Source organism: Capra hircus, chromosome 15 (genome assembly GCF_001704415.2).
Source record: "Capra hircus breed San Clemente chromosome 15, ASM170441v1, whole genome shotgun sequence".
Classification (NCBI taxonomy): Eukaryota; Metazoa; Chordata; class Mammalia; order Artiodactyla; family Bovidae; genus Capra; species Capra hircus.
In genome coordinates, this window is record NC_030822.1 from 24,723,437 (window position 1) to 25,011,794 (window position 288,358).

Sequence of the window (288,358 nt, forward strand, 5' to 3'; positions counted from 1 at the left end):
AGCATGTTAAGTGAGTACATTGAAAATGCAAACACACACACACACACACACACACACAACTCAAACTGCTGAAGATAAAACAGACAAATATCTGAGATGAAAAATGAACTAGATGGGATTAAGAGAATATTTTATGTTGAAAAAAGGAAACAGAAACCCTGAAAAGCTGAAATGAACAGAGTATTAGTGAGCTGTAAACAATGTCAGGCATGGGAATATACATGTAAATAGAGTTATCAAAGGAGAGGAGTTGGAGGATGGAAGAAAAGAAAATCTTTGAATGTCTGCACTTGTCTTTCTCCACATAGCATTCTTAGTGCCTAGCAAGGTGTCTGATAGACATTAAGCATTTAATAAACATTTGTTGAACATCTGTGACAAATAATAACAACAATAAATAAAAAATAAATACATGAATGCTTTTGCAGGTTATAAGGGCCATTAGGGACCAATAAGGAGAAGAGGATGGAAAAGGGAAGCTTAGTAGAAGTGATATGTCTTCACAGCCCTGGAGGATGGGTTCAGTCCGAGGATGTGTATAGCCTAGAGAGCCAGAGGAGATGGGGAAGGGTGATCCATTTAAGAAAACACAAATGAAGACTTGGAATCAAGAAGAAACATGGTTTTGAATATTCCTCCTCTACTGGAGTGTCTATTCCATTTGAGGGATAAAGAGAAATTAGGTTAGACAGATGAGTTAGGCTCATAGTACACAAAGCCTTGGGCTTCCCAACCAGTGCAGTAGTAAAGACTCTGCATGCCAATGCAAGAGACACAAGAGACATGGGTTTGATTACTGGGTCCCAAGGATCCCCTGGAGTAGGAAATGGCAACTTGTCCCAGTATTCTTGCCTGGAAAATTCCGTGGACAGAGAAGCCTGGCAGGCTACAGTCCATGGGCCCGAAAAGAGTTGGGCATGAATGAGCACACACACAACTTTAGAAACAGGAAACAAAGGTAGAAGCAACTGAAAATTTTCAAGGGGAAAACAAAAAGTATGATGGTGGCATTCATGATGGACTAGAAGAAAATATGTTGAATGGAAACAGTGGATGGGGGCAACTAGGAAGCTGTTAAAACAATCCTGTCATGAACTGTTGAAAAGCTGTTTGTGAAAGCACCCAACTGGTTATCAGCATAGACTAGCACTTGAATAAATGTTACTGGACTCTAAATACTGGGCAAATTAATATTTCACTTAAGGACTAAAGCTTTCTTGGTTTAAGAAAATTTCAAAAGTGGCCCTAAGAATCTGTAATGTATTAAAAATATTACTTGATTCCTAATACATCATTTTAGAGGCTTCCCTGGTGACTCAGTGATAAAGAATCCAACTGCCAATGCAGGAAGCTGCAGGTTCCATCCCTGGGTCGAGGAGATCCCCTGGAGAAAGAAATGGCAACCCACTTCAGTATTCTTGACTGGAATCCCATAGACAGAGGAGCCTGGTGGTCTACCGTCCATGGAATTGCAAACAGTTGAACAGGACTGAGCAACTAACCACCACCCAGTTTCATTGCTTAAGAATGTTAAGAACTCAGACACAACTTCTACGTAGGACAGATGGATAAACTGAGGCCAAAAAAAACGATGTGAGCACTCCAAGTTCACAGAGCCCCAAACAGTCAAGCTGGAACTAGAGTCTAAACTCTACCTTATGAAACCAAGGGCTCCAAGGGAAGAGAATATGGCTCGAATCCCCAGGAATGGGGCAAGAGTCGGGAAACAGACTCTTTTCAACTATACTTGGCCGAGGGATTTCAAAATCTTAAGACTGCTGAAGTGCAGCACAAGACTAGCCTCGGAAACCCACTACCCACACACTCTCTACCTCGGGAAGACTCGACGAGGCCCAGAGCCACCTCTCCCGCTCTCGCGATACCTGCTCCCGGCTCCGCTAGGCCCCGCCCCTCCACCGCAGCCCCTCTGTCGTCACTTCCTGTGGGTCTGCAGGCAGAGGGAGAAGATGGCGGCCCTGGGGGAACCCGTGCGACTGGAGAGGGGTGAGTGGGGCCGAGCCTGGGACGGACGTGGGCGGAGGAGGTAGGGGAGTGCCTTGTCGTCCAAGGGGGCGAGTGGGCCAAGCTCCGAGACCCCGAACCAGGCTTTCCCTCTCGCTGGCGCCTGTGGTCACCGATGTCGATGCGCCGGGCCCGGGGAGGGGGCTTGACGCTCTTGACTGCTCCTGAGACCCCTTCTGTCTTCACATGGACTATTCCGGGGCACAGCATAGTTCACCACCACTTGTCTGCATTCGCAGACACACGCTGTACACGCTCTCCCTGGATGGGCACGGCCTACTTTGCGTTCAGAGACGTGTCAAGCTGAGCAGTTCGGACAGACCCACGCCCAGTTCGGACAGACTACACGCCTTGCTCGTATTGACGCGTTCATACACAGTGTTTGCGCCTTCACTCACCCAGCCGGGACACGCAGCGCGTTCCCACCAAACCCCCTCTCATTTATGCACAAATGGCCATCATTACTTCCACCACAACCTCGCTTGTATACGTATTGGGGATATTTCCTGCCTGTGGTGTCTCTCCCAGGTACGGAGAAGGTGCTTTATAAAAATCCTGCTGTGGTTCTGGAAAGAAGGTTGCATGACTGGAAGGAATAGTGATTGTAAATTACGTTAAAGTGCAGCAGCGTTCTTCATTACAGATCCTACGATTGCTAACTGGTTGATTGCTTGCTTTTTAGAGCACGCTGTCAAGGAAAATAAAACCTGTTCTGCTAAGTAATTAAAAACCGAAAAGCCAGTGAAGTAAAAGACTATGAGCCTAAAAACGTACTGTTGCAGTTTTTTAGCATTCCACTATTCCCCAAATTCTTTATTTCATATAATTTCAAGTATACTTTTGACACACCTGTATTAGAAGTCATCAGTAAGAGTCAGAAAGTAAAACTAGACATTTCGAGTACTAGTAGTAAACAAAGAATAAGATGGAGATTGACAGTCTCTTTAAATATTAACATTTGCATTTACAGTCTGACTATTTAAGTAGCTTCTGCTCTAAAAAGGGATACATTTTTTAGAGTTGAATTTTGGAGTCTTTCCTCATATCTTTACACAGACCCATTTAACATTATTTATTCCTTATGGTATTCACTATTTGTAAGTCTCTTCACAAGTAATGTTTTCCTCCAGCCCACCAGACCATTAATTAAAGTATCATTTTGACAGAGTAGCAGCTTACTCTGGGAAGATTTGCTAAGTTAGGTCTAAGCCTGTGACATGTTCTTCCAAGCACAATGACACTGTGCTTTGTAGATGGGAACAGATTTGTTTGGTGTTAACTGGAGTAGGTGTTTTTCTTTGAAAACTAGTTGTAGAATTCTAACATGTTGGCAGTCTTTTGTATTGTTAAGTGCAGTACAAAATGTGAAGCTTCACCTCTGGCATTTACTTTTGGTAGTCCTGGCTTTTTGTTTTTTCCTGTTTCAGAGTTCATTTCAGTTCTGCAGTAAGAGTGCTCAGAACCTGAGGATAAGCTATTAGTGGATGCCATTTAGCAGGATAAGAAAGATTACATCCACTCTGATTCTTACTTAGCATTCTGTTTAACAGATTCTATTAAGAAACTCTCCCAGCAATCCTATAGTATAAAATTAGTTCATGTGATCAAGATCTTGAATGCCTTCAAAGACATTGAAACAAGATTTAGTGGAACACATTTGAGAACATACTGGGTACAGTTTAGGTTCAGTAAAGAATATTTATACTTTTTCAATTTCTTGTTAGTTGGAAATTTTCATATAGCTTGTTTATTATAATTTTGTAGGTCAGAGTATTTGATGAACCAGCACTCCCGATTCACCAGCCATTCTGATGGTGGGAGATGAGAATAGGGAGTTTTTTCCCCCTGCATTGGATTAACATCAGTTTAAGCTTCTATTACCTGAAATTGAAAAATGTACTTCTTTCTTCACTACATTTATTTTCAATTTTCCAGTTGCAAACAGAGACAGCCATACTGATTCTATAAAGAGAAAAGTTCCAATCCTTTAGTGTAATAGAAAATTTGGAATTTCTTCCACTTAAGACAAAAGGAGGGAAGGAACTTTAGAATAATAAGTACTCTAGCCCCCTGTGGTACAAAAACTGTTAAAAAAAAAAAAAATCAGGGGAGAAATAGTATGAAACATGACTGAATCTTGTAAAAGTTTCTTAATTTGTAAAACACTTTTTCCTGACACTTCACAATGAGAACTGCTTAACAGGCTTAATATATTTCTATAAAAGTATAGAACATCTTAATGTTTCTTATTAATTGGTGCTAATGTAACATAACATTTATGCTTGCCACATGCCAGGCCCTTAGCATGTTTTTTTGTTTCATTGATCATGTAATTCTTATAAAGGAGATATACTGTTATTTCTATTTTATAGTGGAAAACAGACACAGGGAGTTTAAGTTACTTGCCCAAGATCACCCAGCTGTTACTGATACCATACTCACAAACTAATTGCTTTGTGTTTTGTAAACATGTATTTGACTGAGCTGGTCCTAATTAAAACACTGTGTGATGATCCTAAGTTGAAAGCAGACCAGTTAATTTTACTCATTTGTATCGTTGTTTTAAATTGTATTCCTGCCAGTAACTAACTGCACATGTTATTGAAAAGTTCTTGTGTGTACATATATATTAAGTTTTCTTTTGGGAAATAGTGACTTTATTAGCACACAGCATTTTATACTGCTCAGCACTTTGGTTACTACTGATGGTAGGTGAATTTTTATTGACTAAGTAGCTTCTGATAATGCTGTCATCTTTTCTGAAGTACTTCAATGTTCATGTGTCTGTGATATTTGAGCTCCAGTTCTTTCTTGTGACGTTTAGGACTTTATATTTGTTTTCCTGTGTCTCTTAAAGATATGGTTTTTCAGATTTTATGCATGTTCAACATCAGTTTTTCTTCCTAATCTGCTGTAAAATTTAACATTCTTCTCAGTCTTTACATTCCCACCCTCCATACATGAACCCCCCCACACACAAGTTCATACTCTTAGGCTTTTTTTCCTCTGTGTTTTTATATTTCTTGTTAGCCATTGAGGAATAAATCCTAAATGCTGCACTGTTACAGAGGCATTTAGAGAAAATTATCTATCAGTGTGTGTGTGTTTAACTCTAGATATTTGTAGAGCAATTGAATTGTTGGAAAAACTGCAAAGAAGTGGAGAGGTACCACCACAGAAACTTCAGGCTCTACAAAGAGTCCTTCAGAGTGAATTCTGCAATGCTGTAAGAGAGGTAAGTAAATATGATTAAAATTGACTAAACTTGCGTTATTTAGGGTAAGATAACATTCTGAAATTTGGGTTTGTAGTTTCTTAAAGTTAACTTTAGAACCCACTCCTCTCATTTTTGGAATTTCTAACAGAAAAACATGGTACAAAGATGCATAACTTTTTCTGAAATTTTGACACATTTATTAACTTTAAAAAGAACTCAAGCGTGTTATATTTTGAGATTTAAAATCACAGTGATAACTTTGGGTTTTTCAGGTATATGAACATGTTTATGAGACTGTGGACATCAGTAGCAGTCCTGAAGTGAGAGCTAATGCAACTGCAAAGGTACATTTTTTTCACTTACTGAAAGTGAGAGGATTCATCACAAATTAGAGGTTTAAAATGTGACGTTATTAGTTTCATAAAAGACTTATTTTAAAAACTAACAAATAGTACCTTTCAGGTTACACTAAACTCGATTACTGAAAAGTAGGATTTTTTAATTGGCTTTACAAACATATTTTATGCAGTCTGCTGCTACTGCTAAGTCGCTTCATTCGTGTCCGACTCTGTGCGACCTCATAGACGGCAGCCCACCAGGCTCCCCTGTCCCTGGGATTCTCCAGGCAAGAACCCTGGAGTGGGTTGCCATTTCCTTCTCCAATGCATGAAAGTGAAAAGTGAAAGTGAAGTCGCTCAGTCGTGTCTGACTTTTAGCGACTCCATGGACTGCAGCCCGCCAGGCTCCTCTGTCCATGGGATTTTCTAGGCAAGAGCACTGGAGTGGGGTGTCATTGCCTTCTCTGTTATGCAGTCTAGATGATACATTAAAATATATTTGCACACAAATTATATATATATATAATATGTGGTTGCTGTAGGTAATATATATATCATTATGTAAATATTCATCAAAATTCTGAGGTATGGATTATTAGTCTCATTTTATTGGTGAGGAAGCATCAAATTAGATTACTTGCTTCAGATCACACAAATAGTAAATGGTAGATCTGAGGTACTCCCCTATGTTGCCATTCACTTTCTCCTTAACCTTAACTCTTCAAATAGGAGGTTAACTCCTCAGAGCTACAGGTGGCAGCTTTTATGTGTTTTTCTGTACCAGTGTTTTCCTCAAATAATTCAAGCATTGATCTCTGTCCATCATATGTAGTGGTGGTGGTTCAGTCATTAAGTTGTGTCTGACTCTTTACAACCCCATGGACTATAGCATACCAGGCTTCTCTGTCCTCCTTTATCTCCTGGAGTTTACTCAGATTCATGTCCTTTGACTGGAGTTTACTCAGATTCATGTCCTTTGAAGCGATGATGCTTTCTAGCCATCTCATCATATGTGGGTTGGAATAAGTTTCTGTCAGTAGTAGGTGACTTATACTGAAACTAGTCATTAGCAGGTAACTATTCATTGATGGTTAACTGGTTCACAAAAGGCAATATTGGATTCTCTGTTGAGTCTTGTGGGTATTGTTTGACAGAGTGGGAAAAAACAATTAAAACTTGGGTTTAATTCCTGACTTTCACAGCCTCCTGAACTTCTGAGCCTTAGTTCCATTATCTCTAAAATGAAGCCTGTTTAAGAACTTAGAGTATTCAGCAAATCTTGATTTTCTCTCTTTCTTCCCATGTTTCTCATATACCCTGATCTAATGCACAAAGAAATAGTACCAGATTACTTAATTACATTTAAAAGCAAAATGAAACCCGAGTCCTCAACTTTGTGTTAGAATTCCTCTGAATTAGTCTAAACTTGAAAGATGTGGCTCTGTATGGGTTAATATACAGAGCAAATAGCACAGCAGCCAGAACGACTGCATAAAAGGACACCTGCCGACGTTCAGGTTACGCACATGGGTTGTGCTGCCCCAAATGCCCCACAGTTGGTGGCATGTGAGGAGAGGGGCTTCTCCTTGTTAGTGTGCACAGCGTTCATCTTCCTGGCAAGGCCTGCTTGCCAAGCGCTGCACAGAGGTTCTGGGCACAGGAAGGACCAGGAGTGACCTGAACTACCTCAGCACCTTCTGCATAATCCCAGAGTGAGCTTTCCAGTCGTCCTCTTAAAAACACCATCTACTTAGCTTACCTTCACTGTCAGTGAATTTATGGACATTCAGACATCAAAAATACTTCAAAAGTGGTTTTTAATTTGATACTGATTTCTAATTATCAGTAATAAGAGAACACACTCTTATGATTTCAATACCTTTAGACCATGAAATTTTTCTATTTTGTTTTATGTCCCTGGATATGTTTCAGTTGTCTACTGGTTTATAGTCTATGGGAACTTGAATAGAATTTGTATTATGCAATTGTGTGAAAATTGTATAAATCTTATGTTGAATCCGTTCATAGTGCTTTTCAGGTCTACTATCTCCTTCTTTTCTATCATTGTATTAATTTTTGAGAGTTTGATATTGAAACTCCAACTAAAAATCTACTTAAAAATGCACTGGGACTGTATGTAACTTGGTTCTGTATTTTTCAAATCTGCTGTAAATTATGAGGTTACCATACCCTCATAATTTAAAAAAAGAAGAAAAAGTGGTTTTTAAAAAGGGACAAAAGAGTGAAGTATTTTTTTAAATACGTGTAAAATTTTCTTTCAGGCTACCGTTGCTGCATTTGCTGCCAGCGAAGGGCATTCTCATCCTCGAGTTGTTGAGCTACCAAAAACAGAAGAAGGCCTTGGATTCAATATTATGGGAGGCAAAGAACAGAACTCTCCAATCTACATCTCTCGAATAATTCCAGGTGGAATTGCTGATAGACATGGGGGCCTCAAGCGAGGAGATCAGCTCCTTTCTGTTAATGGAGTGGTAGGGATGCATTTTATTTCTGCTTGACCACTTGGGGGTGTATTTGAGTTATAGAAACAGTTGTGCCTGACTCTGACTCCATGGCCTGTAGCCTGCCACGCTCCTCTGTCCATGGGGATTCTCCAGGCAAGAATACTGGAGTGGGTGGCCATGCCCTCCTCCAGGGGATCTTCCCAACCCAGAGATTGAACTCAGGTCTCCTGCATTGCAGGCAGAGTCTTTACCATATGAGCCACCAGGAAAGTCAGAAACAGAAGATGCAGGGAAAGACCAAGAAGCTTTGTAGTTTAGAAATCCCGTGGAAGACTCTTAGGCATTGCTTTTTAGTGGAGTGATACTTTTTGAAGCACTTTGTGTGTGTTTTGCTTCTTTCCAATGTAAATTAGCAGTGCTTAGTGTGATTTTTATGAAGTTATTAAGCTTTTTAGTAGTTAAGGCAGTACATTGAATCGAAAGCCTCTCCTCGGTTTAACTTTATCAAATAGCAATTGCTTGATTTACTTCTGACCTAGTGAAATAATAGGACATGTAGATTGATAATGCTAGGTATTTGGAACTTAAAAACCAATTCCTGGACTGCAGACAGAATATGATTTAGCAGACAATTTTACACTGATTAAAGGGACTAAGCAGGATTATTTCATAGGTTTATAGTTTGAAATGCTATAACATTAGCATTTTTTACTTGTATGGGTTTTAAACATTTTTCATTTTGAGTTATTTACAAAACCTAGATATTAATTTTGTTTCTGTCTGTGGTTTGTTTTTTCGTAGAGTGTTGAAGGAGAGCATCACGAAAAAGCTGTAGAACTGCTGAAAGCAGCGCAAGGAAAGGTTAAATTAGTAGTGCGGTACACACCCAAGGTCCTGGAAGAAATGGAGTCACGCTTTGAGAAAATGCGATCAGCAAAACGCAGGCAACAGACCTAATGCAGTTAAAACCTTTATATTCCATTTTGCTTTTAGCTAGAAAGTTTTACTTGTGACCTAATGATGGCCACATTGCCAGTGATTGTAAAAACAACAACAAACTTCCCGTGAAATCCTCCTTGCCATTTTATAAATACCTATTTTAACATCATTTATGGTTCCAGAGATGCATACACTTTTTTCTGACAAGAAAAAGTAAAAAGGTAATGAGGGCAGTTCTGTCCTGCTGTTTTTACAGGCCTTTTTCAACAAATGCAGATTTTGTCATAAAGTTGTTATAGATTTTTAAAAATGCTTTTTTAATATTAAAATGTACTTTTACATTCTTAAATCTTTTTTTAGGGAAAAAGGTTTTCTTTATTTGCTTATTTAAAAAGAACAGTTCTCCATTCTTTTTTTTTCTTTAACCTGCAACATTTCTTTATGCTTTTCCAAGAAATTACACATAATAGTCTCAGCAGTTCATTACACTATGAATTCATGGTTAATATCACTGCTGCGTTTTGTATTTGAAACACACACATAATATAATCAATGGTAAATTATAACTCAGCACAGTGGAAGTTTTTTACTTTTATTTAAACATAATATATAATGAATACTTGTTTGTACTGATTTATAAAAGTTTTTAAACACTGATACAATCATTGCTAAAATATGTATTCTTTCATAATATTTGAGCAGCGAGGCAAGAGAATGTAATTTGATTGTTTGCATTACTGATTACATCTTTCTGTTTATATTCAACTATATCATATATTACAAATGCAAAAAAGTTTTAGGTTTCTTTTGCAAATTTTTTTAATGCTATTCATTGTTATTTAAATATATCTTATTTTTCATCCTTCCATTCCTAGAGATGAGCCAGTTAGTTTGTGATGGGATATAGCAAAGGAGAAAAAATAATACTTGTAACCTCACCAGCCTCAAGAGTTATAGCTCAATTTAAAGAATTGATACTAAGTAAGAAAAAGATATGTTTAAGATATATAGAAATTATAATGTGATGCATTTCATAAGAATCTGCATACACTTTGTCAAAATGAGTAAGAACTCATTCACATTAAAGTTCTTGGATTTAGAGTCGTGATTCTTATGATTCAAATATAATGATGAGAATTCTGAGATACTTTGATTTGTCCACTGGATGTCACTGTTTTACTGAAAGGCAGCTATTAGTGGATGACTGTGACTGAGGTCTTTTTAACGGCAGAAATTGAGTTAAGGTTCATATTTAGACATAACTTACAGGAACACTTGTCTGGCTTTTGCAAATTTTAAGTGACAAGTGCTAGAAAGAAAATAATGAATTGAAATATATAAGGACTTTAGAATAATTATCAACGCTGTGTAAAGAGTGGGCATTTTGTGACATTCCTTTAGGAAGAATAGAAATGTGTATCTTTTTCTGCATGTTTGTGAGCACTGTGAGTCTTAAAAAGATTATTACAGTTTTCAGTGATTTCAGAATAAAAGTCAGTCAGCATTGTTATTTATCTTTTAGGTATTGAACACTGGATTGCATGGTTGAATGTGTTTTTAGTCCACTACAAAACGTGCTTGTTATTGATAGGATCATGTTGTTGAATTGTATATTTCCAAAATTAATTGATGTTTTTAAAATGTTGAGACCAAAGTAGGGTAGAAGAATTATGGACTTAATTTAAATGTAAAATTATTAGAGGTATTTGTTGTAGAGCTTTATATATTAAAGAGAGGTATTGGTGCATATAAAAACAGTAATATTATTGTTGTGCTTGTATTCTTGCATTACAGGGTAAATAAACCCTGAAGAAATCTTATTTTAGTATTGCTGCAGCTGCAGTAGCTTTTAAGGGTGTGTCAACATTTCATTATAAATTACAGCTTCCTGGTTCAGTATCTCAGCTGTTTCAGAACTTTCAGCCAAGTTAAATCTTTTTTGGTGTTGAAACTTAGTAAGTTGAGTAAGCTATTTTTTGTTTCTTCTACAGTAATCCACAATCTGTTCTTTGTGTGGGCTGGCACTTATTTATAATTTTTAAAATATGGATAGCTTAAAAGAGCCAAATACAGTAGTTTTGCTTGCTCCTGTTGAGCATGAGTAGCAGTAGTTTATTTTCTTTAATGCAGTTTTCATAGTGTATCCAAGAATTTCAAATCATGACCATAGAAAAATGCAGTCATTCAGTGGCAAAGATGTATGATAGTGATTTAGTATAGTGAGGAAATGAGGGGAGTTTTCATCTTATAAATGTATGGTTTATGAACATAATTAAGACATAGTAAATAATAGGTATTTGATTTGTAAATTATAAATATAAGTTATCTTCCCTCTCCAGTTTCCACTTGTTTTGGTATTTCAAAATGAGTTGACTCATTGATTCTCAACCTTAGCTGCATATTAGAACACCCTGCAGGCCTTCAAAAAAAATACTGACACTTGAGTCCTACCCCATACCAACTAAATTGCCGTCTCTGAGGTGGGGCCAGATGCTTATTTTTTTGAAGCTTTCCAACTGGTTCTAAAGGACACCTAGGGTTGAGGACCACTTGTTTCCCCCTTTATGACATGCTCTAATTACACTGGACTCTGTTTGGAAACATCAGAATAATTAAGTTTACAGCTACTATTAAATAGCTACAAACGTAAGGGTCAGTTATATTTCTTAGTAATCTCTTTGGGAATAAAGGTACTTGGCATTGGGGAAGTAACTACCACTTAACTTTTTTTTTTAAATAAAATCTACCAGTAGCTTAAATGTAAGTTTTTAATGTCTGTCACCTTTCTGCCCTCTTTGCCTTTAAAACTTTCAAAAATGTCTATTATTTGAGAAAGCATGTTTAAAAATTGCAGATGATATTTTATAATATTTTCATTGATAATTACGAATTGTCTTAATATAGCCATTTTATCCATTAATATAATACTAGGTTGTAGTGGCCTCATTCTTTGGGGTTTGATAATTCAGATGGTTGGTTTTTTTTTAATCATTGTCTTCCTGTTCTAAATTTTTGAAAGTTACTTTGCTCAAGTACTTAAATAGTTTGGCTCAAGTACTTTGTTTACAATATAAGTGGATATTATAGCATTTAATAGAAGAAATGGCTATGGCTTATCTGAAAAGAATGTCAGCATGACTTGGTGTAGACTTACAAGACTATGTGTTGTGAATATTTTATTATGTGGAATGAGCATTGAAATATCAAGGACTCTAGTAATTGTATTTCCTGAATAAATGTATGTTTATGAATTTTCTAACTTACATTTTGTTGTTCCTTTGCTAACAGTCTGGTTTTATACTTTTTATTGTCCAAAATGTCACTAATAGTGTTTCTTCAAAGGTTGTTATAGTTCTATAATGATGAAGTAGTGGAAAAGTGCTTGTTCATTAATTTTCAAGAAGTTCCAGACTAATTTGTATATGGGTATAGTTTTTAAAAGCATCAATAAACAATACGCTTTAAGTTTGAAGTAAAGGAATATAGTAGCCAAAATAGATTTAACACTTTTTCAGTGGGTGACTTCATTTATCATTCTGATTCTAAGGCTTATTAAAATAAATTTGTATCAGTTATATTTTTGTTCTTCGGATTAAAAAAAATTGAGGTAACTACACAATCATTGTGTTTCTGAAACATATATATACAATAACTTAAATGAGGTAAAAGCATACTCAGGTGGTAACTGGAATGAAACTTCAGATTCCTACATTTTGCTTTGCCTTTCCTAAAATATAACTGGAGAGAATAAAGATTCTGTTGTATTATTTTAAGAGAGGCTGTCTGGCATGTGATTGAGAGCACAGAATCTAGAGCCTGACAACCCTGATTTACATTGTAGATTCACCACGACTGTGACCTTCTGCAAGTTACCTGTCTGTGCCTTAGTTCCTTCATCTGTCGTGTGTAGTGAGGATGCCTGTAAGTGCCATATCGTGATCTGTAAAGCCCTTAGAAAACGGCCTGCATAGTAAATGCTGTTTATGTTTGCTGTTACTTTTGTGTATGCTAGCTTTAGGGCCTTATTAGCTAAAGGGAGACATTGTGGCCAAATAATTAAAATTAGCAAGTTTATTTTTAATTTTCGGTTGCTGTAGGTGTTCATCGCCTGCGTGCAGGCTTTGTCTAGTTTCCAAGAGCAGGGACTGCTCCTGCTTGCAGTGGGCAGGCTTCCCATTTCAGTGGCTTCTCTTGTGGAATGTGGGCTCTAGAGCACTGGCTCAGTAGTTGTGGCGCACGGGCTTAGTTCCTCCTCGGCATGTAGGACCAGGGATCAAAGGATCAGGACCAGGACCTGATCAGACCAGGAATCAGGACCCTAGACCGGGGATCAAACCTGTATGCCCTGCATGAGCGTGTGGACCACCAGGGGAGTCCAGTGATGCCTGGAAGACAGATAACTAACCTTTAAATTATGCTTGAAAGTAAACAAGATTTATAGGAATTTCAGATTTCACTCTGATCAAAGAAACCGATGGAATTCTAAAATAAAGCAGAGTTTGGGAGATGTAGGGTTAAAGTCATATTCAAAATGAAACTTGTAAGAATATAAGTCCCAGTAAGAGATTTGTTCAATCAGAAAAGCAATTTGTAGGGAGGATATGACCTGAAGATAATGGATTGCTGGATGGGCCTCAGACAACACAAGGCATAATTCACTGTAGTGAACTTTCTAAAGGCAGAGAAATACACAGGCAACCAAGGGTACAGTGAAACACTTTGTTAGCCCTTAATTTCTTCAAAATTTCAGTAGACCAGAATACCGTTTTCTAGAAATCTTTAAATTCTGGTTTTGTTATGTTCATTGATTATTCTTTAAATATGATGAAGTGGTGGCCCAGTTTTTTTTTACATTTATTTCTTTGTTGGCAAAAAACCTGATAAAATTTTTCGGACTTACTTTATATACAGAGAAAAAATAAATTCATACAGATTCCATTTGTCAACTTTATTTTGATTTAAATATATTTTAAAAAGCACAAGCACTTCACACCAACAAGTTGTGTATAAGCTCTGATTCTCATCAACTATAGAAAAGTGTGTTTTGGACACAGTCAAGATCTGATTTGGTCCTTTTAAAAGAAGGAAAGCTTGGAAGGATTCTAAGTCTCTCCAGAATTGTTCCAAACAATTGGATTATAAAATTTTGGCCTTTGGTGAAACATGAGATCCCTTTATTTGACAGTTACTGCATTTCATCAGGGAGTATGAAAACTCAAAAACTCAAACCTTTGTTTTTATTTGGCAAGGAAGTGCAATCTGAAAGCATGAAATAGCCCTGGGAAAATTTTTATATCTGGTATCTCTTACTTGATGTACATTGAACCCAGAGTTTAGATGCTAACTTTTGACTTTGTGTTCTATTACGGATTGAATCGTCTGTTTTCCCTACCCTCAAAAGATATGTTGGCACCTTAACCCCTCAGAATGATTTTATTTGGAGATAGGGTCTTTAGAAATTAAAATGTGATGATTGGGGTGGGCCCAATTCCAGAATGGCTGGTGTCCTTATCAGGAAAGGAGAATTTGGACACACACAGGGAGGACACATGGGAAGATGAAGGCAGAGATTGGGGTGATAGCTCTATTGATAGAACTAACCACAGAAACAAGGAGAGGCGTGAGTAGATTCTCCCTGAGCCCTCAGAAGGAACCAAGTCTGTGGATACCTTGATCTGGGACGCCAGCCTCCAAAACTGAAACAGTAAATTTCTTTAAGCCACCCAGTATGTGGTACTTGATTATGGCAGCCCTAGAAAACAGATACATAAGAACCCAGGTTCTGGTGGCATTGCTATTGAAAATGGGTGCTGAAGCAAGATGTGGCTCCTGTGTACAGTCCGAGGGTCTCAGTGGAAATGGTTTTGGTGAAGAAAGGGTAAGACTTCTGACCTCTGGGAGCAAGGGGAGGGGTTCTCTGCTGTGGTTGAAATGCTTTTTTAAAACAAGTATGCATCTGTAATTGACCTGTGCCTCAAGTGGCCTCCTGGGCTTATAAGCCCCTCAGAACTTGGGCTTTTCCCCATTTTAGGCTGCCAGTTATTGCATTGGCTGTATCTTTCTCATTTCAAGGAATTTCCATGAGTTTGCAGTGGCAAAATATTCAGCACTGAGGAGAGGCATTTCTGCATGGCCCTTGTTCTGATGGGAATGTGATGAGCATTTGTCTCTGGCCAGCGGTGTTTCACCCTGTAAAGGTTTATGTTGGCTGCTTATGCACGCCTGATGCAAAGCCTTATTTCAGTCATAATGGATTATGTTTTTTCCTTAAAACGTTCTGTTGTGCTTAGGATAGAATCCAGATCCCTTGCCATGATTTAAAAGGTCCTGCATAATCCATACCCTCCTTCCTCTCAAATCTCATCTCATCCCAGCATTCCAGTTGGCTCTACTCCATACCAGTTCCCTCATTGGAAGGCTCACTCTCTGGTTCTTCCACTGGCTGGCTGCTCCTCATTCAGGTATAAGTTGGAGTCACCATCTGTTCCATCGAAAGGTAGGTTCCTCCTCCTCTGCTAATAGGGCAATACTTTGTGTCCTTGTTTATTATTATTATTGTTGTTAAGTTGCTAAGTCATGACCAACTCTTTGCAACCCCACAAACTGTAGCCTGCCAGGCTCCTTTGTCCATGGAGTTCTCCAGGCAAGAATACTGGAGTGGGTTGCCATTTCCTCTTCCAGGGGATCTTCATGACCCAGGGATTGAACCCGCCTCTCCTGCATTGGCAGGCGGATTTTTTAACCACTCAGCCCACCTGAGAAGCCCTTCTTTGTTTATATTATGTGCTTAATTGTGCTTTCGCATTACAGTTTAACTTCCAGTGACAGCAAGAAGGATCACCACTGTATTCACATTTATTCCCCCATCGCCTAGCACAGTATGGTGACTCGTATACCCTGCTGAATTGGCTTACTTTTCATAATTCTGCAAGTAGATAAAGAACTTAACCCTGGAACCATATAAAAATGATAACAGTGATGGCAAACATCAAGATAGGTGCACATAACTTTCACAGAATCAGCTAAATCAAATAGTTTTTCCAGAATCATACAGTTAGTGATCAACACAGACAAGATTCAATCTCAAATTTGTTTTCAAAGCCCATACTTTTACCCCAGTGCCACAAGTGCACTTTCTGGTTTTTTCCTCTCCCCTAGAGTGAAAAAGTTGGCTTAAAGCTCAACATTCAGAAAACGAAGATCATGGCATCTGGTCCCATCACTTCATGGCAAATAGATGGGGAAACAGTGGAAACAGTGTCAGACCTTATTTTTTTGAGCTCCAAAATCACCACAGATGGTGACTGCAGCCATGAAATTAAAAGATGCTTACTCCTTGGAAGAAAAGTTATGACCAACCTAGATAGCATATTCAAAAGCAGACATTACTTTGCCAACTAAGGTCTGTCTAGTCAAGGCTATGGTTTTTCCTGTGGTCATGTATGGATGTGAGGGTTGGACTGTGAAGAAGGCTGAGCGCCAAAGAACTGATGCTTTTGAACTGTGGTGTTGGAGAAGACTCCTGAGAGTCCCTTGGACTGCAAGGAGATCCAACCAGTCCATTCTGAAGGAGATCAACCCTGGGATTTCTTTGGAGGGAATGATGCTGAAGCTGAAACTCTAGTACTTTGGCCACCTCATGCGAAGAGTTGACTCATTGGAAAAGACTCTGATGCTGGGAGGGATTGGGGGCAGGAGGAGAAGGGGACGACCGAGGATGGGATGGCTGGATGGCATCACTGACTCGATGGACATGAGTCTGAGTGAACTCCGGGAGATGGTGATGGACAGGGAGGCCTGGCGTGCTGCGATTCATGGGGTCGCAAAGAGTCAGACACGACTGAGCGACTGAACTGAACTGAACTGATTCTATTTTGGCACACCACATGGCATGCGGTATCTTGGTTCCCCAACCAGGGATTGAACTCTTTCCCCCAGCAGTAGAAACACAGAGTCTTAACCACAAGATCACCAGGGAAGTTCCCTCCTTACATTCATTTTTAGAAAAAATTATTGAAGTGTGGTTGACTTACAGTTCTGCTGTACACCAAGTGATTCAGTCATACATATATGTAAAAAGTCTTCCTATTCCTTTCCATCATATTTTATCACATATTGAATATAGTTCCTGTGCTATATGGTAGGATCTTGTTTACCCACTCTATATACATTTTTTTTTTTTTTTTGACTGAGCCATGCAGCTAGCAGGATCTTAGTTTCCTAACCAACCAGGGATTGAATCTGGGGCCATGGCAGTGAAAGTGCAGAGTCCTAACCACTGGGACTGCCAGAGAATTCCCAATAGCTTTTCTTTTCTTAATTGAAGTATAGTAATATGGGCTTCCCTTGTGGCTCAGCTGGTAAGGAATCTGCCTGCAATGTGGGAGACCTGGGTTTGATCCCTGGGTTGGGAAGATCCACTGGAGAAGGGAGAGGCTACCCACTCCAGTATTATGGCCTGGAGAATTCCATGGACTATATATAGTCCACAGGGTTGCAAAGAATTGGATACAACTGAGTGACTTTAAAAAGTTAATGTACAATGTTGTGTTAGTTTCAGGTGTGTAGCAAAGTGATTCAGTTATACATACATATATATCTTTTTTTTTCCTTTTATTTCTTAGGTTTCTTGGTGTTTTTGGTATAGATGTTTTTTTTTGAGCTAGAGTCCTGTGTCATACACACACACATAGACACAGGAACAAGAAAGCAACATACCTTTAGGTGGTAATGAGTGTTAAGAAGTCCAGGAGGGCAAGAAGGATGAAAGCCAAAGAGAAAAGACTCAGCAGCATTAAATCACTCGTCAAGGTTCAAAACCATTGATGCTACCATCCCTTCTCTCTGGGCTGTCCGAGGTGGGCTCAGAGACATGGACCCACCATATCTAAGCAGCTAGTTTTTTAAAATTTTCCTTGGAACCTCTGTGCAGCACCAACCTCCATACAGTATTTCACATAATGCTTGCAATGACTGAGTACTAGTAATTTTTAAGCACCTACTCTGTGCTGATGATTCTTTTCTATAAATCACCCTTAACATACCCACTGACTCCCCACCATAGTTAGAATATAAATCTAAGCACCTCACCATAACATCCCCAGTCCATACTGTGTGCCTCCCTCTGAAGCCCTCCAACTCTTCCCCTCTCCACTTCGACTCTTCCCCTTTTTCCAACATGACAGGCCTTTACACTTGATGTTCCCTTTGTCTGAAATCTGATAATGTATTTGTCTATTTTGTCAGCCCACTATTTCCACAAAATCATAAACTTGAGAGCAAGGCAGGCCTCTGTTTTGTTTCTTGCTTGAGAACCCCATGAACAGTATGAAAAGGGAAAATGATAGGATACTGAAACAGGAACTCCCCAGGTCAGTAGGTGCCCAATATGCTACTAGAGATCAATGGGGAAATAACTCCAGAAAGAATGAAGGGATGGAGCCAAAGCAAAAACAATACCCAGCTGTGGATGTGACTAGTGATAGAAGCAAGATCCAATGCTGTAAAGAGCAATATTGCATAGGAACCTGGAATGTCAGGTCCATGAATCAAGGCAAATTGGAGGTGGTCAAATGAGACGGTGAGAGTGAACGTCAACATTCTAGGAATCAGCGAACTAAAATGGACTGGAATGGGTGAATTTAACTCAGATGACCATTATATCTACTACTGTGGGCAGGAAATGGAGTAGCCATTATGGTCAACAAAAGAGTCCGAAATGCAGTAGGTGGATGCAATCTCAACAACAACAGAATGATCTCTGTTCATTTCCAAAGCAAACCATTCAGTATCACAGTAATCCAAGTCTGGCCCAAACAGTAACACTGAAGAAGCTGAAGTTGAACAGTTCTATGAAGACCTACAAGACCTTTTAGAACTAACATCCAAAAAACATGTCCTTTTCATTATAGGGGACTAGAATGCAAAAGTAGGAAGTCAAGAAACACCTGGAGTAACAGGCAAATTTGGCCTTGGAATACAGAATGAAGCAGGACAAAGGCTAATTAAGAGTTTTGCCAAGAGAACGCACTGGTCATAGCAAACACCCTCTTCCAACAACACAAGAGAAGACTCTACACATGGACATCAACACCGAAATCAGATTATTTTTGCAGCCAAAGATGGAAAAGCTTCTATACAGTCAGCAAAAATAAGACTGGGAGCTGACTATGGCTCAGATCACGAACTCCTTATTGCCAAATTCAGACTTAAATTGAAGAAAGTAGGGAAAACCACTAGACCATTCAGGTATGACCTAAATCAAATCCCTTATTATACAGTGGAAGTGAGAAATAGATTTAAGAGACTAGATCTGATAGAGTGCCTGATGAACTATGGATGGAGGTTTGTGACATTGTACAGGAGACAGGGATCAAGACCATCCCCATGGAAAACAAATGCAAAAAAGCAAAATGGCTGTCTGAGGAGGGCTTACAAATAGCTGTGAAAAGAAGAGAAGTGAAAAGGAAAGATAAAATCATCTGAATGCAGAGTTCCAAAGAATAGCAAGGAGAGATAAGAAAGCCTTCCTTAGTGATCAATGCAAAGAAATAGAGGAAAATGACAGCATGGGAAAGACTAGAGATCTCTTTAAGAAAATTAGAGCCACCAAGGGAACATTTCATGCAAAGATGGGCTTGACAAGGGACAGAAATGGTCTGGACCTAACAGAAGCAGAAAATATTAAGAAGAGGTGGCAAGAATACACAGAAGAACTGTGCAAAAAAGATCTTCACGACCCAGATAATCATGATGGTGTGATCACTCACCTACAGCCAGACATCCTGGAATGTGAAGTCAAGTGGGCCTTAGAAATCAACACATGAAAAGATGCTCAACATCACTCATTATTAGAGAAATGCAAATCAAAACCACAATGAGGTACCACTTCACACCAGTCAGAATGGCTGCGATCCAAAAATCTGCAAGCAATAAATGCTGGAGAGGGTGTGGAGAAAAGGGAACCCTCCTACACTGTTGGTGGGAATGCAAACTAGTACAGCCACTATGGAGAACAGTGTGGAGATTCCTTAAAAAATTGCAAATAGAACTACCTTATGACATACACACTGAGGCATACACACCGAGGAAACCAGAATTGAAAGAGACACATGTACCCCAATGTTCATCGCAGCACTGTTTATAATAGCCAGGACATGGAAACAACCTAGATGTCCATCAGCAGATGAATGGATAAGAAAGCTGTGGTACATATACACAATGGAGTATTACTCAGCCGTTAAAAAGAATTCATTTGAATCAGTTCTGATGAGATGGATGAAACTGGAGCCGATTATACAGAGTGAAGTAAGCCAGAAAGAAAAACACCAATACAGTATACTAACACATATATATGGAATTTAGGAAGATGGCAATGACGACCCTGTATGCAAGACAGGAAAAAAGACACAGATGTGTATAACGGACTTTTGGACTCAGAGGGAGAGGGAGAGTGAGAGGGTGGGATGATTTGGGAGAATGGCATTCTAGCATGTATACTATCATGTAAGAATTGAATCGCCAGTCTATGTCTGATGCAGGATATAGCATGCTTGGGGCTGGTGCATGGGGATGACCCGGAGACATGTTGTGGGGAGGGAAGTGGGAGGGGGGTTCATGTTTGGGAACACATGTAAGAATTAAAGATTTTAAAATTTAAAAAATAAAAAACTGAAAAAAAAAAAAAAAAGAAATCATCACTACGAAAAAGCTAGTGGAGGTGGTGGAATTCCAGTTGAGCTATTTCAAATCCTGAAAGACAATGCTGTGAAAGTGCTGCACTCAATACGCCAGCAACTTTGGAAAGCTCAGCAGTGGCCACAGGACTGGAAAAGGTCAGTTTTCATTCCAATCACAAAGAAAGGCAATGCCAAAGAATGCTCAAACTACCACACAATTGTACTCATCTCACACGCTAGTAAAGTAACGCTCAAAATTCTCCAAGCCAGGCTTCAGCGGTAGGTGAACCGTGAAATTCCAGATGTTCAAGCTGGTTTTAGAAAAGGCAGAGGAACCACAGATCAAATTGCCAACATCTGCTGGATCATGGAAAAAGGGAGAGAGTTCCAGAAAAACATCTATTTCTGCTTTTATTGACTATGCCAAAGCCTTTGAGTGTGTGGATCACAATAAACTGTGGAAAATTCTTCAAGAGATGGGAATCCCAGACCACCTGACCTGCCTCTTGAGAAACCTATATGCAGGTCAGGAAGCAACAGTTGGAACTGGACATGGAACAACAGACTGGTTCCAAATAAGAAAAGGAGTACGTCAAGGCTGTATTTTGTCACCCTGCTTATTTAACTTATATGCAGAGTACATCATGAGAAATGCTGGGCTGGAGGAAGCACAAGCTGGCATCAAGATTGCTGGGAGAAATATCAATTACCTCAGATATGCAGATGACACCACCCTTATGGCAGAAAGTGAAGACGACCTAAAGAGCCTCTTGATGAAAGTGAAAGAGGAGAGTGAAAAAGTTGGCTTAAAGCTCAACATTCAGAAAACGAAGATCATGGCATCTGGTCCCATCACTTCATGGAAAATAGATAGGGAAACAGTGAAAACAGTGTCAGACTTTATTTTGGGGGGCTCCAAAATCACTGCAGATGGTGATTGCAGCCATGAAATTAAAAGACACTTTCTCCTTGGAAGGAAAGTTATGACCAACCTAGATAGCATATTCAAAAGCAGAGACATTACTTTGCCAACAAAGGTCCGTCTAGTCAAGGCTATGGTTTTTCCAGTGGTCATGTATGGATGTGAGAGTTGGACTGTGAAGAAGGCTGAGCGCCGAAGAATTGATGCTTTTGAACTGTGGTGTTGGAGAAGACTCTTGAGAGTCTCTTGGACTGTAAGGAGATCCAACCAGTCCATCCTAAAGGAGATCAGTCCTGGGTGTTCTTTGGAAGGAATGATGCTAAAGCTGAAACTCCAGTACTTTGGCCACCTCATGTGAAGAGTTGACTCATTGAAGAAGACTCTGATGCTGGGAGGGATTGGGAGCAGGAGGAGAAGGGGACAAGAGGATGAGATGGCTGGATGGCATCACCAACTCAGATGGACATGAGTTTGAGTGAACTCCGGGAGTTGGTGATGGACAAGGAGGCCTGGCGTGCTGCAATTCATGGGGTCGCAAAGAGTCGGACACCACTGCGTGACTGAGCTTATATACTCAGAGCTGAGAACAGTGCCTAGCACGTGGCAGACAATCAATCCATACTTGCTGAGAGAATGAAATGGAAGAACACGGTGTTGCTATTTTACAGAAAGAGGACAGGAAACGCCTCTCTGAAGAGATGATGTTTGAAAAGAAACCTGAATGGTGTGAACTGAAGAAGTTACCCATGTGAATATCTGGGAAACTAGTTTTTGATAGGGCCCAGTAAAGAGTTTCTCTTCCCCTCTATGGTTCTGAATGCGGCAGGAAATCAATGAATTTGCTGATGTGGGCCAAGATAGCACTTATATTATTTATTTGTTCTTACTCCACATATTTATTGAATATCTTCTCTGTGCTAGTCATGTTCTAGAGGGTAGGGGTACAATAGAGAAAAAAGACAAAGCCCTTGCCTCCAGGAGCCTACTTTCTGTTAAAGACGGGGCAGGCATACATACCTTAAGCTTAAGAAAATGTGCTCCTCAAATTCGCCACATCGACCCTCCTCATCTGGACCATGACTGATTTCTCATCATGCCCATTCTTCAGGGGCAGAGCTTGTTCACACTCTAGATACCATCCCCAGAAGGGCAGATATGAGATAGAAATGCTTCTTCCTTCTTCCCAGATTTACCAAACTCCCGTGGTGTGAGTGCCTCCAAGAAAAGCAGTTGAAAGTAACCACTGAGATAGAGGTAAAACCTCTAAAGTGTGGTGTCCTTCTAGCCAGATAAAAATGTAAACACGTAAGTAATGTTGGAAACAGAATTAAAACACAAAGTTTTAAACCACGTTAAACAATTAATTCTTAAAAATTGAAAACATTGGCAAAATTGGAATTTTTTAAATCCAATGTGACATTTTATAATATGAATACTTAAGGAAGGAGTCAGTAACACACACATTCCCCTTTTTTCCCCACCTCCTTCTGTAACTAGAACCCCACAGATTTATTAAACTCTATATAACTCTATATAACCTTTTTGGAGAAGGCAATGGCACCCCACTCCAGCACTCTTGCCTGGAAAATCCCATGGACAGAGGAGCCTGGTGGGCCACAGTCCATGGGGTCGCTAAGAGTCGGACACAACTGAGCGACTTCACTTTCACTTTTCACTTTCATGCATTGGAGAAGGAAATGGCACCCCACTCCAGTGTTCTTGCCTGGAGAATCCCAGGGACAGGGAAGCCTGGTAGGCTGCCATCTATGGGGTCGCAACGACTGAAGCGACTTAGCAGCATATAACCTTTTCCTCCTACCTTTTTATATTCTACCACAAGGTGGCACCAAAGTGCTGTTGATACTATGTAAGAATTTTCTAGTATTAATAGTTCTTGCTAACTAAAGATTAGTGAAGTGACGTGCTCAGTCGTATCGGGCGACTCTTTGCTACCCCATGGACTGTAGCCTGGCCGGGTGCTCTGTCCATGGAATTTTCCAGGCAAGAGAACTGGGACAAGTTGCCATTTCCTACTCCAGGGGATCTTCCCAATCCAAGGATCAAACTCAGGTCTCCCACATTGCTGGTGAATTCTTGACCATTTAAGCCACTAGGGATCAGGCCTAAGTTTTAAAATGTATTCAACCTTTTCTTTAAAGCCCTAGATTAGTATTTTTATGTATTTTATGAAATTCAAAGCTTTGTAAATGTGGGAAGAAAACTTTCTAAACACATTCTAAAAGAAAAACAAACCTAAATAAGTTCAGTTCCGTTCAGTTGCTCAGTCATCGCCGACTCTGCGACCTCATGAATCGCAGCACGCCAGGCCTCCCTGTCCATCACCAACTCCCGGAGTTCACTCAAACTCACGTCCATCGAGTCAGTGATGCCATCCAGCCATCTCATCCTCTTTCGCCCCTTCTCCTCCTGCCCCCAATCCCTCCTAGCATCAGTCTTTTCCAGTGAGTCAACTCTTTGCATGAGGTGGCCAAAGTTACATAAATACTATTCCGTATATAGGTTTTCTGGGGTGGCAGAGGAGTACAAGTGATTCAGCATTGTTTTGATCCTTCTACTAAATATGAACAACTTTAGTTGGCTGGAAATTATTTTCAGCTTTACATCTTTCTTTTGATTATCTTCACCCAAATTCAAACAGGATGTTTAATCAAAAGAAAAGTTGTTTCAGGGACTTCCTGATGGTTCAGTGGTTAAGATTTCACACTTCAAATGCAGAGGGTAAAAAAAAAAAACAAACAAATGCAGAGAGTATGGGTTCAGTCCTGGGTTGGGGAACTAAGATGTCATATCCCATGAATTGTGGCCAAAAGATTTTTTTTTTTAATTCATTTCAGAGGGACCTGGTAAGTTCCTTTAAATAAATTAAAAACTGAGGTATTGCGATTAACCTGCTTTGTATGACACTAAAGTTTTTTAATGTTCTCCTTTCCTTGCCAATTAAAAATACAGTGCCAAGCCAAATACAGAGTGAAATGAGCAGTTGACCTAGATATTAGCTTCAGTTCTGCCGGTGACTAGGTATGCTGCCTTTAGTAATTCAGTTATCCTCTGTGGGTCTGATTTCTCTCTGGTAAATGAGATTCAACCGGTGATCTCCAAAGTTCCTTCTGTTTCAGAGGATTTCACAAGTATCAAGAAGAAAGTTTGGCACAACATAAGACAGAACTTTCTAACAGCTAGAACCATCCAAAGATGGAGTCAACCCCTAATGAGGATGTGAATATGCTGACCACGTGTGAGTTGTGTCTAACTTTTTGTGACCCCAAGGACTGTAGCCCGCCAGGCTCCTCTGTCCATGGAGTTCTCCAGGCAAGGATACTGGAGTGGGCTGCCATGTCTCTGTCTAGGGGAATCTTCTGGACCCAGGGTCTTCTGGATTGTAGGTGGATCCTTTACTGTCTGAGCCAAACAGGGAAGCCCTAATGCTCACTATAGACATATCCAGAAGAAGCAGAGATGCTGTTGAACATTTTTGAGCCTTAGGTGCTTAAACAGATCTTAAGGTCCTTTTTAAGCCTAAATTGCTTAATTCTATAAGTTAAATTGAATTGTAAGCTGCTTGACAGTGGGACTCCAAATCATACCTTCTACTTTGAGGCTGCCAAGAAAATGCACCTTTCCAATCTCTGACTATAGGGAGACTAACTGACTAGCAGTCCTGCTGGGAAGTTCTTCACCATAGTTCCCGAGGCTGGTCCCGGTCAGTGACTGAGTGCAGCAGCAATACGAAGGCAGGAGGCACGGGACTCCTCTGATGGGGGAGTTTGTCTTAGGGTCTCTCCATTGGACGCACCAAGCTTCGATGAAACTGCACTGCCATCAGAGACTCATCCAACCACTTTTCCTTGCTTTCCTCTCTGACCTGGAGTCAAACTTGCATCATAAGATCTCAGGGCTCTAAGAGTCTCCCATACTTCCCTCCCCACGTTTCTTCACTAACTTTTCCCCTCATGAGTCTTTTGCATAAGCGATCCTATATGGGTGTCTGCTTCTCAAAGGATTCAAACAATCTTGTAGCAGAGACTCATAAATTTGGGTGGCAAGTTATATCAGAATCGGATCTTTTAAAATATTGAGACTCTCAGGCCCTATCCCAGACCTACATCAGAATCAATGGAGGTGGGATTTGTGTCTCAAGTCTTCTCCAACTGACCTGTGAATTGATCGAAGCTGCTCAGTCCCCAGGAGAATAGAGTCTGAGGTGTTAGATGTATGGTAACTATTCCTTGGGGGAAAAAAAAAAAAAACTCCCACAAAAGTTGAAAAACTTGACAAGTTTGTGTTATTCTGGACTAAAATGAACAAACTGGAAAAGTGAATATGATGTGTTTCCCTAACACCTCAAGGTCCTCCCATTTTTTCTTTCATATTGAAAATTTTTAACTTTTCCTCATATGTGTTCTATGAACTGAATTCATATATTTTAACACTAACCTAAGACAAAAAAAAAAAAGAGTGTAATCAATAGTACCAGATTTTGTCAACCAGACCCCAAGAAAGCATTTTTGTCATCACCCTAACTTCCAGTCCCCTTGATCCAGTCTCCAGACCCTCCCTTGCTTTGCCTCTTTCCAAGGTAATCCTGAGAATTATAGATGGTTGGTAGTTTGTCTGAATTTTTAGAGCAATTTCCTCAGAATTTTTATTTTTGAAATTATATTAAAGACATTTCAGAAACCTTGGTATTGTTAAAATTTTCATTCTGGTTGCCACTCCTTTTAATTTGAAGAGAGTGATGGTAGCTGTTGTTAGACAGAAAGAGAGGAAATTACCTAAGATGTGTTTACCCAAGAAGTCTTTTTTGAGACAGCATTAGGAGCCAGAACAGGAAAAGAAAGACAATCTACAGAAGGTGAAGTATTCTTTCCACCTCTTCCCACAACTTCTCCTTGAGTCTACAATCCCTTACTGCCTTCTTTCCTAGATTTCTTTGCATGTATGTTCTTGTAGACAAGGAAGAGCTTTTGAGGATACAGTTCAGCAGTAGAACTGTCTTCAAATCCACACCCCCGCCCAAGTGCTGGTTTTCTGCTCATGTCCTTTATGGGGTTCAGAGACTTTGCATGTAGTTCTTTGAAATAATTGTCTCATGTTACGGTCTTTCCAAAATGTTTAAAGTTCTATTTGGAATTTTGAGGGAGTGAAAAGGAGCCACATTCTGTGTCTGAACTTTGTGTGTTAAAACTTTGGCCTGAGCAAATGTTCAGCATGACTAGGTGGTAATCTTCACAGTTTTCTACTCTGCTTTTTTTCCCTTTACTTTTCTGTGATAATGCCTGGCTGCTTTAATGCTCATTTAATTAATTTTTTTTTTTGCCTCATTCTTTTTATCATTAGCAGATTATGTAGATTAGTAGATTATTATTACATGGACCTTGGGATCTACGAGCAGTTGTGTAGTTCAGAAATTGTTGCAGACTCTCATTCTCTTCTGGGGTTAGATTTGAAATGGAAATATCAGGAAAAGACAATCAGAATTAGAAAGGGTTAGGAATATATATTAGGTATATTATGTATAGGAAAATGTTTCTGATACTTGTCCTAATATTTTGAAGTCTAGGGTCAATATGGGTCTTTAGAAGTACTTAATAGGACATCTGACTACAAGATATTTGACCAGGTCAAGAAACTAAGAAATTTTGGGGTGATGTTTTGAAAAGGGCTGGTTTCAAGAATGGTCTTCAGTCCCACCAGAAGCCTTACTGCCAGTCATCATGTGCCAAGGTCCATCAGTTCTACACAGGTGGCAGAGGAAAGAGGTCCCAGAAGCCCAAGTTTGACCACTTGTACAGCTTAAAAAGATATTTTTAATTTTTCAACAATTTGATATTTTTATTTTGTGTGTGTGATTCAAGATAATCACTGTAGTTTAAAATTATCCCTAAAAAATAGATGCTATTTTCTGTGCTAAACAGGATCACTCTAGAGACATTGAGACTCCAAAGAAAAGGACAACTAAGTGAGACACTGAGACTGCAAGCCTCTGGGGCCCCGTGTGGGAGTTCCACCGGCCCAGAGCCCTGGGTGCAGATGTGGAGGCAGCAGAGAAGAGAAACAAGCATTTACCTGGAGGACTCAGTTGTTAAGAGTAGGGACGTATCAGTTGTCTGAGGGGTAGGGATTAGACTTGATAGTCTCTCCTTATTTCCTGAATCTATTATGTTTTGAAGTGTTTATGTATGTATATGTACATATAAAAACCCATAAATATGTATGTATGTGTAGATACATACATAATTTTAAAAACATAAACAGCTTCTAGGGCTTCCCTGGTGGCTCAGTGATAAAGAATCTGCCTGCACTGCAAGAGTTGTGGGTTGGACCCCTGGATGAGAAGATCCCCTGGAGAAGGAAATGGCAACCCACTCCAGTATTCTTGCCTGGAGAACCCCACGGACAGAGGAGCCTGGTGGGCTCAGTCCCTGGGGTTGCAGAGTGGGACATGACTTAGCAACTAAACAACAACAGCAATAAAACAGCTTCTAACATCGGGTGGTGGGTCTGGCACAGATGCTTTCATAAAGCCAACAGCTGTTATTCCCCCATCATGTGACTGCATCAGGACAATATTTGGGGTGTCTTTTGGATGGGAGGTATGATAAACCCTAAGCATCCAGGACAACTTGTACACCATTCACTCTAGAAAGAGAGGCATGTTTAAGCTTGCAATGGACTCTTCAGGGCTAATTCTGCAATATAATCTTCACCATGAGCTCACCACGGAGATCAGAAATTTAAAAGTGCTTAATGTCAACAGGTAAGGAAAGACGGTTACATTTGAGGCGTGTCTTTCTGAATTTTACATAATCCTACAAATGATTTTAAAAAATAATTAGATTTCAATAAAGGATTAGCATCTATAAAACAGGGTTGGGAAACTGTATGGCCCACGGGCCAGAACTAGTCCAACGTGTTTTTGCCAAAAAAAAAAAAAAAAAAAAAGTTTTATTGGAACACAGCCACATCTATTTGCTTATGTATCATTTATGATGCTTTTGTGCTACAATGGCAGAGTTGAATAGTTATGGCAGAGACCATGTGGTCCACAAGGCTCCAAATATTTACTATCTGGCCCTAAACTAGATAAACAAATATAAGCAACTCAACAGAAAACAAACAGGCAGAGGAAACGAATAGGCAGTGTATGGCAGAGCACACCAAATGCCCAATAAATACATGAGAAGATGCCGTTGTAATCAGGGGAATTCAATTTAAACTACACTTCGATTTTACTCGGTGTGCATCAGATTCACAAATATTTAAGTCTTAAAACATTAGTATTGGTAGGAAGTAGAGTAATGAGGTTTCTTATTCTCTGCTGAAGGAAGGACAAGTAAGTCCCGTCACTTTGGAAAACCATTTGACATCCAATATGGTGAGTGTGTGAGTGTACCTAAGCTATGACCCAGCAATTCCACTCCTGGACACACACACACATATAAAGGAAAATACATTTTAGAGAATCTCTTGCATATATGAAAAAGGAGACTTGAACAAGAATATTCATGGTAGTATTTTTAGAAAAAAAAATAAGTTTAAATAGAATGGACAAATACTGAGTATATTTTTAAATGGAATACTATGTAATAATGAAAATGAATTAACAATAGCACATAGTTCATGAACATGGACAAAGCTCACAGGTTGAAGAAAACAAGTTGCTGAAGAATACAGAATGATATTCTTTTTAGGGATGCACACATACGAAAAATATGAAAATATGCCTGGGCATTAATGATGAAGTTTAGGCAAGGGCTTACTTCCAGGGAAAGAAAGAAGGAAATGAATATGATTGGGGAGGAGTACAAAGGGAACTTCAACTACATTTGTAACACTGTATTTCTTAAGCTGACTGCTGTGAACTTAGATATTTTTCTTTTGTCATTTGGAAGTATTTTATAAAAAGTGAAATTCTGTACATTTGAGGACTTTTAATTCAGTCATTATAGCACTCCCGGAGAACCCTCACAATCTCTGTTTTTGTTTCCTTAATAGAGCAGCCTGCAGAAGCATACATTTGTATAGGTATGTATTTGTAAGAATGGGTGAAGTCCACCTTGTCCACGAGTCAACAGACCTTGTACCCCCTGCCCCAAAGCCCCAAGATGAGCATTACCAGGAAGGGATGCCTCCTTCGTTGCTCCACTTCCTCTTATTGAGCCCGTGGATGCTACCTATTTACTCATCCATGGCATGAAAAACTAGAAAGAAGAACCAGTCTGTAGGCAGAGTCTCTATTAAGTTTATATCTTGTCTGTCATCAAATTTTGGTTCATCTAGATATCTTTCCAGGTCCTTAAGGGTTATGGAAATGCTGATCATTTTTCTCTAGTTATCTGGGATAGGATCTTACAAATCAGGGTGTGTTTTTTTCTCTCTTCGGGCATCTTATCCAAGAAATGAAGACTAATTGGCCAGTTTAAAGCAAAGCACACATAATGTAGCAACTATATGAAACACGAAGACTGTAACATATCTTACCTCTTTTCTTCCTCTACATGTCCTTTGTTCCTGATATTTTCTCTTCTTGGACAAGCTGCAAATTTGAATCCTCCTTTCTTACCTTTTTCATCTCCTAGATAATAGAAATGTATTCTTCAATAAAATCTATATCTCTCCCTTTTCCAAAATCCAAATCTCTCCTTTCACTTAAGTTCCCAGCCCTAAGATCTTATTCCTTGAAAGCAAAGAATAAAGTTCCTGACTTGACATGCATCAAAATGTTTACAGTTTTAATCAAGTTTTGCATGTGATTCTTATGCTTACTAAAGTTTAAAGAAAGGAAACGAGTTATTTGGCCAAAACAAGATCAATCAGTATAACATATTATTGTTATATAAAAAGAAGATAATGATATCTGGGCAAGAATATTCTGTTGTAATGAAAGAGAAGTGTTAAAGGAATCAAAGAAACAAAATTAACAGTTTTCACTTGCTCCTGAGAGTTGCCAGCAAATAATGGAAGTGATTTAGACAATGGAATCCAGTTTAGAGAAGGCTCCAAGGGTACCATACAAGGAACCAGGAGCCCAGGAGCTGTTCTGTGATGATATTGGACAGAGCACAGTATCTGCAAGCTTCCGATTTCTTATCCATAAAACCAGAGGGTTGTCCAGCTACCTTTAAATTCTCATTCAAACCTACAACTATAGGAAACAGGTCATTCCTAAAACTTAAATTCAAGGCATATCTGTATTTATTTGACTGTCAAGCATGTCAAACAAGAATTTCTTGTTACTCATATGCCCAACTGGCATTATTTTAAAAGATAAACTCCTGAATGTAAGGATGATGGAAATTTTTCATTTAAATTTCTTGAGTCTGTGTCAACTTATTTCCAGTTTCTTTAATTTTACTTATATGACATGAGTAATCACCTTGATGACAGTGAAATTTTTAACTCTGCCTACCTTAAAATATTTGTGGGAAATGTCTTCAAAATCGAGAAAAATAACTCAGAATCATAGTGGACAGCAAGAAAGCAGGTGCCTACAAAGCAGTAGCTGGTACAAACAACAATAATAATAACGTGAGGTCTATGATGCCACAAAAGTCCAGAAGAGGAAGGAATGCTGACAATCACTTAACAGCAAAGTTGCTGCTGCCTTCTCAAGGGTAGTTACTAGCACGCAAATGTTTCTGTTGTCTGGAAAAATTGTCCAGTGTTCAGAAACATCACTTCTGTTGACCCTAACAAGATTCCTGTGTTCCAGGATTTTGAAGTAGGTGAGAAAGTAGTCTGCGTTGGGGGTCACCAAAACTCTATATCGTGGATGGCTAATTGCTATGATTTAGCTACCCTGTGCATATCGCTGCTGCTGCTGCTGCTGCTGCTAAGTCGCTTCAGTCGTGTCCGACTCTGCGACCCCAGAGACGGCAGCCTACCAGGCTCCCCCGTCCCTGGGATTCTCCAGGCAAGAACACTGGTGTGGGTTGCCATTTAGATAGGTATAAAGATGTTAGGTGAAGGGAGAGGTTCTTGGGGGATACACTGTTTTAACTTTAGTATATAGGTGAAACTTAAATATTTATGCCAGATTAAGAGAAGCCTTTTCCCCCCTCTTTAAAATTCTTTGCCCATTTGCACAGCTCCCAGAGTCCTCACCATTTGGAGCAGCACAGAGTCATTTGAAACTTAACTGAATGCTGGAGGCAAGTTCTACTTTTCAGGTCGTCCAATTTAGGAGATTCAATTTCTGCAGAGGGAAGAAAACGAATATGTGTGTGGGGGGTAGAAAACCAGATTCTACGTCTTCAGATCCTTCTACCTTTGATCCACAACCTGCCACGCAAATCAAACCAAGTCAGGGATTTCTGCCTAGAACTACCACCACCACCACCACCACCTTGTCACTCACGCCCGATACACACGCCCTTCTGGTCCACTCTCGGCCAATGGCGGCTCCCCTCCTCGCATAGTAATAAGCTAGAGACCTCCCCCGGCCAATGGTGCTCCGAGAGAGGGGTTAGTTTTGCATGTACCTAGGTGATTTGCATAACCCAGCGGCTGGGGGCTTGGGAACCCGAGCGTGCAACCCTAGAAGGGAAAAAGGACGGGAGGAGATCGAGCCGCGGCTGCGAGAAGAGCGAGAAAGAGCCCGGGTGTTTGTGCGAGAGCCGGGCGGGGGCTGGGGCGAGGGGCCGGCATGGCTGAAGTCTGCGCTCCGCAACCGTGAAGAACGGCTGCGGCGGGAGGCCGGGGACCGAGAGGCGGGTGCGATGGCAGAGCGCGGCCCCCGCAGCTGCGCCCGGCCGGGCCGGCTGGCCTGAGCCGCGGGAGGACCTGGGGCTGCCTCTGCGCTTCCATGGAGCAGCGGGAAGGGCGAAACTCCGGAGCGCCGCGTTCCTTCGCTGCTGCCGCGGACTGTTGAAGGAGCCGAGCCCGCGTGACTGCCGAGAGAGGAGAGCCCCCGGCCCAACCCGCAGGCCTGCCGCCCGGGGCGGCGGGGGGCGTCGGAGGGCGGCGGAGGCGCGCCGAGCGAGCGGCGCCGCGGGAGAGGCCGGCGCGGGTGGCGGCCGCAGCAATGCCGGGCCCGCTGGGGTTGCTCTGCTTCTTCGCCCTGGGGCTGCGCGGCTCGGCCGAGCCCAGCGGCGCGGCGCCGCCTCTCTGCGCGGCGCCCTGTAGCTGCGACGGAGACCGTCGGGTGGACTGCTCCGGGAAGGGGCTGACGGCCGTGCCCGAGGGGCTCAGCGCCTTCACCCAATTGCTGTGAGTGCGGGCTGCGGGGGCGCCGGGGGTGGGGGCGCCGGGGGGCGGAGCCAGTGGCAGATCTCATCCCACGCCCCCCCCCCCCGCAATGTGCCGAGGAAGGGGGTGGGGTGGGCCGTCGGCACCTCCTTGGCACTCACTCCAGTGCCACGGGCTTCCCAAGCTTTGCCAACCCGGGTCCGAGACCCGTGTAGCTCTTTTTCCCAGGCTTTAAGGGCACGATCACCAGCTCCCCCACACCTCCTAACTCTCAAGTGCATATGGGGCCAAGGAGGAAAGAGGAATCTGGAAACGCTTGCCCTTGGCAACCTTTTCACGCGACTTTGTCTTCTCACCCGGGCCCCCTGCTCAGCTGGCAAGAGCTTTGCAGGCGTTAGGGGTGAGGGCGCCTCGAACTTGGCCCGAGTCTGAGACCGAGGCGGTTTTCGTGGGGAAGCATGTGGGGAGAAGAACACCTGTGCGGTAGTCAGGGCCAGTGGCCTTCCTGTTTGGCCCTGTCCGGGGAGAGCAACCTGGCACCTGGGTCCGCTTGCACTCCGGACTCATCAGCCAGCGCCTGGGGTTCTGGAGCGCGCAGGGAAGCCAGGCCAAAACAAGGGAGAAGGAGGGGCAATTGCAGGTTTCTCTGGATGTATTAGTCTTCTTACCCAGCAAGGCCTTTTAAAGAAGGAATGCTGACCTGAAGTGCAGGATATTGGAGGAAAATGAAAGTGCCAGAACATAAGCTCTCGAAAGGTAGCCGTTTTCTGTTGTTGCTTAACCAGGAGAACTTTTCTTTTGAGCTCCCGGAGGTTGGGGAAGTCGCTCAAATGGCTCTGACTTCCACAGACCCTCTCCGCAAATGGGGACAGTCTCAGCTTTTAGACATTCGCTTCAGAAAAGAAGAATCTGAAATAGGTGCTGGAGGTGGCATTGGCAGATGGCCCCCGTAGAGAAAGAATAGGATAATTGAGTGCCGGGCTTGGGGTTAGGCTCCTGTTCTTCCTTGTTGTGCTGTGTGGCCAGATTAAACCAAGGGCAGTGAAAGAACTGTTTGAGAGAGAAAGGGGTTCTGAAAGGCCTTGCGTAAAGGGAATTTCCTTTTACCTTATACCTCCCGAGGGGGATCTCTTAGACCTAGACAGTTGGAAAGAAAGAGCAGACCCCCATGGAGAATCCTCTCTATTCAGGCCAGAGTATGCTGCCTCCAGGTGGGTGGTGGGAACTGTTCTGCTTGCTGTCTGCCAATGGGTGGTTTGTTTTTTTTTTTTGAGTATCCTGGCCAGTTGCCTTGGAACCAGTGTCATTCTTTGGCCACCACCCACCCCCCCCTTCTCTTTTTTTATCCCCCTCCTTTCAGGTTGAAGTTACATATTTGAAGTCATCTTCCTTCAATAAGGTGAAATTTAACTTCTCAGTGAAAAATATTAACTTTGCTGTGAGGAGCATTTTGCCTACAAAAGATACATTATGTGGAAAAGTTGGGGCGGGAGTGGGGAACCAGAAGGGAAGAAGACTAGGTAGAAGGGATGGGACTACTTTTTCCCCCCAAGACCTCTTTAAACTTTTAGGGAATTCATTGCAGAAGAGATACCTTTCCCTGACACTTCTTTCAAGCCCCAGAGAGAAAAGCAGTTGAAAAGACCTTATTGAGCAGATTCCTTGAGTTTTAATGACTAGTCTTGCCTGCTCTGTAAGGAAAAGGGCTGTTTTACATTATTACCTAAAAAGCACAAAGAAATATCGCATTTTTATGAGAGTGCACTCCTTGCTATAGAGCATCAGACATCTTTCTTTAGAATTCAACAATGTTCTGTTTTTGACTTTGAGCCTTACACAAGTGACTGTGGATGGCTTGGGAAACATGAAGATAATTGGCACCAGTCCAGATCAGATTGCCTAAACTAGCATCATTGTAGCACTTTCTGAGCTGTGGTTAGAGGGCCCCTGTGTTACATTTTCTTCTTCATGACCTGTAGAGTATTATACACCTGACAACTCCTTATTTCACCTGAATACTCTCCATTTCACCTTAAAAGTATGTTATATGACCAGGGCATGTAAAGGGCGTCGCAAGGGCAATATATTTGCATTTTGGAAAATCAGTGACTTCAAAAGCCGCAGTGGGGAGGGGTGGGTGCCCACACACGGTTGATCTTACAAGACATCTTGTAATCACCCAAGTACTTTTTGCAAGTACTTCTGATTTGCTATCCCATCACAGCTTTGGTGAGCCTAAGCTACGCACCAAGGGACTAGATCAAGAGTCCCCAAACTTTGATTGACCGATTTTCTAATTTCTGGAGCATGGGCACCGAGGCCTATTTAGTTATCTGTAAAATGGTAATCGCAAAAATAGAAATCAAAATGATGAGACTATAATTTTAAATCAATTCTTGTATTTTTTTTTTGTCATTCCTCAGTGGTATCTTGCCTTCACCTCACTCAGGGGTGTACACATCCCACATTGGAAACTCTTGGTCAACAGAGCAGGGATTTTATTTTATTCAACATGGAGGGCACAGAGCCCGGTACCCAGGAAGCACTTTAAAAATGTTGCAGTGAATAAATAAGGACTTCAGGGCACACCAAGGGGCAGAATTGGGGATTGGAATTCAGCCCTCATTCCCACATGGGATTGCCAAACTCTGCATTCTCAGCATTTAGCCTTTTGTCCAGATCTGAGAAGGCCCCAGAGTGAGGAGGCTACCTGCTTCTTCTCCTTTAGGCTCGTTTAAACTTGTTCAGTCTAACAGTGTCTATTTCCTGCCGAAAGCTGCTTTATCCAAGTCTAGGGGCAAAATCAGATCTAATCCTCAGTATTGTTGATGAGATTCTTGTGTTCACAGCATCGGCTGCACCTGTAGTGATTATTTATATTTCGCAGCAGCAGTTCCCCATCCTGTGTGTCACAGTGCAATGGCTCGTCACACTTCACCCTGAGATGTTTGAAAGGAAGTGCTCTGACTAGTATTAAAATTCCAATGTGTATTTTTAATCAAAAAGATTCAAGGTTATTCCTCTATTAGATCTAATAAGGTCCGTCTTAATCACCTGTGTTCCAAGATTCTTGATGGGGAGATAAAGAGATGAAGTCACCGTGGAGGTGGGGAAGGGATTGTGAATGTATGTTCTCTGGTTTGTGTGGCCAAACCACAAAATTTGAGACCTGTAGGGACACAAATTTCCACATCCTAGGTTATATCTGGGGCATAGTTTTAGGATTATAAAGGCTGTTTCTGTGGCTTTGTGGAGAGGGTACTAGGTTTGAGCCCTTGACCGTAGTAGTTCTTACCATACTACTCAGTAATTGGGTGGCCTTGGGCAAGTCCTTTTTTTTTCGGGAGGCCAGTGACAGTTTTTCATTTGCAAAATGAAGTCATTGGATTCACTATGTCCTGTTTAGGCTGCTTGTAGCTTCCAGATAGATGTTCTATGATTTTATAATCCTTTCACGGTTTGGGGATGGCAAGGTGACTATAGCATTCTGCTGCTTTCGTGAAAAGATCCCAGAAGGATCTGAATATCCTTCTAGTTGAAGTTGCACAAGCCTATTTATTGCCACTCACTCTGAGGAAGAGTTCTTTGTGTTTAGAAGTGTGTGTTAGGAAATTTGCCATGGAGACTTGTTACAGAATGCCTGACTAGCTAAGGCGCTTTGCTGGGGTAGAATAGCCCTGCTTGTTTCCTGTCGGTATGGCTTCACACTTGGAAAATAAAATCACTCTGTTTCAGTAATTTGGATACTGTACAAAAAGTTACTCAATGTCCTCACTTCCATGTAATTAGTCATAATCTCTCCAGCCTTCACAGTGTGCTTACCCTGTACAGAGGCAGGTTAGCAAGCTTTCTATATAAAATTGATGGTTACTGAGGGGCTTTGAAGGGTTTTAAAAAATAATCTGTTGTTTCTTCTTCTTTGGGAAGCATCATCTCAAATTCTTCCCTAAGGTGTACTTTTTTCATGATCCCAAGCACCTTTCTTTTAATAGTATTATTTGAAAATATTTTCTTATGTTTCCTCTAATGTTAGTTGTATTCCCAGGCAGGTCAGTAATCAGTGGCTAAATGTTTATGCCTTTTTTGATGGTCAAGTCTTGATATCTTGGTGTCTGAATTACTTTCTGTAAATTTCATTGTTAGCTTATTTTCTGTGGTCTGTCTCTCTAGCGAAGTATTTGTGTTATATGCCAGGGAACTTTGTTCTAAACAAGGGCAATATATGAACATCTTTAAGTACAGGTCTTTCATTTCACAAACTAGTGAACTGCTGGATTTTCTTTCAATTCAAGAGGAAAGAGCATTCTGCTGGGAATACGGAGAGCTGGTTTCCAGATCTGTCAGTAAATCACACAAGTGACCTTGAGTGGTGACATACTTAACCCTTCAGGGCCTTGGTTTCTTCACCTGAGAATAAGGAAGTAAACAACTCTTACTGCCAAGAGTTTTCTTTCTATTTGATTTGATTTTTTCCCAATACGTTTGTCTGATTCTCTCTCTTGTGCCAAGAGTAGTGTCGGTGTCTCAATCCTGAAATCTCTCCGCCACCCAGAACACTTCTCCAATTGTCCAACTCTACTGGAACGTATCCATTGACTGGGAAACGCACTGCCTCACAAGGCAACAATGTGCTGGGTGTGGTCTGAGTTGTACCCAGGATTTAAACCACCGACTCTCCTTCTGGGGCTCCTGAAGGCTTGTGGTAACCACTAATATTTTATGATTCTCAGTCCAGCTCAATGCTAATGACAGTTATGGTATCGCAAGCATTTAATGTCCAGGCACTTGGCTCTTACCATTAGAGTCGTAAGGTAACATTTGACAACTTAATCTCTTAGGGAAGATCAAAGTTCTGTGCTAGGAGGTGGATCCAGGCAAGTTTGGGCGTTTTCTTGGCCTCTGTCAGGTTACCTCTCAAATTCTTATTTTAGCCATCATTATAGTAAGGAGGCACTGACAGAGAGCCTGCGAGTTTGTGTTTTGGTCTTTGGTCTCCTTGATTGTGCTTATTTATCTTTTATTCCCATTTTTCTTATCAAGAAATAATGGATATTGGTGACTGATGGCTCTCACTGCTTTCAGTCTCTCTGAATCTGTGTAGAATGTCTAGCAAGTTGTAAGGCTCTTTTAGTGACTCTTTGACATTTTTCCAAGACTGTTTCTCAATTTTTCTCTTTAAAAAAAAAGATATATTTCCATAAAAGCTCAGTATTTATCAGTATACCTGGGTTAAAAGTTAAACCCTCCCCAATGTGCCCTTAACTCTGAAAAATGTAACTAATGTAATTTGATAAGACAGCTTTTCTTTTCATTTTTTTTTAAACTAGAGATCAAGGTTTTGACTTTAGAAATGTATTATCTAGCTTGCTCTTTAATTGCCTCCTGCAGCCTTCAAGTTTTCGGCAATGGCAAAAGCTTGTTTTCCTATATAGACAAGGGTATGGCTAATTTTTGCCCCTGTTCCCCCCAGTTTTGTTCAGTGAAGTGTAGTTTTTCGAAAGATTCATTGAGGATAATAAAATACTTTAGCTTTAAAGTCTGTCAGTGAAGAAAAAACAGTTAAGGCATTTAACAAGTCAGTACTCTTACACAATAACTAATTTGTTTGCCTTCCCAAATATTTCTTTTGTGTTTCAACACTTGATGGGCAGACAGCAGGCCAGGTATCCGTTCTATTGTCTGAAACTGAATGAATTCAAAACTGAGTTTAGAAATGATTTTCTAGTTCATATACATTTAGTAACATGTCAACTTTCTAAAGACTTGAGCCAGTTACTACTCAAATACCCTCTTTAAAAGGCAAGATGTGGTTATTTTGTAGTGTACTCTGAAATCACCCACCCATAGACAAATATTTGTTATTAAACTTTGTATATGGCTGGGACTGTTTTTAGCAAATGTATAGAAATATTGTGTGTCCTGTACAGGCAGTTAAAACTCTGGGTGGTTGTTTTTAGTCTCTAAAGTATGTTTTGATACCGTTACATATTTCACTAGTTAAAAGAGCATGCTAGCCTAGTCCCTCCATCCCTGCAATAAGGTTTGTCTTTCGGCATCTCTTATTTTAAATGCAAATGATTGGGGCTCAGGAATGCCCATCTAAGAGTATAAGTTTCAAAAACGAACATTAAAAATATATATTTTGATAGCACTCTTAGCTTTACTGTACTGAAAGATCTTGTGAGAAAAACATTGAACCACCCCTCTTGGCAGCATGTTGGCCCATTAAGAATATCAGAATATCCTTGTAAGGAAATGTAAACCATAGATATTTTGGGAGGCAGCTAGACCAAGATGGTATACGTTTAGATCCCAGTCTGGTCTGCTGTCTGTGCTAGTGAGAAAACATGTAGTGGGAAAGCATATTTAATCTATTATGGAATATTTAATGATACTTTATCCTTTATATTTCATTTGCATGTAAGTATTCTGAATCAAGATAAGTAAAAAGTTAAGTAATCTCCTTGAGTTAGCTAACCCCCCCCCCTTTATTTTTACCCTAGGAGAATATAGCTTTTTTTAAACAAAGTTTTAAATATAAAATTGACCCTTAAAACAATAGAAATGTACACTGACAGCAGAATATTTTCATTCTTTGAATCAGATTCAGAGCCTGGGATCCAGAAAAATCATAAGTTGGATTCTCCCTGTTCCTGTATATCTTTAAAGTTTTCTGTGGGGAAATTTTCCTTCCCAGGTAGGGCAACTTAACTTTGGCAAGGAGATGGCGCCTTTCCCTTGGTGCTGTGGGAAGCATGACTGAGGAATGGGCCCAGGATTGCTGGGGACCCCATTTGTCCTTTCCCTCCAGGGTCTGAGCACCCACATGGAGCTCTCAGTATAAGCCACAGAGTCACCCAGTACAAGTGGGAACATCTGACTGCCCTGAAGAGCTTGACTGGAGCTGTTTTCCTAGTGAGATAGACAGTTGGCCATTAGAGGTTTCACTCTTGTTCACACTTCTTGTTTGGAAGTGCAAGGTAGGAGGTGTGCTTCCAAGTTGGCAGTCTTCTCTCTGAAACAGTGGGGATGGGGCTCTGATGGTGATTAACTTCTGGCTTTACCTATTTACCTACCAGGTAAGCTTCATGCTAAAAGGCCCTCAGAGAAAGTATATAAATGATATGGATACTGTGAGAAGGGCTTGGCAGATTAGATTTTTCTCGGGAGAGAGGAGACCTCCTCTTTGGTCTCTCCTTATCTCATATCAATCATGTACAGAATTCTACAATTTGATCAGAGTTAAGAAAGGACTATTCAATGCATTTTAACATTTAGTATTATGTTTTAAAGCTTGATTTCCCTGGTGGCTCAGATGGTAAAGAATCTGCTTGCAAGGCAGGAGACCAAGGTTTGAACTGTGGGTTGGGAAGATCCCCCGGAGAAGGAAATGACAACCCACTCCAGTATTCTTGCCTGGAGAATCCCATGGACGGAGGAGCCTGGTGAGCTACAGCCCATGGAGTCTCCAAGAGTCGATCATGACTGAGTGACTAGCGCTTTCACTTATTATAAAAACATTACATGTGGATTTACTAACTGGTACTTAGCAGTTTATTATAATCCCACTTCTCATCTGTTCAGTGTCACTGCTAGTTCATCTCATTTGCTTAGTGGGGTGTGTTTTAAAATCTTAATGTTTTCTTATCTTTGTAACAAAGAAAAACTTTGCAGGTTGGTCTTCTGCCCTCCCTAAGATCATTTTGAATCCATGGTCTCATAATCCAGCTTTTTATGTCACTGTCTATGCTTCAGTGTTCTTTTTGTGCACCTGTTTTTATGAACAAGACTTCAGAAATGGTTTTATTTTTGAGAGTGTGGTTTCCAGGAAACAAGACCTCTGAGATCCTCAATCTGCTCACTTGGGGAGATCACTTTTTTTTTTTTTTAAGAATTAAAAAAAAATTAATTTATTTATTTTTGGCTGCACTGAATCTTAGTTGCTGTGTGGGCTGTCTCCATTTGCAGCAAGTGGGGGCAGCTCCTGGCTTCTCTTGTTGCAGGAGCACAGGCTCTAGGCATGCATGCTCAGTAGCTGTAGCATACAGGCTTAGCTGCTCTGCAGCATGTGGGATCTTCCTGGACTAGGGATCAATGTCCCCTGCATTGGCAGGCAGATTCTGTACTGCTGGAAGCTTCCCTGATATCCACCAGGGAAGTCCTGGGGATATTACTTAATCCCTGGGGGCATCGGCTTTTCCATCTGCAAAAGGAGTTCACTTGACTTCAAGGGTCATACGTAAGAAATTTCAGCATGACCTGTTTGAGTGACCACAAGAGAGTCCCTTGGACTGCAAGGAGATCAAACCAGTCCATCCTAAAGGAAATAAGTCCTGAATATTCATTGGAAGTAGTGATGCTGAAGCTGAAACTCCAATATTTTGGCCACCTGATGTGAAGAACTAACTCATTTGAAAAGACCCTGATGGTGGGAAAGATTGAAGGCAGGAGGAGAAGGGGATGACAGAGGATGAGATGGTTGGATGACATCACCAACTCGATGGACGTGATTTTGAGTGAACTCCGGGAATTGGTGATAGACAGGGAGGCCTGGTGTGCCGCAGTCCATGGGATTGCAAAGAGTCAGACACGACTGGGCAACTGAACTGAACTGAAGGACCCATTACATTATGTTGTCATTTCTTTGGGGAGTGACTAAGCAATTGTCTATGTGTGCTATCCCTTCAAGTCATTTAGATTTAGAATTCTAAACTCTGTTTCTCTGGTTCTTTGAATGTGTATCTGTTTCATAGCCTGTTGGAAACTTCACAGTGAGCCTCATACTAATGGGAAAATGTCTTCTTGGCTGGCAGACTTTTCATTCAGAAAACTGTAAAGATCCTGGTGGAGAAAGGATAGCGCATATGTTTTTATCAAGGTCCCTTCTTGTAGGTGGTGCTGCTCCCTTTCAACAAAAAAGCCTAATGGTTGGGGTTACAGTTTCTCTAGAGGAGAGAGCCCGGGGGAAATCATGCTTTCTTGCCTTAGTCTCTGGCTGGCCATTGCTTCCCTGAGATGGCTGATCAAGTCAAAGGATGCTCTCCTAATAGGGGGACACTTTGTTTCTCCTCCTAGCGAATGGGCAGGTAACTTGAGACAGTGTCAGTGTAATCTTTATTTTTTAAATTTAATTAGTTATTTTTTTGGCTGTGCAGAGTCTTCAGTTGCTGCAGGAGGGTTTTCTCTAGTGGGGGCTGCCCTTCGTTGCGGCGCGTGGGTTTCTCATTGCAGTGGCTTCTTGTGTTGCGGAGCACGGAGTCAGTAGTTGTGGCGCACTGTGGGCTTAGTTGCTCCACAGCGTGTGGAATCTTCCCAGACCAGAGATCCAACCCGTGTCCCCTGTACTGATAGGTAGATTCTTAATCATTTGACCACCAGGGGAGAAGATGTAATCTCTAGACACTCATTTTCTACTTCCAGACTTTTGAACACTAAGGATTTTCATGCAGTAATGCTTAACTTTTTAAGCAAACTCATGCCAGTGAGTGCCCAGCAGTTTCTCATCACTTTCCATATTGGGGATGGATAAGGTTTGTTCAGGTTTGACAGTTTAGCTGGATTCTTGTCTCTTCATATCACTTTGTAACAATATGCAGATTATAAGATTACTTTGATATTTTACTTGTTATTGGATACCCGTGTTTTGTTTTGTTTTGTTTTTTAATGTTTGAGACCAATGCTTGTGTTCCATGGATAAAGAAAAGCTTATTATCCTTGGAGTAATTTTAGAACTAAAATCCCTTTCACACATTGCTCAAAAGTTATATGACATTCTTGGTAAGCACACTTAAATCTTTCTCAGAAACCTTAAAAACTTTTCTGGGTTTCAGTTTAGCTCTGATTTGAAAGTGAATTTTAAAGCCAGAGCAGCAGCTAACACATGCAAAAGTGCTAACAACCTATTTAGATTGGCTGAGTGTTTCAAATACAGTTGTGCATTTTCTACCCCAGTCTCTTTCTCTAAAAAAAAAAAAAATGTTTGAGATGTTTTTCCCATTACCATCTTGACATCTGCCTGGTTACACATGAATAGCTTGACCCAGTCCCTCAGCAGGGAGACTACCATGGCCTTGCTTTCAATAGCCATGTCACTGACAAAGAAAACATATGGAATATTTCATCCCTGCCCTTTGCAAACAGTCTGGGGCTGTGAGGGCATGCAGCAGAAGGCTTCATCCTTCATGGTAAGTTGGCAAGTTTGTGTGCTAACCACAGGCTCTGCTGTTAGCAATCAGACTGTGTTTTCCAAAGCCCCATTACATTCTGTGGAAAGGCAACCTCGTGTTTTGGATAAATCAGTGTCTAATATTAGTTTGAATTAAGTTTATATGACCAGCTTCCATAGTGGGGTTTTCTACTAGATCAGTTATTTCACCAAAGGGAATTTGTGTGTGTATTCAGAATGTTTCAAGGCTGTTCTCCCAGGTTTGATATGTGGCGTCCATTTGATGGATAGAATGAGAGAACATGCCTTGAGGACTGTCTGCCTTGATGTTTATCTTCTTGTCAACCTGCAGAAAGAGGTCCATTGATCATTCTCCTGCTAGCCAAGGCCCACCACATTGACCTTTAAGGTTTCTGTTGCGTAGCACCAGCTTCTACTGGGGACTTGGTTTCAGTTCAGCGAGCATTAACGGCTTTGCTTTGTGGCATCTAAATCCACAGTGTGGAGGCTTGTCAGCAGGTGTAGCAGCAGAGGGCCAAGAATGTGGAAAAGAGGGGTAAATCAACTGCTGTCTTTTTCAGGTCTTCTTCTGCATTAAAAGAATTTGCCCTTGGCACTACCCTGGCTGATGTGGCATTGCAGAAGGGGGAGTGGAAAAAAGCAACACCCTGTGACACCAAAGATGAGAAGATTCATGACTTTGGCGGAGGAAATAACGACATACATTTCGTCAGGGTCCTTTCCAGCCCTTAAGTTACCCGAGCTTGAATTTCTAGTTCTATTGTTTCTTAGATGTGCTGGCTGGTTTTGTCAAGAGTGGATGACAGCTTGAAAAGGAAGTGAGTTTTATCCCTGTTTTATCCCTGATAGAGGCAAATATTTAAATGTATACATCTCATCTAGAAGGTATTTCCTTTTTAAAAACTTTTTTTATTTTATATTAAAGTATAGCCAATTAACAATGTTGTGATAGTTTCATGTGGACAGCAAAGGGACTCAGCTATGTAGAAGATATTTCTGATGGTTCTTGCTCTCATTACTGAACATTTGCTGTAAATCAACATGCTAATAGACATTGCTGCCTCTCACATTTTCTTATATTAATTCATTTTGTAGTTCTTAATTATAATACATTTCCTTTAAATTTGGAAAGTTACATTTCTGGTGCTATGCAACAGAAACCTTAAAGGTCAATGTGGTGGGCCTTGGCTAGCAGGAGAATGATCAATGGACCTCTTTCTGCAGGTTGACAAGAAGATAAACAGCAAGGCAGACAGTCCTCAAGGCATGTTCTATCATTCTATCCATCAAATGGATGCCACATATCAACAAAAGTTCTTGGGAGTTTATATTTTAAAAACTTTTGGTTTTCCAGTTATTCGTGAATGAGTCTATTTGAGGTTCCCCTCACTTTCTGTTAGTGACTCCGTATGTTTATTCTAAAATAACTGTTATAATCTCCAATGTTCTGTCTTCCTTCTTTGCCTGCTTAACTGATCTTCATAACTATGAATTCATAGGGAAAACTCCCCTAAACCTCTCACTCTTAAAAGTTCACCCTTTCTAGTGTACAGGAATATAGCCACCAACACTGTTCAGATCCAGAACGTCCCTATCACCCATCCTGTGCCCTTGGTAGTCAACCTTTCTCCCCACTTTTGGTCCCTGGCAACTGATGATCTCTCTTCTGCCTTCGGTCACATATTTTGAATTTACCAGAATGTCATATAAATGGAAAGTAACAGATTATATTCTTGGGCCTGGCTTCTTTGACTTATTGTAATGCGTTTAAGATTCTACCATGTTGTTACCATCTTGTTGCGTTTCTATATGTAATATTCCTTTTTATTGTCAAGGAGTATTCATTATATTTAGTAGAGTAGTGTGTTAGTCACTCTGTCATGTCTGACTGTTTGCAACTCCATGGGCTATAGCCCACCAGGCTCCTCTGTCCATGGAATTCTTCAAGCAAGAATACTGGAGTGAGTTGCCATTTTCTTCTCAAGGGGATGTTCCTGACCCAGGGACTGAACCTGTGTCTCTTGCACTGCAGGCAGATTCTTTATCATCTGAGCCACCACAGCTTCCCTGGTATTCCATCATATGGATGTAATGGAATTACAATTCTTTTATCAATTCCACAGTTGAGGGACATCTGCTGTTTGTCCAGTTCTTAGAGTAACGAGAATAAAGCCATTATGAATATTCATAGAGAGGTTTTGTATGAACATGTAGAGGTTTTCATTTCACTTGTATAAGTACCTAGAAGTGAGCTCCTGGGGCATATGGTAAGTATATGTTAATAAGAAAATGGTCTAGATTTTAATGCCTTAGAGGTTTGATATCCCTCATTACTTATAGCCTCAATATATTGTTAACATGGTATGTATGTGGCATTTGCAGAAGTCTCTAAAGATTGGTTATGTTTAAATGTCTGTGCTTTTACCAGAGTAGAATTCTTAGCCTTCTTTTTGATACCCGGCAGTTAACTATGATACCCCAAGGATTCGTGTGGAAATGAGACCAAAGTGGAGCATTTTGCTGACAGTGAAAAAACTTTGCATTATTACTGCATTTGTATTTGGAAAGTCTGATTCAAAAAAATGGAAATTTGGTAAGGAATTGCTAGGCCTTCTTGTGTATTTGGCATGTTACACGTGGCATGGTTCCCATTTTATGGCTGAGCAAACGAAGTTGGAAAGGGTTGGGTAACTTGTGCTGACATCCCAGTTAGTGGGTGGTAGTTGGTGTTTGGTATTTACTTGTCCATCCTGTAGTTAACTTGGAGAGTTCACAGTTTCAGAAAAGGGAAAGGATATAATTTAAAAGAAATGGTGAGAAGCTACAGATTATTATGGGGGGAAAAAAACAGAATTGATAATTAAGCATCCTCAAAAAGCGTACACAGGTACATGTGTACATGCAGTGGGGGACTATCTCTTGATTTAGGAGTAACTTATGTTCAGAAATCAATTCAGGACTGCCCTGGCAGTCCAGTGGTTAAGATTCCACACTTCCGCTGCAGTGGGCATGGGTTTGATCCCTGGTCAGGAAACTAAGATCCTACAAGTCATTGAGCTTGGCCCAAAAAAAAAAAAAAATCGATTTACCAGGTAAAATTATGTTTTATTCATAGCAGAATTTAAAAAAAACAAGTCTTCCTCACTTCGTCTCCTTGCTTTCTGTACATCTTTGTTTAAAAGCTTTCACATCGTTTTCTATGTTAATAGTGTTTTTCCATGTCAGGAAAATAAATATTAGTTGTGTGTCTTTTGGCTTGGTCTTTTTTTGTGTGGAATTCCCTCGAATGGTATATGACGATCAGATCCGTTAGCATACTCCCTTTTTGGTTTCTTAAGGAGAAACAAATTTCTGAATTTGCTTCTTTAAACCAAAACCCTGAAGTAAATTAGAAAGCAAAGTGTGCAGTATGATGGTTTCCATATAGCTGCCCCCTTTCACTCACTGGAATTTCCTGCCTCTCCTGTTGAAGATGTTTTTATAGGGAAGTCAGCATAAAAGTGAATCACCCATGAGCCTTTTTTTCCCCCCTCAAGGCATTTCATGTAGTCAACTTGGTATTAATTTAGCTGGTACTGTTCAGTTGACTTGAACACCGTGTTTTTGGATTGTGAGCTGATGTTTATTAAGCTGTTAATATTTTACAGACTGAATGGGTTCCTGTTTGAATCTGTGTGCTCTTTCCTTTAACAGCAGGGCTGTTCACGACCGAATCTGTGACCACAGTTTTGATTTTGAATGTACCAGCCCCTAGCTTGGAGGGTCATTTACCTGGTAACACTGCAGGTGGTCTTCTTCTGGAAGCATTTTGCAATTTTATTTTGCTGAAGTTGCATTCTTTGTCATGAAGAGCTGCTTCATGGTCTGTCTTGCCATACAAATAAACCATTATCATCATTTTGTTATGAACATAGATGCTAAAAATAACAAATGTCATTGAATACCAGGCATTGGGTGAAACGTCTTTGCATGTGTTATCCGTTTAATACTCCTATCAGCCCTCTAAAGCACATGCTTTTATTTTCCATTTGATAGATGGAGAAACCTCCAGGGGCGGCGGGGGGAGGTGAGGGTGCACAGGTAATAAATAAGGTTTTGTGGATGAGATGTTGGATATTGCTTTTTCAGACCAGGATTATTTGGTTGAGTGGGTTATATGGGACAGTGTCCTTTAGTCCTCTTCTTAGAGGTAGGCATTTATCTTTGTATGGTGGATATCATGAACTACTTATTTTATAGATGAGGAGTTAGTTCTGGAGAGATTAAATCTGTTTGTTCTCGGCTTGAAGTGTTCTCAGCTCCTTAGAATGTAGATTCAGACCCTTCTAAATCTTAAAAGTCTCTGGTGCGATGGTCCTAAAAATCTTGTGTGTGTTAGGAGCCACTCAGCAGAGAGGCTGTATTTACATGTATTTATATGGCTCAGATAGTAAAGAATCCACCTACAGTGCAGGAGATGCAGGTTTGAGCACTAGGTTGGAAAGATCCCCTGGAGAAGGAAAGGGGAACTTACTCCAGTATTCTTGCCTGGGAAATCTCATGGACAGGAAGCCTGGCAGGCTACAGTCTATGTGGTGGCAAAGAGTCAGACAGGACGAAGCCACTAACACTTTCACTTTCACACATGGATATGTATATTTACATACACATACATATATTTACATCTTCCCTGGTGGCTCAGAGGTTAAGGCATCTGCCTCCAATGTGGGAGACCCAGGTTCAATCCCTGGGTCAGGAAGATCCCCTGGAGAAGGAAATGGTAACCCACTCCAGTATTCTTGCCTGGAGCATCCCATGGACGGAGAAGCCTGGTAGGCTACAGTCCATGGGGTCCCGAAGAGTCGGACACGACTGAGCGACTTCACTTACTTACTCACATATATTTACATGTTTAAAGATCTTGTATCTATTTAGCATGTTTTCAGCATTTCAACTACATGAATCATAACCAAATTTTTGCTAATATTTTTCTGACCTTCCCTCCTTTCTTGAAAGTTCACTTCTTTTAAGAACTGGTAGAAGACTGTTGGTCTGATTCACGTTCTCCATTTAACCTGGAAGAAATCCAGTTGCATTTAGTTGTATGATTTGCCCAGAACCATTGGTAGCCTTCCAGGGTATGTTGACAAAACAAAGGAGAAGGAAGCATGTTATCAGAGTAGATGGTCTTTTCTTTGATTATAAAAATCTTTAATATTTAATGAGACTTTGACTTGTGTTCAGTTTAGTTCAGTCACTCAGTCGTGTCTGACTCTTTGCGATCCCATGAATCGAAGCACGCCAAGCCTCTCTGTCCGTCACCAACTCCCGGAGTTCACTCAGATTCACGTCCATCGAGTCAGTGATGCCATCCGGCCATCTCATCCTCTGTCGTCCCCTTCTCCTCCTGCCCCCAATCCCTCCCAGCATCAAAGTCTTTTCCAATGAGTCAACTCTTCGCATGAGGTGGCCAAAGTACTGGAGTTTCAGCTTTAGCATCATTCCTTCCAAAGAAATGCCAGGGCTGATCTCCTTCAGAATGGACTGGTTGGATCTCCTTGCAGTCCAAGGGACTCTCAAGAGTCTTCTCCAACACCACAGTTCGAAAGCATCAATTCTTCAGCGCTCAGCCTTCTTCACAGTCCAACTCTCACATCCATACATGACCACTGGAAAAACCATAGCCTTGACTAGACAGACCTTAGTCAGCAAAGTAATGTCTCTGTTTTTGAATATGCTATCTATGGCTTATGCTTGTCGGATGGTAAGATTTTCTGTGCTTTTCCCCTGTTTATTGTCCAGTCTTTCAGGGTCCAGTACTTGATTGACATTGTAGGTGAGGTGAGTAAAACAGCTTTTGTGTGAATAATTTTATCAGTTCAAACTATTTTCTGAGAGCTGTTAATATTGGTATAATGGTTCATGAAATAAGCTCTACAGTAATAATTACTTACTGGGTTAATAAGTCATTGCTTTAAAAATTAATTTCTTCAGCATGTATTTTGTAAGTATTAAGAATTGTTCTTGGAGATGGAGAAACAGATAGTGTCAGATATCTGACAATATCTGACAGTGTCCCTCTCTTCATGTAACTTAGCTGGCTTGGGCTGGGGTGGGGTAGTGGTAGACATTAAAAAAATAAACATAATAAACATATAAGATCAGCTAATATTAAGTACTATCAAGAAAAATAAAACAGGATGAAGGGGACTCACTATTTAAGAGTTGCCAGGGAAGCCTTGAATCCCAGAGTGATTAAGGTAATTACTGATTAAGAGAGTCAGTCAGTATCTGTTGGAATATGAACCCATCTTAAGCAATGGCAAAACTAGATTTTAAAAGTTCCTCCCCACCCCATAATTATAATTTAGTTAAAACATAAAAAGATTATATGCATTGGGGGCATTTTCACATGCTGTAATAAAATGGTATATCAATACAGTGGACTACTACACAGCAGTAAGATAGCCAACTGTTGATACATGCATAAGCATGGATAGGTCCCATGGGTATTATGCTGGGCAAAAAAACCAGTCTCAAAGTTACATCTGCTGCATGATCGCATTTAAAATAGCCTAGAAATGACAACAGTTTAGAGTGATGGAGCATTGGTCAGTGGTGGCTAGGGTTAGAGGTGGGAGAACAGTGAGACTAAAGAGGTACAGGAGGGAGTGAGGGGGCAGTGATGGCAAAGAGAGGTCTTTATTTTATTTCATTTAGTTTTTAGCATAGGTATAGTTGCATCTGCGCTTCCCCAATGGCTCAAATGGTAAAGAATCTGCCTGCAATGCAGGAGATACAGGTTTGATCCTTGGGTTAGGAAGATCCCCTGGAGGAGGAAATGGCAACCCCTCAAGTATTCTTGCCTGGAAAATCCCATGGACAGAGGAGTCTGGCGGGGTACAGTCCATGGGGTCACAAGAGTCAGACATGACTGAGCACGTAGTTGCGTTTAGTGCCCTAAAGTGAGCATTAGAGGTGAGAGCAGAGTTTTCCTTGAGAATATTTTTTATTGAACAGCCATAACATTATGGAAGGTTTTAATATTCATTTTCCAAGTTTGTGGAATTGAAAGTGTCTATTTTCTGCAAGGAATTGAAAATATTTTACCAGGAGGAATTGAAAGTATTCATTCCATCCAGGGCTTTGTTTCAAGTAGAGTAATATGCCCATATTTTTGTTTTTACATGGTGAGAGAGCAGTTCCTTATAGTGACTGTAGTGGTGATTATATGAATTCATACTTGTGGTTTAAAAAATGAGTGCATATAAAAAGCTGTGGAATCTAAGTAGGGTCTGTCTTTAAGATAATAGTGTTGTGAAAAGTGAAAGTCACTCAGTTGTGTCCAACTCTTTGCGACCCAGTAGACTGTAGCTTGCCAGGCTCCTCTGATGTCCATGGAATTCTCCAGGCCAGAACATGGAGTAGGTAGCCGTTCCCTTCTCCAGGGGATCTTCCCAACCCAGGGATTGAACCCAGGTCTCCCAAATTGCAGGCGGTTTCTTTGCCATCTGAACCATCAGGGATGCCCAAATGGGACTTCTTGAGTTCTGAGATGTAGGACTTTCTGTGCTATAAATCAAGATATTCTTCAGGCAAGAATACTGGGTTGCCATGCCCTTCTCTAGGGGATCTTCCCAACCGAGGGATGGAACCGAGGTCTCCTGCATTACAGGTGGATTCTTTTCCATCTGATCCAAGGGAAGCCCAAGAATACTGGAGTGAGTAGCCTATCCCTTACTCCAGGGTATCTTCCCAACTCAGGAATCGAACCAGGGTCTCCTGCATTGCAGGTGGACTCTTTACCAGCTGGGCTACCAGGGATGCCCACTATAGTGTTATACCCAAATAGATTTCCTGGTTTAGCTAATGTATTCTGGTCACATAAGATGTTGCCATTGGGAAATCTGGGTGAAGGATGCATAGGAACCTCTGTACTATTTTTGCAACTTCTGGTGAGTCTTAAGATTATTGCCAACAATCTTAACAATTATAACAACAACTGTACCAGATCAATTTAGAATCTTGCGAAACCTTAGTAGAAATCTTGGTCTCCTCCCTCCTGAAATAAGATAAGGAAACTGTCTCTGAGGTGACATAATAACCTGAGGTTGCAGAGCTGAAGTCTGAATCTGGACCTTTTAACTGTCAGGTCCACAGTATTTTGCCCCCTTTAGAGCTTGTTGCTGCTGCTAAGTCGCTTCAGTCGTTTCCAACTCTTCGTGACCCCATAGACAGCAGCCCACCAGGCTCCCCGATCCCTGGGATTCTCCTGGCAAGAACACTGGAGTGGGTTGCCCTTTCCTTCTCCAGTGCATGAAAGTGAAAGTGAACTCGCTCAATTGTGTCCGACTGTTCGCGACCCCATGGATTGCAGCCTACCAGGCTCCTCCGTCCATGGGATTTTCCAGGCAAGAGTATTGGAGTGGGGTGCCATTGCCTTCTCCGCCCTTTAGAGCTTAGCCAGTTTTAATTGCTGTCGAGCAGTTTTTGGATATGATGTGCCTGTCCTCCGTGTTTCCCCCTAAATTTGTCTCCCCACTTTCCACCTCGCTCTGTGCGTGTGTTTGTTGTGTGTGTGAATGCTCTTCTATGCCCTGCGGCATAGGAAGTGTAATATATAAAGTATGCATTAGACTTATCACTTAGATGGTTTTAGCCATCTATTTGAATAAATCCCATATGCGTCTCCTATTATGAAGGTCCTTCATTACTGAGCATTTGGTCCAGTCTAAGCATTGTGGGGAATCATGTTGGATTTCTGCCTGTGAATTAGTAGCTGAGTGGTGTTTTACTTCAGATGATTCAGTATATTTGCCTTAATTGCTGGATTAACCAATTTCTTGCCTCCCACAAAAAGCACACACATTTGTATAAAGAGAGGATAAATGAATGAAGTTTTCGGGACTAATTTTTGTGGTATTTAAGCAATAATAGTTTAGATTACCCACAACCTTAATTTCCTTTCATGAGTCCTATAGATGGGCTTTGTCACCATTTACACTTGATTACTTCATTGTTAACCCCAGTGATGTGATTTAGCATGCAAAGGCTTAATTATTCCTTTCTGGCCTAGTGGAGAAATTTCCTTTCAATAACTGCCTCCACTGCCCTTTAGCCTCTTAAGCACTGAGTTTGTTTGAAATGACATGGTTGCTCAGCAAGCAACTCTAAGCTCAGCAGTGCCTGGAGCTGTCTTTGGACCATAATTTATACCTCTGACATAGTGACTTAGGCCTCAGTTCTTGTGTGATGTGCCTGGTGGATGCTCTTCATTAGAGCAGTGGTGTGATGCATTTTTCTGAAGTTGCAGGCAGAGAAGTTGATGATTACATGGCACTAAATAATTCTCCTGCAACCTCTCTTTTTCAAGTTGACATTCTCTTATTTTAAGTGAGTGGTTATGCCAACTTTGAAAATAAGATTAGACTCTTAAAAACAAACTTGAGTACTTTTAAGAAGTGTTTTGTGAGGCAGTCATGTGTTGTTGTAGTCACAGTATAGAGATCATTATGTAACAGGTCACTGTCAAGGTGAGGCTCAGACCTTCAGGATGAAACTGAGAGGCTTGTGCAGGGTTGGCAAAGAGATGTCCTTGTTTAGTTTTTAATATAAGTTTAGCTACATCTAGGACCCTAAAGCATGGAATGGAGATGCATGAAAAATTTTCCATGGGAGTATTGTTATTATTTTTAATTTCATAGCAACAACAGATATGAAGTTCTGTTTCATTTCCCACGTGGAGGTTTGTGGAGTTGAAAGTGTCTATTGGTTGCAAGGAGTTGAAAATATTCTGCCAGGAGAAATAGTATTAATTCTACCTAGGACTTTGTTTCATGTAGAGTAATATGCCCATGTCTCTATAGACACTTAACAAGGCTTGGATGGTTTAATGTCACTTTGGTGTTGGGGGAGAGGGCAGTGTGACACTTCCCAGTGCAGTGGTAAAGAATCCTCCTGCAGGAGACATAGGAGGTGCAAATTTGATCCCTGGGTTGGGAAGATCCCCTCTTCAGTGTTCTTGCTTGGAGAATTCCATGAACAGAGGAGCCTGGCGGGCTATAATCCATGGGGACGCAAAGAATCGGACGTGACTGAGCGACGGAGCATGCACACAGGGGCAGCGTAGTTTTAGAACTGTCCTCTCCAGGTCCCTGTCACCCAGCTTCAAAATTCTATTCCTTCCCATTTATGTAAACAATGTTAACTGCTCAGTTTTTCCCAGAGAAGTTCTCAAATACAGTGGTATCATGGGCCTTTGGATATTTTACAGTAAATTTGCTTGTATGCCAGTCTGTTTTAGGTAGGGCTACTTACTCCTTGGAAGGAAAGTTATGACCAACCTAGATAGCATATTCAAAAGCAGAGACATTACTTTGCCAACAAAGGTCCATCTAGTCAAGGCTATGGTTTTTCCAGTGGTCATGTATGGATGTGAGAGTTGGACTGTGAAGAAGGCTGAGCACCGAAGAATTGATGCTTCTGGACTGTGGTGCTGGGGAAGACTCTTGAGAGTCCCTTGGACAGCAAGGAGATCCAACCAGTCCATTCTGAAGGAGATCAGCCCTGGCATTTCTTTGGAAGGAATGATGCTAAAGCTGAAACTCCAGTACTTTGGCCACCTCATGCGAAGAGTTGACTCATTGGAAAAGACTTTGATGCTGGGAGGGATTGGGGGCAGGAGGAGAAGGGGACGACAGAGGATGAGATGGCTGGATGGCATCACTGACTCGATGGACGTGAATCTGAGTGAACTCCGGGAGTTGGTGATGGACAGGGAGGCCTGGCGTGCTGGGATTCATGGGGTCGCAAAGAGTCGGACATGACTGAGTGACTGAACTGAACACTGTTAGAACAGAGAATATCACATGTATCTCACTAGTTAAAAATGTTTTTAAGGGAGGTTTATGTATCAGTAAACAATTTCACTTTCCATGCTTACAGGACATTTGTGCCTTAAATGATCAGTTGTTAGGAGAACCAACTCGTTTTGCTAACATAAGGAGTCAGTAGAAGGGATACTTGTTGTTCAGTCATGAAGTCATGTCTGACTCTTTGCACCCTGGTGGACTGCAAGTCTTTCCTGTCCTTCACTTTTTCCTGGAGTTTGCTGAAAATCATGTCCATTGAGTTGGTGATGCCATCCATCCATCTCGTTCTCTGTTGTCCCCTTCTCTTGCCCTCAAGGTTTCCTGCATCAGGGTCTTTTCCAATGAATCAGTTCTTCACATCAAGTGGCCAAAATATTGGAGCTTCAGCTTCAGCATCAGTCCTTCAAGTGAATATTTAGAGTTGATTTCCTTTAGGATCGACTGATTTGATGTCCTTGCTATCCAAGGGACTTTCAGGAGTCTTCTCCAGCACCACAATTCAAAAGCATCAATTCTTCAGAAGGAATACTTACTGAATAGCTAATAAAGCCATTCCAATTGTTTAAAAATCAGGAAGGATGGCAGAAAATTGAAGCCCCCCTGAAGTATATTTTCTAGAGTTTTTTGAGAGTTTAAAATAGTTTAGACATTTGCCATTTGATTTCTCTTAAGTAGCATCTCAAGTAACAAAATTTTGCTCGTAAATGACGTTTTCAAAATTTCACAGGATAATTCAGATAGATTTCTGCCAAACTTTAGTTATCTTGATACTATAATAAATTCAACAATATCATTTTAAACTCTCAGGAATTATTAAGAATTCATTATATTTAAGCAGGCACTGATTATTGTACAGACAGCCAGTGACTATCTGGACAGTGTTAAGATGCTGGACATGACTTTCTCTTGGATGATGAAACTAAGACTTGACACAGTTTGATTTCTAAGTAGAGATTCGTTAACCTGTGATCAGATATTGTCAACTAGGTTGAGTTTTTCCCCATAATTTGCAGACTTCCATGGAAAAATAAGAGAAGCACCAAAATTAATTATGGTGGGTTGCTTTGACTTTGCAGTATCCATGAGAGAGTGGAAAAAGATTAGCCTGGTGACCGAGGAAGAACTAGTGCCCTTGCATGCTTGCAGGGAGCTTGCTCCAGTGTTTGCTTGAAGGAGTTAATTTCTGTTTCTCAGTGATTACTCTCCTCTAGAGAGAATGCGATACAGGAAATCTGCCTGACATTGTCACATGCAGGTATTTATTGGTAACTTTCATGCATTTATTCAGACTCTTATGAAGTTAGTGTTTTACGACAAAAGAAACTGGCAAATGTGTAGCAAAATCGTTTCCATAAACTTCTTTTCTGCTAAATGACAACTAAAACACTGTTTTATTTTAACAGTGGTTTTTAATTAGCAATGATTTCACTAAAGTAGGTCTTCCTAGAATTGCAACATTTAAACAAGTGATTTTGTATTTAACAGTGAAGTCTTTGACAAGAGCCTGACGGAAACAAGAATTTTGCTGTGCATTTGTTCCTGACCCGAATTTTTAAACTTCATGCCTAAGTAGTTTTGACTCTTCCAGCGCTCCAGAGCGCAGCGTCTATTGTCTTAGGACGGGCTGCGGACCCGGAACCAGTGCACGTGCTGTTTTAGCATGAAGATTAGTAAGAATTACAGGCTTCATTGAAATATGTGAAATACAACATCCTTCCTTCCTCCTCCCTTCGCAAAATGAGACACGTTGTTATACATAAGTCTCTTAAATACTGGATGATGTAATACGTGCTGCACTGTTGAGAAAATTCAGATCAGGCAAATATATTGTGAAAGCATAACCTTGGCCATTAGTATCAAAGAGATGTATCTCCAGATGCCTCCCGCTCAGAGTTGCTTATAAGCTCCATGAAGGCAGGAATCAAGTCTCACTCATCATCTCTTGAGCTCTTCCCTTACCTATGTTAGTGCCTGGTGTTTAGCATGCTCTTCATTGTTGAATATGCTGAAAGACTGGGAAAGATTGCCTTTGGATATTTGACATTTTGTTAGTAAATTAGTAATATGCTTAGTAAAAGTTGATTCCATGAACATTGAGTGTGTGCGTATGCTTCCAACCATGCTACAGTCTTCAAGGGGGAGGGGAGAAAATAAGGATGATGTTTCCTGTTTTGACATTGACCAAGCTCCTGTGTGTGCCAGGCATTTAGCAAACTTCACATCTTGCAAGTTCACTTGATGATCGTCACAACAGCTGTATGGAATGGTATTCTTTATCCCCGTTTTAAGCTCAGAACACTGAAGCGCAAAATGGTTAAGTCACATGTTCAAGGTCATATGTTTTCTCATCTCTAACCAAGATTTGAACCCAGTAGTCTTACTGCAGAGCATGCACCCTCCTCCACTCAGCCACGCTGGCTTGAGGATCAACCACGGGTGATCCGGTTTGGTGGTGAAGACAGACATAAACACAAATAAAATACAGTGTGGGAGTGCCATGGGGGGGGGGCGGTGAACAAACGGGTGTGGGGGAGAAAAGGAGGGGAACTTGCTCTGCCTTGGGGAGCTGGAAGGCTTCGCAGGAGAGGTGACATTTGAGTTGGGTCATTTAGTCTTCTGTGGGGCAGCTGCGAGTTCTCCCCTGTTTGAAATAAGCACATTTACAAGAGAATAGTGGAGCACATTCGACTTGATGGATTGGATTGACAGTTTGGAAGTAACTCCCCAGAATGATGGCTTTGTTAGGTATTTGTTCTCTGAGAACCCTACCTGCCACTCCCCTTCAGTGAATTGTGGCAAGAAAGCTGTCACATTAAGCTGTCACTCAGGATATTTGTGAGAGGGGGAGGGAAGGGGAACAAATTATGGGCAGGACTAGGTACTTTGAGAACAGCCTCCAACCCGGAAAGATTATATTTCAGAGCATTTAAAAATGAACACAACGACCTTTTTTTAAGTTGTGCGAGAAGAAAATTGAATAATGAAAAGTTAATTAGGCTATGGGGATTTTTAAAAAGCTAGACATTCTGATGCTTATCCACCATGATATGTGAAGCTTTGTTAAAGCCAGGATAGGGGGGAAAAATGAGAGCGAGAGAAAGGCAGAGATCAATTATAGAACTGCACAAAGTTCTTACCAAGATTGCTTAACTGTAAAAAGGTTTTATCTTTTTCTCTGTGATGTTTAAGGAGTTTGTAAGAAGCAGTTTCAATTCCAAGTTTTTGTCTCTGTTGTCTGGCTGTTCGCTTTAAGAATACCTCTTGAGTTTTGCTATTTCTTTCAGTGTGTATATGTGAAGCTAATGAAAGGTTTAGGAGCCCAGTCTAGATCTTTCTAAATGAGATCTGCTAACTGTTTTATTTCTGGAGAAATTGTTGCACAGCACTTCTCCTGTTTCAGCCCCTGCTTTCCTCACAGCCACCCCCCATCCCCTCTAAACAGCCCCTCCTTCAGCCTCCATTCCCCAAGCCTGCAATGCAAAGAACTTGCTTTGTTACTGATGATAATATTTAAGCTCTAAAATTTTAACAGTATTTCAGTTGCAAATAAATGGAAATTGTGTATTCTGTTTAATGTGTCTCAGAAAATCCCTGCTATTTTTTTTCTTTAAATACAAGAAAACAGGCGTGTAATGCCTCATTGAAAAAGGACTGCAGGGGCGCTTTGTGCAGGTCTTAATTAAGGGCTTTGAAAGACCAAACAAAAGGAAAAAGGAAAATGCTACAGGGTTATTGTTATTCCACCCCATTGGCTCAGCTAGCTGACCATCCATTGGAGCATTTTGTCCATTTTAAAACTGAATGACACTTTTGTTCGTGATTAACAGAGGTGAAAGAAGCCAATTATTGGGCCGTCTTTTTCCATAGAGCAGCTGCTGTTGGATTTAACTGCAGGCAAATATGGCCTTTTACTACCGCAAGGATGTTGTGATGACAGTTTATTTTTATAGAACTATGTGGTGGAAAACAAAATCTGTCTGACTCCTGTTATGAATATGGCCTGGAATTTATCATGAAAGGGTGATTTTCATGTTCTAGCTGTTCCTTAGTTCTCTTTTAAAAAATAGTATCTATATGTATTTGTGTGTATGTGTAGTACATGTACATGTGTGTGCAGTTGCTCAGTCATGTCTGACTTTTTGTGACCTCATGGACTGTAGCCCACCAGGCTCATCTGTCCAATGGGATTTTCCAGGCAGGAATACTGGAATGTGTTGCCCAGCTATTTTTTAGATATGAGATTCCAACATTAAAGTTATGTAAGCTATTTGTTAACATGTACACATGTAAGCTGCTTCAACTCTTCCCTATTTTTATTTTAATAACTCCTCCCCCTCCCTTATTTGTTAAAGTTGCAGAGTAATTAGTGGAAGATGGAGTGGTATTGCCTGGGTCTCAAGCTGTTTTGATACATGAGCTACTTAAGTGGGGCAGATGAGTCTTAGAGATCACCTACTCATTGGTTTAAACTTCCAGGCTCTCTTACTTTCTGTAATAGGAGTGTAACCTGGGAGGAATCTCCCATGAGCCTTGGTATTAAATAGCATGTAGTAATGGGGTAGAGCTAGGAGAGGGGCACAGGTGTCAGCCCTCAGGATCCACTTTCCTCTGATATACTCTTAGATAATGGGGCAGATGTGGCTTGGGGCACCAGAGTCAGCACTGATTTCCTTCATTAAGACTCTAGGTCTTCATTTTTATCTTTTCAAGATCCTGGTGCACTGGACAAGTCACCATGTCCAGTCTCCCTAGGCAAGTTTCTTAAACTTTAACTGTGAACCTCAGTTTATTCTTCTAGTTGGAGTTAACAATATCTGTCTCTCAGGGTAGTTATGAGAATGAAATGAGTTGAGCCTGTTACATGTCTAGTACAGTGCCTGGTCCATAGGACAGGTAAAACTGAGTCCCCCTAAAACCCAGTCTCCCTGCCGAGTTTATAATTAACTTCTCTCTCCAAAACTTTATGCCCTTTCTTGTGCTGCCCTTCAATTGAGGAGTATGAAAGAAAAGGGGCTCCAAAGTCACTGCAGATGGTGACTGCAGCCATGAAATTAAAAGACGCTTACTCCTTGGAACAAAAGCTATGCCCAACCTAGACAGCATATTAAAAAGCAAAGACATTACTTTGCCAACAAAGGTCCATCTAGTCAAGGCTATGGTTTTTCCAGTGGTCATGTATGGATGTGAGAGTTGGACTATGAAGAAAGCTGAGTGCCGAAGAATTGACGCTTTTGAACTGTGGTGTTGGAGAAGACTCTTGAGAGCCCGTGGACTGCAAGGAGATCCAACCAGTCCATCCTAAAGGAAATCAGTCCTGAATATTCATTGGAAGGACTGATGCTAAAGCTGAAACTCCAATACTTTGGCCACCTGATTGGAAGAACTGACTCATTGGAAAAGACCCTGATGCTGGGAAAGTGAAGGCAGAAGGAGAAGGGGATGATAGAGGATGAGATGGTTGGATGGCATCACTGACTCAATAGACATGAGTTTGAGCAAGCTCCAGGAGTTGGTGATGGACAGGGAAACCTGGCGTGCTGCAGTCCTTGGGGTCACAAAGAGTCAGACACTACTGAGCAACTGAACTGAACTGAAAAAAAAGTGGGGACTGAAACTAAGCAGGACTCTGCCTGGCCTTCCTGGATACAAAAGCCCCTCCTTGTCCCCTGTTTCGTAAGAAAAGGGCTTTAGTCTCCTAGGCCTTGCCTGAATTCCAAAGAACAGACTCAAGTAGTCACTATCAGGGAAGTGAGGGAGTGCAAAAGCAAAGGAAAAGAGATTAAATTAGAAAAGTAATGATAGCTTGAACAATTGTTCAGCAATAAAATAGAGTCCTAGTTCCTCCTCAAGGGATATACATAACAATCTGACATCTATCTTTGAGTTGTTCTGTAGAAACTAGACTGTCACTCAGGTGGAGCATGTTGACTCTGTGCTGACCACAATCACTTAGCAGACTGGTTGGAACCAGAAGGTTGATGGTGAAGATTCCAGAAACATCACCACCCTGTTACCTTTTCACCACCAACCAGTCAGAAGAAAGCTCAGAAGTTGCAGCCTTGACTCCAAATATTGCTTTAAAAACCCTCCTGAAAGCCAGTGGGGAGTTTACTTCTTTTGAGCACTATCTGTCATTCTCCTTGGGTGGCGACCTGCGATAAACTCTGTACTTTCCTTCACCACAACGTGGAGTCAGTAGATTGGCTTTGCTGCAAGGCGGACCAGCAGACCCAGGTTTGGTTCAGTAATAAATGTTTGATCTGTGCTAATTCTCTTTCCCTTTTTAGTTATGAGGAGTCACCTCATACCTAAATCTGAAGCCAAGGGGCTGGAGTTCAGTAACTTTGCTTTTTACCCAATTTGTTTTTTTCTTAGCAGATTTTCTAGTAGCAGAGGGTTGAGTTTTCGAGGATAATTTGATGAGAATAAATGGCTTCCTTCTGCAACACTCTCTTAATCCTTGGTCTAGGACAGAATCAGTGTGACTCCTCCCTGCTTTGTAAACCATCCGGGAACATCCTGGAATATTGACTCATTCTTTGAGAACCATTGTCGTAATTCATTTAGAAGTCCTTTCAGGCCTGGCTCTGTCTTGCTCAGTAACCCTGGGAAAGTCACTTAACTTCTGTGCTTCTTTATTGGCAACATAGTGGTAATAACACTCAACTCACTTTCCACTTTGCAGGTTTGTTTGGAAGATGATTACCTCATAGGTGGTTCTGAAGAACTATGTAGAAATCACTATATTAAAATGGAAGGGTGAGGTCCCCTACATTGTACCACAGAATAAAATACAATTTCATGGCAATGCAGATAATCTAGTTGTGTAGCCACATGAGATTAAATTTCATTTGGACAAGCTTTTTAATATTGAAGTTTGGTTTGAGGTCCGCTGGGGTGTTGGCATAGATTTTCATCCCCATGGGAGAGTAATTTTGCTGTGATTAGAGACTTCTCCAAAGAGGTGGTGTTGGGGCTGAGTCGTGTGTCTCTTCTCCCTTGACTTGGTTCCCCATTCCTCTGTTCCATTCTGAACCTTTGCCTCATGTTCTTTCTAGCTCTCCTTCTCAGATTGATACACTTTCCTACATCCTCAGCCTCTTCACTGGTTCTCTCCTGAGGACCCTGCTTGCCTGCAGCCTTTTGGTTAGATGCTGCTCATCTTCCCACACCGTTAAGAGAGTAACATTGGCCTCTGGACTGGAGGTCATCAGGCTCCCCTTTTCATTTACAATTTCTGTTCCTACTGTGGTACATGACCTTCAGTTCTGAACCCTCCCTCCCTTAGGACTGTCATCAGCTGACTTCTCTCTTGGCTCCCTCTAAAGAATTAGGTGCTAAGCTCAGGGTCTTCTCATTTCTGCTACCCCTACACTCTCAGAAGTCATCATTTATTCCACGTAGGCCTTCCAACACCCTTGCCTCTGATTTCATTTCTCCCCATCAGCATGGTGAGCCCTGATCAGCTCCACTGTAGCCATTCCCTCCCGTGGCCACAGCCTGGACCTTGCTAACACCCCAAGCTGCTAAATACCTCTTGACCATACCTATTGTTATTACAATATTTAGCTGAGTGTCTCCATGACTGTCACCACTCAGATTTTTCAACCTCATTAAGTTCTCAAGTTCCTGGATCCTTTTACTTTTTTCTTCATCGTTTATTCATTTCTGGTTAAAGTCCCCCACCCATTCCTTCAGTCTCTCTCTCTATCCTTAACCTTATCTTGTTGTCTTATCAAAGGCGACTTTTTGTTTAATGATGAGAACAGTTTATTTAGTCGTCAGTGCTGGTTTTGTGTGTGTGTGTGTGTGTGTGTGTGAGAAATACCTAATAGGTCTCAAACTAAATACTTATCGCATGAACCTCAGGGCGATAAAAAACGACTCATCGTTTGAGGAGCTGGTTAATTATTAGAGCTCACTGCACGGATGGAATGGTTTGATGGAGAAGGAGCTCTCCATTGTGATACTGTGTGGTCTTACTCAGATGTCAGAACTGCTCTGAGTTCTTTTTGCCTCATCTGTATAATAAGGCTACTTGGCTATGTGATCCCCAACTTTTTTTCCAGCCCCTCACATGTATGATACTAAAAACATTACCTGTAATGTAATTCACATGACTTAATTAAAAAAAAAAAAACAACCCTAATGTATTCTAACCATTTCCTGAGCTGTATCACTTGAGGTAAATCAGGTGACTGCTCTGGGCCTCAGTTTCACCATTTTAAAATAGGGATACCATCCCAGCTTTGTCTGCCTCACAGGTTGTTGTGAAATTTAAATGATATAAAAGTTAATATCTAGGCATTGATTCTTAGTGGTGCTACTTAAATGTGCATTTGAATCACCAGGAGAGTTAGTAAAACTCAGATAGCTGGGCTGCACTCCCAAAATTTCCAATTCAGCAGACGTTGGGTGTAGCCCAATAATTTGCATTTCTAATTCATCCCTGGGTGATGCTGATCCTGAGAGCACACTGGGAGAACCGCTGCTTTCAGATACTCTAGATACATGAGAGAGTGCCTTCTTACTCTTCCAAACTGGGCTTCCCAGGTGGCACCTGGGTAAAGAACCCACCTGCCAATGTAGGAGGTGTAAGAGACGTGGTTTCGATCCCTGGGTTGGGAAGATCCCCTAGAGGAGGGCATGGCAACCCACTCCAGTATTCTTGCCTGGAGAATCCCATGAACAGAGGAGTCTGCAGGGTTGCAGTCCTTGGGGTCACAAAGAGTTGGGCACAACTGAAGTGACTTAGCAGGCACACACACACACCCTTCCAAACTGTTTGTGTAGGTATGTTTGACCATACACTTTAGTTAGAAATCAGGACAAGTCTGAGGGTCTTTGTGGGAACAAAGTTACAAAATAATTGGAATTCAGCCTCTTCCTAAGCATGTTGGACCAACTGCTGTTGTCTACTGTGCAAGTATGTAAAACTCCATTTATCCAGGAATTAACTCAGGGCAATGACTGTAAAAAGCATCCATTATGGAGATACATTGGTTTGAATGGGTGCTCTGAGGCACCACTTTGAAACTTTTTTCAACACTAGAAAATAGCAATGTGTCCTGGATCTATCTACCACACATGGCTAATTATGATTTCTTTTCAAAATAGCTATTTAAAAAAAATTGGCCAAGACCTTATGGTGTCTTGGCTATTTTTAAGGAAGAAATTACTAAGATGCAAAATCAGTTTTAAAGTAAAGAGGAGCATGTATATATTTGGGCTGACTTAAATGTTTACATTGGTTGTCCTGGTGCAGCCACATAAGTGGCAGTTTGCACTCTAGGCCAAGCGTTTCATTTTTTGCCATCCGCCAGATTTTAGATCCACCCTGACTTTTTAATGGCTTGTGTTGCTGTCTAAATATTGGGTAGAAATAGCAGAAGAACCAAAATAAAGCATGGGGGGATTATTTGAAATTAAAACTAGTTAGTAATCAGACCAAACAGATGTGTGCCAAGTTTTTGAGTGTCACCCGACTTTCACCCCGTCAGCCTCCTTTCAACACCCCGCCCCAGCCACCCCCTTCTTCTGCTTGCAATGCACAGCCAAGCAGGAAGTCCATCATACAGATACAGGATTTGCAGACACATGGTATGTAGGCCTGGAGTTACTTACAGGAATGTGATTTGCATGATAACATTATGAGCAAACTATATTCAGTTAACACCTGTGACAAAGGCAAGTGCTTCTCTAGTGATTTTCACTACAGTGTTGTAAACTGTAATTATGAAAATTGCAGGGCTCTTAGAAAACATCTTTACTGCTCTCATGATTTATTTTCTTGAGATTTTTCTGTTTGTTTGTTTGTTTCCCCCGCATATGCGATGAAAACCTATGGTGGGAAAACAATGCAGTAAATGTTTTCATTATAAAGTACCTTCACCTTCTACCAAACGAAGGACGTTCCCATTCTTACAGGATAAATTTCCTGGATAAGTAAATGATTTTAGAACATTTCTTAAAGTAATTTGTTAGGGCCTGATGGTTGTGTGTGTGTACTTTAATTTTTTAAATTTTTATTAAAGTATAGTTGATTTACAATATTGTGTTAGTTTCAGGGTATGTGTGTGTTTTAAGCCTTAGATGGTGTAGTGATTATGGAGACAGGGGTTTGGAGACAAGCTGTCTGGGTGTTCACATCCTGGCTGGATACCTGGACAGTTGCATTGACAGTTCTGGAAAGTGAGAATAGTCATGGTACCTGCTTCTTAGGATCACTGTGAGAATAAGGTGTCCAAATCATTTGTTACAGCTCCTGGCACTTAAATGCCAGCTCTTTTTATCATTGAAAGTAGTGTTGATTAGTAGAAGTGGTATTTGGTCAAAGCATATTATCTAAAAAGGGAGATACTGTTATTAGAATTTGACCCTTGAGAAATTGGTCGCTTAAAAGCTACTTAAAAGTTGTAAGTAGTCAGAAAGTTCGTCTGAGGTAATGGTGTTGGTCCCCACTGGCCTCTGTGACAAATTGCATGGTGAAATATGAATGCTAGGGGTAATGCTCTGATTTTTAAGTAAGTCTTTTAGTCTTCTTAAAGCAGTGGCCCCCAACTGAGGACCAGGGACTGGTTTCGTGAAAGGCATTTTTTCTACAGATGGGGTGAGGGGGCTGGTTTGAGCATGATTCAGAACTATTAAATATATTGTGCACTTTAAAATGGCAACCCACTCCAGTATTCTTGCCTGGAGAATTCCATGAACAGAGGAGCCTGGCCGGCTACAGTCTATGGGGTCGCAAAGAGTCGGACACGACTGAGTGACTTCGCTTCACTTCACTTATTTCTATTATTGTTACATCAACACCTCAGGTCATCAGGCATTAGATCTTGAAGGCTGGGAATCCCTGTCTTAAAGGACCATCTTTTATTCTATGATTACGTCCTTTTGGCTTATTTTGTTATTAAATGCTCCCCATATCCTTATAATAGATGTTTTATAGATAGTTGCATGGGTTTTAAGGGGTAGGGTTGGAAGTTCTGCTGATTTCAGGTACCAGAATTCTGAGAGTTGAATTCATGGTAGACATCCTCTCTTCTGTCTTGACAAATGGTCTTCTAGCCACTGCCCAAAATCTCCAGCAACAATGCAGTGGCTTCTCTTACTGAGCAGCTCTAAAGCATTAGCAGTGTCCTTTTATGGTGTATGTTGTGATATTCTCTGCCTCACAGATGTAGTATAATGGAAAGACTGAAGGCTTCTACTCCAAAGGTTATTTAACCTTGGGTATGTAAGGCCAGAGTTGTTATGAATATTACAAGGGGGCACAACACTAAGCGTATATAAGACAATTGGAAATTTTCTTTCCTCCTTCCTTTCCCGTCTTTTGCATCTGTTCATTGTACCTACTTCGCCCATCTACATCTTCTCTGATCTCCATGAGAGCTCTTCAGTTCCTCACTTCCTGCTCATCTTCTCCAGACCCAGATAGCCTGTATTTTCTGTGGCTCCCCTAGTCAGAGTTTTGAGGCCCCTCACCATCCCAGCCTTCAGTTTTGGAGGCAGGCTACAAGAAGTCTCTGTGTTTAGCTCATGCTTTCCACCTGGGCATCTTAGTATATGCAGAGTAATAGTAGTAATCCTCAAGTTCACTCAGCCTCTATAGTTTTCAAAATGCTTTTGTGCCTCATCAGCCTTGTGGAGGCAGACGCCTTCCCATTTGCTCATGAGGAACCTGGGAGCCTTTCTAAGAACAAATGGACATCATTTAATTTTAGAGTTGGGAAGGCTTTGCATACCATGTCAGCCTCACATCCCAGAAGAGAAACTGGAAAGGCAGAAGAGTTGAGGGACTTGTCTTGGGCCACATGGCCAGTGTTTGGTGATGGCCCTTGGGAACTGGGTTCCATTTTTAATCTGGTTTTGGTCCAGATGTTGAACTGTGATGCTGTGCTGCCTCTGTGCTCTGCAGTGGTGCAGAGAAGTGTTAAACAAATAAAACAGGGCTTTTTAGCGCAAGGAATTTACGAGTGATCAGTTTTGTCTTTCTGTTTAGTTTCTTACACAGTTTCCAGCAGCTGAGACAATGATGGGTACAAACTTTGGGAAGGAGGTCTACACTGAGTGGGATTGTTCAGGGAGGGTATTTTATAGGCGACCTTGCTGAAAATTAGAGGAGGCTGTAGAATAGAGTAGAAGTGTATCCCGTGATGCACATTACTACAGCATTTCTTAAAATATCTGTGGTGGTAGGCCAGTTTTGTTCTTTAAATTTCCACCAATCCAGTGTGGCTCAATACTTTTGTAAAATATAATAATGATTAACTTTTAGAAAAATAGTGAATCCCTCAGCAGTCCAGTGGTTAGGACTGCACTTTGACTACCAAGGATGTGCGTTCAGTCCCTGGTTGGGGACCTGAAATTCCACAAGCTGCGCGCACAAGCTGCACGGAGCAGAAAAAAGAAAAAAACCGTAAAATGGAAAAATACAAACCTAAAGTTGTTATTGGTTGATTGAAGGCATGAAATTATTTTGTCAGGCCGCTCCAAGGTGAACTTGAGTATCTGTGGTCTCACTGTGTCTCGCTGACAGGTTACATGCTGGCCCCATGTTTTGAGAAGCACTGTCTCCTGTGGACAGAAGTGGGAAGGTTTAGTCCCCAGTGGTGGGGAGGGGATGGGGCTCAGGGGTCTAAGCAAGGAGGACATAATCAGAACATGTATGTATAGGTGAAACGTTGGAAGAAAAAGAAGGTGAAGGTGGTGTTAGCTGATAGAGAGTCTCAACTTCCAGTGGGTAGAGGAGAGTTTAAACTTGGCACCATGAGGAACAGGGAGCTCCTACAAGTTCTTGAGCAAGGATGCTGGCTTGTCAGTGGTCCACTGAATGATGCTCTTGGATATTCTCAGTGACTAAGATACTTGCTGCTCTGTAAGTAAGCTGTGAGTGTCTGTAAAACTCCTTTGATGCCTGCCAGTTAATCTTTCATGTTTTCTGGTTTTCTTTGTCTTCCTCTGTTTATATCATCTGAAGAGCAAACATGGGCTGCTTTTGCAGGATCTTCCTTCTTGAATTTTGCCTTCCGACCTTCTCCAGGGGACACTTTTATCTAGAGCAGATCAACCACTTTTCTGCTCTCCAAATCTTGTTGCTTTACCACCTCTGTGCAGCTGCATTCAATTGTTATAAAATTCAAATTTTCTACCAGAAAAATTTTTAATTTTTTAGGCAAATACTGTTGGCCCTCCCAATCCATGGATCCCACATCCACGGATTCAACCAAACACTAATCTTGTACCATGTTTATGGTCGAAGTTGGTTGAATCTGCAGATGCAGAGGGGTCAGATTCAGGGATGTGAGCTTCTGTGGATTTTGATGTCCACCATGGGTCCAGGAATCAACCCCTTGGATACCAAGGTACCACTGTATTTATTTTGTTTCTGAGCAACTTGAACAGTCAGTCAGAAATGGGGGCCGGGGAGAGAGTGTGGAGGTGGAAAAGTCTATGTGGGAGAGATATTTAGGGAACAGTAGAGATAGCCCATCTTAAGTAGGATCTGAGCTCCTGATATATGGAATGTCTTTTTATCTTTTGTCTACGAGAGCGTGGCAGTGCTCTACTATATAGACCCCTAAACTTCCATGGCCAAGAGCTTGCTAAAGTCCAAGGCCTGGTAACTGGCAGAGTGTGATGTATATGAGTATGGAGTGCTTTTTGTACAACAGGCACGATCTCAGCACTTTATATGTATTACCTTATGTGCTTCTCCCAGCAGCCTTCTGAGGTAGGTGCCTTATTCATTGTTTCTTAGATGAGGAAGCTGAAGCACAGAAGTTCATGAAGTTTGTTGAAGTTCATACAGCTAATACATGGTGGAGCCTGGATTTGAACCCTAGCAGCCTTGTTGCAAAGCTGTTAATAGCTTTTTACCCATTATGTTTGACTGCCTGAGACTGGTATGCTCCTACAATATGGCAAGAATGCTCTGAGGATTGGTCACCTTGCCTGGTTTAGTCAGATCTGCAAAGAGATAATTGTTGTATCCTGAGTGCTAAGAAACATGGGGGAAAATACAGAAGGAAGCAGAAGGAAGAGGTATCAGAGCTCAGCCAGTGTCTTTGGAGGACTGAATAACAATAGGCTTCCTACCTTGAAGTCCCCACAATGCTTTAGGTCCTGGACTAGGAATTAAAAGATTGGTGGTAACCAAGACGGACTAGATCTTTGCCCTCATAAATGTACACTCCTGGTGAGGAAGACCGTGACTACCTAAGCAGGCCCCATAGTGTAATGTACTGCAGGGGCTCTCAGATTTGAATGTGCATCACGGTCACCAGAGAGCTTGTTAACATCTCTGGAGGATCTGATTCGTAGGTCTGGAGTGGAACCCAAGAATGTGCCTGTCATCAGATTCCTAAGTGATACTGGACCATACTTTGAGTACTCTGGGTTGAGTGCTGGGGCTGGCATATAGTAAGCGCTATGTGAGAGTTTTAAAAAATAATTGAAAGGATTTCTCCAGGTAGTCCAGTGGTTAAAACTGCCTTCCAAAACAGGGGGCGAAGATTCCATCCTTGGTTGGGGAATTAAGATCCCACATGCCACGCGTTGTAGTCAAAATAGAATAAATGAAAAGATTAAAAATGAGATTATTTAATGGTGGCTCAGAGGTTAAAGTGTCTGCCTCCAATGCGGGAGATCCGGGTTCGATCCCTGGGCCGGGAAGATCCCCTGGAGAAGGAAATGGTAACCCACTCCAGTATTCTTGCCTGGAAAATCCCATGGACGGAGAAGCCTGGTAGGCTACAGTCCATGGGGTTGCAAAGAGTCGGACACCACTGAGCAACTTCACTTTCAAAGAGAAAATAAACTGGGTGGTAAGAGAGTGAACTGGGAGCCACTGTCACAAGGCTAAAGGTTGACCTTTGAGATGAACCCAGAAGATGAGATTAAGCCTGCCCTGAGGGGAGCTGGGAAAGCGCCTTGGAGTGGTAAACAGAAAGGAGCTTGGGTGAGCTGGAGGCAGAAGATTGAATCTTTTGGGATCGAGCTTGGGGAGGATCCAGGGGATAAGTCATGTAGGGCTCTGTAAGGAGACAAGTGGCATAAACTGTTTCCTTGCTTAGGCTGCTAAGTTTCAGGTTGAATTGGAAAAAGAGAAGCGTGGAGGCAGGGAGACCAGATTGGAGGCTGCTGCAGTGGTCCATGAGGGATGGGAGTGGCTTCAGTGAGGGTGGGAAAGAAACAGCTAGGAGCTAGAGGAATGTGTTTTGTTTTTTTTGTCTGGTTGTTTATCACAGCAATGGATGCTCATTGCAGAGTCCCATGAAACAGTTAAATTATATCTTATTGTGCTGTTTGAGAAAGCAGAGAAGGACAAGTTATATTTTAAAAAGTCATTATCAAAAGTTATTTGAATGCTGGCATCCCCTCCCCCAGATGCCCTGTCCTCCCCCAAATGCCCTGTCCTCCCCAAGGGCAGACCCTCAGCTATCTGGAAAACTGGGCTATCTAGGACAACTCATCCTCTGAGGTCTCTGGTGCAGCTATATTCATGTGGAGTATAATCTGTGTGTGTGTGTCATTGCTTAATTGTTGGCATGTAGTGACTCAACTGGTAATTTAAATTAATAGACTGTGCATATAAGCAGACTATTGTTCTTCTTAGATCTCGATGGAGCTTTGATTGGCACTTAAGTGATGGTGCATTTGGATTAATTACTGTAGCTGAGAAAGAGCTGGGAAAACACATGAGGGAAGAGAAGTGTAGTTGTGAGGTGCTATAGGAGTGAAAAGAGTACACTCAGTTTGAGAGTGAGCCTGGAATCAACACTTCTGGACTTAGAGAATGAGGAAATAGATGCCAGGATGTCATGGACTCTGGGGCTCTGTCTACGCTGCTGTGCCCCAAAGAATGGTCAGCCGGGAGCCCCACCTGCTCTCTGCTGGGGGACCCCACCCTTCTCCCTCTCCTGCCCCTTCATCCCAGCAGGAGGAATAGTCACATTGTAGGACCCCTGTCCTCATCTCCCGGCATCCTAGCCCAGTCAGTTCCACCTCAGGCGGTCTCTTTCTCACATGTTTACGCACATCCTCTCTAAACCTTGTGTTTCTTTTCCTTTTCTCTTTTAAATCTTGCCCAGTTACCTTAGGAAATTCTTTCCCTCTCTTTGTTCTATTCCTGGAGCCAAAGTTAGGGGAGGAAAAAAAAAAAAAAACAACTTCTAGTCATGGTTAGTATTTATGAGATTTATGCTATGATAAGTCTATTGACAAATGATCTAATTACCAAATCCTGTGGCTAATCTATTTCCTGATAGCAGCATCGGACAGTGTATTTACTTGATCTCTTAGAAGCTTTTCCTTCAGATTCTTTTTCCTTCTCTTCTTGATCATTCCCTTCCTTCTTCTGTTCCTCTAGTTGAGTTCATTTTTTTTTTAAACTATTTATTTTATATTGGGGTATAGCTGATTAACAGTCATGATAGTTTCAGGTGAACAGCGAAGGGACTCAGCCATATGCCATATACATGTCTCCACTGAGTTGTTTCTAAACCCTTGTTTCTCAGCCATGTTTTATTTCTGTTCATCCTCTCTGGGCAGTGCCACCCACTCTGGGGTTTCCATTCTCCCTTGTCTTTGCCCCTCCCTGACATTGTGCCTCAGTTCTAGGCTGGCATTTGTTACCATCCAATACAGAACACCATACGACCTGATAGAGTCAACACACTACCCTCCTGTTAGGTCCCCAACTGATGGCAGGACCCTTCTTCCAGATCCATGAGTGAACAGAAAAAATGTCAGTGTCCTCTTCAAGGTTTGACTTTTCCTTTTCCCCAGCCTCTAATCACTGCGTTCTGTTGGTTCTGCCTCGGAGGGGGCTCTTTTCTTGCTTTTCCTCACTGGCCCTTGAGCTGTTGTGTCTCTGCCCTTCAACCTTCTCACTTCTATGATCACCCTTTCATAAAACCACCCAAATGGGCTTGTGCCTTTGTTGACTTCTGAGTGCCAGACACATAGAGAGTGCTCACAAAATACTAGTGTTAGCCTCCTTATTCCAAAAAGAATCCAAAATAACTTTTGCAAAAATGCTTAAGATAAAATATAAAGTAAGTGGCTAGAAGACGTGTCCCCCACCCCTTAGTTAGGAATGGAAAATACCAACTGAAGACAGGAATTCCTGAAGCTACCCATCTACTGTATATACATCTGTGAAAGGGAAGGTTACAGTTTTGGCTCAGAGAATCTTAATAGCTGATGGGAAGAGGAAGAGAGAATCCATTTCTGTGGTTGCACATTGTCTATATGATAGAAAGGACGCGCTGTGCAGGAGAAACGCAGCTGTTCTCGGAATGGAGGTCAGAGAGAACTTTTTCCCAAGGGCTCTGATGAGGAGAATACTGTGTGGCTTCATGAATCATAACCTCATCGAATTCCTAGAATATCCATAGCAATCCGTTTCATGGTGATGCTGCTCCTGACCCCATTAAGCACAGGCCAGCAACAGTGTGTCAGTGTGTGATTTCAATCAAGGTCCTCGTAAAGGTGTAGAGATAGTAAACACCGTGCCCATCCACTAGAATTTCTTTGCAAAGCGGCCTTCTTTATGTTCCTTAAACAGTTTTCCATAACTCTTTGTGTCTGTCCTCAAATTCTTTATTATATGGACATTCAGTGTGTTCTGTAATGTGAGCCTGTGTTATCCTTCCGGGTTTGCCCTGACCCGTGAACTCTTCATCCCAGCCCGGCCAGCGTACTTGCTGTTTCCTGAACAGCTCTGTCCTTCATGCAGGCTATTTCTTTAGCATCCAGGAAGTCCTGCCCTCCCTACCTTCTGACCCAATTTGCATCCATCTCCTTCCTCTCTCCCCAAGTTAAGAGGGCAGGTTTTAACCAGCAAGCCAATAAAGCTACGCTGAACAACAAACTGTTCTTTGTTTAAAGAACGGTTCTTTACATAAAACTGAACATATCAACCCATCCATAAAGGTGTCCAGAATTTCATTTTACTGTTTGGCTTCATTTTATTTATTTATTTACGTACTTCTTTGCTTGCCTGCTTACCATGCAGCAAGGCATGTAGGATCTTAGGACCCTGACCAGGAATCTAACTCATGCATTGGAAGCATGGACCCCTGACGACTGGGATCGCCAGGGAATTCCCAGCCTCAGTTTCAAACTTAAGACTTCTTCAAGGACTAGCATCCTTAATATATAAGAAGAGACTTTTCATGCATTGGTTTGTCTCTTTCAGTGTTTTGGTTGTCCCACTTGCTCATTAGTTGAGCTACAGTTGAGGGGTTCAACCAGCTCTTACCTATTAACTTTAGAGTCTAAGCGCCATTGAATATGTTTCTGGGGAAGTTATCTTCCCCAGTCCCAGAGCATACTGTTAAAATATTACAGCAATATTTTCCAGTTTAGAGTAGTAAAAGGCACCGTGAACTGGGATTTATCTTCTTAGTTCTGATCTTGGTTTCTTTGATTAATTAAATTTAACCCCTCTGGGCCTCAGTTGCCTCATTATTAAAATGAGATGGTTAGACCAGATGGTGATGAGGAATGATGATAATAGTAAAAATAATAATGGCTGACTTTCTTTGTTTGCTGTGGGCTAGGAAACTGTACCGGGCCCTGGCTAGAGGTTCCATCCTTTAATCTTCCCAGCGACATTCTAAAGTCAGAAGTGTTATCCCCATTGACGCTTGAAGAAACCAAGGCACAGAGAAATTAAGGGATTTTGCTGAGGGTTATAGAGCCGGTGAGCCACCAGAGCTGTGTTCAAACACAGGGCTCTTGGTCAGGCTTCTGGGAGAAACTTTTAACCACTCTGCTTTCTAGTTCAGTGGTTCTGTGAGATGCTATTTATAGCACAAAGCCTGTATTTTGAATTTTTGAGGAAGAAAAATTAGTTACTGAAATCCAATTTTAATCATTCCTCCCAAGCTATTTTTAAACCCAGGAACTTGTATTGAAATGAACGCCTTGCTCGCTTTCCCCCAAACATGTTTGCATGTAAGGTTATTACTTGGTTAGAGCAGTAGCCTTTGGGAGGAAGCCTGTCATTAGTGCTCTTTGCTGTCCATAAGCAATGTGCTCTTGGTGTCTGTCCCGGGAGCAGATCAAATGTCAGCTGTCAGGATGAAGATATTTTACGTGCCTCCTCCTTTCTTTTCTCCTGCAGCCAGGTCTTTGACTGTCTTTAGATAGGTGGGAAATTAAGCCTTCTTAAGCATTTCTCTTTTTTGGGAAATGCTAAGAAAGGACTTGTTACATGACTGATAAAGCATTTAGCATGGTGTCCCTCATTAAACTGTGACCACACTGAGCTGAAGATTTGGGATACCATTGTGAGCAAAACACAGGGCCTGCCCTCGTGGAGCATAAGGTCTAAGTGGAAGAGCAGAAAATTGATCAAAGTGATAATTTACAAATGCTACAGATGTTCAATGAGATGTTTTCCATGTTAGTATTTTTCTCATAATATTATACAAATGAGGAATTAGCCTTTTATTTAAGCCCTCCCCAAGGCAATCCAAACCAAGATTTCCACTTCTTCCCATCGCAACTCATTCAACACTGTTCACTCATACCTATGGCTGTTAATGGATGATGATTCAAGTTATCATCCAGATGACCTTACCTTTGAAAGTGAAAAGGAGCACTATTAATCCTTATGCTGAAACGATAGATGTAAACTAGGATTGTCCAAGGCAGACTGGAATGTGTTGTCAACCTCCTTATTGGTATCTGAATTGACCTCCTAATCTTAAACATTCCTCAATTATGGTTAAACTCTTTATGCAGAGAGAGTATGTGTTTGTGTGTGTGCATGTGTGTGTGCACGCCTGCGCTGCTGAACAAATGAATCAGAAGTGTGTGCCTGATTTCCCTGGAGGTCAAGGGCATTAAATATCCTCTTCATTATAGGAATTTATTTTCTAAGATATTATTCTTCTCAACTTTCAACAAAACTGCTTCAATAACGCATCAAGTCAACTGTAGAATTGAGAGATTTTATTAGATAGACATTCTAAAATAATATTTTTTTAACTATTCATCATGCCTTTGTTGTTTTGTTTTTAAATTTTTATTTGAGTATAGTTGATTTAGAATGTTGTGTTAGTTTCAGGTATACAACAAGGTGAATCAGTTATGCATATACATATATCCACTCTTCTTTAGATTCTTTTCCCATATAGGTCATTACAGAATATTGTGCTTTGGGCTTCCTAGTGTATATGTCTCTCTCTTTTTATTTAATAAGTAGCCCATTGTTTTCTGTCCAGGTTAAAAAAAACAGAGGACCATATTACCCATAATGATTGCAAAATTCAAAAGGACAGTGAAGTGTTTTGTGTCCCAGACTTTTTAGAATATGAAGTCTTGTAAAAAACGAAGCTGTCCAGAAGTATTACAAAGCCTCAGAGTTGAGAGTATTTGCTCTCAAAGATCCAGGATCATCTCAGGTTTGATTGCCTGGCTTCTTCTGTAGTGACTTTAATGAGCTGTAAGTCATTCCCAAGGGGATATCTTGAATGACTTTTTGTAAACCGTCATCATCAATGTCTGTTGTCTAGTAGTCAACAGAAATGATTGAGTCATCCCAGTTACAATTTTGAGTCATTCCTCTAAGGATAGAATACATTTTACAAGCCCTTTAAAAAAGTGGCCATCAGAGAGGAGAAGAAAGAGTATGTAGTGTGTGTTTGGGGGGGTTGTATTGCGTGCCTCCTGGCTTGAAGGGAAGTGATTGCCCCACAGAACCAGCATTGTAGGGATGGTGAAACCCCAGCATCTGCCCCTGGGTTCGGGCCTTGACCGTTGGCAGCTGGCCTTGGGGTGTAAGCTGCCTCATGGTTTGAAATTTTCCTCTTGCCTCAACATAATGAGGTCAGTGCCTCAGTGTCTTGGAAATAGAAGCTCCTATTGCCGAGGCTGATTATTGGATGTGCATATAGTGCTTGTTGGGAAGCGCCTCTTGGATTTGGGGCCTTGGAAGGGATTTACCGGAGTGTAGTTTTTTGTTACTGTTGTTTTAAACCTTTAAGTCACTACATTAGTAAAGCATGGTTTTGTCAGATTATTTATAAACATCTCATGCATAGTAAGTGAAAATTTATCATGCTGTTATCTACTTCTGGAAATCTGGATAGAGCCCAGGGTGTGGTTTGCTGGTGTTGTTTAGTTGTTAAGTCATATCTGACTCTTTGCAACCCCATAGACTGTAGCCCACCTGGCTCCTCTGTCCATGGAATTCTCCAGGCAAGAATACTAGAATGTGTAGCTATTCCCTTCTCCAGGGAGTCTTCCTGACCCAGGGATTGAACCCGCGGATTGAACCTGTCTTCTGCGCTGGCAGGCAGATTCTTTACTGCTGAGCCACCAGGGAAGCCCCAGAGCCCAGGGTGACCAAATAGAAATTTAGTGAACTCAGCTGATTTATTGACAGTTACGTTGAAACAGTTGAAAAGTAATAGTGTAATATAGTGTTTTAAATGTGTGCCTGTATGTCTCTCCTTTTTAATTTTTAAAATTAATTAATTTTTATTATCTCTGGTTTATTATAAAGGATTTAAAATGAAAAGCCAGATGAAGAGGTACAGAGGATGAAGTTCCAAAAGGTCTGGAGCACAGAAGCTTCTGTCCCCATGGAGTTGGGGGGAGTGACCCTCCCCGCACATGGATATGTTAAAAGCTGAGAAGCTTTCCAAACCTCCTCATTTAGGGGTTTTTTGGTAGCTCCATTACATAGGTGTGATTGATTAACCCACTGGCCACACATAGTTGAACTCAAATCAGCAGCCCTTCTCACCTCCCCAGGTATCAGAAAAGTGAAAGAAAATGAAAGTGAAGTTACTTAGTCGTGTGGACTCTTTGCGACCCCATGGGCTGTAGCCTATCAGGTTCCTCTGTCCATGGGATTTTCCAGGCAGTAATACTGGAGTGGGTTGCTATTTCCTTCTCCAGGAGATCTTCCTGACCCAGGGATTGAACCCAGGTCTCCTGCATTGTAGGCAGACGCTTTACCGTCTGAGCCACCAGATATCAGGGGGTGGGGCTAAAGGTACTTTTTTTTTTTCCTGATTTTGGTATTAGAATTATTATTTTTTTAAAATCTTTGCCACTTACCTATACTAACAGCTTCTCCTCGCCATCACCCCCCACCCCCACTTTTTTTTAAATGAAGAAGGTTCAGGGTAGCCTATTGTGACCTTCCCTCAAACTGCTACTGTTTTAGAAAACTGCTGTCACTAAAGCATGACGGTATTGGGGTGTACTTAAAGTACTACTTTAAAGGTTACTTATATCCATTCTACCTGGTGGTGCTGGGGAAGCAGCTGTAGTTTTGAATCCATTTGGCAGGAGGAATAAAAAGATTTGGCTTGAATAGCCCAGTTCTTGAACTGATGGTTCTCACTATATCACACGGACAGTATACGTGAACTTGAAACTAAACTATGTGTATGAATCTGGAAGACCGAAGCCCACATTTGCTGAAACAAAATTTCCTGAGACAGTACTTACCTTTATTACATTTGATGCATTCTGATGTTTTTCTGTTTTATTCGCTATTCTTTCATATTTCCGTTGAAAAAAAAAGTTGGCTATGACCCATTAAAGTGATTTCACCATCCATTAATTGGTTGTGAGCTGAAGTTTTAGAAAATATGCATCTAAACAGTTTTCGTGGGTGGGTGTGCATGTTTAAAGGCAAGGACCATGAAGTAATGTTTTCCTATCAGTGGTGTTAATAAGTGTAGCCATAATAAAACAGCAACCGTTTAGTTAATTAGAATATTTACCATAATAAGTGCTGTGGGATTGATTTCTTTATGAATAGTGCATTTTGTCTGCTAGGATGAAGTAATTGAGTGTTTCCAATCAGCCCAGACGACAGTCCTTACAATGCTTCTTGTTGATGTTAAATGGACTATTGAAATAGCATTTTGTTTGTGTGTCTTGGCTGGTAATGAGCACTGTTTTGTCATCGTTAGGGTTACCAGAACAGCTGTTGACACCCAGAGAATGTCTGAGAATGGCCGTTAAGTAGCAAGAAAACAAGGAATATTACAGTTTAACCCTTGTCTATTCCATGTGATGCCAGATGCTAGGGGTCCTCATTCAAACTATACAAAAGAAAATAATGTTCTTTTTGTCTTTGGTATTCAGCTGTTCTTTGCCATTTAGTAAACACTGCTCTAGATTTAGAACATTTTATATTTTCCTCTTTAGGACACATCTCACACTTGAAAACAGGCTATGTTTAAAATGACAAAAAGCAAAACAGCCTCAAAAACAATCAGAATTTCTTTCACTATTAGAAAAGATATTGAATGAGCCTAACTGGCTTTATTGTTTTAAGTTACTCTTTTGAGGACGTGTAATGTTAAGTGACACATGACTTTTGTTGCAGTGTGATATTTACACACTGCTGTTTTGCTCTCTCTGTCTTCCACCTTGTTGGGTTAGCATCTCCTTGAAGAACACACCCTTCAGTGTCTCCTAGACTGTATTGCTTCACCGAGACCATAAACAATTACGGCATAAAATATTACCTTTGGAAATGAAGTCATGCGTCTTTCTTAATTGCTGAACCCTTGTAATTCTGAAGGGGGTATGTTTAAGTCTGTCCTGATACATACACTTGCTAACATAAGCAAATGTAGCCTGCACATATAGGAAAAACGTGAATCACAGGGTTTCTCATTTTCTACTAATTATGCATGGAATGTGCAGGAGCAGGAATGTCGAAGTAGAAGTCATAATGATAGATTTTAAAAAGACCTTCGAAGTTAGCAAGTACAGGATATTTTACAGTAGAGGAAGCTGAGTTCCAGAGGAGCTGGAATTTCTTCTTCCTAACTTCCCTTCCTTCCGTCCCATGGCAGAAGATGGCTGCTAGAATGATCTTTCTACAGCAAACGTGACATGCTTAGTCTTCCTCTGGTAGCTTCCTATGCTTTTGGAATAAAGTTGTGATTTCTTGAAGTCATTCACAGAGGCCTTTGGGGATGTATTTTCTGCTTGTCTTGGTAGCTTCTTTTGCCAGTTATATTCATTCTGCTTTAGTACTTCAATTCCTGTATAGTTTTATCTTGTTGACCCCTCTAGTTTTATCTCATTTAACATATTCCCACTGTCTCTGAACAAAGCTAGTGGAGGTGATGGAATTCCAGTTGAGCTATTTCAAATCCTAAAAAATGATGCTGTGAAAGTGTTGCACTCAATATGCCAGCAAATTTGGAAAACTCAACAGTGGCCACAGGACTAGGAAAGGTCAGTTTTCATTCCAATCCCTCAGAAAGGCAATGCCAAAGAATGCTCAAACTACTGCACAATTGCACTCATCTCACATACTAGTAAAGTAATGCTCAAAATTCTCCAAGCCAGGCTTCAGCAGAATGTGAACTGTGAACTTCCAAATGTTCAAGCCGGTTTTAGAAAAGGCAGAGGAACAAGAGATCAAATTGCCAACATCCGCTGGGTAATGGAAAAAGCAAGAGAGTTCCAGAAAAACATCTATTTCTGCTTTATTGACTATGCCAAAGCCTTTGACTGTGTGGATCACAACAAACTGTGGAAAATTCTGAAGGAGATGGGAATACCAGACCACCTGACCTGCCTCTTGAGAAACCTATATGCAGGTCAGGAAGCAACAGTTAGAACTGGACATGGAACAATAGACTGGTTCTAAATAAGAAAAGGAGTACGTCAAGGCTGTATATTGTCACCCTGCTTATTTAACTTATATGTGGAGTACATCATGAGAAATGCTGGGCTGGAAGAAGCACAGGCTGGAATCAAGATTGCTGGGAGAAATATCAGTAACCTCAGATATGAAGATGACACCACCCTTATGGCAGGAAGTGAAGAAGAACTAAAGAACCTCTTGATGAAAGTGAAAGAGGAGAGTAAAAAAGTTGGCTTAAAGCTCAACATTCAGAAAACAAAGATCATGGCATCTGGTCCCATCACTTCATGGTAAATAGATGGAGAAACAATGGCAGACTTTTTTGGGGGGCTCCAAAATCACTGCAGATCATGACTGCTGCCATGAAATTAAAAGATACTTACACCTTGGAAGGAAAGTTATGACCAACCTAGACAGCATATTCAAAAGCAGAGACATTATTTTGCCAACAAAGATCCGTCTAGTTAAGGCTATGGTTTTTCCAGTAGTCATGTACAGATGTGAGAGTTGGACTGTGAAGAAGGCTGAGTGCCGAAGAATTGATGCTTTTGAACTGTGGTGTTGGAGAAGACTCTTGAGAGTCCTTTGGTGTGCAAGGAGATCCAACCAGATATCTAGGAAATCAGTCCTGAATATTCATTGGAAGGACTGCTGTTGATGCTGAAACTCCAATACTTTGGCCACCTGATGCGAAGAGCTGACTCCTTGGAAAAGACCTTGATGCTGGGAAAGATTGAAAACGGGAGGAGAAGGGGATAGCAGAGGATGAGATGGTTGGATGACATCACCGACTCAATGGGCATGAGTTTGAGTAAACTCTGGGAGCTGTTGATGGACAAGGAGGCCTGGCATGCTGCAGTCCATGGGGTTGCAAGAGTCAGACATGACTGAGCTACTGAACTGAACTGTGTAGAAGGCACCCTCTTCCCAAACAAACAAGTTATCGATTCAGAGGCTTTCAATTTTTTTTTCCTATGAATCCAGTGACAACTACGTTTTACACCATAGCCCAAAATATATATGAAATCTAAATAACTGTCATGAAATAGTATTTATTCTTTGTCTGTGTGACATGCTTAACTTTGAGATTAACTGTTCCATGAGAAATTGAAAGTCTTAGTTGCTCAGTCGTGTCTTGACTCTTTGAGACCCCATGAACCCCCACTTGGCTCCTCTGTCCATGCAATTCTGCAGTCAAGAATACTGTAGTGGGTTGCCATTCTCTTCTCCAGGGAATCTTCCTGACCTAGGGATGGAACCCAGGTCTCTTGCATTGCAGGCAGATTCTTTACTGTCTGAGCCACCAGGAAAGCCCAACTATTCCTTATATTTCTTTTTTTTTTAATGCCATTTGTCACTGACTGAATGGATTTCAGATCCCTCTCTGTGCTGCCAGGTTCCTACGGGGAAGTTTGGAAGCATCTGGGGAATGTTTTTAGTTGCACTAATTAGTGCATTGGAGGACCAGGGGTGCCAAGCACTGTATAGTGAGCAAGACTGTCTTGAATAATGAAGAATCCTCTTGCTCAAAAGCCAATTGCATCTCTGCTGAAAAACAGTGCTGACTTAATGTGTGAGACCACAGATTGAAATAGCAGCTCTCTATAAAGGAATATCTGCCCTTTCTACCTCAATACCACAGCCCTGCGTCTGGAAGCCTCTCTCTGGCTCCAGTTAGGCTGACCATCTTCCCTTGCTGTACCATGCAGATCATGGTATTTATTTATTGCTTTGTTATTGCAGAGTACCCTTAGGGTAATCTTACCTGTCTTTATCTGTCTGGGACCCAGCACACAGTCCGTCACAATCCTAACAGGTGCTCAATAAAGAAAGAATGAAGAGGCTTGGTCCAGTGCCCTCCAGGTAGATAGCAGAGGCTGTAAAAACAACCAAAACAACACCCAAAAAGGCAAATCAAAAACAAAAATCCTATAGGTTTCTTGATTCTCAAGCCAAACCAGTGCTGTGCATCATGTTTGGTTTGGGGGCAGGGTTGGAAAAGAGGACTTCTAGCCTCAGGATGAATTATTTTTCCTGTGGGAGAAATGTGAAGAGGTAATATCATATACATATACTTATTTGTGAAGGCCAACACAGGCCTTGAGGTTTAATTTACGTATAGTAAAATATGTGAGTGAGTGAGTGAAGTCGCTCAGTCGTGTCCGACTCTTGGCGACCCCAGACTGAAGGCTACCAGGCTCCTCCGTCCATGGGATTTTCCAGGCAGGAATACTGGAGTGGGTATGTACTTTTACTTTTTAGTATACAGTTCTGAGAGTTTTGATAAATGTATACAACCATGTAACCACACCATGCAAATCAAGATATAGACCATTTCCACTGGGCCAGAAAAGTTCTTTCATTTCCCGTTGTAGTCAGCCTTTCTCCTGTCCCATCCATTTATACCTTGTTCATGGTCATAAGTGTGTGTTTAATTTTATAAGAAACTGCCATACTGTTTCCAGAGTGGTTGTGCCACTAACAGTGTGTGAGAGTTCCAGTTTGTCTATATCCTTGTCAGCACTTATTACTGTCAATTTATTTTTTTTGCATTTTCAGTTCAGTTCAGTTCAGTTCAGTTGCTCAGTCATGTCCGACTCTTTGTGACCCCACAGACTGCAGCATGCCAGGCTTCCCTGTCCATCATTTTGCATTTTAGCCATTCATATAGCTGAGTGCTATCTCATTGTGATTTAATTTGCATTTCACTAATGACTAATGTTGAACATCTTTTTACGTGCTTTTTGCCATTTGTGTAATCTTTTGTCATTGTGTAATAAGTGAAGTGCCTATTCAAACCTTTTGCCCATTGAAAAATCAGATTTTTTATTGACTTTTGAGAGTTCTTTCCAGGTTATAAATACAATCCTTTATCCCAGATGTGTTTTGCAAATGTTGTCTTCCAGTTTGTTTTGTCTTTTTAAATTTTCTTAACAGTGGAAATAGAGCTTTGAAAGTCTTTAAGAATGCTAAAAGGGGTTTTCATCCATGAAAGTAGACGATTATAAGATGAATTCAGCATTCTCTACATCTTCTATAGCCAAAACATTTTTACTGTATTTTTATTATTATTTTTTAAGATTTGAAGACTGTATACTAGGATATTCAAGTACCTTATTAGACAATGACTTTGCAAGATGGTAACTCTTCTTGGCAATAATTAACATCTATTTTTGTGTCAGTTATGGTTGTTCTGGGCTGCCCTGGCAGCTCAGACGCTAAAGAATCTGCCTGTAATGGAGAAGACCTGGGTTCAATCCCTGGGTTGGGAAGATGCCCTGGAGAAGAGAATGGCAACCCACTCCAGTTTCTTGCCTGGAGAATTTCATGGACAGAGCAGCTGTGAGCTACAGTCCATTGGGGTCACAAAGAGTCGAACACATCTGAGCAACTAACGCTTTCACATGGTTATTGTAACAGTTCACCTCTTAAGGATTGCAAGGCTCAAGAAATCATGTTTTGGATTCTTTCTGCTGGGAAGCACTGAGGCTTTGTGTTTGAAACACCAGGGAAGATGCCAGATAGTATGGAGCCAATTTATCCTGCTGCCTAAAATTGGAGTGGAAACATTTTACACGGCATCAGAAGGGTGTCCATCATGCCATCTAGCAGTGAGAAAACATGTAAGGTCAAAAAATATCTCAGAGCAAACTCTGACTAAAATGGCTCCCATTCTATTTTGGCCCCATTTCTGCAGTGTAATTAGAGAGCAGTATCTTTACACCTATGTAGCTGTTCTTATTGCTTCCAAAATGCAAGAATGCATTTTAGAAAGGTTAAATTTAATTGCACGTTGCAACAATGTCTTCAGCAGTAATAGCCAGGTAAGAATAGAGCAGACTGATGAATTTTAATTAAAAGAAAGTAAGAGAACTGTGAACCTATCTTTTGATATAAAAACTTCACCACCCTAGCGCAGTGCCTTGCACTTATATGGGTGCTTTGTACATAGTTGTTAAACAGGTGACAGTGTATCTCCTTGTCTCCGGAAAAGAGACTTATCTCTTTTCTTTTTGGCACAGTGATTTCCAGGTGCAAAGGTGATCCCTCTCATGATGTATGGCCTGTCAAAAAATAGCATCGAGATATATATTAAATACGCTTTCCTTAAAAGATACTTTCAGAGAATTTTTTTTTTTCCATTTTGCAAGTGAAGAATACAAGTCAAGAGATACACATGTTTAGAATGATAGCATTTCATATTGGTGAAAATATATACCATCCATAGAAAAAGAACCTGTAATGTCTCCCATAAAATAGAACAGTGGTTATTCCTGAGTATTGATATTGTTGATGGTTTTCTCTGTATTTCAGTGCTTTAAAAACAGCGAATATAGATTGCTTTGTTGTTATAAAAGTGGTGAGTGAAAGAGATCACTTGCCCAAAGGTTCAGAATCCTGTCAGAAAAGAAATTAAACTTGGGACTGCTCTGGTAGCCCAGTGGCAGTCCAGTGGACTGAGCTCCCAATGTGTGGGACCTGGGTTCAATCCCTGCTCAGGGAACTAGATCCCACATGCTGCAACTAAGACCTGGCACAGCCGAACAGATAAACAAATATTGAGGGGGGAAAAAGGGAATTAAACTCTCCACGCGCCTTGTCTGGAACCTTGGTGGTGTGTGTGTCTACATCACTTCTCTGTGAGAGAGACCTTCCCTTCCAGTGTGTCCCACCAGGGATGTTTTTCAAGTGTAGTTTTAGTGTTTTGTTTTTGTTCAAACAGTAGACATCTGTGGGCCTGAAAATTTTTGGTGGATGATAAGACCCTCGAAAAGTCATTGGAATAGTATTAGTTCTTTATTATTGTCAGCGTGTGTCTGCTGAGTTTCAGGACATCACCACCATTTTCTGGGGAACGGTTTCGAGAATGATGTGTTTTGTAGAAGCTGTTTGTAATTTATTAAATATAATTTATCAACTTCTCATATGGCCGGGTAATATTTGCGTTACTACTACAGCAAAAGTGCAGTTTTATCTCACACAAATAGGAGGGTTTATTCAAAGTTAGATAATATTGGATCAATCACAGTATATTTAAAATTAAACAACCCCATGGCAAAAGGCCCAGACCAGCAAGCATGCGGTGGCGAAGTCCGTGGTGGTACACTCTGGGCCATCAGCAAACAGGTTGGGCTCGCTTCAGGAGCATTTTACAGGGATTTTAAAAGGTACCTTGTTGAAACATGATGTTTCTCTCTACTCAGGAGATACTTTAGCATTAGTGAATTTTATGAGTGGAAAAAAGATAGTTTAACCACTGGGGAGATTTAGCAGTTTCAATTAAACAATTGCACCCTTTCAGTGTTAATTTTGAAGTCGGTGACTGCTGGTATTGGAGGGTTCACCTTTATTTTCCTAGTGGGGTGATGTACTTTTGCACTTTTGATCTCTATTGTAAAAACTGGGGAATCTTACACTGGGTCTGATATGCGTGTGCCCTGTTCCAGTTGGTATACCTTGAGAGGCCTAAATTATAAAGAAATCTGTTATGGAACCAGTATGTATAGAAAGCATACATTCAGGCATTTCCCCACATTAAGTAAAAGTTCTGGGTTCTGACTCCTGGTTCATCACTTATGGTGCAAAGTCCTCCTGGCGCAAAGCCATTTGAAAATGGCTCTTATCTTTCCTGTATTTCTAACAATTTTCCTATGAGGATGTAATTTCCTACCTCCTTCTCTCCCTGTCTCCCTTCCTTCTCTGTCATCAACCAGGCCTCAACGTTTTACTTTTTTTTTAAACAAAATTCTTTCATCTCAAAGAGCTCTTCTATCTCAACATCTTTGACTCCTGGAATTCTGGAGTTTAGAATCCAGTTTTGTAGTTAGGAACAACTCCAGGTTCTAGACCTTCTGCACCATTTAGTATTTCCCTTGTGTAAAAGTGGTTTCTTTTCTGGGAAAGAAGGCCACCAAAGGCAGTGAGGTGCTTGGCCTGCTGGCTCTCAGTCCAGTGGATTCACACAGCTTCTAGGAGCAGTAAAACATGGACAATGATGACATAACACCTGTTACTTATTTAGCTTTTTATACGTGACTTGACATGGGGCTTCCCTGGTGGCTCAGTGGTAAAGAATTTGCCTGCCAATGCAGGAGATGCAGGTTCGATCCCTGGGTCAGGAAGATACCCTGGAGTAGGATATGGCTACCCACTGCAGTTTTCTTGCCTGGGAAATCCCATAGACAGAGGAGCCTTGTCGGCTACAGTCCATGGGGTTGGACATGACTACTGACTGAGCAACAGCAACGTGACTTGACATTTTCTGGTCTTCACAGGATGCTATGGGACTTAGTTACTACTGCCTTCTTTATCTAAATGAAGAAGCCAGGGCTCAGAAAAGATGACCGGTTTGCCCAAGATCACACAGCTAATGCTGGTGAATCCATATGAAAGCCTTAATCTTCGAGGCCTGCGTCCTTCCATTTATGCCAGGTTGGCTCCAAATAAGGCCATGCATTCTCTTGAAATCACTCTTTGGAGGCTTTTGAGTTGGTGGTCTCTGACCTCATAAGATTATTTTGTTTTCTACCTTATACTTATTTTCTTCATAGGAACCCAGGATTGCAAATCTCTGGGTTTAACTACAGATGTTCCTGGCTAGATTGTGTTGCTCATCATGAATGTCAAAGCACTGACCTAGGGGTGTTATCTTCTAGCTAAAAATTTTCTGTACCATTTTCTTTTACTTATGTACTTTAGTAATTTATAGGCCCATGAGCCCAATATATTTGTAATTATTGGCTTAGGGCTTCCATTTGTAAATTGTTACAGTTAAGTCATCACCCCCAGCATCTGAAGCCTGGAGCTCTCTTGCTGGTGTTGGTGATGTCAGGTCTGGAATCTACTTTTGGGGCTGTCTGTGGGTTGTTTATCACCATTAGCCCTCATTATTTTAAATGAGTACCCACCCACCTTATACTCTGTAACCACATGTTTCCAGCGCTTCTCTGGAGATTACATCTTGCAGGTCCCCCCTCCCTTTCTTTTCTTTTTCTTCTCCTTACTTGCAAATGCTTTGTAAATGAGGCCCAGAAAAATATGAAGGAAAACACCTAAAAAGATAGTATGTGAAATTCAGACCAGTTTGGAAACAAGTGTTGCTTCTGACTCTGAAGCTTTGGGAGAAAAAAAAAAAACCTCACCAAGTGTGTTTAACACATATTAGTTTGTAAATATGGAGTCCCACTAATTGCATTTATAGCTCACAGCAAAACTACCTGTTATGTCTTGTTACTCTGAGGGGGGAAAAATGAGAGAGTTATATAGGTGTATGCATTTTACAAAACTGGAATTCAGGGAAGAGTGTGGTGTAAATTCTTTTATAATTATGTGTCTTTTTCTGCTGAGGCAATTAATCAGTTTTTCTGTTGCTGTGATGCTCACCTGAATTCAGGTGTCCCAAACTTAGAGGAAGGGCTTCCCAGGTGGCTCTCAGTGGTAAGAGAATCTACCTGCCAATGCAGGAGATATGGGTTTGATCCCTTGTTCGGGAAGACCTCTGGAGGAGGAAATGGCAACCTGCTCCAGTATTCTTGCCTAGGAAGTCCCATGGACAGAGGAGCCTGGTGGACTGCAATCCATGTGTCACAAAGAGCCAGACATGACTGAGCACACGCACATGAGAATTTAGAGGAAACGGTATGGAGTGCCTCCTTTCATAAGGAAGTCAATTACGGTTGTCCTCCTTTCCCCTGTTATTGGAATGACTAAAGAACACCAAAATTGTGTGATATTTTGCAGAATCACTGCTTACTCATTATTTTACTTTTCCACGTGATTAAAAGTTTTGTTGTATTCTTAACAATGATTTTATTGGTTAAAGGTAAATGTGTTTTGGGTAAAGGTAAGTGTGACAGGATGAGATGGTTGGATGGCATCACCGACTCAATGCACATGAGTTTGAGTAAACTCCGAGAGGCCTGGCATGCTGCGGTCCATGGGGTAGCAGAGCTGGACACAACTGAGTGACTGAACTGACTGAACCGAAATGTGTTTCCAGTGGAAGTGGTTCAGTTGTTTTCTAATGACAAACCAGGAGTCTTTAAATGTTGTTTTCTAATGATAAACCAGGAGTCTTTAAATGTTGTTTTCTAATGATAAACCAGGAGTCTTTAAATGTTGCTTTATGGTCAGTTTTCAGAAAGCTGCCTTTTCCATCAGGTGAAAGTGAAGTCTTGTCTGACTCTCTGCCACCCCGTGTGCTGTAGCCCACCAGGCTCCTCCATCCATGGGATTCTCCAGGCAAGAGTACTGGAGTGGGGTGCCATTTCCTTCTCCAGCGGATCTTCCCGACCCTGGGATCGAACCCAGGTCTCCTGCATTGCAGGCAGATGCTTTACCCTCTGAGCCACCAGGGTCTGTGAACCTCATGTATTTTCATCAGGAAGGGTGAGCACCTCCATCAAAACTACCAAAAAAGTGAATCACGGAAGTATATGTCAGGCCAGGAAGCACCCCAGTACATCAGTGAAGCTCCCCACCCCCACCATTTTACAGATAAGCAAACCAAGGCCCAGGATTAAACAGCATTCCTTCTGACCCCTATTGGGGTGCTGTTTCTCTAGTATGTTGCTCCAGTGTTTGTGAGAAATGAAAGGCTCCCCCCTCCCCTTCCCCAGGGATAATAATAGTTAACTAAATTAGTATCAGGGCCTGTATTTAAAAATAATAATTCCTAGAAAAGTGTATTAATTTTATTTTCTTATAAATTATCTTTAGTAGAATTTGAGTTGTTTTTAATGATAGGCAACTTTGGAATGCATGTGAATCCCTTTGGTCAGAGGATTCATCTCCAGAGAATTTTCAGAATTTTGTTTCTTCAATAGCTAAAGCTATTTATAGTTTTATTATTATTATTAATATTATTATTATTTTCAAGCAGAAGTGCTCTTCCTGAGATCCTCTGATTATCTTGCCAAGGTCTTGGGGGCAGCCTCCCCGCCTCTTTTTAACCTTGGGTGGTCTCAGGATTTGCTTTATGTCCTGACTACCGCTGGAGCGAAGTTTTAAAAGACTCGAAGTTTGGAGTTAAGATCTTGGGCTCTGGAGCTCACATGTCCTGTTACACCACTTGCTAGTGGCCGCAGGGAGGTTGTTTTGCCCCAGGAAGCCTCAGTTTCCCCCTTCATAGAATGAGATCAACGTGCAGTCTTATCCCCTGATCGGTATTTGCGACATGTCAGCTGCTACTGCTGTTTTTGCTATTGCATTGTTGTTATTATTCCCAAGCCAAGAAGTTTCCCAAACATGCCTTGAAAAGGCTAGTAAGAAGGAAAGCAAATTCCACTTTTAACTGTTGGTGAGAGGGAAGGTGGGGAGAAGGGAGTGACCTACGTTGATACTCAGTGTCCTTTAAAGGAAAATGTTACCTGATCAGAGTAAGGAAAAGAAAGTGGTATTATTGTCAGCTGGTTTCTGTGTGTTTGATTTCTCTTCCACTTTCTTAGACCCATTTGTCTGATCCAGTCATGGGAAAGTCACATGTGTGAATTTTTACGGTGCTTTATAGAAAGGAGAGACCTGTGGGTTGAACCACAGAATTTAACAGCAGATAAAAAGGCAGGGGCGGGCTTCCTTGGTGGCCCAGTGGTGAAGAATCCACCTGCCAATGCAGGAGATGCAATATGGACCCCTGGGTCAGGAAGATCCCCTGGAGGAGGAAATGGCAACCCACTCCAGTATTTTTGCCTGGAGAATCCCATGGACAGAGGAGCCTGGCGGGCTGCCTGCAGTCTATGGGGTTGCAAAAGAGTCAGACACGACTTAGCGACAAAGCAGCAGCAGCAGCAACAAAAGAAGCAGGGGCACCTGGGTGAGGCGGGCAACCCAGGACCTGCAGGGACTGCCCCTGGTGAGGCTGCCTTCACCTGAGTATCACACTGTCCAGATCAAACAGAGTGTGGAAGGAGAAAGCCAGTCCAAAAGACAGCTGTCAGAGAAGAAGAAAATGGTTAATAAAGTTTTTTTTTTTCAGCTGCTTGAACTAGTTAATTGCTGAGTTATATTGTCGAGCGGGTACCCTCCTTGCTGCTGTCTCTTTAAGGGAAAACTGGAAGTGGACCACATACCTGTCATGTACGCACTTGTCTGCAGCCTGAATCTATTCATAGGCTAAAAATGAAATCTACTTACAACTATTACCTGGAGGACTTTTATAGGTTTTGCAGAAAATATGACTGGGGTACAGTTAGGACCTGTTTTATTATCCCTGACAGTGGCTTAAGAAGCCACCGTACCTGTAGATCTCTTTTATCAAGTTCTGGGTATTTGTTTGTTTATTTTTGTCAGGTACACAGTACTTTGAATACCAGAGCCCTGAAAGGCCACACCAGCTCACTCATTGTAGGTAGTTGGAGACATTTTTTTTCCAAGAATACTTAAAGGGCAAAACCCCAGAATCTGGATATAGCATAAATGATGGGATATAATTTTTAATAAAACATTGAGCTTTTCTGTTTTCTTAACATTGCATTCCGAAGCTAAATTATGACTATTCCTGTGTCTGTCTTCTATGCTCATTTTTCTTGCTTCTTTACAAAATTTTATCACCCAATTATTTTTCTGTTGAATTAAGTGCTTTAAATATAATATAACATAATTAACAATCTTCTTAACTTTATGTTTTCCAGGGATATCAGCATGAATAACATTACTCAGTTACCAGAAGATGCATTTAAGAACTTCCCTTTTCTAGAGGAGTTGTAAGTATTCTTTTGAGAACTGTTTTTTTGTTTGTTTGAGTATTTCTCCTTTTCTCTTTGGAAATTCTCACAACAGAGATTGTCTGCTGTTTCTCAGGGGACACTCAGAGAACTGGGTTCACTGGCCTCCGTATAGTGGAAACCATGTGTTTTGGGGGAAACAGAGCTGAGTTTTTAAGAAGTGTGATCACTGAAGTTATTTTTGAAAGTCAGGATGAAAAATGCTACTTCCATGGGACTTTTTTGCTGCAATTGTTATGACCACGAATGAGGCAGTGACACAGGTTAATTACAGCGCTGTCCCAAGATAACAAGGCTGCTGTGTAATTACTATGATTGCCACAGGAGTTGCTGTGTGGGCAACAGGCCCGTAAAGAATAATCCACAGCATTTCAGGGTCACGACGCAGCAGATGACCTCAATGTAACCCAGCAGAAAACTTTCCTCGGCTATGGGCAGGTGGTCTTTGGAAGTGGGGCGAAAACATGGAACATCCTTCGCGTCTCTGAGAACACCTTTAACGTTAAGCTTGTTTCTGAGCTTGGCAGTGTCATCTCTCATTTCCAATTTAACAGCTTACATGGGGGAGAAGTTCTTTCCACCTGTAACCTCCATTTTGTTTTTCTCTCCACACTATTTAAAGTTTACCATCGAAATAAGCACTTTTAGATTTTATAGGAATTGGCAACGATCAATAGCTTTTAAGAATTCAGATGAAAAATAAAATAAAGTCATAGTTGACTTGAGTTAAATGGAGGGCTTTAAAAACAGCTAAGCTAATGGATTATGTAATATGTAGAGGCAAGAAGGTGACAGTTTGATGGTAAGAACATCAAAGAGCTATAGCCCTGAAGGAATCTAAATTCATATTACAGATTGTGCCCTACAGCCAGCTGTTGAGTTTTAGATCCAAGTCAGTGACTGTCTCTCCTATCTTAGGTCGGCCCCTCCCTGCACATGGGGAATCGGAATCGAAAATAAGACAAGCAGGTTGTGCTCCCAGTTTCTGACACTGTTGAAACAGCAGTTAAGGATTTAGTAAAGTTAAGGAGAAGTTTTTCTTCCCACACTACTTAATTGAACGTAATGTTCCCACAGCAAAAGTTGGACAGAGATTGTTTGCCACTTCCAAGCTTGTGAACTGGGTCAAGTTATTTAACCTCCCTCGATTCAGTTTCTTTGTCTGTAAGGTGCAGATAAGACAGAATGAATTAAAATAGATGTTAAATACTTAGGACAGTGCATGAAGCAGGGTAAGTGTAATGTAAATGCTGGCTGTTATTTATTTCATCGTTTTAAAAGTGCTTAAGGTGGGGGTGGTGCGGGGAGCAGCAGCTTGTATACCAATTGTCATGGATTACAAGGTTTCAATGTATGTTTTACTTTATTTTTGCCTGTTTGTTTTTTTTCCCCCTTGAGTGAAATTAATTCTTTTGTAAGAAATAGCTCTTTGTTTTTAATTAGACATTTACATTGAATGAAAAAGCAGTGAGCTGTGTATTTGAAGCCCCCCAGTTCCCACCCTCCCAATCAAGCTCAAAGATGTCTCACCTATTTCTTTTCATTTCACATAAAGTTTCAGCCTTTAGGATTAGTCTCCCTTTACAGAAGTAATCACACAGTGAAAGGCCATTCGTGAGCATGGGTTCAGCTGTTGGGTCACCCCCAGAGATATGAGACGCACTGGGCAGGAAATGGAGACGCCCTCCTTGTTCTGGTGAACCATGTGTGCACACCACATTGTCAATGCCTTTGACTGTCAGCCAGCCCCCTTGGAGGGATTGGCGGTGAGCGCCTGGATATGGAGTCCTCACTGGCTAATCTCTGCTTTGTAAAGTTCGCATCTTGGGTTTCGTAAAACTCTCAAATGACCAAGCATACATCAAGCTCACAAATTCTGTCAACTGAGAGTTTTAATTGGAACCAAATTGGATTTGATTGCTAGTCGTTTGCAGCAAGATTTTGTTCGCTTCGCATTCTGCTTATGGCAGCAAGGAAGCCCGTCCTGTGAAGTCCGTACAGCTCCTGTAAATACTGTATGGGATTTCAGAAATGAATTTGGTCAGGAGCACTGATGGTTAATTTTAAAGAGTCCTTCAGAATAGTCTTTCATATGCTGGGTATACTTACAGGCATTTGAGGGAATTTCTTTTCCATGTTAATAGAATCAGGGTAAAAAAGCCCGTTTTTTTTATTTTTTTTTTTCTTTACAAAACACCGTAGCAGAGTTTGACATTCCAAAATGATGCTGCCAGGAGTATTGTAATATTTCAGAAACAGCATCACCCTTTGTCCAAAAGTCATCTGGAAGTCATTTAAGAGTGATTGTGAAGCTGAAGTGCCCGGAACAGAAATGAGTGATTTACTGAGGGCTTTTTTTTTTTTTTTTTTTTTTTTTCCACAATAGTTAATGAGGTGTGCTTTACATGATGTGACTGGTTTGGCTGAATTTTATATGATAATCCGGAATGCTGGGAGTATTGGGTGAAATCAGTTCCCAACTGAAGAAGTGTTTATAGATGTTTACGCATTCACTTGTTCTTTCGACAAACACTGAATCGTGCTCTGTGCTGGGTCCTATGATGGGCGTCAAAGACACCAAGACAAGTTAAGTGTGGTCTTTGTCCTTGGAGTTGACAGTCCGTCCAGTCCCGTAGCCACTAGCCACAGATGGTTGTTTAAATCTAGACTTACAATAATTAAACCTAAAATAAATACTCAGTTTTTAGTGGAGGTAGCCATCTTTCAAGTGTTCAGTAACCACCTGTGGCTAGTGACTCTTGTGATGGACAGTGCAGATGTAGACAGTTTCCATCATTGCAGAAAGTTCATTTGGACAACAAGGGTCCAGAGGAAGAGGTGGAGCTAACACTTGGTGTGGCGTGGTGAAGATTGTCCAAGTGTGTGCAGGGTCAGCGGAAGCCTGAAGTAACCTGTTTATTGAGACTGGAGGATTTGGGAAAGGCTTTCCAGAATAGCTGCAGCTGAGTCTTGAAGGACACATGAGAATTAGCTAGGTGAGGATGGGTGGGAAGGGTGCTCCAGGAAGAACCTTATAGCATGTGCAAAGGCATGGAGGTAGACATTTCAGAAGTGTTAGGACACAAGATGATGGTTATTGCAACTGAAATAGACAAATGTGAAATAGTGAAAGGCAGAGAAATGTGAGGAGATGAGGCCAGATCACCAAGGGACTTTTTAAGCTAAGGAGTTTAGACTTTATCCTGAAGGAGCTGAATTGGGTATGAGGGTAAGCAATAGGGAGGAGACTAGGATTTTTTTTCCCTGAATGACTAGATGCCATTCACTGATTTGTTTTCCCCCCTCTGTTTCTCTTGGGATCCAAAAACATAGGATCTAACCCTAAATTCAATACATAAAATGTGTAGTCTTGAGACAGTCTATTGATTTCCACATCTCAATTTCCTACTCTTTAAAATGGGACTCTTCACAGTAGTATTGTAGAGGGAAGAGGGAATTATTTATGTAAAAGTGCTTTGTGACCATGAAGTGCTACATTGCATGAGTAATGTAAATTTCACTAATCCTATTAAACATTGCTGTCTTTCTTGAAGTATTTGGGGGAGAGGTTGTTTAGCTTGGAGATGGGAGTTGGAATGGGCCCATATAGATTTCTGTTAGTGATATGAAAGGAAAGGCAGAATTTGGGGAAAATATTAAGTTAGCATCCACAAAATTGGTGTCTGATGTGATGCTGCGTGCTCAGTCATTCCATCATATCTGACTCTTTGTGACCCCATGAACTGTACCCACCAGGCTCCTCGGTCCATGTAATTTTTCAGGCAAGAATACTGAAGCCGGTTGCATTTCCTACTCCAGGGGATCTTCCCAACCCAGGGATCAAACCTGGGTCTCTTGGGTCTCCTGCATTAGCAGATGGATTCTTTACTTCTGAGCCACCAGGGAAGTCCCCATACTACACGTTGCTGCCATAGTATTTTGGCTGTCCTTGAGACCTGTCAGGGCATTGGTAGCCATTTAGGGAATGGCTGAAATGTGGAGTTGTGAAATTGATTTAATTAGAAACAGGAGAAGGAATATCCAACTGCTTTTCCATAGGCTCCCACTGAGAAATCCGTGAATGTTACTATGAGCTTAGATGTTGCAACAGCAGTGGAAACTATTGCCAGCTTTGGCACTTGTACAGTTATTGTTTAATACATACTATAAGACTAGGCTAGTTCTATCTGTTTCAAAATGTACTTTGACTTTGGAACTCTTTACAATGCTAAAGTGAAAATTAGGTCTCTGAGTACTTGTTTTTTTGGGCAGGTGGGTCTGTAGAACAATTAATTCCTAGTAGAGACATTACAGAAGAAAACTAGTAAGTAATTTGAACAGGAAAATAAAGAGTGGGTTAACATTAAAAGTTATAAATATTTTAATTTAGCCAATAGTTGAACACACACACACAAACGTACATGCAGACAATATAAAATGTGTGTACATTTTTTTCAGAACCATTTGAAAGTAAGTTGCAAACCAATACAGTATTGTAAAGTAAAATAAAGTAAAAATAAAAATTTTAAAAAAAAAGTTGAGAAAAAATAAAATAAATAAATGTCACAATAAAAGTTAAAAAAAAAAGAAAGTAAGTTGCAATCATTGAATTCTCCTCTACTTCTAAATAGTGCATTGTTTATTCCAAAAACACAAGGATATTTGTTTAAATAATTGCAGTGCAGTTGTCAACAGAAAACTAGATTCCTATGTATTATTTGGTCAGTAATATTATTTAGCAAAAAAAAAAAAAGGAAAGTAGAATTCTGGTTCAGGATACATTTAGAACCACAAGTTGCACCTGGTTGCTGTGTCTTGGTAATCCATTTTGATTTTCTAAAGCTAAGTTTTATGGTCTCTAATTGAGTTACTGTATATAATTAAAATTGGTCAAGCCTGGCAAAAGGAAGTTATTTTAGGGTTCAATAGCAATAATAATGGCAGCCAAAATTTATTGAGAGTTTATTACGTACTAAGAAACTTAGAGCATATAATCTGGTTTACTGCTCACGTGATTCTTATATATCATCATGCTAATTTATAGATGTGGACAAGGAGGCTTTAGAGAGGTGAAAAACTCACTAGGTCATTAGTCAGTATCAGAGCCAGGATCTGAATTCATGTCGATCTGATTCAAGTATTTCATCTTAATTTCTAAGCTGTGATACTGTCTCAAGAGGCATAGGATTGGAAAGAAGCTTAAGAGGACACCTATTTACTCTGATCTATAATGCTAAGTATGTCCCCAAGCTAACTGTCAAAGATGGTTGGCTGCCTAACATATCCCTTAGTAAGGTCATTGAACAGAAAACTTTTTAACAAAGAGATCTTCCTAGAATGAGGTTTTCTGGTCTAGCCATACCATTTTATAGATGAGATTATCAAGGCTCAACAGTAGATGAGTGACATGTTCCAAGTGCTACAGTTAGTATGCACCTGAGCCAGAATTAGACCTACCTAGTTCAACGCCATGTCCACTATGTCCTATCACCTTTTGTATCTGAGATGCAGAAGCAGTCTCAAATAGTCTTACTGGGTTGTCTAGAGCTCTAGAAAGTAGCACACTCTGTTCTCTTCCAGTATTTACAAGGAATTTCCTTTGCTTCCAAACTAACATTTGACTCACTTAACGTTTACTCCCTTGATGAAGGCTTCTCAGATAAGCTTTTTCAACTGCAATAATTTCCCCCTGTGATTTTTGATAAATTTGACTGTGATATTTGACAGTTCAAAAATATTTTCTTGGAATTCTCTTGTTCCACTTTATAGTGCCTTGGTAGGATGAGTTGGTAGTGAAGATCCCTACATTTGCTGTTAGAGACTACGTAGTCATCTCACAGAGGTGTATGGGTGCTCTCCGACTCATACCCTTCCCTGTGTGTAATGTGGGGACCTCTCAGATTCGGTTATAACGGTGAGAAGAGAAATGAGAGGGATCCTGTACTTATTGGACCGTCTGTGTACCAGACAGGTCCTCCTAGAGCAAGGATTGTTTTGTTTGAATTCATAAAACTCTGTGGGCTATATGTATTCCCATTTTGGTGATGAGGAAGCTGAATTTTTCTTGAGGTTGATTTCCCAAGGTCACATAGCCTGTTAGTAATGGGTCTGATTTCAATCCCACATCTGACAGTGTAGATGTGAAAAAAAGGACAAGGAAAGACTTCATTAGACAATTCATTGAGTCATCAGACTTGTGTTAGGTAAAGCGCTGTGTGCATTGTTGAAGTCAACTGAGGTTCTTGCCTTCAAGAGAGATGAATGGTGTAGTAAAGTTACCGGAGTTCAAAGGAGAAAGGAAGGGAAATAACTTCTAGCAAAAAAGATTAAGGAAGGCCTCATCAAAGACTTGGCATTTCTAGAGAGAGCCTCAAGGGATGGCAGAGTTATTCATGAGGAGATGTGGAAAAAGGAGGATGAGCAAAGATATGGAAATAAACTGGGACAGAAAGAAGGAGTGCTGGGTTTGGTTTGATTTCAGAAGAGATTTCTGTTGGTTTGATTTTAGAAAGGATTTCTGAAAGGATATTCTGGGAAGGAAACCTTGAAAGGAGTCGAAGGCCAAGCTGAGGACATTTCTTGGCAGACTCGTGGAGGAGGGTCAGGTGTTGCGTGGCTATGGAATTTTGAGCTGGGAAATGACTTGGTCAGACGTGACCTTCCATCATATCAATGTAATCTCATAGCACAGAGTAGGATGCTTGGGACTGAGTGAGTGCAGGGAAACAGATGAAGATGATAATGGCAGTAGTCCAGGTGAGAACTATGAGACTCTGAACTCAGGTAGATGAAAGATAGTAAGAGGGAAGAGGGAATTTGGCCTAAGGTGTTATGCAAATAGACTCAAGAGGATGTCTCAACTGGGATGGCAGGGGTTGTTGTCAATAACACTTCACTTTTATTTTATTTATTTATGTTTGTAGTTGCAGCATGCGGGATCTTTAGTTGCAGCAGTTGAACTCTTAGTTGAGGCTTGTGGGATCTAGTTCCCCGACTAGGGATCGAACCCGGCCCCCTGCACTGGGGAGCATGGAGTCGTAACCACTGGACCACCAGGGAAGTCCATTCCAGCACTTCACTTGCAGATTACCAGGAGTTTGGTGGTATTTTGACAAAACTAAAGACCATGCAGTAAGAGAAATTGGTCCAGAAGAGAAGATAGTACGTGCATTTCTGAATATACAGCTTGATTTTAGGTGAGAGAGGCATAGGGACACCTGGAAATATAGATGTGAAGTCAAGACTTGAGATGGATGGGTGGGGGATTCTAGAATGGAGTTTCATGGGTATAGATTTTAGAGTCTTTTATTTTGAGGGGATTACTGGAAACATTAGGTAGAAAGAGCTTGCCAAAGGAGAGAGGGCAGAAGGAAAGGGAAGAGGGCCAAAGACAACTCATTGGGAAACACTTGAATCAGGGTGTGGGAAGAAGACCAAGTGCCAGAGGAGCAGGATAACTAGGGCAGAACCATGCTCTGGGAGCTGTGGGAGGGGAGGCTTTTCACAAGAATGAAGGATCAACATTGACATGCTGGAGAAAGGTGCCTACAGCCAGATCATAACAAAAGGCCTTGCAGTTCATTTTTTTTTTTAAGAGCCCTCTCTACTGAGGGTTGTGAGAGTGCCTTTGGGGTAAAGAAGTTCATCTTAAAGCAGGCGTTTGGGGACTGCTAGTAGGTAGTTTCTGAATTGGAGAGAGAAGATGGTGTTTGAAATACGTCTATTACCTGACAGGAGTCCACAGGGTGTAAGAGACAGAACCCCAGCTGAGGTATCATAGAGGATTTATTGTTTCAGGTAGATCTAGGAAGTCTAGCGATGGAGTTGGCTTCAGATGGTCCTGGATCTTGGGGTTTCACAGTCATGAGAGTTTTCTCATGCTTTCCATATCTCAGCTTCAGTTGTGTCTATGTTAGTGTTTTTAGATTTTGTTCTTTCCTGTGGTATTTAGCCTGTCTCCATATAATGGGTAAAATAACCTTCAACAGCCCCACATAAGTCTTTGCATCTTGATATCCAAGACGAGCATGTAAAATCTTCCTTTTTGCTTTTAGTGGCAAAATCCCCAGAGGACTTTAGTTGGCCAGACCTGTCCCATGGGCGAGTCCTTGAACCAATCACTCTCCTCTTTGGGTTGGTAGGGTCCATCCTGGGTCCTCAACTTATCCCCACTAGGACCACCTGGAGTGAAGAAGAAGCCTCCCAAAGAACTTATAGTGGAACCAACAGGCTCTGAAACTTTGTCCTACAGTGCTTAGCAGCTTAGAAGTAGAGGCAATAGAACATGTGATATACTCAGAATTGGGGTTTAAATTAGTATTTCATAAGCAACTAGGGGAAATCAAGTAGGAGAATCAACAGTTCATTGTTACAGTGTTTGACATGGAATTCAGAAAGTGTAGAGAGGATAATGAAACCACAATTTGCTGGCGCATTTACCTATTTTAATCAAAGCTAATTATTTGTTCTTTGACTAAAAGTAGTACTGTCTACAAGTAAATGAAAATGTCTTTAATATTCTACAAGCATGATTGAATTTTCCAGTAAGGAAATAAGCGAAGTCATTTCTTTCATGTATTGTTCACTCTCTGTCAAGCCATGATTTATTCTGTAGTAGAATTTTAATTCAGAATTTGTTCATCATTTGCCCCTGTTGGCTTTTATGTATACATCAAAGATTATGTTGCTGCTAAGTCACTTCAGTCGTGTCCAACTCTGTGCGACCCCATAGACGGGAGCTCACCAGGCTCCCCCATCCCTGGGATTCTCCAGGCAAGAACACTAGAGTGGGTTGCCATTTCCTTCTCCAGTGCATGAAAGTGAAAAGTTAAAGTGAAGTTGCTCAATTGTGTCCGACCCTCAGCAACCCCATGGACTGCAGCCCTCCAGGCTCCTCCATCCATGGGATTTTAAAGGCAAGAGTACTGGAGTGGGGTGCCATTGCCTTCTCCGAAGATTATGTTAGACATGCTAAAAATACTTGTATCATTGATGTACTTGGCTTTGTAAGGAAATAATCCTAAAATTAATGGGTACTCAATTTTTAAAATCTGGATGCATAGGAAGATAAGGAGAAGGGAGGAAAAATAATGACCTGTATCTTACCATAGGAAATACATATGGTTAACAGTTTGTCGTTTATTCTTCTCAACTCTTCTCTTAGTATTTGTATGTAATTTCTTTTCTCAGCATGATTGGTTAAGACCAATCAGAATTTACTCATGGAGATGAGTCACATTTGAACAAACCTAAGCTCTGCCAGGAAGGCACGGCTGGGTATTTGGTAGGCAACCAACAGTATGTGCCGTGGTTCCTGTCTCTCCTATTCACGTCTTACTTGTTTTATCTAGTCTGTTTTGAGCCCCTTCTGCTGCTAAAAAGCCTTCCCTGGTCTTCCTTTTCCAGATTCCTCTTGCGCCTTCTCTGCTCCTCCCCACTTAGCACTGGATTGAATGCCTTGTTATTTCGCGTTCTAGGTGTGTCAGTCCACACCTATCTGTTCAGTTCCACAGACTCTCCTCCGAGGGCAGCGCCTTGTCACTGCTCTGCTGCGTGTGGCCTTTGGTGACAGTGACCGCATTTGAGAATTTGGAATTGAGGGAGGGGTTAAGACAAAGGACCTCTTCTTATTTTGAGTTTATTGAAGTAATAAACCTTATCAGCCTATGTAAAAACTGCATTCCATTGAAGGTTTATATTGAATGAATCATCCTTATTTCAAAGAAATGAGAAATGTCTTGGGAAAATTCAGTACTTACTTTGCCCTACCTGGTGCTTGGCTTATAGTAGAAGGTCAGTATTTGTTGGTTATGTTAGCGGTAAATTTTTTTCTTATGCTGTAACATGTTTCCTCATATGGATGGATATTTTGTGTGTTTAGTGCCAGAAGATAAATGACTGGGTTGTCAGGATAAACTTTGCTCAGGAAATTGTAACTGTTGCCAGGGTTTTTATTGATTTGCCTATAAAATAAAGCCTTCTATGGGTTACTGACTATACAAGGAAGTGGCATATATAAAAGGGTCTTGGGTGCCGGGATAACTTAAGTTTCTTTGAATTGAATAAAGCTCTTTTAGTATATGGTGGAGTTCTAACTGGGCTATAGCCTGAGTTTTAGCAAGGACAAGCTTATTTTTGATTAAGCATTGCTGCTTTTCTTTTTGTATATTTAAACACAAATACGTAATATTTTACATATATATATGTATGTATATGAAATAGTTTTCCCCTTCTCTGTGAAGGAAGACTGCATTAAAAACCTTGGGAATTTCCATAATGAGAGTTTTTAGTACAGGCATGTTTATAAAACATTTAATTTTTATATATACTTCTATGAAAGTTATATGAAAGTATTAAATTCTTCCCTGGTAAGAGAAGAAATAGAGTAAAACATTATTAGTGGGTTCAGGACTCTCTGCTCTACTGTATCAGATAAAGTTTATTTAACCTTGGTAGGAAGCATGTCCAAGGAGACCTATCAAGGATGCTAGTCGATTGCTGGCCTGCTGTATTCGCTAGGAAAAGAGCCATGTGCTTTGGTCCTTTGAAAGTCATTTGTAGAAAATGACACAAAACAACATGGTTCTCTTTCTAGAGTTTCCATTATTTTATTTTGATTACCTTATACAATTTCTCAGGTTTACATTCTTTAGCTATGCTGTAGGAATTTAGACAAAGCACAGAGGAAACAGAGGCTCACTTTTCTCATCTGTTAAAAAATAAGAGCAGACCCACTATGACATAGTAGGGTAATGACAATATAAACTGTTATACAAATGTTAGTTTTTGTTAAGATGTACTGATACCAAATATCCCTAACAGGGAACAGTCCGTTTCTTTTTTTTTTTTTTGTAGTATTTGGCCACCTTGCTCAGCATGAGATCTTAGTTCCCCAACCAGGAATTGAGCCCGAGCTCCCACCACTGGAGTCGTAATCACTAGATTGCCAGTGTTTTGTCTTTTTTTTTTAAAAAATAAAAGGAAGTCTCTCCCCTACCCACCCCCCACTTGAGTTCTTAATTTTTCACAGGAGCCAGCAGAGTTCTGAGCCCATAGTAGGGCCTTAAGATACAAATAAATAGATGATTAAGGACTTATTAGAGGTATGCATTATAAGTTTTTTTTTTTTCTTTCAAAACTGTTGCATACATTTTGGGTCTTGCTGATGTCCAATTATATTTAATAGGAGACGGTTGCTCACCTCCTGTTGGATGCTCTCCCGTGGCCTTCCTTGCCCAGTTCAGTGTTGAACTGGAAATGCCATCTCCGAGGGCAGAGTCATGGGCTGGTGGTTGCGTCTGTTGTACTTGGCATGGAGCGTGACGCCATGCAGATCCACCCACTTGAGAGAATTTAATGGCATCGCAGGAGGGGCAGCCTGGAGGTGTTTGGGTCCCATCTGCAAGAGGTCATGTGCGTTTGAATGCAGCTCTGTCGGGTGGGGACGTGTAGCTGTGGAAAGAAATGGTGAGGGAGACAAGGAGCCACGGCCGCGGGGGGTTAGATCAGTGGGGGCCCCCTGAAGGGAAGGGTGGTGCTCACAGTTGTTTTCTCTCAGGACTTGCCACAAGGTCAGACCATCTGGTGGCCACCTCTGCAGAGGAGCAGGAGGCACATGAGTGGCTCGGAGACTGTGGCTCTGTAACCTCCGGCCGGGACCTGTCCACCAGGTGACAGAGAAATTGCCACGAGCCAGGCTGGCTGTTGTCTGCGTGCAGAGTGTGCTCAGGCCTGGGCCTTCCTGCTGCAGTTGCCTCCCTCTTCTCATTCCTCCCCATGGCTCCTCACAACAGCTGCTGGAAGCTTCTGACCCCTTCTCCGCCCTCCCCCAGCTCGATCCATGTGTCTAGTGAGTGTGGATAGTGCAGTCCTTACCCTACTGTTTTCCTGGCTGGAATTCCAGCCAAATGGCCACAATGACATTTCTGTCCCAGACAAGAAGAAACCTAAATCCAGGCACTTCTCAGAGACATAACACCAATTGGCGTACCCTCTAGTTCACACCCGCCTCTCGTGTTTCTTTTAAACCACTTCCGAAGTGAAGAAATCCCAGTCTAATTCAGCACATCTCATGAAGGTATGAACCCCCTGGCATGGATAACCGTGGATCAGTGTCCATTAACCAGGGCCAGTCCTGCTTTCCTATTTCTGGGAGGGTTGGCAGATAGAAAATATCATGGAGCATGTGCATTAAGAATCAAGAATATAATTGGAAACTCTAGCCTCCCCTAGAAGGAGCGCCGGATGTGAATCCTTGGTCCTTATGAATAATAAATGTACCCAAAACAGACTCAGAAAGACATTATTCACTGAGCCACTTGTATCCTGTTTCCTGGAACAGTTCCAAGTCCGATGGGAGTGCGGAAGGCTAATGGATTGCTGTTTCCCTCTCCTCCACCCTCTCTCTGTCTCTCTCCTCTCCGTCTCTGCTTCTGGGACTGTTGTAACAAGCAGAATAAATAGGAGTTGCCTTGAGGTAGACCGTGTCCCCGTTGGAAGTCCTGCCTGACTCGTTTTAATTCTGTGTGATCGGGTGCACAACCCCAGCCTGTGTTGAGATAACACTGTTGATCAGGAGACTGGTGTTCTCATATTCAAGGTCCACCCCTCTTGCTTAAGAAAATACACTACCAGAACATGTTAAGAAAGAACATTGTTACTGTAGCTCTTTCAGATCAAGCCAAGTAGTTCTGTCCTGTTAGGAGAGTGGAGGGGAGTGGGGGAGTAGCAATGAAACAAGAGGAGAAAACGTACAGAAAAGTCAAGATCATGAGTCAGCTTTTCCCCACACCTAAAGTAGCAGTGTTACCTTTTTCTTGAATCTGGTCTTATATTGGGGCTTAGTTGAGGCATTAGAATAAACAACAAGGGTCTGTTTCATTGGAAGGTCCCACACAAGAGGATCCAAAATGAATATGATCTAGTCCTGTCCATACGGCCCCTAAATACAGTTGAAGGAGATGCACCAACTTAATAACCAGAGGCAAAGTAAAACGCACCCAATGAGAGAGCTTCGTCTAGGATAATCTGTGGAATCCAGGGAAGGGGATATCATAGAAGTTTCACATTGATGGTAACATCCAGCTGGTAGTGATGAATAAGGTTTTCACCTGGCAGAGAGTGGAGTGGGGTATTTCAGATGAAGGCAGTGCCATGAACAGAGGATCTGAGGTGTGAAAGCAGGGTGTTGCTAAAACATAGGATACAAGGAACATTCAGGAAGAAGGTGAGAAAGGAGAGGATCATACTGAAGGTCTAGCTGATTCAGTTGTAGTGGGGGGAAGCATTTGGGGAAATGCTCAGTTGTGCTTTTTAAGATTTAGATCTCCCAGTATTACAATGAAGTGGTTTGAGACAAGACTCTCGTGGAGGTTCATGGCAGTAATCCAGGAGGAAGAAAAGGAGGGTCTAGACTTGGGTGGCAAACCAGGGAAAGTAAGAATGGATGGATTGAGACCTTCCACGGGGTTCTCTATGGCTTTTGGAGACGAATGAGCTGCGGTGGGGGGAAGAGGGTGCAGACGGGGGGAGGAGGGGTGGTGATGTCTGGGACCGCCTACCGTTAGTGGCAGAAAATGGTACCACTTTTCACTTCACTCTTCTGTTCTCACTATAATGAGGGTTTTTTTTCCCCCCCTTTAGTGCTTCATAATCATCACAATAATAGTAAAAGATACAAATATCATCATTTATCTAGTTAAAAATTTTATGGAGCCAGCCAGTAGGTCCTCATGAAGTGAGTTACAGAGAAAACTGTTGGGTGTGCAGACCAAGAAAGAGCCTTTGCTAGTAGAGGGCCGTGGGTGACAAATACTTCCTCGAGATCAGCCATCTCTTGGTCCTCAGCTTCTGGTGTGCTTAGTCCCTCAGTTGTGTCTCTTTGCAACCCTTTGGACTGTAGCCTGCTGGGCTCCTCTGTCCATGAGATTTTCCAGGCAAGGTTACTGAAATGCGTTGCCATTTCCTCCTCCAGGGAATCTTCCCGACCCAGGGGTCTTCTGTTTCTCCTGCATTGCAGGCTGATTCTTTACTGCCTGAGGAAAAGCACAGTGGAGAGTGCTTTGTATCCTAAAGAGTCGGAGTGAGTTAGGGCTTGTTGCCTGCCACTCTTAGCCACCCAGGGATTCCATCTTACCCTACTATGCCGCTGCTCATCTCTGACTGTGGGGAAGATGCCCCGTTGGTCTGCTGGAAATTCCTCCATAATTGCAGTTCTGAGCTCCTGATGCCTCAGTCCCTGCTGTGAGCTCTGCTCTGCTGAGAGCTGTTGCTCCTCAACCAAGGCTATTAACTCGCCCAGGTCCACTGTGTTTCACCTTCTGGGAATTATTTCCCAACCTTTGGTGAAACACCAGAGGCATCGAATTGCTGAAAGACACAGATAAGCCTTGGAGCCAGCCCTGTAAGAACTGGAATGCTGGCCCCTCTGCTTACCCGCTGTGTGACTTCTGCCAAGTCACCTAACCGCTCAGGGACCCAGAGAAGTAGGGCCCCTGTCCGGAGAAGATTGAAAGACAAGAATGTAAACTACCTAACTCAGTGCCTGCAACTACTGTGGGGACATGACATAGTAGGCTTTTCCTTCCAGAGTTTGGGACTTTGTCCCTAACCCCATTCTTTATTCACTTTGGTCTCTCCTGGGTGTGAGTTTTTGGACATGAAGCATCCATAGTGTCTACTATAAGAAATACTAGGGGGAAAATAGAAGTACTGGCTCGTAAAATAAGCAAAATGTAAAGAGACTTGGGAGGGAACAGTTGCTGAAGCTGCAGAGGCTTTATTAAGCTGCTGTGTTTATTATTCATTAACCCAGCTGCTTGGTAAACATGGGTAGATGCATTCCCGAAGGCTCCACTTGATCTGTTTACTCTTGTAAGGAATCAAGTAATCAGAGTGGTGTGAGTAGCCTGCTCTTGGAGGTTAGGCTCCTTTAGTTTTCCCAGGGTTTATAAAGAGGCAGATCCTTGGGAAAGGGAAGCAAATATTTTGGCTAATGTGGTTCAGCACTCTTTTCTGTTGACAAGTAAAGGTAATCATACTTCGTAAAAACCCTCTTTTCAATACAATAGACTGAACTCCTCAAGGAAAGCCCATAGATAGGGGAACATTCAAAACCAATATTAGAGATAAAATTCTTTGACAGCCTTGGTCTGTTTACAGTGTTTGTTTTTTGGTGGACTCAGCTTTTTATAGCTGATCTTTCAGATAATAGTCACTTGCCCTCCTAGGGACAATGTAATCTGTTCTCCCTTCTAGTCCTTATGGTCCAGTTTCATCTTATAAACTGTGACCTTTTGAATACTGCCTTCCAGCCCTGAGGATTATCAGTTGAATGCAGTTCGTGAGTCTAGGGTATAGAAAGTCCCTCGAGAGGGCTTGTCCTAAGCCTGCACTAAGGTAGGCTCTGGGGTGCCATCTGTTTTCTGGGAGGAAATGCTGAGAATGCAGTTTCTGACTATTGGGTTGACACACTTGTGGGTGGCGACAGAATTGTGAAACGCAAGACCTGTTCTTGGAAGCTTTCGTATTTGGCCTATAAGACTAACGTGCTAGAAACAATGAGTAGAAGACAGCCTGTTTAATGACCACACAAGGCATGTTTATGGTAAGAACTGAAGTTTTTGAGGGAATTTACACAGGTGGTGAAAATATACAGCCTTGACGTACTCCTTTTCCTATTTGGAACCAGTCTGTTGTTCCATGTCCAGTTCTAATGGTTGCTTCCTGATCTGCATACAGGTTTCTCAAGAGGCAGGTCAGGTGGTCTGGTATTCCCATCTCCTTCAGAATTTTCCACAGTTTATTGTGATCCACAGAGTCAAAGGCTTTGGCATAGTCAATAAATCAGAAATAGATGTTTTTCTGGAACTCTGTTGCTTTTTCCATGATCCAGCAGATGTTGGCAATTTGATCTCTGGTTCCTCTGCCTTTTCTAAAACCAGCTTGAACATCTGGAAGTTCATGCTTCACATTCTGCTGAAGCCTGGCTTGGAGAATTTTGAGCATTAATTTACTACCGTGTTAGATGAGTGCAATTGTGCAGTAGTCTGAGCATTCTTTGGCACTGCCTTTCTTAGGGATTGGAATGAAAACTGACCTTTTCAAGTCCTGTGGCCACTGCTGAGTTTTCCAAAGTTGCTGGCATATTGAGTGAAGCACTTTCACAGCATCATCTTTCAGGATTTGAAATAGCTCAACTGGAATTCCATCACCTCCACTAGCGTTGTTCGTAGTGATGCTTTCTAAGGCCCACTTGACTTCACATTTCAGGATGTCTGGCTCTAGCTGAGTGATCACACCATCGTGATTATCTAGGTCGCGAAGCCCTTTTTTGTACGGTTCTTCTATGTATTCTTGCCACTTCTTTTTAATATCTTCTGCTTCTGTTAGGTCCAGACCATTTCTGTCCTTTATCGAGCCCATCTTTGCATGAAATGTTCCCTTGGTACCTCTAATTTTCTTGAAGAGAGGAAGAAGCACAAGCTGGAATCAAGATTGCCAGGAGAAATATCAATAACCTCAGATATGCAAATGATACCACCCTTATGGCAGAAAGTGAAGAGAAACTAAAAAGCCTCTTGATGAAAGTGAAACAGGAGAGTGAAAAAGTTGGCTTAAAGCTCAACATTCAGAAAACAAGATCATGGCATCTGGTCCCATCACTTCATGGCAAATAGATGGGGAAACAGTGTCAGACTTTATTTTTGGGGGCTCCAAAATCACTTCAGATGGTGATTGCAGCCATGAAATTAAAAGATGCTTACTCGTTGGAAGGAAAGTTAAGACCAACCTAGATAGCATATTCAAAAGCCGAGATATTACTTTGCCAACAAAGGTCCGTCTAGTCAAGGCTATGGTTTTTCCAGTGGTCATGTATGGATGTGAGAGTTGGACTATAAAGAAAGCTGAGCGCCGAAGAATTGATGCTTTTGAACTGTGGTGTTGGAGAAGACTCTTGAGAGTCCCTTGGACTGCAAGGAGGTCCAACTGATCCATTCTGAAGATCAGCCCTGGGATTTCTTTGGAAGGAATGATGCTAAAGCTGAAACTCCAGTACTTTGGCCACCTCATGTGAAGAGTTGACTCATTGGAAAAGACTGATGCTGGGAGGGACTGGAGGCAGGAGAAGAAGGGGACGACAGAGGATGAGATGGCTGGGTGGCATCACTGACTCGATGGACGTGAGTCTGAGTGAACTCCGGGAGTTGGTGCTGGACAGGGAGGCCTGGCATGCTGCAATTCATGGGGTCGCAAAGAGTCGGACGTGACTGAGTGACTGAGCTGAACTGACTGACACTGGTGGTGCTATTTGTAAAGAACCCACCTGCCAATGCAAGAGACACAAGACGCAGGAATTGATCTCTGGGTCAGGAAGATATCCTGAAGAAGGGAATGGCTATCACTCCAATATTCTCGCCTGGAGAATTCCGTGGACAGAAGAGCCTAAAGGGCTACAGTCCATGGGGTCGCAAAGAGACGGACTCAACTGAACAACTCAGCACCACTCACACTGGAGTCAGGAATTTAAGAAGTGAAGGTTAGGTCATGAGGTGAAGCATTTAAAGATATCAGTGGTGAAGCTGGCTAGTTCAGACCACATGCTGGGGAGGGATAGTTTTATTTTTTTAAACATTGATTTGGCTGCTTCAGGTCTTAGCTGTGGCATGTGGAATCTTAGTTTTCCAACCAGGGATCGAACCTATGTCCCCTGCATTGGAAGGCAGATTCTCAACCACTGGACCACGAGGGAAGTCTCCAGGAATAGTTTTAAATACAAGCATTGAAAAATCTTAACACCATCTTCGCCAGTCCCTTCTTTTCTTTTCCATATGGTGAAACCTGAGAGGTGAAAGGCCATGAGGCTGATGATCTGCAGTGAACTGTTGTGAGCCTGGATTGAGGAATACCCTTGACTGACATGCAGTTCAGAGCCTAGGTGCTAGGGTGCCTTGTGAGAAACTGTGCAGGATGAGACAGCTTCCTAGGGAGGATTTCGTTTAGGAGCATGAACCTTGTGTTAAAACTGTAGCACTGCCTGGGAACCTGGCATGATTGTCCTTGCAATTGAAGAAATAATTCCGCACACTCACTCTTTGGGTTTCTGAGTCCTCTTTCACTTTGCCACTGCCCCCAGCACCCACACATCTTCCATGCCAATTACTGTGTTAACACTAAGAAATGATCAAGTGTTATCCTTTCCAGGGCTATTTGTATTTTAACTGGGATGAAAACTTCCAAGAAAGAATATTGCATCTAAAAAAGAGTTTCACATCTCTGTGACTTCAAGTTTACAAAGGGTAAAGGAGCCATCTTTATGTCCTAGAATCAGGGTGTCTAAGAGCAGATTAAAAAGAGGGGAACCTGAAGTCTAAGAAGAGGATGTCTTCTCCCTGGGGCTGAGCAGGCACTCATTTGTTAATCAGTGAGTGAATTGCTGACCAAGGCTCGGCAGTTGGGGATGGGGGGGGGGGGGACACTGTGTTTACGGAAAGAAGAGAAAAGATAATAGAAATAGACCCATCAAGGAGAAAATAATATGACTTGATGACTGTGATCCCAAGATGTGAAGGGGAGAGAGCATTAAAAAAAAAAATCATACATGTAAAATCTCATTGCTTGGGAAAGTCCCCCTGAGGGAACCAGGAAATTGGAAAAGTCCTATGTTTAATCAACTGGGTACATAACTATCATTTTTAAGTCAATACAGCTGACCCTTGAACAGCATGAGTAAATCCACTGATAATTTGTAGTCACCCCCATCCTTTATCCAAGGTTCCTCGACATCCAAGGATTCTACCAACCATGGGCTGTGTGGTACAGTAGTATGTACTATTGGAAAAGAAATGCATGGATGGGGACCCATGCAGTTCAAACCTGCTGTTTTTCAAGGATCAACTGTACTTAAATCTGCCTCCAGTTCACCTGTTTATAAGTTACTTATATGAGTTGCTGTCCTGCTTTTTGCTTTTCCCTGAAGTTTTCTATCCAACTTTTCCTCCCATGTCTGAGTGTCTGGGAACATGGTGGAAAAAGTGGGGCTCAGTCTGAATTGTGGGGCTCATTCTGAATTGTGTGCACCTTTCTTACCAAAGGACCCAAGGAATTCTTAGCCTTTTGTTACTTCACTCTTAACTCACAGTTAAATTTGTCACTTTGAAATTTCCTTAGGAAAAAATTTATTTGTTTTTTTAGATATGCTTTTGTTTGGGAAGTTACGCTTAGAGTGACTTTCACTTTTTGCTTCTCTTTTGCATGGAATATACTGCCCTAGGTTATGGAGAAGCAACAGGATGCCTCCCGAAGGCATTCATTCCTCCTTGCTCTGATCGGTATAAAGCTCCTGTCTACTGTATACCAGGGCTCTGTGTTTGTGAGGCACTTGGAAAGCACTGCAAGCTGCAGAGAGTGACCATGAATAGCAAACTTAATTTGGTCTAATGTGTTTTGGCTTGCTTGACCTCACCAGAATAAAAATGTGCCTGTTTAAATTATTGTATTGGAGTTAAAAAAAAAAAATTCTAGAGTGGAAGAACCTTGGGATCGCTTTAGCAAAGGTTTAAGTCCATGTTTAATGTCAGTTAGGTTTGAAAGGTGTTTAATGTAGAGCTTCAGTAGCAGACTGGGTTATTGTGAGTTCTGAATTTTAAGAATCTGAGTTACTATTTTTCTCTTGCTACTTTTTTTTTTTCACTAGACGATTGGCTGGCAACGACCTTTCTTTTATCCACCCAAAGGCCTTGTCGGGGTTGAAAGAACTCAAAGTTCTGTAAGTAATGCAATTTTAGAGTTTCACAGCTGGCTGTGTATTTTCTTTCTCCGTAGTCAACATGCTTGGAGCTAGGTTAAGCACAGTTTCTTTAGGTTCAGGATTAAAAGATTTAAGGAGAAGCCAATGGGTAGTGTGGGAGGCTAGAGGGTGATTTAGGCAAACTTGGGTCTAGACAACAAAAGTTAACATCTAAATAATAGGTATTCTGACCTTCAGTGCATTACAGTTGAATGTTAGGCTTTATGTGTAGTGAAAGCACTGAATCAAAATCATATTTAGGCTTCACTGGCAAGCTTTGTTTCAGCTTCTCTCCACCCACCCCCATTGTTTCTATTCTTATTATGTTAATAGCTATAAGAATTTTGAATTTGCTGACCCTAAAGGCAAAAAGGCTTACAAGAGCTCCAAATGGTAAAAATCATTTTAAAGCTAAAGAGAATTGAGGTACCTATGATTTACATAGCCTCTGAGGGATCAGGAAGTAAATTCCTGGCAGGGAGCAGGAGCTTGGAGGTTGGCAGATTGGAGAGCAGGTGAACCGACCACCAGCCCTACTTTGCCGCTACCCCTCTGGGTAAGCATCTGTAAGTCATTCACTCTCTCTGGTTCAGTGAGTTAGGTGGGCCTTTTTCCATTCCATTCTGTGGTGGTGATTCTAATCGGGAAGTCATTTGATAAATGTGACCAGGAAGGGCATTAGGCAAAAATAGTAAAGACTTCATTTTCACTACTGATCTATACCTCCATTCTCCAGGTTGGCGATAATTAGATAATCAAAGCTTTATTTCTACCTCGGCCCTGTATTCACTGAGGACATGGCCACTGTTCATAAGAGTTCAGAATCTGCTGTCCTCTTGGCAGGATTGTCGTTACCTAGTGTTGGGGGTTTCTGGACTTTGCTTTATTCCAGATGCTTTTTTCTAGAATAATGCTTTAGTCCAGGCGTTAGGGATTCCAGTGGATTTGCTTGCCCTGTTGTTAAGTCACTCAGTCCTGTCCAGCTCTTTTGCAGCCCTGTGAACTGTAGCCCACCAGGCTCCTCCGTCCATGGGATTCTCCAGGCAAGAATACTAGAGTGGGTTGCCATTTCCTTCTCCAGGGGATCTCCCTGACCCAAACCCACTTCTCCTGCATTGCAGCTGGATTCTTTACCACTGAGCCTCCAGGAAAGTCCTTACCTCCCAGTTTTAATCTGTTATATGTCCCAGTTAACACTCATGGTACCTCAGTGATGAATATTAATTAGGGTGTCTTAATTTCTGAGAAAGAGTGACAAAGCAATCCCAGATGATCCAGCAGGTCTGTGTTAGGAGATGGCTTGGGAAATCAGCCTACTGTATTTCTGGCTTTAATGACAAATGCCTCTTACTCTTTGGCAATTTTCTTATCTTGGATGCATTCTACCTTGACTCCTCCCCCTTTCTTGCTATTGGAACGTTTTTTTTTTTTTAAGAAATGGTTTTAAATTCTTCTAACAAAAAATGGTCACAATTGTTTCTTATTCACTAACCCAAGTTTTCCTTCCAGAACCCTCCAGAACAACCAGTTGAAAACAGTACCCAGTGAAGCCATTCGAGGACTGAGCTCTTTGCAGTCTTTGTAAGTAAACTGTTTGGTTTTCTGCATCCTTGCATCATTAGGAGACCACTCAGGCTGCTAAATATGTACAGAACTGGAATCCTAGAGAAAGGAGAGATGAACCCTCTTATTTGGGATAAAAATGGAAATGACTGGTTGCTGTTACTGAAATGTCCTTTGAAATATCCTATCATCTCCAAGGCTGGGAGAAAGCTACAAGGTTGCATGTGGCAGGGGATTATACTCTCTTTGGAGTCAGAGTTGTGTGTGCACTGAAGTCCTAGAGTCTTGTGCCATGACACTCAAGAAACAGCCACAGAGGTTTCTCTTCTGGGTGCTAATGAGCATCAGAGCACAGTGATTATAGATCTTTATCTGTGGATATTGAACATGTGTAAGGGATGGCAGTTTAATTGCCTGTGCTGTCTTCTTGTTGTTTTTTTTTTTTTTTTCCGAGGCAAAGTTGGCTTGATGTGGAATATTCAAGATTTCAGCTCTTCACCAACAAGGTCCTGTTGTATAGCATAGGGAATTATATTCAATGTGCTATAATAAACTGTGCATACTGAAGTTGCTTCAGTAGTGTCCAGCTCTTTGCAACCCTATGGACCATAGTCCACCAGGCTCCTCTATCCATGGAATTTTCCAGGCAAGAAAATACTGGAGTGGGTTGCCATTTCCTCCTCCAGGGGATCTTCCTGACCCAGGGACTAGATTTTAGAAAAGATTGAGAAGCATTGAACTGAACTAACCCGCGTCTCTTACACTTCCTGCACTGGCTGATGGGTTCTTTACCACTAGCACCACCTGTGAAGCCCAGTGGAAAAATATATGAAATGTATATAAATACGGAATATACGTATGTATAACTGAATCACCTTTTTGTATACCAGAAAGTAGCACAACATTGTAAATCAGTCATACTTCAATTAAAAAAAAGATTTCAGCTCTTGGTTTTAACCATTTAAATCCCATGGACAGAGGAGCCTGGTGGGCTGCAGTCTAGGGGTCGCGAAAAGTCCGACACAACTGAGCGACTTCACTTTCACTTTTCATTTTCATGTACTGGAGAAGGAAATGGCAACCCACCCCAGTGTTCTTGCCTGGAGAATCCCAGGGACAGGGGAGCCTGGTGGGCTGCCATCTATGGGGTCGCACAGAGTCGGACACGACTGAAGCAACTTAGCAGCAGCAGCAGCAGCCGCCACTATTTTCAAAAGCTTTTTCATGTAGCACTTAACTCTGTTCTAGTTTGCATTCTTCCACATATAAATGTATGTGTGTGTGTGTGTGAACCTGGAGAACGGGTGTCATTGCCTCTGTGGTTTGGGTATGCACACCCCATTTCTCCCTAGAGTGGGGGATCAGGTAAGCAGCAGTAGTATCGCTGGAACTGTGCAAACCCACAGACGAGTCTGAAGAAACAACCATCTTTATGTTAAATAGACAAATATTTATTCATAACTAGAATGCATGTCGTGGACTAGCGTCCAGTCTCCCCATCCCTGACTTAAAAGATCTAGTTTCTCTGTCTTCAGGGACTAGATTTTAAGAAGAGATTAAGAAGCATTGAACTGAAGCATGTGGTTATTGTAATCTTTTCCCAAGATTAAGAGAAGCCTTTCACGTATTTATCTGTCAGAATATTTATGTTGCTCTCAAAAGGAATTCAGATAAGTTCAGATTAATTAGAATTCTGGAACAGGCCTGTCTGGTTTTGAATCCCCATTCTTGCCACTTGTTAGCTGTGTGATGTTGGGCAGGTTATTTAAAATTCTCTGTGAGTCGTTTGCTTATTACCTACCATGTACTTTCATTCGTGAAAAGCACTTCAACAATATATGACCTGTAGTAAGTTGCTCAATAAACATTTGTAGAATCTGTTAATAGTAATAATGGTGATGACTATTTCATCTGTTCTTTTGATTGCTAGATTACCCAACTTGCCTACCTAGGTGAAGGAATTGTCTGAAAGTAATGAAAAAGTATTCTTTATAACAGGCAATTTCATTGTTTCTTATGCTACTACAGTAATGAACACAAATTTACATGGCTTCTGTTCATGTCCTAAAACTAAATACAGCGGGACTAAGGCCTAGTTTCTTGAAGTGTGGCCCTTGGACCACCCACAGCAAAATCACTAGGGGGATATAGCTAGAATACAGATTCTTAGGCCCTATCCCAGGAGTCACGATATTGTGTCTCTAAAGGTAGAGTCCCAGAAGCTGTATTTTAAAAAATTTACTCCTATCATCCTTGTGTTTACAGAAGTTCTGAGAATCACTAAAGGAAAAACTGAAGTAGAGACCATACTTAGGTGTTCTGGGCTATATAATTAGGTTGTCACCACATCACGTATCTGTATACTAATCTATCCCATCGGTTTTTAAATTGCCCTTTGAAAGAACTGCAAATTTAAGCATTGTAGAAATGCAAGTGAGCTAGGGAAGACTTAGGTAAAAATGATTGACCGTCTCGTCCCCTCCACTGGCTAATATAAAATAATTTTTAACTGAACCAAAAGCATATCACTGGAAATTGTAAATTATAGATTACCTTTGACTTTAGTATTTTGATAGTTAATGGGCAGTGAATGTGAAAATGAAAAAATATACTAATAAAGCATAGAATATGCTATAAAGGCCAAACTTTAAAATATATCTAATATCATAAAAAGGTATCTGGGGTACTGACCATTTAAATTCTGGTTTCAATATAAATTTATTTAAGGTAGAAATTTGTTAAGTAGCTCATTTCACCCAAATGCCAAGTTATGGAATATAAGAATTTGTCGTAACTAATTGAATAGGATTCTGAATAGATTCTTTTGGTGAACAGATTGGAGTGAGTTCCTTTAAAGAACGTGGTTTCACTGTCTCCACACCATTTCTAACCTCAGACGGAAGTACACAGAGAGAGCCATCTCACCTCCCTTGGATCTGAATTCACTAGACATTTTAAATAATTCTCATTTTCTTTTGCTTCTTCAGAATTTGTTTTCCTTCAGAACCTTCATACAGAATTGTTCTTATTTCCCAAGACTTAATGATCAAAATATTCAATCCTTTTGTCTAGCTGGAAGGCTGAAAAAGGAAAGGCTAAAATCTTTGAATGTTAGAAAAATTACCAAGAAAATACACAAGTAGATTTTTTTTTTTTGATTTGTCGTCCTTCAGTGCATTAAAATACACATGGCATTTATGGCAATTTAGATGGTTTAAAGTATTTTTCACAGAGATTGTAGGTTTTTCCCTCTAAAGTAGTGTTTTAAATCAAGGATACTGTGCTCATCACCACTAAGTGTGTTGCATAAATTATGTCCAAAATTGGGATGGGAGGTTGGGGTACAGAGAGGAGTTAAACTATATTTTTTTAATAAAGGCACTGGGGCTTTTTTTTTTTAATGCATATCAGAAATACAAGGAGCTATATGTCAGGGCTGTTTTATTTAAGAAGGAAACGTTCATGAGTTTGTTAGCATAGTGGGTGTAGTGGTCAAGTTAGATACAATTGAAATTCTGTCCTGGTGTAAAACAGTCTTATCAGTACTTGAGTCAGTTTGAAAATCTGATCTTCAGACCTGAATTACATGAAAGATTTCCTTATGGTTTTGAAATAGTGCTTAGAAGGAGCAAAGTTCATTAGGGCTTGAAATTGACCAGAAGTGGTTTGATTCAAGTGGGTGATGATGGCCGTAAAAGCTGAAAGCAAACTGTAGATATTAATGAAAAGCTCACCTAACAACCCTCCATGAAGCCATGAAAATGGCTAAAGCATTGCCTGAGTCGGATATTAAAATGACAAGTCAGAATTTGTTCCACTAGAATTTTAAAAAATTTCTCATGTATATTGACTATTAGAGGATTTCAATGACTAAATTTCCTAGGTTTTCTACCATAACAAAATTTCTTAAATATTTTAAACTGGTAACAGAATATAATACTTTAATGTTTATATTATGGGTAGATGAGGAGTAGAAAGAAAAGGGGGGAGCTTTTGATTATACTGAACAAGTGTTTATGGTAGCATAGACATTCATCAGAAAATACACATAGAATTGTTACTGTCATTTCATTTAAGGCAAAAGAAAAAAAACTATGTGAGTCTCAGTAAAATATAAAACAGGCTTTTGAGAATAGGGAATAGAAGCACATTTTGAAGACAAAAATAGTAAGGGAATTCAGTCAATACATTTTTAACTGTTTAACAATTGAAGTGCACTTAAATAAAGTAATAGTTGTCTCTTGCCAAATGGAGTTGAAATGGTAAAATAACTTAAGCCACATAGTCTCTTCACTTTGTGAGATATCTAGTGCTCTTTACTGCCATTGTTGAAAGAATTAGTTTTTGTTTCTTTTTTTGGTCTATTAATTATGATGAATTTTAATAGCATAGATCATTTGTGCAAATGCACACTTTTCTAAGACCATTTCTCTGAGAAACGTTGATCTTGGTGTAAGTGCAAACTCATTATATTTATGGGTGTGCCACCAACACCCATATGAATTGAGGCATAAGGATTAACCATTTGAGTCACCCCAAATCCTTTTTCTCATTACCTTTTTATGTAAGATTTCCATTTTCCCAAAGTTCTTCCTTTTGACTTCTTATGGCTGACTTTATAATTTGCGGAAATTTTTAACAGAGGAAATCTTGTCTGTGCATTTATTGTTTATAGTTATTTTGCATAGAAGGTAGTTTCATTGCTGTTCTTAGGTCAAAACTCACCTAGTTCTCTTGCTCAGTGAAGACCACCCCTTTTCTTTGGTGAGGTGGGGCGCAGAATTCGGCAGGAGCCCAAGTGGTGTGTATAACACTGGACTTTTGTTTAAAAGGTCTGGACAACTTTTCTTATAGTATTTGGCCACATCTTTTTTCCTTTCAGTTTTATTGAGATATAATTGACATACGGCAGTTTTGTATTGCTGTATAATTTTAAGGTGTACAGCCTATTGATTTGACTTAATATACATCTTATGGAAAACTCTGAGTCAATTTTTTGGTCAACCCAATAATACCACAGTAAGTTTAGTGAAAATCCATCATCTCATATAGATACTTAATATAGAAAAAACGTTTTTTCTTTGTGATGAGAACTCTTATGAAATACAGGGTTAATTTTCTTAACACAGAGAGGACTTAATGCCAATGGAGTGTTGTAAGTGTGGGGAGCATTGCTCATTATTTTCGTGAATGTTAATGAATATTATCTCATTATTACAAAATAAACAGTTTACACTTTTAAACTATTATGATGCTGAGAAACTGGGGAGGGATCTCAATCTGTGCTTAAAATATAATCCAAACTCCTCACCTGGCCTCCAGGGGTCTGCGTCATCTGGTCCCCATTTGCATCCCATCTGGGTCTCCCTGGTCCCTCCACTCTCTTCCTGCTGTGTTCTCGTCACTAGAACCTTCTGCGAGTTGCTAGGACCACACCAGCTTGTTTCTGCTACCGAGTCTCTGCCCTCGCTGTTTGCATTGCCTCGAACACTCCTTGCCCACCTTCCTTGGCCCCTTGCTCTGGATCTGTTTATGGTACCTTCTTAGAGATGCTTTTCCTATTCAACACGCTTTCAGAAGCTAGCCTCCCCTGCAGCCCCTGCTAATCCTTATCTCAGTACCCTGTTTATTTACTTCATAACACTTTGTAAGCACTTTGCAATCATTTTTCAGTGTGTTAATTACAGTGTGGGTCCCTCTTCCTCATGCATGTGGTGTGCACCATTTTTAGTTTTTTGTGCCTAACAAGATGCTCAGTTTACATGTGTTGAATGAATTGCAGACAAATTAGCTACAAGGAGAATTTAATTGCATGATTTAGTGACATTATATGGTTAATTGTATGGTTGTATTTCAGTTCCACCTTATTTATAGAAAATGTACAGATGTCCGAATGTGAAATAAATGTCCTTAACTCCCCTCCACCCAAAATATATATCTCTCTCCCTAAATAGAAGTACCTTGAGTCTATGAAGTGTGTGTGTGTGTGTGTGTGTGTTACTGTGTGTGTTTGAACACACTGCTCTCTACTCAGTAAAGCGGATCTGCTAAGCAACTCTGTAGCCAGTACATTACCAGTCTGTTACATAAAGGATGCCTGTCTTTTCTCAAGGGTAGGTTCTAGAAACTCCAAGGAATAAACAAGCCTAAAACTCTTTGTTTCTAAGTGGATTCTTAAGGCAGCTGCTCAGTTTCTGGAGCTCTCCCCTTTTTAGTGCTCTTCCAGTTATCCTGACTACCAAAAAGGAGGCTTCCATCAGATCCTCACCAGGACCAAGGGTCTTTGACCTCGACTAGTCTGCCCCTTTGGGAAGGAGACTGCATTTGGATCTGGGGCGCTTAGTTGGGAGCAGGGGCTCAGCACTTGCATGGAGAGGAAGGGACAATTATGGCAGGATCCGAAGCTAGAGCAGCTTAGAGAAACTGGAGGCATGGAAACCACTCTAAAGTCAGAACTTCCTGAACTTGAAAGCTGCCAAAGCTGATTTCTTCAGAAACAGGCTGCCATTTTGACCTTGTACCCATTTTGTGTGTGTGTGTGTGTGTGTGTGTGTGTGTGTGTTCACTAATTTTCACCAAGAGGGCTAAGACATGGATTTAAGTAGTGAAGATATATCAACAAGGGATTTGTGAAGAAAATTGAGATTTGCCCAGGGCATGCAGTTCCTCAACATATTAATTACTAGCTTATCTTTGTGTTTAAAAGCAATTATTCCAACAATTATGCCTGATTGTGTCAACACTAACATTTAGGACTAGTTTTCTCGGATTTTCAGATGGGGATTTAACTTTTAAAAATGAGCAATCCTATTAGTAAAGTGTCCTTAGTTCCAAAACTTTGGGAAAAATCGAAGTAACTCAAAAGCCACAAACACGTTGATCAGAGGAACTGTTTAATTTTTTCTATGGATAGTAGGCCCTTTTCTTAATATCTGTTTTGACAAACTAATTTTTCAAATGTACTTATACCTAAGAGAAGAGGAGAGGGTTGCTTTGGTGATATGTGACACATATTTTTAACTTGCCTGGTGGTAATAAGGATTGTTGAGAATCTAATGAAATGGTTTGTTGATGTAGAAAAAAATTTTTTTAATTATGTTCTTACTTTTTCCCCTTTGGTACCAAGTCAGAATAGCAATTAAATTTAATATCAAATATTATATTTGTAAGTAAAGTAGTTTATTTGCTCAGCTTAGTTTCTTCTTGTTGTTTTTCTGTATTTTTGATAAGTGCATTCTGTGACATAAAATTCAAGCTTGAGATTTATGGTTCCTTTCTTTTTCTTTTTTGAGAATTACAATTTAAGTTTTATTTGGGGCAAAATGAGGACTGCAGCCCAGAAGACAGCACCTCACATATATATATATATAATGTATGTTTTATATATATATATATAAACATGTCATTCTTCCATACAATTATGCTTAGCCAAAAATTCAGATTTTTACACATCTCTTTGTTGGGAAGGAGGGAAAACAACTGACTTTCACATGCTGGTCTTAGAAACATTAGATTTGGGAAGAACTTCTAGTAAAATGAAAGAAATCAAAGACGTTGTGGCTATGGTCATTTTTATAACTTATTTTTTTGGAACTCTGAGTAGCTGTGTGACTTGGCTTGACTCATTCCACTAGAATTGTTGCTGAAGGCGATTGTTGTTTTTGTCAGGCGTTTAGATGCCAACCATATCACCTCAGTGCCTGAGGACAGCTTTGAGGGACTCACTCAGTTACGGCATCTGTGGCTGGATGACAACAGCTTGACGGAGGTGCCAGTGCATCCGCTCAGCAATCTGCCCACCCTGCAGGCGCTGACCTTGGCACTCAACAAGATCTCCAGCATCCCTGACTTTGCCTTTACCAACCTGTCCAGCCTGGTGGTTCTGTAAGTATCCATCCCTTTTAACACCATATATTTGTGTTAATTTGGGGGCAGAAGCAAAGTTCTGGTGGAAAATTGTTTTGAAAGAGCCTCACTGAACTGTGTTCTTGGAGAGCTGGTGTTTGGAGGAGCTGCCTATTTTTTACAAAATTACATGTGCTGACTTTTAAAAATACAGATCACGATAATTTAAAAATGAATGGCTGATGATAACAGTTGAATCTCTCGAAGTTAAATGGCCATTTGTAGTCAGGAGAAGAAAGTGGGTCATGCAGCAAACCCTTGTGTGGCTTTTTGTGTCCCAGCAGTGCATTCAGTGATAAAAGAAGCAGAATTCTTTTGGAGACGTGCATAGAAAACAAGTTTCAGTGATATTTCATGTTTCTTTACCAACTTGTCTATTCAAGGAATATGTGATTCTCTGTTGTTTTTAATCTTCGAAAGCTTGAACATAATTAAGTGGCATTTTTTGTAAAATCTGTTACCAGTTCTCCCTTATGAAGCTGACATTTCCCCCACGTCCTCATGGGAGAATTCATCAAAGTTTTGCTTCATATAATTAAAAGTGTATCAAAACTTTAGTTTGGATATGGGTAACTTCTCAAGAATCTTCCATGTGTGTAACCCTTCTCCACTAGAGTGATGTTTCTTTTCCATTGGCCTCCTGTGTTCAGTGAATCTGAGTTTGTACCCTGTTTATCAAGAGATACCTACTCAATGTTATTTGTTTTCTATTAGTCAAGTGTGGCAGTGTTTAGCTGCACCATTCCTTTAAGCGCTACCAATTTAGACATCTAAACATGATTAATAGTTGCTACTAGGTCACACGAAAGTCATTTTGATGCTTTTTTCCATAGGCATCTTCATAACAATAAAATTAAAAGCCTGGGTCAACACTGTTTTGATGGACTTGATAACCTGGAGACCTTGTAAGTTTACTTCTATTTTGGATAATCACAGTTGGGATGTTGATGGTGCAATTGGGCATTTCACTGCAGGAAAAAGTAATGGTCTTGAGTTCAGCTCATTATTAATTTGCTATAATAATTAATTTGTTTTAATGTATGACTAAAGTCTTGCCTTCAGCTAACACAGTCATGAAAGCTAATCTAGGTTTCTGGTTAAAAACTTACACAAGAATGAGCTTGATATTTCTTTCAAAAGGACATGGTAAAAATAGCTGAGCCTGCCAAGCTATATACCTTTTCAGAAATTTTGGTTCTATTATAATATATGATAGACAGTTTCAGAACTTGGAACCTTATAAAATTGATTCTGGAAAAGCTGGTTTGTTTCTTTGTTTTCTCCATGATCTCAGCTGTCTTGCTAATTGTTAACAGTGGGCTTGAATACTGTCTTGACTTTTATCTGGTAAATGCAGTGACGGTTTCCATTTTGCTTAGGATACTTTTGTTGTTGTTTCTGTTGTCAGAGCGTTTGGGAATTCTGGCTGTTTCAACTGCAAAAGACATGATGCAGCTGTGTGTAAACAAGACTAGGACCTTTATATTTGTTGTTTTGATTTTACTAGTGGCCTTTGTTAGGAGATTTTTAGTATTTCCCATTGTGGTATAGTGGATGATTCAGAGAATGTTCCAGTTAGATGGGTAAGTAAATAACACCTGATTGAAATGTTTAGGGTTTGTAATATCAGTATTTTGTTTAATTGACTTTTTGGTTAACTGTCCAGTCAATGAGAAGACTTAAAATCTTTTAGTACTTTATTTATTCACTTTCCTGTTTAAACCACTAAAGCATAAAAACATCAATGGATATTTGAAAGTGGAAGCTCTTGAAGAACTGACCAACCTAGTTCTTCTTTCCTAAGTATGTAAATGCCAGTGGAAAAGAAGACTGGGCCAGCCTTTTAATCCTAAACTGTGTATATTATTCCAAATTCTATTAAAATTAAATGTTTTCTTTCCAGTTGATTTTTTAACTTACCACTCTTTTCTGTGTAGTAAAGGAGAATAAAATAGGTCTCCAAGGAGCCGGGTGTTTGTTTACTCTCATTCTGAAATCAGTTGCTGATCATATGTGAACATTCTCTCTAGGTTAAACGAAACGAAAGTTTAAATACACTCAGAATTAAGATTTTTTAAAAGTACAGATCACTATGGCTTTTCTCTCTCCTAATTAATGCAACTTTTCAACAATTTTTAACTTACTTGAGGACTATAGTTGTATGAACCCATCTTAGTCCTTATCCTTATCCTGCTGATAGTAGGGCTGAGGTCAGCTACCCTGATACCAGAATTTCACTCTAAACCTCAAATAGAAACCTCAGTTTCAGGCTATTGTCATGTATAAATGGATAGTCAATACATTCTATTTTATGGAAAACTGCCATTCAGGTGATTTGTTTATTTAATGCACCAGTAATATGTGATTCTGAGAATTCTTTGAACTTTTAAAGTTGTTGACTTAAAGCATCATTATCCTTCAATTAAAAATAAGTTTAAAAAATAAAAAAGACACTAAAATCCTAATATTTTTATGGTAAATTAAGTGAAATAAAGTTGTAAAAAATGTTTAAAAATGGAGAATTGATTCTTTTTTGTATTCAATATTTTAAGAAAAAGTGTTAATTTAATTAAATGAAATGACAGTTGTTGGCAAAGAAAGATTATCATCCAAAGGATGTGATTACACATATATATTTTTATATTTATACCAAATTGCCTTATAAATTGTGACCCCTCTTGAGTGTTCTTACATGTTTTCCTAATTTTTTCTAGGGACTTGAACTATAATAATTTGGGGGAATTTCCTCAGGCTATTAAAGCTCTCCCGAGCCTAAAAGAACTGTAAGTATTGCTTTCCTCTCTCTATGCCTTAATATCCCTAGAACTCACAATTTAATGTTACACCAGTGAGATTTTAGAACATCGTTGTTCCATTGCATGTTCCATAATACACACACACACACACACACACACATGATGATACAGACTGGATTATGTCAGCTAACCTGGACAGTTTTGAGCATAGATTACTGTGTAAGTACGGATTCTAGTGAAACAAGCCATAATGTATAGTGTCTGCTTTGTAGGAGCTGTGGTCTTAGTCCCATTGGGGAGGCTGACTATGTAAAACAGACAAAGAGTAGTCTCTGGGTGGAAATCAGTGCTGACTGAATAGGATCAATAAATCACTCCAGAAAAAGACCTCACTGAGGCTTGGGGGCATTGGAAGAGACATCACCAAAGAGAAGGAATTTGACTGGACTGGAAAGAATGGAAATGTTTAGATAAATGAGAGATGAGGGGGCATTTTAGATGTTGGATTTGTCAAGGTCAGAGATAAGAATGCTCATGGTATAATTGAGATTGTGTGTCATGAGTTGATGGCTAATATTCTGAGATGTGTTGCTTAAAAACTCAGTGGAGGCAATGATGAGAGGGATTTTGAGGTTAGAGTACCTATGATTCTTGCAGTCTAAAGTCCTTTGAGGATGAAGCAAGCTAAAAGTATATAAAGGACCTGCCAACTAATAGGTTAAGCAGTGGGTTTAGAGAGAACTAGGTATGGTCCTGAAAAAGATAAGCTGGAATTAAAAATTTGGTTTCATCACATCGTTGAAATTTTTATGTAGTTGTTATCAGTTATATTTTATATACTACTGAATAGTAGTAGATATTTGGTTTTTACTTATTTTACAAGAGGATAAGCATTTCAAAATATTTTTCTTCTATCTTTGTAGGTTATTTCATAGTAATTCTATTTCTGTTATCCCTGATGGAGCGTTTGATGGTAATCCACTCTTAAAAACTATGTAAGTAGTTTGAAATTTTCTTTTAGTATGTAATCATGTAAAGCAGTGTCTGTACGAGGCCGAACATCTGGATGAAGAATGAAAATTCAGGCTGTTAGATATATTAACTTTGTGAACATAGATTTAGTGTTGGAGTGCTTGTGAACACATGGAAACTTTGTTTTTTTGGCTATTTTTACAGACATTTGTATGATAATCCTCTATCTTTTGTGGGGAACTCAGCATTTCACAATTTGTCTGAATTGCATTCCTTGTAAGTATTACAGAAATTTAAAAACAACCTGAATATTTACACCATTGCTTTAATGGAAAACTAGAATTTATTATTGTAACTCCAGAAAACAGTATCTTTTATTTTCTTTTCCTTCAGTGGAAGTCCAAAAGACAATTTTGAAAATTTACAATGGTTCTTATTTATTCATGAACACCTGGTCAAAATGATCACATTTTCAGAAACTAATCTGTTTAGGTATAGTGGTATTATAATTTTAAGCTGGTTCAAAAATAAGTTTAAAATATTATCTATGAAAATTCATTATTTTAAATTACTTTTTCTCTCACAATTTCTTAAAGAGTCATTCGTGGTGCAAGCATGGTGCAGCGGTTCCCCAATTTGACTGGAACTGTCCGTCTGGAGAGTTTGTAAGTGTGGCTCTTTGAAGTGAGGGTGTGTAAAGATAACACCACACTGGCCTGCTAGTAGGTTGCCAGTGCTTTTTGGTGATGCTGATGAGTTAATGTTGATTCCTACATCCTTGCTTTGTGAATATCATGCATAGAAATGGATGGTATTGGGTTTGGAATCAGTCAGCTCAGGTAGAGTGTAGCAAAGTCTCTGAAAATATAAGGCAGTAAGTAAGCACCAGATTAGAAGCGGTGCTTTAGGAGTTCAGAATTGAAGTAGTCCATGTAAGCTATCAGAAAAGGCTTTATGGAAGAGGTGAAGTGTTTCAAAATTAGATTTCACTGAGCTGGGTCTTTTATTTAGAAAAGCAAGCCTTAGTCAAATGGAGAATACTGAAAATTACTTGGCATCCATGCAGTCACTCGGTAAATATATGGGGAAACAATGGAAACAGTGAGAGATTTTATTTGGGGGGGCTCCAAAATCACTACAGATGAAATTAAAAGATGCTTTCTCCTTGGAAGAAAAGCTATGACCAACCTGGACAGCATATTAAAAAGCAGAGACATTACTTTGCCAACAAAGGTCCATCTAGTCAAAGCTATGGTTTTTCCAGTGGTCATGTATGGATGTGAGAGTTGGACTGTGAAGAAAGCTGAGTGCTGAAGAACTGATACTTTTGAACTGTGATGTTGGAGAAGACTCTTGAGAGTCCCTTGGACTGCAAGGAGATCAGTCAGTCCTAAAGAAGTCCTGAATATTCATTAGAAGGACTGATGCTAAAGCTGAAACTCCAGTACTTTGGCTACCTGATGCGAAGAACTGACTCATTGGGAAAGACCCTGATGCTGGGAAAGAATGAAGGTGGGAGGAGGAGGGGATGACAGGGGATGAGATGGTGGGATGGCATCACTGACTCGAGTTTGACAAGCTCTGGGAGTTAGTGATGGACAGGAAAGCCTGGCGTCCTGCAGTCCATAGGGTTGCAAACAGTTGGACATGCCTGAGCGGCTGAACTGAACTGATAGCCTGTGTGTGTGCTCAGTTGCTAAGTCATGTCCAGCTCTTTTATAACTCCATGGACTATAGTCCACCAGGCTCCTCTGTATGGGATTTCTTGGGCAAGCGTACTGGAGTGGGTTGCCATTTCCTTTTCCAGGGGATCTTCCCCACTCAGGGATTGAACCCGCATCTGCTTCATCTCCTGCATTGGCAGGCAGATTCTCTACTATTGAGCCATCTAGGAAGCCTAAGTATGACATTACAGATGATCAAATATAGCTAGACTTGTTTATAATAGTATGGGGAATGATACGGAGAAATTTGGAAAGTTGTTGGCCTTGTAATTTTAAAATGACAAACCTTGAACATTGAACATTTGGTTACGGCAGAGCCTCTCATTGGGTGGCCTGTGAATAGGTTGCAGGTGCATGTAAGATCTTGATGACCTCAGCCCTCCAGAAGCCACGTGGGGTCTGACGTGGCTAGGGTCTCTACCACAAGGACCACAAGTGTGCGGCATAGGTTACAATTATCATGTATGCCAAGATGTAAGAAAAGAAGTTAGGAAGCATTGAGCTAAGGAGTTTAAATTCAACTCTCATGGCAGTTTGGAGATGTTAAAAATGTTGGATGAGGTGGTGTGAAGAGGGTAAGAAGAGAATACTAGAGCTAGAATGATGAGGAGGCCATGGGAATACTCCACTTCGCTAAGTGAGCGCATTTAACTATGAGAGTTCTGTGTCTTCAATCCATCCCTGGAATTCCTCCGTGTGGGCTGAGATTCCTCCATCCCTGTGTGCATCATTTCACCCTTGATCAGCATAGTAGCAGTAAAAATGAAGAGGGTCAGATGCTGAGATCTACAGAAGAAAGAACAGAAATTGATGGTTGAGTGCAGATAGGGACATAGAAAGGGAGGATGGATTACTGGGCTGCACCCCACAGGTCTTTAGGGCCTGCACTTGCCCAGCTTCAAAACTGAAGAAAGAGCCCGGAGTCAGCAGTGGTTTAATGAATGGAGGAGCTTACATGTCTGAAGCAAGATCCTGGGGCAACACCCCACCAGCACCCAGCTGACAGGACAAGGTGCAGTTTTTGCTCCCCAGGGTGGTGGAGGGGAAGGGGAAATCACCAGTTATATTGATAGGAATAGGCATCAGTTTGGCTCAACAGTTACCGGGGAAACCAGCAGAGGGGGCACGCCCTTCAGTGTCCCAGGCCTGGGGCAAGTATGTTGGAAGGCCAGTTATGTGAGTAGCATGTAGCTGAAGCAGGTACTGGTTGGGCTGGGGTTGTACAGAGAGCCAAGAGAGCAGCCATTTTGAGGGACCTGATCATACAGGGATTAAAGGAAAATTTCAGAATATTGAGTCAGGTTGATTGAAATAGTAGACAGAATCAAGATTTGAGGGGCAGGAAAATAACTTGGTTTCAAATATTTTGGGTGTGAGGGCTGACAAACTTGCAGGTGACCATGGTCAGCTGTAACTATGGATTCATTTTTTTCTGTTGGTCCACATGAGAACTCAAGCTTATCCTCTGGACACTGTGAACATCTTATCACAAAACTTTTCTGCATTAGAGGGTTCGTTCCTCTTCCCACTTTAGGGAGTGGTTAGGCAGTGGGATACATAGACTCTAGTCCATATGCAAATACGCGAACGTGTACTTTTCTCTGTGAGAACAGCATTTTGTTTACCATGTCAACTCGAATCATTTCTTAGACAAACAATGTTTCTCCACAGGACCTTGACAGGTACGAAGATAAGCAGCATACCCAGTAATTTGTGCCAGGAACAGAAGAGGCTTAGGACTTTGTAAGCTGGATTCCTCTTCCCCTGTCCTGCTTTTCTTTGATGTATCTCACATAGGTTGAGTTTTATTTTTAATAAACTGTGTTCATTTGGTGACACTACGGTATAATTAGTCCTTATTCGTTCCCTTCATGGAAATGAGCAGGTGTTCTGGTTTCTCCCTGGGTAGGTAAAGTTTATTTGAGTTTTGTTTTACAGTCATGTGTATGTCTCCCATCTTGTGACTCTACTTTGAATAAAGTGAAACCATACTGGGCTCTTTCTTGATTTCTTTTCCTTTATCCTGACCCCTCCTCCTGATTCTAGTTGCCCCAGGGTAGTTACCTCTCTGTATGCTGCTCTTTCACCATAACCTAAGTTAAGAGCCCAAATCTTTCTTGGATCAGAAACCAACTAAGCATTGGAGCTTTCCAAAATCTCGAAGCTGCCCTGAAAATGAAAAGTAAATAAAACATGAAAAAAAAGGTCACAAAAACAGTTAAGTTACTAAGTTGTTAATAAGTGTTCAGTGGCGAGAGATACTAACAAAATAAGTGACTGATCAAGCAAGCAAGTAATTAAATGGTGTCATGGAGTATCAAACACAATGATATAATTGAGGGAAAACTGCAGTGGGATTAACAGAGCTAACTAGTCCCCATTTTTTATTTAATATAAGTATTTTTTTAAATATGAGTGCACACACCACTCCTAGCTTTTTAGTTAAATAACATGGGCAGTATTTATGGTATAGCAATATTATAAAATTATAGATTTAAAAATCCATATCTCTACCAAGTGAACATAATTAACTTTTGTGTATTTCCTGTACTATATTTTTCATATTTATTTTATATCCTTAATGTTTTAAAATATTTAATATTGCCTATACTCAATATTATGTTCTCCATGTTTGCCCGTTTTAAGTTTGTTCTATCTCTAAGGTACTCTGGAAAGCTTACAAGTGTAAGGAAAACAAAGTTTCTTTTCTTGTTCAGCCATATCTCTTTATAACAGATCTTAGCATTGTTTTTGATGCTTCTGAGTACAGCTGTTTTAATATCGTATTCTGATAACATAAAATTAATTGATCATTTTCCATTTGCATTTTAAGGGACTTGTCTTACAACAGTATAAAAGACCTTCCAAGCTTTAATGGTTGCCATGCTCTGGAAGAAATGTAAGTTGGTCTTTGACTTACTTTTTTTGCTGTGGTCTACTGTTAACTCATTGAGCCTTTCTTATTGTAAATAAATGACTTTCATATTAAGGTCTTAGAAATTCACTTAATCAGGTGTTCCTGTGAATAAATGTTTAGGGGCACCAGGTGTGTTCATGTGACTAACACTTACTGGGCACCTATCTGTCAGGCAATCTGTGAGACTGTATGGGAGGAGGGCAGTAGGAAAAACCAGCCAAACAAAAACTGGTCCAGGTGTGGATGTCTACCATGTAGCTATATAATACCGCTCTGGTGGGAGTTGACTGGGAGGTCAAGAAAGGGAGGAACTAATACTCCCATGTTTTATAATATCTCCTCCTTCCTCTGACCTTCTTTCTGTAGTACTTGACGTGGTTATATTGTCTTGGGTCCTTTTTTCTTTTTCTTTTTCTAATAGACTTTTTTTTTTTTTTGAGCAGCTTTAAATTCACAACAGTATTGAACAAAAGGTTCAGAGATTTCCTATATTCCCCACCTTCATATGTACGTAGCCTACCCCAAGTCAACATTCCCCACCAGAATAGGATTCTGTTATAATTCATGAACTTGCACTGACACATCCTTATCAGCCTGAATACATAGTTTAATTAGGGTTAATTGGTATTGAACATCCTATGGATTTGGACAAATGTATAATGACATGTGTTAATTATTATAGTATTATACAGAGTCATTTCACCACCCTAAGATTTGGAAACTACTGTTTTCTTCCTTGTCTCCATCATTTTGGCTTTTCCAAAAGGTCATTTAGCTGGAATCATAGTATGTAGCGTTTCTAGACTGTCTTCTTTCACTTAGCAACTAGTGCTATTCCATATCTTTTGAAAGCTTGATAGTGTCCTGGGTCCTTTCTCCCGTAGTCGGTACCATATGTGTTTGATACCATTACTAGTAAAGATAGGCCTAGTGCTGCTTCGCAGGCTGCGAAAACCAGTAAGATGATAGGTATCATACTGGCTAAGGTGAAGTGTGAATTTGTTTTCCTGCTGTCACTCCTGAGTAGGGTTGGTGAGGAATTTAGATAGTGTGCCTTAACTGTTAGGTTCATTTTGGGCATAATACCAATTAGTCTAGTCCTTTCATCCTTCAGATGAGGCAACAACAGTTCTCTTTACGTTCAACAAGATCAGTTACTGTTATTTGTGAATGAATATTTAAACTTCGAAAAAGTTAATTAAGAAATGTTATTTTTCAAAATAGAAAATATTTTCTCTTGTTTTTCTCTCTCTTTTTTTTTACCTTTCATCTTATTCTTCTTTTAGTTCTTTGCAGCGAAATCAGATCCACAAAATAAAGGAAGATACTTTTCAAGGCCTGACATCCCTAAAAATTCTGTAAGTTCCTCTATGATTATCAGAGGCAAATAAAATTGTTGTCAAGCTGTAAATTAATATATCGTTACAATTCCCATGTTAGTAAATATACTTAAATATGATTTATTATGCATAAATACTATTTTTCAAACTTTGCCATGTGGTACTTTAATTTCTTTTCAGTGTTTTTTTTTTTTTAACCTTAGCTAATTTATGAAATTTGTGAGTCAAAAGAATATAACGTGTATAGCTTGAGGAATGCACCTTGTGTATTTTCAGGTCATAGTAGTGAAGTTTGCCACCTCTTTAGGTGATGGGTGGGCACACTATAGGCTGTGTGTTACAGCCAACCTGCTTACTGTTTCTGTCAATAAAGTTTTATTAGAACACAGCCATGCCCTTTGGTTAAGTATTGTCTAAAGCTGTTTTCACCATGCTATGGCATAGTCAACTAGTTGCAGTAGAGACCATGTGACCCCCAGAGGTGAAGAATATTTACTATCTGGTGCTCTACAGAAGAGGTTTGCTGACCCCTGTACTGGTGTCTATCATGACAAACACAGCTAATGTGCAGCAGACACACTCATTTAAAAAGTGATTTGTATTGGAGGACATATTTGTGTCTCGTACTCTATTAAGCACTTGGGAATATAGAGATGACAAAGACAAACCATGTCACTGCCTTCATGCAATGCAGAAGACACAGTACACTTAAATAGGAAACTTTTTTAATATAGAAAAAAATTGGAAACATTGACAATGAATTGAAATTACAGATACTAATATATCATGTTTTCTGGTAGATCCCCATTAAGAAATCACACGTGTTCTACTAGAAAAATACGTTATTGGTAGTTGGGTTTCTGGATCTTGCCTTGTGGCAGGCTTCCTGTGGGTCTGGGCAGTAGTAGGGAAAGGGACCGACTCCCAGATGCAGTCACTTCCAGAGCACCGATAAGTGACAACAATGCAAAGCTACCCTGCTTTGTCATGATTTGGAACCAAGTCTGTCGAATTTTCCTATTATCCAGGAGATGTGTCATGGAATGAATTTATCCTATCTTTAAATTTCCATTAAGGCTCCCTGTAAGTGTGACTGCAGATTTTAATTCTGTAATATCAGAATTCCACAGGGTGTGTTCCTGAATGTAATATGTGGCTCTGGTGTTGATATGGATTTTTTTTTCTCCTGCTTGGGGGAAAAATGATATCTGAAGCCCTTCTGGAATGCTCTTGTTTGCGTATTGATTCTTTGTCTTCCCGAAGGGCCTTATCACTAACCTTTGAGAATGCAAACAACGCTAAGCCTGTTTTTATTTTCAGCTTTGTCAGGAGCTGTGCTTTTCCTCACCTAGGTAATCGTACCAGAAGCTATATCATATCATTTGTATTTTTGAACTGGTACCAGAGTGATAAGGAGGAGAAAATTCACAACTGTTTTGAAACAGATGCCAACTGAAATTACTCCTCCCTGGAACACATTCCAAGAAATAGATTGTTATGAAGGGGAGGCCTTCAACATAAATATTAAAAATGTTGTTGAACAGGATTAAAGATCTTTGTTATTTTATCAGGGTTATTATGACTGCAGCAGATCCTAAAGTGTAGTCAAAGTAATTGCATTTAGAGTTTATTTGAAAGGAGTTAACAATTTATTTTTATAATTGCAGAGATCTTAGTAGAAACCTGATCCATGAAATTGATGACAGAGCTTTTGCCAAGCTTGGGTCAATAACAAACTTGTAAGTTTCATGCAACGATTTCATGAAAGTAGTGAATAGTCTACAGAAACTGTGTTTTAGCATTACCTACCCAAATCATCTTTCTGTTGAGTGTTCCTTTTTATAAATGCTAATCTGCTATCATGTAGTGACAGCTTCTGAAATGGTTTTTCCTCACCTAAACTTCTTCTTAAAGCTCTAGTATTTATGATGTTAATACATGTACAGACTTGTGTTTTAGGAGTTAATTTGAAGTCTTATTCACATTTTAGAGATGTAAGTTTCAATGAATTAACTTCATTTCCAACGGAAGGCCTAAATGGGCTAAATCAACTGAAACTTGTGGGCAACTTCAAGCTGAAAGAAGCCTTAGCAGCAAAAGACTTTGTTAATCTCAGGTGTGTTTTTCTTTTTTGTGAAAGTTTTGGTAGGCCTTCAGATTATAGAGTATCCTGTGTTTTTTTTTTTTTTTTTTTTGCTGTGGTTCCCAGATTTTCAACCTCAATCCTCACAAATTTGGAAAAAAATAGAGCACTATTCCATTGTTGTTGAGAACATGAACTGTAGCCTGTGATGCTGTCGAAGAGATAATATAGCCCTTCATCAGAATGGTTTTATGTATAACAGGATTTATCATTTACAACAAGATAGCAGAAACCACTTGTGAGCCTATAGAAAACTGATACAATGTGAAATACTTCATAGAGACAGAGTTAGAGCAGGGACCTCATTAGACATAGTAGAGAGAGGGCTTGGGAATATTATCATGGGAGAAGAGAATAAATATTTTCATTATACTTATATGAGAATGTGAATTCATTTAATGGTGTAAAGTCACAAATGAACTGGAATGTTAATTTTAAATGAAACTACCAGTTTCATATGATACATGGGGTGTGGTTAATTCATTTATAAAAGGAGTCTGATAAGATTTTTCTTTAAATTGCAGTATTACTATTAAGCTTTAAAGATGGCTTGATTCAAATTCAGTTTTTCAAAGCATATCTTATCTAACTGGAGAAACTCATGGTGTCCCCTGATACTAGAGCCTTTTGTTTTCAACAAATGAGGAAACCAAGTCCAGAGAGGATAAGGACCAGTTTAAAGTATTTACCTTTCACAAAACAAAAGCATGTCTGTGAAGTTGGTATTTCAGTATTGCCATTTTTTTTTGCCATTTTTTTTCCAGGTCTTTATCTGTACCATATGCTTATCAGTGCTGTGCATTTTGGGGTTGTGACTCTTACGCACATTCAAACACAGAAGATAACAGCCTGCAAGACCACAGTGGGTCAAAGGATAAAGGCAAGTGCATGAACTTTTAAAAACAGAACACTCTTTACAGCATTAATCAAAGTCTGTGTTATTGTAATCAGTTTGTAAAGGATCAATATGAAATCTGTGGAGAAAAAATGGCTTTTCTGTACTGTGTTCCTGACATCTTTAATATGTTATTAAGTGTGGTGCACACTGAACTTATATCATGTACAAGAGAAAACACTGCTGGAAAAGTGTTGTAATCTTTTAATCTGCCTGCAGCTTGAATTGAACAGTTTGTATTATATGTTCAGGTCTCAGTGATGTGGCAGGTGTCACCAGCAGTGCTGAAAATGAGGAACACAGTCAAATCATTATCCACTGCACACCCTCGACAGGTAAGCACAGTACATTTGGCTGCAGTTTCTTGCTTTAAACTTCCAGGGATAAATGTGATTTCTGTAACAGAGGTAGGACTAGGTGATTTCATAAGACCTGATTCACCTGTGGTCTGTATACCAGGAGCTTAGGCCTCTCTTGCAGAATCTCAGGCCAGACCCATGACTCAGAATCTTCGTGTTAACAAGCTCCCCAGATGGGGGTTGCACACATTAAGGATGGAGAGGTACTTTCTTCATGCAACTCTAACCCTGGGATAGTTCTAGAAGTTACTAGTCTATAAGGACTTTTAGTGTTATCCTTTTATTTTTTAAATGCAACCTTGTCTACATCTCTATTTTACTTCACTGAACTTTAGACTTGGGAGAGTTACTAAACTGAAACCACAATTTAGTATTAGGTCGTGACTGTGATATCCTGCCTAATCTATCAGAGAAGATGGATTTATAATTTTACTGTTAAAAAAAATGTAAATGGCTAAGTTGTGTGCTATGAAGTAGATTCCTATTTAATCACACTGGATGTTCTGAACATTAATTTATAACTCAGAATCATAAGTATTATGGATTCTTTAATGATTACTACTGAATTGGTGAGCTTCTTCAGAGGCTGTGTATGTGTTCTTTTAATACTTAACACAGTTCCTGGTGTAGAGAATAAGTTTATAGCAATCAGATGAGTGAATGGGGGTGAATGGGGTTGACCAGAATCTTTTATAAAATCTATAAAAGGTATTGATTGTTAGAAGTCAAGGGCTGTAGTTCACTCACTTGTTTGCAGGGGTTTTTGTATTGGACTTAAGGAAGGGAAAGTCTTTATTAAAGGGGAGTCTAGACATGAATATGCAGAGATTCCATTTCTTTCTTTCTGATTTTAAACTTTGGGGGTCAGCCAGGAGTAAAGTTGGTCTGAGCTCATCTCCCCAGGTGGCAATAGGAGTGAATGGCAAACCTATTTCCCCAACTCCACTCCGATGTAGTAACACAGAGACAGCCATGTGGTGATGCAAGCAGGAAGTGAAGAGAGCAGGAACCTTCTTTTAAAACTGGAGGAGGCAGCAGGTTTCCAAGACAGAGGAGTGGCGCCGACTTCCCAGGCCCTTGAGGGAAAGTAATTCCACCCACTAGTCAAACACTTTCCGAAGGGTGTCCTATTCTCCCGGGTCATGTGAGCTACTCCTTGTTCCTTGTAGAAGGATGAGTTCAGATTCAGAGATAAAGACAAAAGCTTCCTCTTCATACTTCCCTGAGAGCAGAGGATAAAAAAATTAACTAGAAAAAAAATTTTTTTTACAAGTTTCTTCAGTCAAATTGATATAAATAGTGCAGCTCAGGCTTGTTAGGTCTGTGAATATCTCAGTGATAAAGACGCTTTACAGGAGGTATCAAACACATTTTCTTGTGCTCTGCAGACAACATTTTGTTTTTCTTTACTAACCTTAAATAAAACAGTTGTCATTTGGGACATAACTAGCATGCCAAAGTCAGTTGCTAGAACATGCAACTCAGCTACTAAATTAGTTCTTGCAGTTCTAGTTTAAGTGATGCAGGGTGTTATTGGACATAGTTTTACATGATTTGTTAACATCAATGTAATTTAGCTCTCACTGTACTATTTTGTTCAATGATCTCTGTCAGGTCTACCAAACACTTTGAAATGTCTGCATGAAAAATAGGGCTAATTGTATTTATCTTAGCCTGCTTCATCAGATTGCTTTTGAAGGCTGTAAGAAGTGTGTATAAAATATATGTTACATATATATATCACATATAATTATTATAAAGTATATTAGGAACTGGGAAGAAAGACGATAAGGACCTAACATTTTTTGAAGTCCAACTATGTACCCAGTAGCCTGTTGAAGTACCTTGTATGTGTAATTTTACTTAAGCTACACAATGCTATGAAATAGATATTATTATCCACAAGTGGGAAAATGAAATTTATAGAGGTTTAAGCTGCCTTCTTAAAAGTAGCAAGTTATAAACCTTAAATTCAAACCCTAGTTTATCCAATTCTAAGCCCCATATGAAGTTACTTTCACATACTAGTCACTGTCCTATGTATATTAACTTCAGTAAGAGAAAAAGTGAGAATTTTCCTTTAAATATCACTGTATGACTTTGCCAAGTAGTTAATAAGTAAATATATATTAAGATGACGTATTAAAATAAATTTTTAAATAGCCTAGTCCAAGGATTAGATGCCTAAGAAATGATAATCTTTTCAGTTTGGGTCAATTCACTTTGGTAGTAGATTAATTATTCTATTAATAGTTTCTCAAGCCATATCTTACGGAAGATAGTCTTTTATAAACTGTCTTTTCTCTCTTTCATTTTAGGTGCTTTTAAGCCCTGCGAATACTTGCTGGGAAGTTGGATGATCCGTCTTACTGTGTGGTTCATTTTCTTGGTGGCATTGTTTTTCAACCTGCTTGTCATTTTAACAACATTTGCATCTTGTGCATCAGTGCCCTCCTCCAAATTGTTTATAGGCCTGATTTCTGTGTCTAACTTATTCATGGGCGCTTATACTGGAATCTTAACTTTTCTGGATGCTGTGTCCTGGGGCCGATTTGCTGAATTTGGCATTTGGTGGGAGATAGGCAGTGGCTGCAAAATAGCTGGGTTTCTTGCTGTTTTCTCCTCAGAAAGCGCCATATTTCTATTAATGTTAGCAGCCATCGAAAGAAGCTTATCTGCAAAAGATATGATGAAAAATGGGAAAAGCAGTCACCTCAAGCAGTTCCGGATTGCTGCCCTTTTGGCTTTTCTGGGGGCCGCAGTGGCAGGCTGTTTCCCCCTTTTCCATAGAGGGGAGTATTCCGCATCCCCTCTGTGCTTGCCATTTCCCACCGGAGAAACCCCATCATTAGGGTTTACCGTAACTTTAGTGCTGTTAAACTCACTAGCATTTTTATTAATGGCCATTATCTACACTAAACTCTACTGCAACTTGGAAAAAGAAGACCTTTCCGAGAACTCACACTCTAGCATGATTAAGCATGTCGCTTGGCTCATCTTCACCAACTGCATCTTTTTCTGCCCCGTGGCGTTTTTCTCTTTTGCGCCATTGATCACCGCCATCTCGATCAGCCCCGAAATAATGAAGTCTGTTACTCTGATATTTTTCCCATTGCCTGCTTGCCTGAATCCAGTCCTCTATGTCTTCTTCAACCCAAAGTTTAAAGAAGACTGGAAGTTACTGAAGCGCCATGTTACCAAGAAAAGCGGATCAGCCTCAGTTTCCATCAGCAGCCAAGCTGGTTGTGTGGAGCAGGATTTCTACTACGACTGTGGCATGTACTCACATCTGCAGGGCAACCTGACTGTGTGTGACTGCTGCGAAGCCTTCCTGTTGACAAAGCCAGTGTCCTGCAAACACTTAATAAAATCACACAGCTGTCCTGCCTTGACAGTGGGTTCTTGCCAAAGGCCAGACGGCTATTGGTCCGACTGTGGCACGCAGTCCGCCCACTCTGATTATGCCGATGAAGAAGATTCCTTTGTCTCAGACAGTTCTGACCAGGTTCAGGCTTGCGGAAGAGCCTGCTTCTATCAGAGTCGAGGATTCCCTTTGGTGCGCTATGCTTACAATCTCCCAAGAGTTAAAGACTGAATCCATGTGTTTGTAACTGTTTCTCCCATCAACCAAAATCACAGTGTTTATAAGAATGAACCCTAGTTTGATCTCTTATCTGGGAAGCACTTAAGTGATCACTGCCTGGTGTCACTTAGAAGAAGGAGAAAGGTGGCAGTTATTTCTTCAACCAGACCTTTGCAAAGGACAAGTGCCTGAACTATGGATTGATGACAAAATGCAGTGTCCAAGCAATGTGTAGTCTATTTGAAACAAATAGTTAACTTGAAAAAGATTTTATGTATATCATAGCAATATAACGTTGGGTTTTTCTGATCCATAAGGAGCAAATTTATACCTGTTTCTGAATTAAGCACAAGATAGAAAACAGCTGTTAATATTTTTAAAGAATATTTTAAATGGTGATTTTATATAATTGAAGAAAAAGGCTTGCTAATTTTACCTAATGTTTCATCATTAATCTCAGGACAACTTACTGCAGGGCCAAAAAAAAAAAGGTGGAGGGGAATCATTTCCCAGGACTATGAGAGTGGATGTAGACACTAAATTCTTGCATTTTTCTAATCCATCTCTGACATAATAGAATCATCGATTTTGTGTAAGAGATTTAAATCTAAAACCTGATGTTTTTAAAACAATATTAACAACTGTTAGATTTTAAAAGAATAACTGAACACATTTGTCTTCAGTCATTATGCATTGCTTTGTGTTGGTCACAGTAATTTTTTCTTCAGTGCTTTGTGATCATACTATTAGGAAAAAGTAAAGGGCTCATTGCTGTGTGATTTTAGTAGATTTGGCTAAACTACTAACAGGGGATTTTAAAAGTATCTGAGGGACTTGATGGCTCCGTACAATGTTCTCCCTGGAGAAGGCAATGGCACCCCACTCCAGTACGCTTCCCTGGAAAAACCCATGGATGGAGGAGCCTGGTAGGCTGCAGTCCATGGGGCCGCTAAGAGTCAGACACGACTGAGCGACTTCACTTTCATGTTTCACTTTCATGCATTGGAGAAGGAAATGGCAACCCACTCCAGTGTTCTTGCCTGGAGAATCCCAGGGACGGGGGAGCCTGGTGGGCTGCCGTCCATTAGGTCGCACAGAGTCAGACACGACTGAAGTGACTTAGCAGCAGTAGCAGCAGCAGTATAATGTTCTCATGGATAAAACTCTTCCTAATATCATTGGCTCTATCAGTATTTTTCAATTCTGTTGGTATGTGATCTACCTGTAGCTTGGATTGTACAGAAAGTAAATTGTGACAAATGGTTTCAACTAAGGTGGAAGAAATCGGGAGTAATTATGACACAAAGCACTTACATGTATTTCTTAGTGAGCTAGATTCTCCTGAACATATGCTCTTACGTGGACGCTACCGTATATTTTCCCTTCCTTTGATTTACAAGAGCCTGTGCAACAGCTCTGAAACTGTTCTTGTGAGACAAGACAAATATGTCACTAAGGAAAAAAAAAGGCATAAAGCTGAGGCCTATGTCTTTAAAAATTAAAAATTCTACTTGATAGTCATCTATGGACTTTTGACATGTCATTATGTGGAGTCTTAAAGTTATAAGTGTTCAATATATTTTTTGAACAATATGCTAAATCAATAGCAAATCCACTGCCATATTAGTTGTTCATGAGATACTAAAAAACATTAAGCTAGATTGCAGTTTAATAATTAAACTGTATATAATGTGCATATAATGAATTTTTATCTTATGTAAATTATTTTTAGAACACAAGTTGGGAAATGTGGCTTCTGTTCATTTTGTTTAATTAAAGCTACCTCCTAAACTATAGTGGCTGCCAGTAGCAGAATGTTAAATTGTGGTTTATATACTTTTTGCATTGTAAATACTCTTGGTTGTACATTGTCAGTGTAATAAAAACAGAATCTTTGTATATCAAAATCACGTAGTTTGTATAAAATGCGGGAGGGATTTATTTACAGTGTGTTGTAATTTTGTAAGGCCAACTATCCACAAGTTTTTAAAATTGCCATCATGTTTGTATATTTACACATCTGATAAATATTAAATCATAACTTGGTAAAAAAATCTAGCTAAAAGTTTTTTTCTTCAAAAGTCATGTTACTGAATACTTTCATTGGATTCATTTAAACAATAGAATAGCAGATATTTAAAATATGTGGTAAACTGTGTTATACATATGATAGGAAATATTGTATGCAGTATATTGAATCATTAAACTTTCTGGAAAGCAATCTATTTTGCCTTTATTTATAACTAGGTATATGAATGAATTTGTTTTAGTGTTAAACTAAGCAAATTGAAGTAAAATATTTTAAGAATTCTAGAAGAAATGTTGGGAGAACACTTTGCTGAAATTTAGAAGTAAGGCTTTATTGTTTCTTAAGTCTGAACAATACTCATGGAAAACAAAGTATGAAATTTAAGAGGATACCCTCAATTAGATCTTATTTAAAAGCAAATGATTTTTTTTTAAAAAGAAATTAGATATTCCAGATATAGGCAATTGCCAAAATGCAGTAGTCCTCCCTTTCTTGTCTTATCTGAGGTTTCACTTTCCATAGTTTTAGTTGCCCAGTCAACCATGGTCCAAAAATGGAAAATTAAAATGGAAAATTCTAGAAATAAAGTCATAAGTTTTAAATTGTGTGCCCTTCTGAGTAGCGTGATGAAATCTTGCACTCCTATTCTGGAACGAATCATCCCTTATCCAGTATTTGCTGTCCGTTAGTCACTTAGTAGCCATCTCTGACTCAGCGCTTGTGTTCAAGTAATGGCCCCAAAGCATGAGAATAGTGATGCTGGTAATTTGGATATTCTCTTACTGTGCCTAATTCATAAATAAAACTGCTATATTTAAAATGGATAACCAATAAGGACCTACTCTATAGCACAGGGAACTCTGCTCGATCTTATGTGGCAGCCTGGATAGGAGGGGAGTTTGAGGAAGAATGGATACATGTATATGAATGGCTGAGTCCCTTCACTATACACCTGAAACTATCACAACATTGCTAACTGGCTATACCCCAACACAAAATAAAAAGTTAAAAAAAAAACAACTGTGTAGGGAAAAATATGGTATTTGTAGGGTTTGGTACTATCTGCAGTTTCAGGCATCCACTGGGAGTGTGAGACCCTCATGGATAAGGAGGGACTGTTGTGCTTAGAACTAACTCAGTATTCATAATCATCAAGTCCTCATTTTACGGATGGGAAAATAGAGGAAATTTTAAGTGAATATCTGACCCATACAGCAAATTAGAGCCCAAACCAGCACCCAGTTCCCCTTAATTTTTTTTTGTTTGTTTTGTTTTTGTTTTAAACTTCAGTATATGTTTGGAATTTCCATAACCAAAAGTAGAATACTGTAATTACCCCTCTTCCTACGCTCTCGGCCCTCACTGCCCATACCCATCATCCAACTTTGGCAGTTGTCAAGAGCACGTGGTAAATGTCATTTCTTCTTCATCCCGTTCACTCACCTCTGGAATCCCTCTGCCCCTTGGATTACACTGAAGCTAATCCTAGACAATTTGTTTCATCTGCAAATGTTTTAATATGTCCAGGGCTACATTTTTTTGAGGTATAATATATTGCCTTAGGACTCACTGGTAATAATGTTACTTTTGTAACAGATTTTCAAGCAAAGGTCTCTCTTTTCGCTTATACAAGATTACAATGCCAACAACAACAAAAAAAACAAACAAGTTATCCTCAATATTCCATGAAAGTGAAAATAAAGATATAAATACATGAGTAGTAAGGAGAGAAGCAACTAAGTCAACATCCTGAAACGAGGGAGAGGCCTTCTTTTGACCTTATTTATACATCTTATATATAATTCTACCAAACTTGATTATGGTTTCTCAGTCCCAGTAATGAAAAGGTGCTGTAAGAAACGAGATCATAGGATTTGATTATGTTCAAGCACCAACACTAGTGGCTCTTTGCCTCATAGTTCCAGAGTTGTTACAACATAATGCAATACGGTCATGTATTGGATGATTCTGAGGCATCCAGGAAAGGGCATAATTTGTTTAAAACGTTTTAGATTCCCATAGTAAGAGGTTACAGTGGGAGAGTTTTGGAGCTTATATGACACAAGTTACCATTTACCATTTTCTCTTATCTGATCCTGTGCTAGACGTTTTGAGAATAAGATGATATAACTGGGAAACCGATTACAGAATTTCCCTGTTTTACAGAGGAGTGAGTAAGGCCTTGGAAAGGCCAAACAGCTTATTTAGGTGATGTTGTGTGTGAGTTGCTCAGTCATGGCTGACTCTCTGTGACCCCACAGACTAGCCCACCAGGCTCCTCTGTCCTGGGATTTCCCAGGCAAGAATATGGGAGTGGGTGGCCATTTCTTTCCCCAGGGAAACTTACTGAGGGAAACCTAGCAAATAAGAGAAAAACCATGGATTCAAATCCAGGTCCTTTCATACTGAAACTTGCTTTCCTACTATGCTTCAGTAATATGGGGTGATGTTTGTTGGAAACAGCTTCTCAACTTTACTCCCTTATGAAGCTCTAAAGTGACCCAGGGTGATACTGTTTTGCATCAATTAATTCTAAAGATCCTCACCTAAAAGCTTTTAACCAGACATGACACTATTGAATAATTAGGTAAGAGAATGAAAACTCAAGCCATTTTTATTCCTCCATCAATTTCATCACATTTAAATTGCTCCAGTTTTCTTCCATTTTCATTATTTTTACTGAAAATTTTAACAAAGTTTACATTCCATTTAAAGAGTTTTAACCATGTCAGACTTTATTTTTCTGCGCTCCAAAATCACTGCAGATGGTGATTGCAGCCATGAAATTAAAAGACGCTTCCTCCTTGGAAGAAAAGTTATGACCAACCTAGGTAGCATATTCAAAAGCAGAGACATTACTTTGCCGACTAAGGTCCGTCTAGTCAAGGCTATGGTTTTTCCTATGGTCATGTATGGATGTGAGAGTTGGACTGTGAAGAAGGTTGAGCTCCGAAGAATTGATGCTTTTGAACTGTGGTGTTGGAGAAGACTCTTGAGAGTCTCCTGGACTGCAAGGAGATCCAACCAATCCATTCTGAAGATCAGCCCTGGGATTTCTTCGGAAGGAATGATGCTAAAGCTGAAACTCCAGTACTTGGGCCACCTCATGCGAAGAGTTGACTCATTGGAAAAGACTCTGATGCTGGGAGGGATTGGGGGCAGGAGGAGAAGGGGACGACAGAGGATAAGATGGCTGGATGGCATCACCGGCTCGATCGACGTGAGTCTGACTGAACTCTGGGAGTTGGTGATGGACAGGGAGGCCTGGCGTGCTGCGATTCATGGGGTCGCAAAGAGTCGGACACGACTGAGCGACTGGACTGAACTGAACCATGTCGTATTTTATTAACTATAAATCGCCCTTAGTTACTATTATTTCTACTGTATATAATTCTTTGGTGTCAAGTTTTGCAGATCTAAATGTCATCGAAGATTTTGTATCACTCCTTGGTCAATGGCAAAACTTGTGTGCTGCTTTAGCCACTGTCTGTTTTCATTGTGTGATATTTCTACTAACAATATGCATTATGAGCTGGACAAAGCCCGTTTATTAGCATGAATAAAGCCACTAGCTTTAGTGTCTATCACTTCTCCCTTACTACCTTCATCCCCACCCTCAATCCCTGAGAGGAGAGTGCTCCTTTCTAAGTCCCACAAATTTTTTTCATTCCTCATAGTATACATATCACATGATATTTTAATGGTATGACTCTTCACTAGGAAAGGGTGAGGACTACAGGGCTTTTATTTTTTATATCTCCAGTGATCAGTACAGACCCCAGTACACTAGATGCTTCAGAGAGGCCCTGTTTTTAAGTAAGGGCTTATACATATATATGTTTATATATGTTCACCTGAATAAGCAAGTTCCTGTAAGATGCCAGGAAGACGAGGTGACGCTAGGCAGACGAGGTACTACCAAAAACAATGAAAAATCGTACCAGAAGTGTATCTTTAGATACACTTGTAAACTTTGATACCAAGTTCGCCCCCCGCCCCCGACCTTTTCCTAAAATACAGCAGTGTGTGGCCATGTGCTGAGAGAAATCGTGACTGATCCTTGTAACCCTGACCTTGTAATGATATGGGGGTAGTTTTGGCTTCTGCCTCTTTCCGCTTTAAAGAATCTGCCTTATTCAGTAACAGCACATTTTCTGTACCAAACGAACCACAGCAAACAACGGACGGGCCCTCCTGGCTGTGAGCCGGGAGCGGGGACCTTGTCTGCGAGCGAGAGCTGAGCGCGAGGTTAATTCACAAGCACCAGCGCAGATCCAGGCTGGGAAAGAGGGAGGACATCCAAAAGACTGCCGGGAGCAGGAAGCCACGCTCCGCAGGTCGGGACAGAGCCCTGGAGGCCTCCACGCGTCCCCATGGCAACGCGAAGTCCGCGCCCGCCCGGATTGGCCGCGCCGGCGCGCGCAAGGCCTGCTGGGAAAGCACGTCCCCTCCGCGGTTCCGCCGGTTTGAACTTGGCGGGCCAGATGTGGGCCGCAGGGCGGTGGGGGACTGCTTCTCCCCTTCTCGAACCCCGTTTCATGGCCGACTGCAGGTCCGGGTCGCTGCCCTCCTCGGGCTTCTCTGTTCTCACGGCAGGCCCCCGGGGGCCGGGCCTGAAGGCGGTGGAGGTATGCTCTCTGTCGACACCGCTGAGCTGCAGCGATTCCACCCTGTCGCTGTTGTCTCCCCTCGGCCACCAGAGCTTCCCGTTTGACAACGACGATGGTGACGGGGAGGAGGAGGAGGAGGAGGATGTGGACGAAGATGCTTATGACTCAGAGGCCAAGGCGGAGAGCCTGAGAGGAGTGGAGTTACAGGGGTGCACCAGGTAAATCCGAAATACAGCCCCCTCAAGATTCCTTAGACCCCACCTTCGTCGGGCGACCAGATACCTTGCTGTCTTCCCTCTCAAAAGGTAGCGCGGGCACTTGCAGCCGCAGGTGCTGCTCCTTTTGGCCCAGAGTCTTGGGCCGGTTCTTACTCATGACTACCGATTTTTCCATCGTTCTTAACCCCTTTTCCTGAGTATGTGATGGTTGCTACAATCTTCCTCCCCAGAGAAATGCACCTAAACACACAAGAAGCGAGCACTAAACACACAAAATTGGTACAGTTTCGGGCATTTTATGAACACTCAAAAGTCAGAGTGGGGACACTAGAACTTTTGTTCAAATCTTTAACACCCAAATGTGGTTTACTGCATCTTAGTAATACCTGTAGCGATTATGAAAAAAATATGGTTGTCAGTGAAGTAGGTTGTAGTAAGTAGTATACCTTTTATGTCATAGATTAAAAGCTGGAGCTTTGAGGTTAGCAGTGACTTTAGCATTCAGAGACAATGTCAGGTCTGCTCTTAGCAGTTACTAAAAGTAGAAGCCATTGAATGCTAGAATCAAAGGGGTTATTAAAGTCATCTTAATTTATTTTTACAATTGTTCTTTCAGCAAACATTTAGTTTGTGCCATATGTGCTGAGTCGCTCAGTCGTCTCCCACTCTTTGTGACCCTATGGACTGTAGCCCACCAGGCTCCTCTACCCATGGGAATCTCAAGGCAAGAATCCTGGAGTGGGTTGCCATGCCTCATCCAGGAGATCTTCCCAACCCAGGAAGCGAACCCAGGTCTTCCTCATTGGGGGCAGATTCTTTACTGTGTGAGACACCAGATAAGGGCCTATAAATAAGACAGGCATGGTCTGTACTCTCTTGGAATTAAAGCCTACATCAAGCCATTCATTTTACAGATAACAAAACTGTGGCTCAGAAGACAGATAAAAAGTCTAATTCAAAGGCTTCCACCTAATCATTAGAGGAGCTGGGCCTAGTACCAAGGTATACTGATCATGTTTTCTCTTGCCTATGCTACATGCCTATTGTTGGGTATATAGAAATATGAGCAAAGGGCCTATCCCTGCAGGAATATCTTTTTCTTAGAGAGGCTTGATGATCCAGGTGCATTCGGAGTTAGACTCATTATGTCAACTTCAGAAAGCATTTACAAGGTTCTGATTGTCAGGCTGCACAAGGCAGTATCAGTTCAGTTCAGTCGCTCAGTCGTGTCTGACTCTTTGTGACCCCATGAATCGCAGCACGCCAGGCCTCCCTGTCCATCACCAACTCCCGGAGTTTACCAAAACTCAAGTCCGTCGAGTCAATGATGCCATCCAGCCATCTCATCCTCTGTCGTCCCCTTCTACTCCTGCCTCCAATCCCTCCCAGCATCAGGGTCTTTTCCAGTGAGTCAGTTCTTCCCATCAGGTGGCCAAAGTATTGGAGTTTCAGCTTCAGCATCAGTCCTACCAGTGAACATCCAGGACTGATCTCCTTTAGGATGGACTGGTTGGATCTCCTTGCAGACCAAAGGACTCTTAAGAGTCTTCTCCAACACCACAGTTCAAAAGCATCAATTCTTCGATACTCAGCCTTCTTCACAGTCCAACTCTCACATCCATACATGACCACTGGAAAAACCATAGCTTTGACTGGACGGACCTTTGTTGGCAAAGTAATGTCTCTGCTTTTCAATATGCTATCTAGGTTGGTCATAACTTTCCTCCCAAGGAGTAAGTGTCTTTTAATTTCATGGCTGTAGTCACCATCTGCAGTGATTTTGGACTCCCCCAAAATAAAGACTGACACTGTTTCCACCATTTCCCTATCTATTTCCCATGAAGCGATGCGACCAGATGCCATGATCTTAGTTTTGTGAATGTTGAGCTTTAAGCCAACTTTTTCCACTCTCCTCTTCCACTTTCATCAAGAGGCTTTTTAGTTCCTCTTCACTTTCTATACAGGAGATCTAAGAAATACAGACCAGAGAACCCATGCTTTATGTGTAGGCAACCATTTAGCCCCTGTAGCTATAGGGCATGCATACCTGGGGTGAGTAAATTGAATATGAAGCCATATGAAGTGACTCACATACACAGTTATAACCGTGAGTCTCTTAAGAAGGAGAAGTAATAGTAAGTACATTGGTAGGAATGGATATCAGTAACAGTAAGCAAGCAAGCCACTTGTCCACACAGTTTGTAGCAACAAGAAACTGTTTCAAAGGAGTCCATTTTCATGTGGGCCTTTGTACAGATTCTTCAGGACTGAGTTGGTCCCAGTGGTGTTTAGGAGGATATTTATTATTTATCTGGCTGCCCTGGGTCTTTGTTGTGGCCCAAAGGATCTTTGATTTTAGTTGCAGCATGTGGGATCTAGTTCCCTGATCGGGGATTGAACCTGGGTCCCCTACATTGGGAGTACAGTTTTAGCCCCTGGACCATCAGGGAAGTCCTGGTCCCAGTGATTTTTAAAATAAATTTTAAGGTTTTGGAAAATCCTGAGCTTAATCATCAGGACTGCACTATGTAGACAGTTGAGCAGCCCCGGGAATGATGGCTATCCAGAGGCCATCCACAGCTCTGCTGCTAAGACCTTGCTTTAGCTTCCAAGAGCCAAAGTCCTGACCAAATGGAGCTTACCATGGGAGGAGCTAGTTGTATTTATGTCAAACCTAAATGAGCTGGTAACACCTCGAGGCTCTAGCTGCCTTCCTTATCGCAGTTCATCCCCTCTGATTCAAAGCAATTGGGAGGACCTGGTCTGGAAAAAATGCAAGAGTTGTCAGGCCTGTGGGTGGCAGGTGTCAGATGCCTGTGATGTGTTTAATAAACGTCTGCCGAAAGTGTGCTTATTTCCCACTTCCTAGAGAACAGATAGATGCAGTGATTGTTCTCAAATGCTTCAGAAAATCAGTACCTCTTTTCAGGAAAGAAAAGTGTTTAGAAATTTTCCTTATTCCACCTCTCTACCTCTTACCTTTGGTTGGGGCCCTGATGATTTGGGCCTCCTGAGAAATCTGTATGCAGGTCAAGAAGCAACAGTTAGAACTGGACATGGAACAACATACTGGTTCCAAATAGGGAAAGGAATATGGCAAGGCTGTATATTGTCACGCTGCTTATTTAACTTATATGCAGAGTACATCATGAGAAACACTGGGCTGGAAGAAGCACAAGCTGGAATCAAGATTGCCTGGAGAAATATCAAGAAATATCAAGAACCTCAGATACTCAGATGACACCACCCTTATGGCAGAAAGTGAAGAAGAACTAAAGAGCCTCTTGAAAGTGAAAGAGGAGAGTGAAAAAGCTGGCTTAAAACTCAACATGCAGAAAACTAAGATCATGGCATCCCATCACTTCATGGGAAATAGATGGGGAAACAGTGTCAGGCTTTATTTTTTGGGGCTTGAAAATCACTGCAGATGGTGACTGCAGCCATGAAATCAAAAGACGTTTGCTCCTTGGAAGAAAAGCTATGACCAACCTAAACAGAATATTAAAAAGCGGAGATAGTGCCAACAAAGGTCTGTCTAGTCAATGCTATGGTTTTTCCAGTAGTCATGTATGGATGTGAGAGTTGGACTATAAAGAAAGCTGAGTGCCGAAGATTTGATGCTTTTGAACTGTGGTGTTGGAAAAGGCTCTTAAAGGAGTCCCTTGGACTGCAAGGAGAGCCAACCAGTCCATCCTAAAGGAAATCAGTCCTGAATATTCATTGGTAGGACTGATGCTGAAGCTCCAGTACTTTGGCCACCTGATGGAAAGAACTGACTCATTGGAAAAGACCCTGATGCTGGGAAAGATTGAAGGCAGGAGAAGGGGACGCCAGAGGATGAGATGGTTGGATGGCATCACTGACTCAATGGACATGAGTTTGAGCAAGCTCTGGGTGTTGGTGACGGACAGGGAAGCCTGGCGTACTGCAGTACATGGGGTCATAAAGAGTAGGACACAACTGAGCGACTGAACTGAACTGTGTAGGTGTGGGAGTGAGCGGCACCAAATGTGGTTGGGGAGCAGGAGTCAAAGATCTTTTGTTTCTGGCTTGGCTAACTGGGTGAGTGTGGGTACTCTCCTCTGAGGTAGGATTATGGGAGGAGGGTAGTGAGTGAGTGGTAGGTGACTAGATTTGTTTTGGATTGATTGAGTTTGATATTTAAGTGAAGCCATCTATCTGATGGTAGAAAATAAAAGTTTGGAGCTCAGGAGTAATATCTAGCCTGAAATGCCTGGAGTGGGCCTCATCCGCACCTTCATGACCAGTGAAGCTATGGGAGGATGAGGTAGTGTTTTGCAAGACTTAGAAGGAAAGATATATAGAAAGTAAACAACATACCAACAGTGTTCCTTTCCCACTAGAACACAAATTACATAATTGGATGAACGAATGCAAAAATAGGGGAAAAAACCACCACCACCACCAAGTAAATGGAAATTACAAGGCAGAAAAAACTGAGCATGGCCATAGGGGAGGCAGTTGGTTGCCTGAAGCAGGAATGTTAAAGAGACAAAGAGGGGCTGAATCTATAATAACCTAGTCTTTCTCTAGCTGCCTCCTGTCCTGAACAACCTTTCTTTCCATGGGCACTAATGGTTCACCTTTTACTATGGGGGTCTTGTACCTGGCCAAGGCCTGTGTTCTTTATGTATGTATGCACTCACGAGTACTTCCCTTTCCCTTTTCTGTTGAGCTTGATGTACCCAGAAGAGGCAGACTGACAACTCTGGGAAAATCATAGCCACTTTGTCTGAGAACTGGCAAAATGGAGTCCACCAAACCATTAAAGAACACAAGGCCATATACTTTGTGTGCCTTTTTATTTCAAAATAACTTCAAACTTACAGAAAAATCGAGGGTATAAAGAGCTCTGTCCACCCTTCACATCAAAACCATAATTGTTAAGACATTGGCATTACCATCCTCCCTGTGTAGATATGTATTCTTTCCTTTGTGAACCACTTAAAGGAAGAAAAGGGAAAAGTCTGCACCAGGATTTGGTTAGGATCATGTGTTGTAATTAGTTGTCCAAGCAAGAAAGAAAAAAGTTATTGTAATTGAGGTAAATGGACGGGGTGTGATTTTAGATTAGAGAATTCAGAGGCTGTCTAAAGGATAAACTAATTTAAACAATGGACTCTTGTTCTTAGTTTCTTAAGTGTATATTTACATAAAAAAATCACAGTATTGTCAGTGTATCATGGAATTCTACTTTTATTGTGCAGCTAAATCATTTTGACTGCTAAGTCAAAGAGTTTTGAGTGCAAGGTCTGTAGTATCCTCTCTTTTGTAATAGCACGGTTGGATCCGAAGATAACCAAGAAGAACAGAAGCAGGTGCGCTTACCAGAAAGCAGCCTGACACCGTGGGAAGTGTGGTTTGTTGGCAAAGAAAAAGTAGAACGTGACCGTCTGCAACAGAAGGCTCTAGAGGTAAAACTAGACAGTCTTTTTTCTACTTAATCCACAAGCTCACAAAGTTGAGCTGCTGTCAAAATCAGAATGTTATTATCAGGATGTTATTATCCCTTACAACAAAGTTTTAGCATATTTTGGTATCAGTTTGCTATATCCGTATTTATAGCTTACTAGAGAAATGATATGTGTTTCAGATTGTAAGAACATTTGGAAAATACAGCTAAGCATAATTAGGAAAATTAAAATCTCCAAACTGGCCCCCTGAAAACTATTGTTATAGTATGGCGTGTAGCCTTCCAGATTTTCTTCTCTGTAAATTTTTAAAAAACATATGTGCAAATATATATTCATACAGAGTGTCACCATATGTATGTTTAACTAAGGTACAGTCAACCTCATATATTTGGTAAAATTTTTAAGAGAGGAGAGAAATAAAAACTGAAGTAGAGGCAGAAAGTCTAGCCTATACGATTCAGAGCTTGTGCCCCAGAGTGAGTTTATGCTGGGAGAAGGGAGTCTGAGGGGCTTTCAGGTTTTCCTGGTTTCGCTTTACCTCCCTGCCTCACTTCTGGGCATTTTTGTATTTTTAATTCTCTCTGAATTCTCCCTCTCCAAACTCAAAAAAATACATTTTCACATGAATCCGTCATTCTTTCAACTCTTACTGTTTGCTGTTTAGAATCTAGCAGCCAGATAGATTTGGGTAGTTTTAAATCCTTCAGTATCTAGGTTATCTGAATTCTCTCCATCCAAACACGGAAACCAGGTAGATGTGTGTGGTGAGGGATATATCTTGTTTTTAATAAATATGATCACTCTTTTGTAACCTGTTTTTTTTTTTTTGCCTATTACATTATTAATATGTTTCTATATCATTAAATATTTTTATATCATTTTAAAATGGCTGATTATTAAAATATATTTAAAATGTATCATATATATAATAGAAGATAATTAACCAGTTCACTATTGTTGTGTGTTTAAGTTTATTCTCATCTCTTAGGGGCTCCCTGGTGGCTCATCCACCTGCCAATGCAGGAGACATGGGTTCGATTCCTAGGTTGGGAAGATCCCCTAGAGAAGGAAATGGCAATACCCACTCCAGTATTATTGCCTCGGAAATCCCATGGACAAAAGAACCTGGTGGGCTACAGCCCATGGGATCGCAAAATAAAAGCACAGTGATAAAAACAACAACTAATCTATTAGCATCCCTATTGCTGTAGAAATCCTAGGAATTAAAGCTTTGCCCTCCATGATCTTTTCAGAATAAATTTTCCATTTCAGTTTTGAAACTAGTTGTTTTTTCTGTGATGGCTTTCTAGCCAGGTTCTTGACATGATTCAGATAATTGTAGAAACCAATACATTCAGCTTTTTCCCTGTTGAAGTATACTTTGTATTCTAAAAACAAATTTATTCCTGGAAAAGTACACTGTAGTACTTGTTTCTACTTAGAAGGGCTAGGACTTGAGAAAAACCGTATGGTTTCACGTCAGATAGACTTATTTAAACTTTTACACTTCAATTTCCTCATCTCTACAGTAAGGATAAAATAATACTACCCGGTCACAGTGTTTTAGAGGAATAAATGAGACAGTGTGAGGATAGCTAGTGATTTTATTGGTATTGTTATTGATATCATTGCTAGTCACAGTCTTTTTTCCATGAAATATAGTTCATTTACAATGTTGTGTTAGTTTCAGACATATAACAAGCTGATTCAGTTCATACATATATGCCTGCGTGTGTGCTCGGTTGCTCAGTGGTATTTGACTCTTTGTGACCCCATGAGCTGTAACAGGCCAGGCTCCTCTGTCCACGGGATTTTTCAGGCAAGAATACTGGAGTGACACACACACACACACACACACACACACACACATTTTTAAGTTTTTTTCTGTTTTCACTTCGGTTCAATTGCTCAGGCGTGTCCGACTGTGTGTGTGACCCCATATACTGCAGCTCACCGGGCTTCCCTGTCCATCACCAACTCTCTCTCTCTCTCTCTCTCTCTCTCTCTCTCTCCTCTCTCTCTCTCTCTCTCTCCACACACACACACACACACACACACACACACACACATTTGTACATATACATTTTTAGATTCATCACCAACTCTCTCTCTCTCTCTCTCTCTCTCTCTCTCACACACACACACACACATTTGTACATATACATTTTTAGATTCTTTTCTGTTTTCACTTCGGTTCAGTTGCTCAGTCAGGTCCAACTCTGTGTGACCCCATGGACTGCAGCACACCAGGCTTCCCTGTCTTATCACCAGCTCCCGGAGATTACTCAAACTCATGTCCATTGAGTCAGTGATGCCATCCAACCATCTCATCCTCTGGCATCCCCTTCTCCCCGCACCTTCATTCTTTCCCAGCATCAGGGTCTTTTCCAATGAGTTAGTTCTTTGCATCAGATAGCCAGAGTATTGGAGTTTCAGCTTCAACATCAGCCCTTCCAATGAATCTTCAGGACTGATTTCCTTTAGGATGGACTGGTTGGATCTCCTATAGTCCGAGGGACTCTCAAGAGTCTTCTCCAACATCACAGTTCAAAAGCATCAATTCTTCAGCTCTCGGCTTTCTTTACAGTCCAACTCTCACATCCATACATGACTACTGGAAAAACCATAGCTTTGACTAGATGGACCTTTGTTGGCAAATAATGTCTCTGCTTTTTAATATGCTGTCTAGGTCGGTCATAGCTTTTCTTCCAGGGAGCAAGCATCTTTTAATTTCATGGCTGCAGTCACCATCTGCAGTGATTTTGGAGTCCAGTAAACTAAAGTTTGTCACTGTTACCATTGCTTCCCCATCTATTTGCCATGAAGTGATGGGACCAGATGCCATGATCTTAGTTTTCTGAATGTTGAGCTTTAAGCCAACTTTTTCACTCTCCTCTTTCACTTTCATCAAGAGGCTTTTTAGTTCCTCTTCACTTTCTGCCATAAGGGTGGTGTCATCTGCATATCTGAGGTTATTGATATTTCTCCCGGCAATCTTGATTCCAGCTTGTGCTTCCTCCAGCCCAGCGTTTCTCATCATGTACTCTGCATATAAGTTAAATAAGCAGGGTGACAATACACAGCCTTGACGTGCTCCTTTCCCGACTTGGAACCAGTCTGTTGGTGCACGTTCTACCTGTGCTTTTTGACCTGCATACAGATAAGAGGCAGGTCAGGTGGTCTGGTATTCCCATCTCCTTCAGAATTTTCCACAGTTTGTTGTATTCCACACAAAGACTGGTGTAGTCAGTAAAGCAGAAATAGATGTTTTTCTGCAACTCTCTTGCTTTTTCAATGATCCAACACATGCTGGCAATTTGATCTCTGGTTCCTCTGCCTTTTCTAAATCCAGTTTGAACATCTGGAAGTTCACTGTTCACAAACAGTTGAAGCCTGTCTTGGAGAATTTTGAGCATTACTTTACTAGCGTGTGAGATGAGTGCATTTGTGCGGTAGTTTGAACATTCTTTGGCACTGCCTTTCTTTGGGATTGGAATGGAAACTGACCTTTTCCAGTCCTGTGGCCACTGCTGAGTTTTCCAAAGTTGCTGGCATATTGAGTGCAGCACTTTCACAGCATCATCTGTTAGGATTTGAAATAGCTCAACTGGAATTCCATCACCTCCACTAGCTTTGTTCATAGTGATGCTTTCCTAAGGCCCACTTGACTTTGCATTCCAGGATGTCTGGCTCTAGATGAGTGATACCATTGTGGTTATGAAGGTCTTTTGTGTATAGTTCTCCTGTGTATTCTTGCCACTTCCTCTTAATATCTTCTGCTTCTGTTAGGTCCATACCATTTCTGTCCTTCATTGTGCCCATCTTTGCAGGAAATGTTCCCTTGGTGTCTCTAGTTTTCTTGAAGAGTTCTCCAGTCTTTCCCATTCTGTTGTTTTCCTCTATTTCTTTGCATTGATCACTGAGGAAGGCTTTCTTATTTATCTCTCCTTGCTTTTCTTTGGAACTCTGCATTCAAATGTGTGTATCTTTCCCTTCTCCTTTGCGTTTAGCTTCTCTTCTTTTCTCAGCTATTTGTAAGGCTTCCTCAGACAACCATTTTGCCTTTAGGTTATTATAAGATATTGCCTATAATTGCCTCTGTTATATAGTAAATCCTTGCTGTTTATGTATTTTATATATAGTAGTATGTACCTATTAATATTAAACTTCACATCTTTCTCTCCCCCTGCTTTTCCCTTTGGTACCTATAGATTTGTTTTCTGTGTATTTCTGTTTTGTAAATATTGTGCTGGCCAAAAAATTTCATTTGGATTTTTCCATAACATTTTATGGAAAACCTGAATAAACCTTTTAACCAAACCAGTACATTCATTTGTATCATTTTTCAAGATTCTGCATATAAGTGGTATCATATGATATTTGTCTTTCTCAGTCTGTCTGTATTCACTTAGTGTGATAATCTCTAGGTCCATTCATGTTGCTACAAATGACATTATTTTATTTATTTTTATGGCTGAGTGATATCCCTTTGGTGTGTGTATACACGCAGACACACCACATCTTCTTTTTCCACTCATCTGTTGATGAACAATTTAGGTTGCTTCCACATCTTGGCTGTTGTAAATAGTGCTGCTGTGAACACTGGGATGCATTATCTTTTCAAATTTGAGTTTTCATGTGTTCTGGATATGTACTCAGGAGCAGAATTGCTGGCAACTCGATTTTTAATTAAGGAACTCCATATTGTTCTCCATAGTGGGAACACCAATTCTATTCTCCCCAACAGTGTAGAAGGGTTCCTTTCTCTCCACATCTTCTCTAGCGTTTATTTGTAGACTTTTTAATGATGGCCATTCTGATCAGTGTGAGGTTATACCTTATTGTAGTTTTGATTTTCATTTTTCTATAATTAATGATGTTGAACATCTTTTCATATACCTGCTGGCCATCTTTATATCTTTGGAGAATGTCTGTTTAGATTTTCTGCCCATTTTTTGATTTGGCTGTTTCTTTGGGTTTATATTAAGCTGTATGAGCTTTTTATATTTTTTTGAAATGAATTCCTCATTGGTTGTATCAGGTGCAAATATTTTCTCTCATTCTGTGGGTTGTCCTTTCATTTTGTTTATGATTTCCTTTGATGTACAAAAGGTTTTAAGTTTAAACAATTGCTTTTGCTTATTACTACATTTTGGTTAGTATTTCCATTACTGTAAAAGATGGATCTAAAAATATATTGCTGCAATTTATATCAAAGAGTATTCTACCTACATTTTCCTTTAAGAGTTTTTATAGTATCTTTCTTTACATTTAGGTCTTTAATCCATTTTGAGTTAATTTTTGTATATAGTGTCAGAGAATGGTCTAGTTTTATTTATCTACAGATAGTATCCAGTTTTCCCAGTACCACTTCTTGAAGAAATGTCTTCATTGTATAGTCTTCCCTCTTCTGTCATCAATTAATTGACCCTAGGTATCTTGGTTTATTCCTCAGCTCTATTCTGTTCTGATCCCAGTGCAGTATTGTTTCTGATTACTGTGGCTTTGTAGGATAGTCAGAAATCAGGGAGCATATTCCTTGAGCTCTGTTCTTTTTTCTCAAGGTTGTTTTGGCTATTCAGGGCCTTTTGTGCTTTCATATAAATTTAATTTTGTTGTTGTTCTTTGAAAAATGCCATTGGTAATTTGATAGGGATTGCATTGAATCTCTAGATTCCCTAAGGTAATATGGTGATTTTAACAATATTGATTCTTGCAATCAAAGAACACAGTATATCTTTCAATATGTTTGTGTCATTTTAGTATCTTTCATCAGTGTCTTATGCTTTTCAGAATACAGGTCTTTTGCCTCCTTAGGTAGGCTTATTCCTAGGTATTTTATTCTTTCTGATGAGATGGAAAGTGAGATTGTTTCCTTAATTCCACTTTCTCTGTTAATTCCTTGTTTGTGGATAGACATGCGACAGATTTTTGTATAATAATTTTGTGTCTGCAAGTTTACTGAATTCATTGAGCTCTAGTAGTTTTCTGGTATAATAGCATCTTGAGGGTTTTCTATGTATGGTATCTTGTCATTTGCAGTGACAGTTTATGTCTTCCTTTCCAATTCAAATGTTTCCTTTCCCCTTTTTTCTCTTTCATTTTCTTGTCTGATTACTGTGTCGAGGACTTCCAAACTGTGTTGAATGAAAGTGGCGAGAATGGACATCCTTGTTTTCTTCCTGATCTTTACCATTTTGTATGATGTTAACTGTGGGTTTGTCATTGAGTTCAGTTCTGTCACTCAGTTGTGTCTGACTCTGTGTGACCCCATGGACTGCAGCACACCAGGCTTCCCTGTCCATCACCAACTCCCAGAGCTTGCTCAAACTCATGTCCATTGAGTCGGTGATGCCATCCAACCATCTCATCCTCTGGCATCCCCTTCTCTCGCCTTCATTCTTTCTCAGCATCAGGGTCTTTTCCAATGAGTTGGTTCTTTGCATCAGGTAGCCAAAGTATTGGAGTTTCAGCTTTAGCATCAGCCCTTCCAGTGAATATTCAGGACTGATTTTCCTTTAGGATGGACTGGTTGGATCTCCTTGCAGTCCAAGGACTCTCAAGAGTCTTCGCCAACACCACAATTCAAAAGCATCAATTCTTTGGCATTCAGCTTTCTTTATGGTCCAACTATCACATCTATACATGACTACTGGAAAAACCGTAGCTTTGACTAGATGGACCTTTGTTGGCAAAGTAATGTCTCTGCTTTTTAATATGCTATCTAGGTTGGTCATAGCTCTTCTTCCAGGGAGCAAGCGTCTTTTAATTTCATAGGTGCAGTCACCATCTGCAGTGATTTTGAAGCCCCCCCAAATAAAGTTTGTCACTGTTTCCATTGTTTGCCCATCTATTTGCCATGAAGTGATGGGCGCAGATGCTGCCATCTTCATTTTTTGAATGTTGAGTTTTAAGCCAACTTTTCCACACTCCCCTTTCACTTTCATCAAGAGGCTCTTGATGAAAGGGTTTATCATGCACGGCCTTTATTATGTTGAAGGTATGTTCCCTCCATGCCCAGTTTCTAGAGGTTTTTTTTTTTTTGTCTTATAAGAGGATGTTTTATTTAATTGGAAGCTTTTTCTTCTTCTACTGAGATGATCATAAAGCTTTTATCATTTAATTTGTTAGTGGGGTGTATCAAATTGATTTGTGGATATTAAAAAGTCCTTGGATAGCTGGGAAAAGTATTACTTGATTATGATGTATGATCCTTAATTTTTAATTTAATCTATTTTTTATGGGGTATCGTTGATTTACAATGTTGTGTTAATTTCGAGTGTACAGCAAAGTGGTTTAGTTATACTATATATCCATTCTCTTTCCGATTCTTTCCCATATAAATTATTACACAGTTTTGGGTAAATTTCCCTGTGCTATACAGTAGGTGCTTGTTGATAGCTATTTTGAATATTCTAGTGTATATATTAATTAGGAGACTGTTAACCCCAGTCTCCTAATTTATCCCTCCCCCTATTCTTTCCCTTTTGGTAACCATAAGTTTGTTTTCAAAAGACTGTGAATCTGTTTCTGTTTTGTAAATAAGTTCATTTGTATCATCTTTTTTATTAGATTCCACATATAAGTGATATCATATATTTGTCTTTCTCAGTCTAACTTGCTTCGCTTGGAATTATAATCTCTAGGTTCATCCATGTTGCTTCAAATGGCGTTATTTCATTCTTTTATGTAGCTGAGTAATATCCCATTGTGTATATGTACTACTTCTTTTTTTATCCATTCATTTGTCAGTGGCGGAGAAGGCAATGGCACCCTACTCCCGTACTCTTGCCTGGAAAATCCCATGGACGGAGGAGCCTGGTAGGCTGCAGTCCATGGGGTCGCTAAGAGTCGGACATGACTGAGCGACTTCACTTTCACGTTTCACTTTCATGCATTGGAGAAGGAAATGGCAACCCATTCCAGTGTTCTTGCCTGGAGAATCCCAGGGATGGGGGATCCTGGTGGGATGCTATCTATGGGGTCGCACAGAGTGAGACGCAACTGAAGTGACTTAGCACCAGCAGCAGCAGCATTTGTCAGTGGGCATTTAGGTTGCTTCCGTGTCTTGCCTATTGTAAATAGTGCTGCAGTGAACACTGGGGTGCAAGTATCTTTGTAAATTATGGTTTTCCCTGATTATATGCCTGACAATGGGATTGGTAGGTCACATGCTTATATTTTTATTTTTTAAGAAAACTCCATGCTGTTTGTGTTTTTTTAAGAAACCTCCATACAGTTTACATTTCCACCAACAGGGTAGGAGGGTTTCCTTTTCTCCACACCCTCTCCAGCATTTATTGATAATGCATCAGCCTGTTGCTGATGGCCATTCCGACTGGTATTAGGTGATACCTCATTGTAGCTCTGATTTTGCATTTCTCTAATAATTAGTAATGCTGAATATCTTTTCATGTGCTTTTTTGGCCTTCTGTATGTCTTTTTTGGAGAAATGTCTATTGAGATCTTCCACTCATTTTTTTGATTGGTTTATTTATTTAGTTTTTGTTATTGAGCTAGATGAGCTGTTTATATATTTTGGCAATTAATCCCTTGATGGTCAATTTGCTTGCAAATATTTTCTCTCATTCTGTGTGGTTTTTTGTTGTTCATGATTACCTTTGCTGTGCAAAAGCTTTTAAGTTTATGTGCTTTTTCTTTCTTTTTATTTTCATTATTCTAGGAGGTGGATTGAAAAAAATCTTGCTGCAGTTTATGTCAGTGAGTGTTCTGCCTTTCTTTTCCTCTAAGAGTTTTATAGTATCCAGTCTTATATTTAGGTCTTTAATCCATTTTGAGTTTATTTTTGTATATGGTGTTAGAGACTGTTGTAATTTCATTCTTTTACATGTAGCTGTCAAGTTTTCCTGCCACCACTTACTAAATAGACTTTTTCTCCATTATATATTAAAGACTTTCTTTGTCATAGATTAATTGACCATAGGTGAGTGGGATTTCTGTCCTGTTCCATTGATCTGTAGTTCTGTTTTTGTTCCAGTAATATACTGCTTTTATTACTGTGACTTTGTGGTATAGTCTGAAGTCAAGGAGCCTGATTGCTCTAGCTGCATTTTTTTTTTATCAAGATTTCATTGACTCTTTGGGGTCTTTTGTATTTCCATACAATTTTAAAAATTATTTGATGTGGTTCTGTAAATAGCATCATTGATAATTTGATAGGGATTGAATTGAATCTGTGGATTGCTTTGGATAGTATAACATTTGGTCAATTCTTCCAATCCAACATTTGGATTCTTGGATTCTTCCAATCCAACAACATACTTTTGCTGTATCTTCCCCTCTCTGTGTCATCTTCAATTTCTTTCACCAGGTTCTTACAGTTTTCAGAGCAAAGGTCTTTTGGCTCCTTAGGAAAATTTACTCCTAGGTATTTTATTTCTTTTTGATGGAACAGTAAATGGGACTGCTTCCTGAATTTTTCTTTCTGATAGTTCATCATTAGTGCATAGAAATTCAAGTGATTTCTGTGTATTAATTTTGTATCCTGCAAATTTGCTGAATTTCTTGCTGAGCTCTAAGTAGTTTTCAGGTAGCACCTTTAGAGTTTTCTCCGTGTAGTCTTGTGTTGTCTGCAGTGACAGCTTTACTGCTTCTTTTCCAGTTGGGATTCGTTTGTTTTTCTTCTCTGATTACTATGGCTAGGACTTCCAAAACTCTGTTGAATAAAAGTGATGAGAGTGGTCATTCTTATCTTGTTCCTAATCTTAGAGGAAATGCTTTCAGCTTTTCACCGTTGGGTATGATGTTAGTTGTGGATTTATCATATATGACCTTTAGTATGTTGAGGTAGGTTCCCTCTAAGCACATTTTCTAGAGGTTTTTTTTTTTTTTTAATCATAAATGAATGTTGAATTTTATCAAATTATTTTTCTGCATCTATTAAGAAGCACCTACTCCAGTACTCTTGCCTGGAAAATCCCACGGACAGAGGAGCCTGGTGTGCTGCCGTCTATGGGGTTGCACAGAGTCAGACAGGACTGAGTGACTTCACTTTCACTTTTTACTTTCATGCATTGGAGAAGGAAATGGCAACCCACTCCAGGGTTCTTGCCTGGAGAATCCCAGGGACGGGGGAGCCTGGTGGGCTGCCGTCTGTGGGGTCGCACAGAGTTGGACATGACTGAAGTGACTTAGCAGCAGCAGCAGCAGCATTAAGATGATAATATGGTTGTTAGTTTTCAATTTAATGTAGTGTATCACTCTATTTGCAGTTATTGAAAAATTCTTGCATCTCTGGGATAATCTCACTTGATCATGGTGCATGATCCTTTTAATGTATTGCTGGATTTGGTTTGCTTATATTTTGATGAGGATTTTGCACTTATGTTCATCAATGATATTGGCCTGTAATTTATTTTTTGGTGGTATCTTTGTCTAGGTTTGTTATTCGGTGGCCTCATAGAATGAGTTTGGGAGGGTTCCTTCCCCTTCAGTTTTTTTGGAATAGTTTGAGAAGGATCAGTTTAACTCTTTTTTTACATGTTTGCTCAGTGGTAAAGAATCCGCCTGCCAATGCAGGAGACTTGGATTTGACCCCTGTGTTGGGAAGACCCTCTGGAGAAGGAAATGGCAACCCACTCCAGTATTTTCTTGCCTGAGAAATCCCATGGATAGAGGAGCCTGGTGGACTACAGTCCATGTGGTCACAAAAGAGGTGGACATGACTTAGTGACTAAACAACCGCAAATGTTTAATACTAAAGAATTCACCTGTGAATTCATCTTGTCTAGGCTTTTGTTTGTTGGGAGTTTTTAAATCATGGTTTCAATTTCAGTACTTGTGATTGATCTGTTCATGTTTTTTATTTCTTCTGGTTTAGTCTTGCAAGATTGTACCTAAGAATTTGTCCGTTTCTTCTAGGTTGTCCATTTTATTGACATACAGTTGCTTATAGTAGTCTCTTGTGATCCTTTGTATTTCTGTATTGTCAGTTGTGACTTCTTTTTCTTTTCTAATTTTATTGACTTCAGCCCTCTTTTTTTCCTTTTTCCTTCTTAAAAAATATTTATCTATTTCAGCATCAGTTCAGTTCAGCATGCCAGGTCTTTATTTCAGTATACAGGATCTTTAGTTGTGCTATGCAGACTCTTTAGTTGTGGCATACAAACTCAGCGTGTGGAATCTAGTTCCCCCAGCAAGTCTGCCTGTTGGGCGAGTGCGGAGTCTTTGCTGCTGGACCACCAGGGAAATCCCTCTCATTTTTCTTGATGAGTCTGGCTAAATCAATTTTATCTTTTCAAAGAACCAACTTTTAGTTTCATTGATCTTTTTTTAAATTGATTTCTTCATGTTTATTTCATTTATTTCTATTCTGATCTGTTGACTTTCTTTCCTTTGTGTTTTGTTTGTTGTTCTTTCTCCAGTTGCTTTAGGTGTAAGGTTAGGTTGTCTGAGATTTTTCTTGTTTCCTAAGGTACAGTTGTATTGCTGTGAACTTTGCTCTTACAACTGCTTTTGTTACGGCACAAAGCGTCAGAGGTTTTGGATCATCATATGTTTGTTTTTGTTTGTCTCTAGGTTTTTTTTTTCCCCCCCAAATTTCCTCTTTTATTTATTCAGTGATTCATTAGTTGTTTAGTAACATGTTGTTAGGCTTCACATATTTGTGTTTTTTTAGTTTCTTTCTTATAGTTGATTTCTAATCTCTTAGTGTTGTGGTTAGAAAAAATGCTTGATATGATTTCAGTTCTCTTAAACTTACTGAGGTTTGCTGTTTGGACTAGCATGTGATCTACCCTGGAGAATATTCCATGTGCTCTTGAGAAGAATGTGTAGCCTGATGCTCTCATAGGAATGTTTTATAAATATCAATTAAGGCTGTCTGGTCTAATATATCTTTAATTGTCTGTGTATCCTTATTGATTTTCTGTCTGGATGATCTGTTCAGTGATAGAGGTGGAGTTTCAAAGTCCCCACTATTATTGTGTTACTGTTGACTTCTCCTTTTGTAGCTATTAACAGTTGCCTTATATGTTAAGGTGCACCTATTTTGGGTGCATATGTATTTTCCATTGTTATATCTTACTTCTGGGATTGATGTAGTATCCTTCTTTGTCTTTTGTAGTATCCTTCTTTGAGTCTTTAATTTTAAAGCCTGTTTTGTCTGATATGAGTATTGCTACTCTGGCTCTCTTTTGATGTCCATTTGCATGGAATATGTTTTTCCATTCCCTCACTTTCAGTCTGTGTGCGTCTCTGATTCTGAAATGAGTATTTTGTAGGCATCATACGTATGCTTCTTGTTTTTGTATCCATTGAGCCACTGTGTGTCTTTTGGTTGAAGCATTTTATCTACTTACATTTAAGGTAACTATTGATATATATGTTTTTATTGCCATTTTGTTAATTGTTTTTATTTTTGTAGGTCTTTTCCTCCCTTTTCTTGTGATTTGATGACTGTTTTTAGTGTTTTCTTTGAAATTCCATCTTATTTCTTGCGTGTATATCTATTATGCATTTTTGGTTTGCAGTTACCATGAAGTTTTTATATAGCAGTCTTTTTTAAGTTACTGGATTCTTAATTTCATATGCATTTAAAAAACCCTGCATTTATACTCTTCCCTCATGATTACGGCTGTTGATGTAATATTTTACATCTAATTGTTTTTTGTATCCCTTAACTGCTTATTGTGGATACAGATGACTTTATTACTCCTGTCTTGTAACCTCACTACTAACTTTGTGAATGGATTCTTATCTTTACTGTATGTTTGTCTCTACCGATGAGGCTTTTCATTTTGTAATTTTCTTGATTCTAGTAGTGGTCTTTTCTTTTTTGCCTGGAGGAGTTTCTTTAACATTTGTTGTAATGCTGGTTTGGTAGTGCTGAATTCTCTTAACTTTAGCTGGACTGAAAAGCTTTTGATTTTGCCATCTAATCTGAATGAGAGCTTTGCTGGGTATAGCATTCTTGATTGTAGGTTTTTCCCTTTCATTACTTTAAATATATCATGACACTCCCTTCTGGCCTGCAGAATTTCTGCTGAAAACACAGCTGATAGCCTTATAGGAGTTCCTTTGTATGTTATTTGCTACTTTTAATATTCTGTCTTTAATATTTGGTGTTTTGATTACAATGTGTTTTGGTGTGTTCCTCTAGGTTTATCCTGTGGGACAACTCCATTTTCTGGGCTTGCGTGACATCTTTCTTTCTGAGGTTAGGGAAGTTTTCAGCTATTACATCTTCAAATATTTTCTCTGGCCCTTTCTATCTTATCCTCCAGTGACCCCTATAATATGAGTAGTTGTATGCTTGCTGTTGTCCCAGATGTCTGTTTAGTGGCAGTGATTTTCGCTACTCAGTCTTCCAGCTCACGAATTCATTTTTCCATATCATTTAGAGTACTGTTGATTCCTTCTAGTGTATTTTTTTATTTCAATTATTATATTCTTCATCTCTGTTCAGCTGTTCTTTATATTTTCTCTTTGTTAAAAGAATTCTGACTTCTCTCTCCCTCTGTGCATCCATTTTCTTCCCAATTCTTTCCCTCATCTTTACTATCCTACTGTGAACTTTTTCTCAGGTAGATTGCTGGTCTCCTCTTCACTTAGTTCTTCTTTGGGGGTTTTATCTTTTTCCTTCATCTGGAACATATTCCTGTGGTGTCTCATTTTGTCTATGTTGGTATTTGTATTTTTGTGTATGTGGCAGCTTTGTTACCTTTCTGGACTTTGGAGTAGTGGCCTTTCATGTTCCAGCAGTGCCCTCTCCTCTTGTTACCTAAGCCATATACCTGCATAGGCCCTTCTGTTGTGGCAGGCTGACTGTGAGTGGTCTGATAGGCCTGGTTGGCTGCTAGTCTAGTTGGTTGCCAGGCACTACCTTGTGTGAATGCTGCTGGCTACTCGTTAGTGTCAGCTGGTCATGAGGCAGCTGTTGCAGAACCCTAGGGAGTGCTGGGGGTAGTGCTGGCTCACTGTTGGGTAGAGATAGTATCCTGCAGACTCTGGGGCTCTTGCCCACCTATTGGCAGGTGAGGCCAGATCCTGGGGTTAGTACAGGACCACTGGCAGGCAGAGCTGTGTCCTAGAGCTCGGTCCAGGGCCCAGGGATCCCAGAGCTCATTTTAGATGATTGTTGTTGGAGGCTGGTTCCTGACACAGTTGGATATGGGGCCTGGGTGTCCCAAAGGTTGTTGGCCTGCTCGTGGGCAGTTCCAGTGCCCAGCTGGTCCCAGGGTAGGGTCTGACCTGCTGTTGCTGGGACTCAGTGTGCAAGCTGTGGTATTATAGTTTTTTGCTTCTGGTGTCTGCCCTCCTGGTGGTCAAGAGGCTTGTGTGAGCTTCTCAGTGCAAAGGGCCCAGACCCAGCTCTTGGCACCCTGGTGAGGAAATCTGTGTTTAGGGCCTTGTCTGGTGGTGACTGTGAGCTCAGGAAGTCTTTAAGCAGCCTGTTTGTGTATGAGGCTGTGTCTCTGTTCAGTTAGTTGTTTGGCCTAAGGCATCCTACAAACTGTTGGGTGGGTCCAGGTCTTGGCGATAGTGAGCCAACGTGGCAGCCACCATCAGCTCATGCAGCTGAATGCCCCAGCTATGCCTGTCACCAGTGTCCATGTCCTTAGGGTGAGTCACAGCCACCTCATGCCTGCCTAGAGGACTCTCCAAGACCAGTAGGTAGGTCTGGCCCAAGCTAATTTCAGATTACTGCTTTTGCCCTGGGTTCCATTGTACATGATATTTTGTATGTGCCCTTTAAAAATGAAATCTCTTTTCCACCAGTTCTGTGGGGCTTCTGCAAGTAAGCCCACTGACCTTGAAAGCCAAATGCTCTCGGCACTTGTCTTCCTAGTGCTGGACTGCGAGGCTTACATGGGGCTCAGATCTCTCATTCCTGTGAGAGAGCCCCTGCAGTATACTTATTCTCTACTTTGTGGGTTGCCCATCCTCAGGGGCAATATGAGTCTGTCCCTCCTACCTGTCTGATTATGGTTCCTTCTTTGTGTCTTTAGGTTCCAGCCTTTTTCATCTGCAGTTGTTCTGTAGAGAGTTGTGGTTTTGGGTGTACTGGTGGTGCAGAGGTAAAAGCATTTGCCTGCAATGTGGGAGACCTGAGTTCGATCCCTGGGTCGGGAAGATCCCCTGGAGAAGGAAATGGCAAACCACTCCAGTATTCTTGCCTGGAGAATCCCATGGACGGAGGAGCCTGGTGGGCTACAGTCCATGGGTGGCAGAGAGTCGGACACGACTGAGCGACTTCACTTCACTTCAGTTCACTTCATGAGAAAAGGTGAGCCCAGGGCCTTTCTACTCCATCGTCTTGCCCACTCTCTTCAGTCATAGCATTCTTAAGGCTTTTTCATTTATTTTCAGAATTCATTTGTTAAGGCCCCAGACGCTTAATTTTCTTCCTTCAATCTTAAGTTTTAACGTTACTGATTCCATTGTTTAGTTTGTTGTTGTTCAGTTGCTAAGTCCTACTCTTTGTGTCCCCATGAACTGCAGCACGCTGGGCTTCTTCTGTCCTCACTCTCCCTGAGTTTGCTCAAACTCATGTCCATTGAGTCAGTGGTGCCATCCAACCATCTCATCCTCTGTTGCTGCCTTCTCTCTTGCCCTCAGTTTCTCCCAGCATCAGGGTCTTTTCCAATGAATTGGCCCTTCGCATCAGGTGGCCAAAGTATTGGAGTTTCAGCTTCAGCATCACTCCTTCCAGTGAATATTTAAGACTTGATTTCCTTTGGAATTGACTAGTTTGATCTCCTTGCTGTCCGAGGGACTCTCAAAGCCTTCTCCAGCACCACAGTTCAAAAGCATCAGTTCTTTGGCACTCAGCCTTCTTTACGGTCCAACTCTCACATCTATACATGACTACTGGAATTATTAATTTTGTACCTTTCTAAATAATTGTTCACACTGAGAAATCTGCTTTTCTTCATTTCACACAAATGCATACATATATACACACTTATGTATATACCTGAAATATCTTAACTTTGTGGAGAACTTGGAAATATTCTAATTTTTTTTAAAGCTAGTCATAACCCATGCATTAATTGTAGAATCAGTTTTGCAAAACACTGATCTAGTGAATCAGTGGTATTGTGGAGCCCAGTTTATGTCATTTAGCTTTATCTCCAGCCTCACTAGAAGTCACTTGTTATCCTAAGAAAAGGAGGGTCACTTCAAACCATTTTTAGAGTCAGCATACCATAAATGAATGTAATTAAATTACAGAAATTATAAGAAACTCTGAGCTTTGGAGTAACATGGAACTAGGCTGAAATTCTAGTCTTGCTGTTCTAAATCTGTGACCTTGGAAAAGTTACTTCTCTGAGCCCCAGTCTCTTCATCTATAAGCCAGGTGTTAGACAATATTAGAGTGGTTAAAAGCATAAATTCTTGAGTCGTACATCCTGGATTCAAAACTAAGATCTTGGATATTTAGCCTCTCTCTGCTGGATTATCAGTGAAAGGGGAGAGTGACATTTACCTCATAGTGTTTTAGGAACTAAGTGAACAGCAGGATGTGGCCTAATATATAGAAATCACTTTGTAAAAGTTAGTTGTAATTCTGAAGCAGTTAAAGTATGTTAGCATGAATCTTAACTGTATCAGTCATCCCAGAGACATCATAACATACAGATAAATTACTTACTTTGGTATAAACTTATTTTGATCTATTGTGGTAGTCACATTTTTTTTATGCCTTTCCTTTTGTTTTAATTTTCTAAGTCATGCTTCCCTTACTTTTCTGTTCTTATTTACTGTATTCTCTGATTTATTTATAAATCATATCATTAAAATCTCAGATTTTTAACCACAAGGAACAGTTCATCTCAGATCCCTAATAAAAGATGAAGGCCAGAGAGCAGCTTTGCCAATGCTTTAGTTAGTGACGAAGCTGGGACTGGATCCTGGTTCTTTTGACTTCCAACTTAATAAATATTTTTTCCACAGTACCGAGGTGCATTTTAGAAATAAATAGGTCAGACTCAGTATTTAATTTTAAGTGTACACTGGCTTTCATATATTCTTCCTTGAAATCTTAAAATTTAAAGGTAGTTAAATCATTAAAAAGTTCATCACCTTTCATAAATTTGATTTTAGCAGCATTTTTTTTTGTTTTTCATGTCCCTGTAAGATTAACGCATCAAAATTATGTTTATAGTATTTATATTTGTAACTGTTGAAGTGATAAAAATAGTAAATATTTCACATTAGTATTGTGAAAAACTAGTATATTTTTGTAGGGTATATAAATTTTATTTAAATTTTTATTATTAAAAAAAATATTTAGCAGACTGACCGAAATTCTTTATGGCCTTTGGATAATTTTTGTTTTTAACATTTGCTTTAACATTTTAGTACAGTCTATTCTAAACTATAAAAGTTATCTAATTTGTGAATAATCCAGGTTTGTTTGTTTTTTTCCCGTCATCCTGCTTTTGCCCTTTGTATTCATCAGTGCTTAATGAAGGAAAAGAGCAGGATATAGAGTTGGTGAGACTCAGAAACTCAGTCTTTCTGATTGTTACCTTAGTCGGCAAAAGTTATTAAAATAAAAAGTCCATGTTTAGGATCCTCTTTGGATTTTGGTTTCCTGTAATCAAGTGTTTACTCTGTGGGAAGATGTATAATTCTGTTGAAATTCAGTGGTGTACCAGAAGACGACATAGGGCCTTATGAGAGAAGGCTCCAGCAGTGTCTGGTAGAAACTTGCTTTGGTGGTAAACAGATGGAGGCCTTTAGGGTGGGAAATTCTGAGAGGGGCCAGCCTTGGAAGGAGGGTTGTTTCTCAGAATGTGATGTGTATTCTGAGGTGGCAAATTGCTTGCACAGATACTCTGAGATTAGAGCACTGTTTGGGTCAATGGCAGCATTTTCTAGATACTTTTGACCCTTCCTTCATCTTTAATTCTTACATCAACATTAGAATTTGTGAACCGTAAAATCAGAATACAAAGTCTGATTTTTTTCCCTTACTTTTGAGCTTAATTATATGAAGAATCTGAAAAGGTTCGTAAAAGTAATCAACCCTGTTTTTAGTTGTATACTTAAATCATTACTTTTCTTGATGATAAAATTTAAGACTTTTTTGGAAAATGTGGTTGTCAAATCTATATCTGGCTTATCATACACATAGAAGTATATCCCTCCCTTATTTCCTGACCCAAGTCCAGACTCGTATATATCTCCTTCTGACTCACATACTGTGGCAACCTCCTAGTCTGTCTCCCTCAGAATAGGTCTGATCCCTTCAAATGCAGTTTTCAGCCTTTATCATGGAGAGTTCCGAATCATTCCGTTTGCGAAGTATTCCTACTCCCCAGTGTTTTCTTTACTCTGCCTGTCTCAGAAGACCTTTTCCTGTCTAGTTAGGATTAATACCACACTCTGATTTTCTAGTCTTCACTCCTCCCCTTTATAGTCAAGCCATTTCCTCATTGTTCCTCTCATGGTGCTTTTTTTTTTTCTTTTACTACTTTGGACCATACTCTCTCCTCTCATCTTCCTTTTCCTTTTCTAAGCTCTTATTCTACACAGTACCTCACAACACAGCACTTAATTCTTTTGTGTATACAGAATCAGATTAGGTCAGAGACTTCTGGAATTTCATCCCTGCTATCTTTAGAGTAGGTGCTCCATTAAAAAAATAAATAAGTGAATAATCAAGGGATAGCAGCCACAGAGGTAATGAAGAATCCTTTAAAAACCAAGGTGGATATTTTACTTGGGGGGTAGGGGAGTACAGAGTTGAAAAGTTGGAAGACTGAATGAGTGAGGACAGTTGTTACCTATGCTGAAGGATTTGGGGATGAGATCATGGAAGACAGGTATCCTGAGACCAGTTGTTCTAAAATGCGTGAGATATATTCTTGGTGTCAGGTTTTATCTTCATTTCATTTAACACACTGGAATTGTCTGAGAGTTGAAAAATTGTCCTTCCCACTGCCACCCATTGCTGAGGTAGGTAGGTCCTTGGGAAAGGGGGGCATGGGGATGGGGAGCGAGGTCCAGTGAAAGACATGTAAAAGTATCCAATTGCCGGTATCTATGGAGAGAGAAGGAAAATAACTGGTAATTATGGTAGTAGAGTCCTAGGAGTCTAGTTTGAACAGCATTCTCAACTAATGCAGTAATTTAACTGCTGAGTGACGGAGTGGTGGCATTCAGCTTGTAGTTTTATTTGGCCATACTTCCCACATTCTTTCTCCTGAGGAAATGCCCAAACGTGTAGATTCGAGTGACAGCAAGGCAGTTAAATAATCTAGGATATGAATGTGGTTTTGTTTTACACTCCAACAGCTATAAAATCAATGAACGAAAATCTGGATCCTTTTTTTTCACTCCCTTTAAAAAATTGAATGGGTTCTTTACATTTCTTCTTTGGCATAACTCTGAATTAAAAGTTTAATTTAGGGATTATTTAATTCCTATCCTTTATCTTCATCAAGAATCTAGAAGCTTTTTATAACTGTAAAAAAGTTGCAATTCTCTTGAGCTTCTGCCAGTAGCATAAAGTGATGCCAAAATTTATGTGTGGGAAAGTTGATTTCAATGAGGGTAATTTAGCTGAAGTTTAGTCTAAGAAACTAGTGTTTTGCTGCCAAGCAATTATTTGCATTTCTAAAAAATGACTTATACTTTTTACCAGTGCTTTCCTTTCATCATAAACTAGTTACTTAAGTAAGTTATTGTCACTAATGGCATATTTCTATAAAGGAAACTATATTCTTGTTTAATTTGGTTAACCTCAGACTTTTATTTTTAATATGCAAGGTTGAATACTTCTATTAAATGTTGCCTTTTGTTTGAATAAAATCCATAGGAATTAAATCAACAGCTAGAAAAAAAGAAAGAAGTGGAAGACCGTGAAAAGAGAAAGATAATTGCTGAAGAAAAGCACAAGGAATGGGTTCAGAAGAAGAATGAACAGGTAAGGAGAAAAAAGGGCACACACGTACTGTATCTCGCTTATAGTCTTCATCCTATTACTCCTAGTCATTACCTATGTGTTTCTCACTTTCTCTTAGATTTTTTCTTTTCTGGCCTAGTTTCTGCCCCCTTTCCACCCCACCCCAGCCCTCTCCCCACCAAGGGACAGCTATCAGATCTTTTGTCCTTTGCTCTCTGCTCTCTCTCCCTTTTCCATCATGTGGCTTCCATTTGGATGCGGTTGCAGGTAGTCATGAAGTCTGTTATCTCCAGACCTGGCCTCCAAGAGCATTGGATTTTCGTTTCTTCAGTAGGTAGGCACCTCTGGGCCTGCAAATCTAAAACAACCCATTTTTATCCATTCTCCTCTGACAGAACCATCGTCCTGACTCCTTGATTTCTGATCTTAGTGTAATTTCTCATCACCAAGACGTAATTGGAATTCTCTTGTTTCTAATTGTCCATGCCTTTCCTTTACGATCATCTCTCTCCTGTTTGTGCTTTCTTCTTGTCTAGACTCATTTTATTTTCCAGTTTATTTATTGTTCATTTGCTTCCCTAGTGGCTCAGATGGTAATGAATCTGCCTGCAATGCAAGAAACTTGGGTTGGATCCCTGAGTCAGGAAGATCCCCTGGAGAAGGGAACGGCTACCCACTCCAGTATTCTTGCCTGAAGATTCCATGGACAGAGGAGCCTGTGGGCTACAGTCCATGGTGTCTCAGATTCGGATATGACTGAGACTTCACTTCATTGTTTATTTCCCATACTGGAATGTAAGCCTCATAAGGGCAGGGGTTTGTGCCTCTTTGTTCAATTATCCAGCAGATAAATCAGTACCTTGATGCTTAAAAGCCACCCAAGATTTGACTTCATCCTTTGTATCCTTTGCAGAGAAATCTTGCCAAAAAGCCAAATGTCATTCCTCAGTTCACAAATACATCTTTTGTCATTCCCTACTCTCCTCTGAATAATGTTTGAACTGCTGTGGCCCGGCTGGTTAAATACCTTCTGCTCTCTGAACCGTGTCTCCTTCACCTGTGCTATTCTTCCTTCCACGCTATCTGCCTCTGACTGGCATCTTTGGGGAGCACATTCAGGATAAGCATGGCCCATCTTCTTGGTGTATTAGTTTTGCTGGAAAATATTGAGAAGAAAAACCTTATTTTTATGCTAAAGCAAGCACAGATATTTGATAGTATAGAACATAAATTTTATGGTATTTTTAAAATACACAATAGAATTCAAAGAAATATTGGGCTTTGGATTGTGCTCCCAGGCCCTAGGAATATGTGTTCACAAGAACTTTTGAGAACATTTCTGTTCTATTTCTCACCTTTTTTAATAATTATCTCCTCAATGTGGGATCTCATCACATTTTCCCCCCTACCTTTGGTGGCTCAGATGATAAAGAATCTGCCTGCAGTGCAGGAGACCCGTATTCAGTCCCTGGGTTGGGAAGTTCCCCTGTAGAAGGAAGTGGCAACCCACTCCAGTATTCTTGCCTGGAGAATTCCGTGGACAGAGGCACCTGGTCCATGGGGTCACAAACAGTTGGAAATGACTGAGCGATTTTCACTCAACCTCCTTTTGTTATCCAACTCCAAGTATTTCCTACATGAAGTGTTCTCTGATCACATACTGGAAATTCTTTTCTTCTCTGAATCCTTGTTTAATTGACATCACTTTATCATATACTGCCATGTGTTATGTATATATTTTGTGGCTGCTTTTATTATGCATATGTCTTAACTTCTCATGTAATTTTAAGACTCTTCAGGATAGGAGTTATTTTTTAGCTGGTTCCCCCTCTTTTTAACTTTCTATTTTTTATTGGGGTGTAGCTGATTAACAATGTTGTGGTAGTTTCTGGTGAACAGCAAAGGGACTCAACCATACATATTTACGTATCCATTCTCCCCCAGACTCCCCTCACATCCAATCTGCCACATAACATTGAGCGGAGTTCCCTGTTCCCTATATAGTAGGTCCTTGTTGGCTGTCCATTTAAAATATAGCAGTGTATACATGTCCATCCCAAACTTCCTAACATCCCTTCCCCACATTCTTCCCCTCTGGGGACCATAAGTTCCTTCTCTGTCTGTGAGTCTCTGTTTTGTAACTAAGGAGTTATTTTTGTATTACTTTTTTTCTATTATAAGCTCTGACATAATGCTTTTTTTGCCATACATCAACATGAATCAGCCACAGGTATACGTATGTCACCTCCCTGGTGACCCTCCCTCCCGTTTCCTCCCCAACCCCACCCCTCTGGGTTGAGCTCCCGGTGTCACACAGCAAATTCCCACTGGCTGCCTAATACAGAGAGAACAGACTTGTGCACACAGGTGGGGAAGGGCAGGGTGGGTCGAACGGAGAGAGGCCCACGCAAACATATACATAGCATTTTGGAGGTGATAAGTTATTGAATGAATAAATGTATCATCTTCCTTTGAATTTTAATACATTCTTGATTTGGATCACAAGTTAGAAATTTAAAAAATATTTATCTTGTCACTTTGTTTCCTGTTGTGAGTTTTTGCATATTTGGAATGGTGCTGCTTTTATTATTAAGGTCCAGCTTCATGAATGCAGTGAGATATTGAAATTGTAAGCCAAAACTTTTAAATTATTTCTAATTTTTGGTTCCTAGCTATTGTTGAATGTAATGCCTACTGGTATTAATAAGAGTACCTAGTAAATACTTCCCCAGTAAATCGAAGATTGCATAGCTTTCTTCATCCAAATATTGTGAGAAGGAATTGGCTAGAGATGTGTGTGTTATAACCATAAATATATTTGTTCTTTACTTAAGTAAATTATTTTTTAAAGTTGGCTACATCCCATAATACAATAAGAAAGAGTTCTTTGTGAATAAATGCCAAAATCAAAATAAGCCTGTGTGACCACTACTAGGCCTTGAGTGATACTTTTTTAAAGTATATAATTATAAAACAGTTCTGTGTGTATTGTATAAGTATATTCTCTCCTCTAAAAGCTTCTCTTATCTTCTGACTCCATTAAGCTCATTTTACCACGCCAGTCAAACATAGTTGTTGTTTGTCTAAGAATGTAGAGATGATACATTCCCTGTTTTAATTAGTGGTGGTAGATCTAATCCAATTATTTGAGGAAAAAATTTCTTTTGGAGGGAAGTGGCTTGCCCTGACATAAATCACTAATTCCTAAAAGCAAGATCCCATAAGGTTGAGAAGAGTTTAAAAATGAACCTTGAGAAATAAAAATTAAATTTACTTATTCTGTAGAATACTTATGCATGCTAAGGAATAATTAGGATACTCTTGTTTTTTTTCTTTAAGAACTCTCAGATTTCTTATTTCAGTCTTGGTTACATTTACCTCTATTTGTAAAGACTGCTCTTCTGGTTCTTCTCTTCCTGTCTGGCATCTAGCTTTTTTCTCCTCTGTTTACATTTCATGGTGTGTGGTCCTCTGCTGCCTCCAGCCTCAGTCACATTTTAGCTATATCTGTGGCATTATTTTCTCTAAGTCATTTTCACTGTGTTCTATCAAAAAATCAGACAAAAAGAATTTATGTATCCATTAGCAAAGCTGGTTTCTTTTATTGTAAATCTTTTTTCAAATAAAGGGCTTATCTCATCTGGTACTCTGATATTTGTGTTGCCATACTAATTTATTTTTTAGATTTTTTTTTTATTGTGTGTTACCACATATTTTGTCAAAGGGTATTTGCCTTCACTGAGAATTAAAAGTAAATTTATTTTTAAAGTTTTTTTTTATGCAAGGAACTGCTTTTTAATGTAAAAAATTAATTCAAGCCAACAAGCATATGATTGATAACTGTCATCAGTTCTCATTCATGCCTTCAACACTTTTATTATGTGCCAGGTACTATTGAAGGAATGAAAATAGAAATTCAGGTTTGTTAGTTTCCTTTAGTTGGAAGAAACAAAGGTTCTCTCAAGGCACCATCTTAAAAAAAAAAAAAAAAAAAAAAAGAGATTTATTGTTGTACTCTGTGTGGTATAGAACTGGAGCGCCAGAAAATCTGAAGCCACTTAGTGGCTGGCTATTCCCTCTTGGTACTCTGTCTGAGTGCCTGTTCTGGTATCCTTTTGCTAACTAAAGACATTCCAGTCCCTCTTCTGTAGTTTAAATGCTGCAGAGAGCCTGTCTGATGTTGTAAAATCAATTTCATTGAGCTATATTTTACATACAATAAAATACACCTATTTTAAGTTTGCTGAGGTGTGACAAGATGATAGAGAGAACTCTTTCTTCACTCCAGAAAGCTCCCTTGTGCTCCTTTGCATTTAGCCCCTGCTTCCTACCCCCGACCTAACCCCAGCTCCAAGGAAGCCATCGGTCTGCTTTCTGTTCCTATAGATAAGATTTGCCTTTTCTAGAATTTCAGATAGAATCACTAAATGTATATTCCTTAGCATCAGGCTACTTTTTTTTAAAAAATATTTTTATTTTTGGCTGTGTTCTGTCTTTGTTGCTGTGCACGAGCTGGCTCTAGTTGTGGCAAGCAGGGGCTGCTGTCTGCTGCAGGGCGTGGGCTTCTCGTTACGGTGGCTTCTCTTAGTGCAGGGCATGGGCCCTAGAGCTCAGGCTCAGTAGTTGTGGCTCATGGGCATAGTTACTTCTCTGCAAGTGGAATCCTCCTGGACTAGGGATCAAACCTGTGTCCCCTGCATTGGCAGGCAGATTCTTATCCACTGTACCACCAGGGTAGTCCCAAGCTACTTTGTTTTTAAAAATTGCTAATATTTCTTGTATTAAGATTCTTTCTTTTTATTGTTCAGTATCACAAATTATGTATCCATTCACTAGTTGATGGATAATTAGGTTGTTTCCAGTTTGGAGATATGAGTAAAATTCTGTGACCACTTATATACAAGTCTTTTTGTTGATACTTGCTTTCATTTCTCCTGGGTAGATGCCTAGGAACTGAATTGCTGGGTTGTATGATAGGTTTTTAGGTTTAAAAAAAAAAAATTGGCAATTTCTTATAAAGTGCTTCTGCCATTTTATATTCCTGCCACTAATATCTGACAGTTCCAAGTGTACCATATCCTTGCCAGATTCTCAGTCTTTCTCATTTTAAATCATTCTGTTACATGTAGTATGTCATTGAGCTTCCCAGGAGGCACTAGTGGTAAAGAATCTGTCTACAAGTACAGGAAATGCAGGTTCAATCCCTGGTGGGGAAGATCCCCTGGAGTAAGAAATGGCACTTCACTCGTGTTCTTACCTGGAAAATTCCATGGGCAGAGGAGCCTGGCGGCCTTCATAGGATCACAGAGAGTCAGACATGACTGGCTAAGTAGCAGCAGTATGTCATTGTTTTAATTTCCATTTTCCTGAGATCTAACGATATTTAGCAACTTTTCGTAAGTTTATTCTATTAGTCTACTGGGGCTACCACAGATTGAGTGACTTAAAAGTCCTATCTCAAAATACAGCATCAGGCCAGGGGATCAAGATTGTGGAGGAGTAGTAGGGGAGTTCACCTATTCTCACAATAACATTAACATATCAGTAAGTGGAATGATTTACACAGAACATCTAGTGAATGCCAGCAGAAGACCTCAGACATCCAAAAGGACAAGAAAACCTCCACATGACCAGGCAGGACAAAGGAAAAAGGAAAGGAAAGGAATTAGGACAGGCTTGCACCCCAGGGAGGGAGCTATGAATAAGGAAAGAGTCCCATACCCTGGGGAGAGCCTTCACTGGTGGGGGATCAGCCTGGATGGAGAGGGACATTCAAAGCCTAGGAGGAGAGCACAGCAACTGGTTTGTAGAAGGCAAAATGGAGAATAGCCTGCACAGAAGGTCAGCATCACTGCCCTGTGTTCCACAGCCTAATATGCTCCTCTGTTGATACAGGAGAGGGCTGGGGGCTGAAGCTCAGGCTTCAGAGATCAGATCCAAGGAAAAGATCAGGGTTGGCTGTGCGGAGACAGCCTGAAGAGGGTGGTCTGTGGTAACTGAGGGTGTGCTCAGTAGCAGCCAGCACCTGCCAGAGAGGCAAGGTGCCATTACTAGGGGCACACAAGGAGCGGGGCGGGGGGGGGGTCAGGGGGGGACACCATGAGAGCTCTTTCCCCTGTAAGTGCTCCCAGGCAGCAGGACACCACCTTACAGAAGCTCTGGGAGTGGGCACAATTATCGCTGCCATGGTAGGCTCCAGAGGCAGGCTTGGGCAACCACTAAGATCCGCAGGCTGGTGCCAGGCTCTGCCCCTGCTGTCCTGGGAGTATGCAAAGACTGCTACACCTGCACCCCCCATATCAAGGGGATAACAGCCAGCTCACCTTGAGGAGGGAGACAGCAGATATCCAAACTAAAAGCAGCCCCTTGATTCCAGAAAAGATGGCCGAGCAGACGAACTTGAGCTCACCTACTCTCACGAAAACACCAAAAGCACAACAAACTACTGAACAACCATTGACAAAGGAGACTGGAAGCTACCAAAAAAGATATTTTGCATTCAAAGACATAGAAGAAGCCTAAAGCGACAATAAGAGAGATGCATTAGTGACATCACGAGTGGGAGTCCCACAAACTGCAAAATAATTATATTGCAGAGATTCTCTTGCCAGAGTGAAAGTTCTAAGCCCCATCTTAGGCTCCTGAGGCTGAGGATCTGGCATCAGGAGGTGGAACCCTCCAGAGGACTTGGCTTTGAAGACCAGCAGGCTTGAGTGCAAGAGCTCCACAGGACTGGGTGAAACAGAGACTCCACTCTTGGAGGGCTCACATACACTGGGATCCAACACAAAGCGGAAGAGGTTGACCTGTGAGTCTTGGAGAGTCTCCTGGGGAGGTGAGGGTTGGCCGTGGATCACTGAGCTGGGGGCAAGCCCACTGGATGCAGTGGCCCGAGAGAGTATTGATTGGCATGAGCTCTCACAGAGGTCACCATTTTGACATCAAGACTTGGCCCTGTCCAACAACCTACAGGCTCCAGTGCTGGAATGCGTCAGGCCAGACAACCAGCAGGATAGGAACACATTGCCACCCATCAGCAGACAGGTTGTCTAAAGCTGTACTGAGCTCACAGCTCCCTCTAACACACTGTTTGACATGGCTTTGCTCACCAGAGAGACACACCCAACTCTTCCCACCAGTGGGCAGGTACCAGAAGTAAGAGGAGCTAAAATCCTGCAGCCAGTAGAAGGGAGACCACAAACACAGAAAGTTGGACAAAAATGAGACAGCAGAGAAATATGTTCCAGATGAAGGACCAAGATAAAAAGCCATAAGACATCTAGATGGAGATAGGCAACCTACCTGAAAAATAACTTAGTGTAATGATAGTAAAGATGATCCCAGAATTCAGTAAAAGAATGGAGGCACAGATTAAGAAGATACAAAAAGATACTTAACAAAGAAAATTTAAAGAACAAAGATGAAAAATAGAATAACTAGAATGAAAAATACAAGAGAAGGAATCAATAGCACAATAATTGAGGCGGAAAAGTGAAGTTAGTGAGCTGGAAGATGGAGTGTTGGAAATCACTCCTGTGGAAGAGAGCAAAGGAAAAAAGAATGAAAGGAAGGACAGTCTCAGAGGCCACTGGGCCAACATTAAAAGCACGAATGTTTGCATCATAAGGGTCCTAGAAGGAGAAGAGAGAAAGGGCTTGAGAAAATACTTGAAGGGATAATAGCTGAAAACTTCCCTAACGTGGGAAGGAAACAGCCACTCAAATCCAGGAAGCACAGAGAGTCCCAGGTAGATTATACCAAGGAGGAACATGCCAAAACACTGATTAATCAAACTGACATAAATTAAAGCCAAAGTGAAAATGTTAGAAGCAGCAAGGGAAAAGCAACAAGGGAATCCTCATAAGGTTGTCAGCTGATTTTTCAGCAAAAACTGCAGGCCAGAGGGGAATGCCATGGTGTATTTAAATTGATGAAAGGGAAAAATCTACAACCAAGAATACTTTACCCAGCAAGGCTGTCATTCAGATTTGATGGAGAGATCAAAAGTTTTACAGACAAGCAAAATTTAAGAGAAGTCAGTACCACAAAACCAGCTTTACAACAAATGCTAAAGGAACTTCTCTAGGTGAAAAATAAAAGGCAACAACTAGAAACAAAATTATGAATGGGAAAGCTCACCAGTAAAGGCAAACTACAGTAACGATAGGAAATCATCCACACACAAATATGATATAACCAGCAATTGTGAGGACAGTACAAATGGAGGATATTGGAAATGCATTTTGAAATTAAAAGACCAACAACATAAAACAATCTTGTATATGTATAGACTGCTATATCAAAATCTCATGGGAATCAAAAACTGAAAATTTACAAGAGGTATACAAAAAAGAAAAAGGAATCCAAGCAAGTTAGTCATCAGATCACAAGAGAACAAAAGAGAAAGGAAAAAGACCTACAAAAACTAATCTAAAATAATTAACAGAATGGCAATAAGAACATATTAATACATATTGATAATTACCTTAAATGTAAATGGATTAAATGCTCCAACCAAAAGACAGGCTGAATCGATACAAAAATAAGACCCTTATATATGCTATCTATAAGAGATCTGCTTCAGATCTAGGGATGCATACAGAGTGAAGGAAAATATATAGATGGCCCCAAGTGATGGGACACAGACCTGAGAATCACCTGTGCCAGCCACATTTCTCCCAAGAAGATACACAGATTGTGAAAAAGCACTGGAAAAGAGGCTTAACATCACTAATTATCAGAAAAATGCAAATCCGAACTACAAATGAGATATCACCTCACACCAGTCACAGTGGCCATCATCAAAAGGTCTACAAACAATAAATACTGAAGAGGGTGTGGAGAAAAGAGAATCCTCCTACACTGTTGGTAGGGCTGTACATTGGTACAACCACTATGGAGAAAAGTATGGGAGGTTCTTTAAGAAAACTAGTAATAGAGCTACTATATGATACAACAATCCCGCTCCTGGGCATATATCTAAATAAAATCATGATTTGAAATGATACATGTACCCCAGTGTTCATTGCAGCACTATTTACAATAGCCAAGATGTGGAAGCAACCTAAATGTCGATTGACAGATGAATGGATAAAGAAGATATGGTATATGTTTACAATGGAATATTAGTCATAAAAAAGAATAAAATAATGCCGTTTGCAACAACATGCTTGGACGTAGAGACTAAACAGAAACAGACTTACAGGTTTTGAAAACAAAGTTATGGTTACCAAAGGCAAAACCTGAGGGAAGTGGTCAGTAAATCAGCAGCTTAGAATTAACATACACATGCTACTATATATAACAAGGGCCTACTGTATCACCCAGAGAACTATACTCAAATTCTGTGATAACCTGTATGAGAAAAGAATCTTAAAAACAATGTAGGTACATGTATAGCTGAATCACTCAGCTGTACACCTGAAACTGAACAACATTGTAAATCACTTATACTCCAATTAAAACAAAAACCAGTACACTGAGGATTAGAGTTTTAATACATGAATTTTGGCAGGGCAGATTTCAATCCATAACACTGCTGACCATTTCTATGTCTCTTGTGGAGTTTGTTTTGTGTTTAAACTTTTGCCCATTTTGTATGTGTTAATAGTAAGTTGTAAGAGTTCTTTTTATATTCCTTTAAGTCCTGTAACATGTATTGTAAATATATCCTCCATTTAATTTTTAATGGTATTTTTTTAAAGAGCAAAAATTTAAAATTTGGGGTAGGTTCTGTATTTCTGTTTTTTTCTTTTATAGTTTGTGGGTTTTGCTTTCTGTTGAAATGTTTGCCTACGCCAAGGTTGTAAAAATATTCTCCATTGTTTTCTTTTAGAGGTTTTATAACTTCAGCATTTGCCTGTGTTTGTATTTTGAGTTAATTTTAATGATAGCATGCATTAAGGGTCAAGGTTCATTTTTTTGGAGTATGGATATCCAGTTATTCTAACACTGTTGAAAGATAATCTTTTTCCCTATTCAGTTATCTCAGCACTTTCATTTAAAATTAATTGAGCAAATATGTTTGGGTCTATTTCTAGACTCTATTCTGTTCCTTTGATCTGTGCCAGTACTACACTGTCTGGTTACTGTAGCTTTATAGAGTAATTTTTAATTTAAAATTCTTCTAATCAAATACTGTAAGTCTTCCATCTTTTTTCTTTATTTCAGAATTGTTTTATTTGCTCTGTACCCTTTCCACGTACAATTTAGAATTAGCTTATCAATTTCCCTAATCATGCTTGCTTGAATAGTGCCTGATACTTATTGGGACTGCATTGAACACATAGATCATTCTGGAGAAAATTATTGTCTTAATAATATAAACTTATAAGTGTGATTTTTCTTTTCTGTTTATTTAGGTCATATTTATCTCAATCAGCTTTTTTTTAAGTTCAATGTACAGGTGTACTTAAATGTCTTTTGTTAAATGTATCCCTAAGTATTTCATGTTTTGATGAAAGGAGTTATTTTGCCTTATTCCTAATATTTGCTTATTTCATGTTTGGTTTTGATATTAGAGAAATATTGCGCTCCTAAAATGAGCTTGGTTGTGTTCTTTTTTCTGTTTTTTAAAATAGTTTGTGTGGTAATTGGTACTGTTTCTTCCTTAAATGTGTAATAAAATCTACCAGTGACGCTATTGGAAGCTGGAGTTCTCTTTATATGAAAGTTTTTAATTCTGAATTATTTTTAGTAAGTAGAATTACTATAACAGTTACTTCAGTTACTCTATTTCTTTTTGAATCAGTTTTGAAAAGTGATGTATTTTTAAGGAATTTTAATGTCTCATTTAAATTGGATTTATTGGCCCCCAAAAAATTGTTTTCAGTGTTATCTCACATGTATATGAGAGATCTATAGTGGTCTTTCATTTACCATTTGTGTGACCTTGGGCATATTACTTAACTTCTTTGTGCCTTAGTTTCCTCATTTATAAAATGAGATCTTAATAGTATCTTTCTTATATTGTGCTTTTAAGAATTAACTGACATAGTGTATGTGTATACAATGTACAGAACAGTAACAGGCAGAGTTAGCACTGAATAAATGTTAGCTGTCAGAAATTGAAAATAGTGTAAAGACTGGTTGACTCCCTTTTTTTTTTTTTCTGACAGATGACTCCTTGTTGATGAGCTTGTGGAGGAGTCTTATGAGTCAGATAGAGCTGCAAGACCTTTTTTTTTTTTAATGGTTTATAATTTTTTTTTTTTTACTTTATTTTAATTTACAATACTGTATTGGTTTTGCCATACATTGACATGAATCCACCACGGGTGTACATGTGTTCCCAAACATGAACCCCCCCCCCTTCCACCTCCCTCCCCATAACAGCAAGATCCTTTTTAATCTTGTGGATTTTCTGACTGTAGGAAGTAGTTAAAATTCCAGTGTTATTTTAATGGATATTGAGTTCTCAGCAAGAAAGGATTTCCTTTTACAGGTATTGGCTGCCCAACAATAAGGACATATAACAACTTGGGGAATGATGGGCTTTGATTTTCTTTTCTCTTTTTGGCCTTGCCACAAGGTTTGGGGGATCCTTAGTGCCCCAACCAAGGATTAAACCTGCACCCTCAGCAGTGAAAGCTCAAAGCCCTAACCACTGAACTGCCTGGGGATTGCTGGGCTTTGATTTTTAACCCCTGCCTTTCTTGCACAGGTGCTTCCCTGATAGCTCAGTTGGTAAAGAATTCACCTGCAATGCAGGAGACCCTGGCTTGATTCCTGGGTCAGGAAGATCCACTGGAGAAGGGATAGGCTACCCACTCCAGTATGCTTGGACTTCCCTTGTGGCTCAGCTGGTAAAGAATCTGCCTGCAATGTGGGAGACCTAGGTTCAATTCCTGGGTTGAGAAGATCCCCTGGAAAAGGGAAAGGCTACCCACTCCAGTATTCTGGCCTGGAGAATTCCCTGGACTGTATAGTTCATGGAGTCACAAAGAGTCAGACATGACTGAGTGACTTTCACTTTCACTTTTTCTTGCACAGCACTGTACATCTGTTGAATATAACTTGATGTTTGTTACTTGGATCTTATTTGAATTGCTTGTATTGAGGTATTCTACAAGATGCTTTCAAGAGAAGAATTTCTTGGTTCATATTTCTTTGCTCCATGAAGGGTGATATATATGACATTTATATTACATATACTTTATGCCTTGCAGATTATTTTCTAAACCTTTGATAAAGAGAACTAGCCATGTTGTTGGGTATTTAGAATTTCACTGTGTTGGTAGATTATCCTTTGGGTGAGAAAAGGAAAAAATATTCAGTTAGAATCTATGTCAGGTTTTTTTCTGCAAAGGGTCAAATAAAATTTTAGTTTTTGTGGATCATACAGTCTCTGTTGTAACTATTTAACTCTGCTGTTGTGGTGCAGTAGCAGCCATAGACAGTAAATATGTAAATAAATATGTGTGGCCACATTTCAATAAAACTTTATAAATACAGGTGGTAATGGACCATATTTGGCCTGCAGGACATAATTTGCCAATCCTTGATCTATGTAAGACTTACAAGAATTGCATAGCCAAAGATTAGTGTGTATGTGCCCTTATAACAGTATTTAATGGGCTAAAATTGGTCCTCTGTAACTCTTTTATAGTGAAGACTTATCCAAGTATTCATATTGGCAGATTGTCTGGGAAATATATACCTATGTGGCTTCTGTTTTAGAGTGAGGGTAAACATCCATTAAGAAACACTAAGATTCAGGCTTCTGGTTCAAGATGGCAGAGTAGAAGAGTGTGCACTCATCTCCTCCAAGAGCCCCAGAATTACAACTAGCTGTTGAACAACCATCAATAGGAGGATGCTGGAACCACCAAAAACAGATATCCCACGTCAAAAGACAAAGAAGAAGCCACAGCGGGTGATGCTGCTGCTAAGTCGCTTCAGTTGTGTCTGACTCTGTGCGACTCCAGAGACGGCAGCCCACCAGGCTTCGCCATCCCTGGGATTCTCCAGGCAAGAACACTGGAGTGGGTTGCCATTTCCTTCTCCAATGCATGAAAGTGAAAAGTAAAAGTGAAGTTGCTCAGTCATGTCTGACTCGTCGCGACCCCATGGACTGCAGCCTACCAGGCTCCTCTGTCCGTGGGATTTTCCAGGCAAGAGTACTGGAGTGGGGTGCCAAAGGGCACAATCAAAATAAAATCAAATCCCATACCTGCCGGGTAGGTGATCCACAAACTGGAGAATAATACCAGAGAAGTTCTCCTACTGTTGGGAAGGTTCTGAATCCCACGTCAGGCTTCCCAGCCTGAGGATCTGACAAAGGGACTGGAATCCCTAGGGAATATGGCCTTGAAGGTCAGCAGAATTTAATTATGGGATTTCCACAGGACTGGGAGAAACAGACTCCAGTCTTGGAAGGCATGAACAAATCCTTGCATGCACCAAGAGCCAGAGGAAAGGAGCAGTGACCCCACAGGAGACAAACCAAAACTACCTGCTCAGTGTTGGAGGGCCTCCTGTAGAGGCCTGGTTCAGGAAGGTCTCACCCCAGGGACAGGGGCACTGGCGGCAGCAGGCCAGGAAAGTCCCCCTTGGTGTAAACCCTCTTGGGCTTCTCCATTAACCCTACCATAGAGCCAATAGATCCCGGGGCTGAGTCGCCTCAGGCCAAACAACTAACAGGGAGGGAATACAACCCGACCCATCAGCAAATAATTGGATGAAAGCTTTACTGAGGGAGGTCCTGCTCAGCAGAGCAAGACTCAGTTTTTCCCACTGCCAGTCCTTCCCATCCAGGAAGCTTACACACGTCTCTTAGCCTCATTCATCAGAGGGCAGACAGAAGAAGCAAGAAGAAACACAGTCCCACAGTAGCTAAAACAAAAACCATATTACAGAAAGTTAATCACTATGAAAAAGCAGAAAGTTATGTCCCAGGTGAAAGGACAGGATAAAACCCCAGAAAAGCAACTAAATGAAGTGGAGACAGGCAACCTTCTAGAAAAAGAATTCAGAATAATGATAATGAAAATGATCCAGGATCTCGGGAAAACAATGAAGAAGATTCAAGAAATGTTTACCAAAGACCTATAACAACTAAAAAACAAATAGAGGTAAATAATACACTGGAAGGAATCAGCAGCAGAGTAACTGAGGCAGAAGAATAGATGAATGACCTGGAGGACAGAATGATGGAAATCACTGCCATAGAACAGAATATTAAAAAAAAAAAAGAATGAAAAGAAATGAAGACAACCTAAGAGATGGTCATATATGGATGTGAGAGTTGGACTGTGAAGAAGGCTGAGCGCCAAAGAATTGATGCTTTTGAACTGTGGTGTTGGAGAAGACTCTTGAGAGTCCCTTGGACTGCAAGGAGATCCAACCAGTCCATTCTGAAGATCAGCCCTGGGATTTCTTTGGAAGGAATGATGCTAAAGCTGAAACTCCAGTCCTTTGACCACCTCATGAGAAGAGTTGACTCATTGGAAAAGACTCTGATGCTGGGAGGGATTGGGGGCAGGAGGAGAAGGGGACGACAGAGGATGAGATGGCTGGATGGTATCACTGACCTGATGGACATGAGTCTGGATGAACTCCGGGAGTTCGTGATGGACAGGGAGGCCTGGCGTGCTACGATTCATGGGATTGCAAAGAGTTGGACACGACTGAGTGACTGAACTGAACTGAAGAGACCTCTGGGACAACCTTAAACACACCAACAATCACATTTTAAGGGTCCCAGAAGTAGAAGAAAGAAAAAGTTCCTGAGAAAATATTTGAAGAGATAATAGCTGAAAAGTTCTGTAATGTGGGAAAGGAAATAGTCAACCAAGTCCAGGAAGCACAGAGAGGCCCAGGCAGGATAAACCCAAGGAGGAACACACCAAGACACATAATAATCAAACTGACAAAAATAAAAGACAAAGATAAAATGTTAAAAGCAACAAGGGAAAAAGGACAAATAATATACACGGGAACTCTCATCAGGCTATCAGCTGATTTCTCAACAGAAATGCTATAAGCCAGAAAGGAATAGCATGATATATTTAAAGTGATGAAAGGGAAGAACCTACAACCAAGAATACTCTACCTACGAAGACTCTTATTCAGTTTTGATGGAGAACTCAAAAGCTTTCCAGACAAGCAAAATTAAGAGAATTTATCCCCAACAAACCAGCTTTACAACAGATGCTAAAGGAACTTCTCTAGGCAGGAAACAAGAGAAGGAAAAGACCTACAGCAAATAAACCCAAAACAATTAAGAAAATTGTAACAGGATCATACATATTGATAATTATCTTAAACGTAAATGGATTGAATGCACCAACTGAAAGACATAGACTGGCTGGGTGGATGAAAACATGTGCATGTATGCATTTCCACTTATCACATTGTTCTACTTGACTCCCCAAAGGAATGTAATTATTTTATATTGTTAAGCTAATCATGTTCCTCTTATGGCTTGCAGTTGTAATTACCTTTTATTTTTTTGTCTCGCTATTGATTGTGAAAACTGATAAATATCTTTTACTGTTGAGATTATGTAGCTTTTATTCACTTAATACCATTGTATCATGATTGGTCAACAGAAAAATAATAGAACTCTATATTACCAAAACTAGGATTTAATAGAAAAACCTGTAATCACTTTTTAAAATCAGAATTATCCATTTTTTGAAAAATACAAATGCTCAGGTATTGCTTTTTTTTCCTCCAGAGCTCCAGATATGTTTCTAATAAGCAGTCATGTTTAAAAGCAACTGGCTATGTGATGATCTTTTACTTTTATCTAGTTTGTTCACTTTTTCTATTTCATATTCAGTGCTCCCATTTCATTTAGTTTATGTTTTCCAATCTCTCCATCTCGTCTCTTTTTTTTTAATGTTCTTTCTCAAGCATAGTAGGAAGGCTTTTGTATACATACATATATATATATAATATGTACACTATATATATGTTAGAAAATTTACAAATTTTTGCTGAACTGAAAAATTTATGACATTTTGATTCTACTTGTTTGACTTAGTATGACTAGAATGCTAGATTTCTAATTTAAAAAAATAGGTATGTAACAAGCAACAAAGGGAACTATAGTCAATATCTTGTAATAACCTACAGTGGAAAATAATTTCAGAATAATATATATGTCTATGTATAGCTGAATTGCCTTGCTGTGCACTTGAAACATGTAAGTCAACTATATTTCAATAAAATACATATATTAAGGGAAAAAAAAACACTTAAGATTCAAGACAGTCTAACAGGTTGTCATTTCTGTTCACTCATTTATTCAGCAAATCTTTATAGAACACCTACTATTTACTTAACACTGTTCCAGGCTCTGAATATACTTTGTTGAACAAGATCTTTGTTAGGCCATCATGAAATACATACTCAAGCTGGTACACTAAAATTGATCAGGTAAGTTCATGCATGTTATATATTTTCATAAGCCACATTGTGTCAACCACTATGTTACCACCTGTTTTTAGAAAATTACTGTCTATAACACTTTCCTTGTATGAGAATGATTACAGATTCCAATGAAAATTCCTTCATTTTTATTTAAGAAAAGAAAAGAAAGGGAACAAAAAATTAATAAGGAAATGAAAGAAAAAGCAGCAAAGGAACTGGAGAAAGAACATTTACAAGAAAAAGCAAAGGAAAAATATCAAGAATGGTTAAAGAAAAAAAATGCTGAAGAATGCGAAAAGAAGAAGAAAGAAAAGGTATTTTCACTAAGGTGATCAGTTAGACTACATGGCTTGGTGTTTATATTGTGCCAACTATATTGTGTAAAGAATTTCTAATGGAAAATTGGCATTATCTTAACATAATATAAATACATGTAGCTATCCCTACTTGTTATATTATGATTAAGCTTCATAAATGAATATGCATTTGTGATTTTTTTAGACTGAAAAATTTTAATAAGCCTATTGATACTCCTGCAGTCAGGCGTAAGCTTTTTACTGTTGTTTAGGCTTTTAAATATTATTCAGTGTACTTTTATGGAAAGTTTTATTACATTATTGTAAATTACTGATCTATTTTAAAAGAACAAATTGCTTTTTTCTTCTTGGATTTAATATCATTGTTTAGAAGCAATATGATTCAGTGTTTCTGATCAGTAAGCCGTTGGGATGGGGAGCTACTGGGGAGCAAGTCAGTAGACTCTGAATAGAACTTTTAGTTACAGAATATCCCTGGAGATCCTTTGGTCTTGTCATTTTAAGGAAAAAGAAAAACAACGGCAGGCTGAATTACAGGAAAAAAAGGAAATAGCAGAAAAAAAGTTTAAGGAATGGTTGGAAAATGCAAAAAATAAACCTCGTCCAGCTGCGAAGAGCTATGGTTATGCCAATGGAAAACTCACAGGTTGGTTTTTATGTTATGTGGCTTACATAAATATGGCTTGCAGGAGTGAATATTATACATTATGTTTCCTTTTGACAGAAATAGAAGTGTGTAAAAATCATTTTTCTTTCAAATTACTATTTTCTGGAAGATTATAACATACTGTGTTCCTGTGGAGATACTACAAATTTGTTGTCATTCTCTAAAATCCGATACATTTTAAAGGCAACAGTGGCAAAACTGCAAAGTAATGATTTCTAACATTAAGAAATAAGTAAAATTTTTACATTCCTTGGACCTTAAAGCCTTAATCAGGATATATTTAAGGGGTCATTTTCTTTCCCTTTTCTAACCTCTCTGAGGCAGAGTTCCCAGTGTCTTTGGCTCATTATTTTTGCAGGGTGGAATACTAGATGCCACACGAACCAGACACAGACCTGGTTGGCTTTTTTGGCTTCGTCTGATTATAAATGGCAATGTGTGTTTTCCTTTGTACTTCCATGTTGGAAGCTCATACCTTGCTGACAGCTGCCTTCACTTGTTTAAGTGATTTATTATTAAAAATACTCCCATTCTGTTTTGTTCACACAATAGAACATATTCCAGACTTTGTTTTGACCATCGTGGTGAAGTGTGTGTTGACATATGTATGCGGTCAAAGTGGGTTGCCAGTGTCTGAATGACACATTCCTTCTGTCAGGATTTAGGCCCCTCCTGCATGTCACAAAGGTCATCCACTACAGCTACCGAGCAGAGTCTGCTCCTTTATTTTGCTCTCTTGTTTGAAATAAGTAGTGGTTTCAACAAAACGATTGGATAGTAAAGTTAAAACTTAGATGGAATATATGTATTGACTAGAACTTAATTGCCAAATAATGGATTATTTTACCAAATTTGTGTTTAAATAAGTGTTATAATAAACATTGTAGTCTGCAAATGCCCTACTGCTCTTAATTACAAAACTAGAGTGTATGAAATCTGCTTAATTTGAGTGACAATGATTTAGAATTTCAGTGGTTCTGAACCACAATCTTGATTCACTTTAGCTACATATCCAACATACGTTTTTTTCCGGCAAGCTTTAGTGTCCAACTAGGGGAAACTAGTACATAATCAGAAGTTTACCAGACTGAAATAAGAAAGTGAAGATTTTGTTCAATTTAAGGGTTCTAAAATTAACTTCTTAGAAGAAATTTTGTATGAGTTTTTAGTTTTGAACATTAATGTTCTTTGAATATTCAGAATTATCATTTATATTTTAACTTTTACTACAATATTACTGTATTTGAAAAGTATTTGAAAATATTTGGGTTCAAGTTTTAAATGAGTCAGGTTTGTCAGTGATATTTTTGCCCTTTTAACATTTTAACATTTTTCTATGAGTTTTAAAATAGTTTCTTTGATCTCAAAAAGTTGTTCTTGTTTTATTCTGATTTTTAAATAATTTTAGGTTTTTACAGTGGGAATTCTTATCCAGAACCAGCCTTTTATAACCCAATTCCATGGAAACCAATTCCTATGCCTCCTTCCAAAGAAGTGAAGGATCTATCAGGAAAGAAGACCAAAAGGCCTGTGATAAGCCAGCCACACAGGGCATCCTCTCTGGTAATGCATAAAGCTAGAAGCAATCTTTGCCTTGGAACTCTATGCAAAATACAGAGATAGTAGATGTGGGAAATTGCATGCTTTTACCTGGAGCTATTTAATTTTAACATCAGAAATTGTTGTTTTGTTGCTCTACTAGTAGTAGCTCAACATTTGATGTATTATTGTTAAGTTCACATTTTTGCATTTGTATATGGAGTCCTGAGTTAATTGAGGAAGATATTTTATTCATTTTCATTTTTATAAATGCTTCAAGGTTGATCTTGGAATATTGTTTTGCAAGATAAGTGACAATATCTAACAATTGTGTTTATATTTAGCTTATATTAAAACTACCCTCTAAATACCAATAAAACAATTTTTCATGTATTCTTTCATACACACATGTTATGTGTTTGTGTTTATGAACATAGTAAGAAGTCATTGAAACAAGCATTTCTAAACTGTATGCTCAAAATAAGAGAAGAATCTAAAATGAGTTAGAATCCCAGAGTAATCAAAAACAGCCTTTGTTGATGACTTTTAGTATGTTTTTCCCTTCATAAATATTTGTAAACCACTAACTGGAATCATGTTTGGTAATGGAGAAATAAAGGTTGGGTTTTGAAAGGACAATTTATAAACATTGTTTTGGCTCTCAATCTTAATTGACTGTAGTAATCTTTGGACACTAATATATTTTGCTATACTTTGTACATATACTTACACATTATAATTAGGTTGTTAATTTTGTAATTAGAAATGTCTGCTTTAGTTTTTAATGTAAAATGTTAAGTCATGTTTTAACTAAAGTTGAAATAAAATATCTTTATTAATAAATACTTGTTAAGGAAAGTAGATCAAAAGATTACTAAAATAGCACTCAGCCCTTCTTATTAAATTTTAAAAGTCTGTGTATCTTTTTTTAGGGGGCCATCAAGAAATGAAAATTTGTGGTGGCAATATAAAAGTTCAGTAAGTTCATTTAAAAGTGATTCCTATTTAGAATACATTCCATGTTTCTGTGAGGTTAGTCATCTACCAAGTTTTTGGTGATTAACCTGCAGTGGTATTGGTCAATGCCAGGAAACAGCAGTGGGATTTTTGAAGGGTATTCGTATCATCAGAAATCTAGAAAAATGCACTTCTTAAAAAATTTCTTGCTCATGGAGGTCTGTGAGCCCCATAAGGATTGAGCACTCAGCCTGAATGCTCATTCAGTTCAGCCATCTTCATTTGGTTTTGTTTTATTTTTTTCACTTCTAAGTGGAGGACAGTTTAGGAGGAATCAGTTAAATTGATTGCGTCAAAATGTTGCTGAAATTTAGAGACCTGACCATCCTTCTCATAACCTCTTAGATATAGTACAACTTCCAGGTGATCATTCTAGTCAACCAAATTCACAGGCCTCCCTGTCCATCACCAACTCCCAGAGTTCACTCAGACTCGCGTCCATCAAGTCAGTGATGCCATCCAGCCATCTCATCCTCTGTCGTCCCCTTCTCCTCCTGCCTCCAATCCCTCCCAGCATCAGAGTCTTTTCCAGTGAGTCAACTCTTCGCATGAGGTGGCCAAAGGACTGGAGTTTCAGCTTTAGCATCAGTCCTTCCAAAGAAATCCCAGGGCTGATCTCCTTCAGAATGGACTGGTTGGATCTCCTTGCAGTCCAAGGGACTCTCAAGAGTCTTCTCCAACACCACAGTTCAAAAGCATCAATTCTTCGGTGCTCAGCCTTCTTCGCAGTCCAACTCTCACATCCATACATGACCTCTGGAAAAAGCATAGCCTTGACTAGATGGACCTTAGTTGGCAAAGTAATGTCTGTGCTTTTGAATATGCTATCTAGGTTGGTCATAACTTTTCTCCAAGGAGTAAGCGTCTTTTAATTTCATTGCTGCAATCACCATCTACAGTAATTTTGGAGCCCAACAAAGTAAAGTCTGACACTGTTTCCCCATCTATTTGCCATGAAGTGATGGGACCGGATGCCATGATCTTCATTTTCTGAATGTTGAGCTTTAAGCCAACTTTTTCACTCTCCACTTTCACTTTCATCAAGAGGGTTTTTAGTTCCTCTTCACTTTCTGCCATAAGGGTGGTGTCATCTGCATATCTGAGGTGATTGATATTTCTCCAGGCAATCTTGATCGCCTTGTGTTTCTTCCAGTCCAGCGTTTCTCATGATGTACTCTGCATATAAGTTAAACAAGCAGAGTGACAATATACAGCCTTGACGTACTCCTTTTCCTATTTGAAACCAATCTGTTGTTCCATGTCCAGTTCTAACTGTTGCTTCCTGACCTGCATACAGATTTGTCAAGAGGCAGGTCAGGTGGTCTGGTATTCCCATCTCTTTCAGAATTTTCCACAGTTTATTGTGATCCACACAGTCAAAGGCTTTGGCATAGTCCATAAAGCAGAAATAGATGTTTTTCTGGAACTTTCTTGCTAAGGTAATGCTCAAAATCCTTCAAGCTAGGCTTCAACAGTACTTGAACCAAAGAACTTCTAGATGTACAAGCTGGATTTAGAGGAACCAGAGATCAAATTGCCAAAATCGTTAGATCAAGAAAAAGCTTGCAAGAGAATTCCAGAAAAACATCTGCTTCATTGACTATGCTTAAGCCTTTGACTGTGTGAATCACAAGAAATGGGAAGATTCTTAAAGAGATGGGAATATCAGACCACTTTACTTGCCTCCTGAGATATCTGATCAAGAAGCAACAGTTAGAACTGGACGTGGAACAACAGACTGGTTCCAAGTTGGGAAAGGAGTACATCAAGGCTGTATATTGTCACCCTGTTTATTTAACTTCTGTACAGAGTGCATCTTGAGGAATGTTGGGTTGGATGACTCACAAGCTGGAATCAAGAATACCGGGAGAAATATCAATAACCTCTTCTCCAACACCACAGTTCAAAAAATCTATTCTTCGACACTCTACCTTCTTTATGGTCCAACTCTCACATCCATACACGATTAGGAAAATATCATAGCTTTGACAATATGGACCTTTGTTGGCAAAGTAGTGTCTCTGCTTTTTAATATGCTGTCTAGGTTGGTAAAAGCTTTTCTTCCAAGGAGCAAGTGTCTTTTAATTTCATGGCTTCAGTCACTGTCTGCAGTGATTTTGGAGCTCAAGAAAATAAAATGTGTCACTGTTTCCATCTTTTCCTGTCTATTTGCCATGAAGTGATGGGACCAGATGCCATGATCTTTGTTTTCTGAATGTTGAGTTTTAAGCTAGCTTTTTCACTCTCCTCTTTTACCTTCATCAAGAAGCTCTTTAGTTCTTCTTTGCTTTCTGTTGTAAGGGTGGTATCATCTGCATATCTGAGGTTATTGATATTTCTCCCAGCAATTTTGGTTTCAGCTTGTGCTTCATCCAGCCTGACATTTCACATGATGTACTCTGCATGTAAGTTAAATAAGCAGGGAGACAATATACATCCTTGATGTATTCCTTTCCCAATTTTGAGCCAATCCGTTGTTCCATGACTGGTTCAAAAATATTCATGCACATGAATAGGGTCAACATTGCAGGAAAGTGTAGATCAAAACCACAGGAAAATATCACGTCGCATCAGAATGGCTTTTATCAAAAAGAACACAAATAACAAATACTGGTGAGGATATGGACAAAAGGGAACCCTAGGACACTGTTTTGGGGAATGTAAATTGATGCAGCCACTATAGAAAACTGGAGGGCCCTCCAAATACAATTAATTTCTAAATATACCCAGCAATTCCATTCCTTTGTATATATTTTTGAAAAAACACTAATTAAAAAATAAACATGTACCTTAGTGTTCATGGCAGAATTATTTTCAGTTGCCAAGGTATGGAAACAACCTAAGTGTCCATCAAGCAATGATTGGATAAAAATACAGTATATACACACACATAAAAATGTGTTTTTTATTAACCATAAAAAATGAATGAAATTTTATCACCTGTAGCAACATGAATGAAATTGGGGGGCAGTATGCTGTAAAATTAGACAGAGAAAGGCAAACATTTTATGATATCACTTATGTGTAGAAGCTAAAATATACAGCAAACTAGGAACTATAACAAAAAAAGGAGATTCAGAGAGCAAATTAGTGTCCAGTTACCAGTCACGAGAGGGAAGCGAGGAGAAGAGAAAGGAATAATCTATTAGGTGTAAAATAAGCTGCATGGATATATTGTACAGTATGCAGGATATACTATACATTTCATAACAACTATAGATGGAATATAAACTTTAAAAATTGCGAATCACCATATTGTACAGCTATAACATTATGCAGCAACCAAACTTCAACTTTGAAAATATAGGGATTTGGATATAAAGAGGAAGAGAAGCCACTGGGAAATCAATGGGGAAGGTGGGAAAAGGGTACAAGGAGGGGTTCTCACTGTGAGACAGGGAAGTTTTAAGGCAGAGTTCATGGTCCTATAATACCAAATGCAGTGGGGCTCCCTGGTGGCTCAGCAGCAAAGAATCCACCTGCCAATGCAGGAGACAGGTTCAAACCCTGATCCAGGAGGATCCCACATGCCCTGGAACAGCTAAGCACCATAACTATTGGGCCTGTGCTCTAGAGCCCAGGAGCCGCAACTATTGAACCCATGGGCAAAACTACTGCAGCCCAAATGCCATGGAGCCCCTGATCCACGACCAGAGACACCACTGCAATGAGAGACTGCAAACTGCAAAGAGTGGCCCCCACTTGCCACAACTAAAGAAAGGCCCACATGGCAACAGAGACCCAGCACGGCAAAAAATAAATATAAAATTATTTTGAAATGCTGCCTAAGGGTTTGGACGGAATGTGGGAAGCCTTCTGTTTGCTTATTCCACTAATGTTTATTGCATTTCTAGCACTGCTGGATTCTGGGATACAGCAGTCAACACCTAATTCAAGGCCTAAACTTGAATCCGTCAGAGCTTACAGTCTAGTGAAGATGACCAGTAAACCAGTCCTTATCCTACAGCACAAGCTATGAGGCTACCTCAGGAGGAAGCTAACCTTTATTGGGGTCAGGAAAAACTACCAGGAGGAAGTGATTAAGCTGAGACTCAGTTTTGACTGCAGTCTCAAATAAATAACCCGAATAAACAAGGCTCAGCATTTAATCATGTTGATACTGGAGAGTAAGAAATGGGCTTAGAACAATGTGATTCCATGTGTAACCTTTCTTTCCAAGACCAAGGACAGGTGATATGAGAGCTTTTAAACATCAAAGGGACTTTCAGATGGCTCATATACATGAACACACAGCTACAAGGTTATGAGGGAAATTTCTAAAATCTTAGTCATTTCTAAAGAAAATCTTTATACTTCCATGGGAAAGTAAACCTTAAAGTTTGATGATAAAAATGCACCCTCTGTGGCCTCAGCATCTGAATACAGATGGGGCTGTTTATTTAAAAAATAAATCGCTGGTGATCTCATTAGCAATTCAAAGACTGGACTTTCAGACTTTCTTCTCCTGCTACCCATGGCCCAGGTGCATAACAAAGCTTCGGGTAGTATATGCTCATATTATATTTTATGTTTTAAACTGATTTTTTTTTGATCCAAAAAAGAAAATATATATTCAAGTGTTTACCATGCCCATTAATATTCTAAATTAAATTCATATGTTGGCTTGAGAAAAAAAAAAAAAACATACAAAGTAGCTTTATAGTGAATATTTACCTACTACTGTTGATAATGGCAGCCTGCCTGAGAAAGAAAATTTTTCAGAAAGGGCGGTGGTATCTTGAATTTCCTCTTAAAATTGGAGGGGGAGGTAGGAGCTCTGGAGAAGGGAAAATACTCAATTATCTGTCAGCAGGGAGAAAGCTCATGGGCAGGAGAAAAGTCAGCAAGGAACACTGCCCTTTTCTTTCCCTGAAACCACAGAGCCACCTCCCTTCCTCTTCTCACTCCTATGCTCTAAGCTGATAGAAGTAGCACAGGAACCTGGGAAAAAGGAGGAGCTTGTCCCCTGCCACCAACTCCAGAGTCCTGAGAACCACCCAAGGGCCAGAAGGAGATTGGAGTCATCTTTGTTTCTCTTTGGTGGCCACCATGCAGGGCAGCATGGGAGCAGAATGTTTGCTTAGTTTGAATAAATTTACCAAAACAGCCATCCAGCGCCTGCAGGCTTGTACCTCCCCCTCCATCAGCCAAGGGCTTTCCCCTCTGGGTGCAGGCTGAGATGCAAAGTGCTCATAGGTAAATCTAAAAGATGTCTGTCTCATAACCTAGAGGAGATTCTCAGATTCTTTGCCTGCCTAACATTAGATGGTCTTGAAGGCTCTTTTCTGCTTCAGGCTTCTGTTCTGTGTGGTTCATTTTTGTGTTTTTAGAGTGTGGACATAGATCACTGCTTATTCCCCGGTAACGATGATGAGGGCAACGTCCCTTCCCTCTTGGAATGTGACCTGGAAACAACTGCTTTCAGGAAGCCTTCCTATGGCTTCCTGAAGTTGGCTGTGTCCAGCTTCTGCCAGAAGGCAGCCTGACTGCAGGGAGCAATAGAGATTCACCTGAGTTTGAATATATGCTCTGCTACCTAGGCCATGGGAACTAGATGTATCTCCACCTCTCGAAGCTTCAGTTTTTTCTTCTTAAAAAAAAAAAAAGACAATAATCTTTTCTCCATAAGTTGGTTGCTAAGATTAGTATACTATGTAAAGTACCTTGTACAATGTATGACACGTGGAAGATGCTTCATATATCATTTACTTGTATGTACTTATGGGTAGAAGTAACATTATACTTCCTGGCAGTATATGAGGCTACACATTTTCCAACAAGTTGCATAACTGAGACTTCTTCATGGAATTCTCCCTGTGATGTTTTCTGCATTGTGGTGCCATTTTTTGCAAATGCTTTATGAAACATTTGGTCTTTGAAAGTTGCAGAAGTACTTTCAGATACGTGTATGTTTTATGGGATGTCAGTCATATCAAGATGTGGAGACTTTAATGTAATTGGTTTCTTTGTTACGACTTTGCAGAACTCTTCCATGTGACTCTGATGAGGGAAAGTCTTGGTATGTCTTGGCTTTTTTCTGGCTAGGTTGGTTTGCCTAATTAAATTTGAAGTGCCGCCAATGTGCTCCTTGGAAACTTGTTTAGGTTGTCTTTGACTGAAATGAGGGAGAGTTTGTTTCCCGTATTTCATAAGATTCAAAGAGAAAAATTAAAATTTAATAAAGTTATAATCTTATGTTAGTTTGGATTCTGAGAAATAGACACCAAGACATAGTTAGGCAAAGGATTATTTGAGTAATAGCCTATGAGAGAAAACAGGGAAGGATTCAGAGTTGGCCAGGACAGCTATCACACCATGATGTAGGTCTGACCACTGTGGCGGAGAGAGGGAAGGATGGATCTTAGGTTGCACTGCAGTTCTAAGAAAAGTTTAGTGAGGACAATGAATCCCCCACTCCAAACTGCCCTGCAGAGAAGTCCACAACTGTGGTTACTGATCTGCCTTAGAACCCCTGCCATGCTCAGTCAGGAGGGACCAGCATGTGGGAAGAGTGGCCTTGGCAGTTAATGTTTTCCCCAAGTGTTAGAGTCACAACACAATCGAAAAGGAACATACACTGCTGTATTGTGACATGCTTGACAATATTCTAAAAGCACTTTCAATTGCAAACTGAGGCTCAGGTAGGGATCAGGCCTTGGTCCTATTCTCCCAGCTCTGCCAGTGCTAGAATCCCAGGCGTTAGCCATCCTTCACATGCCTCTCCCACATTCTCAACTCTGTCTAATCAGTCACTGATTTCTGCTGATTTTACTCCATGAGTCAATGATTCCCATCTTGTGTCTGTACATTAGAATCATCCAGGGAGCTCTTAAAAATTCCAAAGTCCAGGCCACATCCCAGACCAGTGAAATCATAAGCTTTTTCTGAAGCTCCCCCAAAGACTCCAATATAAAGAAAAGTTTGGAAACCACTGTCTTCAATATTTTTCCAATCTGACTCTCTCATCCCTTTTCCCAGTCTTTTCTCAAATGGATGATTGCACCCACCAGTTTCCTATCTGGTCAGAGTGCTTGTAATCTTATCCCCTCCTGTTTATCTTATCCTCAGTGACTGTTGACCTCTCAGAAATGCAAATCTGACCTTGTCATAGGTCTGCTTCTAGCTCTTCCATGGCCCCCATACCTCCAGCATTGCCTTTAACTCCCCCCGACTCCCACCATCACCACTGCCTCTATAGTGTTATTGCATGAGACATGTCCTTCAGTAAGCAGTGTATCTGGTGATTTGCAACCTATTTGGACATGTTCCCCCTGGAAGAAGAGTATCAGAGTATTAGAAAAGCATTCCATGTGGGCAATTTGGGGAATACTTTCACCCCACCACTGCTTTTTCTCCCTGTCCACTTCCCACTTGGCTTCTGAAGTCAAGTGGGCCTTAGGAAGCATTGCTGTCAATAAAACTAGTGGAGGTGATGAAATGCCAGCTTAGCTATTTAAAATCCTAAAAGATGATGCTGTTAAAGTGTTGCACTCAATACATCAGCAAATTTGGGAAACACAACAGTGGCCACAAGACTGAAAAAAGTCAGTTTTCATTCCCATCCTAAAGAAGGGCAGTGCTCAAAAATGTTCAGACTACCAGACAATTGTGCTCATTTCCCATGCTAGTAAGGTAATGGTCAAAACCCTTCAAACATCTTCAGCAGTACTTGAATCAAAAACCTCCAAATGGTTTCAAATTGTGGTACTGGAGAAGTCTCTTGAGAGTGCGTTGGACAGCAAGGAAATCAAACCAGTCAATCCTAAAGGAAATCAACCCTGAATACCCTTTGGAAAGACTAATGCTAAAAGCTGAAGCTCCAATACTTTGGCCACCTGATGCAAAGAGCCAACCCATTGGAAAACCTTTCCCTCATGCTGGGAAAGATTGAGGACAGGAGGAGAAGAGGACAACAGAGGAAGATATGGTCGGATAGCATCACCAACTCAATGGACATGAACTCGGGCAAACTCCAGGAGACAGTGAGGGGCAGGGAAGCCTGAGATGCTGCAGTTCATGGGGTTGCAAAGAGTCGGACGTGACTTAGCAACTAAACAAGAACAACCTCTCCCACCATCCTGATGTGTGTTTTCCATCCAAGAGGTTTAACCCTTAATACAGACTACAGGACTACCTTTTCATCTCACCCTGTCTCCCTAATCTCATCTTTCACCTTCGTACTTTTACTCCTTATACTCCCAACTTCTGAAAGTTCCCAGTATAAACCATGTTATTCCCATCTTTTATGCCTTTGCTTATTTCATCACCCCCACCTTTTTTTTTTTTTTTAAAGAATGCCTCACCTTTTACTTTCCCCTGCAATGCTGTCCCTTAAACTGACTTCAAGTTTTGAAAGCAGCCCCGTTAAATCTCAACTGTGGGGTTATAGTAGCAAAGCCTCCCTTGACCCCCAATTTGGCTGAGTTGGGACTCTTCCTTCATCATCCAGGACACTGTGTACTTATCTCAATCTTGCGATGTTTCACTGTCATTAGATGTTTGAAGGGATCTCAATTCACCATTCTGCACGTTTTCTAGATTTAAAATTCTTAAAATAATTTGGTGTCATTTACTCAGATTGAACCCAAGTCATTCAGAATAGGGCATTATAATTAATAGAAACTAGAATCATAAAATATCAATATTGGGAGACTTTTACAGAATGTTAAAAAGCAGAGACATTACTTTGCCAACAAAGGTCCGTCTAGTCAAGGCTATGGTTTTTCCAGTAGTCATGTAGGGAAGTGAGAGTTGGACTATAAAGAAAGCTGAGCTTTTGAACTGTGGTGTGAGAAGACTCTTGAGAGAACCTTGGACTGCAAGGAGATCCAACCAGTCCATCCTAAAGGGGATCAGTCCTGAGTGTTCATTGGAAGGACTGATGTTGAAGCTGAAACTCCAATACTTTGGCCACCTCATGCAAAGAGCTGACTCATTTGAAAAGACCCTGATGCTGGGAAAGATTGAAGGCAGGAGGAGAAGGGGATGACAGAGGATGAGATGGTTAGATGGCATCAGCGACTCAATGGACATGAGTTTGGGTAAACTCCAGGAGCTGGTGATGACAGCGAGGTCTGGTGTGGTGCAGTCCGTGGGGTCGCAAAGAGTTGGACACAACTGAGTGAACTGAACTGATTGAAAGGTAATTTTATTCAATCACAGAATTTTATTGTTGTTTTACAAGTGAACTTGAAGAAGGTGCAGTATATCCAGATGGAAATATCCCAGCATGGAAATACAAAATTACAGCACATGCTGGAGAAAGGTGGATGAGAGAAGGATGGATAAATGCTCCAAGGGAAAAAGTGTAGAAAGAAAAAGGTTAGATAACCCATTACTAGACAACATTGGGCTTCCCAGGTGGCTGGTGCTAGTGGTAAAGAACCCATCTGCAAATGCAGGAGACATGAGAGATGTGGGTTTGATCCCTCAGTTGGGAAGTTCCCTGGAGAAGGAAATGGCAACCCACTTCAATATTCTTATCTGGAGAATCCCACGGACAGAGGAGCTAGAGGGATACAGTTCACAGGGTTGCAAACAATCTGACGCTACCGAAGCGACTTAACAGACAACTTCAGCCTTCAGGAAACATGAAGTGGTTAAGAGATGCCAGTTCAGGAGACAGAAGGTTTGCAGAAGGAGTGTTATAAAAATCAGAGTCAGGAGTGTTTTAAGCAGGGAGTGACTGTGGGGCCAGTTCTCCAGGAAGGCTCAGACTGTAGTGGTCCAGGGATATTCCTGTGAGTTCAGGTGGCACACCTGCTCCTGGGAAGCAGCATCCCAGGAAGAATCAGATTGGGCACATTTATGGAGATCCCAACCCCTCCAGCCAGAACTTAAACCCATGTATTTCTTAGCATTTTTTACATGACTCAGAAACTTTTGATAATCTGATGAATCCATCAGATCTGATGAGTCCTCAGAAAAATGCCCACAGGCACACACAATTTTATATACAACCTCTCCTAATCCACTCTACCACCCCCTACATGCATCCCCACTCAAGTGTATACATGAATTCCCAGATAAGCATGCATAGTTCCACTGTCAGTTACCACAGCTTGCTCAGGCAGTGAGGACAGGTGATATACTTGAGGACTAAGAGTTACTCCTCCCCCTACTCATATCTTAGCTGGTCTAAGATTTCTAGTAGAAATATTCTACTTTACCCATTTTGGGAGCAATAGGTTGAGTAGTATTCCTTGGTGCTTTTAATTTGCCCATTCTAAACAATTGAATATTTTCTGGATTCCTGTCTGTTGACTAACCAAGTCACTAATTCAGGCCAGCTAGCCACTGTGCTTCTCTGTGCCTTGGCTTCTGAGAAGTCCTCTTGTAGAGTTTTAACCAGCAAGCATGACTTAACCTCATTTCTACCTGTCTGGCTTCTGACTTCTACCTCTTTTAAATGATTTACCCTCAGTTATTCCTTTTTCAAATTAAAAAATTTAGGAAAGCAATGAAAACATTTCAGCTTTCAGAAGTAGAAACATGGTTGTTAAAATTTTATGAGAAAAGGGAGCAGTGTTAAAAGTCAACTTTTGTCAGTCTCAGCCCAAAAGAAGAGCAGCAATATGAAAACTTCAAAAAATACTGGAGAATTAAAAAAAAAATACTGTATTTGTAATTTATAAAGTTATTTTTGTACCTATTTTTCTGATTTTCTTTGGCTCACTATGGAAAGGTTTTTGCAATGAATCTATGGAAAATGGATGAGGCACGTTGGGAAATGGACTTGGGTTATAGAATGTACTTTGGTTAATCCATATATGTCATTAGCAATTGAGGTTTAATATCTCTTCAAGAGAGAATTTTAGAGTTTGATAAATAATGGAGATTTCTTAAAGTATAACATCAACTTTGGGTAGAAAAAACTAAAGATAGTGTGAAAAAATATTAGTCTAAAAATGATTTTAATCACTTGCATATTTGATTTTTAAAGAGGTATGAGTCCAGGTAAATAATTTAAAATGCTGCCCCACAGCACAACAGAATTTTTAGGATGATGGGCCTGGTCTGTATAGTACTATGGTATTAGATAATATCACTATATACATTTTTCAAAACTCATAGAATTATATACCACAAGAAAAATTTTTACTGCATGCAAAACACAAAAACTCAGAATACCAGGGGAATCCAGGATGGAATGCAGACTGTGACAAATGAATCTAACTATGTTACAAATACAGGACAGAGTCTCTCTGAAGTGGAAGGAAAGAAAGGAGTTGGCCTAAATAACTGGAAAACAGTGTTTTGCATAGATCCTGTAAGGATGAAGACAAAAAGAACTGTACAAAAACACTAGTAAAATTTTCTTCTCTTGGGGATAGAGTTTGGCAATTCTGACACTTTACATATTTGCCAGGGTTAGACCAGTAATTGTAGATAATGGGAGCCAGGTGCCAGGTTTTGTTTTATTTTTTAAAGAGAAAGAAATAGAGAAGGAAATGATAAATAAGTGGGAGAAGGTGAGAATTAGAGTTTACTATACAAACAAATAGGTGTAGATATAAATGTAGATAGGTGTGTTTGCACTGGTTAGTACAATAGATATAATTCCCAACCCTGTTCCTTGAGAGGGCTAAGAAGCACTAACACCCAGTAGCAATGAACACACCCATCTTGGTTTCTAAATACGATTCAACCATTTTAAAAAGCCAGAAATCCTTGGAGAAATGCCTGTTTGATTCTAGGGCTAGGGCGAGAAACATACTAGAGAAGCCTGGAACACCATATAGTATCAGAAAGTAAAAGGGTGAGGAAGAGATGAGAGCATATCAAAAGGACACAGGGGTCAACCTTAAAGAGCTGCTGATGGCCAAAACTGGAACCATGTGAATGACAAAGTAAATGAAAATAACATCGAATTATAATCTAGAGAATAAAGTAAATATCCATGGATCCATATACATAACAGATTACTAAGTCAATAAATAAATGTGCAGGGTGGAGAAATCTTCCTATGAAAGAATTCCAGTTACAAATAAATATTAATGGACATAAAGGGGAAATCAGCAGTAACACAATAATAGTAGGGGACTTTAACACTCCACTTATGCCAATGGACGGATGATCATCCAGACAGAAAATCAATGAGACTCTGGCCTTGAATGATGCACTAGATCAGGTAAGCTTAATTGATATATAATAGAACATTCTATCCCAGAGCAGCAGAATACATATTCTTATCAAGTGCATATGAAACATTCTCCAGGCGAGAACACAAGCTAGGTCACCAAACAGACCTCCATAAATTTACAAAAACTGAAGTCATATCAAGCATCATTTCTAACCCACAATGCTATGAGACAAGAAATAAACTACAAGAAAATAACTGCAAAAAACACCAACACATGAAGGCTAAACAATATGCTACTAAACAACTAATGGATCACTGAAGAAATCAAAGAGGAAATTTAAAAAATGCCTAGAGACAAATGAAAACAAAAACACAATGATCCAAAACATATGGGATGCAACAAAAGCAGTCCTAAGAGGGAAGATTAGCTCGGGAAACAAGAAAATCTCAAACAACCTGATCTTACACCTAAAGAAGCTGAAGAAAGATGACCAAACAAAATCCAAAGTTAGTAGATGGGAAGAAATCATGACGATAAGAGCAGAAACAAATGAAATAGAGGCTAAAAATACACAGAAAAGATCAACTAAACTAAAAGCCAATTCTTTGAAAAGATAAAGAAAATTGATAAATATTTAGCCAGAATCAAGAAAAGGGGGAGGGCCCAAATCAATGAAATCAGACATGAAAAAGAAGTTACAACAAATACCACAGAAATACAAAGGATCAGAAGACAACTATAAGCCAATAGAATTGACAACCTAGAAGAGATGGGCAAGTTCTTCAAAAGGTCCAATATCCCAAGACTGTACCAGAAAGAAATAGAAAATATGAATAAACCAATTACCAGTAATGAAATCGAATCAGTACTTTAAAAATTCCCAACAAATAAAAGTCCAGAACCAGATTCACAGGTGAATTCTACCAAACATTTAGAAAAGAGTTAAAACCTATCCTCCTCACACTATTCCAAAAAACTTCAGAGGAAGAAACACTTCTGAACTCATTCTATGACATCTGTATCCCACTGATACAAAAAAAAAAAGAGAAAATTATAGGCCAATATAACTGATGAATGTATATGCTGAGATCCTGAACAAAATATTAGCAAACCAAATCAAACAATACATTAAGAGCTCATACACTGACTGAGTAGGATTTATCCCAGGGATCCAAGGATTTTTCAGCGTCTGCAAATAAATTAATATGATACACCACATTAACAAGTTGAAGAATACAACCCATATGATCATTTCAATAGATGCAAAAATCTGAAAAAAAATCAACATCTGTTTGTGATAAAAATTCCAGAAAGTGGGCATAGAGGGAATACATCTCAACATAATAAAAGCCATATATGAGGAACAGCATACTCAATATTGAAAAGCTGAAAATGTTCCCCCTAAGATCAGCAACAAGACAAAGATGCCACTCACCACTTTTTCAACATATTTATTGGAAGTCCTAGTTACAGCAAACAGATAAATGAAAGAAATAAAAGGAATCCAAATTGGAAAGAGAGTAAAACTGCCCTTTTTTGTAGATGGCAGATACTAAGAAATTCCTAAGAGGTCAGCAGAAAACTGTTAGGACTCAATTAATTCAGTAAAATTCATAGGATATAAAATTAATATACAGAAATGTGTTGCATTTCTAAACATTAACAAAAATCTCTCAGAGAAATTAAGGAGACAGTCCCATTTACCATCACATCAAAATAAATAAAATACCTAGGAACAAGCCTACCTAAGAAAGTAAAAGTCCTATCCTCAGAAAACAGTAAGATACTGATGAAGGAAATTGAAGATGACACAAACACATGGAAAGTTATACCATGTTCTTAGATTATAAGAATTGATATTGTTAAAGTAACCATACTACCCAAGGAAATCTACAGATTCAATGTAATCCTTATCAAAATACTAATGGCATTTTTCACAGAACCAGAACAAATAATTTTAAAATTTGTATGGTAACACATAAAGCCCTAAATAGCTGAGTCAATCTTGAGAAAGAAGAGCAGAGCTGTAGGAATCAAGTTCCCTGATTTCAAACTATACTACAAAGGTATAGTAATCAAAACAGTATGGTACTGGCACAAAAACAGACACATATTAATAGATCAACAGAACAGAACAGAGAGCCTGGAAATAAACCCACATACTTATAGTTAAATTAATCTATGACAAAGGAGTTAACAATATACAATGGAGAAAACACAGTCTCTTCAAAGAGAGGTGCTGGAAAAACTGGACAGTTACATGTAAAAGAATGAAATTAAAACATTCTCTAACACTATATACAAAAATAACTCAAAATGGATTAAAGACCTAAGTGTAAGACTAGAAATATAAAATTCCTAGGGAAAGACATAGGCAGGACACTCTTTCACATAAGCTGTAGCAATATTTTTTGGATCCATATCCTGAAACAAAGGAAATAAAAGCAAAAATAAACAAATGCAACCTAATTAAACTTATAAACTTTTGCACAGTAACAATCACCAAATGAAAACACAACCAATGAAAATATTTGCAAATGATATGACAAATAAGGGGTTAATATCCAAAATATGTAAATATCCCATACAACTAAAAAAAAAAAAAAAACTGATCAAAACATGGGCGAAAGAAATGAATAAACATTTTCCAAAGAGGACATACAGATAGCCAACAGGAACATGAAAAGATGCTCAACACTAGTCCTCATCAGGGAAACGCAAATTAAAATCACAATGGTATGTCACCTCACACCTGTCCAAATAGCTATCCTCAAAAGAACACAAATAACAAATGTCAGTGATGATGCTGAGAAAGGAGAACCCTCATACACTGTTGGTGGGAATGTAAATTGATGTAGCAACTGTGGAAAGCAGTACAGAAGTCTCTCAAAAAACTTAAAATAGGACTTCCATAATACCCAACAATTCCATTCTTGGGTATATATCTGAAGCAAGCAAAAATACTAATCAAAGAGATATATGCATCCCAGTATTCACAACAGCATTATTTGTAATTGCCAAGATATGGAAGCAACCTAAGTGTCCATGGATGGATTTGGAGAGCATTATGCCTAGTGAAATAAGTCAGACAGAGAAAGACAAATACTGTATGGTATCATTTACATGTGGAATCTAAAAATTACAACAAACTAGTGAATATAACTAAAGAGAGAACACGTAGAGAACAAATTACTGGTTACCACTGAGGAGAGGGAAGCGGAAGGGGCACTATAAGGGGGAGGGGAGTAAGAGGTACAAACTATTATGTATAAAATAAGCTGTGTGCTGTGCTTAGTTACTCAGTCATGTCTGACTCTTTGCAACCGCATGGACTGTGGCCTATCAGGCTCCATATCCATGAGGAATTCTCTAGGCAAGAATATTAGAGTAGGTTGCCATGCCCTCCTCCAGAGTATCTTTCCAACCCAGGAATCAAACCCAGGTCCTTTATATTGCAGGAGGATTTTTTACCATCTGAGCCACCAGTGAAAGTGAAAGTTGCTCAGTCATGTCCAACTCTTTGTGACCCCATGGACTATAGAGTCCATGGAATTCTCCAGACCAGAATACTGGAGTAGGTAGCTGTTCGCTTTTCCATGAGCCACCAGGGAAGCCCATAAAATAAGCTACAAGGATACAACATGGGACAACAAGGGAAATATATTATTAGCTGCATCTGGGTTTTACAAAGATATAACATGGGACAACAAGGGAAATATATCATATTAGCTGCATCTGGGTTTTACTATAATCGCTTGTTTATAAAATGGCACCCCACTCCAGTACTCTTGCCTGGTGAATCCCATGGATGGAGGAGCTTGGTGGGCTGTAGTCCATGGGGTCGCTAAGAGTCGGATACGACTCAGCGACTTCACTCTCACTTTTCACTTTTATACATTGGAGAAGGAAATGGCAACCCACTCCAGTGTTCTTGCCTGGAGAATCCCAGGGATGGGGGAGCCTGGTGGGCTGCCGTCTATGGGGTCGCACAGAGTCGGACACGCCTGAAGTGACTAAGCAGCATGATAACTAGAAATGGAATATAACCTTTAAAGATTATGAATCACTATACTGCACACCGATAACATTTATCAAATATACTTCAGTTTTTAAAAGTGGCTCAGCAAGTAAAGAATCTGCATGCCATGCAGGAGATGCAGGAGGCAGGGATTCAACCCCTGGATCAGAAAGATTCCCTGAGCAAAGGAAAAATGGCAACCCACTCTAGTGTTCTCAACTGAAAAATCCCATGGACAGAGGAACCTGGTGGGCTATAGTCCAAAGGGTTGCAAAGTGTTGGACACAACTGATCACACATGCACAGAAAAAGAATGCCAGTTAATAAATGTGGAAGGAATGAGGGAAACAGAAAATCCCCATTAGAACACCGCAGCAGCAATTGCTACAGGCAAGATCCACTACTTAGTGCTAATGTCAGCAGAAGAACTTTTAGGAGAAACAGGATACTTGCATAGTTTTACACTGCTGCTGCTGCTAAGTCGCTTCAGTTGTGTCCAACTCTGTGCCCCAGGGTACATGACCCATAGACGGCAGCCCACCGGGCTCCACCGACCCTGGGGTTCTCCAGGCAAGAACACTGGAGTGGGTTGCCATTTCCTTCTCCAATGCATGAAAGTGAAAAGTGAAAGTGAAGTTGCTCAGTTGTATCTGACTCTTAGCAGCCCCATGGACTGGAGCCTACTAGGCTCCTCCATCCATGGGATTTTTCAGGCAAGAGTAGTGGAGTGGGGTGTCATCACCTTCTATCTCCCCATAAAACATCATTCATTACTGTAGTAGTTAAAAATATTTTAATACTCTTCCCTCCAGAAGGTAGAGTTTAATTCCTCTCCCACTGAATGTGGGCAGGACTTGGCATCTCACTTTTGAGGAAGAGAATATAAAGACTTCTGACCACACCTTAATCAAGTGATCAAGGTTAGTATCACCAGTAATGACATAAATTGACATCACAGACTCCTCGATAATGATATAACTAGACAACTGGAAGGGCACTTCATCTCTATGGCATTTCCCCCTCACATCAATAACTACAGTCTACTCATGAGAAAACGTTGGACAGACCTCCATAGTGGGACATGGTACAAAAACCTGACCACTTCTCAAAACAGTCAAAGTTATAAAACACAAGGAAAGACAGAGGAGCCTAAACACAATGGCAGTATCCTGGATTAGATCTTAGAACAAAAGTCTGAATAAAATCTGTAGCTGAGTTCCTGAGTTCATGGTATTGTACCATGGTATTGTACTGAGCACGGCCCCATCAGAACATCAGAACAAGACCCAGTTTCCCCTTCAGCCAGCCTCTCCCATCAGGAAGTTTCCATAAGTCTGTTATCCTTCTCCATCAGAGGGCAGACAGACTGAAAACCACAATCACAGAAAACTATCCAAACTACTCCCATGGACCACAGCCTTGTCTAACTCAATGAAACTATGAGCCATGCCATGTAGGGCCACCCAAGATGGATGGGTCATGTTGGAGAGTTCTGACGAAATGTGGTCCACTGGAGGAGGGAATGGCAAACCATTTCGGTATTTTTGCCTTGAGAAGCCCATGAACAGTATGAAAAGGCAAAAAGGAAGGACACTGAAAGATGAACTCCCCAGGGCAGTAGGTGCCCAATAAGCTGCTGGAGGTCAGTGGAGAAATAACCCCCAAAAGAATGAAGAAACGGAGCTAAAGCAAAAACAACACCCAGTTGTGGATGAGACTGGTGATGGAAGCAAGGTCTGATGCTGTAAAGGGGAATATTGCATAGGAACCTGGAATGTTAGGTCCATGAATCAAGGCAAATTGGAAGTGGTCAAACAGGAGATGGCAAGCGCATACATCAACATTTTAGGAATCAGTGAACTAAAATGGACTGGAATGGGTGAATTTAACTCAGATGACCATTATATCTACTACTGTGGGCAAGAACCCCTTAGAAGAAATGGAGTAGCCCTCATAGTCAACAAGGGGCTTCCCTTGTGGTTCAGTTGGTAAAGAATCCACCTGCAATGTGGGATATCTGGGTTCAATCCCTGGGTTGGGAAAATCACCTGGAGAAAGGAAGGCTACACTCTACAGTATTCTGGCCTGGAGAATTCCATGGACTATATAGTCCATGGGGTCGCAAAGAGTCGGACACAACTGAGCGACTTTCACTTTCACAGTGAACAAGAGTCTGAAATGCAGTACTTGGATGCAATCTCAAAAACGACAATGATCTCTGTTCATGTCCAATGCAAACCATTCAATATCATGGTAATCCAAGGCTGTGTATGCCCTGACAAGTAATGCTGAAGAAGCTGGCGTGGAATGGTTCTATGAAGACCTACAAGACCTTCTAGAACTGACACCCCAAAAAGATATCCTTTCATTATAGGGGACTTGAATGCAAAAGTAGGAAGTGAAGAAACACCTGGAGTAACAGGCAGATTTGGCCTTGGAATACAGAACGAAGCAGGGCACAGGCTAATAGAGTTTTGCTAAGAGAACACACTGGTCTTAGCAAACATCCTCATCCAACAGCACAAGAGAAGGCTCTACACATGGACATCACCAGATGGTCAACACGAAATCAGACTGCTTATATTCTTTGCTGCCAAAGATTAAGAAGCCCTATACAGTCAGCAAAAACAAGACCAGGAGCTGACTGTGGCTCAGATCATGAACTCCTTATTGCCAAATTCAGACTGAAATTGGAAAAAGTAGGGAAATCACTAGACCATTCAGGTATGACCTAAATCAAATCCCTTATGATTATACAGTGGAAGTGAGAAATAGATTTAAGGGCCTAGATCTGATAGATAGAGTGCCTGATGAACTATGGAATGAGGTTCATGACATTGTACAGGAGACAGGGATCAAGACCATCCCCAAGAAAAAGAAATGCAAAAAGCAAAATGGCTGTCTGAAGAAGCCTTACAAATGGCTGTGAAAAGAAGAGAAGCAAAAAGCAAAGGAGAAAAGGAAAGATATACCCATTTGAATTTGAATAAGAATATACCCATTTGAATTTGAATAAGAAAGCCTTCCTCAGTGATCAATGCAAAGAAATAGAGGAAAACAATAGAATGGGAAAGACTAGACATCTCTTCAAGAAAATTAGAGATACCAAGGGAACATTTCATGCAAAGATGGGCTCAATAAAGGACAGAAATGGTATGAACCTAATAGAAGCAGAAGATATTAAGAAGAGGTGGCAAGAATACACAGAAGAACTGTACAAAAATGATCTTCATGACCCAAATAATCACAATGGTATGATTGCTCACCTAGAGCCAGACATCCTGCAATGTGAAGTCAAGTGGGCCTTAAGGAAGCATCACTACAAACAAAGCTAGTGGAGGTGATGGAATTCCAGTTGAGCTATTTCAAATCCTAAAAGATGATGCTGTGAAAGTGCTGCACTCAATATGCCAGCAAATCTGGAAAAACTCAGCAGTGTCCATGGGACTCGAAAAGATCAGTTTTCATTCCAATCCCAAAGAAAAGCAATGCCAAAGTATGCTCAAACTATCACACAATTGCACTCATCTCACACGCTAGTAAAGTAATGCTCAAAATTCCCCAAGCCAGGCCTCAGCAGTACGTGAACCGTGAACTTCCAGATGTTCAAGCTGGTTTTAGAAAAGGCAGAGGAACCACAGATCAAATTGCCAACATCCGCTGGGTAATGGAAAAAGCAAGAGAGTTCCAGAAAAACATCTATTTCTGCTTTATTGACTATGCCAAAGCCTTTGACTCTGTGGATCACAATAAACTGTGGAAAATTCTGAAAGAGATGGGAATACCAGACCACCTGACCTGCCTCTTGAGAAATCTGTATGCAGGTCAGGAAGCAACAGTTAGAATTGGACATGGAACAACAGACTGGTTTCAAATAGGAAAAGGAGTATGTCAAGGCTGTATATTTTCACCATGCTTATTTAACTTATATGCAGAGTACATCATGAGAAACGCTGGGCTGGAAGAAGCACAAGCTGGAATTAAGATTGCTGGGAGAAATATCAATAACTTCAGATATGCAGATGACACCACCCTTATGGCAGAAAGTAAAGAAGAACTAAACAGCCTCTTAATGAAAGTGAAAGAGGAGAGTGAAAAAGTTGGCTTAAAGCTCAACATTCAGAAAACTAAGATCATGGCATCCAGTCCCATCACTTCATGGCAAATAGATGGAGAAACAGTGAAAACAGTGTCAGACTTTATTTTTTGGGCTCCAAAATTACTGCAGACTGTGACTGCAGTCATGAAATTAAAAGATGCTTGCTCCTTGGAAGGAAAGTTATGACCAACCTAGACAGCATATTAAAAAGCAGACATTACTCTGCCAGCAAAGGTCCATCTAGTCAAGGCTATGGTTTTTCCAGTAGTCATGTATGGATATGAGAATTGGACTATAAAGAAAGCTGAGCACCGAAGGATTAATGCTTTTGAACCGTGGTGTTGGAGACGACTCTTGAGAGTTCCTTGGACTGCGAGGAGATCCAACCAGTCCATCCTAAAGGAGATCAGTCCTGAGTGTTCATTGGAAGGATTGATGCTGAAGCTGAAACTCCAATACTTTGGTCACCTGATGCGAAGAGCTGACTCATTGGAAAAGACCCTGATGCTGGGAACAATTGAGGCAGGGAGGAGAAGGGGACAACAGAGGATGAGATTGTTGGATGGCATCACCTACTCAATGGACATGAGTTTGAGTAAAGTCCAGGAGTTGATGATGGACTGGGAGGCCTGGCGTGTTGCAGTCCATGGAGGTGCAAAGAGTTGGACATGAGTGACCGACTGAACTGAACTGAACTGGATTAGATCTTGGAACAAAATCTAAATAAAATCTATAGCTGATTTCCTGAGTTCATGGTATTGTACCAAGGTTAATATTTTAGTTTTGGTAAATGTACCATGGTTATATAAATGTTTAAAATAGTTGGATAAATATACTGTGGTTATATCTAAGGAAAAGATGGGTGAAATGTATATAGAAAAGCTCACCTGAAATTGCTTTAACATAAAAAGTTAAAATATATGTGGCCTCTGAAATTCATACTTATAAATTCAGAGCTTTTGAAATTTTTGTTTTTTTTTCTTATAAATATTGTATTGTTATTCTTACATTTTAACATAATAGCTTGTCATTTGGTAGGAGAACATTTAAACATAGTTATAAATACCTGGGCCAGAGGAGCTTGGTGGGCTACAGTCCATGGGGTTGCAAAGAGTCAGACACAATGGAGCACACACACATATATACCTGTAATTCATTTAAAATTAGGGCTTTACTCTATTCGTATGTCAACAGAACTAAGATCAAATTGAATAATGTCCAGGGTTAAGAAGTCAGGTTTTAAGTGCACATGGATGGTTGCATTTCATTCAACATAATGCTTTTGCTGAGCCGAGAAGAACTTATTTCCAACAGAATATCATCCACAGAGAAAAAAAAAAATAATTTCAGATTAAAGACATGAAAGGGCACTGTAATTTCATGGTGTCATTGGGAGAAAAAAAGTCCATTTTTTATATTATAGCATCTTCTATTAAAAAGTCCACATATATTCTTATATATATTCAGGAAACCCAACTGTTTTTTTAAATTAACCCATCTCTAGTAATTAAATATACAATATTTAATTGTATATTGAAACAATATAGTGAGTTTATAGACTATTAAAAATATCCAGATTTAAATTGGAGTGGGCAATGCCAGAATTTACAAATTGGTGGCTCATGGACTGCATTTAGCCCTGGGTTATGTTTTCATTGGCTGGCACAGTCCAAATTTTTTGAATTGGTTGCCAGTATTTAAAATAGTGAGTTTTTATATGAAAGTCTGAGTTTCTATTATTTTTCAAAAGTAAGATTTGACAGCACCACAAAGACTTTGCGACATGGCAGCATTTGGCAAGGACTGAGTATTGTCACCCTGCTTATTTAACTTCTATGCAGAGTACATCATGAGAAACGCTGGACTGGAAGAAACACAAGCTGGAATCAAGATTGCCAGGAGAAATATCAATGACCTCAGATATGCAGATGACACCACCCTTATGGCAGAAAGTGAAGAGCAACTAAAAAGCCTCTTAATGAAAGTGAAAGAGGAGAGTGAAAAGGTTGGCTTAAAGCTCAACATTCAGAAAACGAAGATCATGGCATCCGGTCCCATCACTTCGTGGGAAATTGATGGGGAAACAGTGGAAACAGTGTCAGACTTTATTTTTTGGGTCTCCAAAATCACTGCAGATGGTGATTGCAGCCATGAAATTAAAAATGTTTACTCCTTGGAAGAAAAGTTATGACCAACCTAGATAGCATATTCAAAAGCAGAGACATTACTTTGCCGACTAAGGTCTGTCTAGTCAAGGCTATGGTTTTTCCTGTGGTCATGTATGGATGTGAGAGTTGGACTGTGAAGAAGGCTGAGCGCTGAAGAATTCATGTTTTTGAACTGTGGTGTTGGAGAAGACTCTTGAGAGTCCCTTGGACTGCAAGGAGATCCAACCAGTCCATTCTGAAGGAGATCAGCCCTGGGATTTCTTTGGAAGAAATGATGCTAAAGCTGAAGCTCCAGTACTTTGGGTATCTCATGTGAAGAGTTGACTCATTGGAAAAGACTTTGATGCTGGTAGGGATTGGGGGCAGGAGGAGAAGGGGACGACAGAGGATGAGATGGCTGGATGGCATCACTGACTCAATGGACGTGAGTCTGAGTGAACTCCGGGAGTTGGTGATGGACAGGGAGGCCTGGCGTGCTGCGACTGATGGGGTCTCAAAGAGTCGGAGACGACTGAGCGACTGAACTGAACTGAGTTAGATGCCAATTATGAGACATGCCACTGTTCCTGGGTTGTTGTTGTGTTTGTATACTGTGCTGTGCTTAGTCATTGAGTCATGTCCGTCTCCTTGCGACCCCATGGACTGTAGCCCACCAGGCTCCTCTGTTCATGGGGATTCTCCAGGCAAGAATACTGGAGCGGGTTGCCATGCCCGCCTCCAGGAGATCTTTCCAACCCAGGGATCGAACCCAGGTCTCCTGCATTGCAGGTGGATTTTTTACCATCTGAGCCACCAAGGAAGCCTGTGGTTGTATACAAGTCTTTCAAAATTGAGATGAAACTCACATGACAAAAGTAACCATTTCAAAGTGAACAGTTCAGTTGCTTTTAGTATATTTACAGTGTGCCAAATTCATAATGGTGCGACCACTACCTCTATTTCCAAAATAACTTTGTATCCCCCCCATAATATAATTTTTCCAGGTAAGCAGCCACTCTGCAGCACTTGCTTCCTGCAGCATCTGCAAATCTGCTTTCTGTCCCCTTGGATTTACCTGTTCTGGACATTTCGTATAAATGGAATCATATCATATATGGCCTTTTATGTCTGGCTTTTTTCACACAGTATACTTTTTCAAGGTTCCTCAATGTTATAGCATACAGCAGCACTTCTTTCCTTTTTCCGGCTGAATAATGCTATATTGTGTGGACCTACCAGGTTTTGTTTATCCATTCATATGTTGTTATGGACATTGGCTTGTTTCTAACCTTTTGACTACAATATTATGAGTAATGCTGCCAAGAACATCTGTGTCTAGGGTTTTGTTCGAATGAATATATTTTTTTGATATTTTCTATGGACACTAGGGTTATTTCAGCCAAAGGTCTTTTAACACTGCCTGTTGCTTCCCACCCTGGCCTGCTTCACTGATTTGCTTTCTCACGTTGCCCCCACTGACTTCTGCATTTACCTTTCCTGGTCTATATCCTGGGGCTGGTATATTCCTCTCCCCTCCATTCTTACACATTCTTTGCACAAAACTTGAATTAATGAAAACTTTTAATTTTTCTTAAAAACTTGCATCTACACTGAACTTCTTGGCTTTTTCTTCCTCAATTTTGTTCATTCTCTGATCAATATTGATTAAGGATGAGGGTTATTTTCTTCTTTGACATTAAAAAATTGGGCAGTTTGAGAATATTTAAAATTGGGCCTAGAGCTTTTCCCCTTTTACAGTAAGCAGTGACTGGATGTATGCATCTGGGTTTAATTATGGTTGGCATCTCTAAACTCTGAAGCAAAATATGCATTGCAGAGATGTCATGTGTTTCTAGCAGTGCAAGAGTATAATCACTCCAATGTATAGTTACTCCTCTGACTTTCTTTAACCTCAAGGTCTGTGTTACCACCCTCTCTCCTCCCTGCTACTCATGGGAAGGCCTTTTTTCCCCCACTTCAATCCCTCCCAGTGCCCCTCTGAATTCCCCTTATTTGCCGTTTAATCATGCACTCTAAGTAATTTATGGTTGTATCTCACCTCCCTAACTAGATTATAAAGCCCTGCTGAACAGAATCTAGTTTTATTTTTTATATGCTTCAGTGCAAAGCATATGTAATAAATATTTGAAGTAGTGACTCACGAAGTAAAAAAGTCTCTAAGCATGGCTAACTTGTCAGTATTAAGTTGAACAAGTTTAAAAGTGTTTAAATTCATTTCAGTGTAGTACTTACCCTTTAGGATTAATAAACAGCAAGTTGAAAAACAGTTTTGTATTATAGGTATGGCAACTAAGTTCCTTTTCACAAGTAATAGATATATCAGTATAAGTTGGTGATTCTAAAAATGTGTTGCAAACCATCTTAATGAGAATTGCCTCTGGTGCTGGTTAAAAACAGAGACCCTTAATCCCCACCCCTGAATGTATATACCAATATAGTCTGATGGTTGAACCCAGGGATCTGCATTTTAAAAAATCTCTCCTGGAGTGTTATGTGGTGACTTCCCTGGTGGCTCAGATGGTGAAAGCGTCTGCCTACAATGCAAAAGACCTGGGTTCGGTCCCTGGGTTGGGAAGATCCCCTGGAGAAGGAAATGGCAACCCACTCCAATGTTATGTACTGTAAATTTTGAGAACCTCTGGGAATGCTTGGTAAGAAGCTAATACCTTCGTTTGGAATAATTCAGGTTGATTTTGAAGTTGAACTTAAGTTGGATACAGGGATAGTACACAATGAAACTACGTTGTTAATGATCATTTCAATTTGATACTTGGGAAGTTAATCTTTTGGCATGAATCTACAAATGAATATTGCAGATGTTGTATAGTTTTAATGGCATGGAATTAATATCCTAGAAGCATAACAAATCCTGACTAACCTGAGAATTACTGAGGTGAAACAATAAAATCATCAAAAAATACCACTGTCTATGATCAACACAATTTACTGCTTAGGACATATTTAAATTATTAAAAACTACTTTCTCTTCCAAAAGCAGAAAATGCAATTGAAGAATTACTGCATGACACCTTCCAATTTATTTATTTTTAAAACTCTGCATGATTTATTGCTATTGTGAACAAGTTCTGGGATGACTTAAGGAGAGGTATTGCATTCAGATAATGCAGACGTTTATGTCAGGGAATTAAACCATAAATAAGTAATCCAGCAGTATAATGAAATGATCACCAAACAAAAGTGACACAGTACATTGCTTGCTATAGCAAGTAATTAAAATGAAACAAGTTTGTTACATTTAGGATAATAAAAGGAAATAACTACAGGCAGCAGAGAGGGCTTTTTGTTTGAAAAACCAGGAGTTTTCTGGTGTTTTTCATCTGCATTACAATGTTTTCCTCCCTCGTGACCTTTTGACATCTTGCAGTTTTAAAATACATCACTTGTAAATGTTTCACTTGGGTAATGGAGCAATGGTGCCTTTCATTTACTCTGCAAAAATGTTTACACTTTTCCTGTAGGATTATATTTAATTCTTCTCTTATGGATTGATAATTCACCATATGATTTAGCAGAAGCAAAGCTTCCTTCAACCTCAAGTCAATAAAATGGAGCTGTCATTTATACAGAACTAAATATGTACCAAAGACTAGGCTAAGGGCTTTGTCCCTGGATCGCATTTCACCTTCATTAGAATCAGCTTGTGCAGAAAGAAAAGTGAGGGTACAGAATGCAGCAACCCATTTAAGATCGTTCGGTACCTTTTTTTTTTTTAATTTCATACATCATATGGTCTTCCTATTAGCACTAGAAAAGGAAGGTTTTCCACTCCTAAACAGTATTTTCTCCTTCACTTAACGAAAAATATAAGCCAGAAACGTTGCAGGCTGAAAAAGGGAAAGTTGGCAGTCTGGCAAAGAAATCTTAACTTCTGGTAGAACTGAAAGCAAAGCTGGAGACAAGTTCAAGGTCGAGAATCTGGGTGGCTTTTCCTGGTTCCTTGAGTTAAACAGGGTGACCTCCTCACTTGTTTCCATTTCTAATCCTGAGAACTCCAGATATACCCAAGATTGAAAAAAAAAAAAAAAAAGAAGAAGAAAGGCACCACATTCCAAAATCTAAATAAATGATTTCTTGATTATCTGGGCCACTAGTCCCCTCCACTAACATATGCCACATATGATAAGTAATTCTTTGATGAAAAATTTGATGCTTAATTTCTTATAGCAGTTTCATTTTTGTTTTTACAAGTTTTAGTTCTGACAAGCCTATTTCTGAAGAATGCCCTGTTTGGTCCTCTGAGTTTTAGAATGTCATTTGAAATACTTTTAGCCATTTAAGAAAAAAAGACGAAGTCATGTTTCAGGGGGAGAAAAAAAGAATCCAACCAGCAGTAACAGCTTAATCCAGACTAGACAGCAGAAGGCTTGAACTCTGGTTGTTGAAATAACAAGTTAGCAATCGAAAACTAGACTCCCGTCAAAACGAAGCTTTCATCCCCTGGCCCCTCACTTCTTTTCTCTTTCATACAGATTTTATAATGCACTTGTCAAACTAGTCGTTAAATTCACATTTGTATGCTGACCATGAGGTGTTTGGGCCTCCAAGCTGGTCAAAATGAACTGCTTTGAAGCTAGTAATCTGCTGAATTAGCTGCCTTCTTTCATGGTATTCCAGAACAAACAGATCCCCTTTAAAAAAGTCTCCACTCTTGTTGTTTCAGGTGGTTCGAGTCTGTTATTCTTACATAAAGATGTTAGGGTTCTTCCAAGAGAGGTTCAAAGAGAAATTTAAGAATAAAATGTTAAGTAGATTAAAAGGACTTTAAGTATAATGATCATGTCACTGAGTAAAAGATGAGGTTAAAATTGGCCATCACTTTACTGTGTAACCAATTATGTTTTTCCTTAACTTGCATAGGAAAGTCTCAAGTTAGCCCTAAGTTTTATAAAGGAATGTCATCACCGGGACAAATGTCAGAGTAGTAATATTCACTGAGGGCTTAGTCTAAAACCTTGGGAAGCAGGCACTATTACATCTGCCATTCCTCAGATGAGGAAACTAAGGCACAAAAGGGTTATGACTGAATGCCAAAGGGAAGAATAAAATGTTAGATTGAGGGAGCAAGGTAGCATAATGTGGAACATGGGCTTCAAAGGAATGCAGGATGATTTCAAATTCCAGCTTTGAGGCTTATCAGCTGAGTAACAGCACATTTCTTAGCTTCTGAGCCTCAGTGTATTTATCTATAAAATGGGATTATAATTTCTACTTCTAAAGGTGGTTTTAAGGATGAATTTAAATAGTAGTAAATAATAATGATGAACATTTACTGAGTGTTTACCATGTACCAGGCTTTATTCTAAGCACTTTATGTTAATTTATACAACTCCTTATGTAAGCACTTTTATTATCTCCAATTTTATGCTTAAGAAAGCATTAGTGTAGAGAAACTACCTTGCTAGTTAAATAGTCGAACTGGGTTTCAAAATACCTATCATAACACTTAACATATGAGAGGCATTGAAATACTATGTTATTGGTACCTAGAGAAAGGGAAATGTTGGCTGTGAATCAGAATATCAGTAATGTTTCCCATTTATCATGATGCCTTTATATTGGAGAAGGACAAGAATAAAACAACTACAAGATTTATGGGGCCTATTTAGGGTAATCTAAACCTGTTTATCAGAATGAAATAAAAAAAGAGTAGTTAATTTTGAGCAAATTTGATTTCAATCCTGTTGCAAATGATACGTTGAAACAATTGTTGCTACTTTTTCCTCATAGGAGACAGTCAAACAGATAAACCCAGGCAAAGTAGGGGGAATAACAATCAGACCTACACAGGCATCTGCATGTTTGTGTGTAACTAGATTTTATTGTCATCTAAATGAATTTAATATGTATCTTAAAATTATGTTTGCGGACTGTTTTTCTTTTGTATGTTTTTTTTAAATCTACTTTATTCAGATCATGAACAACTGCCATGTGAGCTGCTTTTTAAAATATAGTCAGTCCTCTGAAACCCATTTTCTTCTTTCCTTTTCTGTCTCCTCAGCCAACACACACACACACACACACATACACAGAGCTATACAAAGTATAGCTTTTAAAACTTCATCATTAAGCATAAAAAGTCCAAGGAATGTTTGGAACTGGTACACTGGAGCCAGGAAGGTTTATCACATTCTAAAAAAGAATCTTTGGCATTAATGGAGAAGCCAGAACCAATTGTAAAGCATAATTACTGCACAAACAGGCAGTATGTGTGAAGCTATGATCATTCCTTTAATCTCTCATACCAGAAAAGACCTAGACAATGTGTCTGTTGTTTAAATTCCCACGCACACTACTCCCATATCCTGCTAAAACACTGCTTTGTTTATACATACATTTATATAAAACTCAAGCAAACACCCAAGCTCGACTTCTTGGAAATATGGTTTGAGTTCTTAAAGCTGATTCAGCATTTTGGCTTCTCATGCATGTTGAAAAATAAAGGTGGGTCACAGAGCTAGTTTTAGGGCTTCGATTTCAACAGCAAAATGGTCTCATGCAAATAGATGGTTACTTCTTATTTCCAAGCAATAACTACCACTTCAAGAAGCTATGTCACACACTCTCTTTAGGAAGGAAAGTCCCTATTTTTTACATTTTTGAAATTTCCCAGCAGTCACATCAAGTGTCTTAAATGTCGTCCTAACCAATGAAGATTTCTTTAACATTGACCATTTTTTTGGTGCCCTATGACAGAACTGCGCATCAAAAATAATCACAATCATGATAGCTAAAGCCAATGGACATTTACTGTGTTCCAAGCACCTTGCTAATATTTTATGATCATAGCTCACCGAATCCATTCAACACCTCCTCTATGTCGTTGCTTTTACCGTACTAATCTTACTGCTGTTATTTGCTAAGTTGTGTCCAGCTCTTTTGCAACCCCATAGACCATAGCCCACCAGATTCCTCTGTCCATGGGATTTTCCAGGCAAGAGTACTGAAGTGGGTTTCCATTTCTTTTTCTAGGGGATCTTCCTGATCCAGGGATTGAACCCATGTCTCCTGCAATGGTGGTGGATTCTTTACCAGTGAGCCACCAGGGAAGCCCCATACTCAACTTACTGGTGATTTTTGTCTGTATCAAAGACATTAAAAACACCATGGTCCAGCTCTTCAGTTTTTAGAGAAAACATCTTTTCTTGAGAATTCATAATTATCATGCTTCCATTATCAATTCCTATGAATGTTCATAAAACACCTTCATTTCTTCAGCATGTAGTTTTAGACCAATATTATAAGCTTGGAATTGCACTATTCTGTTTGCTGGGCTTACAGAGATCAGTAGGGTATTTTTCCTATCCTCAGGACTCCTTGTATAGGAGAGAAGGTAAAAACATAAGCAAAAAATTATTGCATAATAATGCAGTGACCAAAATATGTGCAAGATGTAGAGATGGCAGGGAGGAAGAAACGGGGAAGAAGGATGCAAGCATCAAAGAATAGCAGCTGAATGAGCTTCTACACAAATTGGAAATTAAAAGAAAAAATGGTAGGCAGGTGAGGCAAAGAGGAAAGACATCCCGCATGTACAATGTGGACAAAGGCATAAAGGCATGGAGCCACTTGATATTATTTAACAAACAAGAATCCATCATAGAATATATTATTGGCAGTCAAGTCTGAAGGGGAAGGGGAGTAAAAGAAGTTAGGTATCTGACTGTGAAGGGCTAAGGAAGCAATGCTAAGGGGGTTAGACTTTATTTCATAGACAATCAATTTGTGTAGGTTTTAAATGGTTCTGAGACAACAGGCTTATGTTTTAGAAAATTTATTTCAATTGTCACTGTGTAGACACTATTAACGCTATGTATAAAACAGATAACTAATGAGAACATACTATCCAGTACAGGGAACTCTACTTCATGCTCTGTGGTGACCTGAATGGAAAGGAAGTCCAAAAGGGAGGGGATATGTGTATATGTATGGCTGATTCATCTTGCTGTACAGTAGAAACTAACGCAATTGTAAAGCAACTATATTGCAATAAGAATTAATTTAAAAATATAGCCACCATGTAAACACTGAGTCTTTAGAAGTTAGACTTGGGTAGTATAAAAGGAAAAGTAAGGGAAGATTTGGGAGATATTCAGGGGATATATCAGCAGAGTGTGTCTGATGTGAAAGTCAAGAAAAGAATTTAGGGTGACTGAGATTTCAGAGCTGGCAGAAGTATCACTTAGTACTTCTGTAGTACAAGTAACAATCCCCTTGTGCTCCAGGATAACAGAGGATTAAACACGGAGGTTTACTTCTCTCCTCTAGAAGGAGTCCAGAGGTGGATGGTTTATGCTGGTATGGCTCCACAGGGTCAGGAGGGATCTACGCCCCTATCTTTCCACTCTATTCTCTTGCTACATAGCTTCCAACCTCAAAGTCACCTCTTGTTCCAAGATGGATGCAGGCCTCCAGTCATCATTATGCCCATGTTTCAAGACTGAAGATGGAGAAAAGACCAAAGCACAGAGATGAGCCCCTACATTGGTTTCCTTCAAAAAGTTTTCCTGGAAATGCCAGACAACACTTGTACATCATGGGTCCTCAGTCACATGGCTCTGTTTAAATGCTAGGAAGACTGAGAAACAAGTCATTCTGAGCAGTATGGTACCAAATTAAAATGGGACTTTTACTTACAAGGGAGGAAGAGAGGAAGTGTGGTTCTGAGGTTGATACCTGGTATATGGCATATGGTTCATGAGGCTTGGCAAAAGATGATGCCACAAGGAGAAAAACCAGGAAAAATAAAACCTTTGCAGGGTATTAAATAAACAGAGGAAGAGGATCCAATGAGAAGGAAGGACTGGGAGGCAGAAGCAGAGTTAGGAGAAATGACATAAAAGAACTCAAAGAGAGAATGATCAGAGAATGATCTGAAGTGCCAGCTATTACAGTTGGGTTAAGTAAGATCATAAATCAAAATGTCTACTGGATTTGGTAGGTGGAGGTCATCATTTAGTCGATTTGCTAAAGATCAGTTTTACTGGAAATGTGGGGGCAGATACAGTGGGTTAGAGAATGAATTGAGGATTAGAAAAAAACTGACTGTAGACACACTTTTCAAGAATTTGGTGGGTGTGAGAGAAGGCTGTCGTTATAAGAAAGGCTCCTTTGTTGACCCACTGCTTTAGAAGAGTGATCAATACTTGGATGTGTTATTGGCTGACGAGAAGGAGCTTGTAGGAAAAGAAAAAAAGAGGTTGAAAACACAAGTGAGAGTCCTGAGTCCATCGGCATGTCAGAATAGACATTCTGAAACTGAAATAGCTAAAATTCAAGAGTGAAAATTTTCAAAAGAAACTGCTGAACTGATATGAAATTGGGGAACCTACAGGGACCTGAAACAACATGAAAGGAGGAACACTGGCTGATAAATCCGCCCCAGTTCTGGCTTTTGTCTTGAGGTTTTCTGAACCTTGGTGATACCGGGGTTTCTCTTTTGATGGCTGTGTAGGGTGTGGAGCACAGGACAGGACACCTGGGTCCTGCCCACGCAGCATTCCCAGTAGAAGAAACTTGCGTAAATGTGCGACAGCAAAGGCTAAAACTCTGTATGAGTGAACAAAAGATGAATCTTGCCATGCACAAAGAGGTATTTTCCTTCTTCTCTCAACAGTTGCATTGAGTGAAAGTGGATAATACCACTCTGAGAATTTATGCGTACATACTTGTGGTGTTGGAGAAGACTCTTGAAAGTCCCTTGGACTGCAAGGAGATCCAACCTGTCCATTCTAAAGATCACTCCTGGGTGTTCTTTGGAAGGAATGATGCTAAAGCTGAAACTCCAGTACTTTGGCCACCTCATGTGAAGAGTTGACTCATTGGAAAAGACTTTGATGCTGGGAGTGATTGGGGGCAGGAGGAGAAGGGGATGACAGAGGATGAGATGGCTGGATGGCATCACCAACTCGATGGACGTGAGTCTGAGTGAACTCAAGGAGTTGGTGATGGACAGGGAGGCCTGGCATGCTGCAATTCATGGGGTCACAAAGAGTCGGACATGACTGAGTGACTGAACTGAACCTGTTTGCACAACTTGAAGAAGTTAACTTTAAAATAGTCTTTAACTTATAGTGTTTTCTAAGTCGCTGACAAAAGCAATGTAACTCCTTTCTGAAGGAAATCAGCCCTAAATCAACTCCCAAAGTTTTAGGGAAAATTTGCCGCTCACAGTTACACGTCATAAAATACATAAGGACACCAATTCAAGACTTTTGCTTCTGGTCAAGATGGAGTAACGGGGGCCTGAGATAGTCTCCCATCTGAATAACTGAAAAAAAAAAAAAAAAAGAAGAAAAAAAAAAAAAGAAACAACAGTTTTCCAGACTTTGGAATTAGTGAAAGACAATGATCTCCAACAGATGGGAAACAAGCTAGTTGAGCCCTATGTTTGCTTCAATTACTGCTGGAAAAGAATGCCCAGCCCAGGTGCATGGACATGAACCCAGGTTGAGGGCAGTGGTTGGCTTGAGGTGAGAAGGTAGAACTGGAGGTCTGGGGAGGTCAAGGTGATGGACGTCACATGGCAACGTACTAGAGAGGGGAGTGCTTAGTTGCTCAGTCATGTCCAACTCTTTGCAACTCTTTGGACTGTAGCCCACCAGGCTCCTCTGGGATTTTCCAGGAGTGGGTTACCATTTCCTTCAGGGGATCTTCACGGCCCAGGGATCAAACCTGCATCTCCTGTGTTGCAGGTGGATTCTTTACCCACTGAGCCATCAGGGAAGCCCAGGAGAGGGAAGAGCTGTGCAGAAGGAGGACTCTGGAGGTCTGCAGAGAGTCTTCCTAAAGTTTTCAGATAAGTACTGATCAATGCTTACCTGTGAGCAAACTACCTGATGCTGGGGAAAGAGCCACCCACAATGATAGAGGATACAGTCCCCAAGGCTCACATAGCGCTCATAATAGTTCCTGATTCCACCAGACAGAGTCCAAGCCTTGTAATCCTAGCCATCTGGGAAGGTAGTCAGAAGAGTTTTGCCTCTGTAAAACTGGACACAAAAATGGACACAATTAGTCCAAAAATTTGGACACAATTAGTCCAAGAATGAATGCTTTTGTAGTCTCACATAACAAAACTCAAAAGCAAGACCAACAGAATCAAACAGTTTCCAAGTAACTTATTATAATTGCACCCCAGAAGACGACTAAGGAAGATTTAATAGTCAAAACCTTGAAATAAATCAATGTCCATCATTGTATAATAAATAAATGTGGTATATCATACAATGGAACACTACTCAGTAATAAGAGAATGCATTATAGATGTACACTGTGGATGCGTCACAATATACTGAGCAAAAGGAGCCAGACCCAAAAGAATACACACTGTATAATTTCATTTATGCAAACTTCTAGGAAATGCAAGCTAATCATTACTGACAAAAGTAAGTGTTTGTTTGGAGATAGGGGTGTGAATTGGCAGGGAAGATGTTTTTTCATAATTTATTTTTTAAATTTTTGGTTGCATTGGGTCTCCATTGCTGCCCAAGGGCTACTCTGTAGTTGCAGTGCACGGCCTTCTCATTGCAGCGGCTTCTCTTGTTGCAGAGCACACGGTCAAGGCCTGCGGGCTTCAGTAGTTGCAGCATGTGGGCTCTGGAGCACAGGTTCAGTAGCTGTGGCTTACAGGCTTTGTTGCTCCACGGCATGTGAGATCTTCCTGGACCAGGGGTCCAACCCATGTCCCCTGCACTGGCAGGTGGGTTCTTATCCACTGTGCCACCAGGGAAGCCTGGCAGGGAAGTTTTGAGGGAGGATTCACAAAGATCCAAAAGAAAATCTGGGGGTGGAGGTAATAGATGTGTTCCCCATTTTGATTGTGGTGATGCTTCACAGATGTATACAGTGGACCCTTGAACAATACCAGGTTTGAACCTGCATGGGTCTATTTGCTTTTTCAACAGTAAATTCTTTAGTACTACACTGATGCATGATTGGTTAAACCCACAGATGGGGAACCATGGACATGGAGAGTCAACTTTAAGTTATTGGTGTTTTTCAACTGAGGGGAAGGTCAGCAGCTGAACCCCTGTGCTGTTTAGGGTCAACTTATACATATGTCAAAACTGATCAAATTGTACATCTTAAATATGCACAGTTTATTTGATCTCAACTATGCTTCAGTAGTATCTTAAGATAAAACACACACACACGCACAGAAAGGATGAGCCACAGATAAGGATCATCAGACATGACAGCTGAAATAATAACTCTTACTACAGAAAGAAACCTAATTTGATAAGGGCAACTACAAAAACATAAAGCAAAAGCACTTTATGATGGAATGTTAAAAATATTTCCTTTAAGATTAGGAAGAAAACCGAGGTTGACTAGCACCTGAATCCACTGCATATCCAGGCCAGTAGGGTAAAACAGGAAAAAGAAATAAAAATTATAAAGACTAGAAAGAAAAAGGATCATTATTGATTTTAAATAATTCTAAAAGTTTCTACAGAAATCACATTACTTAATGAGAGTAAGGCAAAGCAGCTGAATATGGTGTCAATATAGGAAAGCCAGATGCATTTCTAATTACTCAGCAGTGATCAGTTAGTTGCCTTTTTATAATGTCAACATAAAGTGTAAACTTCTAAGGAATATAAACCCTTTCATGGAGGAAATGATAAAACACTATTGAATATCATTAAAGACAACCTATGTGAAGGGAGAGATATACCATAATCTTTAATAGAAAAACTCAGAGCTGTAAAGTTGCCAGTTACTCCAGATTTATTGATAGATTCAATATAATCCCAATCCAAATCCAAATGGGTTTTATGAGAAAGTTGAAAAAGCAAGTCTAAGATGATGTGGAAGAGAAACAATTTCCAAAGTAGATTAGAAACTTATTAAGAAAAAGAAGTGGTGGGGCTTGCCTTACCAGATTTGGACTAAAGCTCTAATGATCAAGATACTGTATAAACAGATCTGTGGATCAGAATAGACTCTAGAAACAAACCAATCATGCATGCAACTTTGATTCTTGATGAAATCATTGCCGACTGCTGAATAAAGATCAACAATTCAATGCATGTCGATGGGACAATTCATGAAGATTAAGAAATTAAAATGGGTTCACTACCTTGTACCATGCTGAAAATCAGCTTTTAGTGATAGAAGACTTAATCGTGAAAGCACACACATAGAATGTTTAGAAGACTATGTAATTTAATACAATTTCTTGATATAGAAGGAAATCTTAAGACATTAAACAAAAAGGCAGATCATTGAGGAAAAGATTGATAGATTCAAGTATATCACATAACTTTGGTTCAATAAAAAACACACAGTAAAGAAAGTCAAAAGACAAGCCATGGAGTGGGAGATGATATTGGGAACTCATCTCCAACAAATGATCAGCACCTCAAAAATATAGGGACTATATAAGATATAGGTATCCTAATAGACACCCTCTAAAACATCTACTTCTGCTTCATTGACTACACTAAAGCCTTTGACAGTGTGGATCACAACAAACTGGAGAATTCTTAAAGAGATGGAAATACCAGACCACTCTGCTTATCTCCTGAGACTTCTGTATGCAGGTCAAGAAGCAAGAGTTAGAACTGGACATGGAACAACAGACTGGTTCCAAATTGGGAAAGGAGTACGTCAAGGCTGTATATTGTCACCCTGCTTATTTGACATATGCAGAGTACATCAATGGGAAATACTGGGCTGGATGAAGCACATTCTGGAATCAAGATTGTGGGAGAACTATCAATAATCTCAGATATGCAGATGATACCATCCTTATGGCAGACAGCAAAGAGGAACTAAAGAGCCTCTTGATGAAGGTGAAAGAGGAGAGTGAAAAAGCTGGCTTAAGCTCAACATTCAAAAAACTAAGGTCATGGCATCCAGTCCCATCTCTTCATGACAAATAGATGAGGAAACAATGGAAACAGTGACAGACTATTTTCTTGAGCTCCAAAATGACTGCAGATGGTGACTGCGCCCATGAAATTAAAAGACGCTTGATCTTTGGAAGAAAAGCTATGAACAACCTAGACAGCATATTAAAAAGCAGAGACATTACTTTGCCAGTAAAGGTCCATCTAGTCAAAGCTATTGTTTTTCCAGTGGTCATGTATGGATGTGAGAGTTGAACCATAAGGAAGGCTGAATGGAGAAGAATTGATGCTTTTAAACTGTGGTGTTGTAGAAGACTCTTGAGAGTCCCTTGGACTGCAAGGAAATTAACCCTGGATATTCATTGGAAGGACTGATGCTGAAGCTATAATATTTTGGCCACCTGATGAGAAGAGTTGACTCATTAGAAAAGACCCTGATGCTGGGAAAGATTGAAGGCAGGAGGAAAAGGGGACAACAGAGGACAAGATGGTTGGATGGCATCACTGACTCAATGGACATGAGCTTGAGCATGCTCCGGGAGACTGTGAAGGACAGGGAAGCCTGATGTGCTGCAGGTCATTGGGTTGCAAAGAGTCAGACACGACTGAGCAACTGAATGGTGACAAAAAATCCTAATAGAAAAGTCACCAAAATATATAAACTGGCATTTCATGGAAGAAGAAATACAAATTGTCAACTGGTATAGGAAAATATTCTGTGTCCATTAGTTATCTTGGAAATGCAAATTAAAACCACAGTGAGCTACCATGAAGTTAGAAAACATTTTTTAAAAATACACTTGTCACCAAATTAGGAAGGGCAGGGAACAATGTCATTTACATGTCCTACTGGTCTATAAACTGAGAAAGTGCCATTGGAACATGATTTATCATTACATAGGAAAGTTGAAACATGTACATGCTTTGCAACCCAGCAGTTACTCCTAGGTATATGTCATAAGGCAGTTTTAATTTTTCTTGATCAAGCTCAGATCACATTGGTGGGTGAACCAGTTCTTTTAAAACAAACAAAAAGAAATCTAGAGAATATGACAGAATTAAACAGAACAGAATAGAAATAATCAGAATGCATTGCTGATAGGTTATGGATCGTTTTGTGGATTTCTTGGATTGCTCATAGTAGGGATTTTTATTCTATTAATTATTTCAGGGTATGTTATAAAATGTCTTTTTTAGGAGTTGTGTTAAAATTTTTTGAAAGCCACTAAAAAGATACTTAATGTGTGATAGGATGCAATCACAAGAACATCTAAATAGTATTGCTTATAATAACACCATAAAAGCAATATCTGAAAACAGCTCAGATATCCAACAACAGTACTGCAATAAACTGTAGATTAGTCATGTAATGGAATATTCTACAGAAATAAAAATGAAGGAAACCTGAAGATTAGTCATGAAATAAACAAGAAGCAAAAATAAACAGCTATCACTATGCACACCAAAATGGGTAAATCTCAACAGAATATTGGATGCAAGAAGTGAGTCACAGAATATAAATTAGTATGATTCTATTTACATAAAATTTAAACCTAAGCAAAACATAAGTAATACGTTGCTTAAGTCTACGTACATACATACACAGGTACGCATTAAAACCATAAAAAGAAAAGCTGGAGTGAACTCTTGAATGGGAGAGAGAGACAATGGAGATACAGCGCATGTTTGAAGGTACTAGGTACTGTTAACCCGAGTGATAAAGCACACACATGCTTGTATTTTACTGTTTAACCTGAAGAGATATGCTTATGTGCTTCTGAATGCATGCTGCATTTCACAAATTAGAATAATTTAGATATTAGCAAAAGTGAAGTTAATTTGTGGGTAAGATCCTTGAGGCAATGCATTGGGATGGGCTTTGGCACACAAGTGGGCAGAAAGAAGGGCGACTCCTCTTCTGGGAGCAAAGCAGGAAGAAGCAAGGATGAGAGCAGATGCAGCGTGATCTCGGGGGCATGTGTGGAGGGGGGAGGTCCGAGGAGGTGCTTGATGGAATTAAAGTCTGATGGACCCTTTTTAAGAAAGTAGGAGGTGGGGGAGTCTTCTGGGAATGAAAGGGGAGGTTTGTGTAGAAGGGCTGGGGAGGGCAGTGAAGACTTAGGATGGTCTTGCACAAAGTGGAGCAGCTGTGCAACTGATGACACTTGAAGGCAATTTTCTTGAGTACAAAAGTAAAGTCATTTTTAAGACTGTAATAGTTATGAGTTTGTTTTAATGCAAAGGTTTTTTCATCTTGTTTTGCTTTTGTTTTAATGCATATTAATAAAATGCAATTAGCACATCAAACCTTATATTTTTATGGATATTACATATAGAAGTGCTGATTAAAAACTGTGACACCCTTTCTAGAAGGGTTAAGGTGGGAAGCTGTTATTGCTTAGGTTTGTCTGTAGCCCAGTCTAGCCTGTGGATATAGGTCCCAGAATAGAGAACAGAATTTTCCTAAGAGCAGCCAAGTATCTGGACCCTGGGGTTGCTTGTGTGGAGTGTTCTAGGGAATGTCTCAGGAAACCAGAGGCCACTGATTCATTAGGGAGGGAAATGAGCAGTTTCCCAGAGGGACTGACTCAATGAGGACCATTCATGTACTCATTCAATAACTATCTACTGAGTGTGATTAGGGTTGGGGGCCATGTTGGATGCTGGGAATATGATCAATAGAGACATGGTCCCCACCCTCCTGGGGCTTAAGTGGAAGAGACTTAAGTGAACATGAAAACCATCACTGTTCATTCAGCCTTCTCCAAAGGCATTAGAAGTGCCAGGATGAAAAGAGTTAATAATTTGGAGGCAGTACTGGTTTTTGCTCACTGACAAAAGCTCTTCATGTATTTACCATGTTGTTTGTTTAGACTCTCCACAGAGCCAGCTGGTAAGACTGTGGTATGCTCTTATATTAAAAAAAAAATGCTTTCAAATTGCTACTTTCCTAGAAACATCTCAGTTTGCCACTAATCCCAGGCATGCCTGTGGGAATGTTAGAATGCATTGATGGCAGCATCCACAGGCTTTTCTTTAAATGTTAGCAAATTTTTTTCAATCCTCTTAAATACTATGAACAGTGCTGAAGTGATAACTGGATGAGCATGGAAAACAATGAAGGGAAAGAGTCAAGAACTTCAAAGTTCCTACTCCTTGAGTTCTTGATAGTCCAATTATACCCAGGTGATGTCAATGGCTTCTTAATGTGAGGTCCTTGGGGTCCTAGAAGGTCAGTGGATACCCTTCAGGGTGGTCCAAAGATTTCCTGATGTTATGGAAAAATGTGTAGGTACGGGCCCATAGCTCACACCAGGTTCTCAAAGGACCCAGACAGTCTAGAATCACTGCTATAAATCCTTGAAAGTGTTTCCGTGAGTGCTTTCTAGGGGAATATTCACGTATAAGTTTACACAATTGTCCCAGAATGTGAGAACAGCAGAACCCAGGAAACTGGAATTGGGGCCCAGGTCCTCGTATTATCAGCCAAGTGGCCTTGTACAAGTCTTGAGCCTCAGTTTACTTATCTATTAAATGGGGGGGGGGGAGAACATGTATAGTTCCTCCTTCCTATAGTTTTCTTGGCAAATGATGAGATGCATGTATAAACTTCCATAGAAAGTTGCAGGTGAAATCAAGAGCAAGCAAGAGGCTTTAGGGAAACGTTTATTCTCCCCACCTGTAGATGGTGTTGAGTTCTTGGTCACTAGAGGGAGCTTTAGGATTCAGGGGAAAGAAAAACTAGGGATGTGTCTCCAGGAAAGCCTGAGACCTCTATGAGGAATTCTTCCAAAAGCTTTTGCCCTTTATAAATAGCCACTTCGATTTTTCTTTTTCTTTTGAAAAATGCAGATAAATGCCTATAAAAGCAAATGTGACCAGGGCTTATGGCGACATATTTTTCTTTCTACTTTTAAGAATTTTTTTTTTTTTTGATGTGGACCTTTTAAGTTTTATTGGATTTGTTACAATATTGCTTCTATTTTATGTTTAGCTTTTTTGGCCGAGAGGCATGTGGGGTCTTAGCTCCCCGACCAGGGACTGAACCCACACCCCCTGCATTGGGCGGCGAAGTCTTAACCAGCAGACTGCCAGGAAGTCCCTACTCAACATTAAAGATTCTGACTTCTCCACAATCAACTGGAAATTTTTTTTTTTTAATGGTAGAAAACTTTCAAGAGGGCCATAGGAAGAAAGTGCTTTTCCCTCAGCAGCAAAGTGACTCATTGTACATTCTGTGCCATGTGGCGGTGGCTGGTGGAGGATTTTTTACCCAGGCAGGATGGGGAAGTGCATTGTCTAACTTTGGCAGCACTGAGAACTCTAACTCTGGATTTCCTGATGGTGCTCCCTGCAGTTCTTAATTGGTGTGCTTTTCTCCAGGCTGGGGCTAGAGAGAGAGAGAGGACTCTTACTCATTTAAGGAATCTGAGTGTTGGACACCAGAAAATGTAGGATGGCTTGAAGGAGGTGGTACGATAGAGGGAAAGACACTGACCTTACATCTTAAGGGAATCAGAATTTCATTGACTCATTGTGTTTGTGGGACAATTTTTGTCCCCTTTAGGACCTCAGTTTCTCTCTCTGCTTCTGACCATTCCCACACATACACACCCATGATCAGCCGGTCTTTCTTCATCAATATGACCAGACTCAGACCCTAGTTCACAAAAAGCAAACTTTTGGCAGGAGTGTGAAACTCTGAGACTTACCTAATTTTTAATCGAGATTTCTTTGGAGAGAGTAGAGTCTTGATATTTCTCTTTCTTGGCAGTTCTTTGGGTTGTATTTCAGTCTCACAGCAAAACAGATGCCTGCAGAAAATGGTGAACCCCATATACACTTGCAGGGAGCCATCTAAAGACTGAATTACTAATTTCCATGAGCAAATCTGGCCAATCAAATTGAAAAGCACTGGTCTACTATAATCCTCTGGATTCTGAGATGTACTCACACATTCTGACTTCCCCAACTTTACTCTTTAAAAACAGGGGCGTGTCTGTGACTTACATAAGGAGTAAGTCATCATTCCTCCTGAAAAACTTACATCATTCCTCCTGAAAAACTTCTGTTAGATCTAAAGGCTGCAACCCGTGGCCTTTTGGAATTGAGGAAGGGTTCTAGGGAACACTTTACTTTGTTTTGTATACTTCTATTACCTGGAGGCTTAAAAAGCTCCCCTCCCCTGGCACATCCAAGCTCTCACTGTGACTCTTGACATCTCAGGGGTGACCCTCGCCAGAAGACAGCCCTCTCTGCTGACAGGGAGGCAGGAGACTGCAGGTTATATAGGATGAAGCCCTGTTATCAGCTCATTCATTGCAGAATGAATGAGAAACAGCTGCCTTTCCTTGTTGAAGCCCTTGTTGGAGGTTTTTCTATGCTTTCCACTGAAGTCTAATAACAAGCTGAGACTAATCAGCTGATTTGGGTCAGAACAAACCAGAGTTTCTGCCAGCCCGCTTCAAGCACAACTGTACCATGTTAGCAGTGTAGGAAATTTGCTATAACAATATAAGTGGCTTGATCAATGATTCCATTAATGATTACAATAGGAGTAATTTTCTCCCTTTTGTTTTCCAGAGGCCACTGTTTCTTTTTAAAGCTTTCAGATAGTGGAGGTCAGAAAGTTGGCAACAGAATCACTGCTTCCTAGTTGCATGAGTACGTGCTAAGTCACTTCAGTCATGTCTGACTCTGTGCAACCCCATGGATTGTAGTCTGCCAGGGTCCTCTGACCATGGGATTCTCTAGCCAAGAATACTGGGGTGGGTTGCTCCCAGGTGGGTCCCTCCTCCAGGGGATCTTCCCCACCCAGGGATTGAACCCGCATCTTTTATGTGTACCTGCACTGACAGGCAGGTTCTTTACCACTAGTGCCACCTGGGAAGCTGCTGTTCCTTAGTTGATGCTACTGCTGCTAAGTCACTTCAGTCGTGTCTGACTCTGTGCGACCCCAGAGACGGCAGCCCACCAGGCTCCCCCGTCCCTGGGATTCTCCAGGCAAGAACACTGGAGTGGGTTGCCATTTCCTTCTCCAATGCATGAAAGTGAAAAGTGAAAGTGAAGACGCTCAGTCGTGTCCGACTCTTAGCGACCCCATGGACTGCAGCCTACCAGGTTCCTCCATCCATGGGATTTTCCAGGCAAGAGTACTGGACTGGGGCGCCATGGCCTTTCCTTAGTTGAGGGCTTCTCAAATTTCAAGGTCCATACAAATCACCTGGACTGTGGTACAAGGCAGATTCTGATTCACCAGACCTGGAGACGGGGATACCAAGGCTGCTGGTCTGTGGACCATGCTGAGTAACAAGGCCCTAGTTAACTTTTATCTCTAGCTCCTGTTTCAAGCTGATGCATCTTAGGAGGAATAAGAATCCTTATTCTCCTCAGACACTGTCAGAAATAAAGAATGAATAAGTAATGATTTCAAACCCCCTGAGTAATCATGAGGTCACAGATTCCATCTTCTGATTTAAAAGTTAAGTTTGGAAAGCCACGACTTGGAATTCTAATTTCTTGCAAAGCAAAATATTGACATTAGATTCATAGTGTGCACAAACACAGAAAACAGAATCCAAGCGGATCTGATTTTTCTGAGATGGCAAAGCTACTGTTTATTTGAGGTTATTATTATTTTTTTATTGGCAAGCATTAGGCTCTGTACTTCATTTAAGTAAGAATCTGGTGGGCACTGCCTGAGGGTTTGTAGACTAATTTCTCTGACTCTAAATCAAATGTGTACTTCATCTTTATCCTCACTACCAGGAGTCCAGTCTAATTATTGCTTCTGCAGAGGAATGAATTTTCTTCAGGTGGGAAGGAATTTCAGGTTGGTCTTGAATATTCCCTGGAGAGCTCCTTTTAGGAATTACTGTCCTGAGTTTTTAGACCTTCATTCTGGATCTGCTAACATTTCCACAATTTCTCCTTTCTTGGTTAAACTGTAGGTTTATTGTAGCTGGAGGCCATACCTTCTATTTTATAGGGCTGGGAAATTGGAAGGAAACTTTAAATTCATTGATTCCAATTTCTACTTTAAAATCTGAATTTCTACAAGCCAGCATCTGCTTGAGACACATTTGATGATGGGAATCATAATACTTTGTAGCCTATACGTTGAACATTTCTTACTATTAAGATGCCTCTGCTGATATTGGATCAAGTCACCTCCCAATGGCTTTTACCTACTAACCCAGTTTTACTCACTGGGAATAATTCCTTTGTCTTGAATAGAATATGAACACAATACATATTGTTGGGCAGCTGAATTGTTCAGGCCGGGGGTTTGGTGGTTCTCTTTTCCTGTGGTAGTTCTTCCTGCAGAAGAGTAGCCTCCGGCTCCTGACTTGAGGAATAAACTTGGGGCGAGGTCCAGAGGTTGGATGGGCTGCGGTATACCAGGGCAGTCACTGCTTATCAGGACTTTAGTTCATTTCACTACAGGGGCTTAAGATTTCCTGCATTTCTTTCTTAAATGCAGCCCGACTTAAGCCTGAAGTGAAATACAGGATGAGGATTCATGATTACTCATGAATTTTTACACAATCAGATCATTCAATAGGAATCTTAGAAATGGCTCCAGTTTCCAAAATATTTATCTTTTCTTGAGTTCTCACCTAAAGCAAAGTTTTTATATTGGCAAAGTTAGACTCCAGTCTTCTCTTCCAAGCCCCCTTTCAGCACCATTATGGTCTACAGGTGACTTAATCTCCAAAGTGTCCCCTTTGCAGTATTTTCTATGCCTTGAGCCATTCATTACCTCTTTCTGGCCCTTTTCCCTCATCGAAACTTACCTGTCCTCTGTCTGGTTCTCTCAGCAGCCAGGTCTATCCAATGCGACCCTGGCCATTAATGAGTTTTGGTCCCCTTAAGAAATCCTTTATAATGTGTAAAATAGCTCTTGCTTTATCTGCCTGCCTCAGCTTCACAATTTGTGGGTTTTTAAAAATATTTGTTTATTTGGCTGTTTGGGGTCTTAGTTGTGGCACATGGCCACAGTAGTTGCGGTACACAGGCTTAGTTGCCCTATGGCTTATAGGGTCTTAGTTCTCCGACCAGAGATCGCATTGGAACGCAGATTCTTAACCACTGGACCACAGGAAAGTCCTCATAATTTCTTAATCTAGTCAAACATATGTCTTGAAAAGGCCCTTAGGTGGTGGCTTTTTAGTTGGGGGGGGACAGGCATCAGGATAAGACCGTGGATGAGACACTATTTTGGTCTGTGGGCTCCGAAGTGCAACTTCACTTTGTGTGAATTTGTGCAGATCGTCCATGTCTTCATATGGAGCTGGTTCTGTTTTCCTTAAATAATGACAACAATAGCTCTTATGCATGAGATGATTAATTATAGTTACTCACTATGTTTCAACTACTGTGCCTATTGTTGGCACAAGTACTATGCCAACTGCTGTTGTTCAGTCACCAAGTCATGCCTGCCTCTTTGCAACCCCATGAACTGCAGCATGCCAGGCTTCCCTCTCCTTCACTATCTCCCTTAGTTTGCTCAAACTCATGTTTGTTGAGTCAGTGATACCATCCAACCATCTCATCCTCTGTCTCTCCTCTTCTCCTCCTGCCCTCAATCTCTCCCAGTATCAGGGTCTTTTCCAATGAGTCTGCTCTTTGCATCAGGTGGCCAAAGTACTGGAGCTTCTGCTTCAGCATCAGTTCCGTCCAGTGAATGTTCAGGGTTGATTTCTTTTAGGATGGACTGGTTTGATCTCCTTGCTGTCCAAGGGACTCTCAAGAATCTTCTCCAGCTCTACAGTTCAAAGAATTGATGCTTTTGAGTTGTGGTGCTGGAGAAGACTGTGCCTATGGCCTAACAGATTTCTCATTTAATGTTTATAACAACCCTGTGATATAGGAAGAATTCTTTTCATCACTCTGTTGATGAGCAGACTGGAGTTCAGAGAGGTTAGGTGGTTTGCCTCACCTCACACAGCAACTACATGGTGGCAGAGATAGGGTTCAAAGCAAGGTCTGTCTGACCAAGTTTCATGCTCTTAACTGTGCAGCTTTCGTTTCTCTGCTCAACCAACAGAGCAGAAACTTAAGATCAGGGAGCTTCCTCAGACAAGCCTGCTGTGCTCACCTTAACTGTAACCTTTCTACTTCACCTGAGTGTGAAAACTACCACTTTGCTCATCCCTATCTTCTCAGTTCTCACGCCTTGCTTTCCTATGCTGAGAAAAGCTGCTTCTGGCTTCTGCGTGCATGAGAGTAATAAGTATTTGTTATTTAATTACAAGGATTTATGATGGAATGAGAGGAGGGATACTAACACATCCCATCTGGGGCCAATTAAGAAGAACTGAGTTCCTGAGTATATGTGGTTTTTCTTTTCTTTCTTTTTTTTTTTTTCAGAAGAGGAACGGTTCCAGCCAGGCTTTGGTGCACGAAGCATGGCATGGTTTAATAGAAGTCGGGTGACTGAGACATCTTGATGCAATTTCTGAGACAGCCAGATGGTTCATCACCTTTAATGAGCGGGAAACCTTTAATGAGTGGGAAGCAAAGTTGCCTGCAGGGTCAGCCATGGGCAGGTGGATTTATACCTGTGCCTGGGTTTTGTTCTGTTTTTTTAAAGAAGGGCATTCGCGTGAAAGTTGCCTTTTGGAACAGAGAGAATACAAAGATGCCAAACGCTGCTTTCAGGATAAATGCATCAGTTTGCAAAAACTCCCAGGGTTTCCTGGAGTGGCCACCCACAGAGCAAGCAGCATCTGGCTGTCATGCTGTCACAATGGGGAAGAGCACTCCTTGGGCACAGGGCAAAACAGAACGTTCCTCAGAACTGGATGGAAGACACGTAGTAAGAACTGAAGCCAGGAGGCAGCAGACCACCCCAGGCCCGGGAAAACTGCGCTGAGTAAAATCATAGACTCTAGGTACATTCACACTTGTCTTGTGACACCTTAGCAATTTTGAAACAGACTTAACATATAAATCAGAAAAATATGCATCTCTAGAGAGATTGTTGAATGTTTTCAGGACATGAGGAGAATAAATTTTTTTTAAAGAATAATAAACATCTACATCTTTGGAAATATATTTAGCTGAAATATAAATATATATACATTTCCCTGAAAGATAATTTTCATTCATTCATTCACTCATCAAATGTTTACCAAGTGTCTCCTGATACTAGATGCTGCACCTGCCCTGGTGTGTGTGTGTGAGTCAGCTGCTCCACTGGTGGCCAACTCTTTGCCACCCCATGGACTGTAGACCGCCAGGCTCCTCTGCCTGTGGGGTTTCCCAGGCAAGAATACTGGAGTGAGTTGCCATGCCCTCCTCCAGGGGATGTTGCCCACCCGAGGATCTGCCGGGAGCCAGCACGGGCCGATCCCACCCATGACAAGGTCATGTGGAGAGACCTGTGCTATGTGCTTGAGATACAAAAAAGAGCAGGTGACTGTCTCAACAGTCAGGAGGGTCATAGACCAATAGGAAAGGCTCATAGAAATAAAATAACTGTAGTTTGCATGCTTACAGGAACCCCAGAAAGGTTACTGAACTACCCTGCAGGCAACCACGGAAACCTCCTGGAGGAAGTGTCACCTGAATTGGGTTTTGCAGTGCAGTCAAGAGTTATCCTCCAGAAACCTGTATTTGCATCATATTCCTTTGCCTTTCTAACAAGGGAAGGAATGAAAAGGTTAAGCAGATGTTGTGTTGGGGTAAGAAGATAAAGGGGTATTAAGTAAAGAATAGCAATTTCAACATTCAAATTGGAACGTTGGAGGAAGAGTGCAGGCCATGGCAGGCTCTGGCTTCAGATGACTAAAACTGGGATCTCTACCACATCCTAAGTGTGTGGACCTCAGCAGATTGCTTAGCATCTTCAGGTCCAGTCACTCATAAGGTTTCTAGGTTCAATTAAAGGACATGTGTAAAGCATTTGTTCAGGCCCTGGCTTATTTAAATCTGTAGTCTGCCAGACTCCTCTGTCCATGGAGTTCTCCAGGCAAGAATACTGGAGAGGGTAGCCATTCCTTTCTCCAGGGGATCTTCCTGACCCAGGGATCAGTCGTGTATCTCCTGCATTGGCAGGCGTGTTCATTATCACTGACCCACCATGAAAGCCCCGTTTAAATGCTAATAAATGTCAATTCGTTATTAATTCTGTTGTTACATCAGAAGTATTCTTTCACTGACTAACCTTCTGAGCTTTCTGAAGCTCCTATTTCTAGTTTTTGCCTCCAGGGAAAAACAGAGGGACAGAGAAAACATAAAGAGAAAAAAAAATTAGGATGTGATAGTAATTATTATCCTCTTTTTTTGGAGGTGATAGACTAAAAAGATCCTCCAAATGAGAGGAATACAGTTCTCTTTATTCTATCAGAAATCCTGCTTTCAGCCTACTGATCATAGAAAGGCAAAAGTGTTATTGACATGCAGTTATAAAATATAATTAAGACAACTTCTAGTTCTGCTGGCACTAGTAGATAACCTAACATCCTCCCAATGGAAAACTCTTAAAAGTACTAGTTACAGTAAATAAAGTCCTAAGGGGGAGAAGAGGGCGGAGCTGTGAAAACCAAAGGAGAAAGATTATGGGCTGATGTTGTGGCTACATGTAGGGATGTAGGGATGGGAGAGGAGCCCATGGTGAGCCTGCATGAGCTGAAGAACTGGAACTAATTCCCTTTCCTAAAGCTGAAACTGCCAAAGAGTTATACTGTCACTCAAGGGAACTAGAGAAAAATCAACCCTCAGTACAGAAAAATGAGAAGGAAGAGAGGCCTATCGCACAAGGGTTTAGAACTTGAATTGATCAATATGGAGTGGTCCTGGATGTGCCTGCCACACCTGTCCAGCTGAGACATCACTATATGAAGTGACCTCAAGCCAGTGATACCCCAGTCAGTGGTAACTTCAGAAGCAACCACTTTGACAAATAGATTTTAAGACAAAATGCGTTATTAAAGAAGTTAACTTTATATTCAAACATAAATAATTTACCCCTTGTTTGCACATAATTTAATGCAGAAATCAATTGATTTATAAAGAAAAACTTAAAAATCTGTAGGTTTTAGGTTTATAAAAACATCTCTCAGTAATTGATAGATTTAAAGTCAGAAATTAGTAAAGATATTGAAGGTTTGAACAACTGCTATGTTGCTTCAGTCGTGTCCAACTATGTGCAAATCTATGGACTGTAGCCTGTCAGGCTACTCTGTCCATGGAATTCTCCAGGCAAGAATACTGGGGTGGGTTGCTGTGACCTCCTCCAGGGGATCTTCCAACCCAGGGATCGAACCCTCAACTCTTAACGTCTACCTGCGCTGGCAGGTGGGTTCTTTACCACTAGTGCCACCTGGGAAGCTGCTGTTCCCTAGTTGAGGGCTTCCCAAATTTCAAGGTCCATACAAATCACCTGGACCGTGTTACAAGGCAGATTCTGATTCTGACCCAGTGATTGAACCTGTGTCTCTTATATCTCCTGCGCTGGCAGGCAGGATCTTTACCACTAGCACCACACATATACGACCCCAGAACTGATGGTTTTCTAGCCCACAAAGGAAATCTCATCAAGTACCAAAGACTTAGTATCATATAGGATATATTCTCTGACCATTCTCCAATAAGGTATAAACTTGAAAAAAAAGGATACTTGAAACTACTCTCTACATTTGAAAATCATAAAGACAGAAGGAAAAACACTTCTGTTGACTGTGGTAGATGCAAGAGTCAGATTAGTGTAAATTATGCTACAATAATGCTCAGACCTAAAGTATCTCAAGATCTTAAAACAATGGAGGTTTACTTCCCATTTATGGTACATTTCCAGTGTAAGTCAGCTGGGAGCTCTGTTTCCCATTTTCCTCACTCTGAGACCCAAGCTGATTGAGCTTCTGCCACCTGGCATAGAATCAGTTGCTGTAGTGGAGGGGAGAGTATGTGGCTGTTAAAATTTTCTGCCCCAAAATGACACCCATTACTTCCACTCATCTTATGTTGCCCAAAGGACCTCCATCGCCATGGCTGCCTTTGGGATAGGGACTTGACCAAAGAGGAGAGCTGGATGTGTCAGTAACCAGCACTAATGATTCCACAAAGGGGAAATAATCATGACAATGAGGAACATTTAGGCCTAAAAAGCTGAAAATGTACCCATATGAAAGCTTGTGGGATGTAGCTAAAGCAGTACTTAGAGTAAAATGTATAACCTGAAAGGATCAGATTAGAAAATGAGACTAACAATGAAGGAGCTAAGCATCCATTCAAGAAAATACCTTCTGCCAAGAATAATGGGAAAAAAGTAATAAAGAGGAAGTGCATTAACGAAAGTCACAGAAAACAAACACAATACAGAGAACTTAAACGCGACCTTATTGTGTTCCTCCAAAGCAAACTCTGAGTTGAAGATGAGTGTGTCCTTGATTTACTGTGGAAATGCACCCGAGAAGAATGTGAGGGGGCAGTGAAAATCAGTCAGGGGAAAAGAAGCTAAACAAGGGTGCAATCTCAGTCCAGCTTCCACAGAAAACTGCTTCAGCCTTATCCCACGGTGGGATTCAGAAGGGTGAGTTATGCTCCAGACCCACTTTTCTTGGTTGGGGGTGAGGGTGGGGTTGTGATTCCATATTCCCACAACTGTCAGTTATTGGCTAAGGGTTAACTGGAGTGGATTTGTGTTCCCAGACACTTTGGTTGCTCTGCATAGGTGGGCAAAGTGGCTCCAGCAGCCTGAGGACAGTCCTCTGAGGAAGAGTTTGAGCTGCTGGTCCGGTAGCTCAGATGGTTAAGAATATGCCTGCAATGTAGGAGACTCAGGTTCTATCCCTGGGTCAGGAAGATCTCCTGGAGAAGGAAATGGCAATGGCAATCCACTCCAGTATTCTTGCCTGGAGGATTCCATGGACAGAAGCACCTGGTGGGCTGCAGTCTATGGGTCGCAAAGAGTCAAACATGACTGAGCAACTAAAAACAGCACATTGGAAGCAAAACCACCCTGAATCTAGAAGAGGGGTTAAAGGACACTACTGAATCTGGGTGGAGCACAGTGTTCAGTCCAACTGATGCTTTGAAATAAAAACTAATTTAGCAAAACTTAAAAAAAAATCACCAGCAATATTAGAAATGAAAAAGGAGTTATAACTACAGATATCATAAAGATAAAAATAGGATATTATGCCTATAAATTTGAAAAGACAGAAATTTCAAATAGAAAAATATGACATCAAATTTCAAATAGAAAATGACATAAAAACTATCTCAAGAAAAAATGGAAACAGGAGTACAAACTTCACGAGTAAAGAAATGGAACTAGTCATTGAAAGTTAACCTGCTAACCCTCCATAAGACCAGATGAGTTGGACTAATCATTCAAGGAACAGATAATTGCAGACTGATAACAATTTTATCAAAGAATAGAAGGAAAGGGAACATTTTCCAACTCAAACAGAGTATAAGAAAAGAAGATTATAAACCAGCTACATTCACAAATATTTTGTTGGTCAAAAAGTTCATTTGGGTTTTCCCATAACTTATGGAAAACCCAAATGAAGTTTTTGGCCAGTCCAAAAAATGTGCTTATAAGCAGAATACTAGAATATTAATAAACCTATTAAAATAAAAGTGGATTTATCATAGGAATGCAAAGATGAGTTGATATTAAAAAGATGAAAGGAAAATATCAACAGGGTTTGATAAAATTCAATACCTATCCATGATTAAAAACTTAGGAACATAGAAGTAGAAGGAAACTTGCTCAATTAATAAGGGCATGTACTAAAAATTACAGCAAACATTTTTTAAGGATGACATGTTAAAATTTTTTGCTTTAAAATCAGAGATACGACAAAGACTCTGTTAATCAGGGTAAAAAGGCAACAGAAGTGGAGAAACATACCTTGTTCATTGATGTGATAACAGTATCAAGAAGATATCAATTCCCCCAAATTAACTTGCAAACTATAGCAAAAATCTCAATAGAGTTTTTCCTGGAACTTAATCAAGTCATCCTAAAATTGATATAAATTTTGATATAAAAAATAGACAAGATTGGTGAGAAGGGTGTTGGAATTCTTCTATCAGATATAAGCTTGCTATACAGCTGTAGCAATTAAGATTGTATAGTGTCATGATAGGAATAAATGGAACAGAGCCAGAAGCCAACCCACACAGATAGGTAAACCTGACATATAAAGAATGTGACATTATTGGTGTGGAAATGATGGTGGTACTAGGAATAAGTGTTACTAGGAAAAATGGTTATTCTTTTGGGAATAATATATTTGTTTCCTGTCTCACATGTTCCAAAGTAAATTCATGATAAGTTATAAGCCTAAATATGAAAATTGAACACTGGAACTTCGTAGAAGAAAATACAGGAGAGATGTTTTTATTTTGGGGATTTTTAAAATTCTTGAACAATGCTTTGATTTTTTGATTTCCTAGCAAGAGAAAGAACAGATGAAAAGACTGATAAATATGATTCCACTAAAATAAAAATGTCAATAGAATTTCTGGCTGTTAATAGCAATCCCTATTTGTGAGGATTAAATATATTAATTAACATGAGAAGTAATTACACTTGAACATACAGCGCTACAAAATATTTGCATAAAATATTTCTTTTATAGGGTGTTTTCCCCATGATAATTACAATAAAGCTAGCTTTACCATGTAGTGTTTTCTCTTTAAGACACATCTGGATATGTAGCAAATGAGGTAACTAAAGGAAGAGAATATTACCCCAAACTACCTGAAAATGTGCATTTCATTCTTAGGCAAGCTTGGCAATTGTTTTAATCTCTTCCATGGGAACCAGTCTTCATTTGCATGAACTCTGTAGCTTGTGGTCTTTTCTTGGTAACGTTAACATGGAGCAAATTCCTCTGGGTAACTTGCTTTGTGTGCCCAGAATACAACTACTGAGAATGTAACTGTTGGCAGCCCTTTAGTGGGTCTGAGACTGCTTTACTACTGGGGCCTGAACTGGTTAATGTGGGATCCAGGAGCCTTCTGTGTATTCACTTTTGACCCCGAGTCATCATTTTATGTTCCCATCTGGGCCCTTCCACATTTATCTCTTGCAGGCTGCTGAAATCAACAAGTGAACTTGCATTCCTGCTTCTATGTTAGACTGCACCAAAATATTGCCATAATCAGAAGAGAAACATTTGTAGAAGCGCTCGGAGTCTTAGATATTAATCATCTGACAGATAAAAATCAGGAGATTCTGGGCTTGTGTTGATTCCAGAGGTGAAGGGTGGATCTTTTTTTTAAAAAAAAAAAAAAACAAACAGTCATTCCTCAAAAGGATATTATTTCTGGCCCCTTGGCCAAGTCCAAGTTTCAAAAGGCAATCTCGCTAAACCCAAGTTCTTCTGCATTACAAATAAACTAGCATTACCATGCACCCCATAAGCAGCAGCAAGATCTGTTTTTGCTTCAACCCATAGCACAGTTCAGAAGGTCAGACGTGACCACAGTATCTCCTGTTATTTCAGGGCTCACATGTGTTTGCCTTGGCGCCATTTCCCTGGCATTCGGTTTCCGTTATTTTTCCATGGGTTTGGCTTGCAGAAATCAAAGAAGCATATTTTTGAAAATAAGTGAAGTTTGGACAGATGAAGGATTCTGAACTGGTGGTGACTGGACCCAGTGGGAGGCAATGCATGCCTCCCTGTTCACATCCAGTAGCGTGGTCCTGACCCTGAGCACGGCAAACACGAGTGATAGGGAAGGCGGAGGCTGCTGCACTCCGCAGTGCTGGCCAGAGCCGCCTCCTCACTCCCCAGCCAGACTCCAGTGGTGCTCAGCTGTCTCCCTTCAGGGTACCTGTTGAGGCTGGAGCTAAATACTCAGGAGAGTGGAGGGTCCCCCTCGATGAACCATTGTCCATTTTAGCCTCAGTGACAGCTGATTGTTGTTAGTGGGAAGATAATGAGATTGGCCCATTGCTTTGGCTTGTTTTTGTTGCTGCCGGGAGCTCTCTGCAGAATGTGTCTGCAAAACAGACACTCCTGCTGTATACAACACAATTAAGATCACAACTGTGGGGTTAAACTGATAGCAGAGTCTTCAGGGCCTGTAGCTACCATAGAGTAGAAGATACCATAGGTGGGTGGTTGTAGCCTGGGTGGTACAGTGGCTCCCAAGCTTGTTTGCCCACTGAGGTCACTTGGAAAGTTTCAAAAACTATGCATCATGTGTTCTACCTCAAGTGTGTGTGTATGCTCAGTTGTGAGGACTGACCCCATGGATCATAGCCCACCAGGCTCCTCTGTCCATGGGATTCCCCAGGTGAGAATGCTGGAGTGGGGTGCCATTTCCTCCTCCAGGGGATCTTCTCGACCCAGGGATCTAACCCGTCTTTCCTGTGACTTCTGCACTGGCTGGAGGATTACTTTACCGCTTGAGCCACCTTGGGAAGAGGTGGTCATTTAATTTGTTTGCAGCCTCACTGGGAGTTTTGGCAGTTTTTAAAGGTCCCCAGGAGACTTGGGAACCACTGATGTGGTAGCAAGAGCCCAAATGTTGAAGTTGCACAGCCTTGGTTTGAGTCTCAACTCCAAAATTTAAGGGCTGTTTGACTTGGGCCAAGCCATGAAATAGTTCCAAGTCTCAGCTTTCTCATTTTCAATATGGGGATGATCTTTTCTCCCTTATGTAGCTGTTACAGAGAGTGAGTATGAATATGTTATGTTTTTAATACTAAAAATGTTACATTAGTCAGAGATTCGGGTAGCAGTGCAAGTCCTGTCATTTCTTAGGCCATGCAGTGGAGTTGTTAATAGTTTGGGCTCTGAACCCTGGCTTCACTGTTTAACCTTGGGCAAATGTCTTTGTCTCTAAATCTTCATTCCTCTTGTTGATAAAAGGGGGGTTGTTCTTACTTTATAGGGTTGATATGAGGTTTAAATGACAGATACACTTAGCATTTATGTTAGACAATATGAAATTACTATTTTGCAGCTTTAAAGCGGTAGAATATCAGCATTTTCTTGTGTTTAACCTAATACTGGGTTTTCAAAAATGTTAATAATTTTATTACTATTAATCAATATGACCTGGAGACAATTATTTCAGAGTAGCTCAGTTTCCCCATCCATAAAATGAACACATTTAGAGTTTGCTTCTTCACAGAATTGATACCAGATTTCAGTGAAATGATGTTTGCGAAATCACTTTGAAGATTATAAAATATGAATAAATCATGACAACAAAAACATTCTTGGAAACTGGGCATCTCCTGTATGTAATAGTAAATATTTAGTTAAAGGTGTATGACTGAACAGTGTGAAACTTAGGAAGGGAACTGAGTCATATGAAGAATGCCTTGTCCTTTGGAATTCAGACAAAATTACTTTTTAAAGCCTACTCCAAGTTTACTGCCACTCCAGCCTTGTGGGGAGCAGAGAGCAGTGAACCCCACGGCTCCTACCATGGACCAACTTGCCTTATTGTTGAGGAGAGGTGCGGCTCTATCTGTGCTGGAATAACTGCCACATGATGCCTACCCCACGCCAGACTCTGCTGAAGTTCCTTACACACATGGCCTCATCTATTCTTGGTGAGATCCCTAGTTTTTGCAAGGGAGGAAATTATTATCCCAATTTTTCACAGGTGAGGAGATGGGAGCACAGAGAGATTAAATAACCTGTCCACAGTCACACAGGTGTAATAGTAAAAGACATTCGAGAAACGGGGATTGTGGAAAACATTTGTGGTGATGAGTAGATTCAAAATCACATCAGATTATAACAAATAGCAAACTCTTTAATCTAGAGCTCTTCTGCGCTTTTCTACCTTTCGCTTTTTCTTTTGGCCTTGCTGTGTGGCATGTGCAGTCTGAGTTCCCTAACCAGATATCAAACCCATGGCCCCTGCATTGCGAGTGTGGGATCTTAAACTCCTCAGCGTAAGCCATGCAATATTTTCTACAAGAAATATATCTAGGCGCTGATTAAAAAGCTTACTTTAACATTCCTTGTAGAAAATGTCTCCTGGCTTATGCTGAGTATGGCTTGCTCCTAGTTTTTGGGTTTTGACCTCAATTTCATCCCTGACACTGGGTGGCCTTGGGTGGGAAAAATAGCTTCTTCGTGTCTGTAGTTTCTCCACCTATAACATGGGTCTAATAATGTCTCCCTTGAAAGCATGTTGTGGAGACTAATTATCATAATGTCAGTTTTTTTGTGTGCGCCTCTGATGCAGACGAAACCCAAAGGGCCACCCAGACTTCAGCCCTGTGGTAAAAGCTTGGTTTCTCTTGGATGGAGACAAGAGTATTGCTTCTTGGTGGGCTTCCAGACCCTCTCACTGTCTTCTCTTTACATAGGGCAGCGCCGGGTCTCTTCTTTCACACACAGCATTACTTGGAGTAAGTTACCATAAATACCCTGTGGTCAAGGAGTAAGCGATACCACTTATTACAAAGTTATGTGAGAAACGGTTTCAACTAGCAGGGATCATGGAGGCAGTGACGATGTCAGTTGATGTGCTCGCTCATGATCCAGTGAGGAGAATTCTGTTCCACTGAGGAAATGCTTACATAGGATCAACTTTATTTCGTGGCAGTAACAGTGGCTCCTGTGATGCACGGTTTAGCCACATAGGTATTACTCAGGAGCACGCCAGAAAAGCAGAATCTCAGGCCCCCACACCAAGACTACCACCTCAGATTCTGCCTTCTAACAGAATCCACAGGTGGTTGGAAGGCTCATTAAAGCCTGAGAAGTACCTCTCTCCTCTTGGAACTGAGACAGTGATGACACGCTTTGTGGTGGAGCTGGGAATCCATCTGGTCAAGGTTGATTAGGCTCCAAAGCTCATGTTCTACTCTCTCCACTGCTCTGCCTCCTCTCAAGTAATGCAGATAGGGTTTGATTTATTGCTGAAATGCAATCTGACCTTCGGCCATGGCTACTCCAGTGGGGTACATACTCCTCAGTTCAGGAAACTTCTAGACAAAAGCAGCTTTTACCACAGTGTCTATAATTTTGTTACATGTGTGATTGTAACAAATCACTTTTTTTTTTTTAAGCTCAAGATATTTCCTTGCCTGAAAAGTAAAATTGAGAAAGCAATTTGGGAAAGGGGATGGAGGGAGGAAGTAGAGAAAAAAAGAAAGGAGAAAAAAGAGCAGAAAGGAAAGAAAAAGTAATCCTTTGAGGGAACCCAAGTTTTCAGACTACAGTTATCCATCCTGATTGTGGAGGTGAATGAAATTTTTGTTAATCTTTAAGGGCTGAGGTTTTAATTAAAAATTTTTTTAAATGAGGATTTTTTGAAATAATTGAACAGTATCAGTGAAAGAGTATGCCAAACAGTGTTTTCCTTTTTTTCACTTCCCTTTGAGCTCATTTTTAGACTATTAAAATGACCAAACCAAGATGCTGCTGCTGGTAAGTTGCTTCAGTCATGTCTGACTCTGTGCGACCCCATAGACAGCAGCCCACCAGGCTCCCCTGTCCCTGGGATTCTCCAGGCAAGAACACTGGAGTGGGTTGCCATTGCCTTCTCCAAAGCATGAAAGTGAAAAGTGAAAGTGAAGTAGCTCAGTCGTGTCTGACTCTTAGCGACCTCATGGACTGCAGCCTACCAGGCTCCTCTGTCCATGGGATTTTCCAGACAAGAGTACTGGAGTGGGTTGCCATTGCCTTCTCCCGAAACCAGGATTAAGTACCAATAAAACTTTATATCATTGTGACTTGATTTTGATTGCCATTTTCAAGCAGTTTCCCATAACTGTGACATTTATTCCTTTTTTAAGATAACATACTATAGCCAGAATGATCTCTGAAAAGTGCAAATTTGAACTCCTAATGAATTACTTTATCTAGACTTTTGATCATCAATTGTTGTTCAGCTGAGAAGTTGGGTCTGACTCTTTGTGACCCCATGAACTGCCGCACCCCAGGCTTCCCTGTCCTTCACTGCCTCCCAGAATTTGCTCAAACTCATGTTTATTGAGTTGGTGATGCCATCCAACCATCTCATCCTCTGTCACGCTCTTCTCCTCCTGCCCTCAATTTTTCCCCCATCAGAGTCTTTTCTAATGAATTGACTCTTTGCATCAGGTAGCCAAAGTATTGGAGTTTCAGCTTTAGCATCAGTTCTTCCAACACATATTCAGTGTTGATTCCCTTTAGGCTTTACTGGTTTGACCTCCTTGCTGTCCAAGGGACTCTCAAGAGTCTTCTCCAGCACCACAATTTATCAATGGCTGTTATTATAAAAAGACAAGAAATCAGGAATTATATTCCTTCCACTGGTGGTATAGAACCACCTAAGAAATTTTCTTACTAAAAGATAGGAGATGAATCTCATCAAAATTTTGTATCTAACTACCAGTGTGCAGGAGACACAGAGGTCACAACTGTCACCTGGGTCTTTTGGAATGCTTGCTCTTGGGTTGATCTGTCTTGGAATCCAGCTGCCCTGCAGCAAGAAGCTCCAGACACATGGAAAAGCTACTCATAGTCACTTTGGTTGACAGCCCCAGCTGAGCTCCCAGCTGGTAGCTGTCACTCGCTGTCAGCACATGAATGTCCAGACATCTTGGACAACCAGCTGACACAGGACCACAGTTGCATGAGAGACCCCTGACGTGCACTGCTCAACTGATCCCTGTTAACACACAGAACCAAGAGAGTTAATTATAACTGTCTTGAGGCACTAAGCTTCGGAATGATTTGTTAAGTAGTGTTAGGGATGGAATGTCCCCCCCTGCCCAGATTCCTATGTTGAAGCCCTATGCCCCAGTGTGATGGTATTAGGAGATGGGGCCTTTGGGCTATAAATAGCTTCTGATGAATTCATGAAAGGTGGGGTCCCCATGAGGGGACTGGTGTTCTCATAAGAGGAAGAAGAGAAACAACAAAGTCCTAGTATATAGCACAGCGAACTATATTCAATATCCCGTGATAAACTATATGGAAAAGAATATATTAAAAGAGAATGTATATGTGTGTGTGTGTGTGTGTGTGTGTGTGTGTGACTGAATCACTTTGCTGTACAGCAGAAATTAACACAACATTGAAAATCAATTATGCTTCAATAGAAAAAAGAAGAGAAGAGAGACCAGACTCCTTCTTTCTCTCTGCCATGTGAAGACACAACAAGAAGGCAACTGAGGTTCTCACCAGGAACCAAATTTGCTGACACTTTGACCTTGGACTTCCTAGCCTCCAGAATTCTGAGAAATAAATGTCTGTTTAAACACCCCATCTACAATATTTTGTTAGATAGCAGCCCCATCTGACTAAAGCAAATGGCAGCAATCATATCAGTACCCAGTGCTCCATTGGCTGTGGAAGACGGGGCAAAGTGAGGAAATTAAGATCACCCCAGATTTTGGTCTTGGGAGAGTGTGTGACCCATGGTCCTATTCACTGAGCTAGCAAACCTGTGAGGAGGAACAAATTGGGGATGGAAAGTGTTAGTCACTCAGTTGTGTCTGACTCTTTGTGACCCCATGGACTATACCCCTCCAGGCTCTCTGTCCATGGAATTCTCCAGGCATGAATACTGGAGTGGGTTGCCATTTCCTTCTCCAGGGGGATCTTCCCAACCCAGGGGTCGAACCCAGGTCTCTTGCATTGCAGACAGATACTTTACCAGGATGGGAGGGGAGGAAGAAATACATGATTTCCATCATTATTTTAATAATAGATATTAGTTTTAGAATTAATGAATAATTAAAAAAGGCATTATAACTGTCTTGAGGCACTAAGTTTTGGAATGATTTGTAAGTAGTGTTAGGGACTGACTGTCCCCCTGGCCCAGATTCTCTGTTTATTGTAGTTTCCTTCAGCCTTGTTTGCTCTTTGTTTCTACAAAATTGCAGGAGGCAATTCCCCCCCACCCCCGCCCCCCCGCCCCGCCCCCCCCACTATCCTAAAACATACCAGTCTGACAACCTTTTTGGAGATTTATTTAACTCAAGATCTTGGACAAAAAATCCAACATAAACTTCTAATAGCAACTCTGGCTACCTTCTGTAAAATTTCAAATAAAAATAAATAAAATAAATGTTGCTGTTGGGAATTATTTGTTTTGGTAAAACAGCTTACTGTTTTCACCAGGGCTAAGTCTTCAGGGAAATCCTAGACATTCATCCCTGTGACAGAGTTCCTTGTCTGTGACTCAAGGGGCAGATGAGGTTATGCTTTCAGTGCTTCCAAGAAACAAAATTCACTGGGTAATTATTTGTCTACGCAGTCCAAATGGAAAAAGTAAAATGAACCTGGAGATGCTCAGAGAAATGGCATGAATTTCTGGTTGTGCAATGGTCTACTTATTCATTCATTTATTATTATTCAGAAAATATTTGTAGAGGGACTTACTTCCCTGGTGGTCTAGTAGCTAAGACTCCATGTTCCCTATAGGGGGACCAGGCTTGATCCCTAATCAGGGAATGAAGAGCCCACATGCCACAACTAAAGATCTTGCATGCCACAATGATGATTGAAGATATTATGTGTTGCAACTAAGACCCAGAACAGCCAAATAAATACATATTTAAAACTATATTTATTGAGAACCCACCATGTATCAGGTCCAAAGATAAGTGCCAAGAATCCAACGGTAAGCAAAAGGAAAAATAAAGTTAGTCACTCAGTCACTCTGAGTGACACAGAAAGTTAGTCACTCTTTACGACTCCATGGATGATAGCCTGCCAGACTCCTCTGTCCATGGGATCTCCAGGCAAGAACACTGGAGTGAGTTGCCATTCCCTTCTGACCCAGGGATCGAACCCTGCTGGCAAAGCAGCCATTATTCTCTAATTTGTCCAGTGAGAGAGACAAATCATTAAGCAAATAGTTTTGCAAATACATACATAAATGTTACAACAGAAAGTCCCTCAACAAGTAGCTATTGAATGCCTACTATATGCTTATCCTTGTGTTTAGTGCTGTGGGAACTATCAAGGGGGTTTAGATGACATTTGTTTTCAACAACATTACTGTCCAATTGGAGAAGCGATGAAGGACTGGAAGAGCTCCTCCGTGTAGTGCAGACTTAGTATGGTGGGAAGAAGGCAATGTTGGAGCAAACAAGATTTTTTTTTTTAATTTGGAAAAATAACATATATATACAACATGTATAACGTGGTAAAACACATTCAAATAGTACATTAATAGTACTATTAATGGCCCAACAGATGTTAGCTGTTTCTTGTGCATTCTTCAAAAAAATTTTCATGCATTCTTGAGACTATATATATTCCATACATATTACCCTTCTATTTTAAATTCTAATTTTAATACATAATTTCTACTGCTTACATTAACCACAGAAGATATTAAAAATCACAAAGCTAACTTTTGCACATATTTAAAAATGAAAACAATGTAAAAATATTTTTAATGAAAGTCAAAGCCTCTTCAGGACTAACTAACTGTTGTTCATTGTGTTTCTTTCTTGAAAAAACTATCCATATGCCATCACAGAAGTAGGAAGGAAAGATTCTTGGTTCAACCACTCTATATTCAAGAAAGACGACTTTCTTAGTTGCTGCTCATCACTAAAGATTAAAAAGGATACCCTGGGAATATCAAATATTTTCATGACTTGTGACTGAGGGTTGGGTGATCTCTCTTCAAATACAGTTACTCTTTCTGGCTAAACTCTAAATCTTCCCTTATTGGCTTAGGTTTTTAGAGACTAAAACCAAGAAGACACCTAAAGATGATTTCTACTCTTCTGCACTATCTTATCCCTTTTCAAAGACAAGGATCATGGAGATTGATATCATTTAAGTGGTAAGGGCTAGGAATAATGAACATAAAAGGAGAAAGAAATTATCAGGTAAAAAAAATCTTATCGTAACACATAGCCGAAATGTTGTGTTCAAGTCCATATCTGGAGTTCGTGTTGTCAGGTATACCCAGTCAAAGCCCAGTGACTGTGAAATGGGTGGAAAGTGAGGCTGGCATGTTGGGTTCCAGTCTCTGCCTTGCTCACAATCAGCCCCTATGACCTTAGGTAAGTGTCTTCCTCTATCAGACTGTAATTTGATCAAATGAAAGATGAATAGGTTAGCATATGGGATTGAATTGAATAGGAAATATCCTTTTGCTAATATTAATGGTAAGTATTATTCTGTAAGACATTTGTAGAGTGAGTGAGTGAGTGTGTGTGTGTGTGTGTGTGTGTGTGTGTGTGTGTTTGGTAAGTCACTTCATATAATGTATTTCTCAGGGGAGCCATGATCAGAAAGTCTGGAAGTCCCTAGACTAGAGGACACAGTGCTACAGATCTGAAAGTAACTGGCCAACAATCGTGAAAATAAAAGAATCCGAGATTTTTATAGCAGTGGTCTGCTGGCACTATAGGCTATGAGGATGGAGACACTTCTTTCCACATATGCCAAAGGAACCCACCTAACGCTCAGTTATTTCTTCTTCTCTGCTGCTGCTAAGTTGCTTCAGTCGTGTTCGACTCTGTGAGACCCCATAGACAGCAGCCCACCAAGCTCCCCCATCCCTGGGATTCTCCAGGCAAGAACACTGGAGTGGGTTGCCATTTCCTTCTCCAATGCATGAAATTGAAGTCGCTCAGTCGTGTCCAACTCTTAGCGACCCCATGGTCTGCAGCCTATCAGGCTCCTCTGTCCGTGGGATTTTCCAGGCAAGAGTACTGGAGTGGGGTGCCATTGCCTTCTCTGTTCTTCTTCTAGCCACATTCAATTTTATGTATTTTTATTCTCTTCTTTTCTTTCATTCTCTTCTTTCTCCCTTGTTTCCCTCTTCCTCCTCTTCCTTCTTTGTCTCCCTTTCTATTTCTCCTCTATTCTTCTCTGTTTCCCCCTTTCCTTCCACCATGTTGCCTTGTGGGTACAGATTTCATTGACATACTTCCTCTCACATCAACACTAAGGACACCTAAGATATTGTAAAGTCTACATTAAACACTGCAGACCCTTTCTACTCAGTGCGGTCCACTGGCCAGCAGCCACAGCATCACCTGGGAGCTGATTGGAAGGCAGTATCTCAGGCCCTGTCCCAGACTTCTTGAAATAGAATCTGCATTTTCACAAAATATTATATGAGTCTTATGAACATTCAAGCATGAGAAGCACTGCCATAGCACTGACATTCTTCCTAAATCAAACAAACCTTTGAAAATCTGTCATTGAACCCTTAAACACAATTATCCACAGATGCTTCCCATCAGCACGGTCACAGAAGATGCTCCACTCCCTTGGAAATTAGATGGGTTTAGGGGTGGGGAAGATGTGGGGAAGTGAAGGTTTGGATGTCTACGTGTTGGGGGGGTGGGCTTCCCCTGGGGCTCTGGACAAAGGTCATTTAGTCAGGGAGGCACATATCTGGCTGTCCTGATAAATATCAAGTCTTTACTTGTTTGTCAAGGCGTGGTGGGTGATGTGGTTTGTGGTTTCAGGACCTGTTGTATGTTGTCAGACACCAGCCTTAGGACATGGTAGTCAGTTTCAGTTGGCTCAGAAAGGGGCATCATTCTACTTCCTTCCTTCCCTGGGAAACATGGAATGATTTGGAGGTTGTCCACTGAGGGTTCATCTGTTATAAGAAGGGTGGCAACGCCTGGATTTCCTGGGACAGCCCCAAGTTGACACCCGCTTCCCAGAAAAAATTATTAACAGTGGCCACTTTTATATTCAAATGTGTCTCCAATAAACTGTGGTCACACCAGTTGTAATAGATTCCAGAAGGAAGCAGACCTCTCTAAGGAACTGGGTAAAAGTGAATCTAACAAATGGGAGAGAGAGATACCCCTGATTCTTTTGGCTGCCAAGGCCCAAGGCCAGAAAAAAGATTTCCTCTCTGTCAATGGCCCTGCTACTAGATATCTGAGGATGTTTTGGTTAGCTAGAGTGTTTTGAGTGATTCCCAGATTAATGCTAGTTCTGAGATTTTACTTTATCATCTTGGTCTAACTTCTGACTTCTCCAGGGTTGGCTGTCTTTCTGATTAGACTGCCTCCACCTAGGACCAGACCATGTGTTTGACTGCCTTGAACTTTTGCTGCTATTACAATAAAGAATGAATTTATGTGAATCTCAAATGTCTTTGGTCTTTGAGTCTCCTGATTCATACTTATAATAAATGAGACAGTGGTTGAAAATGTAGTCTCTTTGTATGATTATTGTCACCCACTAGCTTCTGCAAAACTGTAGCTTCCTCTGGGGAAAAAGCATCCTCCAGCTAAGAAAAGGATCCGTTCTGAGCCCTGAACCCAAAGGTGGGGTCTCTTCCTATGTGCAGGCTTCATAGTCTCCAGGCTGTGGTCCAGGCCTACTGACAAATCAGATTGGTCCGGATGCTCACTTGGGCTCCCTGCAGGGCCACTGGGCTGGACCCAGTCCCCTCAACCCCGTCTCCTCTGGTTGCTGCCTCTAGCCATTGAGTTGAGTCTCCAACCCCTGCCTCCACCTCCTTACAATTCTTAGGAGTGAGGAGAGTGAAATAACTCCCATCCTCCAACTCTTGCCCCAGGCATAATCAAGGCTCTACAACAAGTGTCCTTGAAGACTAAGATTAAACAGAAAAAGGTAATATCCACATTTTCCAAATGGCTATGAGTGGAAGACAGAGAGCCCTCAAGACACAAGCTTCCCAGGACTCCCAGCATATTCCTTTTCAATTTTTCCTGATGCATCTGAAGGGCCATAAAGCAGATCACATGATCTGATGCTCCAGGCACTTTGCTGTCCTTGCACTTGGCTCTTGCATATTTAAGGTGGGGCTCAGAAAATACTTTGTCTCCTCTGGTCCCATTAAGAAGCCACTAGGTGAACATTCTGGTGGAGCTAGTAGAATTTCAGAAGTGAGTTTCATTTGTTCATGCTGGGGCAGGCCTCGGCAGATCAGGGATGAGGAAGCACAAACAGGTGGGCTGTGAGGATCGTCTGCACTTGGCTGAAACACACTGTGATGCTGTCTTGGGGAGTTGGTGTTTATTTTTCCAGTCATGCTTAGTCCTAGGAGGTGTTAGATTTCACTAAAGCCTTCATGACTCATGACTCCAGGAGAGCTCAGATTCCCTTCCCCCTCCTCCTCAACCCCATGTGCCTTGCTCTTCAAAATGAAAACAGCAAAATCTCTTAGAGCAGGCACTTGTAGAAAAGGACCATTTCTTGATTCATTTGAGGGAAGTCCTTTAGCAACTCAAAGCACCTTCTCATTGGAAGATGGGGTTGTCATTTCTGAGGAGTTTGTTTTCAGAGATTGATTTTCCACAACCGTTTTCAAATAACCAAACCAAGCTTATCTTTTGAAATAGTCCCACTGGAGTCTTGTCTCCATCCCCACATTTGCTGCCAGGATTCAGAGTGTGCTGGAATTACCTTTAGAGACAGTGTTGGCGACAGAGGAGAGATTTGGCTCCCGTTAAGTTTTACCTCATTTTTGACCTGAACGCCCCTGTCTGGCTTGGTCTCTGTGCTCATTCATCAGATTTGGTACAAAATGTCAGTTGGCTTTTCCAGAAATCAAAACTTCTCTCCCCAGATTGGAGTCTTGCCATTATTGACAGGATTTAATGGAATATACCAAGACTTTTCAGGCAAGTTCCAAAGGGGAGTTTTAGAAATTCACTGAATTATAACCTGTGTCTTTGGGACAAGGCTCCAGCTTTAAGAGGTGACCAGTGTGGAAGCCAGTGCTTATTTGGATCACACACACACACTCATAGACCAATTAATACACTACAATAATCTGAATCATGTTATCCCTTACCACTTCCCTAGTGCATTAACAATTGTTTGTTATTTATTTTGTTTTGGCAAGAGTAGTAAATAATCAGTAAATTTGTTCATCAGCTCATGTATTATTTAGTCATTGATTCAGTCAGTCAAAATATGTTTGGCATTTGACTTTCAATGACAAAAAAAAAAAACAAAACACAACATGTTCAATGACCTGATTCCAAAAGGAGAGATAGTTGACTGTTAATCAAAGAAACACTCAAATAAATGTAAATAAAACAAGACCCACTGTGATAAGTGCCACGGAGGAGAGAAACGTATATGGAGCTAACTGCTGCTAAGTCACTTCAGTCGTGTCCGACTCTGTGTGACCCCATAGACGGCAGCCCACTAGCTTCTCTGTCCCTGGATTTCCAGCAAGACACTGGAGTGGGTTGCCATTTCCTTCTCCAATGCATGAAAGTGAAAAGTGAAAGTGAAGTCGCTCAGTCGTGCCCAACTCTTAGCGACCCCATGGACTGTAGCCTACCAGGCTCCTCTGTCCACGGGATTTTCCAGGCAAGAGTACTGGAGTGGGTTGCCATTGCCTTCTCTGATATGGAGCTAAGAGGCAATCTAAAAGAGAACACTCCGGGTCAGCAAGGATCTGGAGGAGGAGGGGCACTGATTAGGTGAAGGCGAGGGTAGTGCAGGAGCTTTTCTGGGAGAGGACAGCATAGGCAAAGCCCCTATAACCAGAGAGATGACAGAGAGGTGGAAGGATAAAGAAGGCCAGTGTGGCTGCTGCTCGGAGCATGGCAGGGAGTGAGGATGGGGACAGCGGCAATGGAAGACCACAGGGGACCCTATAGACACAGGGGCCCCATGCTTTCTTGTCCAGACTGAAACACTTGTGAATGTAAAATGAAGGGCTATTGATAATGACCCTAATAGGCGCTGTCGTTCAGTCACTCAGTCGTGTCTGACTCTTTGCGACCCCAGGGACTGCAGCTTGCCAAGCTTCCCTGTCCATTACCAACTCCTGGAGCTTGCTCAAACTCATGTCCATCGAGTCAGTGATGCCATCCAACCATCTCATCCTCTGTCAGTCACCCCTTTCTCCTCCTGCTGTCAATCTTTCCCAGCACGAGGGTTTTTTCCAATGAGTCAGTTCTTCACATTAGGTAGCTAAAGTATTGGAGCTTCAGCTTCAACACCAGTCCTTCCAATGTATATTCAAGGTTGATTTCCTTTAGGATTGAATGGTTTGATCTCCTTGCTGTCCAAGGGGCTCAAGTTTTCTCCAGCACCATGGTTTGAAAGTATCAGTTCTTTGGTGCTCAGCCTTCTTTATGGTCCAACTCTCACATCTGTACTGGAAAATAAATCACAACTATTCGAGCAAACCAGGACCTGTGCTCCTCTTACTTATAGATCATGCTAGTGATTTTGGTCTACATCCTAAAAACAATGTTAAACAGGGTTTAAGCTTGGAAATGAGAATGAGGGCTGCATTTTGAAAAGATTTTCCAGGTTACCCAGTCAGGGCAGTAATGGTGATCGTTTCCTTAAATACTCAGAATCGTAGCTTAGTTTGGATAAATTGTCTTTATGCGCCAGCCTCCCTTCTCTGCTCCCATCCCAGTGCTCAGCACACATCTGGGCAGCAGCTGCAGAGCTGGGATTCCAGAGGCTCTGGCTAATTTGTAGGATGATGGGGAAGATGCCTGGCAATGGAGCGCTCCCATTAGTGCTGCTCATGTTTGAGTTGTACGCTTGATGCCTTCCACATGCTCCTGTTTCGTTCTGACCCTCCTGGGGTCAGGCCAGCAATGAACTCTTTGAAGGAATTTGGTTCAACCTACTGTCTTTCATTGGAGAAGGCAATGGCACCCCACTCCAGTACTCTTGCCTGGAAAATCCCATGGACATAGGAGTCTGGAAGGCTGCAGTCCATGGGGTCGCTGAGGGTCGGACACGACTGAGCGACTTCACTTTCACTTTTCACTTTCCTGCATTGGAGAAGGAAATGGCAACCCACTCCAGTGTTCTTGCCTGGAGAATCCCAGGGACGAGGGAGCCTGGGGGGCTGCCATCTCTGGGGTCGCACAGAGTCGGACACGACTGAAGCGACTTAGCAGCAGCAGCAGCAACTGTCTTTCATGGCTAAAATTTTTAGAAAAATGGGCCTTTGCATGTAAATCAATGGGAACAGTGTCTTGAAGCTGCAAAGGGCTTTATTCATGTGCCGATGTCTCTTCTTGAGTTTCTTCTCTGTCTTTGGTAGAGTCACAGAGTTAAAGGGGGCTCTAAGAGATCTGAATTCCTTCTTGGGCCCACTGCGGAGTGGTTGTCCCAGCTACAGCTGAGCTCTTCTGGGGACCTGGAATGCCCTCCCTCCTAGGATTCTGTCTTTCCTCACTCCCCTCTGTTTCCATTTCCATCCTTCCAGCCAGAGCCACCATCTTTTCTCACCTGGACCACTGCAGTGGCCTTCACTGGTCTCCCTGCTTTTGCTGCAGCCTCTCTCCTATCCGTGTACATATCACAGCCAGAGTGCTCTTTTAAAAATAACAATCAGGGACCAGGTGGTCCAGTAGTTAAGAATCCACCTTGGAATTCAGGGGACATGTGTTCGATCCCTGGTTGGGGAACTAAGATCCCACGTGCCTCGGTGGAACTATCCAACACGCTGTAGCGAAAGATCCTGCATGATACAGTGTAGATCCTGCATGCCACAGCTAAGACCTGATGCAGTCAAATAAACATTTAAAAATAAAAATGAAAAATAAAAGCAAGAATCGGTCGAGTTAGTCCGGCTTAAGCCTTGGAACAGCTTCTCATTGCCTTTTGATTAAAATCTACTCTCCTTACTATACTCACAAAGCCCTGCTTCCCACCTGTTTCTCCAACCTTCTCTCTTACCATTGTTGCCATCACACACTGTGTTCCAACCCCAGGGCCTTCTTGTTTTTCTCAGACACACAAATTCATTTTTGCCCTAGAGCTGCTGCCTGGAACACTCTTTCCATGACTATTTGTGAAACGGGCTCCTTATTTGTTAGGCCTCTGTGAAGTGACACCTACATAGAAAGGCTTTTCCTGGCTGTTTGCATATCATGGGTCCCTCTTATTCATCTTGACCTCAGGTCCTTTTATTGTTTATGACAAACAACTCGTAATTTTTATTAGTTTCATTGCTTTGTTTCAACCTGTCTCCGAGGGCTGGGCCATGTCTGCCTCATTCGTGGCTGTGTCCTCTGTACCAGGCACAGAGCTAGTGTGTAGTAGGTGTCCTCAATAAATATTTGTGGAGTAAATGAGCGAGCAACAGTCGATTAATTTTTGTTTAACATCTCCGTTTGCTATGAAGTAATTTCTTTTTTAAAAAAATGAAGTAATTTCTCATTGAAACCTTATATCCGTGGTCATCTTTTATTACAGTCCTCTTTGGAATTCTTTTTTTCTAACAAAGCCCCTCCCCACCCCCGTGCTAGAAGACCATTCTCTTGTCCATTCTAAGGTTTCTTTTCTCTCTTTAAAAAATCTCTAGCTCTGTAGTTACCATAAGATCCAGCAATCCCACTCGTGGGCATATATCCAGAAAAGACGAAAGAACTACACGCATTCCAATGTTCACAGAAGCACTATTCACAATAGCCAAGACATGGAAACAGCTTAAATGTCCATCAACGGAAGAAGGGATAAAGATGTGGTGCATATATACCATGCGGTATTACTCAGCCATAAGAAAAAGTGAAATAATGCCGTTTGTAGCAACAAGGATAGACCTAGAGATTATCATACTAAATGAAGTCAGACAGAGACAATTATATGGTATTACTTGTATGTGGAATCTAAAAAATGGTACAAATGAACTTATTTACAAAACAGAAATAGACTCAGAGGCATAGAAAACAGACTTATGGTTACCAAAAGGGAAGTGGGGGAGGGATAAATTGAGAGCATGGAATTAACAGGTGCGCTCTACTATTAAAAAAATCCCTAGTGTTTTTCATTTCATATTATGATGTGTTGTCTTCTTCGATGAATCTTACTGTTCTTTCAGCCTATCACATTCTTTCTGGATTCCGAATCTGTCATCTACCATAGTGGCTATACCTCCCAACTTCTGGGCAAATCACACATTTGATAAGTATGTGAAGAAAATACATCGGGAGAGTCCTTTCTTCAGGACATTAATAACTTAATGATCCCATGGAAAAAAAAAATTAGAGAACTTGCCTTTAAATAGAAAGCCAAGAGTTGAATGCTTCAACTAAGAAACAGAAATTCTATTGCTGTCTAGATAACATTTCCAACTGGATGCATTGCCTGCTTCACACACTGAATGTATTTGAAAGGAAAGTTATAATTTATGATGCATAGCAGTAGGTGGTCATTTATTAAAAACTTTAAAAAATATTCATTTATTTTATTTGGATGAACTGGGTCTTAGATGTGGCATGTGGGATCTAGTTCCCTGACCAGGGATCAAACCAGGAACCCCTACACTGGGAGTGTGGAGCCTTAGCCACTGGGCTACCAGGGTAGTCTGTTGGAGACTATCTAAATGGTGGTTTTGCAGACTAAGTCACAACATAGAATAATGATTCTGCTATGTGAAATATGGTAAATGGGAAAAGCACAATGCAAAATTATGTCATGAGCTAATTTTCTTCTCTATCTTGAAATATGTAGCTTTCACATTTATAATGAAAAACATACATGGATACCAAGGCTTTACTTACATTCCTCTTATAAAATTCAGTGTTTTATGCTAAAGAACCTAGCTTTCTCACAGACGTAGGGTTTAGGAGTTGTTCTTTACATACAACTGGGAGAATCAATCCCTCCCCTCCTATCTTATCGCTCAGAGGGCTTAAAAATATGTTTGTGTCTCGTTCTCTAAGTTTGTGGTTCCTTTGTTTGGAATGGTACTGACATTTTTTCTATGAGGTATATTTTTGAGAAAAAGATGTGAAACAGATAAGGTGTTTTTTTTTTTAATTGCCTCTTTCCTTTGACCTTTTTTTCTGGCCTCAGGTGAAGATGTCACACCATCCCCATCACAGCCACTGATTTCATTTCCAGACCTCCTCCTCCTTCTCCTGATCTGCAGCAAGGCTTAATCTGTCCCCCCAGTGCCATTTCCTCACAGCATCTGTCTCTATCACGTTATACATATTTCCTTGACTCCAAAAGAGTATTGATCATTATAAAAGTCTATAAAGTTCAGAAAAATATAAAGAAGGAAGGCATCGCTCATTGCTCAATCACCCAGAAAGACTCCCTGTATTAAAAATTAATCTTTAAATTCCTGTTGTTGGTGGCCATTTAATTCACTGTCATGGGGCTGCTGGTGCATTTTCTTAGGAAGAAGGGCTGTTTGCCTTCTTTAAATGAAACCAAAAAGGCAGCCACTTTCTTCTTGGAAGTCCCTCCCTTCTCTTCAAGATCCCATGTGGAGAAGATGCAACTTAATGGTCTTCCCCTATTTGCTCATTCAATTATCCATCTAGATCCTCACTTCTCATTCCAAGGCAGCTCTCCAACTCCCAGTGATGTTTACTAGGGACAGGCCACCCAGCTAGTCTAAGTCTTCTCTGGATTCCTTTTATACTTTATTGTCTCTTTCACTAGCCTTTTTTTTCCAGCCTTACATTTTCCTTGAGTTGTTTCTAATAAAGAAGGCCTGCCTTTCATCCAGACATGACTCCAAGGGCCAAATCTGTGCCTGACACAGGAAAATCTCATTTAATCCAAATGCTTGAGGCCAGAGGGTTGGTGGATTTTACTGTAAATGTGCACTCAAAACTGATTGAAAATTTTCTTCCCAGAATGTATCCAAGATAACTAATTCTTCTTTGATGCTTTCACAATAAGGACTAGAGAATGCCATGAAATTTTCCACATTTTTAAAGTACTTGCAGTTTCAGCATTCTGAAAAGGGTTCTTATTGCGTACATTTGGCTGTTGAAGTAAGAATATGGGATCCAGGTTTGCATCATCTCTCTTATTCTTTATTTTCAAGACCTTTAGTCATCAACAGCACTTCACCTGTTCAAGTAAATGATGAAAGTGATGATGAAAGATGATGTCAGTGAAACAAGAGCATCTCAGGACCTACTTCCGTGCAGGAGGAATAGCAGGGCAGCAGCCCCAGATCAGAGTGGCAGATTCAATGAGCTTCCAAGGAAGAGTGTAAGTCATGGGCCATCTTTCATGCAACACAGGTGGGACACTGCAGTGTAGTACTGGGTCCCAGAGACTCAACTCTTCACTAAGCGTAAGAACTCATTTCACTGTAGTTTTTCTTCAATGTCTATTCACTCTTTTGAAGTGGGCATATGATTGAGAACCTGCTGTTGAACAGGTAATGGGTAGAAATATAATGGTTTAGAAAATAGTCAATGGAGAGTGGCTGAATAAATTAGTACACATATTTGAATCGTTTCCTTGCCTCTAATTTCTTGAGTGACCTTGGAAAGCTACTTAACCTCACTAAGCCCCATTTTTCTGATCTGTTAAATGGGGATGTTAGTACCTTTCTTATAGGATTACTGTGAGGATTAAATGAACAAATATGTGTAAAGTATATAATAAAGTGATTTTTTAAATTAAAGAGAAATAGTAGCAGTAATCCTGATAGTAATTGCTATTATTATCTTTAGTATGTTATGCCTCTAAGATAAGACACCTTCCGGTTGTATTAATATTTGGGTATATTGAAGTTTTTATTTTGTTTCTCTGTTGTCACAATCTAGTCCCTCTGTGTACACCACAGGGTCTCGATCAATGTTTGTTGCTGGACCCTTCCAAAGACAAAATTAAAATCTATCCTTTTCTTTCTTTGTCCAGCCCTTCAGACCGTACAGCCTCTCTCATTATTCACTGGATTGTCCTGGGGAATCTGATTAATGGTGGCAAACTGTTTCATGTATGGTGAATATTAGATAACTCTAGAATGCTGAAATTGTCATTTATGTCGTGGATATGTATCTGGGGAGGAAATGCTTAATGGTTTCAAGAAGTTGATCTGCCTTAGCTGGAAGCAATGACCTCCAATGGCCTGATGAAATCTGGAGAACAAAGGAAACAGGTTCTCTGAGAGAAAATGATCAAGCTCTGTAGAAACATCTTAATCTACAGAGTTCTGTATCCATTTTGTATTTCTTGTTGGTACAAGGGGGCCATTTCTCCTGGTATTTGTGCTCTTGTACAGTCCCCATCCCCCCACCTGGATTCTGGGCTTGGCCAAGTGACTTGTTTAGCCAATGGAACATTAATAAAGATGATGCAAGAGGAGGCTTGGTAAATGCTTGCGCATAGAGCACGTCCTCTAGAAACACTTCCTTATAGAATCCAGGCTACAAGCTACAAACAGACTCAGGATTACCACACTGAGTGAGGAGAGGCCAATGGAAAGATGCTGAATGATGAGGGCCAACTTGGACATTCCTGTCTCTCAACTCACAGCTGAAGCCAGCACCTGTATGACCACCACACTCTACTCTCTAGGAGCAGACAAACCTCCCAGCTAAGCCCAGTCAACTCACAGACTTATGGAATAAAATCATACATTGTTATTTCAAGCAATTAAACTTAGGGTGGCTTTTTATGTAACAATATACACTAGGCACACCGTTTCTTCCCTCCTTTCCTCTAGAACCTATGGGCAGACCAAATGGAAGCATGCCCTAATATATCTCAAAAAAATACATTGGTGTTCACAGTAGTCAGCATCATTGGTCTAGAAAGACATTATTCATTTCCAGGTGCCTTCATCCTACACATGCAAATCTTGAGGTTCATAGAGGAGAAATAACCAAAATCACATGTCTAGGTCTCCTGATCCAGCACTCAATGTTCATTCCATGAAGAGCCATCAGAATATCTTTGGTTTCAAAGGGAATTTCAAACCAAAATCGTGTCATGATGTCCAGTTTGTATATACTTTTTATCTATTCACAGAACAATCTCTGTTGGCTGGACATGACTTTCAATTAAAAAATCATAATCTAAATACTTCATGAGAATCATGTCCAAGGAAACACATAGCTCATTTAACACAGGGAATAAAGTGTGGGCAAAAATACAAATGGGAATCTTCAGAAGGAATAGAGAAATAATTCATACCAATTCATATTAAAAGCTCTACTAGGCCTTTAAGAGTATCAATTATGCCTCTGCAATGACTTTATTTTTCTGGGCTCCAAAATCACTGCAGGTGGTGACTGCAGCAATGAAATTAAAAGATGCTTACTCCTTGGAAGGAAAGTTATGACCAACCTAGACAGCATGTTAAAAAGCAAAGGCATTACTTTGCCAACAAAGGTCGTCTAGTCAAGGCTGTGGTTTTTCCATTGCTCATATATGGATGTGAGAGTTGGACTATAAAGAAAGCTGAGCGCTGAAAAATTGATGCTTTTGAAGTGTGGTGTTGGAGAAGACTCTTGAGAGTCCCTTGGACTGCAAGGAGATCCAACCAGTCCATTCTAAAGGAGATCAGTCATGGGTGTTCATTGGAAGGGCTGATGCTGAAGCTGAAACTCCAATACTTTGGCCACCTCATGTGAAGAGCTGACTCACTGGAAAAGACCCTGATGCTGGGAAAGATTGAGGGCAGGAGGAGAAGGGGACGACAGAGGCTGAGATGGTTGGATGGCATCATCAACTCAATGGACATGGGTTTGGGTGGACTCCTGGAGTTGGTGATGGACAGGGAGGCCTGGCGTACTGCGGCTCATGGGGTCGCAAAGAGCTGGACATGACTGAGCGACTGAACTAAACTGAAAGTTCTGCAAAACTCACTGTACAAATGATGCCTCTACAAGTTCTGCAAACCCACTGTATCAAGCACTTCCTTTGTGCCATGCACAAGAGCATTTGAGACAAAAGTAACTTTTTCAGGTTCACCAAGCTAGTTAGTATCAGGCCTGGGGCTGTACCTGAGGGCCAGGTATCACAGTGCCTGCCAACCAAAGGATGGCCTGCTGGAGCTGTCGGCTATGTTTAAGTTTTGTAATTATGGCCTTAACAGGGGACATTCCCCACAGCCTTCTCTCTCCTTTTAGGGTTATAGTAGTGATTTCTGAGGGCTATGCCACAGTTTAAGACTTCCTTTTATGTGTCAAGAAAAGCTTTCTTATAGATTAGACTCAGCTCTTCTCTTTCTCATTTATTAGGGCAGGGATATGATCTGTGCAATACTGTTATAGTTACTTTCCTGAAAAGCTTCTTTATTAAAAAAATCATCTTAAAAATAACTATTTCAAAGAGAAAATATGGGATTTGAGGCTGGAGCATTCAGACTCACAACAATAGGGTAATTCTGCCTGCAGGCATTTCAATAATACTGGTGTTTTTATAGTTTTAAGTCTATAGTTATAAAGCTAAATATCCCTGGGCAAATCCACTGTTGATTACATCTAGCTTTTGATCAAGAGGAATGGCCTTTGTTTTTCAATCCTCATCAAGACCATCACTGGCACAAAACTTCTTAGCCATTTTTATCACGTTTCACCCATTGTTGGATAAACATATCCCAGAGTCACTCAAATAAAGAAATACAAAGCAGCTGACAGCAAGTTTTTTTTTCCTCTTTGTCTGATATAATTTAAGTTCTAGCATTACAGCCATGTGCATAATGAAAATCATGTGTCCCATTATTTATTTGACAAATAATTTTTGATGCCTACATAGTCAGGCACTGGCAGAGGCATGGAGGATATGGTGGTAAGCAAGCTAGACAAATCCCTGATGTCACGGAGCTTGCATTCCACTAGAGGAGATGATCCATAAACAGAAAACACACAATATAATGTCATATGGTGTAAGTGGTATGGAGAAAAATAAATCAGAGAGGGACGAGAGAGCGGATCATGCCGGATCTTGGAAATCATGCAAGGGACTTTGGATTTTATTCTGAGTGTGATGGAAGCCATTAGAAATGTTTGAGCAAGGGAATGATATGGCATGATTGATATTTTAGAAGACAGCCCTGGCTGCTGGAGAACAGATGACAGAGATCAGATGACATCAGAGATATCAGATAACAGATAACAAAGAGATAGCTGGGGAGAGTTAGGAGGCTGTTATAGCTTGGGTTCCTCCACAGAACTGAGTCTGAAGCAAAGGCTTGTGTGTGTAGGTAGTTTGTTTTGAACAGCGATCCAGGGAACAGAAGTGGGGACTAGGAAGTGTTAGACAAGAAAGAAAGCAGTCAATCCAGTGGTGTGGAGATGCTCATAATCCTGTAGAACTGGGTCTGTATTCCACTGAGGACCTCTGAGGCCACATGGGGATACAGTTCTTTCTTCAGTGGCATTTTTAAAAACTGTATTTGTATTGTAGTATAATTGCTTCACAATGTTATATTAGTTTCTGCTGTACAATGAAGTGAATCAGCTATAAATATAATCCCCTCCCCATTGAGCCTCCCTCCCACTCCCCCATCCCATCCCTCCCTCTTGAGCCTTTCTCCCTCCACACCGCTCCCCTGTCCCATCCCCTGGGTCATCCCAGAGCACCAAGCTGAACTCCCTGTGCTCTCAGCAGCTTCCCACTAGCCAGCTAGCTTACAGACCATAGAGTATACATGTCGATGCTGCTCTCAATCTTCCAGCCCTCCCATCCCTGCCCTCACCACGTCCACACGTCCATCGCCACTTCTGCAGCTCTATTCCTGTCCTGCAAACAGGCTCATCTGTACTGTCTTTCTGGATTCCATACCTGCGTGCTGTATGTGTGTGCTTAGTCATTCAGGTCTGACTCTTTATGAGCCCATAGACTATAGCCTACCTGGCTCCCCTGTCCATGGGATTCTCCAGATAATACTGGAGTGGGTAGCCACTCCCTTCTCCAGGGGATCTTCCCAACCCATGGATCAAACCTGGGTCTCCGGCATTGCAGGTGGATTCTTTCCCATCTGAGCCACCAGAGAATCTCCCACATATGCGCTAATATATGATATTTCGAAGGCCAGGTGGGGACCCACTTTTGAATTGTCTCACTCCTGCCTCCATTGGTCCAGGGTCACCCTTTGGGATGTTACACCCTTACACTGGCAGATTTGTAGCAGGATGAGGCAGGATGACTGAGTGATTCCCATGAGCAGCCCACTTTCTAGGCACCAGGAACAGAGCAGAAATCTGGAACAGCTGAGGCAGAATGAGGGCAGGCTGTATTCAAGAAGCATTTGATACAGAACCTAGTACAGTGGGAGGTGATGGGGACACAGAGCTGGATGGCAGTGGTGAGACGTGGGCAGAGCCATGTGTGTGCATGCTGCCAAGTCATTTCAGTCGTGTCCGACTCTTTGTGGCCCTATGGAGCCTGACAGACTCCTCTAGCCACGAGATTCTCCAGGTAATACCAGAGTGGGTTGCCATGCCCTCCTCCAGGGGATCTTCCTGACTCAGGGATCAAACCCACATCTCTGGCACCTCCTGCATTGGCAGGTGTTCTTTACCACTAGTGCCACCTGTGAAGCTGGAACAGGAGCATTTGCATTTTCTCAGGGAAACAGATCACTTTGTGTCTGTGACGTTATCTCCACTTTCTAGGTGTGCTCTCACATACGGCTACTTGTTCTGTAGGTGTCGAAGTTTACCATTTAAAGCAAGGAAATGGATGAAGATTTTGTAACCTGCAAACAAGTCTCTTTCACCTTACATGTCATCTGTATTTAAAATATTTGATAGATTATAGAGGCCAATGAGGAGAGGAGGGCCGCAGAGGATGAGATGTTTGGATAGCGTCACTGATTCAATGGACATGAACTTGGGCAAACTCTGGGAGATGGTGAGGGATAGGGAGGCCTGGCATGCTGCAGTCCACTGGGTTGCAAGTTGGTCTGGACTTAGCAACTGAGTAACAACAATTCAGAGGCCAATGAAGGTGATGTCATGAGAACATACTCAGACTCACCATATATTTGGACAGGAAAATGAACTTTGGTTTAGACAAATGTCTGAAAGGATAGAAGACTTATGGACAATTTCAAAAATGTCTGCTTAAAAGTTAAAAAACAAAAGATTATCCCTCCATTGGTCATGGTTGGTCAGATTTCTTATATCATACTAATCCAAGGCCAGGAATACAATTCTCATTGCATGAGACTCAACATTTGAAAAATAATATGCATTAGGGTGTTTCTCAGGAAAAGAAAAACATCTGTAATTTGGTTTTTTTTTTTTTTTAAAGTCTCTTGTGGATGAAAGTGCCTAGGAGAGTGATTCTGGAGAAGAGCAGTCCAAAGAAAGTTGTCAAAAGTTATAGTGAAGGGATCAAGCGTGTGCTTAGTTGCTCAGTTGTGTCTGAATATTTTGTGATGCCAGGGACTGTAGCCCACCAAGCTCCTCTGTCCATGAGATTCTCTAGGCAAGAATACTAGTGTGGGTTGTCATTCCCCTCTCTAGGGGATCTTCCTGACCCAGGGATTGAAACCAGGTCTCCTGCGTTCTGGGCAGACTCTATCATCGGAGCTACCAGGGAAGCCCCTGAAGGGGTGGGGTAGAAATGCATTATGGCATCAGAGGTTGCTGTGCTTTCCTCTGGGAAGGATGCTCTCAGGAAAGCATTGTCTCCGCTCCTTAGAACTTGATCTTCTGCATTTTCATCATTTCTACAGTCACATCATTTCTGTGTTACTATCAGTACTGCTGCTGCCGCCACTACTACTCATTCCCATTTAATGAGCCCTCTTTTCTGCAAGCACTATGTCAAGCCCTATACATACATATATATAAGTGAAAAAAAATACATGCTTTCCTAGTATCTGACTTGAGAATTCTTTGTGGAGAGAGACATCTTTTGCAGACAAATTTCTTCAACCCACTGAGCTGTGGAAGGAAACCTCTAGGAACCGGGGAAGGATAGTGTCAGGATATATCCAGGTTTAAGAACAAGGAGGGTACTTGTGTTAGCAAGTGGAATAAAAAGGAGGTGATAAAGGATCTGGCTTCCCTGGTGGGCTCAGATAGTAAAGAATCTACCTGCAAGGCAGGAAACCGAGGTTTGATTCCCTGGGTCAGGAAGATACCCTGGAGAAGGGAATGGCAACCCACTTCCAGTATTCTTGCCTGGAGAATGCCGTGGACAGAGGAGCTTGGCAGGTGACAGTCCATGGGGTCACAAAGAGTCCCACAGGACTGAGCAACTAACACTTTGAAAGGATCCAGGAATTGCTGAACATACAGGGTGAGGGAAGAAGAGGCGCACCATGTCTAGAACCAGCAAGAGTGACTTGGGAATAAACGCTGTCTAATGGAAACCCTGTCAAGTGAGCCATTTGTGCTCCTTGTGCAGTGAGCCCTGCTAATGATAAATCTTAATTAAAATTATAAGTCATGATTTTTGGTGAATGTTTGGTTTCAAGATGGAGCTGACACACTGAGGAGAAAAGCTAACAACTGGTTTATGCTCAAGAAGCAACAGAGTGAGCAGTTGTGAACAGGAATTTGAATCCTAGCTCTAAAACTATGTTTTTATTTTTTTTTCCACTTGCCCTTCCTGGTCCATTTCAGCTGACTCCATGCCCCAAGAGGGTAATCTCTATGTTCCGCATCACCGGGGCTCCCCTGACCACTAACTTGTCGGGTTTGATCAGTGAGATGGTAGATGTTGCCAGGAGATTAGAAGATGAGAGAAAAGATCAGAATATCCATCCCCTCTCTCCTTTCCTGCCATGCTGTGGTTTTGGCAATGGCTGGATTTCTGTCTCTATGGCCTACTCTTGCAAATATACAACTCTCACCTGGTTTCAGCTACCTTAGTCTCCCTTCTTTTGTCCTTTCATGGCTAGAGGTGATAAAGACTTTCTGTTGGGTAGTCCCTGGACCCATCACTATACTTGTCCCTTTAATTCTGCCCACATCTTTAGTAAACATTCTATTTCCCCTTTGAATATCCTTACCTCCTACAGCGAGTGACCTTGTGCAAGTTACTTAACTATTTTGTGTCTCTGTTTTCACATTTGGAAAACAGGGTTTATATTAGTGTGTATCATATGGAGTTGATTGTATACATTAATCTAATTCCTAACAAAGTACTTTGCACGTAATAGCTAATATAGTAATATATCCTTTATTATAGTAATAATACGTAAATGAAATTTCTCACTGAATCCTTAAAATAACTCTATGATGTAGGTATTGTTTTCCTTATGTTATATATGGAGAAACTAACACCAAGTAAAATTTAGATAACAGAGCTGTGTCTCAAAACCAGGTCAGATTCTAAAGCTATTTTTCACCTTGTTGCATAAAATGAGATTTTCCACCTAGTTAAAGAAGTGAGTAAATGGTAAGACAAGCATACTGAAATACTCTAGTGGTGATGGACTATTCAGCAGATTTGTTTTTAAAGAAACCAATCGGCTAGAAATGACTTTGGATAATAGAAGGAACATTTATCAATGTCATGCCATTCATGCCTTGAAATATGGCTTTCCAACCTCCCTCCCCAACAGAGCTTGCAAGTTATATTTTTATTTTTTTAAGCCAATTCATTATTTTTTCCTTTGGCCTCAAGAACCTTTCTCTTTTTAGTATGGTTTTGTTTCTTTGAGCCTTGATTCTGGTAAATGGCTATTTTTATCTTATTGCTCACTGAAAAGATCTGAAATCCTGTGACTAATCAAGACAATTCTCACTCTCATTTTCCAAGGTAGGGCTTTTGTACCGATGGCAAAGTGAAACTGGAAGGGCTCAGTTTCACTTTAAACCTTCATTGAAAAATCTGACAGTTGTGTGAGGGGGAGACAAGGAGACAATAAACATAATCAAACTGGATTTGTTTAAGCCAGTGATACAGCATCTCCTGAAACTTCTTTTGAAGGAAATACATTCCTTTTGGCTTCTACAGTTGGAGGAGGTATTATCTTTCAGACTGAAAACAAAATGATGGGCCCCAGACAAAGATAACCTAGTAAAATGTGTGGGCCAAGTTTCAGTCAACAGTATCCTCTGCAGACATTGGATCAGAAAGAAGTATCGGCGGCTGTGTCAAAAAAGGAGACTGCCAGAAGTATCAAGAATGATGGCTCTAGACACCAGCAAGGAAGCCAAGCAAGATGTCCTTCATTTATATTCTCCTCTCACCGACAATAATTTGGCATCCATTCATATACAAAAGGGGAGAAGGCAATGGCAATACACTCTGGTACTCTTGCCTGGAAAATCCCAAGGATGGAGGAGCCTGGTGGGCCTCAGTCCATGAGGTCGCTAAGAGTCAGACACGACTGAGCGACTTCACTTTCACTTTTGTGCATTGGAGAAGGAAATGGCAACCCACTCCAGTGTTCTTGCCTGGAGAGTCCCAGGGACGGGGGAGCCTGATGGGCTGCCGTCTATGGGGTCACACAGAGTCAGACACGACTGAAGCGACTTAGCAGCAGCAGCATATACAAAAGTGCCTCTATGGGAATTGTGGGATCCATATACCAAAGGACTCAGGAAAAGTATCACCCACTGGTGCATTGGGTAATAGTCATACACACTTCCAATAGTCCCAATTACAGACACTACAGTGGCCTGTGAACCGGATCCAGCCCCTCTTGGCCATGGTCTGGGAGCCCTGGCAATTCAGGGCTATTTTATGTAATCCGTCACAGATGAAAGGGTCTTAGTGGTTGCTCAGAAGTCCAGCAGAAAAGTTTTAGCACACCACTGGGGCAAAAATAAACATACAAACAAGCAAGCTAATAAACAAATGAATGAGTCTGGATGCTTTGGAGAAGGCAAGAGGGCCAGACTGACTTTACCTGTCACTCCTCCCCCAAGTTAGCCATCTAACACCAAGTGTGAGTGAAACTGCAGCTTGCCCTCCATCTCCTATTGCTGACCATCTTCAGCTCCGCCATCTCCCACCTCTTCTCCCTCCTCCAGACAGTAACTCTTGCCCGTTCATTTGCTACCAGCCCCTGTATGCCTGCTGTTGTACTGTACTACTTTACTTTTCAAGGTGCTACACAGTAAGATTAAAAATGTTTTGCTTATTTTGTGTGTTAGCTTGTTTTTCATTTGTGTGAAAAGTATTATAAATCTATTATAGTACAGTACTACATAGCTGATTGTGTTTGTTGGGTACCTAGGCTAAATTTCTTGGACTTAGACAAACAAATGAGACTTAGGAATGTGCTCTCAGAATAGAACTTGTTCATATGTAGGGGGCTTATTGTATAAGGAGCAGTCATTATAAGGAATGTACTATTTACTTCCACTTGATAGATTAGGAAACCAAGGCTTAGGATCACCTAGTAAAGTGGACCTGGGATTCAGACACAGATCTACTTAAATCCTAAGTTTGTATTCTTTACCACCTCTCTGTGGTGTCCTGCTATGCCTTCAATATAGAGAAGAAAATTTAAAAGGTAAATGAAGGCTGTCAATCCAATTACCTTTCGCCCTCAGAAGTGGAGAAAGCACTGGAGGGTTTAGACAATTCTAGGAAATTGAATTCAGTGTCACCCTGGTCCCTAACCCCTGCAGCTGAGTTTGCTAACACATAAGCTATCTCTTTTCCTCATCAACTCAAGTGAAACTCAAGTCTTTCCTGGATTTGCATGAAAGCCTCACTCACACAAAGCCACGCATGTATTTACTGGACTTTACTGAAATTCTGAGATGTGACTGAGGCACAGGACAGTTTATACTATCAAAAAGCAAAGAATGATGTTCAGATAGAACAGCACGTATTCCTGCTTTGAACACCCCTCCCCCAACCCTGGGACTTTGCACTGGGTGCTTGGCCCTTGCTTTAGGCCACCTCCTCTCTTGCCCGCCCTCACCTTCTGTCCTGGATTGCTCCCCAGAGTCTACATTTTTCTTATTTTCTTACATAGAGCCATTCTATTTTCTCCAGCTTCAAATTCACCTTCACATCCACCTTTGTGAACCCAAACCATTAGGGTACTCAATAGCACAAAAATGTGTTCATTAGAACAAATTCCACCTTGCTTATAAGACAGATGATAAAATTTCCTGTCCTACCCTCTTTTAGCGGGGAAGGCAATGGCACCCCACACCAGTACTCTTGCCTGGAGAATCCAATGGACAGAGAAACCTGGTGGGCTGCAGTCCATGGGGCCACATGGAGTCGAACACGACTGAGCAACTTCACTTTCACTTTTCACGTTCATGCATTGGAGAAGGAAATGGCAACCCACTCCAGTATTCTTGGCTGGAGAATCCCAGGGATGGAGGAGCCTGGCGGGCTGCCGTCTATGGGGTCGCACAGATTCGGACACGACTGAAGCGACTTAGCAGCAGCAGCAGCAGTAGCAGCAGCACCCTCTTTACAGCCACCACCCTGGGGAGATGGGCTCATTCCTGCCAAAATCTAGCAGAGCGTTGGATCAAGGATAGCAGTAACCTTGGCATATGACTCCTCTTCCAACAGCCTGAATTGAGCAGATCCTCTGGAGACTAATCTGACTGAGTCTAGATTTCTGCCTCCTGCTACCTCTGGGCTAGGCTGGGTTTTCTGGAACCCAAGGAACTGCTTTGGGATTCTGGGCTCTTTAAAGGGCAGGCCATTGAGCACCCTGTAAAATTGCTTATTGAAGGGAACAGTAGGACAAGCTTCCCCTTTAAGAGTCCAGCCAGAGAAGTTCGATCCACCTAGGGAGTTTGGCTATGGAAGTGTGTAGACTTAAAGATAGTGGCTTTAGCCAGGTTGGCAAAGCAGTAGCAAAGTCCCAGGGAAGATGCAGACCCTAAAGCTCTGAGGATAAGTTCCTGGTGGTCAGGAAAGCCCACAGAGGGTTCTATAAAAGATAATGACAGCAGTTAAGCCATTCAGAGGTCCAGCTTTGAGTTGAAATTCCAGACTTTGCTTCTTTTGTTTTTCCACTCTTGAGGTTTGGCTCACTGCTTTTTCCCCCCTCTCCTGAGGTCCCATTGACACATGAGTGTTGTTAAGGCTTCCGGAGGGTGGGGTGAAGGGTGACCATGTCACAAAGGAAGGCTAATTGGTTGGAACTCCCCCTCCACCCCTTCCAGCTGGACTGAATCTCTTTGGTTTTTCAGTTCTTCCTAAAAGGTCTTGGCTTTGGTAGCCTGCCTCTCATTTCAAAATAATTAAAACCAAAGGAATTCAAATTAAGCCTTTTCTTGCCGTCAATGCTGTCTTGCCCTAGTTTGCGAGGTAGGCAGGAACAGGGTGCCATTGGGCCATTTTGGCTCCCTACCTGGCCCGGAGCCCAGCTGAGTCCTCCTACAGAGTAAGTCTAAGGACAAAACAGCCTGGCAGGCTACAGTCCATAGGGCTGCAAAGAGTTGGACATGACTGAAGTGACTTAACACACAAAACACACACAGAGTAAGTCCAGGTTGGCAGGAATGGCAAAGTCTGGGCACACATGAGGCTCTTCCCACTCTCAAACTTGTGGCAGAAATTACTAGTGGACCAGGAAATTTTTGTTTTCCCCCAGCTGAGCCTGGGCAGAATTTCATGAACCTTCTTAATACAATATCAGTAATTGAGGTCAGCATAGAAGCTGAATCTATTTAGTATCATTGTCTAGTTGCTAAGTCATGTCCGACTCTCCTGTGACCCCTTGGACTGTAGCTGGCCAGGTTCCTCCATCAGTGGGATTCTCCAGGCAAGAACTGGAGTGGGTTGCTATGCCCTCCTCCAGGGGATCTTTCTGACCCAGGGATCAAACTTGCATCTCCTGCATTGCAGGTGGATTCTTCACCATCTGAGCCACCTGGGAAGCCCTTAGCATCCTTGTCCTTTCCATAAATTGCTCTAAGCCCAGATGGCATTGCTTTCTTGGCAGGGACTTGGCCAAAGGCAAGGTTAAGTGAATAAATTGTAGATTTCCTTCTGAATTCACCCTAGGTCTTTAGGGCTTCTCTTGCGTCCCTTCTCTCCCCCATTTGCCGCCACACCTCCTCATCTTAGAAATATCTTCTAGCTTCCCAGGGAAGGGTCTCTGATTTCCAAGGTACCAGCTGTCAGTGAGGAAAGGGTCCACCCCATCTCACTTTGACTCCCTCAGCCAGAAATTTATACCCCTTACAGGGAATCTGTTGGGTTAGGCCCTCAGTTAAAATAAAGAAACATGTTATCTAGAAGAAACTGAGCTGTCTGGAGTTTCTGGAATGTTGAGTGAGTGATAGCAGAGTGGTTACGACTCAGGGTGCTAGGGCAGATAGAACAGGACTCAAGTTGCAGCTGGACTACTTGCTGGGTGACCTTTGAGAATTATTTGAACCTCACTGAACACCCACTTTCTCTTCAGTAAAATAATGAGTCCTTATCTCCTGTTGTATTGTAAGGATAAAATGAGTTCACGCCTCTAAGGTACATGCCATTGTTTGGCAAACTCTGAGCACACATGTGAGTAATACCCCGACAAGTGGCAGAAGTTATTAATGGACCAAGGCACTCAATGAATTTGTGATTTTAGCCTCTGCTTATTTTCCACTTGACAAATGGGTGACATTGGTTGTCCAAAAGCACACAACTAGTAAAGGACAGAACTGGGCTTTGTGTACGGATGCGAGAGATGGAGTAAAAAACGCTGAGAGCCAAAGAATTGATGCTTTCAGATTGTGGTGCTGGAGAAGACTCTGGAGAATCCTCTGGACTGTAAGGAGATCAAACCAGTCAATCCTAAAGGAAATCACCACTGAATATGCATTGGAAGGACTGATGCTGAATCGGAAGCTCCAATACTTTGTCCTCCTGAGGCAAAAAGCCAACTCATTGAAAAAGATGCTGGGAAAGATTGAAGGCAGCAGGAGGAGGGGTGACGGAGGATGAGACTGTTGGATGGCATCACTGACTCAGTGGACATGAATTTGAGCAAAGTCTGGGAGACAGTGGAGGACAGGGGAGCCTGGTGTGCTGTAGTCCATGGGGTCATGAAGATTTGGACGTGACTTAGTGACTGAACAGCAAAGTTGACCTTAGACAAGATACTTCACTCTTCAGTTTCCCAGAGGGAGAAGTAATTTTCTCACCCATAAAATGGACAGGGACTTCCCTTTGGTCCAGTGGTTAGTAATGCATCTTGCAGTGCTTTGGGGGTGAGTTCGGTCCCTGGTTGGGGAACTCGGATCCCGCATGCTGCCGAGTGGCTAGGCCCACATGCCACAGCTGCTGAACACCGTGTGCCACAGCTAGAGAATTCATGCATGGCAAGGAAATTCCCACATGACACAAAGAAGATCTGATACACCCAAATAACTGACTATTAAAAAATACGTAAAATGGACATAATATAATTTATCTCACTGTGTAATTGTAAGGATTAAGTGAGCCAGTGTTTGTAGCACATGGCACACCAAGACTTGTGCCATCGCACATTTGCTATCACCATCATTGTTATGTTTTTTTCTGAATCTGCTCCCTCCTCCCCAGCACCGAGTACTGTGGTTGGCACTCCCAGGTCTTCAGCCTGTGTGCATAGCTCTGTTGGGGCAACATATGTATTGTTACTCTAGTAAGGGTGGAGGAACAGAGGACTGTTGGGACTGAGAACTCTGGCTGACCTTCTGGCATCCTTATAAACAATTCCAGGAAACCTCTTTCTAGTTACCTTGGGAAAAGCCTGGAGAAGTATCTCAGCCAAGCAAGGATCAGAAGCTTTTCCTCATCTCTGCAGGATCTCGGCCATTTGTGGCTATCCTGTAGGAGTTGGTCTTCTAAAGGGTTAGTGAGATAAGACCTGTTCTTCTTACATCCATGAGGGAATTGCTCTTAGGCCTTCTGTGTATGGAAAGAACAGATGATTGAATCGTGTAGGAAAGGAGATCTCATTAACTGTTGTGCCCCTATTGTTAACACCCAATACCTGGAAGAAAACTCTCTTGTTGAGGTTATTAGAGGAGGTGTGTTTTGTCACCAAGAGTTCCAAGAAAAGTAGAATTCCGTGAGCTTTGGCCTGAACTGTATTAAAATGCTAACTTAAGATTTATTATCCAGATGATTACATTTCCCCATCCCTAGGAGGGAGATCACTAAGATTTGGGCAGTTTTCCTTAAACTCTTAGTGTTCATTCCCTTCGTAAAAACATCTTAACAGTGATGGCAACTTTATATCTCTCTTGGCCAAATGAAGGCCACATACTTTGCTTCGTCTTTGCAATATGTTTGTTATTTTTCATGGTTCACCTGTTTTTTTAAATTAAGCTTTTAATTTTCAAGTAATTGCAGATTTACAGAAAAGTTGCAAAGATAGCACAGAGTTTGCATATACCTTCATTCAGTTTTCCCTAACATCTTACACAATTGTGGTATATCGTCAAAATTAAGAAATTAACCTTTGTACTGTGCTATTACAGAGAAGGCAATGGCACCCCACTCCAGTACTCTTGCCTGGAAAAATCCCATGGGTGTGCTATTAACTAAGCTACAGATTAAAAAAATTTTTTAAACCAATTTTTTCACTATTATGCTCTTCTGCTGTATGATCCAATCCAGATTTCATATTGCTTTAAATTGTGTTTCCTTAGTCCACTCTGATCCATGACAATTTGAGTTTTTCTCTGTCTTATTTTAAATGCCACAGACAAACATTTTATAGACCATATCTCTGTTTTGGTTTGTCTGCTGCAACTATTTAAATAAACTTTAAAATTTTACTGGTTTTTTTTTTAGATTTACCGAAATTGCAAGATAGAAGAGCTTTTATATTCCACACTCAGGTTTTCTTATTAGTAACATCTTACTTTCTTATGGTTTGTCACAATTAATGAGCCAATACCGATACAGTATTATTAACTAAACTCTCTAATTTATTCTGCATCCCAAGTGTCTCAGTGGCATCTGCCTGCCACTGCAGGAGACACGGGTTTAATCCCTGGGTCAGGAAAATCCCCTGGAGGAAGCAACGGCAACCCACTCCAATGTTCTTGCCTGGAAAAATTCCCATGGACGCAGGAGCCTGGCGGGCTACAGTCCATGGGGTCACAAAGAGCTGGACATGACTGAGGGACTAAAACAACATAGTTTTTTCAGATTTCCTTAGTTTTTACCTATTGTCCTTTTTCTGTTCTAGGATTCCATCCAGGACACTATATCACATTTAGTTGCTATGTATCCTTAGGCTCCTCTGTTCTGTGGCAGTTTCTTAGGCTTTGCTTGTTCTTGCTGACCTTGATAGTTTTGAGAAGTACTGGTTAGGGATTTTGTAGAATATCCCTCGGTTGGGATTTGTCTGACAGTTTTTTCATAATTAGATTGTTTTGCCCCCCCTCTGGAGGAGAACTATTAAGTGCCTTTCTTATCACATTTATAAAGCACACGTAATACCAAGATAATTAATCTCTGTTGGTGTGGATTTTGATTCCTCACCTGAGAGTCAGATTTCTCCACTGTAAAGTTACTCCTCTCCTTCCTCCCCCACTCTGCCTTTTCATACTTTATATTTACTAATTTAGCTTCACTTTTTACTTTTTATAAGAAAGTCACTATGAACAGTCCACATTTTAAGAATGGGAAGTTATACCCTACTTCCTTGAGGAGTATGTATATATATCATTGGGACTCCTACTACATGGAAGATTTATTTCTTCAGTTGTTTAGCTTAATTATTTATTTACAGGAATGTGGACTCATTGATAATTATTTTATATTTGGGTTATGATCTAATATTATGTTACTTACTTTCTTGCTCAAGTTCTTCTGACTTTGGTCATTGGAACCTCTATCACTTGGCTCCTTGATAGTTCCATCATTTTATTTAGTTTCTGGAGTACTCTTTACTGTCTAGCACTACTATATGCTTCAGGCTCATCTGCTATCATCCTGTCCCAGTTTTACATCAGTCATTTCTCCAAGAAGCCCTGATTCCTTTTATTAGAAGATGATACTAGAAACTGAGATGTGGGTGCCAGGTAAGCTCATTGCTACTGGAGTGTTGTTGCTTTGAAGTCCTCTTGTCTGCCTGAGCAAGGAAATATGTGTGTGTAGTAACCATGTAGCTATCATATTTCCATATGTAACTGTCTGTGTGAAGCCAAATATGAATTCATATTTATGTCTCCAATTCTAATCCAGCTTTGTCTCTTTGCTTATAAACGCTTCAACAGAAATAAACCTGGATTCTGTCATCTGTCATTTATTTATTTGATTGTGAATTCCAATGTAAATCGTGAACTGTATTCACAATGTGTTGTGAATTCCACACATACAGTGATTAGAGAGTTGTTAAACTATATCTCAGAGGAAGACAATTTTATCGGAGCACAGTTCTACGTGCAGTTTCTTTTCCCCATAGTCTTACACTCTCCACTCATTTCCAAAGTTCCATAGGTCAGCACCTTTCCCCTACCCCCTTCACGGATATTTCTTTCATGCATTTGCCGTTCAGTTGGAGTTTTTGAGTCACACTCTGCATTCCACCTGGGATTTCCCTGATAATTCCTCCTAAATAATTTATTTCTAATATGGACATATTAAAATTTTACTTTTTGTGGGATGTCCCTGGTGGCCCAGTGGTTAAGAATCCACCCACCAGTGCAGGGAACACACGTTTGATCCCTGGTCTGGGAAAATCCCACATGCCTTGGAGCAACTAAGCCCATGTACCACAACTAATGAGCCTATGCTCTCGAGCCTGTACACCGCAGCAAGAGAAGCTACTGGGATGAGAATCCCATGCACTATGAGTAGAGAGTAGACCCTGCTTGCTACAACTAGACAAATTGGCGCGAAGCAATGAAGACACAGTACAACCAAAAACAGATAAATAAATAAAAACTTTAAAAAATCTTTAAAAAATTTACTTTTTGCTGAAAATTCCTATGAATTTTTAATACATAGTATTGCCTGTTTATTTTTTCTACCTGCTGTTATGGTAAAATTTTAAGCAATTAAAAAAGTCACTTCCATACAAACATAAGATGTATCATAGTTTAGACCAAGATAGTATTCAGTTCAGTTCAGTTCAGTTCATTCACTCAGATGTGTCCGACTCTGCGACCCCATGAATTGCAGCATGCCAGGCCTCCCTGTCTATCACCAACTCCCAGAGTTCACCCAAACTCATGTCCATCGAGTCCATGATGCTATCCAGCTATCTCATCCTCTGTTGTCTCCTTCTCGTCCTGCCCCCAATCCCTCCCAGCATCAGAGTCTTTTCCAATGAGTCAACTCTTTGCATGAGGTGGCCAAAGTATTGGAGTTTCAGCTTTAGCATCATTCCTTCCAAAGAACACCCAGGACTGATCTCCGTTAGAATGGACTGGTTGGATCTCCTTGCAGTCCAAGGGACTCTCAAGAGTCTTCCCCAACACCACAGTTCAGAAGCATCAATTCTTCGGCGCTCAGCTTTCTTCACAGTCCAACTCTCATATCCATACATGACTACTGGAAAAACCATAGCCTTGACTAGACGGACCTTTGTTGGCAAAATGTCTCTGCTTTTGAATATGCTGTCTAGGTTGGTCATAATTTTCCTTCCAAGGAGTAAGCGTCTTTTATTTCATGGCTGCAATCACCATCTGCAGTGATTTTGGAGCCCCCCAAAATTAAGTCTGACACTGTTTCCACTGTTTCCCCATTGATTTCCCATGAAGTGATGGAACCAGATGCGATGATCTTCGTTTTCTGAATGTTGAGCTTTAAGCCAACTTTTTCACTCTCTTCTTTCACTTTCACCAAGAGGCTTTTTAGTTCCTCTTCACTTTCTGCCGTAAGGGTGGTGTCATCTGCATATCTGAGGTTATTGATATTTCTCCCAGCAATCTTGATTCCAGCTTGTGCTTCCTCCAGCCCAGCGTTTCTCATGATGTATTCTGCATATAAGTTAAATAAGCAGGGTGACAATATACAGCCCTGATGTACTCCTTTTGCTATTTGGAATCAGTCTGTTATTCCATGTCCAGTTCTAACTGTTGCTTCGTGACCTGCATACGACTTCTCAAGAGGCAGGTCAGGTGGTCTGGTATGGCTGTCTCTCTCAGAATTTTCCACAGTTTATTGTGATCCACACAGTCAAAGGCTTTGGCATAGTCAATAAAGCAGAAATAGATGTTTTTCTGGAACTCTCTTGCTTTTTCCATGCTCCAGCAGATGTTGGCAATTTGATCTCTGGTTCCCCTGCCTTGTCTAAAAACAGCTTGAACATCTGAAAGTTCACGGTTGATGTATTGCTGAAGCCTGACTTGGAGAATTTTGAGCATTACTTTACTAGGGTGTGAGATGAGTGCAATTGTGTGGTAGTTTGAGCATTCTTTGGCATTGCCTTTCTTTGGGATTGGAGTGAAAACTGACCTTTTCCAGTCCTGTGGCCACTGGTAAGTTTTCCAAATTTGCTGGTATACTGAGTGCAGCACTTTCACAGCATCATTTTTCGGGATTTGAAACAGCTCAACTGGAATTCCATCACCTCCACTAACTTTGTTCGTAGTAATGCTTTCTAAGGCCCACTTGACTTCACATTCCAGGATGTCTGGCTGTAGGTGAGTGATCACACTGTCATGATTATCTGGATCATGAAGACCTTTTTTGTACAGTTCTTCTGTGTATTCTTGTCACCTCTTCTTAATATCTTCTGCTTTTGTTAGGTCCATACCATTTCTGTCCTTTATCGAGCCCATCTTTGCATGAAATGTTCCCTTGGTATCTCTAATTATCTTGAGGAGATCTCTAGTCTTTCCCATTCTGTTGTTTTCCTCTATTTCTTTGCATTGATCGCTGAAGAAGGCTTTCTTATCTCTTCTTGCTATTCTTTGGAACTCTGCATTCAGATGCTTATATCTTTCCTTTTCTCCTTTGCTTTTCGCTTCTCTTCTTTTCACAGCTGTTTGTAAGGCCTCCCCAGACGGCCATTTTGCTTTTTTGCATTTCTTTTCCATGGGTGTGGTCTTGATCCCTGTCTCCTGTACAATGTCACGAACCTCATTCCATAGTTCATCAGGCACTCTATCTATCAGATCTAGGCCCTTAAATCTATTTCTCACTTCCACTGTATAGTCATAACGGGTTTGATTTAGGTCGTACCTGAATGGTCTAGTGGGGGAAATTAAATGGAGAAAACCTTGTTAAGGCTTCAGAAGCAGGAGGATGGGCCTCTAACCTGCTTCTGATCTGCCTGGACACTATCCAGATTCTGTGTCTGATTGCATGCACAGTAAGTCAGGTGACACTTTAGATAAGAAAGGGAGTGGGTCTTGGAATTCTTGAGCCCTCAGAAATCTGGCCAACCCCCAAGGGTCTAAGAAGTCTTATAACTCACAAGGTGAAACAAACAGCATTGTTAAAGTAAAACCAGAGCTGCGTTTTTGCATGCAAGCTGATGAGGATATCAGTTTTCGGCCTGGGATTATAATCAGAAGCCCCCCAACTACAGTTTGAAGTTTCACCCATGGGGTGGATGCATCGCTCAGGACCCTTTCCCTATTGAGACTCCAGATTGCTGTTAATGTGGGACTTTCTAGTTGTTGTTCAAGTCTGGATATAGGTGTCAGTTCAATTTGGTGATATACAAGCTGTTACTTCTCTTTATTGCTTTTTTTTTTCTAAATGACTATATATTGAAATTGAGTTAAATAATCTTCTATTAAAAGTTGAAATTATTTATTTGCATGTAATGAGTAATTTCTTTTATCAGCAAATCCTTTGAACTTGAAATTAAAATTTTCAGGAAAATAGATGGCAGAGTAGATACCAGAGCTCGCCTCCTGTTGAGTGAACTCTCTCAGTCTTCACTTAAAAAGAGATGTATCAGAAATTATATTTAACTCATTAATTACCAAAGGAAACTTTAAGATGTTTAGTCCAAAGAATCTAAGTACCAAATATTAGATTGAGAACTAAATTAGATATAACAGTGGTTATTGTCCAGTAGGGCCATTAGTCCTCAATTCTGATACTATCTGTTTCATGGGAAAGAAAGTATTTTCATCTCTACCATACAAAAATATACAAACTAACTTCTGCCTCAACAGAGCTATAAAGTTCAGGCAATAGACTCAGTGGTCAAGAAGAGCACTGTACTGGGAGAACATCCAATAATTGTTTCTTTTTTGAGTCTTAGATGGTTTTTCAGATACTGAGTTGGTAAAAGAATGAATTTGAGGTATCTAACAAAGCCACCTAAATGGAAATAGGGCATGAATAGATAAATTTAAGACAGAAATGAGGATAGAGTGAATCTAGGGGTAAAGCTGTACTCAGAAATTTATACCTGAAAGCATGTGATAAAGAAAGATGGCAAACTCTACTATGAGATTTCCAGCTCTCAAAGCAGAGAGGTAGCTAACGGACTCCTAAGATTATTGCTATGCTTATAGGTGGTTCTGAAATACAGATGTTAGGTCTGATTTTTCATTTTTCACACACATACACAAAGCTGTTGGTTAAACTGTTGCCAGAAATGTTTGTAACTTCAGAAGCTGAAACCTATGGGACTAGAGAAGACTGCAGTACTCTTGCCTGGAAAATCCCATGGATGGAGGAGCCTGGTGGGCTGTAGTCCATGGGGTCGCTAAGAGTTGGACACGACTGAGCGACTTCACTTTCACTTTTCACTTTCATGCATTGGAGAAGGAAATGGCAACCCACTCCAGTGTTCTTGCGTGGAGAATCCCGGGGACGGGGAAGCCTGGTGGGCTGCCGTTTATGGGGTCGCACAGAGTCGGACACGACTGAAGCGACTTAGCAGCAGCAGTAGCAGAGAAGACCGCAGACCCTAAGGGTTCTTTGGTTTTCTGTCAAACTCCATTCTCTTGGGTGCTTCTAGTCACAGTCCTTTGGTAACTAGACCAAGGTCGTGGGCCCAAATCTGCTATAAGAGCAGAGGTAACTCTCTGACGTGGCCCACTACAGTGTGTCTGGCTAGGTTAACTTTCCATAGATATCACCTCAAGGCTGAGTGCTAAAGAACTGATGTTTTCAAACTGTGGTGCTGGAGAAGACTCTTGAGGGTCCCTTTTACAAACCAGTCAATCCTAAAAGAAATCAACCCTGAATATTCACTGGAATGTCTGAAGCTAAAGCTCCAGTACTTTGGTCACCCGATGCAAAGAGCCAACTCATTGGAAAATATCCTGATGCTGGGAAAGATTGAAGGCAGGAAGAGAAGGGGGCAACAGAGGATAAGATGGTTAGATGGCATCACTGACTCAATGGACAGGAGTCCATTGAGCAAACTCTGGAAAATAGTGAAAGACAGGGAAGCCTGTTGTGTTGCAGTCCATGGGGTCGCAAAGAGCTGGACATGACTTAGTGATTGAACAACAACAATCACCTCAAAGGTTGGTAAGGTTGTATTAGTGGTGACAAAATATTAACCGCCCCCCCCCACAATGCCTATTACTGTAGCTGGTGTTCCCAGTGTCCTGAAAGATTCCTATCTAAGGGATGGGGGACTAAGAATTGCCAAGAGAGCTCTTTAGGCAAAAAACAGGGCTCAGAACAGAATTCAAGTAAAAGATCAATCATAGAAGAATCAGAAGCCTGTTCTTTGCCTGATGTTGCTTCTATAATGTTTTGACGTTTTCTTGTTTAATCTCCCTATAGTTTCTACATTTTAGCTAAAGATCCTTTTGACGTGTCTTATCTTTTTTCCCCTTTGTCTGAGTTTGGGTTTTAGAGATGGGACATACTGGATCTCTGCAGGCGAGTTTCATTCAAAGTATGAAAGAAATACTAGACGGAAGAAAAAGCTATCTGAGACCAAAGTGGAGGTTACTTGTGTGGTTGGAACTAACCCATAGCTGCACTTCCCAGGAGCACATCTTTGCTCTAGCTTTAAAGGAAAACTTTATATAAATAGGTTCTTCTAAGGGTGATTCCCTGACTATGTTTTTATGTAGAGCTGGAGTTGAGACCCTTTTTGCCTGAATCATCATCTCTCTGTCTAGAAGTGCTGTGGGATTTCTTCCCCAAACAGGATTAATGGAAAATGGTTTTCTCTTTGAAAGGATGCTGGAAATACAATCTCTTCATTGGTCTCAAATTCAGGCAGATCATTTCCAAGATAAGTATTTTTTTATTGAACTGTTTTCATCCTCCCAGTGAGGTCACCTCTCTGCCTCCCCTGAAGGCCTCCCACACAGGGAACATCACACCATCACACAAGCCCTGGAGATCCTATCTTGCCGCCTTGGCCCAGGTCTGAAACCTGAGACATGGAGAGAGCAGATATGGCCTCCTCCTCATCTCACCGGCAGAAATGTGAATCTTAGCACTTTGGGAGGCAGTTTTGTGGTTAACAGATGGTGAGAAGTACTCATGGAATTGAAGCAGTAATCGTTTCAGCTGAGGATGCTGTTTAAACCCCAAATGTTGGGTTTAAGGCTACAAAAACTCAGAGGAATTTTCCATTTTTATCGGTATTTCTATATGATAAATTACCATAATGATTAGCTCCTGGAACATTCTGAAGGCCAAGGTAACCCTCCCTTTCATAGGAGAAAAAATTCTAAACATCACAAAATCTAGTCACACATATGCCCAGATACATTTTTTCATTACTTATACCAACACCATCATAAAAAACCCAGCAGAACAGATCTGCCTAGAGCCACCTAAAAATGTCTCCATATTTCCTGGGATTTTACTTACAAAAGATAGTTCTGAGTTAAGAAATCTCTCTAATGTTATAAATTATCCTCTACATTGAGGGATGCATGTGTGCACGCTAAGTTGCTTCAGTCACTTCCCACTCTTTGAGACACAAAGGACTATAACCCACCAGGTTCCTCCATCCATGGGATTCTCCAGACAAGAATACTGAAGTGAGTTGCTGTGTCCTCCTCCAGGGGATCTTCTCCACCCAGGGATCGAACCTGAATCTCTTACAGCTCCTGCACTGACAGGCAGTTTCTTTACCACTAGTGCCACCTAGACATCAATCATTGAGACTTAGGTATTGTTTCATAACTTTCCCCCTCTAACATCCTTTGTATCAGCCCTTAAGGAAATGTGTTTTACTGGAAAGGAGTGGTGAGAAGAACTTAGATTGGGGACACTGGACCAGATCTAAGATCCCTTCAGTCTTTCCCCTTGAATATTCTTTTCTTAAAAAATCTATGTTCTGTATTATAGCCAATCTGGAGTATAATAAGGTGAGGTGAAGTCGCTCAGTCGTGTCTGACTCTTTGCGACCCCATGGACTTCTCCGTCCACGGGATTCTCCAGGCAAGAATACTGGAGTGGATTGCCATTTCCTTCTCCAGGGGATCTTCCCGACCCAGGGATCCAACCCAGGTCTCCCGCATTGGAGGCAGACACTTTAACCTCTGGGCCACCAGGGAAGCGGAGTATAATATGTGGCTATATTAATACACACCTGAGGATAGTCACCTAATAGAAACAGTCAGGGGCTCCAGCTGATTTAAGTAGCAAGAGAGCAGAGTCCAGTGAATAGCTTATTGTTCCCTGTCTAGTTCTTAAGGAGCACTAGAGCTTTCAGTGGCTGTGACCTTGAGCTGAGTTAGGACTTTGGAAAGGCAAGTGGCACCTTACTTTGGAGGTGCTCTCAGGCCATTATCATATAGCACACTCTGCAGCCCCCTCAGCCTCACGATCATCTCTGCCACCCTCTTCCCTATCCCCTCCCTTGGATGACACATGACCAGTTGTAACACAACCTCATTCATTCATTTATTTCCAAACAGGTATAAATTAAAGTTTAAAAATTGCAAACCACAGAAGCAGACTCGAATTTTAAAAAGGGTTTTTATTGTTAATAGAAGATAAAACAGGGAGCTGAGTAACAAAGCGCTAGTAGTTTGCAGATATGGCCATAGTTTTCCAGCCCTCTTTGCCTCCATATCTTTGGCAATGCGTCTTTGCAGCTCCTTCCATCGAAGAGTAGAGTTTAGTGTCCATCCCCTTGAATCAGAGCAGATCCTGTGACTTGCTTTGGCTAAGAGAATGCCATGGAAATGATGATGTGCTAAGTTAGAGCCTGTGCTGTGCTTAGTTGCTCAGTCATATCTGACTCTTTGTGACCCTGTGGACTGTAGCCCAGCAGGCTCCTCTGTCCATGGGGATTCTCCAGGCAAGAATACTGGAGTGGGTTGCCTTGCCTTCTTCTAGGCGATCTTCCCAACCCTGGGATCAGACGGAGGTCTCTTGCCTAGGGCTCAGCAAACATTGTATACTTCCACTCTGTCTCCTGGGACTTGCCCAGCTGCATGTGAGTAAATCCAAACTAGACTGCTGGAAGATGAGACATCATGTAGAGCAGAAGTAATCCGAGCTGAGATTACCCTAGACCGGCCAGTCTCCAGTTTATTTGACAACTATAAAATTTCTGGATTATTTGTTAATAAAAGCTTACTGGTTCAAAAGCCAGAAGAACAGATCCAGGAACTAGGGCATTAGTGGCTGTTCCAGAGAAAACACCAGATGACATGTATAAAGTAGCCCTTCTTTCTTTTTGAATGCTTCCCATTCCTGGGTAAAGGGTCCATTTTGGGCCGTGTGTCATATCCTAGGATGGGGGTGGATTCCTCTGGTTTAATATCCTTGCTTGAACTATAAGGACAAGAGGAAGGACAGTTCCTTAAAGGAGGGAGGGGTAGCTTCTGTTATTTTTAAGAAAAGGAAAGAGGAGGTCCAGAGTAAATAAGAGGAGTAAGACCCTCAGTCTTAGCAAAGAAGTCTTGGTCTAATGTCCAGTATCAAGCAAGAACAGTGTGGTTGTTGTCACAGAGGGGCAAGAGGTGACTTTGAGAACCCAGCAGAAGGACGCCTAACCCAGACCCACTCCAGGAAAAGACTCTTAGAGGAGATGACAGAATTGAACTCAGAGATAAATGATGTGCTATGTGAAGAGGCAGGAGTGATAAGCATCACTGAAGTCCTTATGGGCGCTTGGACTGGCATGATTGAAAGCCTAGAGCCACCAAGAGTCATCTCATATCGTGCTTATGCCCGGCTCAGTACAACTTCTTTAAAAAAGAAATTCTTATTAAAAAAAAAACCAGAGTCCACAAGTTTATTATTTTATTTCCTTCTGTTCTAGAAAGCCTTGTGTACTGTTAAGCAATGTGCATTTTCTGCTGCAGAGAATGGGGAGCTATTGCAGGCATTTGAGCAAGGGGGCAGTTGTGCGTAAACTCATGTTTCAAAGAAATTGTTCTGGCAGCAAGTAGAAGGAAGATAGTAAGGGGCAAGAGAGGAGGCAGGGAGGTGAGTTACGAAGCTATTGCTGTTTTCAAGACAAGAAGTAATGGCTTCAACTAGAGGGTGTGGATGAGGAAATGGTGAGGATGGGATAAATTTTTGTAATATCGTTGAAGGATATATGAAGATGCCATTTACTTCTGTCTTTATCACTAATGTCCTTTAGAGCAAAGTCATAATTTAAAAGGCCTTTGTTACTGATAAACAGGTCTTCCTTTATGTCAAATAAAACACACCTGTTATGGAGAAACAGTGATACGCTGAAGTCTACATGATGCTGAGACAAAAACAAAAACAAAACCCCTCTTCATTCTTGTTTGGAAAAATAAATAGCTCTCCTTGGACTCGCTCAACCTGCCAGAGAGCTAAGCAATTTCCACACCCACTTAGAGTCATGGTATAAGACAGAGGGCTATCAAAGTCCAGATAATGGAGAGATGGGAGAGAATTCTTGCCAGAGACCGATACTCCAACTTTTTGCTTTTTAGTGATTGGAGGTTGAATGTTCAGAGAAAGTACATCTTCTGCTTTAGTAACAACTCCACCAACTGAAATGACAATTCAGTGAGTACCTGCCTCATGAGGGATGATAGGAACAGCTTTCAAGAGCTCCATGCCAGGCGTCTGGGCAGGGGAGGCTGAGGAAGCGGTGGGGTCCTTGCTCTAAAGGGTTTGGACAGAAAGCAAGGAAAAAAGATTGAGTTGAATTTTCCTCCTTTAGTATCATAGAGTAGGCTTGGGGAATAGGTAGAGATCTCAGGATGTGTATGAACTGGGAGGCTAAAGAAAAACTATAAATTTATAGTGGAGTGAAGTGCAATTTTGTCAGCTGGGACTCAGAAAAAAAAACTTGATATTCAACAAGTATCAGTATTTCACTTACTACGTACGTGTTTGTTATAAGCGTGAGAAGTCACAGCAGAGTATATGACCATTTCAATCTGGCAAGGAAGCCCAGACATTTGCATGGAAAAATGCCAGTATTAATACAAGGAGTAAAGGCTATTAGCAGCTAGAATCTATTGATGTTGGTGAAGGAAGGTGCTTAATGAAGGCAGTTTGGCAATGAAACCCAATTTTAGAGTTGTTCTTATCTCCAAATGATTGAATCACAGAGCTTCACTGACATGCCTGGAAGATTTTGTACATTATAGAGATTTACACTTTGGTCTCCTCACCAGGCCACATTGTCTACACAACGTAAGCTCAATGCATTACTTGTTTTCCATAAATCTTGAAATTATGTTGCCAACTGCACACCTGTGGCTCTGCATGTGTATGAATGATCTGCTAAACAAAACATTTCAAATGGATGACATGTTTTATAATCCTGTTTGTTGGGCTGCGTCCTGCAGACTTGCAAGCCTTATAGTTGCTCAGCCTTGAGGCTGAAGAAAGATCCCAGAGATAGCAACTAGAGACATTAATGGCTTAAGGGACACGAAATCTTACCAGTCTGAAGCAAGGTCCTGAAAGACCACCCCACCGTGTGTGGTAGATGATGAGCAGAAAGGACGGACAGAGGAGTAGTCTTTGCTACTCAGAGGAGGAGGCTACCATTTATAGGGGGAATTGATGGCAGCTGGGCTCACAGCTATCAGGCACTAATGAAGCCCTATGATTAAGAGGATTGGGTAGTCATGTAAGTAAAGTAGGAGATGTACAGAGAGCAAGGACTGGTTGGAGACTAAAGGCTAATAGGAACTTTAGATAATTGGGACTACTTGAGCAGAAGGTGTATAGAGAGCAAGAGAACAGCCATCGTGAGTGCCTGGCCATATCCTGTTTTTCCATTTTTAAATTTCAATTTTATTTTTATACTAAACAAGGCAGTTCCAGAGAGCAGATGTGATGTGAATCTGTTCCCTGTTGACAATGGAGAGCTCCAGATTGCAACGGAGGAAATGTTAGAGCTGATGAATGACCAAATAATAGTAATTAGATAGCTCAGCTGGTAAAGAATCCACCTGCAATGCGGGATACCTGGGTTCGATCCCTGGGTTGGGAAGATTCCCTGGAAAAGGGAAAGGCTACCCACTCCAGTATTCTTGCCTGGAGAATTCCATGGACTGTATAGTCTACAGGGTCGCAAAGAGTTGGACATGACTGAGCGACTTTCACTCACTTCACTCACTCACTCTTTATTGAAGATCTATATGAGTGAGTTACTTTACCCATAGTCTTTAAAATAAAAAAAAATTAAAGTAAATGCATTTATAGCAGAAACTACAGAGAAATCAGATGAAGAAAATAAGTTAACCTGTAACGCTGCAGGAAATCCCATCACTGGAAACCCCTGTTGGAAAGCAACCATATGATCTCAGAATCATGGTACCGCAAAGTCGGATAAAGCAGCAACACTGCTTTTCCCTGGTCCATGGGGCAGAAGGCACGGAAGAAAGTGAAGAAGATGCTATTTCAGGGAATGAAGTCAAGAGAAGTCTCTCCAATATTAGGACTACTCACTGCCAAGGGAGCATAATTCTGAGGTATCAGCGAAGGCAAGGGCCTCCCAGAACAGAAGTGGGGAGGATGGGAGGCTGCTCTTTAGAAAGTGGCCCCTAGTCTTTTCTTTCAATGTTTCTCCTTTCCTGGTGGGGCTTCCCTGGTGGCTCAGATGGTAAAGAATCCACCTGCAATGCGGGAGACCGGGGTTTGATCCCTGGGTTGGGAAGATCCCCTGGAGGAGGGCATGGCAACCCACCCCAGTGTTCTTGTCTGGAGGATCTCCATGGGCAGATGTGTCTGGCAGGCTACAGTCTGTGGGGCTGCAAAGAGTCAGACACGACTGAATGACTAAGCACAGAACAGCACAGCCTTTCCTTGTGAGATGCCCCAAGCTCTTCTAATCCACTGGCTCTGCCTTTGGGGCAATCGATTGCATACCTAATGATGAGCACCTGGGAGTGAGAGCGTGCTACCCCCTCACCCCTGCTGCCCCCCAACTCCCTGCCAGGAGGCAGAGGATGAGCCATCAGAGCCTTTCTCAGACCCAAACCACAGAGCTTCTGGTCTCTCTATCCGCTGGGATTTTGTTCCTCTGCTAACAGTTTATTGAATCTCCATTATGTGCCTCTTTTTCTACTCCTGCCGAAGGTCAGGGGCAGTATTTCTCCTGGTGAAGAAATCTCCTTTCACTGAAGTGTTTCCAGGAGGGGTATAGTTTAAAGGCAAAAGGACACTGCGTTTAAAGCGGGGCCTTGGTGAGCCCTACATTTTCTTACTTTTGGAGTCCCCACCATGTAATGTATCAAACACACCAACTGCACCCATATCCCATTTAACATATACTTTAAAAATAACGTTTATAAAGGTTTTTATATTTGTGCTTTAGAAATTTTTGGCTCTACATTACTCACTTAATTTATGATTGGCTATGAGTTCCTGATAATTACTGTGCTTGCTTAGGGGGGTTTGTGAAGTAAGAAAATTGAACTTGTAAGCTATATTTGATGGAATGACATCGTTATGAATACTAAATTGAACAGTGAATGAAGCTGGCATGTTGATATGTTTTGTAGGCATTTAATTAAGCTTTTATTCATTTTTACCTTTATTGTTTTCTTTTGGTAGATTTGGAGCCAACGACTGTTTTCTATTTGGGTCTCATACATTTTTTCTAGGACTATGAAAGGCTCTTACATTGGGGATCTCATTGCATTGGTGAAGGTTCTGATATAATAGTGATTCTAAGACATTTTGGCTTCAGAATCCTTTTACATTCTTAAAAGTGATTGTGGGCCCTGAAGAGCTTTTTTACTGTTTATTTTGAAATATGGGTTATATCTACTAATATTTACTGTGCTAGAAATTATAGCTGAGAAATTTCAAAATCATTTATCTACTAATTCATTTAAACATAACAATCATGAACTAATTACATATATAAATAACATTTTTATGATAAATAATTATATTTTCCAAAACAAGTCATTGAGAAGAGTGGCATTTTTGTAAATCTTTTTAATGTGTGTCTTAATGGAAGACAGATTCTTATAATCTCATAATTCTGCTTTCACTGTGTTTCTATATACTGTTTTGCTTGCAGTATAGGAAAAAAAATTAGCCTTACGCTGATATGTAGTTGAAAAAAGGAGATACTCAATAGGATTTTTGATACTAAATCAAACCTTAACTGTCAGGTTCTTAAAATGTTGTAATG

General features: G+C 40.6%; 3 protein-coding genes across 3 annotated transcripts; all 3 read left to right on the top strand.

The window, feature by feature from the left end:
• On the top strand, nucleotides 1,923–12,244 carry LIN7C (lin-7 homolog C, crumbs cell polarity complex component). The gene is made up of 5 exons (XM_018059304.1): nucleotides 1,923–2,004; nucleotides 5,139–5,257; nucleotides 5,512–5,583; nucleotides 7,860–8,069; nucleotides 8,844–12,244. Exons 1-5 carry the CDS (start codon nucleotides 1,968–1,970, stop codon nucleotides 8,997–8,999), a joined length of 594 nt encoding a protein of 197 aa, XP_017914793.1. The 5' UTR covers nucleotides 1,923–1,967; the 3' UTR covers nucleotides 9,000–12,244.
• On the top strand, nucleotides 32,394–137,353 carry LGR4 (leucine rich repeat containing G protein-coupled receptor 4). Its single transcript, XM_018059305.1, has 18 exons — nucleotides 32,394–32,810; nucleotides 89,097–89,168; nucleotides 108,883–108,954; nucleotides 110,485–110,556; nucleotides 118,207–118,422; nucleotides 119,277–119,348; nucleotides 121,158–121,226; nucleotides 122,123–122,194; nucleotides 122,376–122,447; nucleotides 122,768–122,836; nucleotides 125,567–125,638; nucleotides 126,729–126,794; nucleotides 128,099–128,170; nucleotides 129,820–129,891; nucleotides 130,143–130,268; nucleotides 131,060–131,175; nucleotides 131,442–131,525; nucleotides 133,868–137,353. Exons 1-18 carry the CDS (start codon nucleotides 32,626–32,628, stop codon nucleotides 135,142–135,144), a joined length of 2,856 nt encoding a protein of 951 aa, XP_017914794.1. The 5' UTR covers nucleotides 32,394–32,625; the 3' UTR covers nucleotides 135,145–137,353.
• Nucleotides 141,585–186,839, top strand: CCDC34 (coiled-coil domain containing 34). Its single transcript, XM_005690022.3, has 6 exons — nucleotides 141,585–141,989; nucleotides 147,289–147,424; nucleotides 167,214–167,321; nucleotides 183,833–183,991; nucleotides 184,499–184,640; nucleotides 186,070–186,839. The coding sequence occupies exons 1-6, from the start codon at nucleotides 141,646–141,648 to the stop codon at nucleotides 186,282–186,284; spliced, it is 1,104 nt and encodes a 367-aa protein (XP_005690079.2). The 5' UTR covers nucleotides 141,585–141,645; the 3' UTR covers nucleotides 186,285–186,839.

Excerpts from the sequence above, each read along its gene's own strand:
- LGR4 (XM_018059305.1), top strand. The coding sequence starts at position 32,626 with ATGCCGGGCCCGCTGGGGTTGCTCTGCTTCTTCGCCCTGGGGCTGCGC. Across the intron at positions 121,227-122,122 it reads CTCCCGAGCCTAAAAGAACT|GTTATTTCATAGTAATTCTA; the intron begins GTAAGTATTGCT and ends CTATCTTTGTAG. Across the intron at positions 122,837-125,566 it reads ACTGTCCGTCTGGAGAGTTT|GACCTTGACAGGTACGAAGA; the intron begins GTAAGTGTGGCT and ends GTTTCTCCACAG.
- CCDC34 (XM_005690022.3), top strand. The coding sequence starts at position 141,646 with ATGTGGGCCGCAGGGCGGTGGGGGACTGCTTCTCCCCTTCTCGAACCC. Across the intron at positions 167,322-183,832 it reads TTCAGAAGAAGAATGAACAG|AAAAGAAAAGAAAGGGAACA; the intron begins GTAAGGAGAAAA and ends TTTTTATTTAAG. Across the intron at positions 183,992-184,498 it reads AAAAGAAGAAGAAAGAAAAG|GAAAAAGAAAAACAACGGCA; the intron begins GTATTTTCACTA and ends TGTCATTTTAAG.
- LIN7C (XM_018059304.1), top strand. The coding sequence starts at position 1,968 with ATGGCGGCCCTGGGGGAACCCGTGCGACTGGAGAGGG. Across the intron at positions 5,584-7,859 it reads GAGCTAATGCAACTGCAAAG|GCTACCGTTGCTGCATTTGC; the intron begins GTACATTTTTTT and ends ATTTTCTTTCAG. Across the intron at positions 8,070-8,843 it reads TCCTTTCTGTTAATGGAGTG|AGTGTTGAAGGAGAGCATCA; the intron begins GTAGGGATGCAT and ends GTTTTTTCGTAG.